The sequence below is a fragment of the Haemaphysalis longicornis genome, unplaced genomic scaffold, assembly GCF_048455015.1.
Source record: "Haemaphysalis longicornis isolate Haplotype H1 unplaced genomic scaffold, Haemaphysalis longicornis Haplotype H1 scaffold_12, whole genome shotgun sequence".
Taxonomy (NCBI): domain Eukaryota; kingdom Metazoa; phylum Arthropoda; class Arachnida; order Ixodida; family Ixodidae; genus Haemaphysalis; species Haemaphysalis longicornis.
The window spans coordinates 20,134,531-20,421,927 of record NW_027526225.1 but is presented as its reverse complement, the minus strand read 5'-3'; the positions used below and the strand labels follow the sequence as shown (position 1 = coordinate 20,421,927).

Here is a 287,397-nt window from a genome sequence, read left to right as displayed (position 1 = left end):
GTTGGGCGAGAGTCTCAAGTTCTCAGCGATGCTTCAAGAAACGACTACATTCGCCCTACATGTGAATAGCGTAGTTCGAATGAGTCTTTCGTGCGTATGTAGAACAATCCACCATACGTCGACATATCTTACGTTTCTAATGATTTGCCGACTGAAAGAATTTGGCCCTGACTTTGTTTTCATCCAGGTTTAGCTCACTTCTTTGCGCATACTTGTCTCCGCACTTCGGATGCGAAGCCCCGTACTCGTGCAGAGAGAGCGAGCTGTTAAGGACGTAGTCCGGAGTTGATCGAGGCCTCCTCAGTGGTTTTACTGCCCTGCGTACAAGTCCGTCCGAGCGAGCCATCGAGCAGACCACGCGAGCGGTGTGCGCCATTGCGGGTCGTGTGCCGGCGACCGAGCGCACATCGCTGACGACGACGGCGGTCGGATGGGCGTTGTCTCGCAATTATCAAATGGGACAGACGGCGTGGGATGACCGCAGCCGCCGGGCTGTGCCGCCACCGCCCCCTCTCCCTCCCTCTTCTCCCTACCGCTCAATCTTCTCTCCCCCCCCCCCCCCCCCCCCCGTGCCTATTTCCTTCCGGAAGTTCCCTTATGTACTTTCGTCCGTTCCCTCCTTGCCCCCTTTTCCCCCGCTGCTTCTTCTTTTTCTTTCTATCTATGCAGTTCCTTTCCCTTTCCCATCTTTTTTGTTTCTTTCTCTATCCAATAACGCTTTCTCCATCCCTATATCTGCTGTTCCCTAATAATCTCCCCATTTTTGTTTTAAGTTCGTTCTTTCAAGTGATCCCTTGACCTTTTGTTTCTCCTCAGCTGTTTCCCTAGCACAATTATCCTCCGTTCCCTCTCCCCGCGCCCTCCTTAAAAAGCTCCCACCACCTTCACTGTGTGCTCAAATCTTACCAGTGCCTTCTCCTATTCGTTATCCTCCGACTTCTGCAAGAAATATTTACTTCCATTCTTTCTAGGGAACCTGTGCCCTTTGTTCCCCTCTCTGCGCCTCTTTTTTTTTTCCTAGAAGCGGTCCTCACCGTGACTCGAGTCTCACCGTTTATCGTTACGTTTAGCGCAGTGCCATCTACGCGTTGTACATGGAACTAATCTCCTGGTGCGTCCCTCTTTCCCGTACCCCTTATGACCGAGCGAAGAGGCGGGAAATGGAGGCGTAATGTCGGCCATTAGCGCTCCAAATGGACAAAGCGCGTGCGATACTGCAAGGTCACTTCCTGCCGCTTCTACCACTCACACGCTGTCATTAGAGAGACGCCCAAACGGCATGATACAGCCGGAATCGGGATTATAAACGCGCTACCAACGACATCTGGAGACCTGTGTAAGTTTTATTTCCTTCGTAGGCCTCTCACACATCAAAGCTGATGTTTGTCAGCGATACTCAAGTTAGTTCTGTACGACGAAACCAATTACGCTGTCGTCCCCTCCCACGCCTCTACCTCCAACCTACGCCTGTTACTCAGCAAGTTCTACAGAATGGCTTTTTTGGGCCCTCTTCGATAAAGTATTACGCAACATCCGGTCGACGCACCTCAGATTAGAAAGGGAGTCACAAGAAGATTAGTGGGGTCAACAACAAGAGGATCCAGTAGACTATACGGACACCCGAGATACAGAAGAGCCACACACAAACACAGACGAGACAGATGTCCCACACACCGTTATATATAGCTGCACAAATCGTCTACGGTAGAAAAGGAGTGATGCAAGGGCCGTGTCCGAGGACGGCGTCTATTTTGCGCGTACCTCGAAATAGTGGGACGGTTATGCAACAGGGCCTATGTAAGAAAACCAAAGCGAACAAAAGGACGACTTCCATAACCATTACCGAGAGCATCACCTCGCCATACCACGCCACCAGAAACGCGCGCGCCGATGAAAGGCGAGACCTCGCTGAATGAGTGCGAGAAGAATAAAGGACGGTGGTGTCTGCGGCATAACAGAGTGCGAGGAGGCAACTGTCTTTGTGACTCTGCTTCCGTTTTCAACGAACGGGCTATCTGGGGCAAAAGGGGCATCTATTCCGCCCGCAGCGCCATCGCAAGGACGCCGCACGAAATAAGGCGCGCATCAGCAGACGACACAAAAAGAAAGGCCGCGCGATGGTTATCTCGGAAAACAAAGCCTCGGGGACAAGGCTTAGGGGGCGGCAAAGACAAAATGGCAGCGAAAATAGCGGACGAGAGGAAGGGGGAGTATTCCACAGTTCGCGAAAAAAGACGTACGAGGTTGGTACGGGGCAAGGGAGAAGGTGGCGACAGTAAAAACATGAAGAGAATCCAGAATCCAAACCAAGCCACAGCGTGAGCACCGGAGGTCGTAAATAAAACCCTGCCTGTCTCTTCCTGCCCCTTTTCTTTATGTATTCCTTTCCCTTCGGCGTCGCTGTCATCGAGGAACCTTTATCAACGCCCAAATGAAAGCAGACGACGCGTTGCGCAGTGTCGTCTGCTAGCAGAAGGTGCGAGAAAAAAGGAGCGAGCGCTAGATAAAAGACAGGAACGAAGTCAAAAGAAGCCGTGTGTGGGTGTGCGTGCGTCAGCAAGCAGAACCGATAGAGATGTGTGTTTTCTCGGGCGTGCTGGCGCAGAATTACCCATAAGCTTCTCTCCACGATGCATGTGGTCTCTTTATTTATACGCGGCATAAGGGTTAATCATACGCCAACAACCGGCAGGAAGCAGTAAACGGGCTAGCGGCTATTTCCCTCCGGACAGCTGTGCGAGAAAACGAAAAGAAAAATAAGAGTTATTTCGGTTGAAATACTCTTACATGACACTAACGTATTAGCACGATTCTAACGCGCCCCTTTCTTTTTTTTTTGCTTAGAGTAGCCTAAAATTTGTTCACGCCTTTCTATCGGGCTCAAAACAGAAATCGTATTTCAGTGTTGCCCGCTTTCGTTGTAATGCCAGCAGGAGCTAAATAAGCAAGTCTATGAAGCACAAGGCATATTGTTGCCACGGTATCGTGCGCCGAATAAAATGTCTTCTGCCAGGTACGGGCTGTCATGTCTTTTACATCTCGTCGTAAAACCAGCTCTAGATTATTTTTTCGAATTTTTATTAGTAAACTTGCATGCGCTTTAGAATCGTACAAATACGGTACTCCCCGTATGGATGGCGAGAGGCGTACCTGGCACGTTCATGTAAAACCGGGGTCGAACACCTGATGCTTAATCAGTTTTTAATACAGAGTGTTTTACCGCTATGCAAGACACTTTAGAATAAACGAATGAGTGTCTTTGTTTTGAAATAGGCCTGAAACCGTGGGGGGGTGGGGGGCATTGGGAGATGAGAGGTGGAGTCGAAAGCCTCAATTAAATCTCATGTAACCTATTAAACGCAACTTTTTTAAGCCCTACTAGGGCTGTCAGACCGCTGTACTTTCGCGGTCACACTTACAGGGAACACGGGAGCGCGTGGCCCGAGCTACTAGTAGAGCTTCCTAACGGCGCCGCGCAGAAACAGCACGCATGCGCGCTGTGAGGGTCCGGAGAGTACAGAGCTCATCTGGCGCATCGCGTCACCGGGCGGCAGCGCGTCGTCTGCTACACGCGAGCTGCCGGCGCTAAACGAGCAGCAGACGTTGCCAGCGCCCGTGAACCGCATTTGCAGATACGCAGCAATTTGTTGCTGGAAATCAAGATCACATCGCGGTTCGTTCCTCAGATGCGCACCGCTATTCTGCCGCCTTGGCGTTCACGAGCAAGACTTGTCACTGCGAGCTGATGAATCTTTGATGCGTGACCACACCGGCTATGCGCGGCCACTGCCCGCATCGTCTGTGGTGGTGTCATCTTTAAGGGAAGTTTTATCTTTGTGGGTGTAAATATGCCCGAAACGCCCGTCATGTTGAAATACGTTTTACGCCAGTGATGTAGGGATCCACGCATATATATCTTTTGTGCGTTTTTTTTTTTACTTCATCAACAAGCTGCCACCGCTTTCTGGAAGTTCTTTGGGTTAAGAGACGCTATAAAATGCGCACAAAATCACGCCAGTGACGGAAGGGCCGTAGGATCTCGACATGTCAAGAGTTCCTGAAGAAGACAGGTGCCGGATCGTCGAACTGTCAAAGAAGGGCTACTCCCAGCGACAAATCAGGGAACTTGTGAGTCAGCCCCTGCATGCGGGGAATACGGTTGTCCAAGCATACCGCTGCGAAGGCTGAATCCGAGAGGCACCTCGAGGCCACCCTGCCTGGGGTATGGCCCTGGCCCCGTCCATACGGCCCGCTCGGTGCAGGCACACGGTCAGCAGACCGGCATCGAGCAGGTGGCATGGGTGTCGAAGGGAGCCGACCTCAACATAATCGAGAATGTTTGGGGTCGCATGAAAGTGGCGCTGAACCGGACTCCCATGCCTTCGGCCACTAAGTATGAGCTGTGGGCCGCAGGGCTCGCCGAATGGCAGCGGCTGGCAAGCGACACCTCACTTGTGACAGCGCTCTACGAATCGCTCTGGTCGAGAATGGATGGTGTCGTCGAAGTCAACGGCGACATGACGCACTAGTAAGGGCGTCTCAACTGGTTCCTTATTATTTTTTAACAGCCCAGACCACCGTCTTTCATTAGGAAAGCTTGAAATAAAGTGTTTCTCTAGGCCATTTACTTTACAGCACACTTATTACTGGAATTACCATTCGAAATATTTTGCGCGCTCGCGTCAGCGATAAACCCGTCGCTGATACCGTTTCGCCTTGAAAAGCATACAAAATGTACTTACCTTCAAACACGGCTCGTAAAGTTGTTGTTCTGCCTATTGCGGAGCTCGGGGTGACAATTCTTATCTGCAAAAAAAATTCTAGACGTCTGCAGTTTTTTATTACTGCGGTTCACTGCCACTCGCAACGTCTGCTGCTGATCGTTTAGTGCCTGCAGCTCACATGTAGTAGACGACGCGCTACCACCCGGTGACGCAATGCGCGCGATGAGCTCTGTACTCTCCGGACCCTCACAACGCGCATGCGTGCTGTTTCCGCGCGGCGCCGTTAGGAAGCTCTAGTAGTAGCTCGGGCCACGCGCTCCCGTGTTCCCACTAAGTGTGATCGCGATAGTACACTGCTTTGTAAAGACCACTGGTAAGTGAATAAATTCCTACGCGTTTGAGAAAAGTAGAATCGGCGCGCAGGCGCTCCAGGTGCTCCGTATTCGTAAGTTGTGGTGGGAAATAGGCTACCAGCTGTTCTCGTGCGCTCTCGAATGTCCGACATGACCATATTAGATGAAACAAGTTCTGGAAGGTATTAGCAGCGCCGAAGAAATTGCACGTAGGTGCAGATGAAAGGGATATGCTGCCGTGGTACCATTTGCGAACAATTCCCGGAGTGTAGGCGGCGTCCGCGCATGCTTTGTTGACAAAGATTTCGCCCTGCCGAGAGAGGGGTATCGAAGCAGTGAGAAAGCCTGCGGGGGGTAGCTTCTTGGAGCCGCCGTTGACTTTGTTGCCGCAATGTTCGTCTTTTTTGATACCAGGCTAAAGATGTAGGTGCGGTTTCGTCAGTGGACGCAGTAGCCAGGAGAGGAGTCGAAACAAGGCCCTCCTTATTTGCTTGCTGGTTTGTAGTCGCTCCAGCTATGTGACGAGGTGTCCACGCCAAACGAACATGAATGTCTTGTCCGCGCAGGGATTGAATTGTGCTTGTAATGTGGTCGGCGGTTACATTACAGGTATAAGCCTTGTTGAGTTTCTGGAGGGCAACGTGTGAATCCGCAATGATGCGGCAATGGTGATATTCGGGTTGCTGGGAGATCTGAATTTGTTGGAGGGCTCCAAGAATGGCAAATAGCTGGACATCGCCAGAAAGGCCATACGTGTTGATGATCTGCCGAGATCCATTCAGTGCTGGGACTTCGGGGCAAGTCCAGGCTACTGCTGCGCTCGTCACGCTAATAGCTGCATCTGTAAAGATATCTAGCTTCTCGTAGCCTTTGTCGTGATCCAATTGGGCAATGTACTGCTCCCGTACAGTTCTTCGGCGTGGCGCAATGGGGCGGCGACGAAGTAGGCCGAGTGCCGCGCGCTCCCATGGCGGAAGAACAGGCGGCACATTGGAGATACCTGTGCGGTTATTATAGTAGTGCCATTGTTGGAGAGCTTTCCCTTAAGTGGTACGGTCAAGGCGCTGTTGGTAACGCAACTTTGTCTCTTCCACGAGGATAGAAACGGGTGGAAGCGGTGCAGCCTTCTCCAGGAGGTCGACTCTGGTGTGTCTTAGGAGGCCCGTAATGGCACGTATAGTGGCACGATGCAAAACACCCAGGTCCTTCATATGACTATCTCGGAGGTCGTAAATGGAAAAGCCAAGGCCATTCGGCCTATACAGCAACGGTACGAGCCAGGTTACGGCAGGAGCTATTCCTTTTCCTGAGCTGTGGAGACATTGTTGACCAGCTGTCAACCGGAGGACCAGACTCTCCTGGTGACACGACCCAAGACGGCTAGGGCAACGCATGGATTCCCGGATTAGGGTTCCACTCTCACATTTGAGCTCATTAAAATGTTTTCTCTTTCTACACCGTACTTGTTGGATATTCTTGTAATTAAATGCAACGTTTGCCGCCATCTCGTTTTTAGTTCACGTATCAGTGCATTGGGGCTGTTGCAGCCGATAATTTACAACCCCAAGAGCCGGATGGTGCCGTTCTGTGGCATAAGTGTAGTGTTGACCATGTCCAACCGTACCTGGTGAACCGGATTCGCAGCACATACGCTATTTCACAAACTAATTTGCGCGAACGCATTGCTGTGAAGACATCTTTCCGCGGGAGATATAGGAGGAGGACGAGAAACGCGAAAGGAAAGGCCGAGAGGTTATCCAGGCTTAGAGCCCTGATTGCTACTCGGCACTGAGGAAGGGGTGTTCAGGTGATGAAAGAGAGGGCAGGCGAAAAACAGGGGATAGGAGCGGGGTCGCGCACACACTTTAGTCCCTTTGTGGGCACTATAGTCTGTCATCCAAGCGTGTGTCCTTCATAAAACACAGAAAGGCTTTTGCTGGCTTCTGCGAAGTTGATTGTAGGGGTCGATGTCCTAGAATAGTCTCTACTTTGAACGGTTGATTGTCCAATCGGCTTATAGCTCGGCGGCCAAAACACGTCTTTTCGATGAATACTGGGGGCAACAACAAAGCATATGCTCGATTGTCTCTTCAACCTCGCAGGCGTCGCAGTGGGCACTACTGGCCATTTCCGTTGAGGAAGGAGTAGGCTTTCGTGAAGGCCACTCCGAACCAGAGCCTACAAAGTAAAGTATAGACTGTGATCGAGACAGCCCACACGGAAGACGACGCTGGAGTAGAGGGTCTGATACCGCCAGGCTGCTTCGTCAGTTCGCGCGCAGGACCTCCATTACTCAAAGGAATGCACCGGACCTTGTGCATCCCTCATCCACAACCAGGAGAGATAAGTAATCTGGTATGAAAATATGAAGGCTCTAGCACGTTTTATTATCAGCATTTTCGTATGTGGTCACAGTGTGACACGCAAGCGTTACAGACGCAGAGACGGCCGTCCTCGTTGACTCCACATAGAAGTGTTGAAGGGGCCATGGAGGAAAAACACAAGTACGGTTTATTAAAAACACTGCTTCGTTCCGATTACAATGACACCAATTTTATCACAAACTTCAAACAAACAGTCGAGATATTAGATGAAAAATTAAAGCCGCTACATTCAATGTGAAAGCTGTCGAAAGTGCAGTGCAGTGATTCGCCATAATGGGCTGCAGCGCCGTTATCCTCTCACTGCTGCCACCAAATGCAGTTCAAATTTCCCGCCTTCGCAGAGCTCGCGCGCCCCATGCCCGAAACTGTGCCATCGGGAGTTCTGTTCTTTTTGTGCTTGCTTTAACTTCGTATGCTGGAGCTGTTTTGCGTCATTTCGAACGTGTAATTTTTTTCTTGCGCGGCTGGAGCCTTTCTGCGTCATTTAGAACGCGCCAATTTTTTCTTGCGCGGCCGCTTTTTTCGCTTAAAGGAGCCATGAAGAGACAATGCAACTTCGTTTACTTTCAAAGAACTATGATTCAGTATCTCACTCAGCTCCATTGCAGCCCCAAAAGATGTTTTTTAACGAAAAAAAAGCAAGAAGTATTTAAAAACTTTCAAATTTTGCGCCACAGTGACGTGTTATGAGCAAGAATGACGTCATACGGGCCGACAATAAAACATAATTTTCAGTGCGTTAACTACACGTTAGCATTCAAGTGATGCGGTCAAATGGAACTAGAGGCCCCACTAGAGACGTCCAGACATGTGTCGTCGCGACAACTCAGTTAGGCGGCCGCCAATCGCACAAACAAGGTTCCGTGACGTCATATAAAAGTTCCGGCAAATTGGCTAGGGGGTCGCGACTGCTTCACACGTTTTCTTTAATATTTCCGTTATTTGTTCGAAGATTGCGATGATATTGGTATCATTGTTATCGGGACTAAGCAGTCTTTCTAATAAACCCAACTTCAGGGTTTCATGGCTCCTTCGTGGCTCCTTTAATGTCCTAACAATCAACCCAACGAGCGTTCCTAACTAAATGAACGTGGGGGCTGCCCGTTATATACACAGATTGTGCCTGAAATGTACTTGCAGTTTTCTTCTCGCTAAACAACGGGGAGATGTATGACCAGCGCAAGCAGTTCACGAGGTTCCAACGGTCATGACTATTTAAACCGCGTGGTTTTCGAAGCCTCAGCGTGACTCCGTGACTCCGGTACACAGAAGAATCTACTTGCGTCCATTACCTCCCCGCGCCGCCTGATTCCGGCAGTCGCATCGACTGTTATCGAGCTACGACGACAAGGCGAGCCCATAAAGTGCCCTGCACTCAACAGATGAAGCAGTAGTGACACCCCAGCCACTCGTCGGCGATTGTTCTATGACGTCACAGAATCGAGTTTGTGCTATTGGCGACCACCGACATAAGCCACCAAGAAGAAATATGATTGGGCGGTTGTACTGGAGCCTGTGGTCCCTTTTGATCGCATCATTTCAATGCTGATGTGCAGTTAGAACACTGATAAATATATTTTCAGTAATGGCCCATATTACGTCACTCCTGACCATATTACGCCACCGCAGCGCGAAATTTGAAAGTCGTTCAATGTTTCTTTTTTTTTCTTTTTTTTTTGAAACAAACATCTTTCGTGACTGGAATGGAGCTAAGTCAGCTACCGAAAGTTAGTTCTTTTAAACTGAACAAAGTTGTATTTTGTCTTCATTACCCCTTCAAGGGTTTGATATTTTAACACGAAAGTGTTTTATTCCCGGACACACGAATATTTCGCTGACGTCATTTCCGTCACGGAAGTGACGCCAGTACAACAAGGCAAGTGGCCTGTAAAGGGTGCATCCTTGCACACAGGGTCTTCTTGCGGGGAAGCAACCTTTAGTACCAAAGAGTACGTTATACTTAGGGTGTTTGGTTTTGGGTTATATATTTTAACACAAAAGTGTTTTATGTCGCGATACCCCAAGATATCACTGACGTCATTTTCGTCACGGAAATGATGCCAGTACACCTTTGCCGAAGCGAACCACCAGCAGGACGCCGCTCGCCAAGCACACCCACAAGACAGCCGCCGACCTGCAAATCATGCTCAGCTGCAAATTTCAGTGCACATTTCACTTTCGTGGTTTACCGATTCTTATGACAGAGGAATCAACCAGTTTTTTTTTTTTTTTTTACTCCGCACTCGTCTGCGCCCAAACTTTTCCCAAAGGCCGCATTGTGCGGTCTGTCTATTTCTTTGGAAAAATGATATCAGTAACAGCGACAACTTGGTTTTTTCGCAATCGTATAAAAACCCATCCTGACCGGCGAAAGTTCCATCAGATAGGTCTTTTTCTTCTTTTTCGCTACAAGCCCATATCGGATACGCAAATCTGATGGTGGTTGCACCCATATATATCCGCAAACTGTTTTGTATTCGGTTGCGAGAGAACCGCTCAATCACTGATCTTATATTACAACGATATATGGACGTGGAAATGGGACGACCCTAATGCAAAATTCGAGCACAAACTACCGCCGAGTGCCTCACTCGAAAAAAAATTGCGCCACACATGATGTTGCAACACTCTGTATAGCCTGAACACTAATTCACAAACGAACATTGCTCCAGCTTCCGCGGCCAGAAAAAAGCGCTGTACGAGTGGAACGTGTAGTCGAGTTCAAATTCGACCCACATCTATCCACCACGCGTCGATATGTCTGAAAAAACGAAGCCCTGTTGCAACGACTCAAAGTGGCGCCTCTTTTCCCACAGCCAATCAATGTAACTTAACTTTGGGAATTCACACCTTACGAAGCAGGCAAAAACAACAAAAGGTAAGGGCGTGAGCTGCGGTGCCCTTTCACCCATCTAGAACTATTAAAGACGATGGTCTTTCTTGGGCTACTTAAACGCACAAATTTCGGTCTGTCTGGCTGTCTGTCTGTCTCTCTGTCTCTCTGTCTGTCTGTCTGTGACTCGATTAAGCCACCCGGCCAAAGTGAAACTATATTTGCGCAATAGTCTTATATACTCACAGACAAATCTAAACGTCTATGCCCGGTGTCAGTGGTCATACCTGTCAACATTGTTGATAGGTATGAACGCTAACGCTAAACGTATGAACACTAACGCGTAAGCTGTACGCAACCTTCACGACCATCACGAACGGTTAAGCCCACGATTGCAGCCGATTTGCTTCCTCTTCGCTGCGGTTAAGTCCACGATTGCAGCCGATTTACTTCCTTTTCGCTGCCGCAACGACCTTTGCTCCATCATTGTTGCTGTAAGTGTGAGCTTCCTTCCTTCTTTTTTTTTCGGAAGTGATAATCATTGGACATCACCTTGGAGGGGCGTACGCCGTGACCTGCCTTTCTCGTTCCGAGCAAGTGTTGCCACGATTACGGCGAACTCTGGATTCTTTTTTTTTTTTGGCCAACCTTGGCCATTCTCCCTAAGTGGTTATGCTTGGCTTGACAAACGTGCGCCGGGGACGCTGGGCGGCCTTCGGGAGGCACGCGCTCACGTGCGCTCGGAACTTTTTTTGGTATTTTTAACTTTGGACACCATACACCAACGATTTTCTAAACAGTGTCGCTGTTAAAACCCGCATAGCGCAAAACAAAAATTCACGAATACGCGGTGAGTGTGTGGGCCGTTTAACTGCTACGTCATTTTATGGTCTTCCATAAAGATAAAAAGCGGCAGATAAAACTTTGGCGCAGATTACCGAGGGCCGTGGATCTTACGTGGTCACGGGAAAGCAGCTTAACAGTCGCGCACGCGCCGTCAACATATACCGAGAGAGTTACGCGCTCGGGGCCAAGAAATGCATGATTGAAAGTAAGCAGCTCCTACAGAAATCTGTGATGTCTGCTGTGACGTGACACACAGTGAAATGGCAAGCCACGACATTCTGTGTCCAAGTCAGTTCAGGCCGGGCACTCTGCGTAACTCCTAGCGTCGTCTAGTGGTTAGCTTTGTACACTGCCGGAATGTTCGTGAACTGCTAAAACGACCTAGCTGCCCGGCTTCTGTGGCCCAGATTTTTTTTTTGTATGTGACTTTGAAATAATCAAAAAAGCAACACATGACAGCACACGACAACATCAGATAATGCGATGCAAGCAAATTCACGGCTTCTAACGCTTACAATACGGCTTTGAGTCCCACCAAGGCTAAATTTTCTTTCAATGCATTCATTGCCGAGTACTCCCACACCCAGGACCGTGTAACGCCCTGAATTTCCACAAAAATGCAAATGTCGTTGAATTTCCACCTGTAATCGCTATAATGAATAAAACAGAAATAACTGGTCGCACGACATTTTTAAAAACCAAAACATAAGAAAAATACAAAAAAATACGGAATGTCGAAACGTGAAGCGCCCTGCATTTCCACAATTATGCAAATTTTAGGAAAGTTCCACCTCTAATCGTTACAATAGCGTAAATGGAGATAATCGGTTCAGTGAAGTTTTGAAAAACTAGAAAATTAAGAAAAATACAAAATATTTTTGAAAATTGGCGAAGCGTGCAACGCCCTGAATTTCCCCAATTATGCAGATTTCTGGAAAGTTCCACCTGTAATTGTTATAATAGCGTAAATGGACACCATTGGTCGAACAAAATTGTGGGGGGGGGGGGGGGGGAATAAGAAAAATATAAAATTACGAAAACTGGCGAAACGTGTAACGCCCTGCATTTCCACGTTTATAAAGATTTCTGGAAAGTTTCAAACGTAATCGTTATAATAACGTAAATAGAGATAACTGGTAGAACAAAAATTTTGAAGAATATAAAACAAGAAAAATACTAAAAAATTACGGAAAATGTCAAAACATATAATGCATGGCATTTCCACAATAATGCAGATTTTGCGAAAGTTCCCCCTGTAATCGTTATAATAGCGTAAATGGCGATTATTGGTAGAACGAAATTTTGAAAAAAAATTAAGGAAAATATAACATAATTCTGGAAAATGGCGAACCATTTAACGCCTTGCATTTCCGCAATAATGCAAATTCGAGAAAGTTCCTCTTGAAGTCATTATAATAGCGTAAATGGAGATTATTGGTCGAAGTAAATTTTGAAAAAATAATAAATAACAAAAATATAAAAATACGGAAAATGGCAAACTGTATAACGACCTGCATTTCAACAATAATGCAGATATTGCGGAAGTTCCACCTAAAATCTTTATTATAGCGTAAATTATATTATTGGTGCAAAGAAATTTTGAAACACAAAAATAAGACTAATATTAACAAAATTACGGAAAATGGCTAAGCGTGAAAGCCCTGCATTTCCACAATAAGACAGATTTCCCGAAAGTTCCAAATGCAGCCGTTACAACAGCGTAGACGGAGATAATTGGTGGAAGCAAATTTTGAGAAACTAAAAAATAAGAAAAGTATCAAACAATTACGGAAAATGGCAATCCGTATAACGGCCTGCATTTCGACAGTAATGCAGATTTCGCGAATGTTCCACTTCGAACCTTTTCGAATCCTTATAATAACGTAAATGGAGATACAGTGGAACCCCGCTGATACGTCTCCCGGACTTACGACGACCCGCTTCTTACGACGGATCACCGCGGTCCCGGCAAACTCCCCATAGAAACAATGCATTAAAAACCCCGGTGATATGACGCTCGGGTGCACACCGTCCGCTTCATACGACGGACCCTGGCGCTGAAAAACCGGCGCTTTTCCCATATTTTACACCGCTTCACCGACTTGACCCGACCTTCTTTATTCTTAACCATTGTTTGACGCTGCTTGATGTGAAAAAGTCCGCAGGCATGCAAGACCACTAGCTGAACAGATGCAAGCAAGCAGGCGGGTACTCGTGAGTGGGAGTTAACCTGCGACTGCTCCACGCGGCAGCAGTACGCCAGCGCACCAACCGCGAGAAGTCGAAGTTCAGGTGGCAGGTGGACCGTGAATTTGAAGCTCCCGTTGATCCGTCGACGAACACGAAAACACATATGACGCAGCCCCACGGTAATGACCGGACAGCCCGTTTCCCCGCCCGCTCGATCCAAGTTTCTTCCTTTCACGAAGCTCTTTCTCCCGATATCTCTGCTCTCTGCTTATCAAAAGCCACGTTGTCACTCCGCTCTTTTCTTTGCTAAAGTGCCTCAATCCACGCGCGTCCTCCGCAAGGGCGGAGCAAAATACGGGATGCGATGAGGGGAGACACGTACCTGTTGGCATCGCCATTTTGGATCCCTCGCTGGCCGCCGCAGCAGGTCACTGTAGCAAGACCGCGCTATAATTTTCGCCGCCACACGGTTTACTCGCGAAGGTTGAATGATCTATTTCGCGTTGCTGGGTCTTGCAGGAAACGAAAACAGCTATGTGTTAAGCACTGTGACCCAATAGCGATGGCACGGGACCGTTCAAAGGATGTCTCCACCATGTACGGCAACGCTGTTTTTTGTTCATCTCCGCCTTGTACTGTCGTTCGTTTCGCTTGGCCTTAGCAGTTTCAGACTCGCCTTTTCCTCTATCAATTTTCTCGACCACGTCGGCCTTATATCGCGTAGCGCGCGCTAAAGGTTCGCATATAACGCGAAAACGCGCGAAATATAGAAATACGTTCTTAGCCTTCCTGTCGCGTGAGACCGTCTACTCGGCCGGCATTTACCCGCGCCCCGGTCGTACGACACCCCGGTACTCTTTCTCATGGTCCTTTGAAAGTCGCATTATCGGGGCTCCACTGCAACTGGTCGGACAGGATTTAGTAAAACCAAAAACTCTGTCTGTAAAAACTCACACTCAAGGCAAGCGCCATAAGAATGCTACGCATTAGTAGATAATACTCTGAATTTCTGCAGAATTTTTATTTCCGGAGTTTTCCCCAAACCTCATCCTTAAGCTCAGCGCTACCTATGAGCAGTGGTTGAAGCTGCTGACAACTTCCGACCTCTCAGACAAGCGACGACTGAGCTAGAGGGCCCGGATGGCCAGCAAGATCCAAGGCATCCAGGGCTAAGGACGTCCATCACCGGGCTTCTTTAGAGCAATGCTTCTGAGAACGGCCGCCCCTCGTTCTAAGGTCCCTGTATTTTACAGGGACCTTACCTCGTTCAACTCCACTTTCACTCTCTCATTTCCATCGCCTAGGCGGCTGTCGCGCGCGCCCTCTTCCTCTCACCGAGTCTACAATGCAGCGGAATAGCGTCGACGCCACGCTCTGTCTCACTATCGGGTTTTCTGCACCCGCACGCGTTTTCTTCGCGGACACTTCCATGCTTGGGTACTCCCTTTGAACGCAGGCATGCATGCATACAGGGGCGAGAGGTGAACAGCTTCTGCGTCCAAATCGGGCGCAAATGTTCGCACCACGCAAACTCAGGATAGTAGTGGCTGGAAACCTTTTGGAGAGAGAGAAAAAAAAACTGTGGTTAAATTCCTCTGTCATAGGAATCGGTAAAACACGAAAGTGAAATGTCCCGCGAAATCTGCAGCTAAGCATGTTTTGCGGGCCTGTGGCTGTCTTGTGGGTGTGCTTGTCGAGCGGCGTCCTGCTGGCGGGTCGCTTCGGCAAAGGTGTACTGGCGCCATTTCCGTGACGGATATGACGTCAGCGAAATCTTGGGGTATCGCGACATAAAAAAACTTTCGGGTTAAAATATAAAACCCGACAACGAACAACCCAAAGTATAACGTACGCATTAGTACTAGAGGTCACTTCGCCGCAAGAATACACTGTGTGCAGGGGTGCACCCTTTACAGGCCGCTTGCTTCGTTGTACAGGCGTCACTTCCGTGACGGATGTGACGTCAGCGGAATCTTCGTGTATCCGAGAATAAAACACTTTGCTTTCTGAAGTGGGAGCGATTCCCTAGTCCGGGAATCCATGAGGTGAGCAGAAAGCCTGCGCTCTAGGTGCCAGGAGTTGCTGGACGTCCAAATGGCTGCTGGTCACCACGTTCTCCCACAGCTCAGGGGTGTGAAGAGGGGGGTCGGAGAGGCAGAAGTTTGGAACTGCGCTCCCACTGTATTATGATATGAGGTAGAGTTCCGGGTAGCGAACAGAACTGGCATTCAGCAGAGTATTGACCTGGCAACATATGATGCCGGCAAATATTTTCGTCTTACACTCGGCACAAACACGCTCCTGCTGCTCTTGCTGTTGTTGTGGATGGTGATAATGATGATAATAAATGATGATCACCACGACGACGATGGTAAAGTTTAGAGAGTATGAATTGAAAAATCACGCACCGCTCCGTCTAACGGCGACGATGTATGAACGCGAAGCTTTCTCGTGATCGATTCCTTGGTTGGCCAGCCCCACACTGCGAGTATGTGCTACTCTGAGGGTACGCACCACTTTTGTGGAATACCCCCATCAACTCTCGGGCGTGCACTCCGTAGGCCTAACGTTTGGGTTTGGGGTGCACGGCGCGAATCGGTACCTGTTGCTTCGCGTTCGCTTCGACCATGTCGAAATGTAGAAGTCGCATAAACGCCGGCCTCATAAAGCGAGGGACCCCAGGTTCTGTTTCGGCCGCGGGAAGCGTTTCTTTTTTAGATGCAAAGCATCTTTTAGTCGACCCTCCGTCGTCCCTCGGCGTCCGGCGTCCGTACCTCTCCTCCTCGTACCCCTCTCCACGCCAGCTGTGATAACGCCCCTCTCCTCCTCACCGCTCGGCTCGTCTCGTGCCGGCTCAGGAAGACACCGGCAACACTGTCGCTCCAGGAGCCCTAACCAGCTGTGATAACGCCGCTCTCCTCCCCGCCGCTCGTCTCCTCCCGTGCTGGCTCAGCAAGACACCGCCAACACTGTCGCTCTAGGAGCCCTTAAAGGGGAAGCGTGCTCGTCTCGTGCGGCCCAGGAAGACACCGGCGACACTGTCGCTCCAGGAGCCATCTCATGGTCGGGGCTATGTCCCTCTCTTGTTGTTGCGCCGTCCACACCCCCACTGCGCATGCGCGTCTCTCCTCCATTCTCCTCTCCTCCAGCTATATTAAAGCAGGAGTGCGCGCTGCGCGGCGTTCAGTCTGCTCCGAGACACCGCTTGCACCGGTTCTGCTCCGGTTTGGAACCTACACGGAACCCCCATGCTTTGCATCAACATAGTTTCCTTCGGGGAGATGGTGTAATTTTTTTTTCTCACTTCACCCACGACCATTAATCGTCGTCAGAGAAAGTTGGCTTTCCTGCAGGACGTATTGGCGTACAACGGCATCAGTGATGACAATAAAGCCTCGCTTTAATAAGACGCCATTTTACACGAGTCAGGTTTCTCTCCTGAATCCGTGCCATGAGGAGTAATGCAGCGAAACGTCTCAAAGGAAGACAAGGCGTATTTTCGCGCCCATACAGAGCGTACTGGTGGGGAGTGCGAGCGCAACCTTTAACCATACTCTATATTCTGTCTATTCCTTCGAACGAAAAAAAATATGAATTGCTTCTTACTTTAGCGCAAATAAAGTACAAATGCTCCAGGCAGCTGTTTTTTTTTTTTCTTGCTAATGCGGAATGCCTGTAATCTGTATAAACGAACACTTTCAGTCTTGGGCGGCCACACCAGAGGCTCGCGCGAGACCCCACGGGTTGATTAAACATGTCCGGCATCGAAACAGCAGCAGCGCGTGCGTTGTTAAGAACCCCCTGTACATTCCTACCTCTCCTGGCGCGTTAACAGATACTGATTCTTTAATAAGACAGCGGCTCCCGCAACAACCCTCGTTTCCCGCCATTCCCACCGCGCCATACAGAAGACGTCGGAACGTTGTGTACACGCATCGTGCAGATAAGAGCGGCGCGCTCATCACACGGCGTTGTTGTCTTGCTCCGCGCTCTTAATAAGGTGTAAGGAGCGTACGTTGCCCCAGACGCCCCGCTAAGCGCCGTGAGGGTCGATTTCTTCCAAGATCTAGCCGTTATGGCTGACGCTCGTGCCGAGGCAGAGAGAAAGAAGCGAGGCAGACAAGGGCGCCGTTGTAATTATCGCCGGCCGATCATTAGGTGCCCCGGCGCGTCACATAATGGATACTTGTCTCCCCCGGCGTTCGCCACTGATTGCCTTCGGCGGAACACGGGCCTTTTGCGTCCCTTTGTTTCCGCACTGTTATTTATAGGCCACCGACGACAGCGCGCTATCGCTGCCCTGTAGCCGCGGCACAACAGAGAAGGGACATCCCTCTTGTTTCTGTTGTCTGTGCCCTGCTGAGCCGGATAGGTTCCGCTGTTTTGCGAGGAGAATCAGCGGCATTGCAGCAAACTCAGTCAGTCAGTCAGTCAGTCAGTCTAGCCAGGCAGCCAGCCAGCCAGCCAGCCAGAGATTTGGCCAGTCGGCAAGCCAGCCAGCCAGCCAGCGATCTAGCCAGTCGGCAAGCCAGCCAGCGAAGTATTAAACAAGGAGCAAGAAACATCATTGAGAAGATTACAGTCAAGATATGTACTCAAGTCCCAAAAGACTGCATGCGACTAAACCTCAATGCATACACTGCATGCAACATCGGAGTGGACCTATGATATATGTTATACAGGTATGCTTGCCAAAACAATACGGAAACACGTAAGATCAAAGACCCGACGATTGAGCATTGGGAGAAAATGCTGCCCAGCGTAGACCCGGAAGTTCCGCCGGAGCTAATCGAACGGGCGAGAGCGGCAGCAAGATCCCGCGGAATCCCTCAAAGATAGGGGGACCGAACACCAATTTTCGATCTAAGTAATATTTGCATTGTCACCATCATAATCATAATCACCATCAGCCACCCAGCCAGCGAACAAGTGAGTGAGTGAGTGAGTGAGTGAGTGAGTGAGTGAGTGAGTGAGTGAGTGAGTGAGTGAGTGAGTGAGTGAGTGATGGGATATCGCCTTGACACTTTGCGCAGCCGTGCACGTCCACGCACCGTATACTCAATGCGCCCATTCGTCCTTGCCACGCGGTAAACTAGATTTACGGAGCTGCGGATAGCAGTTTGTTATCTTGTTATCATTTACAAGATTTTCTGTCAGTAAGAAAGCGCTATCAGCTTACTTCGTCCGATTCAGCGGAGGTAGAACCTACAATTCTTGGCGAAGCATACCGTATTTTTCTATCTATAACTCGCTTGCGCAGTGGCTCATGCGAAATAGAGGGAGCGGGCGATGCGCACATTCGAATGCCCGACGTCAGGTTTAACTGTACGCTTTGAGGCCTAACGTCGTCAACCGCTACCACTAGCTCGGCGTGCAATGAGTACGACGTAGCTTCGCGTATCGCAGGGTTCAACTAGATGGTTCGCTAACGTTTGGCCTAAACATAGGAAGTTGGCTTGGCGCTTTACAGACTAACGTCATCAATCGGTACCCATTGGAAAAAAGTACCTCTTGTACTCATCTGTATGATGAATACATCCGACACGGGTGCCAGTTGACTTAGGGGAGAGAGAGAGAGAGAGCGAGATATATATATATATATATATATATATATATATATATATATAGAGAGAGAGAGAGAGAGAGAGAGAGAGAGAGAACATGTATTGATGAGCGTAAGAACCCAAAGCGGAACTGCAGGCATAAGATCCGGTACTCCGGCGCATACTCGACTTGTTTTCTACTTTCTACAGCTTTGACACAGCAGTTCTAGGCAACATACCACCAACCGCGTACCCCAACGAATGTCCGTCCTGTGGAAGCCCCAGCAGCCCCCACCATTTTGCCTGGGCTTGCCCCTACCCCCCAAAACCCCATCCCTTCTCCATTCTTGGAGCAGTGGGAGTGAGAGCCGACCAGCGGCCTGCTAGAGAAGCAGGTTAACCTCGTGTCTTGGGCAAGAGCGGGTGTCACGTCTCGCGCTTTCCAGACTAGAAAGGCCACCCACCACACCATTTTCCGCTCCAATAAACGTATCAACAACACATACCATCAGAGTAGCACATACCCTCGGCGGTGTGATGAACAACGCTCTAGAAGCGGATATACGTGTTCTGCTGCACCGTGGACTGCTACAGAGGCTACATCCACCAACCAATCAATCTATCGCTTTAAGCAGGAGCACCAGGAGGGTCGCTACCACACTCTCAACCCCATGTGCGCCCTATGAAGCCCAGCCCAGCGTTACACACGCACAGAGCAGTGCATTCTCACATTGGTGTGTTGGGCAACGCCATATAAACAGCAACGTATGCAGCTTCCGCACGATATTCCGTACTAATCGGCGCAGCCGATCCACCAGTCAGTATTACTGATTTACTTGTTAAGCTAAACGCGCTATACCATTTCTTGTCCTTCTCAGCACGTTTATGCCTGACAATTCACTCCGCGCAATTGTACCATCACCACGCTCGCAGAGCAACTCCATTTGAACGCGCAGCGACACAACCCCCTCCCGGAGAACCTTCCCTATTTTACCGCCTCTCTTCGCAGCGACAAGCCTTCAAACATGCACTGTTTGCTTGTCTTTTTTTTTATCAAGCATCAGCTTGGTTGGTTGTCAAAACGAGCACGCGTTGCTCTCTGCCGCTTTATCCTGCGCATTTTTTAAAGAAACAACAACAAAGCAGTATACAAAATAATACGTCTGTTTTCCCCGAAACACTGACTCATACCATTGCCACCCGCTGGGTACTTAAAGCAGCCCCAGTCGGCGCCACAAAAGCGTTCCGCGTAAGGCCCCTAAAATGTTCCGCATAAAGCGAAACTTCGGAGCGCCTTGGAAGGCGAGAGTCAGTCGGCGGGGAGCTTTAAAATCGCCCCGACATCCGGACTGTGCGAATTCAGCACAAAATGCGCTCCAGCGCGCAGGGATGAAAGTCACGCTTCAGTTAATCGCCGCCTTTTGCCCCGGCATGCCGCTCGCATCCGGCCGCGCAATATGCACACTGGCGACGCTATAAACACGCGCTGTGCGTCGAGCAGAGAGAAGGAACGCATTTGTAGGGCGCGGGAGGTTAGAAAGTATAAACGGTAATGGCGATGCAGTGCGCAAGAACAAAGCGTCTATGAATACAGGCGACGTGAGAATGTATACGAACAAATCGAATATTCAGAGCGTTCGATAGAAGACCAGCGGAGCCGTATTGGTGGAATACTATATTGAGTTATACATGGTGTCTTACTATATTGATCAAACAAAGACACACGCCCATTATTTTCACAGAAATTCTCGCAACATTCTCACAAAATAGCGGCGATACAGCAAGAGCTACAACCGCTTCCTTCCGTATGCAATCTGTTCTCGATAATTATAAGTCGCTTAATAGGAATTGTTGGTTAATTGGAAGCGATGTGCTGATCCCGGAAATTTCGCATACAATTCAATTGAAGAAACCGCTCGATAATTCCAAGGTAGAACCCATTACGTCGGTTATTATTACGAATAAAGTTATTACGAATAAATAGTACCAAGGTGACAGACCTTCCTCGATAAAATTTAAAATTGACGAGTGGTATTATAGCGTTCGCTGCGTTGGCGTACGTGCAACGCTAAATTGTTGCGGCCCGCAACGTAGGCACCGTGACGAGACTTTTAGTAGAGCGTTTCGTCGGCTTTGCGTCGCTATAAGCTGACGCTGACTGCGCCACGTGTTCAATGTATTGTAGCTTTTGTAGCGTGAGCTACACTGGCCGAGGTTGAGAACTTTCGCGTGGCTTTTGGAGAGCCGTGCTGCGCATGCGCGAGGAGCAGTGACGTCACACGGCGCACAGAACGTTGCTCGCTGCCCGGCGTCTCTCACACACCCCACGCGCCCAGCGTCTCCGCCGACCTCCGTTCCGCGCGGGGTGGCCCGGTCCACTTGAGGATCATGCGAGTGGTGGCCGGGTGTGGAACCGATGGCTTGTGCGTCGCACCAACACCGGCGTGCGCCTGTGGAACGAGCTGAGCTCTGGGGCGATTGGTGACGCTACGCCGCAGCCGCTTGATAAATATACATGTGTCACATAATGCGTATACCGTGTGTGTGCCATTGAAGCAGCAGTAAGCATCATAATCAAGCTAATCCTAGGCAACCAGGAAAGCTAAGAATAACCAGCTTAACCTTAGCTCACGCTACGTATATCCTGGCATAGCCGAGCTAAGCCACTGCTAATTCTTCTGATGGAGGCGAAAAGCAAAAACGCCCTTGTGTACGAGATTTCGGCGCTCGTTAAAGATCCCCCGGGGGTCCAAATTAACCCGGATCAAGCCCTCCACAACGGCGTGCCTCATCACCGGCGTTGCGTCGGCGCGTTAAACCCTACAATCAATCAAATCAATCAATGTGTTGTGAAGCGACTCGCCCATCGGCCTGTCCGCCCGACGTGTGTCTAAAGTTTTTACGACGACCCAAACCAGAGCTAACAATTGCCTTGGCGTTAGTATGGAAAGCGAGACATGCATAACGTGATCGAAATATCATTTTGTCTAAGTACGTACCGAGGTGGAAGCCTCTAAACCTTATGGCACCTGTTTTGCTCCATTGTACACAACGTCTTGAACCGAAAGAGCCGTTTTGACACACACATTTTATTCAACTTCAAGGCAATCAAGAAAATAGGTTTCGAACAAACGCGTCGTCACGGCGGGCGCTTTGAGGCGGACGCGCGAAATTAACTAGCGATAGATTGCCTCCTGCACGTCTTAAGGGTAGCACTCGCTACTTGCCATTTACGGGACCAAACAACAAGTCACTTCACTTCGGCGTAAGCCGAGAAGGCTTTTATCGCGCACCATGTACCATCGCCAACTGTACATACTCGGGGAGGGGTTGAATCGTCGCTTGTGAAAAAAAAAACTGTGGGTAATTCCTCTGTCATAGGAATTGGTAAAACACGAAAGTGAAATGTGCAGCGAAATTTGCAGCTGAGCATGATTTGCGGGTCGGCGGCTGTCTTGTGGGTGTGCTTGGCGAGCGACGTCCTGCTGGCGGGTCGTTTCGGCAAAGGTGTACTGGCGTCATTTCCGTGACGGATATGACTTCAGTGAAATCTTGGTGTATTCCGGCATAAAACAATTTCCTGTTAACATATAAAACCCGGAAACGAACAATCCTAAGTATAACGTACTCTTTGGTTCTAAAGGTTGCTTCCCCGCAAGAAGACCCTGTCTGCAGGGGTGCACCCTTTACAGGCAGCTTGCTTCGTTGAACTGGCGTCACTTCCGTGACGGATATGACGTCAGCGTATTCTTCATGCATCCTGGAATAAAACACTTTCGTGTCAATAGATTCTGCAAACACAGTGCACCCTCCGTCGCACGACGTCGCATTTTATTGCGAAGCGAACGCTTCCAAAACACATACGCACACGCACACGCACACACGCACTTGACTGCACAGCTTCGTTCGCGCAGTCAGCAACATCGCGGCGACTGACCGCTACGCGAAGGCGACGTGCAAACCACGCGGCGTATTTAAAAACACGGGAGCAACGAACTTGTTCCACCAGAGGCAGATTACTGTCCACGGAAGAGCGGAACCGTGGAGGGTCGTCGCGCTACGTGCCGCCATTATGGAAACAGATACGCAAGACAACTAGCGTAAGCAGGCTATTCTGGTGAAATAGCGTCCGTTCGACGTACGACCGCTAAACGCAAAACCAGCGTGGCGTTCGGCGCATGCGCAGTGCGAACGATGCAAACAAATAGCGTACGCTAACTATTTGCGTGCGGCTGCGTACGTTATCCTAAAGCTCGCCATTTTCAGGCGCAAAAACAGCGCCGTGTTCTGTACTGACGTCGGCGCCATCGCAACTAAGGCAGCGCGCACTCGATAAAGTGGCAGGCCAATTGAGGCTCGCGCCAGCGTACGCACCTCTCTTTTAAAGGTCCTGAACCCTTTTTTTGTTGGTGTGCACAGCGTTGTGTGAGCAGTGGGTGTAGGAACAAATGGTACCGGAACAAATGGTCCCGGAACAAATGGTCCCGGAACAAATGGCCCCGGAACTTATGGTCCCGGAACTTATGGTCCCGGAACAAATGGTCCCAACTCGAAAGTAGGAACAAATGGTCCCGGAGCTTATGGCCCCGGAACAAATGGTCCCAGGCGCCTGTTCATGCAAAATGATTCTATAAAACTCCACGTGGAATCCGTTTAAATTTTTTTTATTTTGCTGGAGTGCAGTTTCTAATTTCTTAGGTTTCTTTATTTTTGTTTGCTTTTTTTAGATTTCGTTAAACCGGTTAGCACAATTTAGGCGATTAGAACGATTAAACGCGGTATTTCTGCCAACCACGCATTTTTGTGAAAGTGCAGGGCATTCATTACACGATTGGCCCGCTTTCGGAATTTGTTATGCGTATTTTATCCGGCCTTTTTATTTTAGTAGTCGCATTTTTTATACGTTCAAGACGAACATCCTTATTTATTACTTCCCTCTCTCTTTCGGTATTTGATTTTTGTAATATTTTCCTTTTTTTCAGTTTTCCACGTTTTGATTATTTGTGAGTCCTGCCGTGTTCCAGGAAGCCGCACGTGTCGCGAGACGCCGCTAGTAAGCGATGGGGGTGACAGGAACAGTGTCGAGACATGCGGACGTCTGGTCTGATAGCAAGCATCAGCTGAGCCGCTGGTCAAGCCAGGCTGTCGCGACGGTCAGCACTGTTGAGTTCGTGCTTCTCATTTAATTAATGAAAGCCGCCGGTGGCTCATGCATTGGCGTCGCCTCCACTTCTAGCTGTACGCTCAGTTCCTTTCATGCAGCCGCAAAGACACGGAGTTGGGGGTCGCGGAGTGCATGCTTTGTGCTCTTTCCTCTTTTGTGTGGTAAAAGACTGGGTGCTGAGCCCTAGTTCCTCTGTTGGTATTCGGTCGTTCGGTGACGAGCTGACGGGAAGCGAAAGGGTGCCGTCTCTAGTTTTTGACGATTTGCGAAGCCGGCGTCGGCGCCGTTCATTGATGGTCATTCGCCTTAGGAATTCGCCTCGGGTTGAAGGAGCTCTTCTCGGTAGTCCGGCGGGCGGCGGTGTCCCTTAGTCTGGGAACGGATTAGCCACGACTCCCTCCCGCGCGCGCGGCGACAAAGGCAGGGCGGGAAGACGACGACACCGTAAGGTGTTAGCCGCGCGAAGACCGCTCTAAACGTTCGGCTTGGGCTTTTGAGGAGATACCGCCCGCCAGCAAGATATTGCCTATTTTCGGAGAAAAACCAGTTTCTAAACTGCAAACTGTAAAATTATCAAGGTGCAAAATCTTGATTAGTGTTGCTTCGCGTGATTCGAACTGCAGATATCGAAGCATTCCAGGTGGTGAGCACAGTAACTCAGCTTAGCCAACCCAATAAACCCTCATCGAGTACAGTTCCGTTTTGAAATAGCGACAAAACGGCGACCGTAATGCACCAGTACAGCTCTATGTTGACTGGCGGTCAACAGTACCGTCCCACTCACATTTTTGATACTTTACATAACCTAAACAATACCGTTACTAGGCTCAACGCACTGGATGAAGTCAGACTCACTTCTCAAGCATTAACAAAATTTTGTATTCTTGCGAGTATTGCACGTCAGCCATGTTAATTTAGACAGTTGTGTTGCTCCACTTCATAAGAAAACTGCACTCACGAAGAAAATTACGGTAGCCCGTTATTGTATTCACTTTAAACACCGGCCGAGGGCGGCCCAGTACACGCATATTTTTTATTGGAAGGTTCACCATTGGTTTGCCTGGCACTCGGAATAAAAAAGTACGAACAAAGCAAGCACGGGAGATCGTACACGTGCGACAAAAAACGTTTGCATACAGCATTGAGCGCAAGCAAATTCAGCATTAGCAATTATACTGTGTACGAACAGATGCGAAATACAGTGTGCACAGATACAAGCACAAATATAAATACATTGACCCCCCTCCTTCCCTCATGCAGGCGCTAAGGCGTAGTAGTGGTGGGACCATTTCTTCCTACTTTGAAGTTGGGACCATTTGTTCCGGGACCATTAGTTCCGGGACCATAAGTTCCGGGCCATTTGTTCCGGGACCATTTGTTCCGGGACCATTTATTCCGCGACCGGTGAGCAGTCTGTGTGGTGGGTGCCTCAGGCTTCCACTTTAGGGCAAAGTCTCAACTATCATGGCAACCCGTGCCGTGCTATCCCCTTCCGAACGAAAGTCAACATTTTGAACGGAATCAAGAACGGAGACCTGTTGCGGTATGTTGTTATTGTGCTCTTGGTTTAATTGATAGTTCAGTTAACTCGTTTTTTTTTTTTTTGCGGTCCCCCCGGGCTTTGTATAAACGGTACTCGACTGCATACACGGCCATGAAATTGACAGCAAACGCGAGTTCAACAATATTTACAACATATCTGCGTCTTATAGCGGCCAATTTCAGTATTTTTTTTCTCCAAGATATTATATTTAGAGCTACAGAGCAACACTAGCCCTGGAGACGAAAATATTTTCTACGCAGTTATGTCGACGCACGCATGTTTGGTCAGAGCCTAGCCATTATACAGCTACGCCGTAAAAATGAGGACTCATAGAATGCCTTCGTCTCATGTCATTAACACTTTCGCATGGCGTCCGTTCCCTCTTCGGTCACTTATTCGCTCGTTATATGCACCTATTATATTCTTTCGTCGGTTCATTCATTCTGTACGTCCTGCTGGGCCCCTGCAGCGTGCAGACAGGGCGTTCAAGGCCGTGCACGCATTCAAGCCAAGACACGGCTCGGCATCTAGATTGCAGCTCAGGACCAGGGCCGGATTAACGGGGGGGCTACAGGGGCTGCAGCCCCGGGCCCCCAGCTGTCAGGGGCCCCGATCGATCATATGAAAAAAAAAATATCTTGAGTGTGCTCGCTGCCTGCATTGAAAGTTGAATGTACGAGCTTCGACCCTACCTTCCCACCGAAGCTGACTAACTCTTGACAGGTGGGGAGGAGTGGGGGCCCCTCACGTTATTGTTGACAACCGTCGAGTCCATTTCAATTTAATTTAGTTATTCTACTCCTCTTCCTTGTTTTCCCGAGGTTTATGAGAAGACGTCTTCGACTAAAAGTCGTGGGTACAAGCTTGACCGGGCCTAAGAAGCCACTTAAAAAAGGCCCCGAGCTCGGCTCCAGTCTTTTTCGGCACAGGTCATTTCGGTAGTCTTTTCGGTACACGGACGTCTATAGTACGCGGACGTTTCGGCTCGCGCACGTTTCGGTATAAAAAATGGTCAGACATGCGAATGATGAAGTAATGTCCGAAGAACATTGTAAATTGTGTAAGTCTGAGGGACGTTATATGTAATTATTGACAACTCAAGCACTGCCCTACGGGCTCATACGCAGTTTCTGCCACAAATTTCAATGTATAGCGCTTGACAAGGAAGTTCATTGCGATGACGACCCGTTCAATAAAGCTATAGTGGATTAGTTGAATCGCATCAACGTCATTGATATCGATTAGATATTTCTCGCTGAATGGTCAGCGTATATATGGTTATTTAAATGTTCAAAGGTTGTGTAGGCCACTCGCGGGGTCGTTCGGCTTCAGCCCGCGCCTATGTGCTGTAGCCTCTGCAGGCTGTCCGCGCGACTCCAGTCGTAGCGTGAGTCTCTAAGTGCCACTCCGTGTGGACGCAGACGCCGCCGGGCCAGCCCGACCCTAGCGGCTCCCTTCGAGCTGGGGAATCAGCAGGCCTAGGCGGTGTGAAGAGCTCAGGCGTGGAGGCCAAACAAAGCAACAACAACGTCTGTTTCCTTTCGGGATGACGAAAGCTGTGTCCAGTTAAAAACGCATCGTGCATGCGGCCCCTTCAATGCCGTCTTGAAAACGCACCTTCGCCGCGACTCGGGGACGGTAAGCTGTTTGTTCCCGTGGGTGCTTTTCGCTTTGGAATGAGCCGGCGGAAGGCGAGGACCAAAGGGCGGCCCGCACATCTGGTCCCACTTGAGTGCGGCGGCAGGAGGAGAGGAACCCGCGAAGGAGCGCGGGAAAACAGTGGATGCGGCAGACGTGTGGAGGACTCAAAAACGAGAGGTTCATTCATATTCGCTTCCATCGTAGACCCCGAATCTAGACGAGAAGCTTCAGCGTGTTTCCACTGCCAGTTACGACCCTACAACGACCCGACCGATCGACAGCTAACTACTGACTGCTGGAACTGTTGCGCGGCACCGACGGGAGCAGCAGCGCGGGAGTGAGCAGATACATTTTATCCCCATTAAACTGTTGTCTGGTGCCATCTCTCGTGCTCACCTCTCACCCTCCAACCCAAAGGGGACCCGTTAATGTGTAACGGCTTGCCGACTGACCATCACAGCTGCGCAACAGGAGTTCATCGCCGCTGAAAGTTCGACGGCCATGCGCAAACCCACGCACGAAGCGAACCACTCCCCAGCCCAAAAAGCGACATTTTTTCTGCTTATCGTCTTTGTGCTAATCGTGCTGCGATAGGAAGGTTGCGTTGAGCGACACGTCTGAGCCCCCCCCCTCCCCCCCCTCCCTCCTCAACCAACGTAAACGTTGCCCCCAACCTCCTTCAAAGGCGGCGCGCGTTCTAACCGCCGCGTGCTTTCTCGTCTGCGCGGGTAACCTACAGGATTTTGGCCGATACGCCGTGGCGGCTAACTGTTTGGCAGATGTCTGTGAGTGACAGCTGCCTGCGCGGACGTTGAGCCCTCCTATATATACAGGTGGAGAACTTTACAATAGAACTAAAACCTTACAGGCTTAACAAAATATGCTTCTTTTAAGAAAATACTCTTCTGTACCATGGCGTGTGCAGGCCGACACGGCGCTTCCATTAAATGTGAATCGGTGATGCACCGGCAATCAAACCATACTAACGTTTACGCCTTATAAAATTGGTTCTATAATACTAGACGTCAAGCCAAGAAATTAGTTTCCGGAAAGCGTAAAATTATGTATAATTTACCACTGGTCAGACAGCATAACATTGGCTTCGAAAATTTTCGCATATTAAAGCGGAATCATCATCATCATCATCATCATCATCAGTAGGGCCCCCAAGGATGCAGTAGCCCCGGGCCCCAAAGTTTCCTAATCCGGCACTGCTCAGGACCCGTCACTCTGAACTTCCGAAATGAACTGTACGTGGTATTGGCATTCGTATTTTGCGTGTATACCTCTCCTCTACTTCATAATCATAAGGCGTCATCTTTTACCAATGTTATTCATCCACTTATACTTCCCTCATACAGAGTAGCAGGCCAGAGCTCATACGCCCAACCCGGCCTCTCTGTGTTATTTTTTTTTTCGTTAACAATCCGAATTTCTGTACAAATATAAATATTTAACAAATTTAAAATAAATTTGAGATATACTTTATAAACGGGTTGTTAGGGCCAGCCAAGTTGATTATGCCCAACTTTTTCCCTTTCTTTCCCCATAACCTTGTACTATTACTCTCCAGCGAGATCTGCTGGTGGATACGCATTTTTAAGGAAGCTTTTCCCCACAAGCACGCGTTTACTTGTGTCTGCCTCGGTTGTCCAAGGCCTTAAGGCTTCTATTAATTGAAGGACATTCTATTAAGTAAAGGGCTTTTTACTGAATCCTTTACGGACGGACGGGCGCAAAGATTTCTAGGTAGATCGAGTCGCCAAATAATGCTCACGCGATAAAATTCGCGAGGGATTCTCGTGAGGAATTCATTCGCTGTCGTCGTGGTTGTAGGGGTTCACAGAGTTTTGGTGAAATGAGGACCGCCATCAGTGGCACCAACACAGCTTCGCTTTAAATCCAAACTGCTTCGGCCATCTTGGCAAGGGCAAATGCTAAAACAGAGTGAAGCAGTTGGAAATGCCATCAAACATCATCATTCTGTGTTCCTGAACTCTAATACAACAGTCACATTGAGGCGCATTCGAGTTCGTTAACCAGAGTGCGATCAATGAACATCAGAACTCCCTCGTCGCTGTGACCCACTTATGTTGTGGGCGGTTAGGCTTCTCGAGCACATTAGCAACACCGTCCCGAACAGCGTCCCAGCTGCCAGAGTCATCAGTCGCGTCCTTCAAAAGAAGGCTGTCCGTAATAAAAAGAAAGGCTAGAGAACAAAAAGAAAATAACACGAGGTGAAAGCACAACGAATTCGCCAGCTGAGAAAAGGAGTTCGGCGCGGAGGCGCTGTCGTGAAAAAACAACGCCGATGTTCGGACGACGCCTACTAACCAATCAAGAGCCTCCCGTCCAAACCAACGATAAGGCCCCGAAGGACGATAACCATACCGCACACGCCATTGGCTGGACAAAAGAGAAGAAGTTTGAAGGGGGCTCATGTTTGGTCAACATTGTCCGACAGAGTTATTTCTTGACTTTTCCCTGAGTCGCAGAAACGCTGCCCCTTTTATTTCGCTTCGTATTTCCCGCTTCTTTTGCTTAGCCCCGTTTGTCCACCCAAGCAGACGAGGGAAACGGAGCGGCGATTGTATCGTCTGCTAGCGGATGCACATCACGTCGGCCATTTCACCGAGCAGACGGCGCAGCCCTCTTCGTCGCACAGTGAATGGCGTCAAAGTAAATCGCTGAGAAATGGCGGCGTTCGCACGGCAGAGAAAAGTAGCGAACGAGTTGGTTGGACTTGAAGAGCAAGAAGAATGCCGGACGCGAGCACTTTCTTTCTTTGGCACTTTCTTGCTCGGTAACTTTCCATCTCGTCTGTGCTTACAGTAGTTCGCGGCGCAGTGAACAGCGATGAGTGACAGGGTAAAAATAAGCCGCGGCATAATGCCCTTACGCAGCCGCCAGCTAGCCAGCGCGAATACAATCTCAGTTGGTGCGTGCGCGTCTGAAAGCAGGCCGTCTAAATTCCATTCACGCCGGGCGTCCCATTGTGGGCGCGCGCGCGCTTTCCGAGACCGCCATCAGCGCCGACCTCCCTCAATCACGCAGGCCGCACCAAGTCAAGCCAAGCCGCACTCTTGAAGCCGAGCCGGAAAGAAAGGGTGGCTTGTGTGAGCAACGCGGAAAGAGCTACGTGACCCAGACCCTACGCCGGGGAGCCTAGCCAATGTAGATTCGGTTCGCTCACTATACCCAAAGTGTACGGCCAACTCCCGTGGTTTAATTTGATGCCACGGGCGATTGAAGGTTCGGCGCTGTGGGCAGAAGTGGAACACTTATCGCTGGAAATAGGGTTTTAGTTGCTTCCTGGCCTTTGCAGGGCTGGATTAGCGTCACTAAATAAAGGCTTTTAGAGTATCGGCACTCGTTTCTCTCATTGTTATGTGCCGCCAGGATCTCCATTGGTCTGTCGGCACCACGTGACATTTGTTTACATATTGGCGCAGCCATTTTTGTTGCTTAGCGCCTCTCTCTCTCTCTCTCTCTCTCTCTCTCTCTCTCTCTCTCTCTCTCTGCTACGCGGACACTAGAGCGGCCGGTCACATTCTGCCCGTTACAACCGGCGGCGGTTTCGTTGGGAGAGATGGCAACACTGCAAGCCAGAAACAAAATGGCCCTCAGACGCTTCCGGGTGCACGAAGTGGCGGTACTCCTAAGCGTAGTTTATTTAGTGACGCCAGGGTGGATATCGATACAACTACATAATGCAAGAGATCTAGAAAACGTTATTTATTCTGCTACAAAACACAAACAATCGTTTTTGTATCGGATGGGCGCCTGCACTCTCACAGTCTGCGCGCTTTACTTCAGAAGAGCGAACAACTTAGTACACGTTCAGTGCTGCCATGCCAGGAAATCAGTATAAAGGATCTTGGAGTTCATAAGTGAAATGATAGGAAGTCGAAACTACTTTTCGTCCCAGGGAACCATCGAAAGAGTTACAAGGGGAATCCCGCAGCAAAGGGACGTTTGTTGATATATGACTGTTTAAGACGAGTTCTGATTGTGTTCTCCGCATTACTGCGCCCGTTCAGTGTAAATATCCGTGCCCGCTCTGCAGGTCACGTGGCCATAAACAGGGACTAGTTCAGGAAAGGTGGGGAAACCCTAGTAGACCAGAAATTGGAGCGGCGACAAAGCAGCGAACGACAAAGGGGAACACACGACCAAAGGGCGCCGACCTAATATGCGTCATAGAAGCACAGCGACTAAACAGCACGCATCAAAATAGCGCGGAAACAGCACAGTCCATCGCCTTACACATCACAAGTATGAAATTGGATAACTGTGGCGTGATAAAGCGCTCATCAGGTATACAGCCATTACGCGGTGCATTATGGCACTTAAAGTGGCGCCATACTTTCTGTATCGCCTGGAACGGCACACCCCTTTTCTTTTTCGCGTCATCTTCCTTTTTCTCTTTCTTTACTAAGACTGAGATGAGAGGCTCGGCAAATCGGCCTCGCCGGCTCTACATATACGTTATTAGTGTAAACGTGCTTTACTACTTCTTTAATCACTAGAGACCGGAACTTTAGGCACGAAAAATCAAGGTTTCAGGCACCTATAATGGAGACTGAAAAGTGATATTTAGGCATATATATGCATCAAAACTCTAGTTTAGGCATATATAGGCCCGATTCGTACAGTCGTTTTTCGTTAATATGGACGCCTCCGTTCCCCAGAAAAATCGTCATAATGTGAGTTGTCTATAATAGCGAATCAAGGTCAAAAACAGAAACTTTAAGGAACACATGCTGAAGGCGTCTGGCTTTTGAAGTGGCATGTTTCCTTTTTCATCTAAGCGGGAACCTCGGTCTGTTTACGCTTAACATCCGCTATTTCCTCCGCCGAACTGACCAGAGAAGCGTGCAGCCTTGTCTTTTATGCGCATCGAATATTGGCACGAACTAGTATCGCCCTCTTGTTCTGAGCCTCAGGACTTGCTCTTTCCGGTGTATACCGCACCGGGCAATCTTGTTTGATAGGAAATGGGTGTCACCCTGTCGTTCACTACCCAATAGTGTTGTTCGCTGATCCCGAATTTCCCCTATCTAATTCGATGGTACTGGAAAGAAGAGCTTTCCGAGATAAATGCATGTTTCGGCTTTGTATGCTACGGACAACAGTGATTTTCCGGCCTCTGGGGGTCGACAGTCATTTTTTAATATTTTTGCTTTGTGAACCCGCGTCCATAATAACGAGACAAAAATGCCTGTATTTACCCTGTTTCGTACGCAAATAGTCGTCCATAGTCCGGACTGCGGGTTTCTATATGAACGGGGCAGAATTGCACGGCGAAAGACCGGGCGCCGAAAATTTCATCCATATTGCTCCATAATAACGGGACATGACTGTATTTGCTTAAGCGAGGTACGGGCCGCCATTGCGGCCTTCCGTATCGGCTCATCCCCGGGGACGGACGGCATAACAAATAAGATACTCCCCAACCTAGATGACGACTCCATCGAGACTCTCACGCGCTACTTTAATGTGTGTTGGGGCGCGAGCCACATTCCCGTTCAGTGGAAAACGGCCAACGTCACCACCACGCCTAAACCCGGCAAAAAGCTCCAAATTGAAAACCTTCCTCCAGTTTCCCTCACCTCGTGTGTAGAAAGACTCTTGGAACATATCATCCTAAACTGGATAACGCCTACATGGAAAAAATTCTTTATACCCGCACACCATGATTGGCTTCCGCCGCAAACTCTCGACACAAGATGCGATGCTTTGAATGAAACATGAAGTTATTGACGTCAAGCATTCGGCGATCCTAGAGAATCTCAACAGCCTGGGGTTCGGGAAAAAGATGTACAACTACATTCGCGACTTTCTCACTGATCGAACAACAACTATCACGATTGGCGGACTTAAATTGAACGGACTAAAATTCACGGACTTAAATTGCACGGACGAACACAGTGATACGTCAACTTACTTACCGGTTCCATGTGGCGTACCACAGGCAGCGTCTTAGGGCCCTTGCTTATTAACATTTATATCAATGGCATCGTTACAATCGACAAAACGGAGAAGTTTATCATATATGCTGACGATAGCTCTCTATTTCTCTCAGGACCTGACCCAAACGTCCTAATTAAAATTGTAATGATATTCTTTATAAGCTCCATATATGGTCAAACTCAAATCACATCAGGATCAACCTCTCCAAGCAAAAGCGATAATTTTTCGTGCAAAAAATAAGGCGTGCCAAACCCAAAATGTCATTACGTATGAAGGGAAGGACATTTCAATTGTTGAATTACATAAAATTTTGGCTGTGACATTTTCATCAAATCTCAGCTGGGACTTTCACATTTCAATCCTCTGTAAAAAACTTTCCTCTGCAAGCGGAGCGGTATCAAGACTTCGGTCATTTCTTCCTATTCAAGTTAAACTTAACGTGTAGCATGCTCTTTTTTCTTGGAATCTTGATTATTGCAGCTTACTTTGGTCAACAACTTCTCAGGCAAATCTGACAAAAATTATCTTGTTGCAGCAAAAATTATCCGCCATATTGCAAACGTTTCATATTTGTTCCCAACACTATATTTATATCGGCCTTTTAATGCTATTCCTGCTGATAAAATGCATTATTTTCGCTTACTACGTTTATACCATTTCTCATCAGACATTTCGCGGGATTTTGTAACAACTGTGGTATCCATAAAACAACACACTCATCCTGTACACACACGAAGGAGATTTCTGGATGATACTTCGCTTTTGAACAAAATATAAATTACAAATGCTTCAGTATAATCTTCCGTTAATTTTAAATACACACAGGTCCGCTGATAATTTCAGACTTAGAAGTCTCCGCGAATACTTTGTAAACATGGAGGACTCCATTCGTTGAAACCTGTGCTATCCTGTTTGCACAAATGTATCGTGTGTATGTTTACTCGTGCAAAATTGCTATTACTTTCAAAATGTTTTGTATTGTTACAATGTAAGTGTTTGGTTTAAATGCAGAGTCGGTATTAATTGCTGTGTTCCATGATGTATCATTGTCTATCGTCGCCTACATGCCTTGTAATGGCATTTAGGGCCCCGTCAAGCCGTGTAACGCAGCTTTTAGCCCAAGAAGCTTTTCCAGTTTGTTTCTGGAATAAAGATTTTTTGATTGATTTGATTGAAGTCAGACAAAATTCACCTAGGCAGTAGGGGAACCCCACAGGGCTCGGTTCTTTCCCCCTTCCTTTTTAACGTGGCAATGATCGGTTGCCCAATCTCAAATAGCATAGAATCGCTCCAGGGTAGTCTTTACGCCGACAATGTCACAGTGTGGGTTTGCGGCGGTAGTGACGGTCACATTGAGGACGCTCTCTATAGCAAACCATAAACACTGTCGAAAAATACGTTGTACCCCGGGGCCTCAGCTGCTCACCCGAAAAATCAGAACTTCTTATCAACCGTCCCACTAGTAGAGGTAGGAAATCTGCTTCCACTCCCCCTTCAGTTCAACGTTTTGTCGCCGATTCGCACCGCATTCCCATCGTCTCGAGTATTCGCGTTCTGGGACTTCGAATACATGAAAATGGGCTTAATTCCGAAACCTTGCTAGCGCTTGAAGACATTGTGCACCAAAAAAACCAGGCTGATATCCAGGATAGCAGTCGCAACCACAGAATGAAAGAGTCGAACCTCCAACGCATCTTACAGGCCTTTGTAGTATAAGTCAGGTGACGTACGCCACTCCGTACCTCCGGCTACAGCGGGCAGAGGCAGAGGCAAGCGTGCCATCGGTCTCCCAGTACTAAACCCGTCCACCGAGCGATTTGAGGCCCTTGGACTTACAAATAGTTTTGATGAGCTCATCGAGGTTCAACGGCTAGGACAACTCGTACGGCTGACCTACGTACTGCACAACGGGGCGCCACATAGTCGACTCGCTGGGTATAGCCTTCAATGCTTTAGGTCACGACACTGCTCCGTAACTCAATGGGAGAGCTTCATATGCTGCGTTTGGCCGCCGCGCGGTGGCGCCACCCTCTCACTGAGGTCACTCCTCGGGCGGCGTTGCGCTGGCTAGAACGGCGGAGCCGCGGCGAGTTGTGTTTGTTTTGTGCGGGAAAAAATGTAATGTGCATATCGCGCTCTCGTGATGCGACTTAATTAGTGCAACGACGATGCCGAACATGTGTTGCGTCCCGGGATGTCATTCCTTGTACAACGATACCGCAGAAAATGTTTCCTTGTTCTGTTGACCGAGCGACGGGCAGCTGCGTGAGAATGGACCTATTTCCAGTACCGGTCCCTCTAGCGGTCGCCACGGCGAACTAAAAATGGCAGTAAGGCACACCCCCAAGAAAGTTTGGCTTTCGGAGAACTCGTGCACAAAATATCCTGGTCCTGCTGCCCCTCTGCACTGACCCGTCACCCGCACCTTTCACATGAATGTCACGGTAGCAGGCGAACGTTCTCGTGTTCGAAGCGCCCCCCGCCCCTTTTTTTTTTTTTCTTTTTCGTAACCCCCTCACTGGCAGCCATGTGCTGGCAGCGTGGTCAGTCTCAAGCGTCTTCGCCCCTTTTCTTAGAAAGCAATTATTGTATGCACGCACGAACCCACCACGAGGAGTTTAAAGAGAAAAAAAAAAGAAAACGTGCAGATTATAGCCTCTCCCTAAGCAGAAAACCGAGGGGCACGCTTTTGTTTATTTTGCCCGAGGCGCCTGCCAAGAATGGCGGACCGGCAGCCCGCGCATGCGCAGATCGCTACTGGAAAAAGGTCCATTGGAGGCGCGCCATTCCAAGGCAAGCAACGGGAGATTTCAGCTTCGATTATAAGTGTGCGACAGTGTGTGGAAAATGCACTGTGAGAATGGAAAAAGCAATGTACCATTTTGAGAGCATCGTGGACCTAGAATTGTACAAGGCTAACTTAAAGCCGGATTTTTGTCATATCAGTCAGGTTGTAGCGGTGCTTCGTTACCTGTTTGCAAACTTGTATTACCTTGCGCTCAGGCTCGCGTGTAAAAGAGCTTTGGGACGTCCTTGTGCTTTTACTTTTCATATTTCCGCGAATTATCCCTTAGGGTTCGTTTTGTTTGTTTTGTAACCGCGCGTGGCCTATTCCGGTTTCTTATGTGGCGTTTCAACCGGAGCGCCCATTTGTTCTGTTTGTCGTACGTCCCGTCGGGCAATATTGTTTGATATGGAAAGGGTGCCACCTTGTCGCTAACTTGATTTTTTGTTTCTTCGACAATGTTCTCGATCCTATTTCCATGGATCTGAAATTAATAACGTTCCGAGAGTAACGCATGCATAGCAAACGCCGCGCAACTCACTTTATCGACGTTCATCTGTGCACACTGCGGACAGAGAGAGAGAGAGAGAGAGATAATATTTTATTCACAGGTAGAAAGTGAGGAGGAGTTGTAGGGAGCGCTGCGAGATTCAGAGGCCTCGGTCCAGGCTTCTGCTGACGGCTTCTTGGATGAAGTCAATCAGGCCGCGTTGCTCCTCTTCTCGTCTAGGTGAGGTCAGCCACTCTCTAGTGTATTGTTTTCTAATTTGGATGTATTGGGGGCACTGCCAAAGAATGTGGTCTTGGGTATTTGTAATTTTGCACTGTGAACATGATGGTAAGGGTGTTGTTTTGCCATATCTGATGAGATGTAGCCTCGCAGGTGTTTCGAGTGTTCCGGCTTGTGCTTGTCGGAATAGGGTTTGCTGCTGTCTACTGCGGACAGCTTCTTCGACGTTTGTGTTTCATTCTAGTCTTTTGTAGTGCAGGAGATCGCTAGCTGGCTGCGTTCAGAAAAGCTTTGCTTCGTTCTTGGCTACGCGGAACTCCGTGTGCTGCACATCGCAGCGCGAAAAACTAAATTTTTGTATGCTGGACCACGCTCTTTTGTCGACCTTCGTAACATTTAAACTTTTTGTTGCGTGTGATAAAATCAGTTTTATTGTTCTTTTTTCGCTTCCTATTTTTCCAAGTATTGCAAACCGTGGATGCAGAAAGACACATGGTGCAACATATATCTCTTCGTGTTTTGATCCTTCGTGTTTCTTCAGCGTTTTTAGATGTTCTCAAGTATGTACCCACTCATCGAAACGACAATACTATTGGGCTACCTCTTTTAGCGTTCTGTGCATTCCAGAGCAATCAACGGATTCATCAAGCGTAGTCTGAACGACGCGTACTTGGTTTCTTTCAGTTTTTTTTATTGTATTATCGATAGGCCCACAGCAGTCCGTGACTACACAGCTACAGTATATGTGGTAATTAACTTTGCTTTAAGAAAAGAAGCAAAAGAAGAAGCCGTTGCCGTTTGCGGCCGAAGTCTACGGTAATTTACTTCGAAAAATAAAACCCCATTCAAGGCAGGTGATATACAGAATGACTGGACTATTCATCGCTAACTACTACAAAAAAAACACTTAATCAGCGCGCAGACACCAAAAGCAGTAAGCGTTTGCACGCCAAGAGCTGGCAAATACGCCGCACGCGCGGCGGCTGGCTGAATGACCTTCGTGCGGCGGTGGCGCCTGTAGTGGCGCGCGCGGTCCCTATATAAAACGAGCGCCGAAGTTTCGTGACCAGTAAAGGTATAGCTCACCTCACAGCGCGCCTACTAGTTTCGCGATCCCGTCAACAATACAGGAAAACATGCACGTTTCTCCGCTCCCGCATAACATGTGTCCTATACATAACAAGGAGCGGCGGGAGGCCAGAGCCCGTACCCTGCAAAGACGCTATGCGAAAGTCGAGAACATTGCCTGCGCGGCCGCGGCCGATTACGCTGGTCGCAAAGCAACGGCCATAGCGGTGGTCTACAATCAGGGTAACACCATCGCCTCCTGCTCTCCTCCAGCCACCGAGAGGCTCGGTGGCTGGAGAAGAGGCAGCCATTGCTCTAGCCGTGGTTGCCTCCACAAAAATCAAGAAAATCATCAGCGATTCCAAATCAGCGATTCTAAACTTCTTACGGGGACACATATCAAGGGAGGTGTCCGCAATCCTAATTTCTGGTCGCCACCTCGAAAACGAGCGGACGGCACCTCCGATGCGGACCTCGTCCCCATGTCGGGAAGGGACAGGCTATTGTCATACAGTGACATTACCGGTCATTACCGTTTAGGCCGGGCCCGCTTCCCACCCGCGCACCCTCCCTCAGTAAGCGGCATTCGGTGGCCTGGCGACTTCTACAGACCCACTCGTATCCAAACCCACTTGCGTATAGCTATTGCTACCCAGGGCGCTACTCCCCCGAGTGTCATAGATGCCAGGAACGAGCGGACCTGGCGCACACGTTATGGGAATGTCCGCAGGCGATCACAAATGGCCGCACAATCATTAACAGTGAGCAGTGGGAGACCGTGCTGCTCAACTCCTGCCCGGACGATCAACTCTGGGCCGTCCAGCTGGCTGAGGACGCTACCAGAGCCCAAGGGCTCACGGCCGACGACAAAGCAACACAGTTGGCAAACAGAAAAAAGTTTACTCTCTCTCACTCTTCACTACCAATAGAAACAGCAGACGCAGCTGGTACTTTGGGAAAGTAATTTTATTTTCTTCGTAAAGATGCATCATGCGAGTCGCCATTTTGAAAGATTTAAGTGAAATTTGGGTGATTCGGCAGTAAAATAACGCCTTAAAAGCCATGACAAACCAGCCGGTGACAGTGTTCTATGGCACAATGTTGTACCTTTTTTCAGTCGATATTTGTGCGCAAAAAAAAGAACCCTCAACGACCGCCGAAGTTGGCAGAACGTACTTGTATTTTGGAACGCTCTATAATGTAATTCAATCTACAATATCAATGCTTGCCGCTCAGAATCTTTGGAGGTTTTTTTAGCATAGAATATCCGGGAGCTTTATGGCGTATATGCGTTTCCTAGTCAGCACAGCCAAGCGACGCATGGCGCCATGTAGGAGAATGTTGCAAGCTATGTGCACGTGCATGTGGCCCTCAATTTAACCGCTCACGACCGCTTGGTCTCGTAGTGTAGTAGTTCCGCTCCTGCCAAGCGGACATCCTAACCCAGGTTCAAATCCCGTTACCGCTGTTTTTTCTTTTCAAGGGTTTGCCATATATTAACATTTGTTATCACGCATATAATCTATTTATGACTTCTTTTGTATGCATTATAACTGGGATTTCGGGTATTTTCGTTGCCTTTTGGTCAGTTTCAGCTACTGCTTCTTGTACACTTTGGCTGGTTTTCTTCTTTTAGGTCAGTTCGGGCTATAATTCTGTTGTATATTTTTTCTACTTCGTGGTTTTCAACCATTGCAGGTTCGTTTTGGCTGTTATTTATTTCAGTTAGGGTGGTTTTGTATGCTTTATGTACGTTTATGCTGTGATAAAAACCCCATAAGCAAGCTCAGGTGATGGCTGGCTGTACTGACTAGAAAACGCATATATGCCTCCCTCCCCCGGTACAGTATCCCAGCTAGCACCCTCTCAACAATTTTGGGTGCGGAAAGGAGCATCAAGTTCACGAAAAGGCGTTCTTTCATCATAAGTTTGCTCCTTTAAACGCGTTAAGGCACCTAAAAGTGTCAAAAGGGAAAGTGCGATACTTAAGTTACGTTTGTGATTACGGTGGTAAGTGACCTTGCTTCTTTTGGAGCGCCGTGCAGTGGTTAAAGCAGCAGGCGCAAATCACACAGTTTTTCATTGTGAGGTAAATCATTGAGGGGTGAGTTCACCGTCTAGCATTTTGATTTCGTTTCTGCTTCATTCCCGCGAGCCTTAACTCGAAACCCGGATGTGACGAAAACCTGCATGTAACGAAAAACTTCGTTATATCCAGGTTTAACTCTATTACAGTGAACGAAGCAACTAACCCTTAGGCTTTATTACACCAGAAAAAAATGGACATTGCTTAGGCGCAGACTCTCTTCCTTCTTTTTTTTTTTTTTTTTGACCAACGGCGTTCACCCCTCCCCCACTCCCCATTGCCCCCCCAAAATTAGCAGTGGCTTAGCTCGGCTATGCCAGGATATACGTAGCGTGGGCGAAGGTTCAGCTGGTTATTCTTAGGTTTCCTGGTTGTCTAGGATTAGTTGATTATCATGCTTACTGCCAGAGTTACTGGATATAGACAGTTGCGAAACTCCCCATAGGCCCCATGTATCGAAAGCCGGTCTTCGGTGGCCCCCCTGCGACGGGGCAAGCACGGGGCAAGTTGACTGGCCTGTCGTCTGTCGGCAGGACGTTGAAGCAGTACTCAAGTGCTTGCGGCTGCTGCCGTAAGTCATAAAAAGAAAAGCCGCAAAAACACAAGTAAATTTTACGTAATTATTGGGTTTTAATTTAGAAAGCAATCTTTATTTTACAGAAGAATTTTGAATAATAATAGTTTAGCAAAATTCCGTTTTCATCTCCTAGGTGCCGCGCGCGTCGACTTGCCCCTCAGCTTCCACGGAGTGGGGGGGCTAGCGCCGCCCAAATGCTGAAGTGGAGTTTCGCAACTGTCTATATTGAGTAACTCTGCTTACTGCTGCTAAAACGATTTCCAATCCAATCCAATCCAATTTAATCCAAAATGGTTACGGCGGCGGTGGCTCCGGCGCGCCAGCTGTGCGCCGTGTTACGTCACTGCTCCTCGCGCATACGCAGCACGGCTCTCCAGGAGCCACGCGAAACTGCTCAACCGCGGCCAGTGTAGCTTACGCTTCAAAAATGACGAAGATGTTGCTTGCGCGCAGACTCGCTTCCTTATTATTTTTTTTTTCGCCGACGGCATTCCCCCCCCTCCCCCCCCCCCTTCCTGTCTATTCCCCGGAAAATATTTCCGGCTGCGCCGCTGCTATTTGATACGTTTAATCGTCGCTCTGCTGGCATGTCAGACTGGGCGCGACAGTTTTCAAAGGGCAGCGCTAGGCTATACAGTGGCGCTGGTTGCATTGCCGCTCGCAGCCATCGGCGGTTACTGATTGATTGATTGTAGGATTTAACCCGCCGACGCAACGCAGGCGATGAGGCGCGCCGTAGTGGAGGGGTCCGGATTAATTTTGACCACCTGGGGATCTTTAACGTGCGCCGAAAAATCGTAGACACGGGCGTTTTTGCTTTTCGCCTCCACCAGAAAAGCGGCCGCCGCGGCCGGGAATCGAACCCGCGACCTCGTGCTCAGCAGCGCAACACCTTAGCCACTGAGCCACCGCGGCGGGTTGAATGGCTGTTTTCGAATCAGAGACGATAATTGTGGGAGTTGGCCGTTGCGTTGGTGCTAGGGCGATCGCCGCTTCCTCCACCGTTGCCATATGACGGGTGCGTATTGTGAGGGAGCTGAGGGGTGGGGAATTAGGGCTGAATATTTCCGCCGCAGCGTTCGCGTCGTGGTATCGTAGTCTGCCGCGTCTATGTAAAACGTGCTCGGCTTAATGGGGTATTTCTCAGTCAAGGCCCGTGCTCGTTGTTCCCTGCGTGCTTTGTTGTGCAGTAGGTGCATATTGCGTGGGAGAGGGCGCATGCAGAGGTGTCCATGAATTTGGGGACCTTGGGACCAGTTATTAGTGGAGCTCGCAGATGTAATCTATATGATCTGTCGACCAGTGGGTGTTGTCGATAGGCGTTTAAGTTGAGTCTATGGGCCTCGACTATTTCTTCTGCAGTGTTGCAGATGCCCAGGTGTTCCATTCTGGCAGTGTGGGTGCTTTGGGGTAACTGCAATACCACCTTGTATATCCGGCGAATGAGACAACTGATTTTTACCAACTGTGCTTGAGAGGGATTGAGGTGTGGCGGATAATGCGGAATGCTGGTTATTACGAATGCCTGTATGACGGATTCCCCCTCCTTTACGGCCTTTGTTGCGGGCTGTAATCCTGCGCATAGGCGCGCGCAGGGTTCTCGATTAGGGAGGGGGGGGGGTCTTACCCCAGCGCCCCCCCCCCCCCCCCCTGCAAACGCTTGCTGTTTAAATGCTTAAGAATTTATAAAGCCAATATGACCTATCCTGAAACTCTTTTTACGCGACTGTTTTGCTCGATGCCTACGTACGCACGTTATTTAGGAGGAAAATAGAAAGAGGGCAAGCCCCGCAGTAGATGCAAAAATGAAAATTAAGTGATAACGTTTTTCTTACAACGGCCTGCTTTTGGTCCCCGCCTTTCCCGTGCTGAAAGTAAACAGCTTTTGGGAGGCAACATGAGGGTTCTGCGGCTGTCATTATTGAGAAAACGCACGCGTGGTCACAACCCTATGGGACAGGTTCGATTGAGTAAAGGTATGGGGCAAATTTGGCGCCTCCCCTGAGATGATAAGGGGGGCTACCGCCCTTCCTGCCCCCCCCCCCTCCCCCCCTTTGCGCACGCCTATGATCCTGCGTAATATGACGATGGTTTGAGTAACCTGGGATTTTAGTTGCGTTAGAAAGCAGGTGTTTGTGCGGATGCGCTGGGGAGTAAGACCTAGAATTTTTATGCTAGGCATATCCAACAATTCCGCATTCCCTACGTGGACGTTTGTACCGGGAGGCGTTCTTTCGCCTGATTAAGCTTTCATTGCACGCTTCTCAAAAAGGGGAAGAGAACAGCCACACGTTTTGCAGTGTTCTCCCCTCTTTGAGAAGTGTGTCGTTTTGGCCAAGCTCCGGCACCCCCTTACAAGCGAAATTTCGGAAGCGAAAACCATCGCTGATTTGGGCGAACGTTGCGTTTCGAAACCGTCGGTAGCTGAAGGGGGCGAAGAGTTGGGTTTTTTAAGGTCAAACCCGTGATTTTTTGCCCGGACCGTCTGTCTTTCGCGCACGCCTTTCCTGCTTGCCCATGTGTGCAACTGGCAACTTTGTGTCTGTAAAAGTTTTTATCGGTGTACTTGTATTGTGATACCTTTATCGTTTTATGAGAATGTTAAACTTCCACGCGGTTTTATTTGTGTTGTTGTGATATTCACCACATCCTGGTTGGCTCATATGAAGCATGTTGGCTGATAAGCGCACTGTATATGTGGTGGTTGGGTTTTTTGTCATTAAAGTTGGAAGTTCGTGCTGTGTCGTCGTCTTTGTTCTGTACCCCTCGCCTCGTGCTGCGCTTCGACACTTCTCTACAGCCGTTCCTTCCTTCTAGCCGGTTTGTTAGCAGATGGAAGGTGGGCAGAATGAAATCGCTCTAAGCGCCACCTGCCATGCCTGGCAGTGGAGGCTGATGACGACGCCGGATAATTTTCGACTTCTAGCACTGCTAATGATTTCGTGGTAAAGCTAAAACGCCGTTGACATAATGGGTACATGAAATAAGTCAAAGACCACCCCAGTTATTTTCGATGCGAAATTGTTTTCCTCATTGTGTGAAAATACGTGTGCGTGTGCGCGTGCGTGTGTAGACATTTGATGGGGCCAAAAAACATGGCGGGCGCGCAGGCTCTCTGGTACTCAAGAGAAGTTGCCGCCCGCCAAAGAGGCTGTCCGCTTACCAGTAAATTAGACCTGTCTGCCTGCTTGCCTACCAGCCAGGAGATTGCGGTGAGGAAGCGTGATTTGGAGACAAGGGGAGTCCCGTCCCGAACCGACCACTGGGGGAGGGGAGTGCAAAGCCGCACAATGGCAACACTCGAGGGTACGAAAAAAAAAAAAAAACGACAGTGGACGGAATGGGCAATTGGCATCTTGCAAGGAGACTGCTCATAGCCAGAGAAGATTCAGGTGAAGAAGCAAGAAGGAAGGAGGTGAGTGTGTGTGTGTGTGGAAGGGGGGGGGGCGCTACCCATTTGCCAGACGGCATCATGCCTGCCTTCCAGAAGACTGCGTCGAGAATGCATTAATTGGAGAGGAGGTGCGGCTCGTCATTGGTCGGCGAGGGGAGTGGATCACAAGGCGACACAGCGGCGGCTACGTAGAGCCATGTGTTAGAGCGCAGCCCTTAAGCGACTGCTCCCGTGGTTTTGCGTAGTCCCTCAGCGTCGGCCTCGTTGAAACCGAGCGAACGAAGACGCCACCGAAGATAGAGCAAGCTGGAAAGCGGAGAATGAAAGCAAGCGAAAGTAAGTGGGAGGGGTAGGGTGGTATGACGAGGCCGCGCGACACATAGTCCCCGGTGGGGATGCGCTACGAGATAAGGCCAGAGTCATCAGCGCGTCATCAGCGCGCGCTGTCGCGCGTTCGCTGATGACACGATTACTTCCTCGAGACGCAGCAGCATGCGCCGTCGCGAGAAGGCTGCAGTTCGCGCTGAACAGAAATTTAGCATTAGGGAGCATCGTAATCATAGGGCTTTTTTGTAGCGTAAGCTACACTGGCCGAGGTTGAGCAGTTTCGCGTGGACCTTGAAGGGCCGTATTGCGCAAGCGCGAGGAGCATTGGATTGGATTGGATTCGATTGGATTTGGATTGGATTGTATTAAATTGGATTGTTTTGGATTGGACACTTGGAGTACGGGTGTGTAGAGAATTGGGTCTGCAAATTCGCCGGTCTGCGCATTCCAGACGAGTGACGTTGTAGCCGCGGCAGACGCACTGGCGCCGGCGCGTGCCCAGCTGTGCGCCTCCGTTCCGCAGTTGCCAAGTCTGACGCTGCGCCGGAGCCGCTTGATAGCCGTTTCGCGTGGCTCCTGAAGAGCCTTGCTGCGCATGCGCGAGGAGCACTCACTGGACTGGACTGGACTGGATTGGATTGGATTGGATTGGATTGGACTGGAGTGGAGTGGACTTGATTTGATTGGATTTAATTGGATTGGAAATCGTTTTAGCAGCATTAGGGGAAAAAGCTTTGCAGCGCTAAACATGTTTACAGCGCCGACGAAAGTGCCGGGACCGCGACGGCGTCTGCTACTCGCAGGTTCACCGATCGATGGTCGTACTAAGTGAAATTTTAGGTGAAATTTCTAGTTTAAACTAATACTCTAGGTGACAAATGCTTCTCAAAAACAGCTGATCAAAAAAGAAGAGTGACACAATCGGCGATGATCGCGCTTCAAAAAGCCAGCGAGTCCGGTGGACCGCTGGCTCGCATGCTGCGGTGCGCCGCTTCTTTGCGTACGTGCACCCTATGCGTGCACTTTCATTAAACAGTGCTCGTTTGTGTCGCCGTTACGAATAGATGGTGCAGCATTAGCTTGCCGTTTTGTTGCGTGTCTCAGTGACAAAATGCCGCGACCGTCAGAAGCGTGAAATCTGTTTTGCGATTCCGAAATTAGTGGCCGTAAAACAAAGCGGTCGGGCGAACTAAGAGGCCGCTCGCTTTCCTTGTTTCTCTCACTTTACTTAATTACGCTCTTGCAGCATACATTCCAAGTTCGCACTTAACAGTCTAGAATCAGGGTCAGCAACGGCCGAGTTCCATGGAGCCGACACGGCGGAGCATAGAGGACGCCAATTCTCTGTTCTTGTCTCGCTGTCTAACAGTCAAAACTGGCGTGTCGGCGTTCAGATTCGACGACCCCTGCACTAGAAAACCAAGACAGTCAGTGATGATCGTATGTAAATATTCGGGGCCCCGCGCCGTGTATGCGGCTGTGTTATGTGATGTTATAGAAGTACACATCTCTGCAGGCAGCGGGCGTGTGATTTGGTGCATGTTTTGCGTCCTTTAATAGCGCTTAATTTGTTTATTTGGCGCTATTGCCCCACCTACTCGCTAGTATACATGTACCCTGCCGTTCGTAAATCGTGCGGCGTAAAACGTTACGCAAGAATAATTTAGTTTGCGAAAATACGAAACGAAATTCCACTCGTTTCAAAGGCGGTCACAGGCCAGCAGTGTCAGCTGAGTCGGCTGCGCCATTCTTACGTAGCAACCCGCTGAAGCAACCTTTTGCAGTTACCTCAGGATATAGGATGAGCAGCGTTCCGTGTTTATGCTACTCGTGAACTGTCCTTTGTCGACCGCATGGAAGAAAAAACTGTAATTGTCGTCAAGTCAAACAGTTAAACCACCCGACCTGGCGATACTGTCCCACGCCGCGACCACCGCGACAGCTCGCTCAAAAGAAAACCGATAAATCGGCTTCTTTTAGTGGATATTATTTTGTTTAGCCTCTGCAACTACTTTAAGGGCTATTTCAACAGTATGCAGTCATTTAAACACGCCACAAAGCGCCACAACCAACTTTCACTCTGGCTTGTAATTTAAAACACATGGAGGGCGGCGAGGGTCGTCTGCTTTAGTACTACCCAGAGGCGTCGGTCGCTAGGGGCGCTGCATGTCGCCAAAACTCCAGCGCAGGAGGCCTATTGTCGTCGTCCTCATGCATGACTGGCGTGCCCGGATCGTCTTGTCCGCAGGATTTCACATTTCCCCCAAAGTGGAACGAGTCAGTACGCGCTAGAACCGGCTTCGCGAACTGGGCGTCTGTAGCGCGAGCTGTCTTGTGCCCTTCCCCCCCTTGGGGCGCGGACACATGTAAACGGTTTTCTTGGTATTTTTTGCGAGTGCCACGCGCAAGTCTGGACGACGCCAGGCGGTCCTCGTGAGGCGCATGCTCACGTGCGCGATTAATGACACCGCACATATTACCAGGCTCAAGCAATCACTGACGCCATCATATCCTTAGACACTCCTGGTAACCACGTTATCCTCAGCGACAGTCAGGATGCTCTCCGCTTGTTCCAGGAGCAGCTTGTTCCCATTAATACGATGCGTACACTCCACACTCATCTGGCCAAACACACTGGTACTAGCTACGTGCTGGACTGGGTTCCTGGTCACGCAGGCGTCCCGAAAACGAGCTGGCGCATCAGCTCTGCCGTGCTCCGTCCCAACCGGGAGACTCGGAGACGCCCTGGCCAACCCCTTTCACCTACCCACGCAGGCGCGACAAGCCCGTCTACATCGACGCCAGGCTGTGCAACAATTAGTCAGGGATAGGCAGACTCTTCCGTCTCCCTCTCACCTGTTACCCCGGGCAGACGCTTGTCTTATCCGGCAAGCGCAAGGGGACTGCCTTCCAACCCCACACATACTACATCGATTAGAAGGCCATCGCAGCCCTGCACGGTGCTGTTCTGGAACTTTGGAACTGCTTTGGAACTGCTCTGCTTCGCTACCATCACTCTCAACTCATACCGCCTCCCACTTCTCTCCAAGACTGGCTCGCGCCGCCATAGGGACCGGACCGAGCGGTTTTCTGGTGGCTCAAGTTCATCTGGTCCTCCCGTCTGTAAGATATTTTCTTTCCTTTCAGAACCCCGGACTGTGGGGGCCGTGTGTGTGTGTGTGTGTGCGCGTGCGTGCGTGCGTGCGTGCGTGCGTGCGTGTGCGTGTGCGTGTGCGTGTGTGTGTGTGTGTAAAGTTTATTAACAACAACATATTACGGCCAGCAACAACAACTCCGCGGTAATATAAACTCTTGTAGGCTGTGCGAATTCTGGGACCAACACCTGCTCTTTAAAAAGCGTGATTTCTGTATTAGGTTGAACACACCTGTAAGGTTGTTGCCTGCCACCCAGTTCGTTGGAACTTTGTAGCTTTTATTTTCCCCGCCAATATATATGAATAAAGTTTTTTTTTTCTTAAAACAAGCTGCCTGTTAAAATGACACAATTCGTCACCGCGGGAAATGGCGGCGTGAGAAGAGCGGCCATTTCGCTTGGATCTGCTAAGTATTAGCGAAGTAAAATATACACCATCAAGATGAGGGCAGAAAGTGTTACAAGCAGTTTACTGCTGTGGGTGAGACACAAATATTCCCCTTCTTATTAGAGTGTTCCATACATACTAAAATGACCCTTCCTACTTGCAAAAGCAGAGCACTAATACCCGTGCTAAACGTTCACGAAAAATGACATTAAGTGTTTAAGGCCTTAAGATAACGAATGTCATTAATTGGTACACGCGAAAACGCAAAGGCATTGAATGTGTTAGGCATGATGGTGGTCACGACAAAAAGAGAAATTCACTCATATTTTAGAAGTTTTTAACTTAGTGAAAAACGCCTTACAAGGATTAAAACTGTTGTTGTTTTTTTTTTGTGAAAGAAAACGTTATGAGAAATAGTGTTTCCTTACAAATGGCGTGAGCCGTTTCAAAAAGTGGCTTCAGTAGCTGCCGTCGCCGGCCAGCGGTAGCCAAATCCGAAAAATTTAACACGAAGAGTAACGCGATGTTCTTACTTTTGCCGCTGTTCTAGTAAACTTTGTCTTCAAAACTTCGCTACCAATTGTGCACAAAAAATAGTCTGATTTCGAAGTTCAGCTACGTTTCCGCGTCAACACTCTGGTGCTGAGAGTGTGGTTAACTTCATTTGGTGCTCTTCGCGTTCGAGAGTAGGCAGATTTAATGAGCCATGAAGACAAAATACAAGTTGGGTTTATAGGGACCGGGCAGCTGGACGGGTGGCGCCACCACTCGGCGCTCCCCTCGTCAGTGGAATGAGCCGGTGCATTGGACTACACAGCCTCCCGTTGTTTTTGTCGTGTTTGCTTCGGTGCTTTGTATGTTTTGGTGGCGTTGTGAGCAGACATGTGAGATTAAACGAAGTCTAAACAAATGTGTTAGGTTCTTAGGTGCAGTAATGACTACGTAAACTTGTCGGACGCGTCTAAAGTTGGGTATCGGCTGCAATGGCATAAGCGCTTTTTGCAGCGATCTGCGCTTGGCTCCACCCGTTCTGAGTACGAATAAAACTACTATTATTAGTATTATTTTCTTCTTAAATGCACTCACAGCTACGCAAACTTATTGGATGCTTGTAAGGTTGGGGAAGGGCTACATTGACACGAGCGCTATTGCAGCGCTCTGCGCCTGGCTCCGCGCGATCTGCGTAGGAATCAAACTATTAGCTATATTAGAATTCATTTCTACCACTTTAAATTATCTTCACTGGTTTCAATGACTACGGTTTCCACGCCAGCCTTAGCGCTGGGATACCTCGATACGTGTGCTTTAAATAGAAAGGCACCTGCATACGAGATGGATTACCGTGTAGCCGTAGAAATATTGCGATAGTTTACACTTTCTGTAACCGTGAGCTTTGTACCTTCGGTTTTGGTGAGCGACACTGTGACAGCATGGGAGCCTGAAAGCCGAACTGGAAAACCCACGTTTCTGGTGGCCATTTTATCAACAGCCAAAGTTATTCACCAACTCAACAGCCCAAGCTAAAAACCATCCCTCCTCCCCTTCCCGTTTTACCCCCTGCGTAGAATAAAGGCTGGTACCAATAGTTAAAAAATGTGGCAGTGTTAACGTCAGCCGGTGTTTTTTAATGCTTAAGTATTCTTTACAGAGTACCTAAAAAATCGTGTAATGTCTGGTGAAGACACCAAAAACGCGCGAGTAGTTGCCTCAAATATGGGTGCATGAGCCCGAGTCCTACACCACAGACACATTTCCGACACATTAGAAAAAGTTTAGATTTGGAGAGGAGGCATGGAAGTTCAAAATTAAACAGCAAAATCATCTAATGATTATGATGGTTGAACACAAAGCGTTCTTCGTGCGAAATCGAATGGGAAATGGTCAAAGCCAAAGACGCTGCGACCAAAAGACCAAACTGCGTGCTGGTCAAATTCGACGCTTAACTAGTCATGTTTAAAACCAGAAGGCAACCAAGGAAACCCATACGAAAGAGCTTTGCGATAAACCATCATCGTCGTTAGACGGAGGTGTGCATGATTTTTCAAGCGTAGGTGGCAGATTGTAAACCGACCGCAGCATTCAGTTGTGAAGCTGAGTACAGGTTTCGGGCACCCTCCTGTCTTGCGTCCTTCAGTCACGCAGGAATTGGTTTTTGAAAAACCATTTACCAACTAGCCAGAAACCATTGCAATTCTGTAAAGCAATGCTTCTCCACGACAAACAATAAAATTTTAATATCATGCGTACTATCATGCGGTATTTATTCTATCAAGGATTCCCGATGACTGTAGTAAGAGCATTTCTGTGAAATTAAACACGTTTAAGCCGTAGGTAATGAAGATACGGAAGCTTCATCCGTCACAATTTCTGTTTTGAGGTAAATCTTCGAAGACACCCTCCAACTTTGTCTTTCGCTTGTGCACGACGTCGGCGCCGTTTTGTCATCAACTGCCAAAGGCCTTCACCGCAGCATTCCTAGATCGGTTGCACACACTGGCTTTGTGGGAGCATTTCGCGGGAATATACTCCTCGATTCGGAAAACTGCATGCAGGCATGAAAAAATTGCATGAAGCAACGAACTTTCCCTTCCAGCTTGACTTCAAGCTTGGCGCATTGAGCGTCGTCTGCTATTTGTAAACACTGAGTATGGGCGTAAATAACACACATGGCATGCCTCGTAAATGTCATAACCACGATCAAGATTTACCGATCTGAAAAATGCACCTGGGATTACGTTCGCTTTGCAAGCCGCAACGCAGAAAAACGACAGAAAGCCACGCACAACTACGCTGGGCTGACCGCCACCGGCATTCCACTGACGAGCGGTTCGCCACGGGCGGCGCTGTTCGCTGAAACGACGGTGGTGCCATACAACGGCCGCCCGGTCCCTATTAGAAAGACCGCTATAGTCCCGATAACAATGATACCAATATCATATCAATCCTCGAACAAATAACGGAGATATTAAAGAAAACGTGTGAAGCAGTCGCGACCCCCTAGACAATTTCCCCGCAACTTTTCTGTGACGTCACGGAACCTTGTTTGTGCGATTGGCGACCGCCTAACTGACCTGTCGCGACGACACATGACTGGACGTCTGTAATGGGGCCTCTAGTTCCATTTGACCGCATCACTTGAATGCTAACGTCCAGTTAACGCACTGAAAATTATGTTTTATTGTTGGCCCGTATGACGTCATTCTTGCACATAACACGTCACTGTGGCGCAAAATTTGAAAGTTTTTAAATACTGCTTGCTTTTTTTTCGTTAAAAAACATATTTTGTGGCTGTACTGGAGCTGAGTGAGATACTGAATTCTAGTTCTTTTAAATTAAACGAAGTTGTATTTTCTCTTCATGGCTCCTTTAAGGCGTTCGCGAAGGTGAGAGAGAGAGAGAGAGAGAGAGAGAGAGAGAGAGAGAGAGAGAGAGAAATTAACTTTATTGAAAATGTCCTGCGGAGGTGGTTGGGGGACCACGCAGGGTCGCCCGCCACCCGACTTTGTTCATGGCGTCTTCGTGATGTTGCCTCCCCAGCCTACGCTGGACCAGCCCGCAGATGGCCGTTGGGGTCGTGCCCTCGACCACCCGCAGGCTCAGTCTCTCGCGCTTGCCGGGAGAGAGCCACCTCGAGCCGCTGGACTGCCAGCAGCTGATTTGCTAGCTCGTTCCCTTCGCTTGCACCTCCTTTCTGCTGTCACCTCTCTTCTGTACACGTGGACCCAAAAAAACACCCACCAACGAGAGGCTAATAGAGTGGAAGCAGTTTTTATAGCGACGCTATTAGCCTCTCATTGGTGGGTGTTTTTTGTGGGTCCACGTGTACAGAAGAGAGGTGACAGCAGAAAGGAGGTGCAAGCGAAGGGAATGAACGTGACGCCACCACTTACGCGCCCCAGGAAACAAGAAAACAAAAAGAAAAAAGGGGGAAAATGAGCAATGAAAAAAAAACGACTGTGACACGGCCTCGCATGCTAGATTGGCCCGTTCATGGAGAAGGCCACGTGAACACTGCAGAACACGAAACCATTGAAAGCTACGCCCCGAACACGCGGACAGCCTGCCCCCAATACGTTCTATCACTGAAGAAAAAAAAAAAAAAGCTTGATCGTAAACTGCGCAATGAGTTCAACCGTCTTAAGAACCACCTGTTCTCGCTGTGACCAAAGATGCAAGACTATTCTCAACGAGAGAGAGAGAAAACATTTTAATGAGCTCAAATGTGAGAGTGGAACCCTAGTCCGGGAATCCATGCGTTGCCCTCGCCGTCTTGGCCCGTGTCACCAGGAGAGTCTGGTCCTCCGGTTGACAGCTGGTCAACAGTGTCTCCCACAGCTCAGGAAAGGAACGGGTAGAGAGGGGTGGTAGGGCTGGGTTGTGAGCGCATTCCACAATTATATGCTGGAGGGTACCTAGCTGTGGACAAAACTTGCATAGCGCGGAGTACTGTGTGGGAAACAATAAATTCATTCGAACCGGGTGGACGTACGTGCCTGCTTGTAATTGTCGGAGTGTTATTTCCTGAGTTCTGCTGAGGGATAGGTGAGGGCACGGGAATTTTTGTCTGGTGGTCCGGTAAAATTGGGTAATTTCTTGATAGGTGAGAAGTGGCGTCGGAGCTGCGGTGACCTCTGGAGCTCGGTAGGCCAGTTCGCGAGCCTGTTGGTGGGCGAAGTTGTTGCCCGTTACAGAGGCATGGGCAGGTGTCCGAACGATCGCCACTCGGGGAGAGGGACGGTATCGCTGAAGTAACCGCCGGGTCGTTGGGTCGCCGGGTCGTTGGGTTCAGCGCCGGGTCGCACCAACGACCTTGAGAGTCAGTGATGATGACTCTGCTGGAACATTCAATGAGGGCTAAGGCAATGGCGAGTTCTTCGGCATCTCGTGGGGATGTCGTACGGATGGATGCGCATGAAGTTAAATGGCTTCTGGTTGTTGTCATTGTCAGCGTAGCTCGCCGCATCGGTGTAGGACACGTCAGAGCGATTGCCATATAAGCGTTCGTGGGCTTGGCTGCGGGCGGTCCTGCGCTCGGGGTGGAGGTCGGGGTTCATATTCTTTGCTAGGGGTCGTACAGAGATATGTTTACGCCACTCGTCTGACAAACGGGCCAGGTGGGTTTGTCCTGCACAGGGCCAGTTGATGCATTGCAGAACAAAGCGGCCTGCCGGAGTGTGTGTCAGACGGAGGCGCTGGCTTGCGAGATGACATTCAATGAGTTCCTCAATTGTGTTGTGAAGACCCATTTCAAGAAGCCTGGTTGTCGATGTACTCATAGGGAGCCCGAGTGCTTGTTTAAATGCCTTCGGAATGATCCTGTTTAGTGCTTCAATGTCGGATTTGGTTAGGGCCATGTATGCAGCGACATAGGTGAGGCGAGAAATGACGAAAGCTTGAATTAGTCTCATTGTGTCCTTTTCTTTCATTCCTCGATGCCGGTTAGTGACCCGCCTAATCATATGCACGACTTGAGCTGACATATTACGCAGTTTTGACAAGGCAAATTCGTTTCGGGTATTAGCTTGGATGGTAAGGCCTAATATCTTGAGTGAGTGGCTAGGTTTGATCGAATGGCCGTCAAGAGATATTTCGATGGGCTCGACGTGGTGTCGTGGGGGGTGTTTCCGGATGATGACAAGTTCTGACTTTTGCGGTGAACAATGTAAGCCACAAGCGTGGGTGTAATTATTGACTTCTTCGGCTGCACGCTGCAATGTGTCCTGCAGCCCACCGAGAGAGTCTGTGTCAGTCCAGAGGGTGATGTCGTCTGCATACAGTGCGTGGTGAAGATTCGGAATCTGCTCTAGCTGTTTTGGTAGGCCCAGAAAAGCGATATTGAAGAGGAGCGGAGACAATACCGAGCCTTGCGGTGTACCCCGACTGCCAAGAGAGATTGGTTTGGATTTTATATCTCCAATTTTGAGCACAGCCTGCCGGCCTGTGAGGAAGTCCGAAATGTAGGAATGAATTCGGTTGCCACAGCCAGTATTATTAAGGCGGGAGAGAATCGCTGCGTGCGCAACGTTATCAAAGGCCCCTTTTAGGTCGAGGGCCAAAATGGCTCGAGGTGAGTGGTGAGTGGCAGGTGCAATTACCTCTTCTTTGAGTCGCAACATAATATCCTGGGTGCTTAGATGTTGTCGAAAGCCGAACATTGTTTTGGGCATTTGGTTGGTGTGTTCAAGCTATCGCTGCAGCCTTTTGAGTATAATGCGTTCCAATAGCTTCCCCACGCAAGAGGTAAGGGAAATAGGCCGGAGATTGTCTATGTGTGGGGATTTGCCCGCTTTAGGAATGAAGCGGACTTCGGCGGTTTTCCATTGAATAGGTAGGCGGCCAGATGTCCAAAATTCATTGAGGTGTTTAAGCAGGATGGCAAGTTCATCATCACCTAAATTGGCCAGGAGCTTATAGGTTACTTGGCCAGGACACGGGGCACTCCTTTTCTTGCATTCCGCCAGGGCTGCTTCCAGTTCAAAAAGTTGGATATCTCGGTCCAAATCTGCGTTAGGAGTACCAGAGTACGGTGGCGGCGGGGATAGTATCTCTGTTTGGAGTTATTTAGCCGTTAAGTCTTGAATGAGGTGTTCTGGGGTGCCGGGGTAAGCGTGAAGAGTGCGGGCCATGTTTCGATTTGATTCCCCCTTGCTGTTTAGGGGGTCAATAAGGTACCTAAGTAGGTTCCAGGTTTTGCGGGAGGTCAGAGTGCCTTGGAGGCTGTCGCAAAGCTGCAGCAAATTTTCTTTGCTCAACGACTGTGCATTGTCGCGAGTTGTAGCGACCGCAGTCTGCTGGTAGCGGGGCCGGTCGCCGTCGCTCCGTCGAGCCAGGACTAGGGGAGAGCTTAGAGCAAACTCAACAGGTTTATTTACATTTTTACAGTGAGTTGTCGAGATGAAGACAGAAGACAGATCTCCGGCGAGCCGCAGCACGCCCCTTTTTGTTGACCCCCGATCCCTAGTTCCCTAGGTTTGGGATCCCCATACAAAACAATGCGGACCAATGGTGATGTGTAAGTTCCTCGCTGTGAAGCACCGCCCTCGGGTAGGAACACGCCTTTCAGGTATGTCGGCAGATGCAAAGCACACACACACACACACACACCCTTGCCACTCGTCAGGAGCCTGTAGTAGAGGGGAAGAACGGAAGACGCGCGGGCGCCGCGTAGCATTTTGGTGTCTGCCACGCGCTGCGTTCCCACGGTGGAATTCTCCTCGCACGTATTTTCCAGAGAGCCTAACAGCACAGATTATCAAGGTTCGTGGAATCACTCCGGGAAGAGTCAATGGCTTGACCATTGCCACTGCCTTTTTCGGTGTGCTCCCGCCGCCACTGGGGTCCCATTGTCCGGTCGTCGCCGTCTGGGCTTTCACGCGCACACGCGTTCCGTTGCTTAGACAGGGGGAAGAACGGCGGCTCCTTAATCCCTTTGGGGCAACAACACTCAACACCGCTCAAAAGCAGCTGTCAATCAGTGGCCGTGGCCGCGTCGTGTCGGCCTCCTTTCGTTTCCCTCGACAAGTGGTGGGGTGGTCGACCGGCGGGCGACTGACCCGCGCAAACATGGCGCCAGTGAGTCATAACAGCATACTCCGCTGCCTGTTGACTGAGAAAAGATATCCTCGTACGGAGCTTCCGATTGTGGCGCTGGCGTTTCCATCTACGGGCAAGGCTGACGTGCTTCCCAAAGGTGCAGCAATCTCGCATCCACACAAGGGGTCTGGTAAGTCGTGGTTACAGCTCGCGTATGAGAGTGAACTGTCTGAAGAAGGTCGTCTATCCATGCAGTGTAGGACTGATCGGGATTTGGCGAATGGCTGCACAGCGCCTACCGAAAATTATCCCAGTTCGTAATCCGAGTTTTAAATGCAGAGCATTTCAGTAACTCACGATGTCACCCGCGTTGGCGTCCGTAGTCCGCGTCCGCATCGCTCCCCCTACACTATATAAAAAAATAATACTTGCCGGCGCCAGGTTTCGATCCTACGACTCTGCGGGCGGAACGCAAGGTGCACGGTACTCTACCAACTGAGCCACAAAGCCGACACAGAACGGAAGGTTACGAACGTGCCTTATATCCTTGACTCATTCAACCGTCGGCCAGAGGTGCGCCCTCTCCCCCGCGTCCTGCTCGCCTTCTCTCCGCTCGCAACGCCCTCTCTCGCCGCGTTCGGTTCGGGCGCACAACAGGTGGGGACGTGCGCAACACCCTCTCTCGCCGCGTTAGGTTCGCGCGCAAGAACAGGTGGGGCGCTCGCATCACGCTCTCTCGCCGCGGTCGGTTCGCGCTTATAAACGACATATGTCGTTCGCGCGCGCTGCGGTCGCTAACATCTGTGGCGTGATCGTGACGTCAGCATCACGCGTTCGCGTGGTGGCGATTTCGGCGCTATAACACTCTCTCGCGAGGGGCATTGGATTGGATTCGATTGGATTGGCTTGGATTGGCTTGGATTGGCTTGGATTTGGATTGGATTGGATTGGATTAAAGTGGATTGTGTTGCGTCATAGCCGCGCCACGTTGCGTCATAGCCGCTCCACGTTGCGTCATAGCCGCGGCAGGGGGTTCACGGCACGTTTCACCATCGACTTCATCGACAATGTCTACGCTGGAAGACAACAATTACAACAACAACAACCAATACGTAATCCATACGACTTGCAGGCGCGCCCCCCCGCAGTAATGCTCTGCCTTTGATCGTGCCCCTCGCGAGGGGGATGTTTTTTTTTTGCCTTGCGCTGTGCGTTGCAGTTTTGGAGACTATAATTGCAACATACAGCACAAGGAAAAAAGGATAATAAAATATAGAAACTGGCCACTTGGTCACTCGGCGCTGCAAGCGAGCTCGAAGAGTGCTAGGCGTTATCCGCGCGATGCGTGCGGATAGGGCGTGCAAATGCTTCGTTGCTATTCCGCAAGCCGCGTAGCATGCATCTGCGAAGATATTGTTTCCTAATCGTGCCTTGTAGTCCCGGTTACGCAACAGGAGGTGAATAATGTCGTGGTCTGAGCCTAAGTTAGTGTGGGTGGATGACCACGTGACATCGAGCTGGCCCGCCAACAAAGACAAGTCTGGGGTGGTGTCCCTGCAAGTACTGGTGCCAGTTCGGCTCGGTGTGTTTGGGTCGTTCAGGATGGTGAGATTAAGCTGCTCAATGGTCGAGGCAACTTGCCGACCTTTTTTCGTGCTGTACTTGTAGCCCCAAAGTTGATGGTGGGCATTGAAACCTCCTAGAATAAGTACCGGACGGGAGCCAGCTAGGGCGATAGCATCCTGTATCGTAGATTGAACGTCAGGTTTCTTGGTGGAGGGCCGGCAGTAGATGTTGAGAATGAAGAGATTGGATTTAAGGTTGGTCGATGGCGATAAAATTTCCAATAGTGTGTGTTCGCACCCTTTTTGTGGCGTGGAATGCTGTACAGAGGCTATTGAATTTCCGATGAGTGTGGCTGTGGCTCGTTTAGGCGGGTCTTCATAGGTAATATAGCCAGGAAGCTTGGCGAGGCCGTTCGTTTCTTGGACAGCGATGATATCAGGTGGGGGATCGAGAGTGTTTATATATTGTTGTAAAGAGCCTGATTTGTTCTTGAAGCCTCGACAGTTCCACTGCAGGAGCGCAGTAGCGTGCTTGTTAAGCTGTGTCGTGGTCATCAAGGAATGAGTGGGAGGGTTTGGGTTCGACGGATCTGGCATAAGGGGCGGGTCGGCGGTGGGAGCGAGCGCCCGTGCTTTCAGCTCTATCCTGACGGATGGGGCCGGCATCAGGTCGGCTCTCTAGCTGGCCGGACAAGGCATCAGGGCGGGTCTCTAAATGACCGGAGAGGGCAGGAAGAGACATTACCTCTTGGCGGAAATTTAGGTGCTCGGTTCGTAGCGAGTTAATTTCTTGTTTAAGGAGGTTGTTGTCCTGCCTGAGGTTTTGAATTTCTTGATTTCAGGTGCCAAGTTGTGCATGAAGCTTGGTTAACATGGACTGGAACCATGAGGACTTGTCGGATCGGGGTTCGGCCTCTGCGGTCTGGGTTTCTTGTGGCGTGGGAGGGGGCGCGGAAGTCAAGGGAGGGGGTTGTGGTGTGGTAAGGGGCGCTGAAGTCAAGGGTGGGGGCTGTTGGTTAGGTTTCTTGCGTTTTTCGGTCACGGTACCCTTAGTGAGTTCTAATGCGTCAAGACGAGATTGAAGAGCTGACATAACTGATTTTTGTTATTCAAGAAGCTGTATTAGTTCTGTGCAACCCTGACATGGTGTGGCAGACTTATGATTTAAGTTGGAAGGAGGGGTTGAGGTCAGAGCTGTGGGAGACACCCGTTGTGCCGAGCTTACTTGTTTTGTGTCCAAGCTTGAGCCAGTTTTCCCGGTCTTCTCTGGTCAAGAACCTCTGTTGCTGGACTTGCTACGCAGTCTCGAACTCGGCGTGGTAGACCGCTCCCGGCGTCGCCCTCGTGTCAAAGAGGAGTCTCGCGCTGGCTCCCGGCTTCCCGCTCTGGCTTGTCGAAGCCTTCGTTGACGCAGAATATACGGTTCCGCGTAGCGCTTGGTGCAGCCAGGGGAGCCGGAGAGATGAAAGCCACCGCAGAGGCCACAGGTGGGAGAGCACGGGTGATCTGGAACAGGGTCCCGAAGACCGCACTGATGGCAAACGTGAGCCGTCGGTTGAGGGCAGGCTGTGGAACGGTGTCCAATCGCACAACATGTAGAACACACAGGAATTGTCTTTTTGTATATGGAGCAAGGGTATTCGGCCCCATATAGTCGTACATGGTAAGGTAATTTTGGTCCCGCGAAAGTAAGGATGACCGTTGTACTTTGGCCCAATCTGCGCACTGCGTAGATCCCCTCGTGGGTTTGGTCCAGGTTGTTCAGGATTTCCTGCTCTGTGAAACGAAGGGGTACCCCACGGATAATTCCCTTGATTGAGTCGTCTGGTGCTAAGCCGTAGAGCGAGACTTGGTGGATGGCAGCTCCGATAGTGAGTTGTTTAACTTGGCTTAGAGCACGAGCGGCCTCCGCAGAAGGTGTGCTTACTGTAGCCGTATTCTGGGTCGTGTCAGTACGTAGCTTCAGGTTCGCCTGTCGCCAAGTAGTCTCTATGGAATTGAGTAAGGCGATGGAGATTTCTGCGTATTGAACATCCTCGAGACGAAGGCCCCCTTGAGGTCGTAAGACAAGCTTGAAGTCGTCACGGGGTAGCGGTTGAGGACGAATGGACGTCTTACGTGTAGACGTAGAGGCTGTAGTGGCATTTGCTTGAGCTAGGGCTGGCTGCGCACTTCCTTTTGTAGATAGGCCACGTTGGCGACGGCGTTGCGCTTTCGACACGACCTCGATGAAGCCATGGCTATTTCCTGCGTTGGACTCTGCGTGGCCATCTTCCATTACTTCTGGGTCCATGTCGGCATCCAGGGGAAAACTGGAGTCAGGTACTGAGACAGGCAAGGTGCCGTCTCCGACGCTCGGTGTCCCTTGCATGACAGGCACAGGCACCGCGCCCAGTTCTCCTGGGTGGAGGGTTAGGCCTGACATGGCCATGACACGGCCATCAAGAATAACAGCCCTAACTAAGGTAACACTGCACGCACAGGGTCAACTGTGGTGTCAAAATGATCGTCAGAACTTGATACGCACAGTAATAACACTGGTTAAGACGGACGATGAAATTACCGCAATAGATGAGGAAAAACTGTAGAGCCCATGGAAGCACGACTGCGAGCTGCCTCTTCTTCTCAACGAATCGCACTCCCTGTCGCTTGCTCTACTCAGTAATGTGATATTGCCCGGTTCTTCGATAATTGCTAGGCTTCCGCGAAGTCAAACCACGTAAGCACACTTAAGTGCCAGAGGAACTTTTTTTTTTCAAAATTTATTTTAGCGAGCAGTGTAAAAAGAAAGGGTCGCAGCTGCAGCTTGTCGACGGCACGAGTCGCACTCTGCTTCAGTGTCCAGGACTGACGGGGGAGGTTACTGCTCCGCCGATGTGACGACGATGCCCCTGATGATGATGACGATAATGTCAGGGGAGGTAGATGTACGTGTCAGGCTCACCCTGCGCCCTCTCCAGGTACTCTTTATCTATCAGGATGTGCACGCATTCCTTGATAACGGCGACGCTCGGCTTGAACTGCGAGCAGAGCTGGCTGATGACTTCGGCGATCAGTTCCTGGTGCTGCATCGTGCGCCCCGTCTTCATGATTCGTACGATCGCGGCCTGTATGACCAGCATCCTGTCCCTGTAGACTTTCCTCTGGGTGTCCTCGTGCTCGACCTTGGCCTCACTCTTGAGCGGCACGTTGATGTTGATGCGAAGCTTCTTGTTGTTGTAGCCTTCGAACAGGGAGAGAACGTCGTCGCGCTCCAGCGGACCGTCGCCATTTGATTTCTTCCCCGAGCGAACCAGGAGCTTGCTCTTGAGCAGGGTTTCCAGGACCGGCTGCAAGACGCCCATCTCCAAGGCTGTGCCTTCTTGAAGTTGCTCCACGGTGAAGGACACATCGAAGTTGTAGTAGAGGAGCACAGCCATCTGAAAGGTCGACGCCTGGATGGTGTACCGATTCTTGAAGCAGCCAGTCACCAGCTCGCCCTTGGACAGGCTGTACAGCCACTGCAGCTTTCTAGAGGGGTGCTTGTCGTGGTAGAATTGCGTGAAGCGTTGAACGCTGCACTCGAGTTCCCGGGGAAGCGTGAGAGCAGGTGACTGCGCGAAAGGCCACACGCCAGAGGTCAGGACCTGGATGGTAAAGTCCACCCCCAGTGTCTCGCCGGAGCTCTTGAGCCATGTCATGAAGTTAACGGTGACGTCTTTGCTAACCGTGACGTCTTGGAACATGCGCTGAAGCGCCCAAACGTAGTCGAAGCCGCAGGCAAACTTGAGCCTGGAGATCATGCTGGCCTCGGCGTCGTCGCTGGCTGACAGATGCTGCACTAGCCGCTTGGCCAACAGTTTGGCGTAAAACTTCTGGAAGACATCTTTGTCCTCTATGTAGCCGAATAGCTTCACCAGTTCGTCGAGCGTATCTTCCAGCTGTTTCCATTGTCGAGTTGTAGAGCTTTTCCTCAGCATCATGTCGGAGTACCTTGCGAGTAGCTCGGGAGACTTGCGAGATGACTTGGCCAAGAGTGTGGCGGCATTCTTATTTATGAACCTCGTGCAAGCCCTGTCGAAGACCTCGACAAAGCCCTTGTCTTTGGCGAACGCCGCGAGCACGACTGTGTTGTACTTGCGGTAGACTCTGAGGATAGCACCCACGTAAAGCCTGGGGTCTTGGGCACCAGCCTCACCGATCCGATCAACGGCCGAAAGACCTTGAGCCCAGACGTGGTCCTCGAAGAGCGCTCGCAGCTTGGAAAGTCCACTGGCTGTGAGCGACACCAGCTGATACATGCGCGCAATGTCGTCATATCTGTCTGCCCTCAACAAGAGCTTGAACTCGTCGTAGAAATGCTCCAAGTGCTGTTCAATCAGAACCTTCTGGAATGTGTCCACCAATGGAGCCAGTGTGGACTCGTGAAGGTACATCCCAACCCGGCGCTTCTCTTCTTTTAAGCGCTGCTCAACCCTTTTCGTGTACTCAGTTATGGAATTGTGGTTGAGACACTCCGACCCCTCCCGGTTGTAAAAGCGGTCCGTGTCCTCCAGGAAGGCACTTTCGAACGCGGTCTTGTAGAAGGTGAGGTTGGGCCTCTTGCTGGAAGGGTCTTCCTCGTTCACTCCGAGCTCGATGTAGCAGTGGAGCACGCCGCGTATCAGCCGTGTGTTCACCTGTCCGCCACAACGCTCAAGTTCAATCAGCTTCAGCAGGGCCTTTGTCACCTTGGCATGCAGAGCCGAAAAGAAACTGTCTTTCCAGGACGCCAGTGACAACTGATACGTGTCCAAGACGTGTTTGTCGTCGTTCCGTTCTCTGGCAAGCCAGTTCTGGTTGTGGAAGGAAAAAACACTCGCGACCACTTTGCTGGAGAACCGGAAGCGCTGCCATTGGTCGTTGTAGAATCCCACCAGTTCTTCGTTCGAAAGCTTGTCCACAGCGCTGAAGAGGGCCACCAAATGGTCTCGGAGGAAGTCCTTCAGTCGCCCGTACAGGTCGTAGCCTGCAGAACGAGCGCAGTAGCACGTGGAGGCCGCCGACGTGTTCGCTGGTGTGGATCTCGTGCTGAAGTCGCACACACAAGTGTACAGCTGCATGTACGTGGAGGTCGTCATGGCCTGCTTGTCGGCGTAGATCATTTCGATGCCGCGCTTCAGATCGCGCCACACTTTCTCGCGGTCCACGGGAGTCATGATGTAGGTATTCATCTCGTCGAGGCGGTGATGGTTCTCTCGGCTGTCTTCTCGTGCCTCACAGTGACAGCCCTGGCCACTCAACTCCTCCTCAAACGGAACAACACCAACATCCGCGTCGACTGGGTACCTGGCCACGAACCATTTTCTTCAGGCAACCAGGCGGCTCATATGGCCGCTCAGGAGAGTTCCCCCTCTTATCCTCCACTGGTGCCTGGGGTAAGGCCGTCGCGGTCCCCCTCTCCCTCCCCAGCGATGCGTATTCACCAGCACAAGAAGGACCGACGCACACGTCTAAAAGCCCTAACTCCAGCTGGCTACCTCAGCCGCCTACCTCCTATTCCCCGCTCAGGCGAAATTTTTATTAACAAATATATTGCAAATTCAGCGTACACACCTGAAACGCTTCGCAAGTGGTATACCCCTCACCTGCCCCCTCGATGTCCTTACTGCCGTACCACAACACCATCAGACCTCACACACCTAGTTTGGTGGTGCTCAGCTTTCGCCACGCACCGTACATTTCAATCTCCTCAGCCCCATCCCGATCCACAACAAACTGATGCACAACTATTATATGACATAGCGGTTTATTCAATCAAAAGCGGTCTGGCACGGGTTGTTTGAGCGGGTCCTCCCCCGAACGAACTGGTGTATGTGCACAAACCCTATTGCGATCCCCATGAACTGGCCCATGAATTGCAGGTTCCAAGAACTGGCCCAGTTATTGACTATTGAGAACGACCAGCATTAATTTGTTTATTTTCTCTTACCCTCCCTCCCCATTCCTTTCCCCATCGTGACCAGTGGTCATCCTTTTCTATTAAAGGTTGTCTCTCTCTCTCTCTCGTGCCTCGAGCAACTGCCTCTACTTCTTCCTCCTCCTTCTCCTTATCCAGTCTTAGTTGAGTGAACTAGGTGGTTCGAACGTGCCGCAAAAAAGACAGTGCAAAAAGTAAAACTGTTCAGGAGCGCGACGATGGTAACTATATTTTGTACAAAACTAAGGGAAAGGAGAAAGGGGACGTGGAAGCTTTTCAGTGTTATTCCTCCCGGCGCGAGCGGCGCGGCCATTTGGAGTTCTGTATCGGGGTCTGAGCTGAGTGAGTGTGGCTGAATGAATTTATTAGTAAGAAAATGAAAGGAAGGTCAAGGTCCCCCAGCAGGCGTAATTTGTCAAACCTAGGAGTGGACTCTAGAACGCCCGCTGGTGTGAAGAGGGGGCCCGGGAATGCGGTGTCCGAAAGATAGAAGAGGAAAAGCAGAGAGAGGCTACAAGTTGGTGTTGAAGAAAACGTTTACAGATGGCTTGCAGCGTAGTAGCTTCAATGTCCGTGACCCACATTGCAAGTACGACAAAAGGATGCACACTTATCTGGTGCCCATATCTTTCGGAGCACTAAAAAAGTGGAAGTGGGTCACAAGAAAGGGTTGTGATGACGTCATGAATCATGTGCAAGCTATGTATTGAGAAAAGAGGGGGAGGGAGTTGGGTTAAAAAGTGGAGCACTGGGTGGCCATCTTATTCTGGCAAGCCGAGGGCTGTGCGCTGCACTCTTCAGCCGGATAATCAGGGCTTCCTGTTTTTCGAGCTGGCTGCAGCGCAGCACGCGCTCCCAATGCTCAGGAGAAGGGGAGGAGGCGTGGGGAGGGGGAATTGGACAGACATGTCCAAACTACGTTGCTGGTGGTGTTGGGAAAGTTGCAGTATGGGAAGTTGAATGGGTAGAGGGTGGGGGAGACTTAGTGAGGACGGGTGTGACTATGGTAGTACGTCTGTGCTTGTGGGCGGCGCCATATGCGGGCATCGGTGGCTGTGAGAGAGGACTGTGGGGGTATAGAGTCTTCAGGAGTTCTGGTAGTGGGCTAAGATGTCGGAGTACGTTGGGGTTAATTAAGGGGTGGAGGGTTACGTCTTCATGGGCCGGTACATCGTTGGTCTCTTTTGGGAATGCCTTTAAGTGAGCTCGCGGGCGATGGCGTGTGCCACCTCGTTCCCAGGAAGAGATGTGTGGCCAGGGATCTACCCTATAGGGGTCGTTGGGAGCGCTGGTCGGCGTGCTAGGATGTTGGAGCTCATGCGAGTGATGCGTCCCGTGGCGTAGCGGCAGCAAGCGGATCGGGATTCGGTCAGTACTGTGGTGTCCGACGAAGCTGCGTTGGTGATGGCCGTATCAATGGATGTCGTCCGTATTGTGGCACAAGCTGTGATGGCGTTGGTTGAGTGGATTGCTGCTACGGCATGGGTCGGGTATGTACGGTATGGGGACGCGTCATTGTACTACGTATCGGGATCGGCGCCGTACTTTTTGAGGAGTATGTGCACGATGTTGTCGGCGATTTACGTTGTAGACAGGGTGCACATGTTTGGGTATTGGAATGACATGAATGGCATCTCGGGCTGATGTCGAGAGGCTGTGGAAGGTTTCAGGGCTTGGAGCCATAGGGTGACCCAGACGTTTAAGGAGGTGTTGTCCTCTAGCGGTGATTTGAAGTCGTTGAAACTGGCTGGTAGTGTGGGCTTCAATCAGTTTCGACAGGGTATTGTGGAGCCCAAGCTGGAGGAGGTGATTGATCTGTGAATGTGTAGGCTTGTAGGCCTAGCGCTGACTTGTATGCTTTGCGTATGAGGATGATGATCTTCGCTGATTCTTGTGGTTTCAATGCCAGATAGGGTGCTCCGTGAGTGATGCGACTTGTGAGCATGACTTGGAGTATGCGACATTCGTCTGCATCTTTAAAGGGCTGGTGAAGAGCTTTTCAAAAAAAATTTGTTGGGGGCATTACACCATGGTTTTTCTGACGCTGAATCCGAAAAACATGTTTATTTTATGTGTAAATACACCCAAACCATCTTTTTTCGTCAAAACAAACGACCCTTGCCCGCGGGCGCGGTGAGAGCACTGGCTGCCTTTCGCGATTGGCTGGCGGCAGATGACGTCATATTCGGAAGTGCCGGGCTGCGGGGACCGCTCGGCCTGAAGATCTCATTATGTTCCCGTTCAGATACGGGCCAGAAGGTCCTCTGGTGAATGGAGGGTTCACACAATCTTTCCTTAGAATAGGAGAGCCTGAGGGAACTATAAACGCAACAGGTTCGCCCGCGGCGAGCTTTAGAAAGGGGTTCTCCCCCGACGACTCATGGCCGACTTGTTTCTCGGGTGCAGGGAAGTTGCCCAGATATTGATTGGTTCGCCGCTTTCAATACCAGCGCTAGTCACAATTCCTAGCGCAATTTTTCAACCCACCATCATCCCCATCATTTTCGGCAGCCCGGACATGAGCCGCTTTAAATAAAGTTTGATCTCCCTCTCTCTCTCGAATGTGGAAATTTGTTTTTACATTTGGACAGGCGGCAACAGCTCTGTGCAGCGGCCTGCGATGCGCACAGGCAGCGCGGCCGCCGCCGGTCGCCGCGTCGCGCAGAGGTGCTGGTGCCGGGTCGCTGCTAGGCCGGTCAGCGGAACGTGGAATTGCTGCACATACGCATGTTTTAGAATAGGGGAGCCCAATGTTGGTCGCCACCAAAAAGGTAGAGGAACCCAAGCGCAGCCCGCTGGTCCCCAAAGAGTTTTACAACGCCTTCCCCAACAGCTCCAGCCGGCTCAGGTTGCACGGATCGGCGCTGATGTTGGGAACTTTAGGCTTAGCACCAAGGGAGATCGCTGCTATCTCTACAATTGCGAATGACTATCCTTAACACAGTTTTTCACCACACTATCATCCCCTTTCTCTCATGTGGAACCTTATTCCTACGTTGATAGTCATTCTAGCGATCGGTGCTGTGGTCATTCTTGAGCGCAGGTAACGCCATCCATCGGCCTCTCGCCGCTTTTCGTGCTCGGGCAGGTTTGAGTGCTGCCGTCGACGAGCTTCCGCGACCGGTCGGTGCTCCGCATAGCGATACAAATTCGATCCCCTCTTTCGAAATCACCTTGGATGACAATCCCTAGCACAATTTTTCATCTCACTATCATCCTCTCTTGCACGTTTACCTTGCTTTTCGCGACAGCTTTGATTCTGGACGGCATCGAAGAGCGGTCGCTGCCGCGGCATGTGTGGTGCGAGCCGTTTCGTGCGCCGTATGGGCATGCACGACCGGCGAGTGTGCGGAGCGCATACGCGCGCAGAAAACGCTTCATGCTTTCAGCCTACGTGATTTCTTCTTAAAATCTAGCTATTCAGCTAAGCTGTCGCCACAGCCAACAACGTTGATCGGGAAAACGAGCAAAAAGTTTGGGAAGCCCAGAGCGCTGTGGTGCCATAAATTTTCGAATTCCCTTATAATAATGGATCAGGAACTTGGGGTACTTCCGCATTTGTTTGAGCCCATTGCTTCGCGTATGAAGCACAGAGCACCCGACGACACGGCCGGCCTCGCGACTACACGGTGAAGGCAATGTAGTAGCCACGGACGCTAGGGTAGGAAATCTCTGGTATCTATAGGAGTCGCTTTAGGGAATCACACAGTAGCATTACGGTTAAAAATCGACGCGGAAGCAACTCTAAACAATCACGATTAATAAAGTGCAGATTACACGCCTGCTTAATTCGGAACTTCGCCCAGAAAACTGGGACACAGCGAAGCGGCGGCGCACGTCGCTGGCTGTCTTTCGAATATGACGCTACTTCCGGTCGCTGCCTCTCAGTTTTTATCTCTTCCGGCGATGCGGCAGGGAGCAGTGGGTGGGGCGGCTTAGGGTCAACTTTAACGACGAATACCGCTGACCCCAAGCTAAAAATGGCGAAAAAAACTTTACAGGCATAAACTGACCAATGTAATAATTGTAAAAAGTAGAGTTTTGACCGGTTTTAAAAGCGCTTCAGTAGTCCTTTAGGGCAATGGCGGCGAGGGCATACCCGCTTATTAGGTGTGCGAGTTAAGCCACCGTTTTCTGCAGGCGTGGGAGGAATGCTGCCCCAATCTATCGTGGTGGTGTTGCACTCCGAGGATGCGTAGTGTGGGTACTGTGGGGACTGGTTGGCCATCGATTGATATTTCAGGGTCTGGTGTTGGTTGTAGCGGGCGGCCCCGTGTTCTAGTTCGAAGTATTAGGAGGGCCGACTGGGCTGGTGTGCAGTGAAATTCACATTTGCAGAAATGAGAGGTGACGGTGTCAGTAGCTTGCTGCAAATTGTCTCATTGGACACCCGGGTAGCCTTTGTTGCTCCAACTGCGGTGAGTGCGTGAGAGATATGCGGGATGTTTGAGAGAAGTGGCGGGAGTGCAGCTATGGAAATATTAAATAGCAGGGGGGAGATGACTCACTCTTGTGGTGTGCCTTTGGGAGGTGTGCTAAAGCGATAAGATTGATGGGGCAATGTTTATCATGGCCGTGCGATCAGTCAGGAAAGCACGGACAGAGTTGTAGCTGGACTGGCCGCAGTCTGTAGTTGATTGAGAATTGCAGTGTGGGACACATTGTTGAACGCTCCTTTAATGTCCAGTGCCAATATGGTGCTTGGGTGCATCTTGCTATCAATGATGAAAGGAAGGCTAGCAGTCAAGAACACCAAGGAGGGCAAAAAAGAAATTCATTCATTTTTGTGTTAACCTATGTTTCTTTTTTTTATATGAAAGAAAGAACTCTAAATGAATGAATGAAATGTCTATGTATTTTAGGGTGGCTCTTTGGCCTGATAGGGTGGAAGAAGGGTGTAGTAGAGAAGACAGAAAGAAAAGAAAGAAGTGCATACACACATGCGTCTGTATGGTGTACATTCGCAATCACATGCGGCGATTAATGCATGCCTCGTGAGCGAACGCCGAGAGGGAGAGAAGGGTGTCGCGGCTGTTGTTGTTGGGGGTGGTCCATTGATGCAGAGTGCTGATGTGCGGGGGCAGGTACTGGGCACGGAGGTCCTGGTAGCCAGGGCACTCCCACAGCATGTGGGTCACTGTTGGGCACACTTCCATGGTGCATGTGGAACAGCTCACTATGGGCCCTGTTCCTTATCGCCGTCGTCACTGTCGTCGTCGGTAGCCCCGGGCCTGCATCGGTGGTGGGCCCGCCGTTTGGCGAGCACGTCTTCTGTTAGTGCGGCCCCCGCACGTGCCTTGTGGGTGAGGAGCTGAGCCCCCCGTGGCAGGCCTCGGGGTGGTGGTTGGATGTGCAGTCAAATAGCGCGCCTTCGCTCCTTCTTGGCTGCCAAAATTTTTGGCTGTTTGGTCGGGGTTGTCTGGTGCGGGCATAGTCTGGGTCACCAGGGCGTTGCGGTCATTCATTTGCTCGCTCGCCAACGCCTGTGCGGCTCCGTCGCCAATGCCACCGGCGTGACCTGGTACCCAGTCCACCCTCACCTCCACTCTATAGTGCCTGTACAGTACCGTGCTTGCCATTTTGATCCCGTGAGTAAGCGTGCCAGTCCTGGGGGTGCGGGCAAGGATTTTTATGGCCTCTCTACTGTCCATGTAGATCACCACCCTCTCCCCTGTCTGCCTCAGTCCTCCACGGGTCTCCCCACAAAACTCTTCTACTGCACATAGGATGGCGGACAGTGCAATCTGGCCTGGGCTTGGTGCTCATACACGTGGATCTGTCTGCATGTGCCGATTGGGGAGATCGCAGCTACCCTGGCTCTGTGCGTGATGTGGTCCCAGGTGGCTGCCGTGAACAGAGTTCCAGCTTCTGTCAGTACGGGCAGCTGCGGCTCTACGCTCAGCTTCATGACCCTGCTGATGGCACTTTTTGGAGAGTGGTTTTGGAAGCTTGAGGAGCACATCGAGCCAAGGCTCCAGCAGGCGTGGTGTTGTAGCATCAGCCGAGCCGGGTTCTTTCGGGAACAGCCTTTATTCCGAGGCGCACACTGGCAGCCTCAACGCAACAATCCCCAGCCGCGTACAATGCATGAGCTTATGAGCATCAGTGAGCTTATGAGCATCAGTGACGCATGCGCATCAGCACCAGTACGTCGGCGCTTCGAGCAATAACATAAATAATGATAACGCGGCGCGAGCGCGACTAAAAACAATCATAGCCCCAGCGCTCTGGAGGTCGCCTATCCCGGGCACTCCGTCGTACAGTTTGTGCGTGGTCTCAGGGCTCAACTTCGGTTGTAGGTCTGTCCCCTTCCGGTTGGGCATCCGGCTGGGAAACCGGGGTTGCCGGGAACAGAACCTCTGATGCATGTGGTAGGTCAATTTCTGGAATGACTTGTGGCTCCTGTGGATGATCTAAGCAAGAACGTCGCAAATGGTCTGCGTGCACATATCGTACTTTGTTGCCAACACATACCAAATACGTGCAAGAAGACTTCACTTGCGTCACTTTGCCAGGCAACCATTTCACAACTTGCCCCCTCACAGAACGCACAAGTACTCGATCACCAACTGCAAACGACCGTGGCCCCGCTCTGCGCTTAGCGACCGACATTTGCACTCTTTCCACCTTTTGTGACATAGTGCTCGCCACATTTGGGTGTAGTAATGATAACCGAGTCCTCAGTTTCCGGCGCAGGAACAGTTCTGCGGGCGTTTTCCCTGTGAACGTATGGGGCGTTGTTCGATAACAAAACATGAAATTATCGATCCTGTGTTGCAAAGACCTCCTGGTTGCTTTTTCTTCGTTTTTGAGTAACTCTTTGAGCAGCGCCTTTTTTGTTGTTTGTACATTGCGCTCGGCAGCCCCATTCGATTGCGGGTGGTAGGGAGGTTTAAGCAGATGCCTGACGCCATTTGCCTTTAGGAAAGTTTCAAATTCTACCGCGCGGAACTGAGGCCCGTTATCAGTTACCACAGCAACTGGCAAACCATGCGCTGCAAACAAAGAGCGTACAGCTTCGACGGTTTTTGTGGCAGTTGTGGAGGTCATGAGTTTCACTTCTAACCACTTTGAGTAGGCGTCAATTGCAATCAGCAACATCTGACTTTCCCTCTCTGCAAAATCCAAATTCACCCTCTCCCACGGGTGCTCACACAACTTCCAAGGCGAAAGTGGTGCTGGTTGTGCCGCAGGAAGCACACACTGGCATATTTTGCGCTTGCGCACTGTTTGCTCAAGAGCTTCATCCATCCCTGGCCACCATACCGTTGAACGGGCTAGCGCTTTCATCCTGGTTATTCCCAGGTGTTGTTCGTGCAACAAGTCCAGCACCACATTACGCAAACATTCAGGAACCACAACCCTGTTTGTCCATACAACACATCCATCATCGACGGAAAGTTCAAACCGTCGAACCCAAAATGGTTTCAGTTCGTCTGAAACAGTCTTGGGCCAACCATGCCATATCGTGTCTCGAACCACTCTTAACAGCTTGTCTCTGTCTGTTTCGCGATCAATGTCTTTAGCTGTCAACGGCAGCTCAGCAAGTGGAGAAAAATTAAAAATATCTTCCACCTGCTCTTCAGAGTCCGCCAGAGGCAGCCGCGACAAAGCGTCAGCATGGCTAATTGCTGTTCTAGGCTTGTGACTTATCTTGTACTTTTTGCTCGAACAGCCTGCATTTTTCGGCGTTCACCTTTATACCGTGCGTACTGAGGCGCATGAGCACTTGCTCCACTATTTTTGTGCACTCTTCGTGCGTTTTGCCTGCAATTATCACGTCGTCTAGATAGCAGGCTGTGCCTGGCATTCCGTGCAGGATCTGATCCATCACGGCCTGAAAAACAGCCGGGGCACTCGCTATGCCATAAGGCAATCGCCGGAACCTGAAAAGGCCCAAATGCGTGTTGACAGTGAGCAATTCCTGTGCTCGCTCGTCCACGTTCGAGCTGCAAGTACGCCTGGGAAAGGTCAATGACCGAGAACACGGTTCCGCCTTGGAGTGCTGCGAAAATATCCTCGGGCACAGGCAGAGGATAATGGTCCAATTCTATAACCCCATTCACTGTGCAACGGTATATAGTCGCCACAAATCCTCAGACCTATGCCGTCCTTTTTAGGTACGATCACAAGTGGTGTGGGCCAAGAACTGTGCCTGACCCTATAGATTATTCCCGCTTTTTCCAGCTTCGCTAGTTCCTGTTCAACCCGTTCGCGAAGAGCGTACGGCACTGGTCGCGCCTTACGGAAGACTGGACACGCTCCTTCCTTGAGTACAATGCTAGCTTTGAATCCTTTTATCGAACCGTACCCCGGTGCAAACACATCCCGATATTTCTCGGTCAGGGGCACTTCAGCGTCAACTGCTTTCACTCGCACCACTTCCTGCCATTTTATCTTTATCTTCTCAAGCCACTTACGCCCGAACAAAGAAGGCATTCTTGCTCCCTCAGTTTCTTTAGCGATAACCAGGGGCAGTCGCACGCTTTGGTCATGGTATAGCACTGTTACATCCACGATACCTTTTATCGGTACTGGCGTGCCATTGTAGGTTACGAGTATCACATTAGCTTTCCGGAACTGGCTTTTGGAAAATGCGTCGCGAATTCGGCTTCCGACATCACAGGCATAGCTGCGCCAGTGTAAGTTCCATAGCTACTTCTTTTCCGTCTAACTCTACGTTGACTACAATGGCAGGCGTTCCCGAGCTGCGGTCCGTGTGACAAATCGTTAGCAATTCGTTATCAGAGCCCTCGTTTAGCAGCTGGTTCACTCCTTTCGTTTTACACATTTTTGCAACATGTCCTTTCTTGTCACACTTAAAACAAGTACTGTTCAAAAATGGACAACTTACAGGGGCATGGGGCCCTCCACACCAGTGACATGGTTTCGACCCAGGGGGAAAAGTCTTCGGCTTCCCTTTTTTCCGCGTGCTGGGCTTGGGGGGCGAGGCTCGGTTGAACGGTGCTTTTCTCGCCGCCGGTCGCGATGTCGTGGCTTGTCGTTGCCAGTGCACTTCGGTGTCGCCAGGTGCACGTCCAGCGTTGTTACCAGTGAACACTTCCTTCGTGTCTTGCGTTGTTGTTTCCATGGCTGTAGCAATGCTGCAGGCCCGGTCCCAGGTAAGTTCAGCATCCGTCATGGCCAGAAGACGGCACCGTATGGCATCCGCTTGTATAGCGTCCTCCAGGAACGCGCCGAACTCGCATGTGGCCGCCAATTTCTTTAGCTCGACGACGAACTCCGTCACGCTCTCGTGTGCCTCTTGCTTACGTTGGTTGAAGCGGTATCTTTCCGTGACCACTGAACTTTTTGGTGCGTAGTGCTTTTTAAGCACGCTGATAGCTTCTTCAAAAGTTACCTTGCTCGGCGTTTTTGGCAGGAGCAGACTGTGGAGAGTGACGTAAACCTTTTCCCCGATGGCTGTCAGCAATAGCTGCAACTTCTTCTCCTCCGGGATGTCGTTGGCGGTGACGAACAGCTCGAAACGCTCGAGATAAAAATAGATGTTTCCGCTGTCCGGCTGGAACTCCGGAAGCTTGCCGAAGTTAGAAGTTATTATCGATGCCGGGGCTGTGGCCATCTTCACTGCTTCGTGACGAATCCCATCCTCGTCGCCAGTTTGTTGTAGCATCAGCCGAGCCGGGTTCTTTCAGGAACAGCCTTTATTCCGAGGCGCACACTGGCAGCCTCAACACAACAATCCCCAGCCGCGTACAATGCATGAGCATATCTACACATGAGGCATCAGTGACGCATGCGCATCAGCACCAGTACGTCGGCGCTTCGAGCCATAACATAAATAATGATAACGCGGCGCGAGCGCGACATGACACGTGGCAGTTTGGGCAGTTTGGGTGCATCGGGAGGGGGGGTAGTTCTTTTGTGAGGGTGAGGAATCCTCTGCCCGCTGTTGTGTTTTGCCGTCGTAGTTCATGGCCTTCGTTGTGCGCCGCGATAAAGGCTTTGAGGGGAGGGAGGCCAGAGTACCTGTAGAGCTCTTCAGTCCTCGTGTGACGCGGCAGGCCAGTTATTGCGCGGAGACATTCGAGATGGATGACCTCCAGTTGCACGTAGTGCGTTTGGTTCAATGTGAAGCAAGCTGTCCGTAGCATGCCTTAGAAGTGAGGGTTGCCAGGTATAATGTCCTGATGGTGCGTGTGCCGACACCGCCAAAGTGGTTGCCTATGCGACGGATGAGGTGGAGGTGTCGGCGCCACGTTGGCTTAGGCTGACGGATCCTTCGTTCGGTCCACCAACCTCACTGAGGGGAACCGCAAGGATCCTCACCCACCGCTCCGATGGTCGGGTGATGGTTTTGCCGGCAAGTGTCAGGCTTATCTTCGCTCGCTCAGAGTCGTAGCCACCTACCAGGAGGAGGTTAGTCTTTTCCAGTGACGACTGCATGCCAGTGGAAGGGAGGTAGTTATCGATGGTTCCCAAGGCTTGCTGCATGATCCCTGTACATCTGCTGTGTTCACGTTCGTGCCCTTGGGGTCCACCCACAGCGTGATGTCATCCGCGTAGAATGTCAAGCCCTGGTGCGGAATTTTCCGTAGCTCTACAGCCAGTCCTCGCATCACGATGTTAAAGAGGAGTGGAGACAAGATGGCACCCTGCGGCACTCCCCTGGCATTTGAGAACGTTTTTGGTTGGCCTGAGCCGGAATTTATCTCTAACGTTCGGGCTACCAGAAAGGATCGCACAACGTTCATGATCCGTGGGCCAATTCGAGCCCCATCGAGAGCCGTCAGTATCGCTGTGTGCGCCACCGTGTCAAAGGCTTTCTGCAAGTCTACTGCCAGGAGGATGCCAGGAACCTTAAGGCGACCCCGACGCCCTCTCCCACCAACTGGCGCAGTAGCAGAAGGCTGTCTTGAGTGCACAGCCCTGGTCGGAAGCCAGTCTGGGCTGGATCGAAAAAACCTGGGTTCTCCTCCTCGATGTGGCATGTGAGCCGAGTCAGCACCATGCGTCCGATGAGCTTGGATAGCGTTGATGTTAAAGCTATAGATCGGAGATTATTAACGCTGTTGGTTTTTTTTTTTTTTTTTTGCTTTGGGGGTAGATAATCGAAGGTTACATTCTGCTGGGACGCTCCCAGTTCGCCAAAACTCGTTCAGCTCGTCCAGCAGCAGGAGCTTCTTTGGTTCGTCAAGGTTGAGGAGCATTTGCCAAGTGATACCATCCCCGTCTGGAGCACTGCGCACGTTGGCAGCATCCAGGGCCAGGGTCAGCTCTTGCTGAGTGAATGGTGCCCCAGCTCCCAGGTCACTTGCTGGTTTTCTTGGTTCATAGGTGCGTGATTGTGCTGGGATGGCCGGTTGTGGGAAGAATGCCTCAGCGGCGGCCACGTCGAATTCTTCTGGCGTCAGGTCTATGGCCGTTTGCATGTTGACTGCCAAGTTTTGTGTCTTATGCTTGCCGGACATGGTTCGGTGGGTTTGCCATAACTTGCGAGTGCTGGTGTGCTTGTCAAAGGTTTCGCAGTATTCAAACCACCTCGAACGGGCAAGCTGCTTGGCATATCGGCGAGCCTGAGCAGTTTTGTTGCGCACTCGGAGGAGATCCCTGTCACCATCATCATCATCAGCCTATCTACGCCCACTGCAGGGCAAAGGCCTCTCCCATTACTCTCCAATTATCCCGGTCCTGCGCTAATTGCGACCAATTTATCCCCGCAAACTTCTTGATCTCATCTGCCCATCTAACTTTCTGCCACCCCCTGCAATGCTTGCCTTCCCTAGGGATCCACTCTGCTACCCTTAATGACCAACGGTTATCTTGCCTTCGCATTACATGGCCTGCCCACGTCCATTTATTCTTCTTAATTTCTACTAATATGTCCTTCACCCGCGTTTGTTCCCTTACCCACTCGACTCTCTTCTTGTCCCTTAATTGTACACATATCATCTTCCGTTCCATTTCTCACTTAGTCGCCCTCAATTCAAGTTGAACCCTCTAAGTGAGCCACCAAGTTTCTGCCCCATAGGTGAGTACGGGTAAGTTGCAGCTGTCATGCACTTTCTTCTTCAGGGACAATGGTAGGCTGCCATTCATTATCTGAGATAGCCTGCCGTATGCACTCCACCCCATTCGTATCCTTCTAATTATCTCTGCCTCATGGTTGGGATCCGGGGTCACAACTTTGCCTAAGTTGATATATTCGATTATAACTTCCACTGACTCGCCACCTATCTCAAACCGCTGTGCTGTCCCGAGGTTATTGATCATTACTTAAGTTTTCTACATATTAATTTTGAGGCCCACGGTTCTACTCTGTTTGTCCAGTGCGGAAAGCATGCTTTGCAATTCGTCCCCCGAGTTACTTAGCAAGGCAACGTCATCAGCAAATCTGAGGTTACTGAGGTATCCTCCATTAACTCTTGCTCCCACGTGTTCCCCATCTAATGTTCTGTATGCTTCTTGTAAACATGCTGTGAATAACATTGGAGAGATGGTGTCTCCTTGTCTGACACCCTTCGTTATATTTTTCTGCTCTCCTTATGGAGGATTATGGTAGCTGTAGACCCATTGTAGATATCGTCTAGTATTCTTACATGATGCTTATCTACACCCTGGTTCCGTAGTGCCTGAATGACTGCTGAGGTTTCTACCGAGTCAAATGCTTTCTCGTAATGAAGGCTATATATATAGGGGTTCAGTATACTCAGCGCACTTCTCTATCACCTGACTGATCGTGTGAATATGGTCCATTGTTGAATATCCTTTACGGAACCCTGCTTGTTCTTTAGGTTGACTGAAATCTAAGGTTGCAGAAATTGTAGAGCAGGATTGGCCACCCTGGTGTAGTAACGGCGTCAACCTCCCATGAATACGCCAATTAACCCACGTCCCTCAGTCCCCAGTGGCTGCGAAGCAATTGACCACGGCGCCTGTCAGACCTGTGACACAGCAAAGGGTGCTAAGAATCCCTGGATCCAGACAGGCCGCCAATGGAGTCTGAACCTGGCAACGTTTAACGCGCGAACTTTATGTAGCGAAGCGAGTCTATAGGTGTTATTCGAGGAATTAGAGGACATCAAATGGGATTTCATAGTGCTCAGTGAGGTTAGGAGGACAGGTGAAGCATTTACGGTGCTGAAAAATAGACACATCCTATGTTACCGTGGTCTAGTGGACAGAAGAGAACTGGGAGAAGAATACTATAGTCAAACCCGTTTATAGCGAACTGCAATATGCACCGCGATTAGTTCGATATATCCAATAGTTCGATATAGCCGAACCCGCCTATAACGAGCCTATTGTTACGAGTTCGCAATCCGCGGGAGCCCCCCCCCCCCCCCCGTCCTCACCAACTCTGCCATCCACGTATGCAGAAACGAACACAGTACAGTAGCCATTACCATAGCAAAATAATCCTTTTAGTGCAAGTAATAAAGCTACTTTCCGCCTTAACTGCCCACGTTGCAAAAAAAAAGCGGTGAGTTTTTTTTTTAACTTTCGTTTTGGCGGCTTCAACTAGCATAGCATTCTCTACATGAAACATTGTTTGCACCAGTTCGAGTCCGCGTCCTCAAAAATCTAAGAAGCATTGGCGGAGCACATCGACTGCCTTAAGCGCTTCATTATAAGCGTCGGACGGATTTCACTGGCAACATCATTGGGAACGCTGGCGAGCTCTTCCCACAGTTCACCGATGCTGCCGTCTTGGTCCGGACTCGCTGACTTGGCGGGTTCTGTCGCGAGTCCCGCGCGTCGGAAACGGTTACGGAAAGTATTGGGCGTCACGTCGCTCCGTGCGAGGCGCAATGTCTCAGTCGCGGCTCTTGCTCCGTGGTCGCGGGCAATCAGCATCTCAATCGCCGCTACGAGATCATGCATTTCGGCGGCCATTATAGGCGCCCAGAGTTCGATATATCGGATGTGAACTTTGTTATAAGGAATACGTTTCCCATGTATTTCCGTAACTGAAATATTTTTGTTCGATATATAGCATAATTCGCTCTATCCGGGTTCGTTATAGCCGGGTTTGACTGTAGCATTAACGAAAGGGTAGCAGTTCTCGTAATCAGGCTCAATAAGAGGTACAAACTCAAGGTGGTACAGGGCTACGCACCCACAACCAGCCACGACGACCAGGTAGTTGAAAGCTTCTATGAAGATGTGGAATCGGCAATGGCTAAAGTAAAAACACATACCCGCCGCGGTGGCTCAGTGGCTAAGGCGTTGCGCTGCTGAGCACGAGGTCACGGGTTCGATTCCCGGCCGCGGCGGCCGCTTTTCTGATGGAGGCGAAAAGCAAAAACGCCCGTGTGTACGAGATTTCGGCGCACGATAAAGATCCCCAGGAGGTCAAAATTAATCCGGAGCCCTCCACTACGGCGCGCCTCATCGCCTGCGTTGCGTCGGCGCGTAAAACCCTACAATCAATCATAAAGTAAAAACACAGTATACCGTAGTTATGGGAGGCTTCAATGCTAAAGTCGGCAAGAATCAGGCTGGAGACAAGGCAGTTGGGAACTATGGTCTGGGCTGTAGAAATAGCAGGGGGGACCTACTGGTCGAGTTCGCTGAACGGAATAACCTACGCATCATGAATACCTTCTTCTGCAAACGAGAGAGCCGGAAGTGGACGTGGAGATCCCTGTATTGCCGGCCATTGGCCAGGTAGACTTTGTGAAGGCTCTCCCGTGTGGTCCATAGGTTCAGTAAGTGCTCATCCGGGGTAGGAGCTGACTCGGCTACCATCAGATGTCGTGTGGACTCCTGTGCTGATCTAAGGAGCCGTCAGGTTACTGGACCGTTGTCATGTTCTGCCACTGCTTTCCGGAACGCATTCCAATCTATTGCGTTGAACCGACGAGGGCTGCCTGTACAGCCATCCACAGACAGCTCTAGCCAACCAGCGTGGGTAGTGGTCTGAGCCCGTTGGGTCCGCCCCGCGTCTCCATTCCGTCACTAGGCCCTTGTCAGCCCAGGTGAGGTCTGGGGTGGTGTCTCGCTGGTCCCTTCGTGGGCTGCAGCGTGTCGGGTATTCTGTGTCATTGGCCAGTATCAAGCGTGCCGTCTCGGTTGCTAGCTTGATCTGCAGGCCCCTGGCGTCTATTTCCTGGTAACCCTACTCCTGGTGTTGCGCATTAAAGTTGCCTGCTATGAGAATGTAGTCCTTTGGGTAGGGCTGCCGGAGGTCTGCCATCCATTGAAAATTCACTCTGCCACGCAAGCCACGCCTGGAACAGCTGGGCTCAGGCCCTCCGTAGTACGAGACTATGAGAAGTCTGCGCTCGCCAAGAGTGCAGCGGACAGCCACTACTTCCTGCACTGAGCTGCAGTAGGCCGACGTGCCGATCTGTGCCTGTGGGATGTCACGCCGTACGAAAACTGCGGCCTGAGCTTCAATAACCTTGTTTTGCCGCCCCCTGTTATTCCTAGTGTGCTCAATGGTAGACTGAAAGTACCCATTGCAGCTGGTCACGCCCGGGTCAGTGCCTCTGGCCTCCTGCAGAAGAGGTACAGCTGGCTGCCCCGTGAGGCGGAAAACTTCGTTGAGCTTGGTCGCGCTTTGTCGCAGCGCGCGGCAGTTCCACTGCAAGACGTCAGGGGGTCGCTCAGGCGGAGAGAGCAGTGCTCTGCTGTTCCGGGCCATGTTCACCGTGACAATGAGGTATCTCTGTGCTACGCTGCATGGCCATCTGCACGAGTTGCTGCATTAGTTGTTGCAGTTGAATGTACTGTTGCAGCAGTCGCTCTTGGCTTTGGTGCTGTTGTAGTAGGTGGTCCTGAAAGGATCTCAGCCACGTTGGCTCTTGGGTGGTGCTCTGCCATGCTAATGTACTTTGGGGGTCAGGGGGTGCTGTGCTGTTGGGGTTTGATCGGGCCGTTTGCTGTGCTGTTGTGTTGAGTCTGAGGTGTTGAAGTCGTGCAGCGCTGGTTGCTTATCCTTCCTGCCGGGAGAAGGCCGTTGTCCCACACTCTGCTCCGGCAACTTGTACCTGCTTTGTGTCATGCCAGCGATGTTAGCACTGAGCATTTTCACACGCTGCTCGCGTGCTTTTCGTTTCAGAGCGTATTTTTTTAAGTGCGAATGCACTTTATAAGCGACCCCAAACCATCCACCGCCGGCGGCGTCGGCGTCCGCAGTGCTCCTCTATATTAGAAAAGAAACAGCATCCGGCGCCAGGTTTCGATCCGAGGACTTTGCGGGCCGCAGCCCGACGCTCTACCGAATAAGCCACGGACGCGACGCTTATATCGGTGTCAGTGGCGCCTTATATCTTTAACGCATTCAAACTACGTCGTCAGCGGCGTGCGTTGGCGACTCAGCGGCGTTATAGCGGCTTGATAACTGCGTGGTGTACACGTGATACTACAAACCCTATGGAAGAGATGGAAGAGAAGGCGGCGAGGCGGTGGGCTGCGGGGGCCGAGCGCAAGCGCCGCAAGCGGGCCGACAACCGTGCATTCGCACTTTCACATTCTCCCCCTCGGGGAAATGCGGGGGAATTTTTTCTTGGTGTCTTCTACATGTTGGAGGCTGCGTATAAGCCTCGTGCTCCTGTTCCATTTCTCTCTGAATGCTGGTTAGCTCAGCCTCGGGTGTTATAGCACTGCGTGTCACCATGCTTGCATAAGTCACACCCGGGGCGGCAGTGCTTGTTGGGCTGGGTGCGTTGCTTGCATGGTAATTGTGGGCGTGCCTAGTGTCGTCTCCGCCTACATCAGTTGCCAAGGCGCCTGTGAACAGACGGTCGGAAGACCCTCGGCGGCGTCTGCGGTTATTAGATTGCAGCTGGCGTGTAGAGGTGGTATGTTTGTAGTTGGCTTTCTCTTCAAAAGCAATATGGGCAGGGCAAGTTGGTTCTATGGCCATGTGGCCACCTCACCTGCGACGGACGCAGTATTTGCGCTCCCCATTAAGTGTGCAGATCGGCCGCAAGCGCTGGGTTCTCGGCCGGGCACACGCACGCCTTATGTCCAGGGTTGTGGCAGCGCGGACACACCAGCGAACGCTGCTCGTAGCGCTCCACCCTTCGCGGAAAGCCCCAGTAGAGCACTTTCCTAGGCGGTTGTGGCGATGCAAAGCATAGGAGCACCGTGCCCCGGGAGCACATGGCACGGGCCGCCAGAATTTCCACGCCATCGGCGTAGAGGGCCTTCACGAGTTTTTGCTTCAGCTTATTCGGCCTGCAACGGTAGATGACGCCTCGCGACATGCCCTCGTTGAGTACTTGGTGCACCAGTACCGGGATTGGATTTATTGTTTGCAGCGGGTGCTCCGTTATCTCACGAATGCGGCCCGCTTGAATCGGGTGGCACGTAGTGAGCGTGATGGAGTCGGACAGTTTGCTTACTCTCAGAACTCTAATCTGCTGATATGCCAACTTGCTTTTACACTTTAGTGTATCTGCTAATAATTAAGCATTGTCACCTTGTAACTATTGCAGCATTATCTGAATAAACAGACTGGAACAGAATGTTGGTTACCACTTGAGCACAAATCAAACTCACTATTTTAACATTTTTCCAAACCACCCGCCGCGGTGGCTCAGTGGCTAAGGCGTTGCGCTGCTGAGCACGAGGTCGCGGGTTCGATTCCCGGCCGCAGCGGCCGCTTTTCTGATGGAGGCGAAAAAGCAAAAACGCCCGTGTGTACGAGATTTCGGCGCACGATAAAGATCCCCAGGTGGTCAAAATTGATCCGGAGCCCTCCGCAACGGCGCGCCTCATCGCCTGCGTTGCGTCTGCGCGTTAAACCCCACAATTAATCAAATCAACATTTTCCAAACCGAAAAAGTACATTTTGGAATGTGCTTTTGTTGTCTTTTTAAACAATTTTTGCAGTAAGTAAAACACTGTTAGGAAACAAAAAACTCCCAAGCATTTCCCCGAGGGTGAACATGGTTAAGTGCGAATGCACGGGGTGATGCTATGAGGGGGAGTAAAGTTAAAATCCGTTGGCATTCGCCCGTGAGCGCGCGCGAGCCGACCCACGGAGGTCTGGCAGTTTATCGCTGCATATATAGGGGGGTACGCCGCGCCGAGCGCGCCGAGCCAGGTGGCTGAGAGAGGAGGCGAGCGCAAGGGGAGAGGGACAGCGGCGCACGGCAGCTGCAGCCGAGCGAGGGGGAGAGAGAGTGTGACGTCACGGTGGAGAGAGAGGCGCGCGGCAGCTGCTGGGGAGAGGAGGCGCGCTGTGACGTCATACCATGACGTCACGGCGCGAGGAGCGGTGCGGGGAGCGGCGCGCACCCGCGCAGCCACGGCGAGGAGGCGGAGCGAGCGCGGTCACGTGGTGAAGTGACGTCACCGCGCCGTTGCTACCGACGCTCCTCTCCGCTCCACGCCGTTGCTAGGGAGAGGAGGACTGCGGACGCCGCCGCCGCCGCCGCCGCCGGCGGTGGAAGGTTTGGGGTCGCTTATAAAGTGCATTCGCACTTAAAATAATAATGTTCCCTGCACGTTGCTGGAATTGATCATGTTCCTTGCTTTACCCTTCCCTCAGCTTTTCTGCAATGCCGTGCCCTCCTGATACACAATAAGTTAGTTCAGAGTCGTGGATAGTAACAAAAAGCCGTTTATTTCAGTAAATGCTGTACTGCATAAAAAGAACAGCTACAGATGGCATTCTGAAAAGTGCATACTGTAAATGTAGTCACTTATACAGTACACCACGGCTGGTAAGCATATTTATAAATATAGCACTACTAATCTCACAACTTATAAATCGAGATAACAAAATAATAGAAACTAACATCAAACAAGGAAATGACGGGGCTCTTATTCATTTCATGTATGCAATTACCACCCTGCACTTTTAACAAAGGCAATTAGATGCTGAAAAAAAGTATGTTGCTTTCCCTTTCAAAGCATCATTTTTTCACCGCATAAAAGGGCATAATCCATAGGCGTATGGTGCAATGAGTAATCAAACTTGAACAAGGCATCAAGCTCTTGACCGTGTTACATGACAGCGGCCTTCCTTATCAGATTATCACCTCCCGTAATTCCCTTTTGTGTCAGCTTTACCAGAACACGTGCTCACTACCTCATACAAAGAATCCAAGCAGGAGAGAGAAGTGATAATCCGTGTTTCACGAGAACTTTGCAGTGATGAGAAGATGCTGATCAAACTGAGAGGTCAGCTGTACTTGGCCGTAGCGCAGCCACAGATGCTGTACACATCAAGCACGTTCCTGTTGATGAAGTCTGGCCGTCAAAGGATGAAAGAATAAACGCCAACGTGTCCTCTACCTAATGTGAAAAGAGAAACCAACAAAAGCTACGAAACTCCGCTGACTCTTCCGTCAATGGCAAAGATGACCATGCCAACTGTGATGGCTTGCAGTTAGCATCTTAGGCCAATCCCCTGGGGTGACAACAACGACAATTGTTTGTCATTGAATGTAATATAAGCCTAACTCCAAGCAAACATTCACCTGTTCGTACCTGTATGTATGCGAGTCTCATAAGAGACAGTAGTGGGTCATCCCAGGCTTCACACTGAGTGGCGCATTGCCGTCCCACTGTCCGTAAAAGGCATGTGGTTGAGGAGTAAAGAATAAAGTAGAACGAATCGTTGTGGTCCCTCTTGACTCCCTTTTGACTCCCTTAACCTGTTGTACTCTATGCCCTTACCCCCTTTCAACTCCCTTTTGACACCCATAATCTGTGATATTCTAGGCCGTTCCCAACGAGCACCGAGTTTTTCAGCATTGGCGAAGAGTTTTGAGGTGTCAGTAATACTGGAAACGATGCTAAGCAGACATGAACGGTGGCAACGAAACATTTGGTTTTGGAACGATTGCATCTGAGGAACTGCAGGGGTCGCAGTTATTGAAGACTAGTCCAAGAAGGAAGACTGAAAATGTCTTGCATCTTGTGGAATAGTGTAAAAAAGAAAATGCAGCAGGGGATGCGAGTGAGCATGACCCCAGGGTGGAATGCGTGAAGACAAAGTGGGTCGCTGATGGAACTCAGTGGAACTCAGAATAATAAACCTGCACGTAGAGATGAATGTGATGAAAAAGATTGGATGCATGTTCAACTCAGATACGAGAACTAGAAGTGAGAGAAAAAGCATAAGCAGACATAAACGAAAATGAAAAACGGAAATGAGCATTACTGGGCTCACTGGCTATTTGGCTATGCAAATAGAGCATCTTTATTTCGGGCGCGCCGTACTTGTCACAAGCATTGAAATACAAACGTAAACATGTGCGTGTTTAGTTACAAAAAAGAGGTAGGAATAAATTTTAGCATTAGCAAATATTCTTCAAAACGAAGAGGGAAGATTTTTAAATACCGTTTGATTTACAAACTGAAGCGAAAATTCTCTGCGCACTACATATAATCTGCAATGCTGAAAGAAAATTGTCGATGTGACACCCCAAACATTGTTTCTCCAAAATGCATGTGCTGTGGCGGGAGCTTGTGACTTGTGTGAAGCTCTGTATACTCACACCATGCATTTAGAGCGCACAAATAGCTTTTTCATCCTCATCAAAAAAGCGCTCGGAATACACATGCATTACATATAACACCGCAAGTGCCTCCAATGGAATGCAGAAGCATGAAAGTAGCTAGTTGTAAAATGCAAAAACTTAACACATGCTTTATACTATAAGATAACATAACATGACAATTAAAATAACATGTAAATGAAAGCATCACTGATCCTAGTTAAACAGGTTAACAAAAATGCAACCCTCACTAAGCAATGTGCAATAGTGCACTTCTGTTTCTCATGTAACATTTTGGAGAGCCACCGGTAATAAAAGGTGCTTTCTGCTCTGTTTTGGTATTTTCCGATCCTATCCTCATCAGTAGAGCTTCTTCTCACTAGCACAGACCCTTACGCACTTTATCATGGAAGCTCATGAATAAGAGTGCCTTAGGTGGAATTCTCCACCAACTTGGTTTGAACAAAAATAACTCTGTCGAAACTGCGTGGTGAGCAAGTGAGAAAATGGCGCTGGGGAAGCTGAAGAAAAAAACTGTACCACTGAAGATCTTAACAGAACTGTAAAATTTAGATTCAAGAAAATAAACCTTAAGGACACCTGTCTTTTATGAGTAGCGAATTCGAGAGAGTTAATGTTTAACAGAACACAACTGGGTGCTCCTTCAAATTTCGCACTGTGAGTAATGTTTTCGATTCTTGCGATAAATTGGTGTGGTGCACATGGTATTACTCACTGTAGCTAATAGAACTGACTAGTAGATCCTTTTCCTGCATTTTAACCACACAAAGTACTCGCTATTGAACGCTTCTTAGCCACGCGGGTTTAGGAGCTGTTTCCGTGGTACAGACGGCCAACGCCAAATTTTTTGTCCCCAGACCATTTAAAACAAAACCGTAAAACTAAAGTTCATTGCTGGTGTAAAGTCCAAAACTTTATTGTAAAATTTTGCACGGAAGCAAGGCTTCTAATAAATAGGTGTTTGCGTGCAGAATATTTTTCTTGTTACGACGCCAAGGCAAGTTTTGTTGTTTGAACCATGTTACCAATCCACCTTGACCTGTATGTTACAAGGCTAACATTCACCTTTTCACGTGTAGCCTTTCAAACTTTACAGTGTAGTGTGTTTCAGGTTGAAGACACTGAAGTGCTAGTCCTTGTAGTGCTTTGTAGTGCTAGTCCTTAGTGACAGGATGAAGATGACAACACCCTTTACCCAACTTCCCATAATTACAGACTTAACATTACGTCTAATTTCTGACCCCCACCATGAACATGCATTGCAAATTGATTTTTTTGCACAAACGGGTTTTCAGGAAGGCTTGGGACTTATTTGTCTCAGTGATCAAGTGGACATATCGCACTGCTCCAGCAGCGTTTAAAACAGTTGGCTTTGCCAAATTCACGTGCCCATCATTCCAACTTCCTCACACAGCTTGTTACATTGGCCCCATCATTCCCCACAGACATTAAGGTAAGCGGGAAAGCTGTCTGCACATCACTTTGTGAAGCCGACGACAGATCCGAGAGGGACTGAACACGTATACTGGTATATGCAACCAAATTATCCAACTACTAACGTCAGTTACATGGCTGGTATGCTTAAACATTGTTTAGCTCAACATAAACCTTCGATAGATTACATTTCAGAACTAACATAAGCTCTCAGCAGTGGTTGGCAGTGTTTTGGCAGTAAAAACATTATGCGCTTGAAAGGTTAAGTTCAAGTAGCGAAATCCGCTGCGTGGCATCAAAAACATTGCAAATGAGATGCATCTCGAGCTTCAGATAGCTGCATAGACAGCAATCTAGCTGTAATAGTTGGTAGGGCCTTGTTGCTATTAAAAATGATCGTTATTGTAGATGGTCTTGAAAAATATTCCTACTTCTCCTTGCATCACGGTTTGCCACCAACAAAATTCCATAAGCATGTAAAATTTCAATAAGCTTATTAAGTTAGAAACGGCTTTGGTTGCAGCTTTAAAAATGATGTTCTATTTCGTAGCAAGCATGAAAAATTTCAATAAACTACGTTAGAAAGGCGCCTTTGGTTGCAGCTTGAAAAATGACATTTTGTTTCATACTGAACATTGACGCCCTTTGGACATGCTAAGGAGAATCGCAGTTCACCTAATTTAAATCTAGCCCAAGTAATGCTTTTTTCAAAAGTGGCTACCATTTGCACAATCAAGATAACACACACTTCGCATCCCTCAAGAAACTCTCGAAAGAACCTCTTTCCAATTTTCCTCATCACAACGTAGTGACTAGTGACATTCCATTTTCTTTCTCCCATGACAAAAATTCTCAACGTCTGAATATATTTCCGCCAATTCCTTATGTGCATTTTGTACATTCCTGTAACAATCCTCTTCCTGTACCAATCGTATATCTTTGTGAATCCTGCATGAACCCTTTGTAGGTTCCTGTAAGATGTATGGTCCCAGAACAAAAATTCCATACATTCCCGTATATTTTTGTGAATCTCGTATGTACATTTTGTACACTGCCGTAAGATTTATGTTACTGTACCAAAACTTCCCTACATTGCCGTATGTTGTTATGAATCCCATACGCACATTTTGTACATTCTTGAAACATTCCTTTTCCTGTATCAAAAGTTTCGCATAATCCAGTATACTTCTGTGCATTCTGTATGTATGTTTTATGTTTTCCAATACATTCCTTTTTCCGTACCACAAACTCCGTACATTTTCGTACAAAATAGAAGATGACACATAGGCCACTGACCAATTCAAAAGTAAAATGTAACGTACATTTCTGTATGTACATTAAATATACAGTCCCTTTCTCATACAAAAAAGGAATCAAAGGCTCCGGCAACCAATCACAACTCATCTAGACGGTGACTTTGCTTTTGAAGGTGAATGCGTGGAGTGGGCGGCGCCAAAGTATGCTTTCTTTCCTTTAGCCTCGACGCCAGGGTTTTGTGGCTCGCGGAAGGACGACCCTGGTTGGAGATGATGGTAACCGCGAACTCTCGCTCCCGTTCGCGGTACTTGGGGTCAAGAGTGTACCACGTTGCAAGGGCACAACGCCTCCCTCTTTCCACGGGAAGCACACCGTGGAGGTTTTCTGCACCCGCCGAAAAAGCCACAACACGGCCACACTTGGGTTTCACAGAGACCTGCAAGGAAGTAACATGTGATCGTGGTGAAACAAAGCTGTATGCCGTAGGTGCATATAAACGTACAGGAGGTATTTGTTTGGTGTTATACATTCGGTGATTAAATAATAATGTGATACTGCGTGCTTCACCTTCTGTTGAATATATTTTAATTACACACTTGACGGTATTTGAAAAGCTGGTGGCTGTTCTAGTAGCTTTTTGCTCATGATCAGCACTTATCCTTCACCCTACCACCAACTCTTTTTAAAAGGGAATCTGTACATTATTGAAGAAGCTGTGACACGTCACCAGAGGTGTTAAATTTTGGTCCTGAATTGTTGGCAATGGCTCAGATTTTAGGCGCCGCAAGCTTTGCACAAATCAACGGTGCTCGCGGTAAATTTAACTCGAAAAAATTACATATGTGAGGTCAGATAAGCAATTGTCTGGACCTGGAAACTTTGCGTCGGATATTCAAACTCTCATGCAGCCAAGCATCAAAGGAAACAAAAATGTAGCTGTTATTAAAAGCTGCTTTTAGACACAAGTGCAGACAGTATTAAAGCAATCCGATTAAGCGAGTGTTTTGATATCTCAATCACACAAAGCCTAACCAAGGTAAAACCAACACGAAACATGGCTTAACCAGCAACCTTGCATTCCTTCAATAAGCCAATGATGACATATGTATTGCAAAAATTAAAGTTTCCACATCAAGAGCTCATGTAGCCATTACACTAGTGGTCACTGCTCATAAAGGTGTGGAATTTAGGACTCAATTTAGAAACCTCTGGTCCAAAAATCCTTGCACTTGATGAAACAAAGTGAAAAAAATGACTCGAAGGCTTTCATGGTGGTAAAAAATAAAAAATTCACAGCATATCAACGGGGTGAATGATGATGAGTGGGCGAAGCTCCTGAGGGGAAATCATCGGTAAAACCGTGACTCTTCAGTGAAAGTTCGCCCACTACATCTGTGTCCGAACGTAACTTCTAGAAAGTCTCGCTTAAACCGCGCGTCGGCACCTTGGGGCTGAGCTCGCCTGATGCGTTTTGCAGACGCCTCACGAGCTCTCACTGCATCGGGGTCTGCCTGCCGATACGCGCGCTTTCTCGCCGCTTCCCGTTCTCTGACGTTTTGGAGATCCTCTTCGCGCCGCAGCCGTGCCGCTTCGCGTACGGCAGGGTCCTCGCGCCGTTGCCGTGACGCTTGGGCCTCTCGTTCTCGAACGCTGGGATCTTGGCGGCGGCGGCGCGCAGCCAGACGACACGCTTCGGCCTCCCGCTCTCGTACGGCAGGATCTTGGCGGCGGCGTCGCGCAGCTTCACGGAGCGCTTCTGCCTCGCGGGCTCGCACATATGCAGCCTTATCCATCAGGCGACTCCGAGCGCGCGCCAACAGCGAACGGATTTTATTACAACGCTCCCCGCCATCTAGTAAACAATCCAAGAACTAAACTAGAGGTAGCCACGCCATCTAGTAAACAATCCAAGCGCATCTTTTCATCATATACAAGTACCGCCATCTAGTAAACAATCCAAGAACTAAACTAGAGGTAGCCACGCCATCTAGTAAACAATCCAAGAAATAAACTAGAGGTGGCTACATACATACGTCGAGGATGGACAGACCCACGCCTTAAGGAGCTTCGCCCCTAAAACAAAACAAAATAGCGTACGTTTATCTATTACTAAGTAATCTATAAGCTTGACTGATAACATTTAAGAAATTTTATCTTCAGCCTGATTTTAGAAATACAACCAACATGGAAACGGTACGCAATAAATCTGCTTTCATAGGATTGTGCAACAGTGCACCATCATCATCATTTTAGTAAAGCACTATTATCCTAGTTAATGAAGGGGGAAATGTGAATATGGTGCCCACCTCTATATTGCTCTTGTTCTTGGCAAATACAAATTCGCCACCCTGGAAGTCGTCGTTCAAGTAGAGAACAGAACTGGAACAGATGAATATAAGAACAATATATTACACTACTGAGTCCACGACGGCACCAGCCATGAATTGGCATCAGCAAAAAACACTGACGAAGGGACAAATTGCAACACAGAAGCCTTTGCAATAGCATTCGATTCAGGAAAAGAAAAGAAATAAGATAAAAGCGAATTCGCACTTTATGCTCCACTGAGGAATAATAGGCTTAGACTTGTAGGATGATAAATACGCGAGACTAGGATTTGAAGGGGCTGTGAAGACAAAATACATCGATTCCTTAAAGACTGTTACGCACAATAAAAATGATACCAGCTGTACTGCAAATTTCGAACAAAAAATGTCGATATTAAGGAAAACAGATGATGCAGTGGCAACTCGCCAGCCACTTACAATAAAATATCCTTACAATATCACGGTATCCTGTTTGTACAATTGGTGGGCCACTGACCCAAGGTACCACCAAGAAACACGACCAGATGATTGCAGTGGGGCCTCTAGTTTCGTACGATCATGTCACTAAAATGCAAACGGGCGTTTAACACACTGAAAACGCCTTCTGTTTAGTGTTCCTTTATTAAGTCACTGCTGAGTTCATGCAGAATAAAATTTGAATGTTTTTCAACATTTTGGGTTTTTCTTTTAAAAAATGTCTTTAATGGCAGGGAGGAAGCTGTGTGTGTTACCAGAGACTAGTTATTTCAGATGACACAAGGCCATACTTTGTCTTTACGGCCCCTTCAAAAAAAAAACTGATTTAAATTAAACTGCTTTAATACTCAATGGTGTGAATGCAAAGGAAAAAGTGGGGGGTGAATGAGCCATAACAGAAATGTCTAATCTCAGCATACCACAATGAAAGCCGCAACCCCACAATGGGCTTGTAAAAAAGAGGAAAGTTGCATCAAATTCAATGCTCCTTTGACTGAAGAAACCAGGAGTATGCTTTTGAAAAACATCACAAAAGCTGAAGGTGGCGCGTTGATCGGCTCAATGACGGGGAGCGACCTAGCCTACCTGACACCTAACCTCATAAAATGAAAAAAAAAAAAAAAAAAATGGGTGAAAAAAACATGAGGAAGTCAAGAATTCTACCATGCAGGACAAAGTGACCTATCGCACCTACATTTTACTTTACGCCCGCTTCTAAGCAGACAGAGAGCAACTTGTCATCCGTTAAGGCTATCAGAACTTCTATCGACGCAACAATCAGATATCAGGTTGTGTGTGCCCAATCTCCGCAGAAACCAGGGGATATAAAACACTCAAAACTATGGCCAGTGCCTGCTACGCACCCACAGAAATGCACGACAGCATAACAAAGGCCGTGCAGTGTTGTGTCTCTGAGACACCTCAAATGTGGCAGCACATTTGCTTGCAAGTTAATGCCTACTGCAGGGACCAAAGTGGCCAATGCAACCATGTTAGCCGGGAATCAACGCAACGGTATTACAACTACAACAAAATCAGTCAGCTCTGCACGGTGGCTTTTGAAGTTTTTTGGGAAGGTGTGACTAAATAAGGCCATAAGCCGGAACACTACAAAGAAAAGTGGGGTTTCAGTTGAACTTCACGGGGTAGTGAAAAAGGAAGGCTTCGCTACTACTCCACTATTACCCTGCTTTCAGTTAAAGAAGTACGAACAGAAAATTTTCGTGTTACGTTTTTTTCGCTGTTATGGGTGCCTAACAGCCTAGTAATCGTGGAACGGCACATTGTATGGTCGGTCGCAGCGTAAATAATTATTTACAGCCTCGTTCATTCGTGTCAGTTCAGTTTCGCTGAAACCAACCCCAAGGTGGGTGCCACGACAGGAGGATGCTTGCGAAGACACTGTTCTCGTCGCACCGCGGTCGGTCTAGACGCGCGCGTTACAGCAAGAGAGCGCATCCGGACCGGTTATGGTCACACACACCTAGGCAGCATGACATCAGCCCAAGAACAAAGCAGGGAGCGCAGGACAACAGCAGCCAGCACCTTGGCTACGTCGGCAGCTATGTCAGCCCTGACGTCGGCAGTTTGAGAACGAGGCGCTCAATGCGTCATGCTGATGCCAAAGTCAAAGGGTGTCTGTTCTGAGCTTTCCGATATGCACAAAGGTTAAAATTGATTTAAAATATGCTGTACTGAATGGTTCCGGTTGAAACTTCCTGGGAGATATCTCCACATAGAAAGGAAGCTATTTACACAGTTATCTCGACATTGAAATTTTGTGTCAGTACTCCTTTAATGGTGCCCATGTTTGTGATTCTGCGATGAAGGTAGATACGAACATCTACACCAGTTCACAAAAACGCATCAAAGCATGTAGCATGACGAGAATACCTGTAGTCTCTCCAAGTGTAGGCGGGCAGCTGCTTGAGACACTCGCCATTCTTCTGGAGGATACAGTTGTCGGCATGGACCGAGTGGCTCATGTCATTGCGGGCCCCATTGGAGGCGTCTGGATTCAAAATGTTGGCTTCAATAAGGAACATGCACAATGATAAAGAGGAGCACTAATGGTATACTGCAAACGGAGTGCATTTAGTGTGCCCGACATAGTGCCTTTAGGAAGCTGAAAACCTCTGTACACTTAAACGCACTCTGCTAGATGCACACACAAGAAGTGGGCAAATAAGCAGCCCATCAGAAAACAACTCTGTTATGACACCTCGTGGGTTATCACTACCCTGTGATGTGAATGACATGTGGACTGCCTACAATTCTTGCAGGCTTCTTTGAATTGCATTGTGAATTAAACACAATTATACAATGGTGAGAGCTGAATACATGCTAGTTAACACAGACGGTGTGCTTTGCAAACGACAGTTATACAACTCTGAGAGCTGAAAACTCATTAACACTCCTTTTAATATTGATACAATAGAGGATGTGTCTACATTCGCAATTCCAGGACAGATGTTATCAGGGCTGTGGTGCTGTTGAAAACCAACATTTCAGTGCGAGGAGCGATGCAGGGCTCTCAGCTCTGCTCCCCTGATTTAGTTCTGAACGTCCGGCTAAACGTTTCACAAACACCGCTAATTTTCTCTCTTTTATATGAATTGCAATGTTCAGAACACTGAATCCAGGATACTATAGTTCAAGCGTAAAAAGTTCAGCATGAGACCTTGAATAAACCCATTTCAGAGGCAGTGTAACTGTATCCCATCTGTGAGGCACTTCGAAATCATTTCATACAGCCAGCCTCGCGAATACACCGAACTCTGAAACTGCGTATTTCGTACTCAACCTACAGATCTTGTCTCTGGGAGTGGCTTCGTTTACAAGTTATTGTGTCAGGAATGTGACGTGCCATACAAAGCAGAGGCCATTTGCGAACGAATCACTTGATGCAAGAAAGACACGAACAAGGCATTGCAAACATTGCACGACAGCGGAACACATGTTTGACCTTTAGGCTACAAACCGCTGACTCAAGGACAAATTGAGAACCTCTGAAAGCTCTTTATATGAATTGCTGTCAAAAACGAATTTACCATCCCTTCGTAAAGAAAGCTGAGAGAAGCGTGAAAGCTAAAATAGCAGCCAACCTTTGCTGAAAGTGCATCCAATCAATCGTCAAACTTTCAAAGACTTAAATCACAAACAAAGAATGAACCCACGTGACGATTCTTCACGCACTAATTAAGTAAACGCATTTACAAACAATCTAAATTTACCGTATTTTCCGGTCTATAAGTCGCACTTTTGTATAAGTCGAATGCCCCTCAAAACAGCAGTTTTTCCAGAAAAAAAAACGTATATAAGTCGCACCGGTGTATATGTACAAAACGCACTTGTTAATCAGGTAAACCCTGTAAAGGATCAGTTCGTTAGAAAGTTCAGCGAAAGTACATGGTTGCGGCGGCCGTCGCCTCCGAACGCATCCCCCGGTAAGCAGTGCTAGACATGTGCATATACCGTCCAAATTCTAGACGTAACCAACTTCTCAAAAATGGTTTATTGATACACAAAGATGGCATGCACTTACAGACGGCGTTTAAGCAAAACCATCGAAGCCTTCTTCTTCCCACTTGCTAACAGATAATTCATTCATTTAGACCATAGAGCTGTGTCTCTTAACGTGCGGTGACATCACGCAGCGCACAGACACCTTTTCGAGCGCAGACCACGTGCAGCCACCGCGTACCAAATTGATTCCATACATAAGTCGCACCGATAGATAAGGCGCACCAACAAAAATTTCAGAAAAAAACTGTGACTTATACACCGGAAAATACGGTATATCGATGCATGCTTTGTGAGGTAAAGGTATGCTATTGTACTCCTTCTTCATGATCGATGCGTGTACTGTCTTATCTAGAACCGTACTCCTTTTGTGCGATTTTGCGGTGACAGTTTTGACACCATGGAAGCCCGGTTTTATGTACGCACTGTGTGTCCAGAGATGTTACCAGAGCTTTTTGGTCTACCAACCGGTCTATGGGGAGATACACTAATTTATTGACAGAACACCATCGGTCCCACTACGAGAGCCTTCACTTTAAAAATTTCACACAAAGCTGTCTGTCTCCCCCTGTGCCTAGCACTACGGCATTCTGATCGCTGATTAATTACTCCACTGTTACTTATTGACCGCACAACAACTCTTCCCCCAAACAGTCAACACTCTCTCTAGTGGAATTGTAGAGTGTGCACTCACCGGCCACGGCTGTTCTGCAGACTAAGTGAGTGTAGGAGAAGTAAAGGTGCGAGGGGACTTCGAAGTAAGACTCCACGTAGCTCCTCACATGGTCACTGGCATCCAGAAACAGTTTGGCCAGCTCTCTCTCCACCGACCCATTTCGCATAAGCTGCAATGTAAACAGCAAAGATCCCCACTGTTACGATATAATACTGGTTAATCTTTGAAGCTGCTGATGCAAAAAGAGAAATAAAAGCTCCAAAGCTCCAAGAAGAGGTCACTTCTGTTACAGTCCACTGTCAACCTCTAATTAAAATAAAGTGTGTGGGTCTATCTGTTATATAACAAAATATGTTTCACATATTCAATCACACATACAACGATGCTATGTGCCTCTCTGTGACAAAATGTGCTAAAATAAGACAAAAACAAAATGACAGACATTTCCATAGTTTCATTTTTAAGGAAATGTAGCTAGACCAGTACGGAGAATTTGGAGCGAAAATGACGACAGTCCTCACATCATGCAAGTTAGTGTAGCTGCTGTGTGACACACCTTCCTTTGTAGACGACCCAGCACATAAACGCACAGCCACTACTTAGTGAAAACACAGCACCCTTGGGGTGTGCAAGCTGCTGCGCTAAAAAAGCTTTGACCTTTGACAAGTAAAAAAATTGGCCAGATAGCTCGTTTATCCTTCTCCCACGATAAACACAGTGAAGGATTGCTGACGTCAGCTCAATTTTCCTGCATTTGCACTGCTCACATGCCATCTACTGGAACCTTTCGTTACTGGTGGACTTGGAATGCCGCCACGAGGTCTAGGCTCGGGCGCGAGCGCTTTTTGTCTTTTTGGGTCAAAGCGTTGTACTCAACCCGTATTTGTTTGTTTGCGAAAGTCAAGCGCACATGTATTTTCAATGAAAGAACACTCCCTTGTACCAGATATTTACTTACTCACTGGATTGCACGCGTCGGAGCATTGCGTAAATCCGACTGAAACCACAGGCGTTAAACTGTCCGTGCGAACGAAAACAAACGGGTTGCCAGCGAATCGTTTGGTGAACACACGCTCCACTGCAGCGAAAGGAGCCGCGGACCGTGCCACGAGCGTGGCATCCCCAAGTTGGCTTCTCTGCAGCTTACGCTGCGCGTTCCCCGTACACGTAAGCGCTGGCATCGAGGCGGCAACTGTCGGCGCTCATTAGCGCCATGATGCACTACTTGCTTCGCCACTCCTAGATGGCAGCAACATCTGAATGGAAGGCTATAAGGCGCGTTTGTTGTCTTATTCACACGTCTGTTCATAGCACAGTCAGGAGCGTGTTTCGTACCTCCCGTTGCGGCCAAAGAGTTCGTGGCTTGAAGTTTTTACGGATATGACGTCGTGAGATCTTGGTGGACCCCGGCATAAAACACTTTTGTGTTAAAATTGTGCCCTTCTTTAAAAAATGATGATGCAGCCGAGCATTTCCCCTCCATTTCTCATCACCCATCTTATTATCTAGAATGTAATTGTTTTGGACGTTTTTTCCCGCAACACCTGAACGACAGATGAGCTCTTGCTGCACGCACAATTTAACAAAATGAAAAAAAAAATCGACACGATGTCAGCCCAGTACTGTTTCCTAATTTTTACCCCTTGCAGAGTCTGATTTGTGTGAGTGACCCTCAATTTCGGACTATAGCCTTAAAGAAGAATGCACCGCCCATCACTAGGCTGGAAGACGACGAGTGAAAGACCTTGTCGTTCCCACTGCAACCTTGACCTTACATTCTGCTGCGAAGGTGCTTAGCATATTCACCAGGCTGCACGAACTCTCTCTCTCTCTCTCTCTCTCTCTCTCTCTCTCTCTCTCTCTCTCTCTCTCTCTCTCTCTCTCTCTCTCTCTCTCTCTCTCTCAAGTTTATGTTAAAAGTGGTTTCACAGTTATTCTAACCAGACAGTCTTTTGAATCAACCAAACTTGCATTGTGTTTTCATGGTCCCTTTAAGAGTGTCACTCTTGAATTATGCAATGCCAATGACAAATCTGAAACGACAAGTCCTATGGCAAGCCCAATACTAAACTTACCAGAGCAATTCGACCCGCCGTTATCCCTTGGAACGTCTCGAATTTGCTGTGGGGAGACGTTTTGCCATCGTATCCGTCCCCAGTCTGTGCTGCCACCTAGGGAGAAAGTTGAAAACCTGAGGCACTGTGCCCATGGTGCCATAATAAGGTGTCCGGCACAAGGGAACGAACGAGTGAGACTAGCGGCCAAGTTGCTGCCTACAGTTAAGGCAAATCTTAACATTGGTGAATCGCAAAGAAATGAAGCCAACTGAGAAGCATCTCGACCCCTAATAGAAGACCTTGAAAGTGGAATGGGGTGTCAAACACTTGGTGCAACCACAACTAAATAGATAAATACAGTCTAGTCCACTTATAGCAATATCCAAGTGCCAAGGAATTCCCATCGTTATAACCGATAATTGTTATAAGCGGGTTGCGAAATAAAAAGACGGAACAGAGCTCAAAACATTTTATTCGCATGCCAGCAAGGTCGTACTACTACTAATTTGCGGAAAAGAAGCCACAGTCGGTAACCTTTGTTTGCCGCGTGTGAAGCTAGCACAAATCTTTTCCGAGAGCATCTATAGGTGCTTCACCTAGCTGAGTTAAATGTCCTTGGAAGAAACAAAGTCCCCCAGGCACTGTGTCACACATCGGGCCTCCTACGAAGACACTACCTGAGTACGCTGCGCAACCGCGTCATTAGAGTCGTCCCTGTTGCACTTTTGATGCACAATATCACCGGATTCAATCGTTATATCCGATGTCGTGGCACTGAAGCATTGTAATAAGTGGTTTATTTTACCATAGAAAGAATACAAAAGTTGACGGTGCCATAGCTATTCATCGTTATATCCGATATTCGCCGCGAGCTCGACATGTAGGTGGCGACAGTGTCGCGCTGCTAGTGTGGATGCTCCGCTGAGCGGCCCGTAAGAATGCACACTACGGGCGCGCTTCGTGCTTTTTTCTCGCCGTATGTGCGCGCGAAAGGTGCAAACAAGAGTGGTATGCTGTAGTTCGGTTCTTCAACGTTCAATGTATAGCATGGAAGCGGCAGTCAGTTTCCTTTACTACGCCAAAAAAAGCGACGGCTCATCGGGAATCTCAGAATGGCCGTAATTGTGACAATGAACTTGTACGCTGTGGCTTGTAGCAAGCTCGATCTTTCTAGACTATGGCTTTGAGCCTTCAATAAAAGCATAAATAGAAACAAATCAGGAAGCCTCGATCTCTGAAAGTCAGTTTACAACGGCAATCTCAATCGCTTTCACTGGTAGCATGACGCATTTTTGCATTTGTGGGATGCCCTGAAATGGTAACACTACTTAATTGCCCCGAAATTCTTTCTAAGAGCTTACGATATTTTTTGTGTGTTCAAAAGGCAACATAAAATTACTGAATTTTGATCAGCGCAGAGATATAAATGTAACCGCTCTAACGGGTCTTTTAAATGAAATTTTAGCGACTCTGAAGGAAGGTTTGATGAATAACGGTTTCAGATCACTTATTTACGGCTTTCGTCGCAAGTGAACTTGCGAATTGAATTGTCAACGCACGCAGTACAATCAACATCTCATGTTTAGCTAGGTTTTCGCAAAGTGACAAGCAGGTTTACAGTGTGCAAACCAAGCTTCTGGGACCTCACAGTGACCACAAATTTTCTGTTACGGCTGCTGTTGACCATTTGCGTTCCTTTTAAAATGCAACAGCGAGATGTGTTTGCATTCTTGCATATAAGGTCGCTTACGAACCCTAAAGATGGCAATAAATGAAGTTGCGCTGTTGCAGATGTAGTAAAACATTTCCTTTTTATTTCTCGTTGCGAATCAGCGCAACGAGTTCCCGGTAACTACTTTGTTTTGTAAACTGAACATCGCCTTTGTCTTGGCATTTAATTCTTGGGGATTGGTTAAAAAATGGAATTCTGTGCATTTCTTTTTTTTTTTCGGGAAGAGGGGGGGGGGTGGAGAGGGGGGGTCCTGCCAACGTTGCAAGAGCAGAGAGAAGAGAACGCATGTAACGCGAAAAGCCAAACTATGGTTATCAGTATTACTTACAATCGAAACTACACTAGGCGTTGTGTTCTGTAGCGATGAAAAAGCAGCACTTTAACACGTATTTTCAAAATTAATTAACCCCCCTTTGGTCCGAGATTGTCCAGGAATTGTGGCTCGCCTTTTTCAAAAATGTATTGAAAGCAAGCATTGTGGGAAAAAATAAAAAAAAAAAACAGCGAGTCATGGCACACACCCCTCACACATGTGGGCAACAACGTGCATTATATTACGCGTTTCTTCCTCTTTCTTTAAACTTAGGTCCACCTTAAGAGGTTAAGACGTGACCATATTAAGCATTTGGTTATGCTGAGTGAGACACGTTTCTGGACAACGTGATTCATGCCGGATTTGAAAATTATATATATGAAAATGACACACGAAATGCCATATGACAGACGCAAACTCACAACTGCTTAATTTTACCGAAAAATCCCCCCTAAATACTCTTGCGCATCCATAGAAACGTATTTTAAATAATACGTAAAATTACCAACTCGATGCAGTTGAATGAATGTTTATTCCTCCTCAGTGTAAACAACGACTGTCCAAAAATGGTATTTATTTTAGAAATATACGGGAAGGACACGATCACACAGGCGCTTGCTGGTGTAAAATACGTGTCCAGTAATGTACGGGCGATAGCGCACGGGTCGTGTGCAGTGTAAATGTTTTTGGTTGTTTCTTCTTTCTATAAGGACACAGCGCAGTTTTACAAGGGTGTGGAATTTGCACGCGTATGCACAGGTCTTGTCGCTTCTTACCCGTTTCGCGTACTAAACTTTTATCCTTAAATAATCACCACGCCACCTTCAAAAAGCACCCTTCGACATTCCCGAAACGGCAGACGACTGCACTCAACAATAGGAAAAGTGCAATGTGTGGAAGCAATGTTCACACTCAAGCGGTGACCACGGCGAAGATGTTTCGTGGGATTAAACCAGCGCATTAACCCTCAACGGCTGCTGATTATTGCGTTTCTAGAGGAAATGCGGAAGCAGAGGTAACTATGTCATTGCTTACTGCCAAACAAGCACACATATTGGTTGTTTTGTCGTGTGCAGCACGCGTCTTGCGCCGCACGCAACGTGAAAAAGCAGACGACGCGAGAGCGCCATCCACACTAGGAGCGGTTCGTCCCGCCGCCGCCAGGGGCCGACTCTGTTCGCGCTCGGGGCGAATATTGTTATAAGCGGTATCGTTATAAGTGGACTCGACTGTATACCCTAAGTGACGCAACATTGCTTCAGTGTCAGCTTCTTTCCCTTTGTATGTCTGTCGTTAACCTAACTGCCACTGTCCTAGTTGGCTTACTCTTCATGAAACGGAGGGGCAGGACAAAACGACACAGTCTCTCACACCGACAGACATCCCTTACCCATACAAACTTATTGCTAGGGCTGAGGCTCGGACTAGTTGGTTTACAATGCAAAGGAAGGGAACGAAGCAGAATTCGACGCGACACGAGACAAAGAAAACGATGACTGCTCCCTTCTTCGCACAACACTGTGCAGTCAGTATTCGTCAGAGGAATGCACAAGCCTTCCGTTTTCTCTTCTTTTTTTTTCTTCCATTTTGTAATGAGCTAATTTCACATGTGAAGTTAGTTATAGCAAGAAATTTAAGTTATAGCAAGAAATTCATAACAGGCAGGACTGCTGAAACTTAAAGGGACCCTGCAGCACTTACTGCTGGCTATTCGGAACACCTTTTGGAGTAAAGTCTATCGTGCCAGCAATCTCCTCCCGCAAGAATGATCAAAATCTGTCCAGTACCACTGCAGCTGTACAAGATTAAAAATTGTGCATAATCGTTCCCTCTAAACTACGCACTCTCTCCTGGAGAGGGGGCGGCTTGTGATGTTCTCTCTGACGGAGTTAGCAAGCTAGGGGAGTTTGCCTTTTTTCTCGGCAACGTAGAGTAGTTTATTTCCGCTGTGGCATGAAAAAAGCACGCATTGGTGGTTGCTCACAAGCACACGCTCAAGCTGGTAGGTCGTTTTTGAAGCAATAAATGCTTGTTGTCACGTAATCTGGTTCAAAGCAGGGTGTCGGAACGAAACGAAAACCAGAAACGAAAAACGAAAAAAAACAGAATTTTTGGCCGGAACGAAAACGAAAACGTAACGATATTTATTACATCGTTCAAAAGCGAAACCGAAAAAATTTCGTTTCGGTTTTCGGTTTGAGTGGCAATTTCATGTGTTTCAGGATTCATTCAATTTCCATTCAGCGAAATGAGAAATTGCCGTCGATTGCTTGCATGAAATCGTCTTTCGTCTTGCTGCCTGCTTCCATACTCTCTCCGTTTGTGCCGATAGGCGCGCTGCTGAGGTCCACGCGTGATTGCCACGGGCATCTGGCTTCGATGCAGACGTCGCAGCATTATTTATTTATTTAGTTTAATAAAATACCCACATTATCCCTACGGCATTGTTTAGGGGGTGTGATACATAAAGAAACGAATATCCTAAAACACGACATAAGAACAAGGAGCAAAGCGTACAACCTTTTGCATACACCACTAGCAGTGCAAAAAGCAGATTACAGCCGCACACTCAATGCAAACTGCTACAAATCATGTTGCCCTTGTAAGGAAGTGGTGCCAGAGCGCAGTGGAAAATATTTCATAAGGAGCACAGAAGCAACGATGTCGGGCAGGGCACTCCCATATATTATAGTATTTTAGAAAAATACGCTTGCAATGCGGAAGTGCGCAATAATTATTCACCAATTTTCGTGCTGTTATCCCTTCGTTCCAATATATACGGTGGAAGGGGGGGGGTTGCTGAAGGTACTGATGGTAATTCATTGCTACATACTCGCACACAATATCTTTTAAGATTAAAAACTGGGTTTTTCAGTGTTCCGTGAGACAGACCGTTTTAAACTTTCAACAGTAAGATCACAACTATACGAGTTTTTCAAAAATTATATTTAAACAAAATTATTAAGCATCACTTCATTATCTTTAACGTAATTTCACAATTCTCAATACTTTTTAACAATTTCATAAATATCAATTTTTCTCGCGCAAACACGAACCGTTATGAACCGTTACGAACCATTATTTTTTTCGTTCTGGAGCCGAGATGAAACGGAACTTTTATTTATGGAACGAAACAGAAACCGGAACGAAAAACATTTCGTTCCGACACCCTGGTTCAAAGTGAAGTATATTGAGTTCGTCTCTCCAACTCCGCAGCACTCAAAACACACACACAAAAAAAACAAATATGCACGTACAAGTTCAGGCATAAGATAGGTTAATGGACAGCACTGACGACGACAGACCGTCACCGGAAATGCGAGAAATAGACTGCAGCATTATCCAGCAACAGCCAACACAACAGCCACTGCTATAATAACGTAGTTAAAGCTAAGGGAAATAATAAGGGAAACAGAAGAGAGCACAATTGATCGTCCTGCATCTTTCACAGAGATTTGTGAGCATACCGCTTCACATGCACATGTATTATTCGGCTCAGCTATTCCTGGCAGTGTAATCTAAACGTCGGGCAGCTTTCTTTGCACTACTGAAAGTGTGCTGCAGGGTCTCTTTAATGAGTACGAAGCAAGAGCTAAAGGTGAGAAGTGTTTTGGATATGCAGTTAGGGAAATAAACAAGCTTTGAGAAGCCTGGCTCAGGAGCTACAGCACATGCATTTACACAGTGCGTTACAACAATGAGTGAACGGCTTAAAGATTTTTCTCCTGCATGACCCAGTTCCTGTTTACGCTCGAACTTTACGTGACGGTTGTATTTTGTGGTCTATTTTGTTTCACATCCAGCTATAACATAACGCGTTTTCTATAACCCCTTTGAATCCTCGAAATGATTTTTACAAATATTCTTTTTTTCCTTAACTATTGTTGAATGTAACGATCTCCCTAATGAAGTAGCTATGCAGCAGTCATTGACTTCACTTGAAAAGCGTTTGTATTAAGATATGTCTTTTTACTGTTGCGCAATTTATGTGCTATTGTTTTTTTTTTGCCTTGTTTTGTGTGTATTTGTATTTACTTACCTGCGCCCACCCTGCAAAAGTCTCGAGAGAGACTGCGGATTTTACGAAATAAAATAAATAAATAAATAAATAAAACAATAAAGGTGCTTACTTGCTTATTAAGAAAACGAATAAAAATGATTTTCATTTACGGGACACCTATGGGCCATGTCAGCGACCTTGACTACTGTCATAGGGTGGCACAACCTGAAGTTCCGCCCCTATTGTTCCCAGTGTCAAACAAAATAGATCGCAAAATATGACCTCGGCGTAAAGTTTGAGCGCAAACGAAGGACTGGCTCACACGGGAAAAATTTTTAAAGACGCTCACTTATCGCTGCGATACACTGTATAGACTTAAACCTAAGTGCACTTACACTGGCCAACGTCAGCAAATAGGAGCACTCGTTCTCAGTCAGAAACCCCTCGGCCACAACACGAGTTCCGTTGAGAGCTTGCCGATCCTGAACAACCCTGACACTCCCAGCGTCAAAAGACGGGTGGTCCCTTGTGTTGACTTTCACCTCTGCAGGGGCCGCTGTCTGCGTGGATAACGAGTGAGTTCGCCATCTTTCAGTGATCACCAATGACAAACGACATTCGAGGCACATACTGCCAGTTCTTCAAAATAGAAAACAACCACAAAGTGCTTCCCTGAACACTGCAACCAGCGTAAAATTAAAGGACCCGCATCCAATTAACGGACAGAGTGTGGAAGTTGCTCAAATATAGTTGCTTAAAGGGACCATGAAGAAAAAATACAACTTTGTTTAATTTGAAAGAACTAGAATTTGGTGACACACCTAGATTCATTCCAGCCACAGAAGACGTTTATTTAAACGAAAAAATGCAACAAGTATGGAAAAACTCCCAAATTTCACGTTACACTGATGTAATATGGGCCACCATTAAAAGCATAGTCATCAGCATGTTGATGATGATGGTTGGATGTTAATGGCGCAAGGCCAACTGGGGCAAAGAGCACCAATCAGTGTGTTAACGACAGGTTGGCCTTCAAGTGATGCGATCAGATGGAACTACAGGACCAACTATGATCGCCCCCTCACATTTTTTTGGCAGTGATTCCGGTTGGCGGCTGCGATTCTCACAAAAAGATTCTTTGATGTCATAGAAAAATCTCTACAAAGTGACTGCGGAATCGCCACTGCTTTGCCCATTTTCCTTAATATCTGTGTTATCTGTTCGAAGTTTGCGGTAAAATTGAAACCATTCTTATCAGGACAAAGCAGTATTCTTAATGAACGAAACTTCATCTTCACGGCACCTTTAACCATCGCTACGTGCAAGTTATAAAGACCAGAAAAAGTAACACTCTGTTCAAAGATGACAAGTTATGAAGGAGGAGGCACGTACCGTGTTCAGCTTCAGCTCGATGGCTCTCAATGCTTCCTCATCTTGCTCCCGACGTTTGACGTAATCCACCACTTCCTGACACCAACGAGAACAACAAAGGAATGCTTTGGACCAAGAAGACAGAAAATGTTTCGGGTAGCATTCAAGCGGCTGCTATGAAGGAGATCGCCTCGTGAAAGCCAGCAAAAGCACTGATCTGGCATCCTAGCCATTTAAAATTCCACTCCTCTCAGCAAAGCTGTTGTAGCAGTACCGTATTTTGGCGCGTATAACCCGCACCAAAAATGCGATAATTTTAGTGGCAAAGTGGAGGTGCGGATAATACGCGGGGTTTTTCCTGTAGTGCAGCTTCACGGCAATGCACGTTGTGCCGTGAAGCTGCTAAGCAGTAACGCTGACTAAGCCTTTCATGGCAGCGATTGCACAAAACATACAAGGACAAGAAAGAAAAAACAAGGACGAAAACAAGAAAAAAACAACACAAACATCATGTATGGAACCAAAGATGACCTTGTGTACAACAGTGAGGACTGCGGCTCAAGTGATAGATCTAGCGAGAGCAGTGACAATGAGTGAATTGTGGCTTTCACCTTGCAGTCAGTGTATTCTACTTGCTAAATATACACTTTTTCTGTCTTCATAGTATGGGATGTGTTGCTTAAGGTAGCTTTGGTGCAGCTTTTCCTGTATCAAATGTGCGGTCAATACGTGAGGATTTTTTTTTTTAATTTCCCGCAGGCTGAAGGTGACGGTGCGGGTTATACACGCGAAAATACGGTAACTGCATCTCGCATAAAGTACATTACTATAGTTCAAAGCACAGCCTTAAAGCTAAGTTACAGTTTCCCAAAGAGATTAGCGACAACTATAAAGACACTCTCTCGATATCCTGGTTCTTGTGTCGTTCAGTTGTTCTCTTCTTTGCGTATGTGTGTGCTTCTAAACCAGTTCAAACACCGTGTATGTCAGGAATCCTTCCCACTACAGTGGTCACTTTTCAAACTCCCACTCTCAACAACCACCGAACGCAAGGTATGCATCGCATCCGGCTCCTGTCTGGCCTGAACTTTAGTTTTAGGAGCCATGTTCATGAGTGCTGATGATAGAAAAGAAAAAAGGCTGTCCCAACTTATTAAACAACCCTTGTGTTACATAACTTTTGTGCATTACAATTAAGCTGCAACTTCCCCTTGAGCTTCTTTTTTATACAAAAGCTTAACTTGGTTGGTTGAAAATACAACAGCTCTGGTGCTCAGACAGTGCACAAAATTTGTGACAGCTCAATGATTAAAAAGCAGAGTAATTGAGCTGAGAAAAAAGTTTGGTAAATTTAGGTCTGGGTGGCATTTGCACTGGTAACCAATGAACTGCGAGACTGGCAAGCATGCCCACCACCACCCCAGCTCCACAATTCTAACTAAAGCTGTACCAAGTGAATGCATTGTGGCCTCTCACTTAGAAACGTTGGTTAGAGACATGTAATGGGATAGAGACGTGTAATGTAGCAGGCTCAAAACTCTCTATATTACTCTATACAGGTAATTTGAGTGCGCAAATAGCAGCAATCATAAAAGTAGCAGAGTATGCTCCCACTAAATTTTTTCATTTCTTGGCAATACAAATGTGGGTTTCTGCTGAGTTGTAGTAACTGAGAGAAATAACAAGAGGATGTGTTAAGGAATTAGACATTCAAGCGATTGCAATAACTACGACATAAAGAATGCTTAGGTGGTCTCATAATTTTTTCGCCTTACTTACCTGTCTTGGCGTGAACCACGAATCCTGCGTGTTTGGGAGCCGCGCATAAAATGCCTGGTTGTACCACATGTCGGCATCGTCGGGCAGCAGCAGCAAGTAAGACTGTGTAGCTTCGCAAGCTTTTTGTAGTTCACCCACTGCAAGTGTTTCAGAGGCGAGAGATCAGTGCAAGCCAGAAGTTTAATTCAAGCTCGCCTCTGTTCAAAAAAAAAAGTTCCGTTCCAATTATGTGTAACTAGAAGTGTGCTAACATTCCAAACTACGCATACTCCGCGGATAACGTTTTCTGTTCAATTTAACTCGCTGTGCAGTCTTACCATTCAAAGTACTTGAAGTTTTCGAATAATGAAGCACTATAAGTTGCCTCTGCCGCGCAACATGCACGCTTTCAGGCTTCACTGCACAACATGCCTTTTCTGCTTGGCTTTATCGCACGACGTCGAAGCTGTGCAGGAAAGCCTGACACGTGCAAGCTTCGCTCGAAACAAAGCTAATTATGGTGCATGCATTGCCTGGAGATGATATTGCTGCTTGAGTAAAATATATGAGCTTAAAATAAGTTTCCCACCGATACGGTCACATCAGTGAGAAATTGAGAGTTGGCACTAAGGTCGTACCAGTCACTAGCATTCCCAGCCTCTTTTCAACGATGGGAGGGTCCAGTCAAAATATGTACTCACTGTAATCACTGTATTTACTGTGATCAATTTTTGGTTCACTGTTTTGTCACTGTATTTATCTAGTCCTTTTTTCTTTTATGTATCAGTTCGCTATGAAGCCCTTACTGTCTAAGTTATCTTTTTTTTTAGAACCTCTGTTCACACTAGAGCAAGGACACATAACCAAAAATTTATTTCATTCGATTTGCATTCAGTTTTTACTATTCATATTCAATTCATTGTTCCAAAAACTTAATATTCCGACACCTCTACTAGTGAATTTGCAACAGGGCCCATGAAGAAAGAAGCGATTCAGAATGCAATGTAAAGTAGTTTGCTGCAGTGCTCTAACTTTCCAAATTAATCGCCTGTATGTTGCAAACGCGCTCGCACGTAATACAGTGGATTAAGAAAAATGTAAATCCAATAAGGAAAACGAAGGTTTCTGATAGATTGCCAGCTACGGTATTTCTTAAGGCGTCAGTAGCTTGAGTAATAATTTTTGTAGCAATAAATCTTTGTTTTACTCAACATGTTTTAGCTTACCCTAACATTAAAGCATTAGTATTCCCCCTGAAATGCCTTCTAAAGACAGTGGGAGTGCACTAGACATATATCCAGATAACTAGAACCCTTTTTTTTATAAAAGCTTGTCTGTACTGTTATACAACAGCACATATAATAGTGTGCACCTGTACATGCAATGGTGCACGGTAACGGCTCACTAATTCAAACTTCATCCAGATAAAAAAACCAAATCAAACCAAGTTCAAATCAAACCAAGTTCAAAATAATTAAAGCCAAACAAAAACTGCCCGACAACCACAAAGAAGTCAACGTCCTGTGAAACACCAATTTTTGGGGAGGGAAAAAATATTCATTATCGTACTCTGCCTGTCATCCTCAAAGCTATAAGCTGTGTGCATAATTTTTCTGCCCAGCACTCAAACATGGTGGCCAATATTTTTGTGCTTTGTGAAGAACTAAACAAACAGGACATGATATTGAATTCTTTCTATAATCAGCTAGACAAATGCCCCATTAGCATTTGATTGATTGACTGTAGGGTTTAACGCGCCGACGCAACGCAGGCGATGAGGCGCGCCGTAGTGGAGGGCTCCAGATTAATTTTGACCACCTGCAGGGGATCTTTAACGTGCGCCGAAATCTCGAACACACGAGCGTTTTTGCTTTTCACCTCCATCAGAAAAGCGGCCGCCGTGGCCGGGAATCGAACCCACATCCTCGTGCTCAGCAGCACAATGCCTCAGCCAGTGAGCCACCGCAGCGGGTCCCATTAGCAATTACTCCTCTTCTTTGTTTACCCATATCGCTCCCATTTTGCACGAAAAGGCTTCTGCCATGCCTCAATCAGTGAAAGTGCCACCGCAGCAATGTCCCCAACAGCTCCACAATCAACAGGGCTGACATCCTGCAGCATCTCAGCAACGAATTGGCTGACACCACCTCTGACCGGCAGTATGCCTGAAAGCTACATGATTTGGCAAGTCGACAACGTACCCGCCGCGGTGGCTCAGTGGCTAAGGCATTGTGCTGCTGAGCATGAGGTCGCGGGTTCGATTCCCGGACGCGGTGGCCGCTTTTCTGACGGAGGCGAAAAGTAAAAACGCCCGTGTGTTCGAGATTTTGGCACGCGTTAAAGATCCCCAGGTGGTCGAAATTAATCCGGAGCCCTCCACTACGGCGCGCCTCATCGCCTGCGTTGCGTCGGCGCATTAAACCCTACAATCAATCAATCAATCAATCAATCCAGTCGACAACTTCGGCAAGCAACGTCACTGGCTCCTCCAGTTGACAAGCTGGTTAGTAAGCCGCCTCCAATTAACAAGCCAACAACATCCAAATGGTGGTGTGTCACTGGCAATCCGCATTGTTGCCTCAGAGTGGCAAGTCAGACCATTAGGCAGTCCAACAAACCAGTCGTCTTGATAGGCCATTTGGTAAGCCATGTCTGATTGGCAAGCCACATTATTGACACTTAGAGCTGATTCAAGCACGCACTAATATTCTGCAAGGAAAGAGCAGGACAGTGTGATCCCCATCTCCTTTGTACAGAACCATTACTTCAAACAAGTAACATCTGTAATAACTAATAAACAAATTTTGACTCCCAATCTATAAGTACTATATTTGAGAACTCAAGCACACCTACGATTTTTTGAAGCAAATACACAGGAAATAGAAAAATGACCTATTCTGTAACACCATTTTGTATTCCCAAGACAAAACACGTAAGGAAAAAAGTGAAAACTACGACATGCGGCTGACGTCATTTGCACTTATAGCTAACAGAAATAAGAAGTGAGATACGCAAATTGTTAATTAACTGCAAGCAAGGCAATATAGCCTACTATTTCTCCAGGAAATTCATTTTCCCCCTTCTCTATACGGGCTTCCATTTCTTAATTCTATGAGATCACCAACCGATGGAAGTTCTGGCAATCCTCATCAACTGCGTAAAAATCCTGTTTCAACTGTACATTCATATGTAGTGATGAATGATTCGAATCGCCACTAAAGTAATAAATTTTCATTCACAATAACAGGCTTTCTAATGCATAAAGCCATGTAAAAGTGCAAGTGGATTTGAGCGGCAAATTCGAATTATTGAAAATTTCAAATTAGCTAAGAAGCTAGCCATTGTTGGATAGCCAACGCACCTTTGCAAGGCAACAGAAAATAACGGTTCTGGCAGACGTGACGAGAAAGGCAGGACTTACAGTGGTAGTACAAGTATTGAAGGTAGTGGTACAACCCAGCAAAGAAGTTCGCTTGTTGGCGACCAGCCAGGAATGAAAGCTGATGCGGGCATTGTTCTTTGCATTTGAGGGCCGCGGCAAAGTGACCTGACGACACGTGGAAAACAGAAGAAAAAACACATCAAGTCAATAAACACCTACATGCGTAAAGCAGGAATGATTGACAGGATCACTGCCTCTCGCAAGGCCGGCTAGCTGTCAACCGCTTATATTCACAACAGGCGTGCCATAACTCCAAGGCATTTGCCAGATAAACATCCACGTCATTATGTTTGCTTGTGCGTCAGAGCTATTAGATTGGACGTTTACACAGGAACAGCCTTTGTACTGCATAATGCTTTGTTTCTGAGGTCAACACGATGGTTTGAAAACGTAACTTTTTTTTTTCAGTTAAAAAACATCTTTTGTCGCAAAAATGGAGCAGAGTGAGCTACTAAAGGCTAGTTCTTTCAAATTGAACAAAGTTGTGTTTTTTCCTCATGGCTTTCTTAAACACCACGAGCGATAGGACATCTTTCGGGCACAGGAGCTACCTGCAGCGACCTCGGAGAACTCGCGCATCTTGAATCCGCCAGGCACGAAGTCATCGCAGAGGGTCCGGCAGTCTTCTTCGGCCTCCAGGTAGCCCAGGACCACTCTTTCGACCAGGCCCGCACACTCGGAGTACTCCTTCTTTGCGTACAACTTCACAGCCTCGCGAAACAGGCTCTGCAGTACGCACGAAACGTGAAAGAAAAGAGTAAAATGTGCAAAACAAGAAACTGCTGCGCATTGACTATGAATAATCTGCACTCCCTCCTTTGCGGAACTGCCAGGCCTGCAAGATGAGACAGGCCTTTTGGTTTGGTCTTGAAAGCAATGAAGCTAACAGGTCAGACACGTTTCGCACCTGCCTAACCACCCCCTTTGGTCACAAATTGAGATTCAGGCGGCTAAAAAAAAAATTGTCGAAACCTCAAAATGGGAATTCTTGGATAGATGTTGAAGCCACTCGGCTATACACTGAGCCCTGTTAAAATCGGCTTCGGTATTAAGCATCAATGCATTTCTAGAGAGACATTTCTCAAGAGGCAAATTTCTGGAGAGACATTTTTCAAGAGGTAATATAAGAAGTTTGATATCAAAGAATGATGGCCCAAGGGTCTTTTATTTAGTGGTTCCATAAGACCCCTGGTATTCATACGAAGAGCTATACACTCAGCCCTTGCAACACATTTTTAAGGGAAAATATAACGAGTCTGATATCCAACTGTGAAGGACCTTAAATACCGCCGCAAAGCCTCACTTATCTGTGCAAAGCACTAACACTGAGAGCCTTTAAAGTCACCTTCCTTACCATACAGAGCTGCATTGATCAGAAGAGACTTTTTAGGGGCAATAGAGCAGGTTTGCATGTGGATCTGAAGGCCCTACGGCCTTTAATCAGTATAATTATCTTGTGCAACGAATTGGTAGCACATCAAGCATTACAATCGACTGACATGCTTCCCCAGTGATTCAATTTAGAAATGCTGAAGCATTAAAAAAAATTAGAGAGAGATGCATACTGAAGTGCTGTGGATTTCAGCATCCACAGATTGATTTTCCACACAATTTCAGGTTTCCACGTGACACTTCCACATTGGTGGTGTTGGGTGATATGCAGACAGTGGAAGTACAAAGGCCACTGCATGTCTATGTGCACATAGACAGTCAATGGCCTTCAATCAATGGCAAAACATGCATGTTTTGCAACGTAATGCATTCTACGTTTTAGGCAAAAAGTATGGCCCCACCCCAGCATTGAGGCATATCCATTGTCACAGCAGTATTATCTACTACATTGATGACTGCACACTGCTAACATGGTGACTTTTACAATATTTTTAGTTTAAGAAAGAGAAACAATTTCCTTTAGGTTCTGCCTACACAATAATGGTGAACTTTGAGATTATTCTCCAAGTGTAATACTCCAACTTTTTTTTTTAAATCTGCACTAACTAGTCGAGGGTTTGACGGCATACTGTCTGGTCAGGAAACATGCCTGAAGCTGTTTACTGGTGACTGACCAAAGTAAAAAAATATAGAAAGACGAATATACAAAAGACCTTCGCAAAAAAAACGTGCTTTTCTTAAAGAGATAATAATAAAGGCGAGACTTCTTTTTCTTTTTCAAAGCTGGAACTGTGTCTGGTAGTTAGTTCACATGAGGAACACCTATGTGGTATACATTGATGGTCAGGTTGAATGCACCGATGCTACACCAGCAGTGCCGTAGTGGGGGCCTCCAGATTGATTTTGAGCACCAGAGAATTTTCAAAGTGCACCAAAATCTCGACACACAGGCGTTTTCGCGTTTCACCTCCATCAGAAAAGCAGCCACCTCAGCCGGGAATCGAACCCCCATTCTCAGACTCAGCCGCACAATGCATTAGCAACTGAGCCACCGCGGCAGGTCTGTGGTACACATGGAAGTACAACATAGGTACACATAGGTACCTGTGCAGATACCAATGTACCTATGTAGGTACTTACCTACCTATGAAGGACAACTCACCTGATATTCTCGGGGTTCGAAGGAAACAACATCATTTGCGCTGAGTCCGGCTTCTTCCAGGTGCTGGCTTAGGTGGAAGCTTACGAGGCTGTGGCCCGGGTTGTGCTCCAGAAACGTGTAGGCCGCCGACGCCGCTGCCTTTGCGTCCCCAATCTGGGGAGAAAAGTGATAGGTGATAGTGCGAAGACCTATTCCCTTTCGTCACAGAACGTTACTTGCACTCGCAAGCTCCAGCGAAAAATTTTCCTGCACATATGTGGTTGAGGGACTATGTGAAGCCCGTAGTTCCTCCACCACAGCGAATAAGGCACCGAGGATAGTTGAAGAGCTACGCTGCTCGCATGTTACTTATGAATCTTGCTTATGCCAACAGCATATGCATCCTTGAAAAGGAGGATTTAGTCTTGGAATATGACATATACCTATAGCTGAACACTCACTAATGTCAGTGTGCATGGTGTGCATGTGTGACTCACAACGCATCATCATTGCCATCATCCTAACCGTGCACCTCCTCCTCTAACCTAAAGGTGTGGTAGGACAACATGCATTGTCTTTCTTGTTTCTATTCGTAGCAGCCACTGCTTCTAAAACAAAAAAAAGTAAAATAAAACTAAACACGAAAAAGCTCATAATTAAAAAAACACAGTATGTGAGATTAAACATGAAAATCGCATGCATATAACAATAAGCGCATAAATAAATGTTTTTGATGCTATTCTTGCTCACGTTTGAGTTATGACAAAACTCTCTCTGTTCGAAATATTAGAGCAATAAAAAAAATCGGCGAAACTACATTTTGCGCGCGCAAGAGATTTTTCGGCTGCGCTGTTCCCACCAAAGAGCACTTGCTAACTCATAAGTTAATAAATGCCGCCTTCCCTTCACAGCAGACAAAAATAAAAACAGTTGCAAACGTACCTCAAAGTAGCATTTCTGAAGATAGTTGTAGGGCGTCCGCTCCCTGAAGTCGCGGAGCGTCGCGTCCGAAACCGAAAAGTCGCTCCAAGGGCTCGCGCACTTTCGCATACACTGAGCTTCAGTCGCCCGGGCAATGTAAAAAGCGTGAACCGTCGCGCTGTCGTCTCCACTCGCCGACTCCCCGACACGACACGTCCGCCGACATTTCACCACGATGCCGACGTGCGTTCTGTACGCGGCTAGGGCGTCGTTCAGGTGGGCCACGCATTGTTCCCAGTCCCTTCCGAGGTAAGATTCAACGGCGAGGTGGTAGAGAATCTCGTAGTCTGCGGCTCTCTCACCATGTAAGTCCGCGCGGCTGGTACGGAAAGCTGCGACCGCGAGCACGAAACAAACGGATATCCCGGTCACTCTACACATCGCGACGACATGACGGGTAGAACGGCACGCATCAAACCCGGGCGGGCCGAAATCAGCCGCGATTATCGACCAATTCTACGGGAAGCGGACATTGGCTGTCGTCTGCTACGGAGGCGCCCGGATCGTCTGTTCCATGACCGTGGGGGGGAGGCAGACCGTGGCGGCTGTAAGATGATGCCGCTGTTTTATCCAAGGTGATTTTGATGAAGTGCGCGTGATTAGATCATCGGCGAGAAAGCTCCGCACACGTCCTGCGCAATGCCGATAGCCTTCCCGGACGGACCGCGCCCGATTCACGGGCAACCCGAACCGGGCTTTGAAAGCCGGCCAAGAAAACGCGTCTTGCGCAAGGGCAAGGTCGTTTTGTTCTCTCCAGCGCGCGGCGAATGCGAAGTGTTCGGCCGGGGATCTAAGACAAAAATACTTCGTTCGCCTCCAAGCAGCAACAGCTTGTTTCCGTAACCGCGTCGACAGCAGCGAAGCACGAAGTTCCCCAACTCTACCAAAAATTCCCTATTTTTGCACCAAGCAAGATCAATGATGAAACACCATAACTCGTGTTCCAAAAACGCAATTCTAGCAGTCAAAAACAGAAGACGCAAGAGTTATATACACCACATAAACTTGCTTTATTGAATAACTTACTCATCAGTTTATTTTTTTAAACATATAAATATGGTAACCTCTCCACAAGTTCGACCAACTCGAGACCAAGAAAAAGAAAATTCTTGCGTAGGTGTCAAACAAGTTTCACAGCGGCTTGTGGCCTCCTAGCTTGGGCTTTCATACAAGCGTCGCACAGAAACACAAACATGTTACTCCATTAACTTGACGTGAGCCACACGCGGTTAAAGCTAGGCAACATATTAAAGCCCCCTTTTTTAACGTATATCACAGAGGTTATAGTGTATCATCACTTTCGCAGGGGCTATATAATCTGTACCGAGTCTCTAGAGGTAGGGCGTAACATACGGTCACCTTCAAGTGACTTATTGGCCCAAGGGTAGGAGGACAAAATACAGCGTTGAACAGCAAATGCTCAGTCACAAATATTGTTCGCTACGTCTTGAATCTTTAGACGGCCAAGAGTCATAGTTTGCAGATAAGCCGCGTTGATTACACATAGGAACCACAAAAATCAGATTTGCCTGCAGAAAAATATTACTTGTGAAGCATTTCTCATGAGTAAATCAATGCTTACTTGACGCAACCACAGGTTGGTCAATGAAGAAGGAACGGTTACGAAAAGAACGGGTATGTCAGTGCACGCATATGATCAGGCACACAGATGGAAATGATAAAACTACTCAGATTTCTGTAATATACGCAGGCTTCAGTGCGTCACCTACATGCCAGTGCACTCTTCAGAGGCAGAGTGCAAGCTTCAGGCAACAATGCAAATACAAGTGGAAGGATCTTGGAATATGAAAAGGCACATAGCAGCAAATGCACCGCTTCGACGATGAAATTGTGTCAATTTATGGAGGCGCGTGTATTTCAAAAACGCCAGTTTCCAAACATGCTGAAAAAGTTAGCTCGGCCATGCTACATACTACCGTGCATCACAGCCGGAACTGAGCCTACAAAGGCATCCCTTCAGATTATGTGAACAATCTCGCATCTTGCGCAAGTCATTCAGTCACTAACACTGCTGGAGTGACGAAAAACTAAGCCAAACCACAAGGCCTCTTATGTTAAGCTCTTTGTGTTTTCTGGTAGCCGTCGGAAAGTACCAACGCCGTTGTTGCGGTTGGATAAACACTTCTCATACAACTGCACGCAATTAGCGAGTGTGAATAATAATATGCTGATGCCTATCCCAGTCGAGCGAGGGGTCTGGACTGGTTCCGTACTGCCTTGGGAAACAATGCCTTAGGAAACAATCTACAGTTTTAGTTCCAAAACTGAACATATTCTAGTTCTCTCCTGTACCGAGTCGTAACAAACTAGTTATTTTCAAACCTAGTTCCTCTCTGTTCAAGCATCAGGTAATGCGCAGATAGCTTGCAATATACCCATACACTCCAAGAACCATAAAGGTTGTAAATTATGTCCAGAACAAAAGTGACCGACATCTCTTTCTGTGTCACGAATTGACACAAGTAGGGATTGACACATGCCACAAACACCCTGGAAAAAAAAAAAAAGCTGTTTGTGCAGACATGACTCAACTTTTCAGCTGTTATTGATGTGTGTGCAAGAGCAGAAAAAAAAAAAGAGCTTGCAACGACAAGAGAGAAAAATTACTTTCGCTGAAAGCACCAGATATTTAACCAGATATTTAACAATTAACCAGAGCTCCAAGAACAAATTTTAGAGAGCTGTATTATATCAAAACACACACACCTCTGCTCAAAGCAAAATTGTTCTTTTTTTTTACTAAGCACGGTCACGCAGCACATTCCATTTTCATTCAAAACGAAAAAGCTGGACAATTATCGTGCTCGGCAATCTTACATGCGAGAACTTCCCCCATGGCAATGGCATAGCATGCATTGCAGTTTAAATGCGTCAGTGGCATTTTTAAGGCAGTACGCGACATTTTTGTGACATTATGTTTCATGCTTGAAAGAAAGAAATGCACGTAAATATAGGAACTAAAAAAAAAACACCAGTTGTAGCATTTGTGCTTGCACAAGTCCGTGCGTTTAGGTGTTATATCAAGATCTAACCTCCCAATTCACGTAGCTATCTGTCGTAGCTCTAATATGTTTACCCTTGAGATAAGCCCTTATCTTTTGAGGTCACTGAGATGGCATAAAATAGTATTAATGCTAAGAAATGATACTGTAGACTGCGCTTGTAACATCAACAGCCTACACACACCCATGACAAACTGTAGAACATTCCGAATAAAGATTACAGTTCATCAACAAAAACAACTGCTGGCTTATTATAGATGTTGCGTCATCTTTTCTTCTCGTCATCATTTTCAGGGCTGACCGTTCAGTAGCAAACTGCTTTATCATCAATGCCATTCGAGTGCAAGCACTTACTGTACCAAGTGTACGCTGCAGTGAGTATCTAAATTTAAAAAAAGCGTACAAAAGTACCTGCTGAGTTGATGCCACGGTATTTCATTGTAGAAAGGTCACCAAAGACATCTCTAACACGCAACGGAATAATAATTTGCAGCCTATCAGGTGGGCTTTCGCAGAACGTTCGCTGGGGAAAGCAGACGACACCGAAACGCTGGAACACTTTCGTCTCTGGAACGGTACTGTCTCTGGCTGAAGTTGCAAATTTCTCGTCGTTGTCACCTTGAACACACCGTACAAAGTTCACGCACACAAAATTTTGGTCTCGGAAAGCCGTATCCCAGCACAAGACCTTCAAGTTCCAAACGGTTCGTTGTGCAAGCGACCGGTGGAGATGTACTCAAACGATCACATCAGCGCGGATAGTTCGTGGAATTTTCAGCGGACCACGCTGAACGATTCGAGCATCGTCGCTCAGCTAACTTATCATCCTTCGGTATAAATACGTTAATTCGCGGCATTCGTAACAAAATTAATAATGAACATTAATAGCGTGAGATTTTAGATAACAATACAATAAATTTCGCCTTGTACCACCACCACCACCGCTACAGGGCCTTCTTGAATTTCAGTTTGACGACAATGTTCGCGGCTTTGCGCTTGAACCACTTGAGCCAGGCGAAGGGGGTGTCGTACTCGTTCGGCACGATTCCGTCCACGCCGGACTCGAAGAAGTAGAAAAGCGGGAACCAGATGCGCGTCCTCTTGCTATCCATCTGCATGAGCGCCCGGTTGTTGGCCAGCGTGTGGTAGTAGAGGAAGAGCCTGGTGGAAATGTAGAAGGCGATGAACACGTCTATGGAGTAGTGCTCGTGCGCGGACAGTATGAAGAAGATGCCGAACAGGTTGAGCACCCACGACGTGGTGTGGAGGAAGTAGTACGTCCTCGGCGTGTACTCGGTGATGAAGAAGTTGAGGAGGGTGAGGACGGTCGTGTGGCCGCTGAACATGTAGTCGCCGCACGTGCGCACCCCCTGGATCAGCATGCCGCCGCCCTGCCAGATGAGGAACGCCTGGTTGAGCTTCTCCGAGAGGTCGGAGAAGTGGCGCGCCTTGCACTGCAGGTGCTTGCCGGGCACGGAGAGCGAGGTGATGAGCATGGTGATGCAGCGGAGCAGGAACACGGATCCGAACAGGGAGAACATCCGGCGGAGCAGGATGAAGCGGTGTCTGTGGCAGACCAGGATCGAGATCCACACGATGAAGAGCACGAGGCCCGTGAGCTCGCACATGGCGAAGGCCCACGGGATGTGCGGCACGTTGTCGAGGAAGATGTCCGGCAGCGGCGGGTACGTCTGCATGTCGGGCACGCGGTCGTGCACGATGACCATCACGATGGCAGTGATCCAGGTGACGGACAGGAAGTACAGCATGCCCACCACCGTCTTCCACATCTCGGGCTTGAAGCGGCGCGGCTTGGGCGCCGCCGCCGAGACGGCGGCGTCGGACTTGTCGTCGTCGTCGGACTCGAAGGAGATGTCGGGCGACGGCGCGGTGTTATCCGAAGACGCGCGCCGCCTGCGCGTCGAATTCCGCCGGCTCACGGTCTGCTGCGCGGACAGCAGCAGCGATTCGCTGGCGCCGAGCAGCTGCCTCACAGCGGCCGCGTTCTGCCATTGCAGCTCTCGGATGCAGATCATGAGGTTCTTGATGTCCCCCAGAAGGCGGATCTCGAGCGGGGGTTTCCGCAGATCCGACTCCGAGATGGTCAGCAGAGCGCGCCCGTCGATCAGGTGCTCGCCGAATGTCGCCTCGTACTTGCCCAGCCCGACGGCGTGCAGCCATTCGCCGACCTCGCCGACCGTCCATTCCTGCACCGGCACGTCCGCAACCATCGCGACACTCGCGGAACGGTCCCTTCTAGAGTTCCCGAGCGGCGGCACCTACCCGCCGACGTCGCATCGTTCGACGATTTGACGGTCCGCTTCACCTGCGATGTTGCGCCGCACGAGCTCGCCTGCGCCCGCGCCCAGCGGCGGCCCGTGGTACGAAGCGGAAGTGGGCCAAAGGGCAGTAGTGAGAGAGAGATGCGTAGCGACGAAAATACGCGGGGTCAACGCCACGCAACAGACGACCGTTAGGACAAAAGTGTGTCGGAGCGGTCACTCAAAATGAAGCCGACCGGGGAGATTTTTTTTTTCATGCCACGATAACAGATAGGAAACGACAACAAAAAACGCGAATACGAGACTATGGAATGCGCATTCCCGCCAATCAATCATCGACGAAGACGATGCCGACGATGCCGATGAGACACGCGCTGTGCGCGGAAACGCACTTCCAGGGTCCCGCGGCGGCAGTATCGCGTTCCCGGTGGAACAAGTGCTGGCTCTAAATTTGCGGTTGTTTATATCTAGTGCGCTCATCTCCCCACGTTTCGGACTGCCGCCAATTCATTCTCAATCGGTAGTTCAGGCATGTGGCTTGTGAGGCCGTGAGCCAACCGCTCCAGTGACATCATAAGCCTTCCGTGCCGCTAGTGCCGCGTTTCGAAAGCGACGAGCGCGGGCTTTACGATGAGTGAACTCAAGAGCGTCCCCGTGGTGGACGTCACGAAGGAAAACATCGCCGATATCTGGCCTTCCTTAGTTCTCGCCCTGAGGACGTCTTTGTTCGTCGCCATAGATCTGGTAAGACGGTTTCGTTAAATTTTCTCAGAGCTGAAAACCGCACACATCAATTTGCGTCTCACTATTTCAGGAACTCAGCGGCATTGGAGACAGGAAGCACATCAACGCAAAGTAAGCTGAGTGGACGAATTTCGTGCCACGTGTTTTTCACGCAGTGATTTGGGAACGTAACAACTTCGTTTTCGTACAGGTCCGTTGATGATCGATACACGGCGATGACTCGTGTGGCTGATACGAGAGCGATCATATCGATGGGGCTGTCCTGTTTCCGTCACGACGCCAGATCTGCCGAAACTGGCCCGCTCAAGTAAGGCTACTGTGTCTTTGAAGGTGCAAAATTTAACGTTTTGACGCAAGTTGAGCTACCGTGCCACATTTGTTGTCGGCAATGGAGAAAGTGTTTATTGAGCGTGTATTTGCACAGCGAAGCTTTGCCTCTCGTCAGAGAGGGCGCAGGTCCTGGCCATCGTCTGCTAAAGTTCGGAAAGTTCCGATAGGGCTCCCGGTACGCGGTCAGCGCACCTGCGCTGCCTGCGCATGACCGCACCGGCACAATACTACCGGGAACCGGAAAGACTGGTTCTCCCTCGTCTATAACTGGTATCTGCTTTGTCACACCTACTAAGGTATCTGTTTTGTTCCGTTTTTCCTTACTTTCCAGGTTCACAGTCCAGACGTTCAACATACTTGTTCTCTGCCAAGATAACTACATTGTGGAGCCTTCGTCGTTGCAGTTCCTCATCGGCCATGGGTTCGACTTCAACCGACAGTACGCGCTTGGCGCTCCATACCGTCGGGGCGATGATCGGGTGAGTTTAATTAACCGTTTGTGCGGTTGGTTTTTGTTTTAAGGACGGTCGCAGGTGCACGCCGTAAGCAAGAGGCAGACCCGGGAGCTCCGCGTCACCAGTTTATTACAAGAGCGAACTGTTCTAGAAATCTCTCGCGCTGCCATTTCACGCGCATTGCCCGCGATGTTGCTGCGGATGCCAATCGACATTGGAGGTTGACCATACAACATCTCCCTCCGAAATAAACGAGCGAGGGAGGTTCAGGCCGTATACTTCTTCGGCCGAATGACACAGCGTCCACAGCGGCTATGGCTATGTGATGTATCCTGGCATCTCGTTGCACCTTCCTCCCTAGTGGTTCCATCTTGTAGTGAAGTTCCTTGTGCTTCATGAGTTGACCCAGGGTCATCTTGAGGGAGAGGAACAAGGTGCGTTCGATTCCTACGCACAACTCCATCTTTCGTGTCGACGATGTACGATCGCGGCTCGGCTGCAGCCTGTACCACTGTCCCCTTTTTCTTAAGGTCTGCGATCCACACATCATCTCCGTCGATAAGGTCGGGGAGGTCTCGTGTGCCGTGGCGTCGATCGTACGCTTTACGCTGGCGTTCCTTATCCGCTTGTTCGAACTTTTGGACAGTTTGGACGTCGGGCAGCTCAGGAACCAGCAGCTTGGACGCCATGGGTAGCTTAGTACGCAAGCGGCGTCCCATCAGTAGTTGGGCCGGACTGTAGCCGTTTCTAAGCGGTGTTGTCCGGTAAACCAGAAGAGTGGTGTAGACGTCTCTCGTCTTCTAAGTCGATGCCTTAATGATCTTCACGGCTGATTCTGCCATTTTTCTCTGAGGGTAGTGAGGGCTTGAGGTGACGTGCTGAAACCCGTAGTCACGAGCAAAGGTGGCAAATTCTGACCTGGAAACTCTGGAGAACTGAGGTCCATTGTCTGTGACAACAACTTCGGGTATCCCATGGCGAGCGAAGATTGACTTGCAGTGGGTTATCACCGTTGCTGCCGATAGCTGATCAAGACGTGCGATCTCCGGATATCTGGAGTAATAATCTGTGATGATCAGCCACCACTTGTTGTGTTGGAAGTAAAGATCCATTGCTATCCGCTGCCAGGGTCTTTCTGGAAATGGTGTTGGTTTGAGCGGCGTTTTCCTGTTGAGGGTGGTTTCGGCGCATTTATGACAACGCTTAACGACGTCTTCGGTGTCCCGTGAAATTCCAGGCCACCAGACTGTATCTGTTGCTTTTGCCAACGTCTTCGTTATTCCGAAATGTCCCTCATGCAGCAGCCGCAGGATAGCTGGTCGGCATGAGTTAGGAACTACTACTCGGGTCCCATACCAAAGAATGTCATCTTCATGAAACAGCTCGGGACGGAACTGGAAGAACTGCTTGGCCTCCGGACACAGGTCTCTTCTAGGTGGCCATTGTTTGCTACAAAACCTCCTTAGTTGTATGCACAAACTGTCTTCCTGTTGACACTCCTTAAGCCATTGCAGGCATGGCACTTTGATGGGCACGCTCGATGTCACGAAACGTACGAAGGTCTCGACTTCTTCCGCTAGATCCCAGGGATCTGTAGCCGTGAGCGGTGCACGTGACAATGCGTCTGCAGCAAGAAGTTCTTTCCCTGGCACGTACGTTATGTCGTAGGAGTAGCGCATCATGCGCATTCGCAGACGCTGCAGCCTTGGCGTGAGACCATCCAATGCTTTGGAGGTGAATATTGGAATGAGCGGCTTGTGATCGCTTTCCAAACGAAACTGTTTACCGACGAGGTAGTCTGAGAACTTTTCACAAGCCCAGACGAGCGCTAGAGCTTCTTTCTCAATCTGCGCGTAGCGTCTTTCTGTGTCCGTCAACAGGCGAGAAGCATAGGCAATAACTGCGTAGTTCCCTTTAGCCTGTTGTTGGCGAAGAACGGCTCCAACTCCAAATGAAGAAGCATCTGCTGTTACGACTGTTTCCTTGGCAGGGTCATAGACAGCGAGGACTGGGCTTGTTGTGAGAAGCTGCTTCCACTTGTCAAAAGCGGTTTGTTGATATGAATCCCAGACAAACTCTTGTTTCTTGGACAGGAGCAGAGTGAGAGGTTGTAACACCTCCACAAGGTTGGGAACAAACCGAGCTAGGTATGTTGCCATACCTAGTACTCTTTGCAACTCTGTTCTGTTCGTCGGGGCTTTCATCTCTGTGATTGCCTTGATTTTGGCTTCATCCGGTCGAATGCCTTCCTGGTCGATTTTGTGTCCCAAGTAGATAAGCTCTCGGACGTTGAACACGCACTTGGCCTCATTGAGCGTGACTCCCGCGTGGGCGAGGCGTTGTAGAACTGTACGAAGAGTATCGTTGTGCTCCTCTGTGGTAGCTCCCCAAACGAGAATGTCATCCATGTGACAAAAGACCCGTGGTATTCCTTCCAAGATGGTGTTCATCTGTCTCTGAAATATCTCAGGGGCTGAGGCAATGCCAAATGGGAGGCGATTGAAGTGAAACCTTCCAAATGGTGTGATAAATGTCGTTAGCTTCCTGCTTGATTCCGCGAGCTTAATCTGCCAGAAACCTGAATTGGCATCCAGTTTTGAAAAACTTCTTGCTCCAGAGAGAAGTCCTAAAGTGTGCTCAACCGAACGAATCGGGTGCCATTCCCTTAGCACAAACAGGTTGAGCTCTGTGAAGTCCACACACACACGTATGGCTCCTGTGGGCTTCACCACCGGCACCATTGGAGCGCACCACTGTGTTGGCTCATCTGCTCGAGAAATGACGCCTGTTTGTTCCATTCGTTCCAGTTCCTTTTTTGTCTTCTCATAAATGGGAATGGGAATGCGTTGGGGTGAGCACAGTGCAGACGGTGTCGCTCCATCTTGAAGGCGAATGACGTACTTCCCTGGTAGAGTGCCTAGGCCAGTGAAAAGTGACGGAAACTCCTTTTTAGGGTTGACCGTGTGGCTGACATAGTTGAGGCAGGTGATCAGCTGGAGTTTTTCAATTGCTGGCTTGGCGAGGAGAGGGCAGCGCACTTCCTCGAGAACGTAGACATCTTCGGTGGTCTGTTGATCTCGGAACGCTAGTTGCAGTCGTGCTACTCCCCGTACAGACGACCGTCCATCTGGCCCGTGGAGCTTCCGTTGAGACTTGGCCAAAGTGGGGCGATGTTGAAGTCGTTCGAAGGCTTCTGGAGAGAGTACAGTTTCATCTGCGCCCGTGTCTATTTTAAATTTCAAAGGTTGTCCTTGTACCATGATGGTAGCTTCCCAGTTGTGGATGCCAGGTGAACTCACGGTGCCAAGAAACGCACATTTGGATTCCTGATCGGCGCCTTGAACAATGTCCACCCTTTTGGAGAGGCATACGGACGAAAAGTGTCCCTTTTTGTGACACGAGTTGCATTTTGCGTCCTTTGCTGGGCAGGTAGATCGGGAGTGCGAACCTCTACCACACCAACGGCAAGGCCGAGGGACCTGAGATGTGTTAGCCGTGGGTCTGCCTTGACTCGAGTCAGAAGGTGGTTTGCGTGTGTCTTGCCACTGTGCACGACGTGTAGCGCCCACCTTGTTGACAGTTGGCAGGTCGGGGTGAAGCTCTGCCTGCTGTTGCCTGACCGTTTCGAGCTGGCGTGCTGATTCCAGGGCTTTCTGAAGCGTTAGGTCGGGGTCGAGCTGCAGTCTGGCAGACAACTTCTTGTCACGAATACCCACGACTAAGCGGTCACGGACCAGTTGCTCCTGAAGGCTGCCGTACTCACAATGCTGGGACAGTGCGTGAAGCGCCGTCGCAGTCTTCGGCAGACTCCCCTTCTTTTTGCACCCGCGTGTTGAAGCGTGCTCGGTCGTAGATCACGTTGCGGCGAGGAATGAAGTATTTCTCGAAGCGGTCCATCACGATGCTAAATTTCTTTGCTTCGTCTGGGGCGAGCTCAAATGTGCTGAAGATGTCCTCAGCCTTGTCCCCCATGATGTAGAGCAAGGCATCTACTTGGTGTTCTTCCGGCTTCGCGCTTAGGCCTGACGTCGTGTAGAAGCGTTCAAACCTTCTCCGCCATTTGGGCCACTCGTTGGGTGAAGAAAAGCAAAAGGGATCGGGAGGCTGAATAATGAACGACGACATACTTGGAAAAGCAACTGAAGGCGTTTCTGTTGGTCGGTGTGGCCTCTGTTTTCCGTGGCTTTGCAGTCACTCCTCTTGATGGAGGCAAAGGCCGCAAGGCCTAACTCGGCGCGGTGTTGCGGCAGTCCGTCGTGCCTTGCTGGGCGTTGTCCAGTTTACCGTGGTCCTTGCAGGCTGGGTTTGTGGCGATGCTCTCACTCATCTTCTGACACCATGTTTTAAGGACGGTCGCAGGTGCACGCCGTAAGCAAGAGGCAAACCCGGGAGCTCCGCGTCACCAGTTTATTACAAGAGCGAACTGTTCTAGAAATCTCTCGCGCTGCCATTTCACGCGCATTGCCCGCGATGTTGCTGCGGATGCCAATCGACATTGAAAGTTGACCATACAACAGTTTTGAGCAGTTTCACAGCATGGCAACAGCAACACTGGGGCACTTTAGTTTCGTACTCATTTTCATACTGCACTGGGTTGCCTTTAAGAAAACTCAAAGCGTTTATTCACAAGCCTGTGCGAAACTCAGTGTATTAGAAGTTCACCGTGCATGTTAAAGATAGGTCATATCATTAGCTTATGCTTTGCGGTAGCTATGGCTCTTTCGTTTCCACCGGATAAAAGCTACAGTGCAGGCTGCTATATGCATTGTTTCCTGTGGCATAAAAAGATACTGGGTGCATTGAAGTTCTGCTCCCCACTGCGAAGGAAAATACAGGATTTTAATCGTTCCAGCGGGATCTCTTGCAGCTACTAGGTGCTCCTGGCATTCTGATCATGTCAAGAAACAAAAATGTCCGTGTACGCGAAAATGAAATCCACAAGAAAAACAAAACTGGTAGCGTGAACTGAAGTCCATCACTGTGGTATGCCTTTATAAGCCGACTGTAGCCTAAGCACAAGGAATCTACCGTTTCTAGCGCAGAAGAGGGCTGGGCAAGTTGAAAGGCATTCGCAGTGCATATGCACATCAGCACAACAAAGCTAATGTTTTTAAATGGAATGGAGAAACAGGAAAATTGGAAGTCGTAACACACAGACATGCTCAGGAGGACAAGACAATGGCACAAGCAGAATTTTCAGAGCAATCCGAAGTGAAGCCAACGTTTGAAATTCCCGCCCTCTGCAGCCGAACCAACCGGAGACCGATTCCCACTCGCTGCGGAAGCTCTTCTCGCTGCTCGTGATCCATCGGAAGCCGGTCGTCTTCCACAACGGCTTCATGGACGCCGTCTTCCTGTACCACAGCTTCTACCTGCCCCTGCCACCGACGTTGCAGGCTTTCCTCGCCGATCTCAGCGACCTGTTCCCCGGCAACATCTACGACACCAAGTTCATAGCCGAGACCAAAGCCGCTCTTCAAGCCTCGTACCTGGAGTACGTGTTCCGACAGAGGTAACGCCACCTTTTACTGTTCCCGACTGTTTCTCAGGAATGGTTTGTTGAAGCGTGCAAGCGTTCCACACCATCGTCTGTCAGGGCTGGGTTGTGTGTTTTTGGAGTTGCAGTGTAGTTGGCACTCATGGATAACTTAGTGTGTCTGACCGTTGTCATGTCTAGAAGAAAAAATCTCGGCCCATCTCCCCTAACGTGAAACCTGGGGAGGGGTGAAGCATGCAGTCTATAAATGTATTCTTGGTGCCTTGGTGTTTTTGCCATCATAGATTAAACCGTTAAGAATACAGGTATAAAGCTTGCCTGTAAAAGTCTTGTGTCTTTGAAGCACGCAGCTCCTGACTGTCCCGGTGGGTTCTTTCGGTATGCGTTACATTCTAGCACGAGGCGTAAACGTATGTCCTGGTGTTTTAGTGCCGTGACTACATGAGACGACAGTTACGACATGAGACGCCGACAGCCCCAGCCCCGAAGGGGCTTTACCCCTACAATGTATCCGTAGAGTATCACGGGCCACCAGACAGGGATTCGCCGAGGCGTGGTGAAACTGGTAATCGAATAACTTCAATCCAGCAGTTGCGTAGTTGACACTTCTAATCAAACTAGGTCAATTTCAACCAACCAATAATTTCAACGAGTGATTGCTTAGCTCACATTAAAATTCGCAGCACTCCTGTGCACTTGAACTTTGTTATAGCCTACACAGTCGACTCGCGATAATTGGAAGTTGTGCAGTTGGACTTTTCGGTTTATTAGAAGTGATGGGCTGGTCCCGGCAATTTTACGTGCAATTAAATGGAAATAATTGCTCGATTATTCGAAGCTAAAACCCATTCGCTAATTGAATTGGAAGTTATTTCAAATAAAAAGCATCCAGGTGACTTTCATTTCTTAATAAAAATTAAAATTTTGAGCACCAAAACATCGCCGTTCTCTGCACTATGTCGGCGCGCCATCTTAACTGAGGCAGCGCACAGTTGGTAAAGCAGTAGGTCATTTGAGACATCAGCGCACGCATCTCTCTCTTTTGAGGTCCCCAACCTTCCTTGTTGCGCACAGTTCCGTGAGAGCAGGTTGCGTCGGAGACGCTTCAGGCTTCGAATTTAGCTATAAGTCTGAACTATCAGTGCGACCTGTGTCGTACGCTCAACTTGGCGACAGAAGTGGAGATTCTGAACTAAATCAAGAAGGAAGTCGCGTTGCAGTCTAGTAATAGTAACAAGTCTGTTTTCGTGCTTTTTGTGTACTTGGAAGTTGGGTTAATTGAGCGGAAGTTCTTTGCGGTTCTCGTAGACTTCGTATTAGCGGTAGTCAACTGTATAATGTCACTAAGAATTTTGCATTTTAATTTTGTCATATTACGGGGTTTCATTGATTTTAATAATCATTCTCACATTCACAGTCACATTCTCTTTGTGACTGTGCAGAAACATTACCTTCTCGTCTTGTAAAAGCAGGGGATTAACTGCTGTAAAAGTCTGTGACTGTTACCGGACAGTAACAGCAGAGAAGGAAGGATACGTTGATTTTTTTTAAAAATGGTGAAAAAGTTTCCGGTTACTACAAAGAATTATGTTTTTATTAAGCTGTTGACTTGACGTAGTTTGTTTTGGCTTGCAGAAAAAAAATTGTCTTTGTTTTTCCTCTCTATCAAGGTCTTCCACCTCTATCAGATACATAGTGCAACAAAACAGTTACGTCTGCATAAACTGGCCTTGTTTACGCTACCATGCCCCTTCATACAGGGCGGAGATAATGCATACGCTGATACGAGATTCTGATAAGCTTCAACTGTGTGGAGGTTTAAAAATGCTCTGACCTGTCTTTTGTAGCCACGCAAAAGCAAAACCATGTTTGTGTGGTAATGCTTCTGCAGTTGTCTGTTTGCTGTAGCAGTGGATGTGACTTTCTCTCGCAGGAAACTAACGTTTTGTTACCCACCCCGTAGTTACATCAACTTCAGTTCTACAAAGTTCAACCTCTCCCTCTGTTACGACAGCCCACATCGTGTTGTGCTTTGTTTCCTGTCTATAGCTCTCATGCTTGCAGACGACAGTGCTAGCACATTTCACAAAATTTGATGCCTTTTGCTAAGCCCGTCGTATTCATCAAATAAGACTACCCACACAGTACTGTCCTGTCTGTGCCCTTCCAGCCCAGACAATCCACACTGTGCTGTCCCGTCCATACTCTCTAACTCAGACGATCTATATACAGTTTTGTCCATACCCTCCAACCTAGACTGTCCTACCAGTAGTAATTCTATACTCTCGAAACCCAGATGATCCATAACGGACTGTACTGTCCATACTCTCCAACCCGTACGATCTATACAGTTTTGTCCATACCCTCCAACCTAGACTGTCCACGCAGTATTCATTCTATACTCTCCAACCCAGATGATCTATGACGGTCTGTACTGTTCAGTCTCCAACCCAGACGATCTATACAGTTTTGTCCATACCTTCCAAGCCAGCTGATTTGTCCATACCCTCCAACCTAGACTGTCTATGCAGTAGTCATCCTATACTCCAACCCAAATGATCCATAACAGACTGTACTGTCCATACTCTCCAACCCAGGCGATCTACACAAGACTGTCCTGTCCATACCCTCCAACCCGGACAGTACACACACTCTTGTCCACACCTTGCAATCTAAATGATGTACACTGTACTGTTCTGTCCATAACCTCCAACCCGTGTGCAGGCAGCGGGACAATGCCGACAAGGAGAAGAAAGGAAAGCCTTTCGTGAGCGTCCAGTTCCTGCAGTACAACCAGGAGTACTCGATCGACCATGGCGACTGTGCCCTGAGGCAGGAGGCTACAAAGGTCGCAGCGGACATCTGCAAGAACTTCGCCGTAAGTGGTGGGGATTGGTGGGGGCAGCATGTTACCTGAGGGCATGGTTATGGTGATTGATGGATATGAGCATTGGGCTATTTGAAAGCTCAGCATAGGTTTGTTTGCATTCACAAGCAAGTTCACTAATCCCCGGCGGTGCCTCAGGTGCCACCTGCTTCTATTCATCCATAAAAAGAAACCATTCTCGATAGTAACGCCAAAAATTGTGCCCATCAGTCCTAAGTGTTCTGACTGAAGTTCTGAACTGTACTAACAATACTTGAACTGTTACGATATACCGTTTCTTCTTTATACCTTGGTAAGTTATTCGTTATGAACCTGGATTAACAAAATTGGGCATACTTCCGCTGTGATGAAATCCTGTCGCCCTTGTTCTTGTTCAACAGCGGTACGGGTGGTGCAGTAAGGGCGACCAGTGCTGCGCCTCGCACAATGTCGATGACATCCTAGACGCCCAAGCGTCCAGACGCCGCCGTCGCAAGCGTGTCAAGCCATGTCCTGGCGGCGACGCCGTCAACACCGCCTCGGAGGACTCGGAGCACTCAACCCGAGACCTCACGGTCATGGAGAAAGAGAACGGAGCGGCCTCGACGGAGGACTCGGCCGATGAGACAGGCGAGGCGCTCCCGAATGGCAAGCGCAAGTTCACGACCGGTCTCCACCGAGCCGGCTTTGATGCCTTCATGACGGGCTACGCATTTGCGACGTTCGTGCTGTCGTACGCGAAGACGCGGCCGTCGGACAAACTGGACGCAGAAGCGCTCGGTCTTGACCAATTGGTCAACCGACTGTACTTGAGCGGAAAGACGGCACCGCTGCAGATTAGAGCGTCGAACTTTGCGAGGCGGAGTCAGAAGCACGTGGAAAAGTTAAAGGCTCTCCGTGGAGACAAGTAGCCACCAAGTGGTGTTTGGTTTAAGCAGTAAACACGAGAAAGACGTTTCGAAATTTTTAAATGTGGCGCGACTGAATGTGGGCGAATACATTGTGTGGGGAGTTGTTGAAAATTCCGCAGGTATTTGCAACGAGTCCTGTGTACAGCAAAAAAGCGTTTCTCACTGTATTAGTTATTGAAAGAAACTCAGTACCTTCAAAAGTTGTCGAGTCCTCTCCCAAAGCACCACATTGTGACTACTTGAATGCGAGAATGTGTGCACTTTCGTGCTTGCCGTTACAAAAGAATGCCTTGTGATATGTTTAGGCAAGTTGTGCAAAGTCAATGGCCTAACCTGCTTTGTTGATTCACTTTGTTTTGTTTGCTGTAAATAAAAGTATGCAAGTGACCAGTGTTTGTCTTTGTTGCACGACACACAACATCCCAATGGACTTCACAGCAGAGCAGTGGAAGATTTTACTTAACTAGGTCAACCGAAACAATGTTTGTACCTTGCCCAGGACTTGTTTTTTCATTTTTGTGTGCTATGATCTTTTTTGTTGTCATCTGGCTGTAGATATAAAAATTTTATGGGTGCACATTTTTTGTAAACTTGCAATGTTCACTTGCACAACTTTGAGGTGGTACATCACATTTCAGCCTCACACCACCATGTGAAGGTGAAGATGTTACATTATTTGAAGACTGCTTTTTGATTTTACAGTTTTATGAAATACTCACAAATAACTATCAATTTTATTAGAAACTGATGTTTTGTAATTTTGCAAGTGAAATAGTAGCCTAATAAGCAAAGCAAGTATTGCAAGTAACTTCTACCATTATATGGCTTTGAATCGTACACAATTCGCTGCCAAACCTATTCAGTGAAAGTCGCGTTTGAGCAAGTGACTTATACCCCTGCTACACTAGGGTCCAAATGTCATTTGAACCAAATGTCATTTGACTCAAATGGGTTGCTTCGAATGCCATTCAGAATCCACCGTGCTACACTACAATTTCGATGGCATTTAAAAGCTTTCACAACTCTTCACTGGGCTGTAGTGGCGCTGTTGTTGCCCCGTTCCGTTTTCGTACACTAATACAACAATCAAACTTAGGAGCAGTACGAGGCAGTAAAATGATATCAAATTAGAAGAGACACCAGTTTTGACTCTAAATATGGCTGCCTTGCGTTGTTTTTGTTTGTTTTTTTTTTTTTTTTTTTTTGCAACTGACCCACTGGTTCTGAGAGTATGAAAATTAAATATGTTGATTTCGTATTTTAAGTAGATAAACAGTGAACAAAATTTTACTAACAACAATATTTTGTTTGTTTTACGTACGGAAGTATTATATTTTTTCTTGCCGATTGAAGACGCTGCGTCCGAGAGTGCTGGAAATGGCATTTGAAATCTTAAATGTCTCTCTCGGTGCTCATTTGGCTCAAATGTCATTTGAGCCAAATGGCATTTGAAAACCTAGTGTAGCAGCACAACTTGGCATTTGAGTCAAATGACATTTGGTTCAAATGACATTTAGACCCCAGTGTAGCAGGGGTATTAGACATTTAAAGCATCTTAACGATCTGTCTAGTTTCAGGCATATGCACTGTGGCTGCCAAATGATTGTTGCTTGACCAAACTATTTTACAGAAGGTCGCATTTTCCAACTCGTGTGCCTCGAACTTTAATTTTTGCAAAAGTAGTAGCACTTGGCAACCAGTGACCACCACAATCTTTGAGCATATGTTGCACTTTATAACATGACCCCCCCCCACCTTGTCTGAGGCATGATAAAGTTTGAAGAGGATGCAGTGGGAAGTCAAAGAATGCATTTATTAGAGATATCCTGAATTAGAGCATCGCAGAAGTAGCAGTCATTAAGGTTAAGTAATCAACAGCACCTGTGTTGCAAGTATACCATTTTTACGTACAGCTAAAAGCTAACCTTGCTGGAAGTTTTTAGCCCCTCTGTGTTGCTCATTTCTTAATATCCACTGCCATGCTGCGAATTTTAACATCGTAGATGGATGGATGTTCCTGCTACTGGACAGACTTATCAAACTTGGCCCTTTGATTCACTTGCACTGCAGACGAGTACGGGATAAATTGACATACTCTACTAGTTAAACTCCTAATCCAGGAGACGCAGCTGCAGACTATGAAGTTTAAAGACACCTAAGCATGTCTTATAGGTTGCGAATGCTTAGCATAAATGTCAAGCTGCCCGAGACGCCTTGTCTCGCCTCGCATTGTTAAATGGCTTCGCAGTCTTGCCACTGGAAAACGCTTTGCCTGGTGACCCACCTCAGCACTTTCTAATGGCTTCGATCCATCTCGTACACGTTGTACTGCTGCTTGGTCATGCCGCTGCATGATGGGAGGTTACGATGACGAATTTAGCTCTACCCACCGCGGTGGCTCGGTGTCTAAGGCATTGTGCTGCAGAACCCAAGAAAGCAGGTTTGATCCTGGCCGCAGTGGCAGCTTTTCTCATGGAGGTGAAAACCAAAAACACCCGTGCCGAAATTTCAGTGCATGTTGTTAAAGATCCCCTGGTGGTCGAAATTAATCTAGAAAAGCCCTCCACTACAGCGCGCCTCGTTGCCCAGGTTAGCTTCAGCGCGTTGAACCCTACAATCAATCAATTTTGCTGCTTGTCCGTTTGCTCGTTCAACTGTGTTTGTTCACTCCCTTGGTTCACCTGGCTTCACCCCAATGGCGGTTTCACAGAATCCTTTGTTGGTACTATTAAGAACACCAACTCGCCTTTCCATCCCGGTAATTGTCTTCTATGCCATTAGTGGCCCTCAAACAATTGACTCTAGCATTCTTGACAAATAAGCCAGAACTGTACATGTACCAAATTTATTTGATTATAATGCGACGGTGCAGTATGGAGAGTCTATAAAGATGAGCTTCGAATATAAGGCGGGGTACGACTTTGAGACTACGGATTTTGGAAAAAAAAACCTCTCCTTATAAAGTTGAACCCCTTTATAAGAGACATGTACCGGGGAGCAGTTTCTGTCTCTTATACGAGATGTCTCTTATAAGCAGAGAACTATGTTTTCCCTTACTAATCAGACCCTAGTACAATGTGGGCACCGTATGACTAAAATTAGCTCAAAAGAATGCTACAGCATGTTGCAAAAGATTCATTCTAATTAATGTTTGCCCCCAGAATTTATGAAACTGTTGGCTTCATGACTGTATTTACACTGTCTTTTACAACAGATTCTACAAGCTTTTTTTCCTTTCCTTGTTTGTGGAAGATGAATTGTGGATGTTGAGTTCACAAGCCTGATGAATAGCCAAAGTGCACAGCTTCTTCTGCTGTGTGCTCAGGCTATTCATCACACTTGCAGGACTCAACATCTGCAGTGCTTCTTGATAGGGAGCTACGCGAGTGGGAGAGCCTGCATGTGCGATCGCGCTTCATCTAATGGATGGCAGTAAGCTTCAACCACTTCTGTCAGTTGCATTTCCATGGGCAGGGCTTCTCATTGTCATTTCATAGCTGACTGAACCACTTTGTGTTTGCTGAAGTAATAAATAGCGACTGCAGGTGTCTGTTGTCCATCTGTGTTTCCACAATAGAAGCAACTGCAATTAGTGACTGGTGGCACAGCATCTGAAGTTAAAATGTCTGTTACAAGCGAGATTATTGATTAAACTTCAAGGATGACTTGTCCCTTATAACCAATCTTCTACATCCAATGTCTGTTTAAAGAGGTCGATTTAATGGGAAAGATAGGGCAGCCAACCATTTGGGTGAATAGTGTCTCTTATACCCATTTGTCTCTTACATCAGTGTCTCTTATAACGAGGTTCAACTGTATTTGAATAAATACAGTATACACTGATGGAAGTCTTGGACTACCGCGGCCAAGGTGATTCAAAGCCTGTGCGTTACACGAGGCTTTGCACTAGATCACAAGACAGCCTCCACTGCCACTGATTTGGATGCCATCCGGGAGGCAATTCATTTAGTCTTCCATGAACCACCTCGAGCTTGGACTCTGTTTTGCCACTCAAAGCCAGCACTCCAGGTCCTCAATGGGTGTCACGAGGCAGGAACCTTATTATGTACTTGCTGCAGGAGTAATGGAACTGTGCTCCCTTGCACTGCAACAAAGACATGCCCTCACCGTCAAGTGGGTACCAGGCTATTGTGGGCTAGCTGGTAACAATTTGGCTGACAAGGAGGCAAAGGGTTTCTGCAAACACAGATGCCCTTTGCAAGGCCAGACAAGACTGCCCTCCTGTCTACAAGTCACTGGTCCCACCCTGCCAACCGTCGTAGAAGGCTACACCGGCTGGACAAGGACCGTAACTTCAGTTACCTCCTGGTACTCAGCGAAACAACGCCAGCCTGTTTCATCGACTACGGCTTGGCATGGCCTTTACTTATTTCTAGAAGCAGCTTATCAGCGTTACGGGTGACCCCAATTGTGAAACATGCTGTGTACCAGAGACTATTGTGCATGTTCTCTGTAACTGTCTATGCTACAAGCATCCTCGAGAACAAGCAGCCAGATCATTGGCCCATTTGGACTGTCAGGTTGTGTCTGAAGAAGTCTGATTGGTCCTTAGCCAGACGCGCAGCATTCCCAACGAGGCATTCAAAGCAGTGCAGATATTTCTACACAGCAGTGGCCTGGCAGCAATATTGTAGTTGAGGCCCATCTTGACAAACTATTGGTTCATCAGCAGTGCACTGGCACGAATGGCCACTTCTCGCTGCTGCAGTGTTTAGGCTTGTGGTATGGAACACCCCTAAATATGCCATTTTTCTATACAGACATCAGCATTTTTGCTCAATGGAGTGCTTTCACCTGAAGAGAGCGGGTCTAATTCTGTTGTTTCTGCATGCCGGCGGCATCAGAACTGAAGTGCCATGGACTAGTCCACACAACACAGGGCTGGATCAGATGGACCGATGTCGGAGTCACCAGCTCACCATCAGCAGACAATGCAAATACTATACTCGGTTACAACTCAAGAACGGCACCACCTCATCATCACTTCGCCAAAGCGCCGAACCCGTGACGTCAGTGCGCGCGCGTTTTGAAAGGGGTTTGCTATGAATGCGCGATATCGTCTGCCTTGTCTCACGCAGTTTGTTTGTCGTCACTGGAGTCGTTTATAAGCATATTAAGTCCAAAAAATCATGGGAACGGCTCACGCCATGTTCAAAATATTCCCGGCAACACCCTACTTGCGCCGCGCGGAGAAACATCCGGCTTTGGTGATAAGGCACAGCGGCAACTTCCGGTGCCGTTCTTAAGTTGTCACCGAGTATAGCTTGCACATCCTATCAGCTTGGAATTAAATCTAGCTTGCACCTTCACTTAGTTAGCATCGCATGCACCACACTTGCACGCTATTGTATTTACTTAGGTTTGTCTTGTCACCACAAGACATAGGCACTGCTTACCGCAATAGGCATGTATACGACTCGAGAAATGTTTGTTCGGCCAGTGCTATGCTAGGGCAATGCTTTGAAGGCAGTCCAAACGTTTTACTAAGCAGTGCAAAACAATTCTGCCAGTTTCGAATTTCTGTTTTCAGAACCTGCATAAACACATCGCTGATGCATTCACCAGCTGTAAAGCTAAGGAAAGGAATAGCAAAGTTTATCATAGCGTGCCAGACAGCAAGCTGCTGCTCTTGCCGCCAGACGAGCAAAAATGCACATACGTTTGTACACAAGTTGGCTACCGATCAGCAGCGAAGCAATATGCCTGCGATGTGATCTGCAGGGCTTGCCAGAAATTTTGGGGGGCAAATAGCTGCGAGGCGATGGTGTAGGACACACACTACACGCACCAATCATGATGGCACATGTTTAAAACGGGAATTTCCTGGGTGGCACCTACTTTTGGAGCAGTCATCATTCTCCTTCGCACTATTTCTTGATCTTTAATTCACAAGCACCGCTTGGGCTTTCGTGTTCACCTTGAGGACATATCCACGGAAGGAAGGGATTGTCACTGTGGCACAACTGATGGCGCTCTCGCTTGACGGTCAATGCCAAACCAATCCAATCCAACCAAAGCAAATTAGGCTCTCATTCCCCAGCATGGAGGACATCCCAGCAGCAACTCGTGACACTTGGACTCTTTGAATGCAGAAAAAAAATCCTGCTTCCATGGCCCAGCAAATAACACAAACCAGGGAAGCAGATTTTTTTTTTTTTTTTTTCAACCTAAACCACTGGCCGACAAGTTTTCACGTGCCATAATAAAAGTATTGGGATTGGTCAAGTCGCTGGAGAATATTTTGCATTAAAATATCTTAAAAGCCAGAGCCTTCTCTAGCCCCCCCTCCCTTGTAGCACCTTTGAAGGCCTTTATTTTGAGGAAAATGACAGACAGCAGACTTTTCCACATTCTTCTATTGATAATGAAACTGAAAACAGTCAGACAAACTTGCAAGGTTAGAGCCTTGCATTGCTGGCGAGGGGAGACAATTCACCTTTACTTATGCAGAAGGAGCTGTAGATTGAAATGGGCTCCGTGAATGCTTGATTCAGACGTACACAACATTAAGTTTTCAAACACTGCATTTAAGTTTCAGAATGGTGTACAAATCAACGACCCACACTTCTGGAGGAGGAAAAGAGCTCGAACAACCAGCCCTCATGTAAGAAAAGAAAAAGCGTGCATTTTATTAGTTGCAATAGGGCAAGCGGGGATCGCATACAGTGTGACACACAGCCAAACGTTAAATACACATACCTAGTAAGCCAATGGTATTTTTACACAGTGTGAAATGGTACGCCATTTATGCCAACTTAAAAAAAAAAAAAAAAAACACGTTGCTTGGACAGACGTGACGCGCACAACCACGCCGCAGCACTGGTTACGACGCCTTAGTCCCGACCGCCATGGCGGCAGCAGCGTCATCTATATTACGCAGCTTGATGCTTGAAATAAAAAAAAAACCGGGTGCGTGAGTTCCGCCCTGCCACTGCACACTAAGATGCAGCGGTCTTTAAAGGAGACGCCGCCGTCTTCTCGTGGTCATTCGTGGCGGGGGTGTCCTGAAAAGTCAACAAACAGCAAAAAGAAAACCGAGTAAATTAGCGCATATGAAAACGACCACTTCGTAGGTTAGAAACAATCAGCCACAACAGCATGCAACACGTTGGAATGCAAAGCTGGGGCCAGTGGCCGACGTTCTGACACGAGCCCTAGTGCAAGGACTGAACTACAGTGTAGACCGCTTATAATGTATGTTAGTGGGAGCCACGAACATCCGCACTATAAGCGGTACCGCACCATAAACATAACATGCTCGGATCCGACCACATCACACCCTGCCTTTCAATCATTCTTTGTTTATCATCACTCAAACGAAGACCTCTTAATTAAAAACAGACGCACGGTCTTTATTTTTTTTATTTTTACATCAGACGCTGCTGCACAGTCTTGCAAACTGCGAGTGCGATACTTTGTGTCCAGAAGAATGGATGCCGCAGGGGAGAGGGGGGGGGGGGGGGGGGGGGGAGCCTGGCTTATGCCCGGCAAGACAATGCAATAAAAAAGCAAGCCAGTTTTCTTTTTTCTTTTGGAGAGCTGTTTAAGGGTCTTCGATCATAAACTTCATTTTTACAGATATGGTGATAAAAATTGGAGGACATATGTAGTTTTTCATTCTGATTGTGGATGTAAAATTCATTTTGGTGTAAAATGACTACATATATTCAAATTTATCTGTATTTTAATGTTTGGTTTTTTGGCAGCCTTTGTAAAAGAACTGCTGGAGGGATGCAGCTGAACGAGGTACCAGTGAACTGTGCTCAAATCAAGGAGTGCAATGAGACTAACAGTATCATTCTACCTGGTCTGTAGCAGACGTTACAATTGTTTGAAGTTTGGGCTCGGAAGGTGGGAAACAGAAAAACCGGTTTTGCCTTCCAAGTCCAAACTTCAAACGGCGGTAACTTCTGCTACAGACCAGATAGAACGATACTGTTAGTCTCATTGCACTCCTTGGTTTGTGCACAGTTCACTGGTACCTCGTTCAGCTGCATCCCTCCAGCAGTTCTTTTACAAAGGCTGCCAAAAAACCAAACATTAAAATACAGATAAATTTGAATATATGTAGTCATTTTACACCAAAACAAATTTTACATCCACAATCAGAATGAAAAACTACACATGTCCTCCAATTTTTATCATCATAAATATAAAAATAATGTTTTTGATTGGAGAGCCATGTGCCCCCTTAAGCTTGAGTTCCATCCATGCCTGGCGTCGCTCAAAACTTTGAGCAGTAAAGTGGAGAGGGGAGAAATGCTGGGCCAATACGTGTGAGGGAAAGAAGCGAGCAGGCAAGGAGCCCACAGGCAGGTGTGGAGTGCACACTTCAAAAAAAAAAAAATGCTTCCTGCGGTCGAATCGAACCTGGGTCCCTCATGTTACCAAAGTGGCGCGTCTATTCGATTGTGCTATCATCACATTCGGGGCAGGCACCGTTTCCTTTGGGTTGGGCTTTGGCTTCAGACTTTGGCAGTCTGGATTCTGGTCTGGGAGGACTGTGGACTCAGTTTTCATGGAGAAGGCTTCGCTTTTTAACCATCTTTCTCTCACGAAAGGGACAGACCTGAGAAGAGCCAAGTTAAAGCTATACTCGGTTACAACTCAAGAACGGCACCACCTCATGTAGTGTATCACTCCGCCAAAGTGCCGGACCCGTGACGTCAGTGCACGCGCGTTTTGAAAGGGGTTTGCTATGAATGCGTGATATCGTCTGCCTTGTCTCACGCAGTTTGTTTGTCGTCACTGGAGTCGTTTATAAGCATATTAAGTCCAAAAAATCACGGGAACGGCTCCCGCCATGTTCAAAATATTCCCAGTAACGCCCTACTTGCGCCACGCGGAGAAACATCCGGCTACGGTGATAAGGCACAGCGGCAACTTCCGGTGCCGTTTTTAAGTTGTCACCAAGTATAGTGAAGACCACCAGCTCTGCTGTTTCCTCAGTCTTTGCATCTCAATTGCCAAGGTGGCCAAATTTTTCTTCACCTTTTGGCACAAATTACTTCAACAGAAAGGCTGGTGACACTTCACAGCCCAGCTTTCTCAGAATCAGGCTTCTCCATGACTGGAGCGTTCTACTCCTGAGCCGTCACGTTTACCCGTCGCAGGGTACGACGTCAGGAGCGCGTACAGTAGGCAAACCTTTATTCCGCCCCTCGCAAGGTGCTGAAGAAGCACAGTGGTAATGCACTAGACTCCGGAGGCCCTGATTCAGTTCCCATTTGAAATTGAATGTGTTTCTTAACCTTACGGCAACCGCCACTTTGTGTAGCAGGCAACAACACCAGACTTTCCCACAAAGATTTTGCCTTAAAGCGGCCATGAAGACAAAATACAGGTTTGGATCATACAAGAACTGCTTTGTCCTGATAAAGGTGATACCAATTTTATCGCAAAATTCAAACAAAAAATCGAGATATTAAAGAAAGCATATGAAGCCTTGGCCCCTTTTCGGTGATTTCTCTAAGATGACAACAGCATCTTGTTTGTGCAATCGGAGGATGACGGCACGCCAACAAACACGACTGCGTGACAAAGTTCTGTCTACCCACATTACTTAAATGCGAAAGTGCACTTAACGCACTGCTCACTGTGTTTTTGTGCTTGCTTATATTACGTCACTCGTTCCCATATTCCATCAAAGTGGCATAAAATTTTAAAGTTTTTCAATATTTCTTCTATCTTTTTTCCGGCTAAAACATCTTTCGTGGCTTGAATGGAGCTGAGTGAGCTACCAAAGGCTAGCAGTTTCAAACTGAGTGAAGTTGTGTTTTCTCTTCAGGGCCCCCTTAAATTGTCCTCATTCATGAGCTGGCACATGCAATTGCGAGCACACAGGAGTCCTGACTGACCAGTGCGAGGGTCTTGCTGGCCGACTCGCCGTTGGTGTCGGGGACAACCTCGGGCTTGAGCTTCTTGGGCGTGGCGGCGGGGCTCTGGTCCTGGGAGCCCCCCTCGTCGCTCGTCCTCTGCAAGGCAGCAGCAGCCGGCTGCTCCGTTCGAGGGAGGACGACCAACTCGCTCTCACTCACGTGCGCGCAGCAAATGCCGTCAGCCCATTCATGCAGCATTCACAAGCACTCCATCACAGGCACTCCATCACGTCAGCTCCATCACCTCAAACACGTGCAGATCTTCCACTAGCCAAAGCACGATTAAGGCCACACAGCTTGCTTTTGCCACACACCACCCTTGGAGTACTTTTCTTTTGATGGAAATCAGCAGTTCCATCACTGTATAAACCGAGGCAAGTCAACCTACGTTTGATTTTCCCGCTTAATCCAACCACACTCGAGCGGACCCACCAAAGCCAAATTCATGGAAAAAATGAAATTGTTTTATAAGCCGTTGCTACAACTGGGCTAGTGTGGCGTACTGGGGGGAAATGAATTCATTTAGACCACACGGGGTTTTCTTACAAGCAACAAAATCTGGCACACACTGGTGCCTTAACAGTTCACAAAAGAACCCACCACAGCAGGGATGAATACCACTCCCTTGCTCTCCTTAGTGCAGCAGAAGCTTAGCGACTGAGCTGTGGTCAAATTGCTGAGAATCGATTGCTAGCCAACAAGAGTCAATTCGTTGATAAGGCTGTTATGATGTTTGGAATTTCGTTTTAAGTCCCTGCTTTGCTTTGCACATTGCCAATAGGTTTGTTCAAGCCATTCGGTCACTGGCTGTTTTGAAACCAACAGCGCAGTAGAAGCCAAGACACTGAATGCAGGCACGACATCACAAAAGCAACCGTGCATCTTCACGGGAAGCAGTTCAGATGCCCGGAACGTCCTTTCTCGCTCCACATTTCAGGTCGCAGTCACTGCATGCAAACGGAGACACGTGCACCACGAGACTAATTCCCCATCCAGCTCAATGCAGCGAAAGCAGCCTTGCAGGATATGATATGCATAAGAACAAGCACAGCTCGTTATACTTGTGCTCACAAGTTTGCGTCTTTATTTGCTACCAAGCGTTTCATTCATTTTAAGCATTTTCAAGCGTTGTAACCGTAAAAGCTTCTTCCGCATGCCACCATAGTCAAGTAACAACTAGTCAGATGGTGAACAGAGTAGTACCACACGTTACCTTTCTCTTTATGAGGTGCGTGATGACATTCACCGGACGACTGGACTCCTGCATGGACGACGAAGGACATGAGAGAGACTTAATGACCGCAGCTTTCTACGCGACATGAAAACAAAGCCCCCAACAAAACTTGCCAAACTTTGAAAACTGTGACGAGAAGAAATACTCACAGCTCCTGATCCAGAGCTCTTGACTGGGGAAGGTGGCTGTGAGAAGCAGTAGAGAGAGAGAAAATTTGACGATAATAATTACAAAAGGTGAATGAAAAACAAGGACACGGGACAAGTGACACTCGGGGTCATAACATAATCCACCTAAGCTCGGGAGACAAAACAGAAGCTTAAATAGAACTCCAGTTTTTAAGCTTCAACAGAACGACTCAGATAAATTCGGTTAGCTAGCGTAATGAAACACTATTACCAATGCAAAGTGCCAGAGCTGCCTCGTCGGGGTTAAAGGGGCACTGACACAAAATTTTGAAGGCGAGATAACGTCGGAGATAGATTGGTGGGAACACATATACATCATCTGCAAAATATCAGCGGCGAATACAGCCTAGAAGATATTTAAAATCAATTTTGAAGAGTGCGAAACGCAACCGAGCAGCCAGCAGAGGACCACGCGCAATTGTAAATAAACAACATCCAAACACGTCACGAGTTTGTGTTTGCCGCTTCCGCACTACCGGCGTTTTACGCGGGCTCGCCCGGCTCGCCGCTCCAATCGGAGGGCCGGAGGGCGGAGCTTCTGCTCTCGAGAATGAACGACCCGATCGTTGGCGGCGGAGGCGCCGTGATTTCGTCAGCTAATCGGGCAGCTGGCCGCGACCAAACTTCTACAGCGATTCCAGGCACTCTGTTTCTATTACTGTTTATTACCATTGGAGGCGAAAACGCGCCGGAGGCACGAAAAGCCCACTGAGCTAGCCGCATGGTCGCTGTGCAGGCGGCGGCCACGGCCGCGAAGTGGCCCAGGCCGGCGCAGGTAGCTCGAGTGATAGCTTCTTACCGCTGCACGAAATTGTCCCCAAGTCCCGACCATAGTGGCTTACATGAGAAAGGAGTTAACGATGCGATGGCGGGTTGCATTAAAAATTGTCATCTGCACCGCTTACGAGAGCGGCACTCGAATATCCGCCGCAGTGCTGAGCCGAACACATCTGTAGGCGGACCTGTAGGCAGACCGGCCGGCTGCTCCCAGCGCGCGTCTTGCCACCCACCGTCTCGAGCGTCGCGTGTCGTTCTTTAGCCGCGGTAGCATTTGCAATCGCAGCGCCTGCGTCACATCCACGGTCGCTTTTTAATTAAGCGCCTCACAAAATCAGTACGTGGGGGCATTTGCAGAAACTGCCGTCGATGCGGATTCGACAGTGCTACGGCGGCTCTGCTCTGTGATATCCCTCCGACGGTCACGTGGTCAGCTTTGTTCACGCAAAATCCATCCTTTCGCGGCACTCGCTGAAACCGAAACTGCGACTGGCCGCATTGAAAATGCCTCTAATTAAACAACCGTCGCACGCTGAAGCAAATGAGGTTTCTGCAGGTTATAAGTAGGTCACTAGCTACTTATCGCAACGAAAAAAACAAGATGCTAAATTTTTGTGTCAGTGCCCCTTTAACATAGCTTAGAAATAGCTAAGCAATGCTTCAAAGTCGTTCCTTTGCTTCAGGCACACAGACAGCAATTCCCAAACCACAACCTCAGCTCAAAGTACAAACAGCATTGAAATGATGTAGTAATAACTGGCTTCAGCAAGCTGAAATTTTACAGCAAAAGGCTTTTACTGCTGCTTAACAACTGACCAAAAACAATAAGCTCTATACAAAAAAATGAAATAAAAATTAGCTCGCAGTGCTTGACACTAGATTTGTAAATACAGTGCAGACCATTTATAACGTAACCACTTATAGTGCTGGACCGGATATAATGCGGGTTTTTATGGCCACCGGTAGGCCTCCCATGAAACTCAATGTACTGCCTATAATGCGGTAGCCCGAAGCAAAACACCATTTATAGTGCGATTTTTCGGCGGGTCTGCTGATCGCAGCTGGGGCATCTTTTTAGGGTCGCAAAAAAGAAAGAAGAAAGGTGGATTGAGCTATTTGATGCAGCCTGTGCTCCCTTCTCTACTTAGACACAGAAAATTAAAAAACAAATAGGCACCCTTCAGTTCGCATGTTCCATTTGCACTCTCGTCGCGAGTCGCAACGCTGGAGGTTTCCACTACAGTCGAACCCCGCTACAACGAACGCCGCTTCAAAGAAATATTTCCTATTCCCCGTCAGCTAGCCATAGAAGTCAATGCAACAAAGTCCTCGCCACAACGAACCATTTGTCAGGCTTGCTTTCGCTTCAACGAAATTTTCGATGATTTGGGCTGGGTTTGAACAATTATTTGACAATAAAATAGGCATAGCGCCAGCTATATGTAACTTTTTATACATTCAGGACGCTTAGTTTCACCGAAAATGCGCGTTGCGACCACACCACCACCCAAAACAAAACAAAAAATAACTCATAGGCGCACGCCATTGCTTGATGGTGATAACGATGTGGCTGGCCGTCTACACGAGGCGCAGGCCCGCTTCGCCAAGGCGGAGCCCCAGAGCTACAGCCAATCCGTATCCAGTTGAAATTGCATGAATGTGCTCCGCTGCTGGCGCGGTGCCGTCCTGTATGCGTTGTGAGCAGCTGTCCTTGCCGTTTTCCTTCTACCATTCTTCATAGCCAAGAGCGAAAATCATGTTTGCGCGTTTGGTCTTGAAGCCTAGTCATCCTATCTTAGTCGCGAGCGCGCGATCCTGTTAAATGCAAGCGCGCGCGGTCAGTAGCTGCCGTGCCCTGTCAGAGGATAAGATAACGGCACTGCTCCTGCCACAAGCGAGAGGGGGGCTTCCCACGGCCTAGCAGCTATCTGCAAGTAATCAGCTCGGTGGGCACGCCTTGTTGTACAGCGATGCGTTTTGCACCTGCATATCTTCACCCCCCTCCGTAACGCGTTCTTTGGGTGGTGAAAAAACAGATAACCATTGGTATGTTTGTTATCCAAATAAACATGAGTTATTGCGCATCACTCCTTTTTCTAAACATTGTATTATGCTGCCAATGTTGCGGAAACGCACGGGGCTATTTTTCTGGCCTTTCCGTGGTGTGTTGGGGCAGATTTTGCCTCAACGAATTTTCGCTTCAACGAAATTTTTCGCACGTCCCGTCAATTTCGTTGTAGCAGGATTCGACTGTACCTGCACACTGTGCCGATACGCAACTGCCTTCAGCATCACGAAAGCTACAGGCACGGATTAAAAAAAAAAAAATTCTGGCTTGCATACTTATTATGTCTTGCCGGCATAAGCCGGGCTGCTTCCCTCTCTCAGACATCCGTTCTTCTAAGCGCTCATAAACACAAATCCCTCAAAAACAAACACAAAGGACAAGTTAAAGCCACACTCGGGGCTTTAGACGGTGCAGCAGAAACTAACGAAAAACAAAAAAGACGAAATAAAGACCGTACCTCCATTTTAAGTAGTTCTTGCTTGAGCGATGATAAACAAAGAATGATTGAAAGGTAGCTTGCAATATGGTTGGATTCACGCATGTTTTGTTTGTAGTGCGGTAACACTTATAGTGCGGATTTTCGTGGCTCCGATGACATACGTTGTAAGCAGTCTACACTGTAGTCCTACAGCTGACCCAAAAAGCATAATGGCTCGTCTACTTCATTCTAGATGAGCTACGGTAAACTGGCACAATTCTGCCCGACACTAGCACAGTGAAACCACAACAATACGGTTCCCGTTCTTACGACGACTCGCTTCTTACGACTGATCACCGCGGTCTTAGCGAACTCCCCATAGAAACGACGCATTAAAAACCCCGATTATACAACACTCTGGTGCACCCGGTCCCTTTCATATGACGCATCCTGGTGGGGATAAACCAGCATTTTTCCCACCTTTTACACCACTTTGCCACCCCGTCCCAACCTTTCTTTATTCTGAACCCCCGTTTGACGCTGCTTGAGGTGCAGCAAAGGTCCGCAGGCAGGCCAGACCACTGGCTGAACAGACGCAAGAGAGCAGGCGGGTACTGGCGGGAGGGAATTAACCTTTGAAGGCCCCAGACGGCAGCAGAACACCAACACGCCAACCGCGAGAAGTCACTAGGTGGCCGGCGGACCGTGAATCTGAAGCTCCCATCGAGCCAACTAACGTGAAAATACATACGACACAACCCCACAAAGATGATCGACCGCCCCCGCTTTTTCACCCGCTCGATCCAAGTTTCTTCCGTTCACAGTGCTCTCTCTCCTCCTCTCCCTCTGCTCTCAGCTTATCAGTGTCCTTCAAAGCCACATTGTCGCTCCTTACATTCCTTACTTTCCCGCAATTTTTTATCACCGCCTTGTACTATCGTTCGCCCCACTTGGCCTTGCCAGTCCCACACTCTCGCCTTTCCCCTCTCAAGTTGCTCGGCTGCGTCAGCCTTTTCAGCTTATATCTCAAGCGCGAGACACAAGGCTGGTGGGCTAGCATAGACGTCTACCTTGGAGGGGGGAGGGGCACAAAATAGGAGTCTTTGTAAGAAACTTTGTATTTTAGCCTAAGGTTTGCAATTTAAGCAAGAACGCACACTTAAACAAGTCACGCCTGTCACGCGAGACCAAGGCCGGCATTTACCCGTATTCCAGCCATACAATGCCTTCGCGCGGTCTTTTGAAAGTCGTATTATCGGGGTTCCACTGCAACTGGTTTTTGATAAACTGGCAGTAAAAATAATACCTGGTTTAATAATATGAGGTAATGAAATAAAAATGGCAGCATTTCCACTCTGTGGATGATGGCGAGGGTGCGGAGTACGGGGACTCGAAATGACATCCGATTTGCGCCCCGACCGTCATTGGATTTGAGCCGTGAGTTGCACCTTGATTATTCCCTAAATGAAACTGCAACTCACAGCTCCAATCGAATTTCGCTTGATGGCGGTGGGCGCACGGATGGACGCGGACGGACATTGGGAGGCCCTAAGGTACTCCGCACCGTTACAGGTGAGAGAGTAAGCCGTTTGATTCTCGGGTACTAACTCACTGTCATAGCCCAGTGGGTAAGACGACTGACACCAACTCTGTCGGGTCTACCAGACAAAGGCTCGAATCCTGCTGGTGGCTACGTGAATTTTTGCGGTTGTAATTGCTATGCGTACAGACGCGGACGGACATTGTGCGGTCCTAAGGTACTCCACACCTAATAATAATGCAGGCTAGTAGCATCTTTTAGGGGGCAATGATATGATGACCTCTAATTGCATAAAAAATAATGGGAACACATACAACAACACAATGAAAGAACAGCAGTGCAGAACTTAACGTACTGCGAGTGTGTTTCACGAGTAAGCACCTCCAAGGGAATGAGTAAAACATTTACTGTAGCAGAGTAAAAATAGGAGAGAAAAAATAACGGCGGGTGGCCTTTTCTTAGTTCAGAAAGCCTTGAGCTATTGTTGCACTTCTGAGCGCCCTCCCCCAAAAAAATGAAATACAGTAGAATCTCGATGATACGATTCTGGGTGATACGAATTTTGGGATGATACGAATTTCTGAAAAGTCCCGGCAAAATTGCATTGTTTGCAATGGGAAAAATTTCGGCTGTTACGAACGGACCTGCGCGGCCCGGCGGATGATACGAACGAGCCGGCGAGGTGCCCGACTGCTGAACAAGCAAGTGACGGCTCTCTCTCCCCATTTGTCACTCTTCTTTCTCCAGAAACGGGCGGGCTGTTGTTTTCTACTCGCGAAAACACGCCCCGCACGCCCCATGCGCGCCGCGAAACCTCTCGCACGCTGCGCGCGCCGCGGCCGGCGGCGGCAACATGGCGATGGCTTCGGCCGCGAAGTGGCACGGCCGCTTGAGCGACTGCTTCTAGCCGCTCTTTAAAATGCCGCTCAAGGCAGACACGAAGTTTCTTGTGCAGTAAAGGAGCTGATAACGTTGGCGAAAACGGTACTATAAAACACCATCCGCGCCGCTAGTGAAAGCGCCCATAAAATATCTGCCGGAGTGCTAAGCCTAAACATCTCGGGCGGAGCCAGCGGGCTGTCTCGAGCGTTTCGCAAGTCGTCAGCGTCTTTTTCTGACCGAGGTAGGAGATACCGCGGGCGCGAAATCGTCAATGCGGCCTTGAAAATACAGCGCGCGCAAAGCCGAGGCGTGCGAATCACGTGCAAAAACGCACCATGCAGTTCACGCTTGACTGTTGCGGCGTGTAGCGAGCTTGGACACCGGGATTGAGGAGACAAGCGCGAAGCTAGGCGAAGCGTTACGCGCTCCAGAAATGACTGCTTTGTGACGTGGGGGTTTAAAAAAAGCAGAAAAAATCATGGATTTGTTCACGCGAAAGTAAGAAAAGAAATAAACGAAAACTTTTTTCAGCGCTCAATTTTTTGGTCTGTGTTGGTTCATACGAATTTTGGATGATACGAATATTTTTCGCGGTCCCGCGAGATTCGTATCATCGAGATTCTACTGTATATACATTTATCAAGAAACAGGTATACAGTAGCCGACCGTTTTTTCGGACTCCAAAAATCGGACTTGCTGGCTATTCCAGACTTTCCAGAGGAACAGCCAGAGTAACGACTCAGGGATTTTTCGGAGTGCTCTTTTATTCGGACTATTTCTCGTTCCCCTGCACGTCCGAAAAATCGGTCGGCTACTGCATACATCAAAATACTCAAAGCCAAGACAGCACCAAACTACACCGCAAATCAGTGCGAGGTTCAGTGCCACAGCCGATGAGGTCGGAGCTTTCAAATGTCACGTTGGTTTTGCTCCGCTTCTGTGCTTTGCAAGTAACCCAGAGCAGTAGGCTTATTATGCCCATTGGGTAAAATAGGGGTTCACATGGGCTACGCAGAGCCAACACAAATGATAAGAAATGATAAATCAGCAGGCTCCTCTCAGCGAGTCTTCAAACGCAATACGCCGTCGCACATGAAAGGGGTATGCCGGTGGGGGGCGGGAAAAGACTCACGGGCACACGGTCCCTCATCTTCTGGATGGTGGCGTCCTTGAGGGCCCGGCAGTCCTGCCGGAGGGTGTCCTCAGTGTCCTCCACCCTTGCGCGCACCTCTGGCAGCAGACCCTTGAGCTCCTCCACCTCGCGTTCGGCCAGCCACACGGGGTCTTCGTCCAGGCTGCCCTGCCGCTCCTTCTTGCTGCCTTCCTCGATGAACCTGTTAGCAACCAAGGGAGGGAACCCCCTTTCATTCCTGCCTGAAGAACATGACCAGCTACCAATCTGCTTTGCATTCACTCATCCACTGCGTGCAAAACAGTGGTTCAAAAAGACTGGCTGCATCTCTCGGTGCCTCCTAACGGAGTTTCAAGTGCTTGGCGTTACCTTGACACTGGAAAAGTGGCTCCACAAAGGCACCCTGACAGAGCTCAGACATTGATAAAGCTTGGCCACCACACATGTACCATGCATTTCATAATTAGAGGCAGTAAAGAACACACCCTTTTTAGACAAAGATGACACAACAGACTCCTTGCCACAATGAGGTCCTCAGTGAAGTCCGAGACCCCTTGTGGCAGCCCTTAGGTCACACCGACTTTTCGAAGGAGCGATTGCAGGCCACACAGTATTTAGTAGAGGAAACAACACTGCTAGGACTGAGAAAACCAGTTTGCAGAAGGTTGTGGTTAACAGTTTTGGCACTGGGTTGCTTTGAATTGTCACTTCTACTTGGAGTGGCCATCATTTCCTCTGAGCGGCATCCTACAATCTGCCCATTTTCCCCAGTCCAGGGAAATTTTGAGCAGTCCCTGGGCACTCCCAGAAACTGCGCTAGCAATACAAATTCTAGGGCAAATAAAATAGGGCACAGCTGCTGTTGAGCAGTTCCGAGCGGTCCGAAACGACAAATACGATAAACCTAGTGCTGAGGTGGCCAAGCCTACATTTGAATGTATCGTGTGACAAAATAGTTCTGCAGGGCACTTTTCTTTTAACCGCGACGACCGCCAACCTGAAGCTCGGTGTCGCTGACAACACCCAAGGTGCAGAACGGACACCCAAGCTTTGCAGTGCAGAGTTCTTCAAAATACCATATTTTCGCGAGTATAACCCGCCCCTGCATAGAATCTCCGCACCCCCACTTTGTGCCCACCGGAAAAGAATAAAAAAAATCTTGGCGTATTGCCCGCACATTTGATACAGGAAAGGCTGCACCAAAGATACTGGTCAAGCAGCACATCACATAGTCTGTAGACAGAAAAAGCATAAAATTCAGTTGTTAGAGTGCGCTCGTCCTTGTTTTTTCTTGCTTGTCCTTGTATGTTTTGTGCAATCGCTGCCATGGAAGGCTTAGTCAGCGTTACTGTGTAGGAACTTCACGGCACGACGCGCATTGCCGTGAAGCTGCACTAAAGGAAAAACCCAGCCTATTATCCGCACTTCTACTTTGCGAGTGATATTTCCGCATTTTTGGTGCGGGTTATACGCGCGAAAATACGGCACACCAGTTGCGAAAATTCACTTCAGAATCCAGGCCAAGCGGGCACATCTGTTTTCTTGCTGGCTAAGAAGGGTAAGTGACTTGGCGCCACCCCTAGGGGGCAAAAGCTGAACTTTGCCAAACAAACTCTACAGCACAACTTATTACAGAAAGCAGTCTTTTCAAATAAGAAAAAAAAAACTACCTCAAATGATGTTTACCGATGTTTCAACAGTTTTTGTTTTACGACTTCCGGCAGCGTAGTCGCCAAAATGGCCGTGGGGCTAAAAAAAATATGAATAAATCTAAAGTAAGGAATAAGCATGCCATAGCGACCTCTTCAGCATAGGAGACAAAACGCTAGAAGAAGTACAATATAATTACCTTGGACAGGTGGTTAGTGCTGACTCCATCCAATAGGTGTGGGTTGGGGAGCACTTGGCAAGCACTCCCAAACAACGAAAAGTAAGCTATCTTTGTCATTCGAAAGAAAAATCTACAACCAGAGCATCCTGTCGGTGACGATATCTAGAGCTGAAACTTGGCGCCTTACTAAACAACTAGAAAGTAAACCTAGGTCCGCCCAACAGGCCATGGAACGAATAATGTTAGGAGTTAACAAAACTTGTTGCTGAGCTAGTTGGTACATAATTAAAGAACGGAGAAAAGGTGGCGCGAACTAGACGTGGACGAAGAAGACGGGATAAGACATATAAAAAGAGCAGGTGACAAGTGCGTCAGCACACCGTCACTAGAGTTAAGTGACAAAAAAAAATGTCATTCTAGAATCACAGCGTGTAGTTTAGCATGTGCAGTTTTCTCTTTGCGGTTTGGTCTGCGCTAGGAATGCACGCACGCGCATTAGGACCGCTGATTGCTCTCTTGAGGCTGAAGTGGATATGTTGTCATACCATCAGCAGTGTTGTACTTGTTCCAGCCTTGTCACCACCTTCTACACTTGTTAGCGTGATAACACCTTGGTTGTTATTTTTGTTGTTTCTGTCTAGATAAGTCATGTATAAATTCATGTGGTTTCCTCTAAACAAACAGTTGGAAGTTGGCACCTGTATCTGTACTATCCCGTCTTCTTCGTTCACATCTAGTTTGCGCCCCATTTTCTTCTTTCTTTAAATAAATGTCAAAAATAACACTCAGGTACAAGAAATGAGCTACCTGGATCAGAGAACAAACTGGAGTAGAAGATATCATCGTTCAAGTAAAAAAAAAAAAAAATGGACTTGGGCGGGCCACGTAGTGAGATGAACCGATAACCGGTGGACAATCAGGGTGCCGGAGTGGAATCCAAGAGAGGGGACTGGAAGAAGGGGAAGGCCAATAGCACGATGGAGGGATGAAATAGGGAAATTCGATGGCCGACACTGGACTCGAGCGGTGCAGGACAGGAGCTGTTAGAAGTCAATGGGAGAGGCCTCTGCCCTGCAGTGGGCCTGACTAGGCTGTTGATGATGAGGATGGCAGCAGCCACAATCCCTCGAGTACCTCACAACTTTCGCAACTGGTGTATATTGAGTGACTCTGACGCGGTGAACGTGCATCGTGCGAGACTCATCACCAGGCGGGCTCTCGGCCACCGCACGCACCGCGAGAGGTTCTCGACGCGCAGCTCCAGGACCCGGACGGCTGCCCGGAAGTCGTCCACGGCCTCCGGGTACTGGCCGCCGAAGGAGAAGGCCAGCCCCCGCTGGTAGTGGGTCTCGGCGACCTGGCGGCTGTCGGGCTCCAGCAGCTCCCGCTGGATGGCCAGGCACTGGCCCAGGTCCTCGACGGCCTGCTCGCAGTTGTCCGACTCGAGGCTGATCTCGCCCAGCTTGAGCAGCACGTCGGCCACCTTCAGCCGGCACTCGCGGCTGTTCTCCCCACCCTCCTCCGCCTGCCTGCACCAGCAGCAGCACAAACGAATCACTGCCCCCGTGCAAGAGTGCCCCCGACCCTTTATTAATGCTGGGAAGCAATACAGGCTCTGGCCGTCTATGTCTGCAAGCGAGCGTGAATGCAAGAATCTAAAAGTGTGAAGGTCAGTGTGGAAGCAGGCCGACACCGCTCAAGGCCACAGTCCCACACATACTCTAGAGCAATCGCGATTTCATTCCCCACTCTGGCCACCCCCATCAACACTGCTCGCCAATAAATGTGTTTCTCCTCTTACGCAAGTGCTGGTTCATGCCACGCCTGGAATTTGCATTCGAGTCGGCAAGCGAGACTGCGAGTGAGTGTGCGTGCGAGCGTGAAAGCGAGTCTGCACCGCTCGAGAGAATTAGTGGCCACAGGCCCTTACGAACAGTGCAATAGGGACTGCATGCCGTGCCCTTCCACCCAAGTGCCAGTTCATCCCACCGAATGAAATCATCCTTCATCCCTCATGCAAGGCAGGGTCACAATCACAGCCCTCATTCAACTCACAAAGTTAGATGAGACAACACAGAACCGTTCCTACACTGAACCTTGTCATTCTGCCAATACCAAAACCTCGTGTAATGTTCCAGCTTTGCATAACCCTTCCACTGCTTTGAAGAATGTAAAGGCCCGCCACCTGTTTTGTTTGCAGCCCTTCCATATGGTCCTTAAAGGGGCCATGAAGACAAAATACAAGTTTGGTTCATTAGAAAGACTGCTTTGTCGTGATAACAATGACACCGATTTCATCGCAAGCTTCGGAAAAATAACGGAGATATTAAGGGGGGACGAGGGTCTTAAAACTAACTTTTTTATTTATGGGTAGAAACTTACAAAAATTTGCACACGGATGTGCTTTTCTCTGTAGATTTCAAATATGCAATTATATTTGAGCTGGTGCTGTTAGTTCAAAAGTTATAATACAAAGTCTAAACCGCAATTAGGTAATTTCTTACGTAGCTTTAATGAACTTTCGCATTGCATTTTGTCGCTTTTAATTACATGAATGGATAGCCAGAGAGTTCCCATACCCGATGACATTCTTCGTTTTTCTCTAAAGTCACGGCATCCTAAAAAAATATGTCAAGTACAAAAAATGGCAGTATTGGATATTTTGGCTCATCAAAATAACTGCAAGTCATTATTTATGCGTAGCCTAAACAGAAAAACTAAGAATGTCATCGGCTGCCTCAGGCTGTACTGAAAAAAATGGTACCAAGATTGACCTTGTGAAGCAAAAAGAAGTTTCCAAAAAGCTGCGTAAGGCTGAGGGAAGTGTCCAAAAATATGAAACTGAGAAAACTGCATTTGAAGTTTGGCCATGTGTTATGAGATGAACCGTCAGTAGTGTAGCTTCAAATTTTCCCAGTAACAAAGACATGTTCTTCCCATTTTCAAATCTGTCTTTGGATTCCAAAAATGTCAACTAGAACTGGAGATACAAAAGGCCAAGTAACGGACCCCATCAGGAATTTAGCAAAATTTATCGACTTCGAATCGGTTGGCATTTTGTTAGCGTTGTGAAATCTGGTGGTGTCTTGCTGGCGTCGTGAAAACTGCAACAGTCCTTCGTGAAGTGCCATCATCTATTACAGTGCACTGTGGTACCCAGAATATTGTGTACGGCAAAAGTATGAGGGTGAAACTTGCTTTAGGTGCCCCCTTTTTTTGTTCTTTGGTGAGGCTATTTCATTCGCTGTTTTTATGCTGGAAGTTTGAGAGGATACAGGGGTGGGACACTGCGCAGTGCGTTTTCCGCAAATGCATCATGTTGTTGGCCCTCAAAAGAGTCTTTTGGGGAAAATAAATGTAGCCGAAAGGCAAACTTTCTTGGCCTATGGGGATAAACCCATAGACGCCTTTTTCCTTCAAGCCGTGCATGGTGCGGCTATCTCCATCGGACATCACGGTTGTGTACCGCAGCCCATTCTTGAAGAGCGAGCGCTTGAACGTTATCAGGGCTGCCTCTACCTCCATGCGTCCTGCACCACAGTCAATGTTTCGCTGACACTCATGGTCTGCCAGCCAATCTTCGTAGCCCTCATCTGAAGCTTTGGGTCCGATGGCGCAACCTAAGCGAAAGTTAGAGAGGACTACATGATCAATCACCAAGCCGGTGTACACTTCAATGATGCAGCCCACTCCAATGTGTGACAACCGTCCCCTTGTCATCCACGTGCCATCAAACATCACATCTATGTTGTTTGGCGGCTGACCAAGGTCCGAGTACAAGTCCTTGATGGCACGCACACTATCAGCTTCAGAGGCTGCTGCAGTGTCCTCGCAAACCTGAACCACTTTCCTCAAGTGCGCTTGGAATGTCTTGTGGTGCAGGCCTCTGTGGGACAAGTTCATACCAGCACAAAAATCTGACAGAGCAGTCACCCCCTTCCCGATGCTTTGAATACTTTTCAAAGCCCTCATATTCACTTCAAAAAGAGTGATATTGCCAGATCCTTCGGTCCTTGGCGAGGAAAAACGTTCCACACGGTGTTCATAAACCGAGCACGTCACCTCGAGCTTCACGGCGAGGCCGTACTGCCGGTCAGGCTTCCTCAAATCCAGCGCCGCCAGCCCGCACTTGCCGCACCTGACGTGCGCAAAAAGGTCCTTCAGCATTGCAAAGTCCACTAAGACAAAATCTGTGCCGGATTCTTCCTCTGAGTGCGCCAAATCCACTTCAAGGAGGTCGAATTTCCGCTGCGTTGCTGACTTGGTCTCCATTCCGCGCTTGACCTCGTCCGCGTGTTCCGTACGCGCGGCGATCTCCTCCGCCGTGTAATACCTCGTGTCAAGCCGGCAGGACGTGCTTGGACCAGGTATGGATTCCGGAGGTGGTTAGTCAGGCGATGGGGCAGGCGAGGCAATACGAGGCGGCGAACGATTCTCATCCGGCGGAGTCGAGCGGCCCGAAGTCGCACCACGCGACCTTGGGATAGGCGGACGACGCTTTCGCTTCCCGTGCGCATGATTCAAACGTACGTCTCCTGGCATCATTCACGAAAGTACGCGATGGAAGAATTAAAAGAAACTGTAAAAAAAAACTGCTCTAAGCGAGCGCTGCGCCAGAAGAGCGGACTCCGTTAGACGTGCGTAGCAGACGCCATGATGGCGACCGCCATGACAGCAGTCGCGCCGACCAATGGGAGGGGTCGTATGGCGAACTCAAACCGCGCGCGCCCGCTCTAGCCAATCGGCGGCCGAGAAGGTGCCTTCGGAAAACTGGCAAGGGCGGTCGTTCTACTCAAGCGACGCCATTTTGAGATATCGCAAAATGCGCACAAAGAAACAAGCTTCAAAACAAGACCAAGATGGCGGCGATCGGCCGGCTGCTTCGCCCGCGGGGCGCGCGGGAATTTGAAGCAACTTTTGCCCAATTCGGGGCATTTCGTGGCCCTCGAGGTGTTTCAAAACATGATTTTAGAGTATTTCCCGATGGAATTTCGCGTTGATATTTTGAAGGCAGGTGCTTGAAGGTACAATAATTCCAAAAATTGGATTTTCTCAAAATCGATATTTTGGCCATTTTTGACCATTCTAAGACCCGCGTCCCCCCTTAAAGAAAACGCGTGGAGGAGTGGCGACTCGCTAGCCAGTTTCCGGCAACTTTTCTATGACGTCACAGAATCTTGTTTGGGCGATTGACGGTGACCGAACTGATCAATCGCCAGGACACATGACTGGACGATTGTAGTGGGCGACTAGTTCCGTTTGACCGAATCACTTGAATGCTAACCTGCAGTTAATACACTGAAAATTATGTTTTTAGCGATGGCCCATATGACGTAACTCGTCCCGATAACACGTCACGGTGGCGCGAAATTTGAAAGTTCGCAAGTATTTCTTGTGTTTTTGTCTGTTAAAAACCGTTTTTCGTAGCCGGAATGGAGCTGAGTAAGGTACTGAAGCCTAACCCTTTCAAGTTAACCAAAGTTGTATTTTGTCTTCATGGACCCTTTAAAGGGGTCATGAAGACAAAATACAAGTTTGTTTAATTTGAAAGATTTCGCGTTTTATAGTGCCCCCCGCGCTTGTCCTGATGCAAACAATCTTTTATTCACCGAGAAATAATCAATTTTAGTTAAAATTTTGATTTTCCCGCTAAATCGTCTGCGATGACATCACAGGAACCGACTGCTCTGCAGCCAATTTCGAGGCCTTGTTTACCGTTGGTGAACCTAGATGGCGCCATCATACCGTGGCAAGCCGTTTTCTGCCTTTGGTTTGTTTTTGACCATATTTAATCCCGGCTTGTTTTTGTTCATGGAGAAAATAATCATTTCGTGAAACATGGTGCTCGCTCGACAAATACGGTCACGTAAGACACCATCGCTTGCGTCAATCGGCCAGTGTCGTCTGAGACAGAGTTTCTTACAATATAACTAGAGGGGAAACTGACGCTGCGATCGTACGCCTCAATGGGCGTGATGGGTAGTTCTGGATTCGGATTGGCGCTCGATGGCTTGTGGAACTTGCTATGGATTGCAGGCAGTTTCGTTTTCGTTTTGGATATACATGAACGCATTTGCTTACGCGGGGTGTTGGGAGGAGCGATCGAAAATATGTTTCTCCTTGAACTGCATGCCTTGTGTGCACTACGCCGCCCTGAGCGGAATGTTTTATAACCAGAGTTGCGAATTGGGTGGGTTATCAATTCATTGCCGCACAGCGAGCACGAAAACACAAATGACGCCGCTTTGTGCAGCGAAGTTGTCTGCGAATTAGGAGTTGCGACGCTGCTCATTCGGCAGAGCAATGTATTGTCAAAGCTGACGGCGGTTGCGAATCGCTTGGAACAGCCACACCTTTTGTGCGAACACCGGCTCCTACGGCATAGAACAGCAGCATCGGCGGCTGATAGGAACGCAGCTGATGAATGTCACTATATAACTTCTCCAAAGGTAATCAGTTTCTTTTTTCTTATGAGCACAAAACTTTTCTTACTATTACAAACCACCAGCGCCGAAACTTTTACAAGTAGTTTTTAAAGAAGTCCGCGTCCCGCTGTAGTTGGCAGAAAATGGCAAACCTGCTCCACAAACCTCCTCGACTCCGCGTCTGCTTTTTATTTAAACGCGCCGTTTTATTTCGTACAAAACCGATTTTTCGTCACTAACTTTCTTGTTAGCCATGTAATTTTGTAAACGGAGAACCGGGCAATGAGAGCTTTTTTGTCAAAAAACACAATTTGCGCATCCAGAGGCCTGTTTTGATCCTACGCAATCCGGTTCCAGAACTACCCATCATTCCCATTGAAGCGTAGGCGCTGCTGCCATGTTCGCGTTGACACTAGCGCCAGTTTCCCCTCTAGTTATTTGTATGAAACTCTATGGTCTGAGACAACTCCAAAGCCCCGCAGTACTGTGCATCTAAAGGAAGCATAGTGCGTGCAGTACCAACAGCAGTACGCATTGGTACTTCTATGTTTACATGTGCTTTTTTCGTAACTTCCACTGTTTGTCCAACCATTCTTAAAAAAAAAATGTGGCCTAGATTTAAGCGCAAATAGCCCGTTCGGCAAGCTTATCAGCTCAGCCTAATTTGCGTTTGCTTTTTCTGGCCTCCGCCAATCGCAGAGCTGGCTGGTATGACATCATAGGTTCTGTTGCAGGAAATGAGCTAGTGGGTCGCATGGCCATTCCCTTTTTCCTAATTATGTAGCTTATTTGAGCGAAGTTTACATTAAAAGTGTTGTCAGCACGATTGTAACGAGGCACTTTTTGAATGAACCAAACTTGCATTTTGTCTTCATGGCTCCTTTAAAGAACTCGCAAGTCTGCTGCCTGACACAGCCTTCCCATGCATACTGTGCAACAAGCGCTAAGCGCTCAAGCAGGCCAACACGCTAATCGTGCGCAGCACCTTTCCACGCCACGTTCAGGCATTCCGCACCAAATGTTTCCTGTTTTTCAACATGGAACTGACCTCTACCACCCTCTTGCACCCCCCCTTTATCAGCTCAGGTGAGTGTACCTAGTGTGATTACTGAAACAAGTGATAAGTTAGACATCTCACGATGTTGCCGGCTGAGAAGTTTCATTCTGGCTGAAACTTGCGCACACAACTGACACATGTGCGTCGATGCCCATGCACGATCGGCGTTTATACATTGATTGATTGATTGTGGGGTTTAACGCGCCGACGCAACGTAGGCGATGAGGCGCGCCGTAGTGGAGGGCTCCGGATTAATTTTGACCACCTGGGGATCTGTAACGTGCGCCGAAATCTCGTACACACGGGCGTTTTTGCTTTTCGCCTCCATCAGAAAAGCGGCCGCCGCGGCCGGGAATCGAACCCGCGACCTCGTGCTCAGCAGCGCAACGCCTTAGCCACTGCGATCGGCGTTTATACAAGAATGCAGCCACGAGAAATTAATACGTTAAGCTACCCATAATAGCGAAAGGGCAAGACTGCTATAGCCAAAATACATATGGTCTTTGGATGGCCTTAAAGTAAGAAAACCAGCCTTCAGAGAAACCACTGCAAAGACACAAAACTAAGGTTTATAATACCCATAAAAAGAACCAGCGAAAGAAGACGCCGGACACCAGTCCTGCAAATGTGTTCTGCGTCCTTTTTCGTTGGTTCTTTTTAGGCACACTATGAACCAAATTGCCCAGCATTTCGCACTCTTATGGTTTATAAGGCATTTCAGAAAAAAGCTTCAAAATGTGTTGATGTTCTTCCCAAGCAAAAGTTCCATAGTCAAAAGTTTAGAGCACTCATTCTCAAATTCAGCACTGCGTGCCTCTGGGCGTTTTCAAAGCCATTAGTCAACAAAGCACTCTGCTTTAAATCCGCATTCCTACCAGACCTGGTCGCGGGCACATAATTGGGCGACAGTGGGAAATGTCGATACAGCCTTACAGAGCGTATAACCTTAGAAACGCCTTTACATGGCATGGTTGGACCCTTACCCAAAAAGAAGCTAAATAAGCACAATGTGCTTAAAAACCAAACATGGCAGCAAAAATTTGGGTACGCAAGGAAACAGTTTCGGCAAGTCGCTTAGATGTCTACCCTCTTTTCGCATTTCACTGACTGCACCACCTTCCTCGTAATATAACGCATGGGTGCAGTGGAATGTTACGCCACAATTTTCTTCAGGCAGCAAACCTTTACAGCATTTCCTCCACTACGTTCTACGACACAAGCGGGACAATTGCCGTACTTCTGGAAGATGATCTTGGCCAGCTCGAGCACTTCCCATGCCAGCTGAAGGTTGGGAACTTCCTCCTGCAGAAAATTGAAGAAAAAAAAAGAAAGAAAGAAGTGGATAATCAAGCATTTTACCGGGGCAAACATATCAACTACTTGAGGTGGAAGCTGGTCCTAAACTGAAAATGTTAATAATATTGGTTATGATGATGAAAATTAGGGTGTAATAATCTTAAGCGGTGTAATCTTAGGTTAAAAATTAACGCTTCTAGAACAAAGTTTGTAGTCTTCCACTTTCACCAAGAGGCCACAGCATCCACACCATCTGTTACCATTGACAACCAACAGATTTTTGCTAGTAAATGCTCTTCCCTTTTAGGCATTTTACTCAACTCCAACTTGAAGTATCATCATCATATTTCTAACATAAAGGGAAAAATGGCCTATGGCATGCGCATCCTCATTAAAGCAAGAGATTTACTTCACTCATTCAACACTTATAACACTACACTTATTTATTCATTCACATTTTACATACTGCATCTCATGCTGGGGAAATACATACGACACTCACCTTACACCATTACAAATAATACAAAATCGAGCTATTCGAATAACCTCATCTAGTTCGCATAGAGCGAATGCTCGTTCATTGCTTTATACAAATAATATTTTGTCTGTTTCCCCACTGGTTAGTTATAACCTCGGTATTTTTTTTTGTTGTTCAAAGTGCTTCGCAATGAGTTTCCGTGTTTCTCTCCTTTGGCCGCTAGTCTTGTTAATACTAACACCACTAGGTTTGCTTACAAGAACAATTTCATTTTACCTAAAGTAAAAACTATAGCAAACAAACAGCGCACTTCTTGGCACCATCCCTAGGGAATTCTATGCTGCCCGCCATTAAGTCTTCCGACACATTGCGCAAATTCAAAAAAGAATTAAAGTGCTACCTCATGTTCCTGCCTCAGACATAACGAAGATTGTTTCGGATACTTTGTTGTTAAGCGTTTTTCTAAGTTGATTCTGTATAGTTACTGCTACCACGTAATTTCACCTATTGACTCTGCTTTACATAATTCATGTACACATCCCTCTGTTCCATCATTTGCTGTATAATATTTAGTGTATTTTAAGTTATTCTGCATAGGAGGTCCCACTACAGACGCCAACCTTGGGACCTCCTCCTGTAAATTATAATGTATAATTTTCAGATATTAATAAAATGATTGATTGATGTGTAGTTACTCGTTCTGATTGTAAATTTTGGTATCGCATAAAATGGCTAGTTTTGCATTTATTCAGATTTATAGATTTATTTTGCAGCAGATTTCATAAAAAAACTGCCAGAGAGACAGCTGATCACAGTATACCACTGAACTGTGCACAAGTCAAAGAGTGCGATGAGGCGAAAAAAGTTACGCCCATTTCAACTTTAGGCTTGGAAAACAAGTTTTAATGGTTTCCACTTATCAAGCTCAAACTTCTCAATAAATTCTCGATCAAATTTGAATGTATTCAAAAGCAGTTTTACGGAAAAGCAAAATTTAGATCTACAATTAGGAAAAACCCCACGTCCACCAATTTTCATCATCATAACTGTGAAAAAAGTATTTTGTAATACCTGTGCTACACGAGCGTTTGGAAGGACATTTAAGTCGAATGACCTTCGAAATTTCAAATGTCATTCGAACTGAAAGAAGTTCTGTCGATCTACACGACCATTCTCAAAAGCAGTTAAAAGTTTCCACGTTCGCCCGCCATGTTTTGGTGTCGCCACGGCTGCCATGTTTCGTTCTTGGCGAAAATGTAATTTTAGAGTTAAAATGGGCAAAAAAGCAATTGTTAGAGATCAAATTGATATCTACAAGTGCGCACAAAACATGCACAAGGCAGCCAGCTTCTTTTTGTCTTTTTTTTGCACCGCCGGTGTTGAGAGTACCACGTTACCTCGTAATCGTAGAGCGAGTGATCGAGAAAGAAAACAAGTGAACAAGTGAAAAATTATGAAGATCTTGCGCTTCAAACACACAGTTTTACTCGTAAATAATTGTTTTTGTCATTACGGCTTGCAGAAACTGAGCCCGAGGGTACGACCGTTCACGTTTCAAAGGCCTTTGAGACTCTCAAAGGTCAGTTGTCATGCTCCTCTGACTCAAATGGCATTTCAGTCAAAGGCCTTTGAAAAACGTCGTGTAGCAGATCAAAAGTGTCATTGAGTCAAATGACATTCGACTCGAAGGCCTTCGAAACGCTCGTCTAAGACACTCTGTTAAATGCCCCTAGAGCACACAATTCATGCTCCAAAGGGTAGCGAGAATCTATTTAAACCAACATAAGCATTATGCCTGTTTGAGAGCAGCCAACGGCTGTACAAAAGCCAGTTGCGCTGATTTCATTCCAAAGCTTTCTACCCTGGACACTGCCTATGTAAGGTAGCCATATTACCAGTGGCAGTGTCAAATGCACCAAATTTCCCACAACAACGCTCTGATCAAGGCAAAGCAATCAGCCCTTATAAAACTTCAAAAGAACCAGAAAACAGACCATACTTGCAGTAATTTTGGAGCATTCTGCTGCCTAAACATAGTTTGCACCGCCACCTGCCCAGTCATAACGCCAAAAGTTACATTGCCTAACCTTCGTGTATCTTAAAGATGACAGTACCCGGGTATAAGTTAAGAACCGCAATAGATCATGTAGTGCATTCCCCCGCCAAAGCGTCAAAACCGTGACATCAACGCGCACGTGCGCGTTTCGAAAGGAGATCGCGCGAGTGACATTGTCTGCTTTCTTTCCCGCAGTTGGTCATCGCTGCAGTAGTTTTATAAGCAAACAAGTCAAAAGAAAAACAATAGCGGCTTGCATCACATTCAAAATACCTGCAGTAAAGCACTCTTTGCGCCACGCGGAGGCACAGCCAGCTGCGGTAATGAGGCGCGAGGGTAACGTAGCTAGTTACTAGCTAAATGGAGTGGCAACTGCCTTTTACCATACTTTCAACAAGAAGTCTGCACGGAACGTGCCAGGTATCGAACACTGAAGACCAAATCAGAACACTAGACAAGAGCAGCATTGCACAGAACTCCCGCCACCAACCTCGTCTTTCGGAGCCGACGAGCCGCTGGGACCTGCAGTGGACGTGCTGGGCTCGCTCGGAGCTGGCTCAATGTCGTCCTTGAGCGCCGGCTCGGGCTTCTCGAGGTCTTCCTCCACGTCCTCTTCCACCTCGCCGGCAGCCTTGTCGCCCGCTATCCACACAACACACACACACGTTATAATCAATTGCCACAAAAAAGAAACGTTCTTTTACTCGAACGAAAATGCGAGTTTCCTTTGTCACGCATGCAGCACATCACACTTTTGCTTCTTTAAACAAAAGTTGATTGGATATCACTAAGCCTATCTGGATTACCTTACCCAAGAAGAAAAAAATTCTCAGATCTAGCCAGTGACAGGAACAGAAATGTGAGCCAGCCAGAAAAACCACGTTTTTCTGTTTACAACAATGCATCATGCAATACACAACAGCAACCAAGTTGCTCAATGTTTGAGCTATTAGGACAACTACAGCTAACTAACGCAACACCTAGGGATATACCATATGTTTCACCAAGTGTCAGTAACAAGCTTGTTGCAAGAACTGATCACCTTGAAATGCAATGGAGACAACTTTGATATTCTCTTAAAGTAGTACTGACACGAAATTTCAAATCTCAGATCACTACATATGTAAAAAGCTTTCTTTGTATATGGAGATACCCCCTCGGAAGTTTAAACCACAACCGTTCAGTAGAACATATTTTAAAATCTATTTTAATCCTTGCGCGCACAAGGAAGCTCATCTGCGCCATCGAGCAAGCTCATGAAGTCATCTGCGCTTCGACCCAAAACGGCCGACATCAGGGCTCCTGTCACGTATCGAGGCAGCCGCGGCGCTGTTGGCACGCGCTTTTCCGCCTTGGGCTCACGTCACAGTTTTAGAACTGACGTCACGTGTGACTATGGCCAATGAGGCCGTTCTGGCACGCGTGCGGGCACCCAGACCGGTATCGGCTGTGTTGAGACGAGAACAGCAACGTCATATGCGCCTTCCTGTCTGGTGGCTGCCTCAGGGTTCGCTTCACTGAAACCTAAACTGACACGAATAAACGGAGCTCTATGTAATTATTTACACCGCGTTCAACAACCTAATGTGCCATTCGAGGATTAGTGAGCTCGCAGGCACCTATCGCGGTGAAAAAAAAACAGAACACAAAACTTTTGTGTCAGTACTCCTGTAAGTTTTGAAGTTAGATCTCTATGAAAATTAGTCACTCCCCAGCCGTTACTTCATTACTCCAGCTATTTCACCTAACCACCCATTCCGAGGATCTCTGATTACTTGGCCCAGTCACTGGCAAATCAGCAACGGAAATTTTTTCAGCCAATTTCACACAACCTCTTGCATTGCATGTAACGATCCCCACAAGTCTCATTTAAGCTTAACACAAATTGCACAGCTACATCTATATTTACTTACATTTGCATGTTGCATTTAGAAATAAGGCAAGGGCAAAGCATTTTAAAATTTGCTTTGTTGGTTCAACATAAACAATCTGAATCGCTGCCTGGTATTTGTGCTCTGGAATTGCCACATCGGTTATGTATATATTCACCTTAAACGAACGAAAGTGCTTAGAATCACCCAAGCCCTAAAATAGAACACCCAAAGGAGATACCACAAATGCTTATACTCAAATACAGACGCAGAGGCAGGCACTGTTTGGTTTTGATGGCCGTAGCTACTTGCTAAACTGACAGAATTTGGTAACCTGCTTAGGAAGGAGCTTGGAATGGGTTTACAGCTTTTTTAAGTGGTGATGGCATTTCAAAGGCATCCCCAATGAACATCACTTCTTGAAGAACCTCCTGTTTGGCTTCAAAGCCAACCATGAAGGTAGCAAGTCTAAGTAAAACACCACAGACAAACAATCAAAATTTGCATTAAAACATTACGGACAATGAAACTTAAGTGTTCAAACAAGCGTGAAAACACAAACACGCCTAATGTAGCCAACAACTATCTCACAAACGCTGAGCTTCAACAAGGAAGCAACAATTAACCTCAGCACAGCACCAAAGTTCAACACTAGGTCAGTTATACAGCTTGCAGCACTGTGCAACACAGCCAGCTGTCTTGACAGACAACTTGGGGGAAAAAAAGAAGTAGCCAGCAACAGTGTTGAAAGGAATAGAAGAAATTGGCTGAAGCATATAAGAAAGAGGTCAATGCATTCCAATGCACATCATTCAAACAAGCAGTGGAGTGCAATACTCTGACAAATGATGCTTGACAGTTGAAACAGCAGCAGCAGCAGCGCACGTAAAAAGGGGAAATGAAGCAATAACGTTAGGATTGAGTTTTCTTTGAACCATGCCAAGACGTTCGCAAGGGAGTCCAGCATTCCGCTGATCTCGATAAGAGTATCAACAAGAAACCGGGTCACGCCAAGAGGAGACGAGATTCGGAGGAAGCGAGACGTAGCCGGAGAGAGAGAGAGAGAGAGAGAGATAGAGACGGGAACAGTCAAGCCCAAAGTGTAATCTCTCACCTCCACCATCTTTCACCTTCACCTCAGTGGCAACCATCTCACCGCCACTACCACCGACAGCACCCTTCGATTCCTCCGCGTTTTCTACGACTGCCGTTTGCTCTTTCGAGGGAGACTCGGCGGCCGAGCCGCTCTGTTTGGGCTCCTCTTTCTTCTCGCTTTTTTCATCACCGCTACCTCCCTGCGGAGGTGCCCCTGCGGAAGCAATTTGGAACAATCCAGAACAATCCGGTACAATCCAGCGCAATCCGGAGGAGCAGCACAGCAAATTGTGGAGCCAGAAACTGACGCCACGTTGGGGGGCACGCAGTCACCAGCAAGGTCTGTTTCAACTTCTTCATTTTTGAAATCCTACACACAGACCATGACGAGACAATGGACGCATGTCATGCATTCGTTATTAGCATTTTTTCACCATTCCATTAACAGTGCACCAGCCTCATGGTTTCTAAAAGTGACTGCCCTCGAATAAATTCGAGGCATTCAGTGTTAACAAATCAGAAGCATGCCTGACCATTCAGACAGCCTGAAGGTCTTCGAAAGCAGTCCAGTGACTTTTTTTTCCCACTCATATTAATGCAATTTCACCTCGCGCCATTACTTTCAGTCTCAGCTTGCAAACATTCCTGTGCCGTTAATTTCTACTTTTGAACCCTCCACTCCAGAGAATATGAAGCACACCTGAAACACTTTTCATTCTGAACCGTTCAGGAAAGATAAGAATGAACCACTAAAGGTAAAAACCACACCCCTTCCGTAGACCACCACATATTGAAAGCAAATGGGAATTCTACGTTTACAAATTAACTGTTTTGATTGATTGTGGGGTTTAACGCGCCGGTGCAACGCAGGCGATGAGGCGCGCCGTAGTGGAGGGCTCCGGATTAATTTTGACCACCTGGGGATCTTTAACGTGCGCCGAAATCTCGAACACACGGGCGTTTTTGCTTTTCGCCTCCATCAGAAAAGCGGCCGCCGCGGCCGGGAATCGAACCCGCGACCTCGTGCTCAGCAGCGCAACGCCTTAGCCACTGAGCCACCGCGGCGGGTTACAACTTAACTGTGAACTAACCAATAAAGATATGTAAATGAAGCTCGGCATAATGGTACAGTCGTCTTAGTAGCCAATTTCAGTAATTTTTTCAAAGATACCTTCATTAGATAGAGCTACAGAACCATTTTACACTAACTGTGGAGACAAACACTCTTATTTCACGTGGTTCCGTCGACCTACCCCAATAAGGCTTCGCCGTAAAAAGAAAACGGCAACAATGACGTAATCTCATGCCCTCAGCACACACATCCACACATCTAGAAGCAGTGCGGCAAAGCCAGTCATGCAAGCTACCTGAAAAACTAGAGCGAAGTCCACCAGCACTCACCTGCTGCGTCACCTTCCTCCCCTTCCTGAGACTTGTCCTCCTCGCCATCGTCGTCGTCATCATCATCGTCATCCTGCTCCTCTTCAGACTCTGCCAAATAAAGTTTTTTTTCCTGTTGCTCAAAGGGACAGACAACCAACTTCTGTGCAGTGCATGCCGTCTAGCTCCTATGAAAACCAGCGTTTTATATACTGGGATAACCACAAGGAACAATTTTAATTTTGGCACTAAGCTTCCTGAAGTCTGAAAAGTGGCGCCATGTAGTGTCGAAACGTGACACTACATTACGTGCCTTGGCCACGTGACATTCAAGCCTTGCAGCTACGTTTATTCACGCACTGAAAACCATTTCGCCCAAGTACACGTATAAGTTCAGATTGTTATCTTCTCTTTGCCATTTCAAGAGCGCCGAAAAACCTTAACCGCATGCAATGAACAGCTCGGTTTCGGAAACCTCTATTGGATGTTGGTGTCGCGGATGTTTTATAACACCAAAAAAAAGAAGCTGCAATGCGTGATTGAAAAACATGCATAAAAGAATAAGAAAGCCTGAAATTCATTATTTTTTAGCTGGAAAAAAGTTTTTAAATAGTTTTTCATCTCGCATACATACAAAAGTATGTTCACGCTGATCTATGTCATGGGCACCAGCATTAGCTATGGCAGGACACATACAGCTCGTAAATCTCAAAATTCCAATTTAAAAAGTTCGAGGGCGCTATTAGCAAAACCGTTTCGGGTTAAGGTATTGTAAGGGATGCCCTTCCATTTGGATAGAGAACATATTGCTTGTATTCACTGCCGAGGCACGTATGCAGGCAACCGTGTCACTCGTTACGCCGGGCTCCGCGGGATGGCGGTACTTGTCCGTGCTACGCACATGACTGTGTTGCACGTTAACAAACTCTACCTCATCGAACGCAAAGTATTGCCTCGAGTCCAATGTGAGTGCGACTAATAACATCTCTGTTCACACCACTGTTGAGAATCGGGTGGAAACGGAGCAGACGACACACGCCGATGTTTCTTTTCTTCGGCACGCGGGCACAGTGGCCCGAGCTGCGCCATGTCTGTGGCCGTTTCCAGTGTTGCCAAGCGAAGAAATTGACAGCCAAACTTTTAAACGAATACCACTTACACTCGACAAAAATCAGTTGTCTGTCCCTTTAAACCACTAAACTGTAATAAGCAAAACAGGTTACCACAAAATTTCCAAATTTTGGGGGCGCAGTGCGCCATAGCTACGCCAGGGCTATGAGGTGTGCAGTAGTGGAGGGCTCTGGATTAATTTATACCAAACGGGGATCTTTAATGTGTGCCAAAATCTCTGCACACAGGCGTTTTTACCCTTCGCTTCCACCTATTGCAGCCAGGATTGAATCTATCGGGTTGAAGCAGGCTACTCATGGCACTGACAAATGTAGCGGTGACAGTCTGTGTCATAGTCCTAAAATGCAATGCCATCATCTATAGGGCTAGCTTCAATGGCTGGCTATGTGGCATTGTTAAGGAAGCCAACGATTCTTCCACATCACCAAAACGACTGCTCTCACAATAGAGCCACTGTGGACTTCTACACAGCATTGCCAGTTTTTCTGCGGGAAGCAAGGACTGGCGAGACAAAACAGCGACAGCCTCCAAGTGGTTCGTCAAACATGCACACAGCAGCAGCAGCTTCGCTTAGCTACTTTCACCACACACATACCCGCAGCTCACAGACGCTTTTGAAACGAACGTGAAATAAAATTACACTCCCTTTGCGAGAAAAGTACAAGCACACCGTGGCAATTTTCCTGTTCCCTTTGGATTCGCAGAGCAAGTTAAAAAGGCCACGAAGACAAAATACAACTTCGCTCAATTTGGAAGAACTAGCCTTCGGTAACTCCCTCATTAAAGCATTCCGACGGGCTAGTTGGTCTGACATGATGGAAATAAAATTTGCGCTACAAGGACGGGTCTTCCGTTTGGGTCTTCCCACTCCAAGCTGGTCAAGAGAGCCATTGCCACCCTGTGCGTCAGGAATGCCCTATCAAAATCATGCCCGCACATGATGACAGCTAGCCTGGCTCAGCAAGCTGAGCGATTACAGAGTTCCGGCTACCCCACACACCTGGTTGTGTCAGTAGCCAAAAAGGTGCTTAAAGAGGCTAAGCTGGCAGAGCGAGACACGAGGCCAGCAGGTGGCGGACGAAAGATCGCGGTGATTCCTTACGTCCACCAGCTGAGCCACAATCTCAAGCGTAACGCTCGACGTGCAGGGACGAATGTGGTTTTTTCTGGGCCCGATAAGCTTGCAAAGCTTTGTCGCCAGGTCAACGGCACTCGAAAAGAAGAGAATGGGTGCCGCACGAAGCACCAAAGTAAGTTCGTTGCCTGCACGGAGGGAGTAGTGTACTTGATTTCGTTGCCCTGCAAAAAGGTATACATCGACCAAACTCACAGACGTATTAATGATAGACTCCGTGAGCACAAAAATAATGTTAGTAGCGTGATAAGCGGGCATCTCGGCACTCATTGCCGTGACTGCAGGTGTGTTCCATTTTTTAAAAAAACAAAGGTGCTCACTGGGAGCCCCGACTCGCTTACTCGGGAGATAATGGAGGTGCGTGAAATTGTGTGCGTGGGGGATGTTCGCATTAGTGGTTCTTCAATATCACCGTTGGGCGAGAAAATCACGTTTCTTGATGGTGTCTAATCTGGTTGAGACAGCATGTGTCATGGTGAAAGTGTGCGTTTTAAATTTCTTTTTTTTATTTTTGTGGGTGATTTTAGTTGTGTATTTTAAACTTTTCTTGGTTCCACATGTCTACTTGATAGTAGCATATATGCGCGTGGAATCAACACAGTTTGTTAGTCTGCGCTGTGTGGTGTGTCCTCTTCTGTCGTCCTGTCTTTGTAGCGCAAATTTTACTCCCATTAACTCCCTAAGCTCTATTCTAGCCAGAGAAGACGTTTCTTTAACCAAAAAAACACAAGAAATATTGAAAAACTTTCAGACTTCGCACTACAGTGATGCGTTATAGGCAGGAGTGACATATTATAGGGGAGCATTAAAAACAGGCCATGGAACAAATAATGTCAGGAGTAACACTCAGGGACAGGAAATGAGCTGCCTGGATCAGAGAACAAACACGAGTAGAAGAAGATATCACAGTTCAAATAAAGAAAAAGAAATGAACTTGGGCTGGCCACGTAGTAAGACGAACCAACAACCGGTGGGCAATTAGGGTAACAGCGTGCATACCAAGAGGTGGGTCTGGAAGAAGGGGAAGGCCATTAATCCGATGGAAGGATGGAATAAAGAAATTCGAGGGTAGACTGCGGACTCCAGGACAGGAGCGTTTGGAGGTCAATGGGAGGGGGCCTTCATTTTGCAGTGGACCTTAGTAGGCTGACGATGATAATGATTAAAAACAGTCATTAGTGTGTTAGCAAAAGGTTAGAATTCAAGCGATGCAATCAAATGGAACTGCAGGCCGCTCTACAACCACCCAGTTGTGCTTTCTGGCAGCGGCTTAAATCGGCGGTCACCATTCACACAAAAACACTCTGCGACGCCATAGAGACCTCCTCCAGAAGGTGGGTAAGATGTCGCCCTTTCTTCATCCGTTTTTTTTTTTTTACATCTAGATTACATTTTTTCGATGTTTGTAATAAGTGCAGTGTCATTGCTACCGCAACAAAGCAGCCTCTTTGTTGGCCCAAACATGTATTTTGTCCTTCAGTCTTCATGGCCCCTTTAATAAGGCACTTCTCCCAGGGCCCACAGAGCAAAAGAACGAAACTGGCAGCACGCCCATACCCAGTGCGTTTCCCAGAACCCCGGTCTCCTGTCGCGCGAGCTCGAGCAGGGCCCGTCCGTAGCAGAGGTAGGCCTCGCCGCACTCCTTGGCCGTCTCGCCGTAGATCTTGCCCAGGAGCTCGCACGCCTCCTGCAGGCTGGCCACGGCCGAGGGGTAGTCCTGGACCAGGAGGTGCCTCTTGCCCTGGAGCAGCAGCATGGCCGCATCCACCGACGGCTCCGTCTTCTTGGGGGCGGCGGCATCCCTGGAAAAGAGTACCACAAATGTCACATTTTCACCACCACCCCTGAACGGTGAGCCTTCTCCTGATGATTCCTTTCACCTCACTTCTCTACAATTCAAATTTATAAAGCTTTAATAAACTCGTACCGTACGTATTTTACGGTCTTCTCTCAATGACCTTCAGTGATCCCTTTTACCTCAGTTCTCTTGAAGTCAGATCTACAAGGCTTTGATGAACTCGTACCATATTTTATGGCCTGGCAGCAGCACAGGTGGGAAGTCACGTCCCCACGACCATCATCGGCGTGCTTTCCAAGACTGCTCAATGATCTCCAACGATTCCTTTTACTTCAGCTTCTTACAATCCATATTTATAAAGCTTTGATACTATATATGCGTACCGTAATATCCAGTCTACAAGCCACACTGCCACTAGACTGCACCCCCCTTTATAAGCTGCCCCCTTTCTAATTATTTCCACTAAGTTGCTCCTTCCATACAGTTCTTGCATACGGCACAAAAATCATACCCCATTTCACTTGAGAATTGCTACTCTGTACAGATACTGCTTCATCCCCAACAATAATGATATACCAATCCTTGTGCTGTGGAGAAATAAGGTAAAGATGTCAAAGTTTTTGCTTTCTATCTCATCGTTTACACTTAGACTTTAGAAATCTTGAGTACACCGCAAAAATTTCACTGCAGTGATTCCGTTAAGGAGCTATGACTTATACGCAAGAAAGCATTGAGGTTAGTTCGTTTCAGTAACTGAGCCGGCTGCCGGTCAGCCAGTACAGAATGTCTGCGACCAATATACGTGGCTCTAGCCACAACCAAGTTTGTCCTTCCAGTAGCAAGAGTTCAGTATGAACGAGGGAAGAGCTCGGGATGAAAAAAAAATAAAAGCTCATGAGGTTACAAGACACTGGCCCATGAAGCATTGATCAGGGTTAATATACACAATACGAGCTCACCAAAAGCCCGCAGAAAATTCAGCATGCAAGCGTATCGACATAAGAAATTTAACCCGCATATTCGGCCTGAATCAAGTGAACTTGTACTCAAAAGCAAAATTCTTTTCTCCTATAGCTACAGTAGTGGGTTTCGTAGATGAACTCAGACATGCACTGCTATGCGACAAGGTACAAAATGCATCCCACGAAGTGAAAACAGGAATTACACTGCTGAACAATGCTATCACGATCAATTTGTGAAATTTGTTACAAATCACCAGACTACGTTTAAGAAAATCAAAAACGCAATGGCGGGTAAAACGCAATCCAGCACGCATGTAAACCTCCAAAAGCAAGCTTCCGAATTAAAGCTGCGAATTCAACTAATTATACGGCGGCGGTATCACACTTTGCCTGTACCGAAAAAAAGTTCTGAACGGTTCCTGGGAAATCCAAAATCACTTTTGCAACAGAAATTATACGGACGAAAAAAAAACAGCCGTAATTGCTCTGGGTCAGTTTTGAGCAGTCCAAAATAACAAGTAAAAGCCACCACAGGTTGACAGGTATCAGCAGCTGCGCGCCGCGATTTGTACAAGCCCGAGCAAAAGCTCCCTATCGTGGGTCCAACGGGATTTCTGGAAAAATATACGCTTCAAGACACTGTTTAAAACAGAATGAACAAGGCTTTCAAAGTTCGAGACGCGTGAAATTAACGCACTCTTGCATCGTGCGGGGAACGTTGACGAGGCACTTTGATTACCGAATGCAGGGCTTCCTGACAGAACCTAGCAACATATGAATGCGCGTTTGCAACCACACTGAACTTTCGTTCGTCACGGAAACAAATTTAACGGGTAAGTGAAGGAGATTCTTCGTTACGGACGAACAGAACAGTGCGAGGCCAGGCACTTTGAAAACAACTGTCTCGACAAACAAGACCGCGCGTTGACATAACGAGAATGTTTACAAGTTCCAACGCTCGAAAGCCATGCCCTCAAAGTATCAGTCACGTGAAGTTCTCTCTGCCAGATGGCTCGGTAAAAAAATAGAAACAGAAAAAAATCGAGAAAAGTTCGTCTCTTCAAACCGGCGCGAAGCAAAGCCCCGCGACTTTTCACTTCGCAGTACGAAGCGAGCCGGTCGCTTATTTGAACTCACCCTTCTGTCTTGGAAGGCGGTGACGTTGCTTCGGCCATTCTAGTGTGGGTGAGTGTCACAGCTCGCAGGGAGGAACACGGCAAGCCCAAAACAAGCACGCGCACGATTTCGCGCCTTGTTGCAGGATTGAAAATGCAGTGGCGGGGACGAAATCGCCCGTAGCCTCGCCACTACCGACAACGCAAGAAGCGCGCTAACCGAATGGCGCGCAAATCGCAACCCGACGCGCTCTTTTTGTAGTACTGGCGGCGCCAGTGTCGCATCCCTTCAGAAAGTGCCGTAATCCTCATTGTTTTTGTGTTACCGTGGTAAATTTTTGGCCCACTTGAAGGGCCTAGGCGTTGTGTGTTCCTAATTTTCGAAGATGCGCTTGTTGTTGGTAACTACTAGTGCGAATTTAGGGTGTTAACGAACTGCTTTGTAAAATCTCTACTCCGTGTATTTGCCTTCTGCGCAGATGGTAAACGTTTTCTCTGCGCCGCGTTGGCCGCGTCGGGGTCGGTTCGGTTGACCTAGAGCCACTAAATGGTGGTTCCAGGAACGGAGCGGTGAGAATAGAGAGTTTTAGCATAACGGCTCCCGTACGCTACGCTAAGGTTAGCGGGTAGCGGGACCGGACTGCGCATGCGCGCGCGGGGAGTGCGAGGAGGTTGCCCCTAAGCGGAGGGAAAGAGCGGGCATGGCGAAGGCAGGCCGCGCGGAACTAATTCACCCCACCGTGACGAATTTGCTCTCCCCAGTCGCGCCCCGCTACCCGCCGCCGTAGCGTTAGCGGACGGAGCACGCTATGCTAAAACTCTCTAATGTGCACGTGTGCAGACAGCGATCGCTCCGGCGTCAGCTGTACGCTCACGAGCTGCTTGTCGCCGCGATAAGACGCGGATATACCTACGTCTAACTTAACAACGTGACGTAACGGCAGTGGCTTGTCTCACGGTGACAAGTGACAGCTGCAATTACATAACGTGCGCGCGTTGAAATGAAGTACTACACCTAGGATGGGGAAAACTGTAGTGCATGCGGTACAGAATAGTTTAGGGGAAGCCTTCATGCTGAGATTTCTGGGAAAGGAAAATTTCATATCCCAAGAAGTTGTACAGCTACGAGAGCTGTACACCCTTCTCAGAAGCATTTCTGAGGTTAGGATGAACCTGATACACTAGCAAACCTTAGACTGTCAAATAAAGTTTGTAATGCTGGCTTAAGGGTTTGACACAACTACCTTTCAACCACAAACTACGCCTCATGCAAGTATACTTCGGCAATGCTTCATTCAGGTCGACTGCACTTTACTGCCAACGATGAAGTCACAGCATTGAACTTGTGATGTATCTAGATATTGCCACATTTTCTGAACTTCAGGCAGACATAGCGTTATACATTACCAAGCAAACTTCACTTGCTTGCAAACACAAATTTGTTAGAATCTGCTGTAATTACGACTGCTGCAAAAGGGTACAGATCACAACTACACAAACCAAGTGCTCGACCTGATATGCCATTCAACCCCCCCTTTCCCCCCTGCACTTTACATGCAGTGTCCTCCTTTTATCTCTTCCTTGAGAAAAGCACGCTGCACACTGAAAATCATCCGACAATGCTTTTATTCAAAATGTACAAATAAAGCAGGCACATCACGGATATCAGTCTGTGCGTATCAATCAATCTGTAATAAAAGCAAAGTTTGTACGCACGCATTGACTAGTGCTTTGTAATTGTTAGCATGACAACACTCAAGGTTGCCTTGTGCAAACTCAAGGATATTGCAATTAGTCAAAAGTACGAAAAGCTTTCTTTGTTCATAGCACCAAGCATTTCACCTTGCATTGATATCTATATCGTAAAAATGCCTAGAAGGATACATTATATTTGCTGCTAAAAATAAGTAGTTCATTGAGCATAGATGTATGGCACATCCAACAGATCTTACACCCGAAAGTCAGTTGACAGCCTCTGTGCTAAAGTCCAAGTAAAAACAAATGACTGATGCATGCTAAATTCCTGAGTACATTAGGGCATACATTTCGCCACACACACACACACACATAGGAGTATTCAAGATTCTTACAAAGACAAAACGAACAACACAATATGTGAGTGTTACAATGCACAAGTGTTATATTAGTGCAGCAAACTGTGGCCATATTAAAGGGACCCTGCAACACTGTTTTCAACTTTAAAAAAAATCTTAAATGCTTGCAGAGCGTAGTCAAATGGCACATCCAGTACTTAGATTAGGGGGTTACAAAGGACCTCAGCCAAACATTACTACTCTGTTCCCATCAGATAACTTAGAAACTTGCTCAAACGATTTTTCTCTCTTTCCCAATCTTGGTGTTCTTCCACCGCTGTAATTAAGTCATGACAGCAGTGTAGTGACTATTGGCCGGCTTTTCTTCAGTCGCAGCAAGCACAGTTTAAAAAGAAGGCCACAAAAGCAAAGCAAAAATGGAAGGCGTGTCGGCTCCGACGAGCAAAACACGCAGTGTCGCTCCAGCTGGCGATAAATATAGCTTTCGCAGTGCTTTCAGACATGAAGGAAAAAGTGAAAGCGGTTATCGCAAGTGTTGCAGGGTCCCTTTAAAGGGATCATGTAGATGACATAAAACCTTGTTTTATTTGAATGAATTAGCCTTTGACAACTCACTAAACTCCAATCTCACCACGAAAGATGCCGCTTTTACCAAAAAATATTTTGAACGTTGAAGAACTTCCAGATTTACCAACACATGACCAAAAACACAGTAATCCGGGTGTTAAATTAACTGTACATTAGCATTCAGCCAGCGTGATCAAACCAGACGACAGTAGCTTTTGTCGGTGGTGAAGCTTTAAAGGAGCCATGAAGACAAAATACAAGTTTGGTTCATTCGAAAGATTGTCCTTGGTATAGCAGCCGTACCACATTTAACCCAAAATTCATTTAAAGGAGCCATGAAGACGGAACACGTTTGGTTCATTTAAAAGTTGCCTAGTTAGAATCACACTGACGCCACTTTTAACATAAACTTCGCTCAAATAAGCTATATAATTGGGAAAAAAGGGAATGGCCATGCGACCCACTATCTCATTTCCCGCAACAGAACCTATGATGTCATAACAGCCTGCTCTGCGATTGGCGGGAGCCGGCAAAAGCAAACGCAAATTAGCAGGGCTTATAAGCTTGCCAAACGAGCTATTTGTGCCTAAATGTAATGCATATCCATTTTACAGCAGTAAGAATGGTGCATTAAACAACAAAAGTTACGAAAATACACGTAAGCATAGAAGTACCGATGCGCACTGCTGTTGGTACTGGACGCACTATGCTTGTTTTAGCTGCACAGCAGTCCGACACTTTGGAGTTGTCTTATACGACGCTGGCCGATTGGTGTAAGCGACGTTGCCTTACGTGACCCTGTTTGTCAAGCATACCCCATGTTTCATGAAGCGATTACTTTCCACCGCAACAAAAACAAGCCAGGTGTAAATGCGGTCAAAAACAAAGCGACGGCGGAGTGCTGAGTATGCTAGCGCCATCTGGGAGGTTTGACGGCAAGCAAGGCTGCAGAGCCGAATGGCGCAGTGGAAGTTTGTTAGTATACATGCCGTTATGACTTCATTGTTGACGTCACCAAAACACACGATTTAGCGGGAGAATGAAAATTTTAACCTAAATTGATTAATTTCTCAGTGAATATGGCATCATTTGCTGCCTCTGAAGACACTATAAAACATAAAATCTTTCGAATAAAACGAACTTGTATTTTGTGTTCATGGCTCCTTTAAATAGGCTATATAATGAGAAAAAAAAAAAACAGGTGATTCTCCTGCTTTTTTCTCCGCTAAAATTATGCCGCATTACAGAACACTCAAACTGAGGCCAATAAAATCAAATGCGCATATACCAGGGATTATAAGCTTTCAGGACGAGCTATTTGCAGAACGGTTAAAATTCAGTACATATTCTGTTTACAGCTGTAAGAATGGTGGAGGGAACAATTGCAGTTCCAAACGAACAGGTAAATATATACGCACTAAACACGGAATCACCGCCGGCTAATACTGCGGAACACCGCCGTCGTGCGAACCATTTTCAGGAGCGCTGGGTATGCCCGACTTGACATGGCAAGCGAGCATAAATGACAAAAGGGTGTACTGAAGGGCTTGTTGGTACATTTTAGCATTTAAAAGCAGCGCAGAAGACAGAACTAAGGAAGGAACCGACAACACAGGCGCTGTTCACAGGCCTGCGTCTCTTTCACATGCCTGTATCGTCTGTTCCTTTCTTAATCTGGTCTTCCGCGCTATTTTTAAACATTAAAGGCATACATGACACCACCACTTGTCATGTTATATCCAGTTTTAACAGCGGAGCTGTTGTTACTGGCCGCAAGTTCACCGTTGCAGGATAAAATACCATGAAAACGCCGAGTGCTCGTGAGCACATGCCTCACGGTGACCGCCGAGTCCCCGGCTCCCGTAGTGGCTTTAGCAAAAAAACAAACAAAAAAAATTACGCCCACCTCCCCTGCGGGAACCCTGGTGTGATGCGACGCTGAAGGGGATTCCATTGTGTGTTTCCGTTGGGTCGATTACGCGAATCGCGTGAGCAATCGTCGGGTAATGCGAGAGAGAGAGAGAGAGAGAGAGAGAGAGAGAGAGAGAGAGAGAGAGAGAGAGAGAGAGAGAGAGAGAGAGAGAGAGAGAGAGAGAGAGAGAGAGAGAGAGAGAGAGAGCGCAAGCGTAGCGCGGACGACCGTCGACTTAGACCAGCCGGAGCGCGGCCCTCCGCTTGTATGCGTAGCGCGCCCGAAGGAGAGGAGACCACGGAGAGAGAGGGTGCTGCACATGCGCACAGCGCCACCCACCGGTGGAGTGAGAGAGCGCGCCGTACTGCGCGTGCCACAGATGTTGGGGGAGAGGGCGCGCTATCCCGGCGATAGGAGAGGGGGTGAGTGGAGGAGAGACGCAGCTGTGCGGACGCGGGCGACAACGACGCAGGAAGGACAGGGCCGCCGGCAAGAGATGCTCCTCTCAGCGTCGCATCTAAAAAACAACCCTCCAGCATTGTGGACAAGCGCTAGTGCACATGTAAAAAGTAAAAAAAAAAAAAAATCTAGAAGCTGCAAAAACACCCTGCTTGGGAGAGGTCACCGCGGTCGCCGCATTCTCTAAAAGCCATTGTAGATAATAGGAGACATGGCTACGAGTGTGCCAATCCTTCCCGAGACGACTTGCCGATCTCGCCACCGCTGCCTCAAGTCAATGCCGAAGAGCTGGTGGAAATCTACAGTGCTGAGGATGAGGATGAATCCACCACTTGCCACAAAGACGACGACCTCTTCGATGCGTATGACAACGATTACAAGCACCGCAACTATGCAAATAAACAATGATACCGATACTTAACCATGTGTGCGGCAATGCTCACCTACAGCAGCTTCGCCATTAAAGTCTTGTGTGCGAGTGCAAGCTTCCCTGAATTTTTTAGTAGAATAATTACTATAATAAGCAATAAAATATGGCCGTACAAATCCAATCAGAAGTAAACAGAGCGCAAGTGCGGTTGCCAAATGTCACCGTTGCGCCACCTAGGAAAGCCGACGGTAACCAAGAGCGCTTTGGCGTGGCCCTTAGGCCAGCCTTTGTTCCAGTTCCTGTTGGTTGGCAATATTTGTACGCGACGTAGAGTTAAAACACTAACTATCCGTCTTACACACGTCCCTCTAAAACACCACTGCTGATGTTGCAAAACATGCGATGCAGCGGAAGAATTGAAACTTCGGCTTTCTTAATTTCTCAGTGAACAAAGAATCACCTGCTGCAGGACAAGAGCTAAGTGTTCAATAAACCACCAGATATTTTGAATGAAACAAATGAATGGAATATTTTGAACGAATGTTTGGTCACCGTGACCCCTTCTTTGTGGAGCTTTGAAAGCCATAATCATCCAGCAACAAAACCAATCAGGGCCACGAGTGCACCAACGGCAATGTTCCTCCACAAATAAACCACAATTACGGCATCATGTCCATTGAGGAAGCAAAAGACGCACCCAAGAATACCTTCTAAGCATTGTTGGTAGTGTCTCTTTACACATCACAGATTCTGCAGTGCCGCACGAACTTAGTGAAAGAGAGTTATGGGGTTGGGGGGAGCGGAAAACAGCACAGCAGGTCACGGGATTAGAATTTTAAATATGTCAAAATTTAAAATGGACTGCTTCTAAAGTTATGTCATTTAACAGATAAACAAAATTTCAAGGACACCTAAGAACTGCCTGTATCAAGGTGAATGCGAAAGCATTAGTGTTGAATCGCCGAACGTATACACCGTTATTGTAAAGGCTGCCATAGAAGCCTGAAGCTCTGGTGACTGCTGCGCCTCTGTGTGAGGCAGCGTGATCCTTGGCACAGTGCACGCTGAGATCACGTGTCCTCTCATAGTCGTCATCTTTTCCTTTTGCGTCATTACTTCTCTCCATCTATCACCCCTGTCAGGTGTATGCATAGGCTTAACATTAGGCAGCCTTGCGATGGTCCAAGCAACGTCAAACTCATTGTACATAAAGCAGCCGATGCTGGCTGGCAACGTTAGAGCACGAAGTCTAATGTTAGGCCTAACGTCAGGCCGGCACACACTTTCGTTCGCATCACCAGTCAAAGAGGACATTTGGGTGGAAACATACTTTGCTAGAAGCATGTGCGAATGACTAATGTAGGCCTCCGTAAGTGTCTCTAATGCACGTTTCCAAGCCAAGGGCCACAATACATTCACTAGGCTCATTTTTTGTTCAGTTAAACTCATCGAGACATGGTGGCCTTGGGGATGCGTGCTCTTCTAGTATTTTGAAGTCCCCGGGTTTGACTGCCATCCAGACCCAAATTTATGAAATTTTCTCTTCAAGTAAATTACTTTAATTTCATTCTCTTTTGCCCCGTCGGCCGTTTTGTCTGATGCCTATTGGCTACGGGGCAGATTTTTGACCACGATGATGACAGCAAATTTCCCACCTACATAGTCATCTAATGCGTTTACATTAATACTGGGTCTGCGGACCTCAATTCAGGAACCACTCCACGGAAATACTTTCGTCACTCTAAAGCTTTGCGTGTGGCCCTCAGTGTATCCTTTGCTTGCTTGTAGACATGACAGCTTCTGACACCTAAGTTATGACATCTAAGGTCACTTTTGGGCTTCACTGGCAACAGTTAAAAACCAGTCGGTAGCAAACATTTATAGGGCATTGAAGAGAGCAATAATGTCACTTGGTATAAAGCTTGGTGCATGAGGTCGGAGTCTGTAGCCTTTCACGGTTAACTTACCCACACTTTTAAAAGTGAAGACGCTAACGAAATCATAATTTTTTGTGAACACAGTTAAAAATACCAACAAATTGCCGAGCGCGCGCACGTGAGCGCGGCGGGCCTCGTGGTGACCGCCCGGCAGTTAGCAAAATCAAGAAAATGCCTAGCGCTCGTGTGTGCATGCCTCGGGACGACCGCCCAAAGTATCCTGCGCATGTTTGCCAGGCCAAGCATGCCCACTTGGGAGATTAGATGCTCAATAAATGTATTCTCTCTCTCTTGGCCAAGATTGGCCGGGGGGAAAAAAATGCAGCCGTTATCGTGGCTACACTTGCTCAGAAAGAGAAAGACAGGTCACAGCGTATGCCCCTCCAAGGTGATGTCCAATGATCATCCTTTCCAAAAAAAAGAAAAAAAGGAAGCTCACACTTATAGCAACAATGATGGAGTAAAGTTTGTTGCGGCAGCAAAGAAGAAGCAAATCAGCTGCCATCGTGGGCTTAAACTGCCGTGATGGTTGTGAAGGTTGTGTAAGGCTTCACTACCGTCAAGTCTTGCACATTAGTGTGAGCTTCCTTCATTTTTTTTACGACAAAAGTACATTCCAAAGTGCCCTCTTTCTGTCACAAAAATTTCGCACAATGTGGCAACGTCTTTTTTGTCATAGCCCCCCACAAGTGAGCGCGAGAGCAAACCACACATTGTTAACCACAAAATAGGCTACTCTTGAAACTGAGCACTGAGCTACATTGCAAACTCATGCGGTTTTGTTGCATTAGTTTGCAACGCAAAACGCAAACAGCATCTGGTGCTTTGTTCGACCCCAACCCACTGAGTAAAAGCAAAGCTCTAGGTTGCTGCTACAAGTTGAGCTACTAGGGAAACAAAATATGGCATCACTTTGACTGCATTAGAAGCAACCACGTTTTAAGAAAGTTTGGAATAGTGTATAAAAAGAACATAGCCAGTTTGAAGCATGCAAGAAAGGTATGAAGCCGAGTCAGAGCCGTAGGCTCCTCAGCAAGCCGATCACAGTAGCTCTGGAACGACTGTTTCTTTTGAAGCCCATGGCCACGTTTTCATCACACGTCTTCTTGCTGTAGATAGCTGGATAGTTACGTTGGAACTGCAAAGAAAAACAACAAAGAAAGAAAAAAAAAGATATCACCAGGTTACCAGGATGGTTAAGCAGAAATGTGGTAGAAAACCATACCAAGTAAGAATACCAACCATTCAGGGTGCCCAAATGACCTATCTATCCTATTCGAGGAATTCTGTGTTCAAGCAGCCTTAATAGGACAATACCGCATTCAGATAATGTAACTGATTGTCTTCCTCTTTTTCACGTGCTAGCCATCTCTATCTACCTCGTTTTCTTTCTTCTTTTTTTCCCCCTTTTTGTTCAATCATACACACTCTATGAAAGCTGCTTGAAGATGTGCGTTGTTTATACACAAAAAATAATGTTTAATTAATAAAGCCTTAAAGGAACTCTGTGTGCTTAGATAAACCTCCAGCATAAACAGAAAAGCATAGTGCTGGCCTCCAAATGGTCAGTTAAAAAGTGCTTGCAACAACAAACCACCAGGAACACTAAAGCACATTTCTTGCAGCAGAAAAAAAAAAAATTTGTTCACAAAATAGCGTGATATGCTAGCATAACCAATTCCATGACGCATCAAATAACAAACGAATTTGCACTTTTTTATTTTTTGGTAAGCTGTTAAATGTAAATGAAATGGTGTGCACCAACTGTCAAACCACCACCAAACAATTGAAAGTATTGTTTCAAAACGAATACCTGTAGGGCTAATCACAAACAAATAAAAAGATCATTCACACCTCCGTCAAACGACAACGAGGGTTGAATGCAACGCTTTCTCTTGACGGATTCTTTGGTTGTCGTCTGAGTTTTCCAAACCGCTTCGACCATGTCAAAATGGAGATATTATATAGACGCCGGCTTCGCAATTTTTCTTTCACTTCAGTGCTTTCGCGTCACAGACGCCATCCGTGAAAACACTAAAGAGCTTTGTTTTAAAAAACCACCAATTCATGTAATTTACAAATGAAAGTTTAAATGACCTCCAGAAATACATAATGCAAAATCTAAACGTTTTTCAATATTTCTCGTGCCTTTTCTGTTAAAAATCATGTTTCGCAATCGAAGGCTAGTTTTTCCTCCAAATTAAACAAGCTTGTATCGTGTTTCGCGGCCCCGCACAAAAGGCTTCCCGAGTACAATGCAGCCCCCGCACCTGCTTCATCCTGTGGCTGCGCTCCTTGTCCGATATCCGGGGGTCCCTGAGGATGTCGTCAAACAGGTCCATCAGGGCCTGCTCCGACAGAGTCCGCTTTTGTGCCTCGAACTGCGACTGAGTCACCTGCTGGCAGTAGGTCATCCCGCCGCCATCCTGCAAACAGATGCGTTCCGTCTCACCACCCCATCAGAGGTGCTGGCAGGCAATGTTAGGCTTAGCTGCATGCGGGAGACAGGGATCGACCTGCCGTGATGTTTCGTTCCGAGATAGGTACAAGCCCGGCACTTTCGGTGCGATGCAGAAAGTTCATTAAATGTGCCAACATGCCGCACTTCGCCCCTTAACCGACCTAAAATACACCAAACCACCCTCATCTACAAAGGGAACGTGCAGAGCTGAGCAAAGAACATTTTAGTTGATCACAGGTTTCGGAAAAAACATTAGCACTGCTGGTACTCAAACCCAGGCGGCTCACTCCCCGAACTACTGGGGCCGAGCAGCACAACTGTTTTAGCACTCTGTCAAAAAAATATAACAAATGTTCCAAAACAACCAGTAGATAGTACTAGGGGCATACAGGGAGTGCGGGGCTTGTACCTGTCTTGCAACGGAATGTCACCTTTCAGAAGTGAACAAGTCCACCATCATCATAACGTAGGCAAATTTCACCTCAAACAAATTCCTTTTTAATGTGTAGTAAGTGCCCCCAAATCAGCTGGGACATGAGTGGTAGCCCCGTAAAACGCCTCGTTAATCAGTCGGAAGCGTTTATAAAAGCTCCGCCGCAGACCACGCTGCACTTGACCACGCTGCACCGCGTAAACAGCCATGATGCGCCTGTGACGCTCTAGCCATCCAGGGCTTCTTCCTCTGGCCAGCCACGCAGTTGGAGAACCGATTGAGCTCTGCTGCGGACGCTTCACCCATTTGCTGCCCCGTGTGCGCGTAGAGCTTGCGTGCAGGCTTTCTGCCAAGCTGCTCACCGTCCGGCCGCTCGCTGGACGGCTACGTCATTTTAATAGCCTCGCTCTCCTCAGTTTCGGTTTCAAAATTTTCTCTGACCGCTTGCAGCGTCCGCATGCTTATTTCAGCTGTTGTACTTTGCACGTTGCTTCCTTTTTCAGCAGACTATAGGGAAATAGTGTTTTCAAGAGGTCGAAATTTTGAGTGCAGTTGGCCTTTGAGATGATGACCATGATGATGATAATAATGAAGTCTCCAGTGGAAGGGGTAATATGTGCTTGCAGACAGGATGCTACACTTTCTAAGCAAGCTTCAAGTACGAGCTGATTTCGTACTTGGGCTGTCTCAGTCTCAGTGGTGAGCTATGGTACATCACTTAGCATGCCTTCGAATGAGCGCAAGCACGAGCAAGGCAGCGAGCATGAGAATGCTCAAAAGTTTCATCAAGTGGGATCAGATTATTTTTCTCTAGCGTTCAAGACCAGATTCCACAGTCAGTGAATTGAAGACAGGATGTGTTTTTAAGGCAGCATTACACACATGACTTAAGTCAAGGGGTGAGTCTGGTTGGAATGTGAATGTATCTGGGCAAAGGATGTGTGAAACAGCACAAAAACTAACAAGCAAGCAATAAAAACATTTAATAGGAACTTTTTATCACCACAGGTGAGCCCTAGGATGCAGAAATAGTGTCAGCTGGACAATTTACTACATACTATAGAAGGATCCCCCCTTGATTAAGAAGTGTTGATAGGTACTTTTACTGCACTTTTCCTATCAAACACTGCTTCGTCACAGAGTCAAATTTACCTCCAGTATGTTGGATTAGTTCCGTGGTTTCAGGTTTGACATTCAATTTGTACGTTACAAAAACACAAGGAGAAAGCAGAAAAGCAAGGAATGCACACAGAAATAAGACAATTCAATTCATGTTTCAAAAGGCAACAAAACTAGTGAAAATAACACCTTTCGTTAAGCACGAATGAAGCATACTCGACAGTGTACCAGTGCAAAACTAAAAAAATTAACCAGCTTGATGCAATACGTGGTGAATAAAAATTAGTTTATTTTCTTGTACAACATGTAATAGTGGTGGTATATGCTAAACCAAACATGAAGGCTACACAGGCACAGGAACAAAACATTACAGCACATTAACAAGAATGTAAAAAAGTCAAATCAATAAAGACTGCCACCCCAGGCCGCCAATTCAAGAACATGGAATGTGCAGAAGGTGAGATCACATCACTGAGTCTGCTGTGCGGTCATATAAAAACCGTATGCATTATGCCAAGGCTACAACTATAAAGTTTATATTACATATTCTTAATCAAAGGAACAGAATCAGCATTTTACATAGATGAACATTTTGATACAATAAAAATTCGGGGTGAAATCCCCACATTGGTTATTCCTGTAATGCAAAGCATTTCGTATAAAACAAATTCAAATCCCTTCTGTCCGACGACAACGATGGTTGAAATGTGAAGCTTTCTTGAATGCGAAAATCAAGTCCAATTTACTTTGACTGCAGTAATGAAGCGGAGGGGGTCTAACAAGTAGCATGATCAGTGTTTGACAAGGATCAAGAAAAATGTAACCGGTAGTTCCAAAAGTAACCAGAAGTCCTAGCAAGGATTGGGGCACGAAGGCCAAATAAATATTTTGACAACTTTGACCTCGAGTTCGACTACCAGTGTGACGAAGAGTGTGACCAGCAATGCAACGAGCACAATGTGACACAAAGTCCTTCCCTGCCTAAACTTTTTTTCTGTGTTTGTGCAATTTTGCACAGCCATGCGTAACAAAAAAGAAGAAAAGAAAAACAGTGTTTCTCGCCCCTGAACCTGACACTAGCTCTAGACTGGACATCGACAATAGAAGCTACAACCCCCTCTTTCGCCATCTCCAAAACTAACCTTTACTGCTGGAGGGTTTGCAGTTCATTGTTTTTTTTTTCTGCCTTCTTTGTTTCGTTGAAGTGTTTTAGGTATTTCTTCTTTGTTCTTTTCAGCCACCAATTTCATGAAATGTCCAGTTCAAAATTTTACAAATGATGCTTTCCTTTAGTTTGCCATTGCTGGCTCTAGGTTGGATGATGGTTTGCTTCAGTTCTTTTATGACCACGAGGTTAGAAATATTTTATTGAGCTCGTTCCACTGGTAGTTAGTGCCACGTTTTGCTTTTAGTAAGCTTTTCTCTTCTTGCCTGCTTGTTTAGAACACACATTGGTTGTGTTACTCGACACTCACGTGTCTCCGGCAAGTGGCAAATTAGGTGACGACCCTACCAACACTTAGCCCATCAAAACTCTTCTCCTGATCACAGCGCGGGAGTTTTTTGCCACCTTTCCCATCCAACGCTCGGTCTTGGATGGAGTCGATGCCATAGGCCTTAAAATTACCGGGATTAAATAAGTTGCCACCGTATTATTAACCGCCTAACACCTTTTATTTCTTAATGCCGTGTCACCACTAATGAGCAAGTTCAAACAAGGAGGTTGACTCAGGGCTGTCTCTTTGCGAACTTTTAACCACGGGGCTCACAAAAAGTGCAAGGAGAGAAATTAAAAGATTAGTTTCATGCAAGGTTGTCTCCTTCATGACCCCTCCTCTTCCACTGTCATAATGAGGCGATGTTTGTACAATCAGCCACAAGAGCCAATAAGCTATAGTTTCAGAACGAAAATGTGCGTGTGCAGAAGTGAGTATGGCTGGACCGGGACTGTAATAAGCAGCTTGAAGACAAGCATTGATGGGAGTTCCACAAAGAGTTCACCGAGAATGACGACAACAGAACCTGAATTGTGACCGGGAGTGCGATGTGGAGCTACGCAGACCGTGTGAAAATAGCTCGGCTGGTTCAACTAGAAGTGTGACCGGGATAGTGACTGCTAATTCCAGACAGGACTTAACAAGGGTAAAGATGAGGAATGAAAAATGGGATATTAACATCTGTATGGATTTGACAACGAGAATGACATGAAACTTGACAAGGAGTGCTACAGGGCGCATTCCACACTTAGGCTGAATTTTTCGTGGTCTAGTACATTGGGGTCTCAGTGGTACCCTGTCTAGCTACGCTGGAGTGAGAACTGCCAAGCTCTGTTAGCTTTGTTGTGAAATCCAAAGACTCACGCATGGGCAGAAAGACTCCATGCTTCAGCCACAAAGTTTCGGCTCTATTAGTGTACAAGCGTAATGCGCCAACTGACGTGAAAAAAACTCGTGTTCTGAGCAGCGGATGGCTTCAAAATTTCATGTGCATCTGGAACACGACTTCCAAATGAAAGAATGCCACTACAAAAAATACCCCCCCCCCCCAGAAAAAGAACATGACTTGTGACATCATAGCATGCCAGGGGAAGTCACCCGTCTGCCTGGTGTTTATCAAGGCTGTCGGATTTTTGACTCGCTCGGTGTCTCAAAATGGAAAGTGCTTTGATGTCAGGTGTATTGCTGGTTTCTACGTCAGCCAAGCGCAGTCAGCCACACAAGTACACCAACAACGGCATAACGCAGGACGCGTACAATGCAAGCGGAAGTTATCACGCTTGAACCTTCAGACCACAAAGTCCCCAGAAATGTTTTTTCACCAGGCGAATACAGGTGGTTCTGCACCTAAAAATAGTACAAACTTCGCTCACGGCAGAGGCAAGGGCTCTGCTTGCTCAACTAAGCTGTGACGATTCACTCAGACATCTACCACATTTTTGTGATTATAAGCGCCCCCAGATTCTAAGTACCTTCCCCTACTTTCGAAAAAAAAACTGGAAAAAAAAAAGTTTCCATGCAAATCTTGGCACCCCCTTTTCTAAGCAACCATCGCAAGTCAGATTTCAGATGCATAAAAGTGGGCCTGAGTTGACATAGTGGCCGAGTATCAGATGTAAGCGGTGGATTCACTGTCTGTATCTATTTTTCTTTTGCATGTTCGCCAAATAAAACATGATTCCTTGCACCCGGCTTGTCAAGATATGGCTTCGAAAAAAATTGCGGGTTGGAGGAGGGGGGCTGCCCATTTTGCATTGAAAAGTTCCACAAAGAAGCTTCTGCAGTGATCAACACCCCTGGCAGCTGCTGCTTAACAGATGGCTCCACAAGCTTTGTTTGTTACACTTATCTTTATTGCCCTAAATGGTTTCTCTCTCCATTGTGTGGCATAACGTTCTATAAAACAGTGCGCGACTCTTTGGATTCCGTTGCGGGGCAGGTACAGCATAGTAGTTCTTACTCCAGCGTGGCTACACAGGATATCCCCCGAGTAACCCACAGTAACCCTCAATCCAGGCTTCCACACCTTTGATTGTCTGTATCATGCTCTAACTTGGTACTGAAAATGGTAGTGCCAGGTTCAAGATGAAGTGGGGATGATAACTGCGATAAGAAACATTTTGATTCGAAGCGCTGTCTTCCATGTCCACTTTGTCTTTGATCGATTCAAACCATGCAGGCACTCTTTTAAATTCTGGGGGTGTTTATGAAGAAACGTTTCCCGTTTCAAGGCAAGCAAAACAGACTAGAGCAGAACAAACCTGTGCACGAGAAGTTTGGCACACACGAGTTTAAACAGTACCGGTATGGGCAAGATAAAACAGCAAGCTATGCTTAAATAAAAAAAGAAAAAGAAAAGAAAGATCATGCTTCTCAGTGGGAAGCTGTTTGGTGCAAGACTTCATGTGTTCTAACATGTACTGTAACACTTGCGCATATCTATGTCGCTGCATCACTAACATGATGCACACCAGGCACGGCTGTTTGAAAAAGAAAAAGAAAAACAGTGCGAAAGATTGCGCAAGAAAAAATATACCACTACATGTTTCTATACTGCACTCAAAATGAATACAAAGCTAAAAGTCGTTGAAAACATCCTTAGGATGACACCACCAAGACGTACAGCTACAATATTTAAAATACATAGAAAAAAAGAATCCCAAAACAAATTAACAAGTTTGATCAAACACTCCTGCGTAAACGCAACGGTGGCAGCCAACTCTTGCAATGTGGTAGGCAACAAAACCAGTACAGGAGAGGCTTTGCTATAGTATGACAACACTCTAGCCACTGTGCCTAAAAGCTCGCGGACATGCCTGCGTAGACATGACCTGTCAGTTGTTGGCAATGTGAATATAAAATGTACTCCTCACACAAAGTGAACTTTATAATGAACAAATTACAAAGCTATGTAAATATGTACATTCAACTAAGCAGCACACAAAACATGAAGTGTAGAATAATCAAGAACAACATGAGGTCAACAAGCCCTCCCAGGAATCTGTTATTATGTATGGTTGTTTAGAAGGAACACTTCAAATACGACAGGCAAAAATGCGAAAGGACAGTGGAAAAAATATTGCATGATGTATTTACAACAATTTAGTCAGCTTGCTCAGGTGTGCACTGCTTTCCTGAGAACAGGCAGGGAGCAATGTCTAGAGTGCACAAAATCTTGGCATAATGCTTAGTGCAATCTCGTTGCTTCAAAATTGAAGGACACGGAAAACTTGTTTGAAAAAAGGTTGAACTTTACAGTTATTCTGCACCCCATGATTGCAACAGAGCCCACGCACCAGTTGCATGGACTCTTGGCAATATGTGAGTTTGCATGATTCGATCGCACCTACACCAAATTCAGTGGTGCAGCCGGCCCACAACTGACTTGTTTCTTCATAGCCTCACAGACAACGTAGAAAATACCTGATGCAAAAGTACTCTCTGTAGCTGGCACCCTTAATAAACACAAAATTTCTACTGAAGGCTGATTTTTTACAGCATCACTACTGCAATAGTGATAAGTGGCTTTCCTAAAAAACATTCATAACCAACCTGGGTAAGGCCCAATGTACATACATGCGCACTTAGAGTACTACAGTGCCACAAAAAGAGGTTGGCAAAGTGCAGTACAAATCCAGGCAACCCAGGCAGTTATATACAAAACAAATGGCACTGGCTCAACGTCTGTCCCCTTCCCCTCCAATCATGTCACACATTACGGATGGACATATTTCGGGGGGACAGGTCGCCGACGAATACTCAAACATCAAAAAAATGTAAAGCAAAGTCAGGCAACCCAGACAGCTACCCAAAAGCAAACTGAACCGGCTTGACGTCTGTTCCCTTTCTCTCTTCTCTCCAATCGACATATCACACCATCATGTCCACGCGTTATGGACGGACAGAGAATACGGGAGGCCCACGAATGCTAACACATTAAAAAATGGAAAAAAAAAAAAAGCCAGGTAACCCAGCCAGTAACTCGCCAAACAAACTGAAGTGGCTTGACGTCTGTTCCTTTCTCTTCACTTCACAGACCACACCATACACCTGTCCACGCATTAGGGACGGGGCAGATTTCCGGAGGGGTCCAGGTAACCCAACCAGTCATTCGTTAAACTAAACTGCACCGAATTGGTGCCTGTTCACTTTCCATCAAATCTGCAGAACACATTGCCAACCTGTGCACACGTTACAGGTGGACAGGCGTCTGGGGGACAGTTGCCAACAAATAAAAAAACCACAACACGAAGCTGATTAACCCAGCCACTTATCCACAAAACAAAGTGGACCAGCTTGATGTCTGTTCCCTTCTCTCTAATTCCCAGACAACACCATCCGCCCGGGACCGATAAATTTCCGAAAGGGAGTCACCTGCAAATACACTAATGCATTAAAAAGTCACCACACAAAGCCAACTGACCCCGCCACTCATCCATAGAACAAAGTGGACCAGCTTTGCGTCTGTTCCCTTTCTCTCTAATTCCCAGACAACATCATCCGTCTGGGACGGACAGATATCTGAAGGGGAAAGCCAGTGATTTGCGAAACAAGCTGGACAGGATAAACGTCCGTCTGTTCCTTTTCCTTCCAACCCCCAGATCATCCAGCTGTCCTTGGGCGGTGGTCGCATCTAAACGGTGGGCAAAGGTCAGCTCGTGGTGCCGCTGCTCACCCTTTCTCGTCGGAGGATGGCCAGCCGCGCTTCGACCTCGAGGTGGAGTTCACGCGGCGGAGCAAAGATGCGGTCGCAGTGCTTGACCAGGAAGGCCAGAAGCTCCCGTGCCGCCTCCGGACTGGCCTCCAGGCAGCTGCCTTCCGTGCTCAAGAGAATGCACGCAAACGCGTTCAACAGCTGCGAGGGAGGAGAAACAAACATTCACGGGAATCGGCAAGAGTGGGGAATGCGATGACAGCTGGTCGGTGAATTCACACATACAAATACACCGTGCACAGTTTGTAGGGGCCGAAACACCCAAGCCGGGAGCCGAAATTCACAAAAATAAAAATCCGAGGGTCATTCTACAAAGTACACCTGTAAATTTCATGCGTCATTCGCGGCGACATCATTTACATAAGTACCCCCTCATTCTTTATCTAACTGCTCACCTTACCATTTGTTTATATATTTCTCTCATTTTAAGGCAACTTATTTTAAGGCAACAGCCTCCCATGACTCGTTCTGCAAAAGTCCGACATCCGCATTGCTGGCGTGGTACTGGTACTAAAAATTCTGTCCGCTGAGATGTCTACCCACCCACAACTCTCATCACATTGGCTACAATGCGTCATGTGGGTATGTGTCCACCTGACATCCTGATTAGCTGAGAATGAGCATGCAACAACCTGGCGTTTCCACCAAGTACGCAAATGCCCGATGTTAAGCCTAACGTTACCATTCGCCATGTCGGTCAATTACACTGCACTTTCCAAGTTCTCTGCTAGGCAGAGCCACCAAACTGCTTGCTTTGTCGCAACTTGTGATGTGCTCTTTGACGTCATCAAATAAAACTGGAGGAAAAAGCCAACTTTGATTGCTTACTTTTAAACAAAGAATGCATTGTTTCGCATCGTGATCTTTCAGTTCAAATAGAGAGTTATTAGTGTTCATTTAGTGTCACTTAAGCAGCAGAACACATTACACATGTCAGCCTGAGCCAAAAAAAAAAAAAAAGAAAGAAACCTGCAACCCGGTGCAGGCTGCAACATGAGCCCTCTTTGACCTGAGCGCCTTTGACCTTTGACCCGAGTTGACCAATAGTGGTCAACAAGCAATCAAAGATACATTTTGGATTGCTCTGAAACCATCCACGTAAAGACTAACATTGCTCAACAGCTTTCATACCTTGCCAAATCGTTTTGAGCAAGGAAGAAAAAGAAAGGAAGAAAGGACTGAAGTGTGTTTTTCCACCAGCTTGCACAAAAAGTTTCACAGTTCCTTTGAGGACAGGAATCCTTGAACAAGCTGCCAATCAAGAATAACCACAGAGTGCTGTTCTGCTCAGTTGTTTACTCAGTGTGCTGTGTAAAATCACCCTCCTGCTCAGCTATCAAGCCTCTCACTAAAGTGAGATGGGGGTAACTCACCACTCTATCTTATGCATGACTAGCACCACCACACTTGTCACCCTTCTCATGTGAGGAACTGGTCATCCCTCATTTAGTAAGGAACGGGCCGCGATGATGATGCGTTCTGACGTCCGCACCAACAAAAAAATTCCTGCTAGTGGCCAGATATACAGTCTTCATCGAAGGTTTCTAGGCCATGCCAAGAGTTTCTGGGCAACGAGGAATTCAGAGCAAAAGCTTAACTCTTTCGGGACCGCTCCATAGGCCATCGATCGCATACGATCGATGGTTTCACGAGCCTGCAGAATACAAATTTTCGCTCGATGGAACACCTAGCGACATCTAGGAGATAGTTTGAAAACTATAGTTTTCTCTTTTGTGAAGTTTCTTTTTTTATCGCCAGGCGGCAACGCATCAGATATTTTATTCTGACGGGCAGTGGTTGCGAATGTAAACAAACATGGCGTCATACTCGCGCGAGCGCGATAAGAAATCCGCCTCATCTCGTCTCGCATATCTTCGCCTTCTACTGTGGATTTTAACGATGAGAGTGGCAGTGAAGAGTCGGAATGTGGCTTTAGAGATTGGATTTCAGCTCGAGTGAGGATTCAGGTGTCGATCAGCCTGGAACATCAAATCGCGCTCAAAGGTGCGTGTTGGTTTCGGTTTCAATTGTCTCTGGAGTAGGTATGTGCGCTTGAAATATGTTCTGGCTGGTTTATATTTGTTCGCTAGGGTGTTAACTACCTATGGTGGTGATCTCCTGCCACCATTTCAGAAAGGGATCAGGTTTTCGCCGAGACGAAAGCCCGGCGTGTACCTGGGCGACGACGTAGCCATGGCCCTAGTGCCAAAGAGATCACGCACAAAACAAAAAACCAGTTACACCTAGCTGCATCAAACTTTCGAGATGAAGAAACAAAGCATTGTGTTAGATTTTGTATATCCTGAAATAATTTTATTCTTTTTTAATATGTTTATATTTACGCTTTTTTCTATCTTTTTCTGTAGTTTTTTTACAAAGTTCTTACTTTAAGATTTTTTCATGGTTCTATCGTCAGTGTTGAAGTAAAACTTGGTATTGTATGTCAAAGAACATATAATTAGCTGCATTTTGGTATATGCTAAGGTAGGATGGTGCCTTTGCTTTATGTAATAAAAAATTTGTAGCGAGACCTCACTTTTTCATCACTTTTTCGGGCGGTCCCGAAAGAGTTAACCTTCAAGTGCAACCAATCACTTGACAACAGGATGTGGATGTTGTTCATCTGTGGCCTATAAATTTCTTGCATGGCCAAGAAACGTTCGGCAAGTACTGTACATCCTGTTTCAAGACACAGCAATGCTGCATGCTGTGGAGTGAAGCGCACCATGTCCATGTTGCTGTGGATGTGGTTGAGGACGAGCGCTTCGTTCCTGGACGCCTTGTAGATGAAGCGCAGCAGTAGGTGCAGGTAGCGGCGTCGGCACGGTGGCAGCAGCAAAGAAGCCACTTGCATCACCTTCACCACCCGCCGCAGGTCGTTTTCTGCGAGGGCAACGCGACCTTCGTGTGTAGCAACAGTAAGGCAAATTTTTGTTTACATTTTTCAGCATATTGTGACGTAACAAAGAGCAATGCAGTGTTCTGTCAGCAAATGAGGTCTATGAGACCAAACTTGTGGTCTGCAATAGAGTGGAATAAAGCGCAAGCATCGGAGAAGCAGCCAACAAAGTAAGGCGCAGTTTTATGGGCCCTAAGGAATATCACAAGAACTTACACTATCAGCAAATTGTGACGTAGCAAAGAACAGTGCAGGTTTCTTTTTTCAGTAGGAGAGGTTTATTGGAGCAAACTTGTGCTCCGCAATCGGCAGGATTAAAGCACAAATGTTGAAGCAGTCAACAAAGTGACATGCAGGGTCATGCGTCGGCCAACGGAATGCTGGGACAATAGCTTTCCATGCATACAGTACCTCGGAACACTCTTCGTTGCAGAACCATCTGAGTAGATCGAGAACTTTGATGATCAAACAAGAACAGTCTAGATTAGTAAGGACAAGGTGACACCCTTTCCCTATCAAAAGACTGCCTGGCAGTGCATACGACAGAAGAAGCAAACAGGTGCTCCGCTTGAAACAAGATAAGATAGCCAGACATGGCCAAGTGCTGGTAACAAAACATCAATAAAACGGTTCCCACAGCATAGTTAGTGGCAATATAATTTGCTTCAGTCTGAACTTAAAGGAGTACTGACACCAATTTTCGACCTTAATATTATTGCACAGTTCGCTTCCTTTACTCAACAAAATACCCTGGCTGAAATATAAACGGCCTGCGACGCGAAGAACATACATCAATTCGATCTCATTTATCGCGCCGACGGAGCAGCGCACGGAGCGGCATTCAGCAAATGGACATCAGCATGACATCATCCCGTGATAGCCAAAAGAGGTGACGCGACAGCGCTCGTCAAAAACTCGTGACGTCACTTCACGCACGCTGCCCTACGAGCGGCGAGCAGGCGCCGGCGCATTCACAAACGGGTGCACGTAGCCAGAGCTACAGGCATAACCGCTGCCCAGAAAGGCACTCTTTGTAAAAATAAAGTTCCACACACGAGAAAGGAAGCGATAATATAGCCCGGAATCGCAATAGAAGTTGCCATCAGGACTTTTATTGGAAGCGGTCATCGAATTTCCGCCACAATGGTAGGCCTAGCACCTTCAGGCAGCTCAGCCGTTCAGCTCCGGCAGCAGCGCCGTCGAAACAATGCCCCCACCAGCCTCCGCAGTGTTTTGACGTCCGCACAAAGCGGTGAGGTCATGCTGGGATTCTGTCATATGCGCCTTTCGGGATAAAAGCGCGGGAATTTGAAACAAACGATTTTCGGGCCATTCATTGTAATTAATTATCGTGCGCTGAAGTATTTAAAGTGCTGTTTCTGGTTCGCCAGACCATTAAGCATCGATTAAGCAATAAAAGTGGAACATAAAATTTCCGTGTCAGTACTCCTTTAACTTCGAGGCAAACCAATAAGGTTTGACCGCCTTTGTCCTAATTCACTGTAATAACGTGGAGAAAATGTTCCTTAATCACACTTCAGTCAGTACCTCTCATCAATTTCCAGCTAAACCAAACCGTACCAGACAAGTGTGTCCAAATTTTGTCTCCGATTCTGTGCACAACAGGACAAGGCTGAAAAACAGGCTCAGAGCATAGAGATTGTTGCAAGACACAATATGCACGTTGCAGTGGCGTCAGAAGTGAACCGTAGTATCCACTGAGGCCAGAAACTGAGCCTGCAATCATGTCTAGGGCAGCTAACGGCTTACAACTTACAATGCACAAACCAGAGAGAGACTGGGGGAGGGATTAAGTAAGAGCTTAGTAAGTAAAGTGAGCAATGGAAAAGCAACACGTTTCTACTGCACTCCCAAACAACAGAGGTGCATAGTCACTCTTGCTAAGGTTTCTCATTCCCTCAACTGCCAATGCTACCGCAAAGAGAGCAGCCTCATCCCCTCTCGACCCTGCTTGCAAATGAATCAATACTCCTTCATAGCCCTCGGCACCCATTCAGCAATTAAAAAATCACATCAACTAATATACTACTCACCCGTATGTCGCAAAGAAGAAACGCTGGCATAGAAAGGACCCTTGCCCTTCTCCACAGGCACGGGCTGCACAAGAACTGGGAGGCTCTCGCAGCTGGGATTTAATGCCCTCGCATAGCGCAAACACGTGATGCTGTTCCTAGCCGACACGAAGCCGGTCCGAGACATCGGCACGTTGAGGTATGTCGGCACGCTCGTGTAGGAAACCGTTCCCGCCGACCGTTGCGACGCCACTTGCCAATCCGCATTCAAACTGCCGCTCGATCCGTAGCCCAGGTTTACATATCCTAGCCCTAGTTGCGCATCGTCTCTCTTTGTAGACCCCACAGAGCCATGGATGTCCAGCGACGCCGTGCTTCGGACAAATGCCTCCCTGGGAGCCAGCGCAGTTGCCCGCACGAAGGGTACCGCGTCTTTCACGTTCTCCGCGGACAAACTCCGAGGGATGTCGGCCGCCACAACCGGCTTCTTGTCGGAGTCGTAGCCATTGACGAAGCCAGCCGGAGACAAGGGTCGAGCCAAGCCGCCGCTGCACGAACTGATGGTGCTGGCGGTTTCGGCGTTGAGCGCGAAGGCGCGCTCCATGGAGCTGGAGGAACAGCGGGACTCGAGGAGTGTTGTGACGGGCTCGGCCGATTCGAAGGCGGTTTGGTAGACCAGCCGCCGACCGGAAGTGGACGGCTGTAGTCGCGGTCTTGCGGTCTGCGTCGTTTTGGGAGCGTCTGCTGCGGGCTGTGCCAGGATGGACATGCTGTGGAGGAGGTTTTCGACCGATGCGTCGGGGGACGGCGGTGCTTCGGAGCTTCTGCAATCCTGCTCCACGAGGGGACCTGCGTTTTGGTAAATTCAGCAACTTTAACATTTTCCTTTCGCACAAAGTAGGACCAGTGCAGCACAGTCTTTAAAGTACCGTATTTACTCGCATAACGATCGCACTCACGTAATGATCGCACTCTTCAAGTATGTCGTTCAAGTTCGATTTTTTTTTATTTCCCGCGCAATAAACGCACCCTTAACTAGCCGCAGCAATATGTCGCATGTATGCAAAGTCTAGCTGATGATGGTCGTACATACCTCTGTTTCCTTCCCTTTCGAAGAGGACATGGATACGTTATTGCGGCAGACTTACCGATATGAGCGATATCGGCAGTCATGCGTTCAATATTGGTGAGGAAGAAACTCTCACTAAAGCAGATAATATATGTACTCACAATTCAAAGAAAAAAAAAAAAAAAACCACTCAGGTTGCCGAGTTGGCCGCCATGTCTGTTTTGATGTCCCGCACTGTAACAGTGGCTGCCACTTATTGGTCGAACTGTTGTCACCTCGCAGTAAACTCGCACTAGCGTGCTCGGTAATTCATGAGAACACAGCATTTTGCGTCACTTTGCCAAGCGCCTGGCGGCGGTGTGAGGAGTTTTACTAGTTTTTATTTATTATTTTTGTTATGTTCATGATAACTATCGTAAAAAATTTTACCCACAGCTTGCTTGCGTTTTCCGTGCTCAAGATGGTTTGTGAAAAATTTACCACGCATAATGATCGCACCGCTAAATTTACATCGATCTTTATTTAAAAAAAAGTGTGATTATTATGCGAGTAAATACGGTATAGCATGAAAGATTTATGTTAAAACCAAAGTGAGATATCAAGATAATGAAGTTGCCTGGATGGTGCTTTTATTTTGCTATAAGTGTGATAACTAGCTCCCACCCTTTTGTCACACTTTGTGCTTCCCACATCACACCCAGCAAAATTTCGTCTCCAAATGAATTTAAAGGTGTAAGCTGTCTATTGTTCCCGGGCACGTGAGAAACCTACTTCTGATAACCCAAACTCTGCTCATGAAACCTTTCACACAGCCAATAATGAAATGAGGTTGTCAACCTTGAAGAAGCGCACTAATTTGGATAATTTGAGAGCGATGACTCAGAGAATGAGTTCCCATGGGTTTACCACTAGAACGAAACCCTACAATAAGGGAAGTTTTGTTTCTTCAAATAAGAGTTTTTAGCAAAAAAACCAGCACTCATCAAATAAAGTGTTTCATAAACGAAACAATTACCGCCAGTTCCTTTGGTTTCCTCCCTCTAACGAGGGCACCTGGGTTTGAGGCTACACTTACCAAGCGCACGATAGAGCAGCCGCAAGATCTGGTGGGGGACTAGGGCGGTTCCGAGACCGCTGAAGAATTCGCTGACCACCTTCAGCACATCCAACTCAAAGCCAGGGTAGTTGGGCAGGCAGCTTCCCGCACCCGATGCACGCGGCCCTGTGGGGGAAAAAAAATATAAAATAACAAAACAAGCCACCAAAGTAGTGCCAAGTGAAGTACTAGGAAGCAACCCGACCATGCAATAATATAGATGGCTATAAGGACACTGTAAAAACTGGAAATCAAGGCACTTCAAGTAATCCAAAATTTATCCTCTGCATATGCACAACATTAACGCAGACATTTTGCAAGTGTGCCTCCCGCATAAATTGGCAGAGCAGTGACCTTCATTGTAAATGTCGCTTGAACTTTGTCAGCAGGACCCGAGTTATCTCGCCTTCCCAAGCGGCCCATTAGAGTCACTTCTAGAACCCCAACAACGGATTCCCCAAGATGTTTGAGGTTGCAAACACGCCTACCTCCTACACCCTGTACCACTCCCTCCTCTTTCGCTCTAGCTCGCTCTAGGACAGATAAAATTTGTACTCACAGTGAATGAGGCACTTCATTGCATTGATTATCCATTTCGGAAGGTCGTCTGCGGAGCAAAGACAAGAGGAACTACTATTATCGGTGCAGGACGTCACATTCCAACAAAGACACAATAAGCGTTAAAACGACGATATAGTTTCCTTACAAAATGAGGTAAAAATATTCACCTAAAGGAACGTGTTCAGCGCCCTCCAAATTTCACTACTATTTATTGGGAATACAGCTTCAAATTGAGGGCATACAGTGTACGCTCGTTAGAGCGGAGCCGGCAACAACGGGCTTTCGGTTACAACCAGAGTTACTCAATATAGACAGTTGCGAAACTCCGCTTCAGAATCCGGGCGGCGCTAGCCCCCCCACTCCGTGGAAGCTGAGGGGCAAGTCGACGCGCGCGGCACCTAGGAGATAAAAACGGAACTTCGCTAAACTATTATTATTCAAAATTCTTCTGTAAAATAAAGATTGCTTTTTAAATTAAAACACAATACAGTTGAACCTCGATATAACGAACCTCGATTTAACGAAATTCGCGATATAACGAATTTTTTCCAGTTTTCTACCAAAATTTTGCTAAATCCATGTATTTTTATCTCGATTTTACGAAGTAATTTTGTGCGGCGCTTTCGATTTAACGAAGTCACGGTGAGAAAGGAAGAACTAAATTCCGGTCGAGGCACGTTTTATTTTGCCTCTCAGAGCCTACATTGAAAACATTAAGTACTCACATTTACTGATAAAAGGCTAAAATGAAAGAAAAGCGGTGAATTATGCGGTTGACAACAATTAAAAGCGATAAAAGCTGCTGCTCAAAAACCGCTAGCGGTCATGGACAGTTTAATAGTGCCACCACCATTTTGACGTCTCCATCGTTGCCTACGCCAGCGCCCTCTATGCTTAGGCTGCCAAAGCCTACTTCAAGTGTTTTTTTTTTTTTTTTTTCTACGCGTCTTTGCTCCATGGAGGAAGAAATGCTTTCCTCACGGTGCTGCTGCTCTAGGTTGTGCTCGCTGATAACCACATTAATATTTTGTTCGTCCATCATTAGATGAGTCTTATAAGCAGCATGAGCACTCCAAGGGAAAGAAAAGTGTTCCGAACAAGAGCCTGTAGAAGTGTCAGTGAAACCGACGGTAGACCGACGGCCACCGAAGTGATGGATGCCATCGACGTTCTGCGGAGGCACGCAGGCGCACGCGAATGTTTAAGAGCAAGCCTTGTTAGCGCTGTCAGCATACGAGCGTCACGTAAAGCCCACCCTGGTCAAGAAACGCCAAGCACTGCTTACGGACTTCTTCACTACGGCTTGAACATCGAGTGCTGGTGGCAATAAATTGCTCTCCGAACGTGGTCAAAACGTGTTCATTAGACAGCTGCGATGCGGAGAAATCGGTTTCTTTAGGGCTCAGCAGGCATACAAGTAATTGCTTAAAGGGACACTGAAGTGAATTTGTCAAGCTCCCGTTTTTGCTTGCACTGCGTAGACTGGCTCAAATTAGCACACTTTTCATCGTTTATCCGGTTGACAAATCGGTAATTATTTTACAAAGCGCGAAAGAAGAAAAACTACCATGCGCGGTTTGCGGCGGCCGCACCAACTAAGGCTGTGACGTTGAGAGGAGGGGCGCCGTGATTGGACGATGCCCAAGGTTAGCAATCACACAAGTTTCGGTTTCGGTTCTGTAAAACATAACCAATGGCTTTGTTGGATGGGCATTCTCAATATCTCAGTAATCATCGTACCGCGCTTCTGCCATGTTGTCGGCTGTAAAATGCACAAGATAAGCCTCCCAGGACGGCTTGTAGTCGTAGCATTCACTAGCCGAGACCTACGCAGTGCATGAACGCCCTCCGCGTACCCGCAGACGCCCAAATGTCATGCGCTTTTCCCCCATATTTGGAGCTTGCCTCCCTCATGCCTGTATCGTAAAAAGCGTGCTCGCACCAGGCCAAGGGTCTGTTCATTCTGGCCTGTGCCCACTGCCTGCAAGCAGTCGGTGCTTATGGCAACAGCACGCCAACGAGAACTCGCTAGCGCGCCAGTGCCAGCCTGCGCGCGTTTTGTGAACTAGTTCGTGTAGCCATGAACGTTGCGGCCCCAAAAAAGGTGAACTCAATATAGAAAACATCGGCGGAAAACAAAAAAGTTAACTTACAAAAAAAAAAGCACGTACCCGCGGGGATTCGAACTCGTGACTCGCAAAACATTTACGGTGAATTCCTAGCGCCCCAGACTGCTAGGCTACGGAGCGGGACGCGAAAGCCTTGCTAATATAGGATATATATTGTACAACCGGTTTACACTTTTATTTCGTTTTGGCATTTCAAGCCGCTTAGGTGACTATTTGTTGTACTGCGATCGTGCAGTAAGCGTCGCCCGAGTTTCCACAGTAGCTCACGTCTAGCAATTGCATTTCGTAGACGGAAAAGCGTTCGCAGATGCGTAGTCGTGCTGCTGACCGCTGTGCTTGTTCGCCCAGCGCAAAAAAGTGCTTCCCGCGCCCTAGTTTTACGCTGTACGGTAAAACTATCAGTTGATTTTATTTGCTTAGTACCTATATTGACTTCGCTGACTCTTCTCCCGCCTTCAAGAGGCCTTATATTTTCCTACTGGCGTACCAGTCAGCGAAGCGTCGCATGTGCAGCGCTTGTGTGAAGCGACCTTGACTTGGAGCTAGATACAGTGTACAAACAAACCAAGTAAAGAAAGGCACATTCTTCCATTCACAAACGTGTCCTGGCTTCGTTTCAACTAAGCGAACGAATTGCGACCAAGCAATTTTTTTTAACCTCCTTGATTGCGACGACCCGCCGGCGGCCGGCGGACGAAACGCTGGGCCGACTGACTCTGTCGGCCGGGGAGCCGTGCAGTAGCGCAGCCGTGGCGCAGCCAATTGCCAGCTCATCCCCTCCTGACGTCACACGAAAACGCCACAGAAAATGGGCGAGCGTAAAGAGAGGAGGACAGCGTTTTCGAATTAGTTTTTCTACTAAATAAAATCGCGTAAACGCGCCTAGAGTGGTCGAAACATGGCCTGGGGACTCCGGACTACAATTTGCGCTAGTAATCCCGCAATGTTTACATATCACTTCAGTGTCCCTTTAAAGGCCAACTGCACTCAAATTTCACCTCGACCAACTTTATTTTTAACGTGTAGTAAGTACCCCCAAATCAGCTGTGACACAAGTGGCAGCCCGGTAAAACGCCTCGTTAATCAGCCGTAAGCGTTTAAAAAAGCTCCGCCGCAGACCACGCTGCACCTGCCGGCGGATCGCGTAAACAGCCATGACGCGCCTGTGACGTTCCAGCCTACGGGGGCTTTTTCCTCTGCTCAGCCATGCAGCCGGAGAACCGGTCGAGCTCGGCTGCGCACGTGCGCGCGTAGAGCTTGCGCGCAGACCTTCTCCCGAGCTGGTGACCGTCCAGCCGCTCGCTGGACGGCTGCAACGTCACTGCGATGGCCGCGCTCTGCTCGGTTTCGGTTTCAAAATCGCCGATTTTTGCTGGCCGCTTGCGGCGTCCACGCGCGTATTTCAGCTGTTGTATTTTGCATGTTGCTTTCTTTTTAAGCAGACTATACGAAAATAGGGTTTTCAAGAGGTCGAAATTTTGAGTGCAGTTGGCCTTTAAAGGGACACTGAAGTGAATTTGTCAAGCTCCCGTTTTTGCTTGCACTGCGTAGACTGGCTCAAATTAGCACACTTTTCATCGTTTATCCGGTTGACAAATCGGTAATTATTTTACAAAGCGCGAAAGAAGAAAAACTACCATGCGCGGTTTGCGGCGGCCGCACCAACTAAGGCTGTGACGTTGAGAGGAGGGGCGCCGTGATTGGACGATGCCCAAGGTTAGCAATCAAAAAAGTTTCGGTTTCGGTTTCGGTTCTGTAAAACATAACCAATGGCGTTGTTGGATGGGCATTCTCAATATCTCAGTAATCATCGTACCGCGCTTCTGCCATGTTGGCGGCTGTAAAATGCACAAGATAAGCCTCCCAGGACGGCTTGTAGTCGTAGCATTCACTAGCCGAGACCTACGCAGTGCATGAACGCCCTCCGCGTACCCGCAGACGCCCAAATGTCATGCGCTTTTCCCCCATATTTGGAGCTTGCCTCCCTCATGCTTGTATCGTAAAAAGCGTGTTCGCACCAGGCCAAGGGTCTGTTCATTCTGGCGTGTGCCCACTGCCTGCAAGCAGTCGGTGCTTATGGCAACAGCACGCCAACGAGAAGTCGCTAGCGCGCCAGTGCCAGCCTGCGCGTGTTTTGTGAACTAGTTCGTGTAGACATGAACGTTGCGGCCCAAAAAAAGGTGAACTCAATATAGAAAACATCGGCGGAAAACATAAAAGTTAACTTACAAAAAAAAAAAAGCACGTACCCGCGGGGATTCGAACTCGTGACTTGCAAAACATTTGCGATGAACTACATAACGCCTCAGCCCACTCGGCCACGAAGCCGGATCCGCAAGCCGGATCCGCAAGCCTTCCTAATATAGGGTATATATTGCACAACCGGTTTACACTTTTATTTAGTTTTGGCATTTCAAGCAGCTTAGGTGACTATTTGTTGTACTACGCTCGTGCAGTAAGCGTCGCCCGAGTTTCCACGGTAGCTCACGTCTAGCAATTGCATTTCGTAGACGGAAAAGCGTTCGCAGATGCGTAGTCGTGCTGCTGACCGCTGTTCTTGTTCGCCCAGCGCAAAAAAGTGCTTCCCGCGCCCTAGTTTTACGCTGTACGGTAAAAATATCAGTTGATTTTATTTATTTAGTACCTATATTAACTTCGCTGACTCTTCTCCCGCCTTCAAGAGGCCTTATATTTTCCTACTGGCGTACCAGTCAGCGAAGCGTCGCATGTGCGCTTGTGCAGCGCCTGTGTGACGCGACCTGACTTGGAGCTAGATACAGTGTACAAACAAACCGAGTAAAGAAAGGCACATTCTTCCATTCACAAACGCGTCCTGGCTTCGTTTCAACTAAGCGAACGAATTGCGACCAAGCAATTTTTTTTAACCACCTTGATTGCGACGACCCGCCGGCGGCCGGCGGACGAAACGCTGGGCCGACTGACTCTGTCGGCCGGGGAGCCGTGCAGTAGCGCAGCCAGCCAATTGCCACCTCATCCCCTCCTGACGTCACACGAAAACGCCACAGAAAATGGGCGAGCGTAAAGAGAGGAGGACAGCATTTTCGAATTAGTTTTTCTACTAAATAAAATCGCGTAAACGCGCCTAGAGTGGTCGAAACATGGCCTGGGGACTCCGGACTAAAATTTGCGCTAGTAATCCCGCAATGTTTACATACCACTTCAGTGTCCCTTTAATCAAATTTGGCCAGAAGATATTTAATGTAAGCTTTCCACTTTAGCGGGAGCACGTAAGCGCTGCTCCACAAAGTGAAGCGGTCCGTGTGTACTCCGCTCAATTCTCAATCATGGCTTTATCTCGAGTGTCGTGGTTGCATCACGCGCCCATACTGCAGAGCCTTTGTGCATGAAAAAAGTCTTTAGAAAGCTTTATAGCACCCTTCCGCTGTTGGCCCGCCGCACCCCTCAACGCCGCGGCTAAGCCTACTACTGAACGGACGAAAAGAGGCGTAACTTTGAACCAGCACCTCGCCGGGGTGAAGTTCACGGGGCACGGACGCGGGTTCAATGGACTAACAGCGGCGTTTAGTAGTGACCGAAATGAAAAAAAGAAAAAGTGAAAACCTAGTCTGCTATCATTTTTAATGAGGCGTTGTGGAAAAAGCGCCGGTTTTACGACGACACGAACTACGGTCGGCTATCCGAATTCCATTGCCTAAGTGTTGAGACTCTTAATTCACACAATTTTCGCGGCCAGTTTTAGTACAAATTTCGCTTTAAGTTGAGAGGTAACTACATAGCAGTTGTTTCTGAGCGATGGGCAAGGTTTTGAAACCTCAATAACTGGTTAAATTAACTGTAAAATCGAAACCTCGATTTTACGAAATTCTCGATTTAACGAAATTTTCGCCCGCAAGTACGACTTCGTTATATCGAGGTTTAACTGTAATCACGTAAAATTTACTTGTTTTTTTGCGGCTTTTCCTTTTATGACTTACGGCAGCAGCCGCAAGCACTTGAGTACTGCTTCAACGTCCTGCCGACAGACGACAGGCTAGTCAACTTGCCCCGTGCTTGCCCCGGCGCAGGGGGGCAACCGAAGACCGGCTTTCAATACATGGGGCCTATGGGGAGTTTCGCAACTGTCTATATCCAGTAACTCTGGTTACAACAGACCGAACCGGCAACTCACTACAAAGGGCACACCCACATCACTATCACCATCACTCTCGGCAGGGTGGCTGATTTCACACTCAGATAAATTAAGAACAATTAATGCTGTCGAACATGGCAAAAGACAGGCCAACATTTCCGGAAGTGCTGTATTTTCACACATATAACCCGCCCCTGCATATAACCCGCACCCACACTTTCAACCCGCCGGAAAAGAAAAAAAAAATATCCTCGCGTATTGCCCGCACATTTGATACAGGGAAAGGCTGCACCAAAGCTACTGATCAGGCAACACATCAGGTGCTAAGTAGACAGAAAAAGTGTATATTTAGTGAGTAGAGTACACTGACTGCAAGGCGAAAGTCACAATTCACTAATAAATTCAGTTTTTATTCAGCGCTCGTACTTGTGTTTTCTTCCTTGTCCTTGCGTGTTTTGCGCAATCGCAGCCATGGAAGGCTTACTGCATAGGAGCTTCACGGCACAACTCGCATTGTCGTGAAGCTGCACTAAAAAACCCCGCGTATTATCCGCACCACCACTTTTCCACTAAAATTTTCTCATTTTGGGGGTGGGTTACATGCGCAAAAATACGGTATGGGCCTGTCTAAGCAGACAGTCCACCCGACCATCAAGAACAAGGCCGCTGCCGAAAAACCCGTCTCAGGTGAGATCGAAGAACAGCGCTTTTGAATACGCGAAGTGGCGCACCCGGAGGTCAAGCCTGCCTCCGTCAGTTTTTTTCCATAATAACGAACTCCGGTTCAGTGAAGTTCAGCATTCATTATTCCCACACATGCATCGTTACCATTCCGTTCGATGAGAAAGGTAAGAAATGCCTCAAGCAGGAGGATGGTTCCCATCCATTGCGTGTAATTTGCCACTGGCCGTGCGCAGTCCGACTGGTCTAAATTTCGATTTCACCGCTGTCTTTCATCACAGCATTTCATATCAGCTGTCTTAATGGCCACACTAAGATCATTAATAATGTGGAAGCTGCCTCGGGGAAACATCGGGCAGCGATCCAAATTGTTTAACGAACGACTTTGGGTAAACCTGCCTCGTCACGAAGGGTTTGAAAAGGGCCAGGCTAATTCTGCTGGCCTTGACTGATTTTTATAACTGGTTAATAATTGCTTCAAATAATTTTTCTGCTTTATTTTCTCAGCTTAGCGTACGTTTCTACGCACTCAGCAGCATGTGGTAGGACTTTTCCGAGTGGCGATGTTAAGCTTCAAAAACAGCGTTAGGCGATTCTTTTACCCCATCGAAATGCTGTGCAGAGATGCTGCAGGCATGCAGAAAGTACGAATTGTCTGCAGCATTTATATGCAATACAAGTCAAAGTTCCTACTTTATTCTCATATACTACCCCCCTCGGTTCGGATACTGCATACTTCGGATACAGCAGACATTTTTTTCCGGATTAAGAGGCCATGTTGTAACAGGCGTAGACTGTACTTTAAGGGGGCACTAGAAGCAAAAATAACTTCCAACAGTACTAAATAACTATCGACCTATAGAGGACAATTTCCTGTCGCACTTTAGTGTCCCTTCAATACACTCTGCCGCTGAGATGCAATATAAAGCCAACATGGGCAAACAAGCCTGCTGTGTTTGTGCGCAGATTGCGTTTACTAAATCCTCATTGTTCGTCATTACACATTTAAAAATATATACAAAGAAATTTCCACCACAATGCAATGTTTATCCCTGTGACAAAAACATTGTTAGAATTATCACATATTTGAACGTCAGTCACTTAAGTTTCCTGTCTGCACGCACACTCTAGCATCCCAACAAGCAAGCACAAATGAGAAGATATACGTGCGTAGTAATTCTAATACAGAAAACTACGCTCCTGCTATTGGAAGTCACCCATGAAGAGGTTTTGCACCAATACAAGAGCTGCATTGAGAGCTCTCAACCAGAGTCAAAACATCACTCAAGCAAAACAATAAAAAACTCAAGGATCAGAATTTCTCACCGGATTTGTCGAGCAGAATGACGACGCCATTGCGGCTGAGCCGGTACATATTGTGCACTATGTCCGCACCAGAGACCTGCAGGGCACCCAATGTGTCGTCCACCGCTTCCTCCCCGAGGAGGCATCGAAGCCTGCAGAGAAGTAGCCATTCGCACTTCACAAAAGCTTTGCTTCACTGGAAATAAGCTTGCATCTCCATGCATTGTTGACAGTAGCAAAACATAAGGGGGGACTTGTTAAAACAACTTCTTATAATTTTTAAGTAAACTCTGAGAAATTTGTCAGTCTCGCTGCTTTCTTCCCACTGATTTCAAATGTGCCATTATTTTTTCAGTTGGTCAATTAGTTCCCAAGACAATTAGAGGTAATTAGCCATTTTTGGTCAAACAATAGAGAAAACAGTGTTGGTCATAGAACTGTAACCTTTATATTTTGGAACTGTCTATGTTGCCGGCAGCCGGCAATGTTGGATTGTAGCCGGCACTTCACCCCCATTGGCTAGCTGGAGTCATGTGACCAAACTGCCGGTATTTGTGTATCACTGCGATTGTGCCGGCAGCCGGCACAGTAGTCGGCGTGGAAGTTTGCCGGCAGCTGACTCAGCAGACTGCGTGTTTGGAGAAACAGCAATGCTTGCAGCCGGTATGGCAGTTATGATAATTTGTGGACAGACCAAAGTGATGGCATTTATCGGGCCACACTTATATGCCTGTGCCTGCAAAGCACTGCTGAGAATATAGATGTCCCATTCTGGTGTAATAGTAGGTCATTGATACTCTTGCATTATTTACAAAGATCCGCCAAACAAACATGTATTCTGACTTACCCCTGTCGCACAGATCAAGACAAGAAAGCTAGCGCAACGCCTGCAAAAATAAAGAAAAAATCCAGGAACCAAGAGAAAATTTACACCATTTGTTTTTTCACCCATCAATGGGGCAGTGGTGCATGGTGCAAAGTCAGAACTAAGGGGGCATTTATTGTTGAAGTCTGACATGACGTCTCTCCGGATTCACTTTCTAGGCACAACAGTGAATAGAGTATACATACCACCCCTGCAATCTACCACTCGACCCTTGTTCTGCCCCATAATTCCCTTGAGGTTTCCATTTTGTATGTTACTCAACATCTCCAAGGAAAGATCCTCACCACAGAGGCAAGTATTTCAAATACAAATTTGACACAGAATATTACTTTATTTGGCACTCACAAGATAAATAAGGTACAAAAAAATCAGTTTATCACGGAAGATAAAAGGCGGTACCAAAAATAAATGACATCTACATTCTCAGCAGTGCTTTGCAGGTGTGTGGCCCGATAAATGCCACCCCTTTGGTCTGTCCACAAATTATCATAACTGCCATACCTGCGGCAAGCATTGCTGTTTCTCTCAAACACGCGGTCTGCTGAGTCAGCTGCCGGCAAACTTCCACGCCGTCTACTGTGCCGGCTGCCGGCACAATAGCAGTGATACACAAATGCCGGCAGTTTGGTCACATGACTCCACCTAGCCAATGGGGGTGAAGTGCCGGCTACAATCCACGCAGCCTACTTTGCCGGCTGCCGGCAACATAGACAGTTCCTTATATTTTCCCATACCATGAACCCTGGTAAATGCGATAATCGAAGCAGTTTTCTGATGCATCGCTTGGAACCAATTTTACAGCTCATTAAACTTTGGTGTTTCAAATGGGCATTCAAAGCCACCAAAGCACTTCTTATGGGCTGTGAATGCAAAAGCACTTTGCTTCTGCCTTGCGTTGATGAAGGGCTTTGTAACCTTGCCGCTCAAGACACTTAGCTTTGCGATCTGCTTTGACACTTTCGAATGGATTTGATCTGTCTCCTACCTGTTGTACTGCTGCTGCTCCTGCCGCCGTGTAATGGCAGACTTGGTATAGATGACGGTGAATTTACCTGCTCATCTTTTCGCTCGTAGGGCTGCATTCCTCTACTCCCTTAGTTCATTAGCGGTGTACAGTGTGGACGGCCACCTTTTACTACTGCTGTGTTTCAGTTCATGCTGTGGAACACCCTGCGCTATAGAACACTTTTTAAGGAGCCGTTTCATAGCTTCCAACGCTAACAACTACACTGACACCGGCTTTTTCGCTCAATAGAATAATGGCTGTGCCCGCACTGAGACAATCAAGTCTGAGCACATGCATACATTTCACTAGCGAAAATCAGACAAGGGTGAAGAGAAGTGCACACAGGATGCTCGCTAGACTTCAACTGAAAACTTTGCTTTGCACACACAAAAAAAAAAGAGAGTTATCCGTCACACCTACACACAACCCAACGCACGCCAAACTATGTACAGTCTATGTACAGTCTACAGTCTAGTCCACTTATAAGTGCCAAGGAAATTCCATCATTATAACCGATAATTGTTAAAAGTGGGTTGCGCAAAAAAAAAAGACAAAAGAGATGAAAACATTTTATTTGCATGCAAGCAAGGTTGTACAACTACTTATTTGCAGAAAACATGTCATAGTCGGTCAACTTCGTTTGCTCCACGCGTAGCTGGTGCACATCTTTTTCAAGAGCTGTTTAGGAGCTTCACCTAGCTGGGTGAGAGGTCCTTGGCGGAAACGAAGTCCCTGAGGGGCTGTATCATGCATTGGGCCTCCTTCAAAGACCCTACCTGAGTAGGCTGCTCAACCGGGTCCTCGGAGTACCACTGCCAGCACTGTGCACAGCCAGTATGTGCGCAACTATTGCCTCTTCAGTAAGGCACTCTGACATTTCCAAAACATCGGCCCTGACGTACTATTGGTGAAAAAAAAAACGGAGACAGTTGAAGAGGCACCCAGTTAAATTCAAAGCAGTGCATACGTGACACAACAGGTGAATGTAGGCCAACGAGCGAGCGGGCGTGGGGACAATGCTAAAGCGGGGACAGTGGGTTCAGAAGAAAAACTGCTCTCCCCCTCGTTTCACTTTCTCGTAAGCAGCGCAGTCGACTTGTTTTCTTAGGGGTAGAAGGGGTGCGAGGCGCATTGCGGCTCGCAGCACATGCCATTAGCATGGACAGCCAGCAGCAGCTCCAATTTTCGGTGCGCGCTGTAACCGGATGCAATCATTATATCCGATATCAGTGATGTTCCGCGCGGGAATTTTTCCTTTCTGGGGAATTTTCGGCTGCAACTTTGGGGAAAAAAAAGGGAAAAGGGAATCCCTAATCAGGGGTGTGAGAGCTGAATCAGATTTGGGAGCAGTTTTTGGAGCCGCGAAATCTCGATTTTGGAGCAGAAGAACCTAGGTTTGGAGCAGACATTTATTACGTCACCTTAGGAGCCTAAAAATAAAATTTTTGGCAACTCATGGGGGGGGGGGGGAGTGCACGTTTTAATGGGTTTTGAACATAGATAACACTGAAACAGCCTTTCAATGAAGTTTTATCTACTAGAGTATCACAAGGCACCAACTGCACTACCTTTTTGCAAGCCATTTATAAATTATTGGGCTGTGTGCATAGATAGCATGGAGTGCCGTTGAAAACATCGAAATAAAAAACTAAGCAATCGTATGGCATTTTCATTATCATGTGAACGCTGAAATTATTATTTTTGTAATCCCAGACTCGGCTTTACACACGAGTGTAGAGGCATGGCAAAAGTTGCGCAAAGCGAGGTGACAACCTTCGCACCCCACCAGCCCTCCCATTTCAATCCCCAAGGTACGAATTCACTACGATCGCAATTTGAATAACGTTGGTATGTTTACCCGCCTCCCTCTTGGCATTAAATTTCACTTCAGATAGATAAACTATTATTACTAGCGTGCAATAATAGCCCATCCCGCTATCGGCCACTGCTTGAGCATTTTGCGGCGATGTAGCCTGCGCCGCCATTTCTGCAGTGTCGATCGTCCCATTTCCGCCACTGGCAAGCTCGCTGTCAAAGGCAGCAATAACTCAGCGTTTTATTTTAACACCGCAATGAGTCCTAAATTTCACTACAAGCACGCACCGCGCCTCTCACTCGAGGCCGAAACACGGCGAATTCACGCTGTTTTTTGATGAACTCCCGTTCTTTGAGTCGCGCAACTTCCCTCAACAGATCAAACGACTAAATGAAAACCCAGCCACCCCCATAACCCAAACCACAGTAGAAATCGGCGAAGAGCACTCTGCCTGAACCACCAGAAATTGCTTCGTCCGACGGCCATGTTTTCCAATATTCACCACACCAAGATGGCGGCGCCCAGTAATGTCGTTCTGCAGATATACGGCGCTCCGAAAATTGCCGTCTTTTCGTTAATTTTCACCAGTAGTTTGTCGCCTGAGTACACATACGTATTTTTTCTACAGGACTTTGCAATTGTTTCCCATGGGAAAACTTGAAAAAACTCACAGAATATAATATGTGCAACCCGATATGGTGACCTTCAAAAAAACTATCTTGGGGACAATTTTATGTGGTTGTTTTATTGTATGATCAATCAATTAAACCTTTACAAACAGGATCACCTTGGGGGTGCTGGAAAATTATGCCGTCAGTAAGCATTTTTCCCCTCTGAAACTGGCGGGAGCGTTAAAATCCTTGGTTCTCAGACTGTTTTGGAGCAGTTTGGCGCAATTTTTGCAATTTTCAAGCGTTTGGAGCAGCCTGGCGCAGGAAAGCAGATTTGTATCAAAAGTGCGTAATATGCGCAGATGTCTCACCCCTGCCTAATAGATGCAGGGAATTTTAGGACTCGTGGAGTAAAAGCGGGAAAATAATGCGGAGTAAACCGGACCTCGCATCATTTATTGCTTAATTTCTTTTAAAAGGATCCCCTCATTTTTCCTCAGATTTACGTTCAAATGTCCGCAGTCGTGTTCCCACAAGCCACAAGCATCGAAGCCAGCTTCCAATCCAGTTCATAAAACAGGAGAGAGCATAGGGCAAAGAACACTCCATGAGAACAAGCCAGCAGAGCGTGAAGCGGCGGCTGAAGGGCTGGAGCCTGTTCGCATGTATTCCTGCACAATACACAAATAAGTATTTTGGGTGAGCCTTAGTCCGCATGCTGTCAACAAGAGATGGCGCCAGCAGTCCCTGCGTTGAGCTAGACTTAACTCAATTACCGTATTTTCCGGTCTATAAGTCGCATCTTTGTATAAGTCGCACCCCCCTCAAAATGACAGTTTTTCCGAAAAAAACGTATATAAGTCGCACCGGTGTATAAGACACACCGGTGTACAAGACGCACTTGTTAATTAGGTAAACTCACAGTGAATCAGATTGTTAGAAGGAGCGGCGAAAGTACATGGTTGCGGCGGCCGCCGCCTATCAACGCATCGCCCGGTGAGGAGGGCTAGACACGTGCATCTCCTCCAAAGTCTTGACAGAACAAAGTTCTTAAAGTTCTCAAAAATGGTTTATTGATACACACAGATGGCTTGTACTTTCAAACGATGTTAGGCAAAACCATCAAAGTCTTCTTCCTCCGACTCACTAACAAACAATTCAGACTTCAAGTGGGAGTTCCGCCAGCAGATCGCTATCACCCTCCGACTCACTGATATCTTCTTCGCCAACATCGTCACCACTCGCGGAACGGATCATTCCGGCCTTTATGAACCCGGCTACAACTGATTTTGTAGAAATGGAGTCCCAAGAGTCAGAGACCCATTTGGCCACCTCTCCAAACGTCGCGCGTCTCTCGCGTGCTGTCGTAAATCAGTGCAATAAAGGTGTCATGGTGGACGGAAGTGACGCGACCGGAAGCGGCCGGAAAATCGAAACTTATCAGCAAGCTGTCATTTTAAAAATTAGCAGCACGTTTACATCCTTCAGAGTAACTCTGTGATAATTTATAAGCTGCATTTTATTTTTGCTACCCAGTTTGATATTACTTTGAATTTATTCTGAACTGTAGTTACTGCGCATGGCAGAAAGTGGTGCGCGGTTGTCGCAGGCCATTATCATTGTTTTCGACTGGAATAAACTGTTAATTCTTTGATTTATTGTCCTGAAGCGACGTTTGGGCTATGAGAAACACAGTAGCGGTGGGCTTCGGATTCATTTGACCATAGAACTGTCACCTAACGTGCACTGCCCACACGCGGCCGCCGCGAACCGGAATTCTTCTATACATAAGTCGCACCGGTGGATAAGACGCACCAACGAAAATTTCAGAAAAAAACCGCGACCTATACACCGGAAAATACGGTACCCAACTATATCTTGTTTTTTGTTTTGTTTTGTTTTTTCAAAGGGGCAGTTTTAGCTTAGATATTTAGCATGAAAAGGAAGCCTGCTGTTTGGTGCAAGATATGAAATGCATTGCTGAGCGGTAGATGTAGTGGGATTTAGTTCACGCTAAAACTCCGATTCTGTGAACGACGTCTGCGTCCGCAAGGCTACGTAAAGTAGACATAGGTGGCGCTGGCGAAAACCCAAACCGAAGAGGAATCCACGTAAAAACCTATCAGCTGCAGAAAGAGAAAGCAGGGAATTTGGAAAGGAATTCTTAAGAACCATGCCGAGAAAAAATGTTGAAAATAGGGAATTTCTGAACCCAGGTATGAGAATTTTTTTCGCCACAACTGTCCGATATCATGGCCCTGGAGCATTGTAATAAGCGGTTCATTTTATAATAGAAAGCATACAAAAGTGGACGGTGCCAGTGTTCATCATTATATCCAATGTATTGTTATACACAATATCAATAGAAATGGACTCTACTGTATTAGAGTACTGTAAATAAATGTTTCAAATACTGTAAATGAATGAACAAAACTCATTGCTGGTAGCAAGGAGAATGAGAACTGAGCAGCGAGGCATACCTCGCCAGGGCCACGGATTCCCAGATCCGCTGGACTTCGTCCCGAGTCACCAAACCAGCATCCGTCTCAGCAGTGTCCTCGGAGACATCCTTCACGACATCGCTGGCGAGGGGTCTGCTGCTGTCTGTTTTGCTGCCAAACCACGATGCCAGTGCCCTGGCCGACACGCGATGACTGTCCGAAGGGAGGTTCGGATGGTTTTCGCAGGCGATCAAAGGTGTCCGGCCAGTGCCGGCTTTTCCTGCTGTCTTGGAAGAGGGGGGAGTCTTGGCGGGAGAGTACACCGTGAACCTGAAGGCGTAGAAGCAAGGAAAACAGCGTTTGCACAAGTGTCGGCATCGCGTGTCTTTTGTAGTTGAAATAAGGACAAGATCCTTTCAGGAGCAGGCTTTTAAAACCGGTGCCTCAAAGCTCCGACGACTAATTCTTCACCTCACAGTGGTAGCCTATCTAGGAACATGCAACTGTTGTCTAGTTTCCTCACATTATGCCTAATATCAACCTTTCAGAGAGGGTTCGGAGCCAAGCAGTTCACTTTGTCTATGGTAGGTGCAATGTTCAACGAACTACAAACCATGCTATTACGTTGCACTGATTTAGCTACCCTGTACAAGTCAAGCAAATCACCCACAACTTGCATCAAATTCTCGCACCAAATAATTCGCAACTCATTCCAGATAAACACGAGATTTTTTTTTAACATTTGTGACACTTGACTTGATGACACCTTGACTTGAATAAGAGAATCAGTTTTTTGATGCATCACTTGGAACTAATTTTACAGCTCATTAAACCTTGGTGGCAACAGTGACAAGGAACCATTTTGAGTGCCCATTTCAAACACTGAAGTTTAATGAGCTGCAAAATTAGTTCCAACCGATGCATCAAAAAACTGATTCTTTATTGCACTCACCAGGGTTCATAGTGCCGGAAAATGTAAAGATTAAAGTTTTATGACCAACACAGTTTTGTCCACTGTTCCTCCAAAAATGGTTAATTACCTCTAACTATCTCAGGAAATAATTTAGCAACTAAAAAAATAATGCCATACTTGAAATCGGTGGGGAAAAGCAGCAAGACTGGCATGTTTCACAGAGGTTAATTAAAAATTAAAAGAAAGAGTTTTAAGAGCCATGTTCCCCCTAAGGGTACATGATAACAAAATACAACATTGTTCAGTTTGAAAGAACTTGCCAGTGGCAACTTACCCAGCTCCATTCCACCCACTAAAGAAGTCTTTTTTTACCGTGAAAAAGCAAGGATTATTAAAAAACTTTCAAATTTCACACTACAGTGACGTAAAACGAGCAGGAGGGACGTAATAAGGGCCAGAATTAAAAAACACAGTAGCACCGTATACAGTAAAACCTCAACGATAGAATTAAAAAAATAATAATAACACGAGGGAAAAACGTACTATGGGGCATTTTCGGTGTTCACAATTGACAGTGCAGTAACCAGGAAATCGTATGAACCGGGAACGTATCAACGGAGTCCTACTGTACATGGTTCTACTGCATGAGGGAGAGTTGATTCGAGTCCATTTGACTCACAGGCAAGGAGTGGGTCGACTCGCTTGTTGGGCTGAGTCGGCGAGCCATGAGGAGCTGAACAGCTCCTTTTCCGGGAAACCCTCTGCTCCCCTCACCTCGCTTCTTTAAACGGGGTTCACATTATAAACACTGGAGGTGTCGAGGTAAACTGAGCCCGCCAGTCGACTCGACCCTCCCTCGTTGAGTCCATGCATCCAGGGCTAATGTGCAGACTGCATGTTAGCTGCCAATTGCACCAACAAGATTCAATGACGTTACGGAGAAATCGCTGGAAAATGGCTCGGCTGAGGAGTCGCCAGCACTTCATCTGTTTCCTTTAGTATATCGGTTATTGGTTTGAAGCTTGCGATAACATTGGTGTCGTTATCAAGATGAAGCAGTCTTTTCGGGGGAAGCCCCTAAGGGGCTGGGGCTGTTGGCATCTCCTGTCGTCGTCATCGTCATTCGCCTCATGTAGTCACGGTACTAAAACACCGGGAAACTCGTTTACGCCTCACGTTGGAATGCAACGCGTGCTAAAAAAACACCGGGACACTCGTTCACACCTCGTGCTAGAGAGCTTCGTGCTTCAAAGACACGAGACCTTTACTGCAAAGCGGTACACCTCTACACCCCAACTGTTTCACCTACATTGGCAAAAACACCAAGGCGCCAACAATACACTCATACATTACATGTTTCACCCCTCCACAGGTTTGACGTTAATGAAGATGGTCCAGGCTTTTTTAATTGACCAAAGTTGTATTTTGTCTTTATGGCCCCTTTAAAGACTAGCTGTGTGAGAACGCCCCCTGGGAACTATGCTAAGAAACCTACCAAGGGCAGAAGCACGGTGTAAGGACAGCATACCTGTACAGCTGTTTGTCGTCTTGAAAGACTTTGTGCTTGGTGGCCTTCACCGCCTCGATGACCCTGTTTTCCAAAAACTTCTGCAGCAGCTGCATCGTTTGGAGCCTGGAATGGTGCACGTCACACGAGCAGAGGAATTAAAAGCTTGGCACATGACATATGTACATGTCTACGAGGTCAGTACTGTTTAGGTTCTACCAGTACATCCCGCTGCACATTCGAGAATCCAAGCAAGATGCCTTATTACCTGGCGGTACAAATTTTGGGCAGGTTGTTTTAACACATTTGACTCAAACAAGCACGACCACTTCCAAAAAGCGGGTTCGGACTACTGTGAGTAGGAGCATGACGAATGTGAACATAAACAAGCAAAATTTCTTCAAAGGTAATCAGCTGTTTCACATGCGCTACACTACATACGAATGGTTTTTGTTATTCGCTAGTCCGAAACAGTTTCTGAGCAGTTCCCGGACGGTCCAGGACAGCTCTCACAGTAGAAATTCTACAGGAAAAAAAAATAGAGCCCTTCCACTACTTTGAAGATGGAACCCCACTGAAGCTGTGTTGGTGGATATCTAGATTGAGCTATGCATGGTGACTTGCTATATTGATTGAATAAAGACACATACCGGTGACCTCCTTTTGAAGTAATTCTAAATGAATTTCCATGTACAGTCGAGCCTCGTTATAATGAAGTAGTACCGGGGCAGTAAATTAGTTTGTTATATCCGATATTCGTTATAACCGTAGAGTTAAAAATCGGCTCTAATAAATCGGCAGTCTGGCTCACGCAACAATCCTAGGCAAAAATGCATTGTTGTAGGCTTCGAACCCACTATAAACGAGGTAATCCTTATCTGTCTCCTTGTGGCATTTCAAACTAAACAGACCGGAACGCGAGAACATGAAATTACAACAGAACAAAATCCGTTCGGCAAAACAGGCCGGCCTTCTCAGTTACTTGAAGGAAGATGTGGCCTTCACCTGATGGCTTTTCACAGACTTAGCGGAATGAAGTTTTTCGCAGTGTCCATGCAATAAAGGGCCTTCTCTACTTCTGCAGTTTTTCAAGCTACTAAAAAATGCTTGTTTTGTCTCACTTTTTTTAAACTTTGCTTTCATTATGCCAGCTATCGAGCTTTGAGCCTCGCGGGAACTAAATATTTCTTCGTTATACCCAATATCACGCACCTCTCGAGGTTTTGGTTTCGTTATAAAGAGAACAGGTGCCATTGAAATAAAGCATGACCAAACAAGCCTTGTGTTTAGTTCGCTATATCCGATAATTCGCTACATCAGTGTTCGCTATAACGAGGTACAACTGTAATTTGTTTCGGGATAGCGTCTATAAAACAGGAGTAACAGCTGTTTTCTGTAACCATACCCACTTTGTAGATCACCACATATTGACAGCATACTGTAATTTTGTAATGTTTATAATTTAATTGTGAACTATCTAATTTAGACAAGTAAATGATTCTAGGCCTACCAATACAGTCGTCTTAGCGGCCAATTCCCGCTTGTTTTCTATTTTTTCCAAGATACCTATGTTAGACTTAGATCCTTGACAGATTCGGTGTAAAAAAAAAAATACGTAATTTTTCTGGTGCTGTTTTAGGCACTATAAAATGACAAATGAGAAGAGGCCAGTTTACAGACCTGGTAACGCCGGGACCGAAATCCGGGTCCCCCTGGAGATGCTCGTGGAGCCATGAAACCGCTTCGCTGGCCACGAAGCAGTTGTCGAAGGTTCTCATGTGACGCCGGTGTTTTCCATTCGGCATTCCATTCCGGAAGGATCTGATGACGTTGTTCCACTAAAAAAAGTTTCGGAGAGCTCGAGTTCTTAAAACTGCCCATACACAATGACACTGCGATTTCACAGCCTGTCAAGTCAAGTTTCTACGACGCACACGAAATCAGAGGCCCATTTCGACTTGAAATAGAGGTTCGTCTAGTACGAGACGCAAAATGAACGTATCCGTGCTCTTTCACTGCGCAGTTTATTGGTAGGCGTGATCGAATTTTACGTGGCCGTTGACGTGAAGTCTGTAAACAAGTGTGCGCATCAGTAAAGAAACATCGTACGGTTAAGTTAAAGTTCAGTGGCACGTAGATTGGCAACAACAGCACGAGGGCTGAGTTACGGTTACGGGCCGTACATACCAGCCTTGTAGCTCTGTACTGGCGATCCCGTGAGTCACTCATGGCGGCACTGCTTTGAAAAAGAAAGAGTGTCCAAAAAACGTCTCCACAGCCATCACCTCCACACAAACATTCTTGCGTTTTGCCCGCGATCACAGGGCATCGCAGCACCAAGGAACGCCAGTTTGAAAACGGCCGGTGGACAATCACATGTTCAAAAAACGTGGCGTCGGTGACGCGGGCGGCGTCGCTCAACTTTCCCCGGCGCTGATTGGACAGCAGTTAAAACAAAACTATTCAAAACGTAATCAAAAACAAAACATTGTATTTATTTTTAGAATCACAAATACAGGACTAAATATTAAAAACTTACATTAATGAGGTACTGACATTTTTAGAACAGCTCGCTAGCCAGATTGAGGTGTCTGCTAGAGCGTGAGCGTCTGCATCAGGCTGCATTGTCTCCTGCATGCAGTCTTGGGCATTACGTACCGGTAACTAGTTACTTTTTAAAGTAACTTGTAACTGTAGCTAGTTACTTTTAAGTTCGAGAAACTTATAACTGTAACACTTACCTCTGTAACAGGACGTGTACCATTAGTTACTTCCTTTTTTATAAAAAATTACCCAACAGTAACACTCGCTAAATCCCGACGTAAAGTTCCCTCTTGCCACTTATTCGGACTTACTTCTTTCCCATATATCCTCTCCACCTTTTCACGACACGGCTGCTCCTGCAGTTGAGAGGAGGTTGCTCTGCAGGAGACTGGGGTCGAAAATTAGTCTTTAAGGTTATTTAGAACTTTCCATTTACCTTAAGTCGAGCGGAAACAAAAAAAGAAAGAAACTAGCCACCGAGGAGGAAGCTGGGCTACCCTTGCATAGCAAGACCAACGCAGAGAGGCCCACCGAGAGCGGGGCATCCACAAAAAAGTTGATGCAACAAGACGATTGTTGGTATCGGGCTGTAGTGTGGCCCCTTTTAGGTTACCTTTGTTTAGGGTTTTACCGCGCACTTTTGAGTATACCCGCATACAGAAAAGTAACGACGTTAATTTTTCACGTGCAGTAACTGTAACTGAAAACTCTAACTGTACAGAGTTACTTTGTTGGCTTAGGTAACTGTAATTGTGCCACTAATTTTTACTGGTGACGTGCCCGTGACTGCAGCCTGCACGTTATTTTCGCAACGTGCTAAAATTTTCAGTTTTATATCGATCAAGTTTTCATTGAGCTGATTCTTGCCATGGGCTCCGATCATCATTCAAGAACACAGGCTAGGGACCTGTCTTCAACAAGAACGAACTTTGACAACGCTGGGGTGATCAAGCTCTGGATGGACAAATCTAGTTCACTCTACCAAACATTTTCCAGAATGTCACCTGAACCATGCCTGCAGTTCTGGTTGGGTAGACTCAGTAGCTTAGCTCACGCTTAATTTCTACCAAGGTTGGCTGAATGCACTGCACTCTGATCTGCAGTCAAATTGACCTCGCTGAACACTAGCTTTGTGTGCTGTTAAGAGCTTCTGTCGAGCAGAAAAACGTGAAGTTATGGATGCGGCAAGGCCCATTTTGTTACCACCCGTACGTTTTCTCGTATCCTTATTCTACAAGCTCACTTAAAATGGCACCTGCTCAGAAAACAAACTTCTGCGTTGATTACCCATCCATGGTACAAAAGTGATGCATTTCCCACGCGCACTAACGCATGTGCATGCACACACACAGACAGACATAACTGCAAAGAGCAGCCAGTTCACCCCGCTGCCCAACTTTCTTGTTTTACATGCCGAAAACACTTTATACAGTTCAAGATGTTGGTCTTCAGAAGCCTGCATGGGATGCCAGACACCAGAATCCATGGGATGTCGGTCTACACCTCAGGTCGACCACTTGCAGCACTGTCCAGTGGCCACACTCTTAAAGGAGCCGTGAAGAAAAAACACGTTTGGTTCATTCATAAGAATGCCTCGTTAGAATCATACTGACACCACTTTTAGCGTAAACTTCGCTCAAACAAGCTACATAATTAGGGAAAAAGGGATTGGCCATGCGAACCACTAGCTCATTTCCCGCAATAGAACCTATGATGTCATACCAGCCAGCTGTGCGATTGGTGGAGGGCGGCAAAAGCAAACGCAAATTAGGCAGAGCTTATAAGCTTGCTGAACGAGCTATTTGCGCTTAAATTTAGGGCGCATTCTTTTTAAAGCAATAAGAATGGTGGGACATACAGTGGAAGTTACGAAATCACACGTAAACATAAAAGTACCGATGCATACTGCTGTTGGTACTGTGCGCACTATGCTTGGCTTAGCTGCACATGACTGCGGGGCTTTGGGGTTGTCTCAGAAGACACTGGCCGATTGACGCAAGCGACAGTGTCTTACGTGACCATAGTTGTCGAGCGAGCACTATGTTTCACGAAACGATTATTTTCTCTTTGAACAAGAACAAGCCAGGTTTAAATATGGTCCAACCAAAGGCAGAAAACGGCTTCCCACGGTATGGTGGCGCCATCTTGGTTCACTAACGGTAAACAAGGCTTCCCAATCGGCTGCAGAGCGGTTCGGTTCCTGTGATGTCATTGCAGACCACAAAAATGCACCATTTAGCGGGAAAAATGAAATTTGAACTTGAATATAATTTATCATGGAATAAAGCATCTATTGCATTCAGACAAGCGCTGGGGGCACTATAAAACACGAAATCTTAGGAATAACACAAACTTGTATTTTGTCTTCATGGCTCCTTTAATTAAGAAAAACACATTTGCTCCCAGAGGTACCGATACGCCTGCCTTCTCAAGGCTTTCACAAACCACCTCCACTCGGTGAACCTTGTCACGGCATTATTAATGTACGGCTTGTCACATGGGCTGTCGTGTGACATGGGCAAGGAGCCATAGAGGTCTCCTCTGTGGGTCCTTCAGGGATGTACAACCACTTTTCAATGCTCTAAGCCTGTATTGGCTTGACGAGGCACTTTTCATCTGGCTCCGAATCCCCAGACATTGCAAATTTGCTGGACCACCAACCGTATGCTGAACACTGAAAATCTTTGTGCTGCACATACGTGTCCAGGTTAGTTACTTTCCGCTGGTTGAACCTGGACCAAGTGATATTACGTCCACAGCGAGGATAGTCTTGTTCCTTCGTCAACACATCACTTGGTCAGTCATGGCGCTATGAGCAAAAATTCCTCGGGTGAAATTGCAAATGTGGTAGTTTTTCTGTACAGCCGTTCAAACCACTGATGAAATCAAACCACTGATTGCAGCTAACCTTTATATTGTACATGCTTGCATGTGTGTGTGTGCGTGAATGCATTTCTGAAACGCTTGATGTAACGATCAATTTGACACAAAATGAAACGAAATGCGTAAAAAGATAATTACAACCTTTAATTATCCATACAAGCTGCGCCCTGCATCACAGTCCAAAGCTACGTTTTTACAGGCATTGGTTACAATCAAACGTAAAAATAAAAAAAAAACATCATACATATCCAAACTCTTCCAGCAAAGGGAGGGAAAAGCGCATCTTTACTATTAAATCTTGTTTATAAAATCTATTACAATAAAATATTCAGTCATTTTAGTCTTTAATAAACAAACAGTAATAATCTCGAAACAAAGCTGCACTCAGTGCCGCACTAAAAGACAAAATATTAAAGAACAAACCCTCATACCGAAAAAAAAAAATATTAGGACGTGCTTTTGAGAAAACGGAATAAATACAAAAAAACACCGCCACACGTGCTAGCTGTAACGCATTAATGAATAATAATACGAACTCGCAAACTGTGTCCGCTACAAAAAGTGCCGGACGAGCGTTATCTCTATATAAAAATTTTTCCGCGGTCTGCCAACATCAGGCTTTTTTTTCTATGGTCAGCAAGACCAACACTTTTGTTACACAAAATTGTCGTGGCAGTTGCAGTAATGCATGATGCAACTAAGTTGCTTCACAAGGGACCTGCAAAACAACCATCCGCCCAAGCAAACAACTGCTCTAAGCAGCGATTGCGAGCTATTGTGTGACGCTTACAAAAAAGAAAAGAAAACCCTAAGCACTGCATTTCTATATCGCTAAGCTCCCTTTAACGGGAGAATCGGAAACGTTAAACAACAAACTGCAATTTGTTCGCGGGTGGGCAGTGTGTTTAAAAAAAAAAAACAAGTCCATTGAAGAACAACTCTCATCCCTGCATGAAGGCTAAAGGTCACGTAGAGGAAAACTTATGTACACTGGAATCTACTCTCGCATTGAAGGCTTTGCGCACAGCGTTGCATCTTCGCGGCAAATGACGGCGTATTCTACGATAAAAAAAAATCCGTACAATGCGAATACTCGCACCTGATGTTCCCTTCCCTGCAAAACCCTTACAGACACCTCCCATTCCGACCAAGGCCACAGGCTTGCACAATTCTTGTACGTAGGCCACTAAATTTGACCTCAGTTTGTGCCGCGCAAGCGTTTTGACAGGCAGCAGCGATGCGCTTTTGATGTAGGGGCTTTGAGAGACTCCGCAAGTCGGATTCAAGGCTCCGCAGATACTTTGCTTATCTTAGGGGTGAAATGCTTCGGGGGTAAAAAAAAAAAAAAGCAAAATCTCTGCAATGTAGATGCAGAGCAGATTAATGGTGGGGTGAGGAGCTTAAACAAAGCTAGTCCACGTTACGATTGTAAAAAAAAAAAAAAGGCGGAGAAATCACGAAAAGGGCGCGGTGGAAGGCGACGAGAACGGCAGTGCAAGGCGCGGACGGTCTGGCCAACGCGAAGAAGCTGTTGTCGGTCGCTAGGTGGCATGAGCGATGGCTTGACCGTTGGTGGTGACCTCACCGCTGCACGTCTCCTGAAAATCACACACAGAAAAAAAAAGAAACGATTTTCATACATACAAAGAACAAAATTTCATAAAAAATCATGCCATCCTCTCTCTGTTACGGTGGGTGACCAGTGAAGCTTTATATAGCTTCTGATGGAGGCAAAAAGCAAGAACGCCCCCCGGGTACGGGGTTTCGGAGCGCGTTAAAGATCCCCAGGTGGTCAAAATTAATCCGGAGCCCTCCACCAGCGCACCTCATCGCCTGCGTTACGTCGGCGCATTAAGCCCTACAATCACTCAATAAATCTTTATATAGCACACGACAGAGGTGACACAGAGCTTAGGTGAAATATATAAGCAGATTTTGTTTCCCTTGAGTCTTGACAGCAGCCGACCCCCAAAAAAAGACACATACAGACACTTGCACATGTTTATTTTGACTCCACTGATCTTAAAAATGGTGCTTATTGGTAACTAATTCACTCAAAATAAATGTTCCAAGAGATGAGACTTATAAGCGTGGAGTCCAAGCCATGTTTTGATCTAGTATCAACTAATCCACCCTATATGCACATCCAAATTATGAGATGTGTAAGGCTGCGGTCCAAATCATGCTTTGAAGAGCCTTTGACTCCATGCTAACAGCACACCTACTGGGACGTTCATTTCTTAATGGCTCGTGCTTGAAAGCCACTCGGAGTGTGCTTGAGCCACATAAGCTTTGCTTAAAAGAAGCTGGGCGCACTCCTTCCAACAATTAACCGGGGCTGAGATTTACTAGGCTGGGTGTGAACGAAAGAGTACACAAGTGCTACTATCCAGAAACACACCAACAGCTGGATAAAAAACCAGTAGAAGTAGTGACCACTGCTTAGTTAATCAAAGCTCAAGCTCCCAAACCTTATCCTAGAGCCATTGTTGTTTTACTACAACAAGCAGTCTGAACGTTGGGTTCTTTTACCCTACACGCATGGTAGGCGGTCAGCTTCCAAACACTCTCTCTTTCGTTCACCAATTTCGTGTTTCTGGAAAAATATTTATGCTTTTGCGCCATCGTGAGAACCGATTCCGTCACATCTGAACACCAAGTGCACTGGTGCAAATGCTCTCAACACAAGGATTCTGCAGTACCATGCAGTGCAAAATGCAGATAACTTGATGTAAGAAACGTCAGCTGCATACAAAGCCCCCCCTCAAGAGGACATTTGCACTGCTGATCGTTACAGTTTGAGCATTGCCCCAGCTGAGCGCACCTTGAGGGTGTTGGTGAGAAGCGGGGTGGGCGCCTTGCCGTTGGTGGCGGCCAGGGGCAGGCGGCGGTAGTGGCGCCGGTGCATGCTGTCCACCGACTCCAGGTACCAGGTGCCCGGAAAGAGGTCCTCCAGGGGACCCACGGGACTGTAGGGCGCTGCACAAGAACAGGGAGGCAGACCGCGCTCGTCATCAGCCAATCGTTTGAAAGTTAGCACACAATAAAGCTATAAATGATCAGACCACTGAGCTACACCCAGGCGTATCGAGGAAACTCCCACCAGGCACACGTACAGGCGCCATAAGCAACTGGCTGTACTGGACAGTACGTTTCCATAGGTCATCCACAGGAACTTTGCTTGGATTGGATACAGCCATGGTAGAGGGAAAGGGAGGTATGTACGCTACCAGGTAGGACGTAGTAACCAGGTCTAACGGGGTGTCCTGAAACAGGAGCTGAGCCCCCAAAAACTAAAGATAGAGACACCGCGCAAACACAGATAGCGCCACCTAGCTGCTTTGTCACCAAAACTTATCAGTAGATAGGGCTTCAGGTTGCCAATTCACACCCACCTAAACCCAATCCACATTGAAAAATAAAGACACTGCCACTAGGATTTCAAACCTACTCCCACATGCAGGTTATGTTGTCGGCAAAGAAAACGGTTTGCCTGTCACCTTATACAGGTATGCGGATTCCTTTGCCCCCGTTCAACGTCGCGAATTTCTGAAGTCAAGGTGCATACACCCTCGATGACACCCGTACGTGTGTAACCACGATGACACTGTGCATAGCTCAGCGTTCTCATCCACCCAGTCAATATGTTAAGCTCAGGCGATTAGTCAATACAAAATGCTGCATTGCAATGACCAGGGCCTGCTTGCTCGTAGCCCAATAAGACAGACTTATTCGCAGTCTAATCTCATTGTCAGTCTTTCCGGAAACTTATCGATGAACCCGAAGCCAATTTGCAACTGTCTAATTCACGGTGACATGAAAAAAACGAGTCGTGTTGCGACAACGTGAGGCAATGTGGATGCTTTTCGTGTCAGCCCAGTGGGTTCCTCAGGCCCATGCTTCGTAGCAGACTATCTTTGTCATTGACTTCGTTTACGCGGCCGGGCAACTGAGGCCTGGCGGCGCGAGTTTGCCAACCAAGGATGGCGAATCATTGTAACGTATTTGTGACAAGGCCCAAATACGCCGCCCGATGGTCAGCATTTCTTGAATTTATCCAATCATGGTTCGGAATAAATGCCTGCCCAACGCCGGCAACGGCAACAAGCAGTTTTGCGGCGTATTCCCCGCTTTTCCCTGGGGGCCTCTCTCGTGCTCGTCTAGGTACCAGCTGTCCCCATAGTCTTCAATAAGACCGCTCTGTATTCTGGCCTGAGTGCTTTCGAGCAAGCGCACTAGTCCGAATCTTATTTGCGGACTTTATTAAAGTCCGTGGATAAGACTGCACTGCGAATAAGAGTGCTAATAAGCACATTCGTTCGTGCAGACGGGTCCAGATCTGTTCAAAGCAGAGGTCAAAGCAATGCAAGATCGACAATAACAACTTGGTTCTTGGACCCTCACTATTCATTGCTTCACAACTGTGCTGTTTATTAGAGTGAAGAAGGTGCTGCACTTTGAAGCCATTTCACTGAACATACCTTAGCTCACGCCCTTGCCGCACTTATAACCTCACAGGTTAATGGAACAGAGTAGCAGCCGCCTTTTAGTTCAGTCTACAGCCGCACCATGATATCCGGGCACTATGAGGAATATACACAACACCCCTTCTCAAAACACAATAGAAAGATCCTAGGGAAAATGAGATCCTAGAGAAAAAGAAGGTCACGGGTGAAAAATAGGTTATAGGGAAAGAAGTTTCTGGGGAAGAATAGATCCCATGGAAGAAGAGTTCGTAGAGAAAAAGAAGATCCCAGGGGAAGAGATAGAGGAAAAAGATACTTGGGGAAAAGAAGGCCGCAGAGGAAAAGGAGATTATAGGGAAAAGTTCCTGGGTAAGAGGAAATCCCAAGGAAAATGAATATCCTAGGGAAAAGATCCTAGGAAGAAAGAAGGTCCCAGGGAAAACTTATATTCAAGGGAAGAAAGTTTCGGGGGAGAAGACATCCCATGGGGAAAAGAAAACCCTAGGGAAAAGAGATACTTGGGGAAAGAAGGCCGCAGAGGAAAAGGAGATACGTAGTGGGAAAAAGTTCCTGGGGAAGAAGAAATCCCAAGGGAGAAGGACATCCAAGGGAAAAGACCCTTGAAAAAAGGAAGGTCCCGGGGGACACGGAGATTCTAGGGAAGAGAATTCACTCCTGGGGAAGAAGAGGGAGGACCGCCACCTCACCTTGGTGGTGGGTCTCCTCGCGGAGCTTCATGATGAGTGCGAACTCCTGTGGCTCCACCTTGCGGCGCTGGGCGAGCCTTGCCCGGAGGTCGGCCAGGCTGGCGTGCAGCTCGTGCAGCGGAGAGTTGGGCCCCGCGTCGCTCGTCACACACAGGCAGAACAGGGTGGCCGCCAGGCCCGAGCCGTAGGAGAACATGCCGATGCGCCTGCCAAGCAGATGGGACACCGGGAAGCTGGGCCGCCAAGGAGGACGAGGGGGTCAGTTAGCGGAGAATGTGGGAATGTGAAGAGTAAACAAGCCAGCAGAAGGCTGAGTGAATTTCGGCTCATTCTAGTGGCCAGGGGCGAGACAGCTGAAACCGATTTGGCAGCAGCTTTTGGAGCAGCAAAACCTTGATTTGGAGCACTTAATGAGTTCATTGTCATCTCAGGAGCCTAAAAAAAACCCGCCCGCATCTTCCCACGGGGGGAACTTGAGTAAATGCGTCGCAGAGTGGTGGGGGTATCGCGTGAATGTTGCGTAATTGCGTATAGTTTGGGAATGCTTAATTGTTATTTCGTCTTTATTATTCTTATTTATTGAATGAAGGAGAAGCGAAGGCAAGGAGTGTAAAGTTAAAGTCTGTCTTTATTGCTTGGTGCCGTCGTTGTATTGGACGGAGAGGATGACTGCTTTGTGGTCGCTAAAGTGCACTGTCAAGGGGTCTTTGAGGAGTGGTCGTGCGATTGCGTAACTGGTGAAGACGTTGCTTACATCGCATCTACTCGAGTCAAGCAAAGCGTCAAGTCAAGCGAAAGCCAAGCAAAGACGCCCTTGACTGAATTCCGAACGCGCACTCCGCCGCTTATATACACACCGCCCGCGTTCGAGGGAGAGGAGTACGGGGGAGAGACGCGCATGCGCACACTTCCGTACACAAGCGCGCGAACTTTCCACGCACCCACCACGCCATTATCACGTGTACACGCCCTGCCGCAGTTACTGTTGAGCGCGACGCAGCGCACGGGTAGCTACGATGCATGCGCGCACAGACGCGCTCCCCCCGCACCGCCGCAGCTGTTGTTGAGAGCGACGGAGCGCACGGGGTACACGCGCTCCTCCCGCACCGCCATACTTGTTGAGAGCGAGGAGGGTACGGGGGAGAGATGCGCACCTGCGCCTCGACGCGACGCGCATGTGCAGTGAGCGTGTGGACGGCGGCCAAAGCGCGACATCGTGCGACTAAGAAATGCTCCGCATTTAAAATCAAATTTTTGGCAAATCGGGGGGAACAAGTGCACTTTTTAATCGGTTTTGAACGAATAGCCCGTATTCAATGGCATAGAATGCACGCAGGCAACCATGCGAGTGCGCCGCCATATCTGTGGCCAAGCGTCTGTTGCCAAGGCGACATTGTGCGCACGGCCCGCAGATCAGGCATCTCTCTTTTCCTCCATGCCTTCATGGCAGCCAGGCCGGCCGCGAGCAGCGACGTGACCTTGTATTTCCGTGCAAGGCGTGTGCGAGTGATTCGATAGTCAGTTGTACCGCGATAGCGTTGGTCACGTGAGAAGTCATGATTCCGCTCATGAGTGTGACAACCTTATCTGCAATTCAGCACCAGCCTCAGCGCACACCTACGAGCGAGTGCGAGTCGGTCGTGGTGCAAAGGTGTCAACGTGAGCGCAGTGGTCTGTTTGACAGCAGGAACTGCATCATTTCCAAACTGTTTCCCACTGAATGCAAAGTAATACCTCGACGCCAAGTGCTGCTGATTGCAGCACAGTACGATCTACCTATCGCCAGACGCGTATGAGGTAGCCGCCACAGATCAGGCGATTGCCAGCCACCGCCCTCTAACGTCAGACATGAGTTGTTTTGCCGAGTGTGAAACATTTAGCGCACGAGAAAGCCAGCGCTAAATCGGTGTACGCGTGAACCATTTCTCCAAAAAAATTATTTGGTTTTTGTACTCAACCACGTATTAGAGGGCACATACCAGACGAAGTCGTGGAAGCGGTGCGGGTGTACTTGCGTCGACATCCGCGGTGGCAGCCACCTTGGACTTACGCTGCTTATACACACCATTCGCAACCGCGGTTTCATCCTCCGTGGATTCGAAGTCTTCGAGGGTAGGTAGAGCGCCACCACTTAATGTGAGTGCGGATAATATTATATCTTTTGACGCCACTACTGATAATCGGGCTGAAACGCAGCAGACAACATACGCTGGTGTTTTTTTTTTCTTCGAGATGCGGGCGCACGCAGAGCGCGTGCGCTGGCACGGTGGCCACCGACATGGCGGTTTTCAGTGTGGCCAGGCGGAGAAATCGCCCGCTAAACTTTTCATTGAATACCGCATATATAACACTGAAACAGCCTTTGGAGAAAGCTTTTTTTTTCTAACCAAGTATCACAATGTACAAACTGCACTACCTTTTTACAAAGCTTTTAAATTCTGAAGCTCTATACATAGACAGCAAAGAGTGCCGTTGAAAATATCAAATTGAAAAACTCAGCAATTGTAAGGCCTTTTTATTATCATTGCTGCAATCCCAGACTGCGCTGTACGCGCAAGTGTAGAGCCACGACAAAAGTTGCGCAAAGTGAGGTGACGGTCGTTGCACCCCACCAGCCACCCCATTTCAATCTCCAAGGCGCATGTTTACCACGATAGCAATTTGAGTAATGTTGTTATTGACCATTTTGAAGGCGTTTGCAGAAGATGTATATGTAGGTCCGTGACCCTCAAAGGGTTAATGAACTCTGTCTTTCGAACCACACAACTTCCCACAACACATCAAACAACTAAATGAAAACCCACCCCCCCCCCCCCCCCCCCCACAACCTAAACCACAGTACAGGTCGGCAATGCGCACTAAGCGACTGAGCTACAAGCAGCTGCTTCACCCGGCAGCCATGTTTTCCAATCTAACCATACCAAGATGGCCACGCCCAGTGATGTCGTTCCAGAGATACAGCACTCCGATGCTGTTTCTTCATCAACTTGCAAAAATAGTTTGTCACCTTTGACATAAGTATTTTTTGCGGCACTTTGCAATGGTTTTCGATGGGTAATCATTAGAACCACACAGACTACATGTGCAACGTGACGATGTGATTGAGAAAAAAACTATCTATGGGACATTTTTTTTTCTTTTACTGATGTGCGTTTTTTTACTGACTGATTCATCAATCAATCAAACTACTAAAAACAGCATCACACTGAGGCTACTGGAAAAATTATGCTATCAAGTCAGCATTTTTCCCCACTGAAACTGACGTGAGTGCCCAGTTTCTTGTTTATCAGACTGTCTTGAGCAATTTGGCACGATTCTCGCAATTTTCTAGCTTTCGGAGCACCTTGGCGCAGGAAAACGGATCTGAATCAAAACTGCGCAATATGCGCGGCTGTCTCGCCCCTGTAGTTGCCCTTAAGTTGTGAAGCGAAATTTTCGACGGGAAAATATCCACCCGTAGCAGACTGAAAGGCAGGAGAGCTGCCCCGCACACCTTTTCCTATGGATTAGGGAAGGAGCCTGGTGGCACGAGCTTTTTAAAGTTTGCGCAAAATAACTGTATTCTCATTAGGTTGAGGAAGGCGAATGGGCGGCTTTCCTGTTAAGCAATTATTTCCCAGACATGCCTAATCATAAACCCCATTATAAACACCTCTCCGGCTTCCACAGCTCGGCCCACATTGCAGATTTGTCCCATTGCCCACATTAAGCGGAACAAGGGATGTATCAATACCACATTGAGCAGAGCAAGGGGTGCGTCAATTTCACATTAACTCTTTCGGGACCGCTCCATAGGCCATCGATCACATATGATCGATGGTTTCATGAGCCTGCAGAATACAAATTTTCGCTCGATGGAACACCTAGCGACATCTAGGAGATAGTTTGAAAACTATAGTTTTCTCTTTTGTGAAGTTTCTTTTTTTATCGCCAGGCGGCAACGCATCAGATATTTTATTCCGACGGGCAGTGGTTTCAAATGTAAACAAACATGGCGTCATACTCGCGCGAGCGCGATAAGAAATCCGCCTCATCTCGTCTCGCATATCTTCGCCTTCTACTGTGGATTTTAACGATGAGAGTGGCAGTGAAGAGTCGGAATGCGGCTTTAGAGATCGGATTTCAGCTCGAGTGAGGATTCAGGTGTCGATCTGCCTGGAACATCAAATCGCGCTCAAAGGTGGGTGTTGGTTTCGGTTTCAACTGTCTCTGGAGTAGGTATGTGCGCTTGAAATATGTTCTGGCTGGTTTATATTTGTTCACTAGGGTGTTAACTACCTATGGTGGTGATCTCCTGCCACCATCTCACAAAGGGATCAAGTTTTCGCCGAGACGAAAGCCCGGCGTGTACCTGGGCGGCGACGTAGCCATGGCCCTAATGCCAAAGAGATCACGCACAAAACAAAAAACCAGTTACACCTAGCCGCATCAAACTTTCGCGATGAAGAAACAAAGCATTGTGTTAGATTTTGTATATCCTGAAATAATTTTATTCTTTTTTAATATTTTTATATTTACACTTTTTTTCTATCTTTTTCTGTAGTTTTTTTACAAAGTTCTTATTTTAAGATTTTTTCATGGTTCTATCGTGAGTGTTGAAGTAAAACTTGGTATTGTATGTCAAAGAACATATAATTAGCTGCATTTTGGATATGCTAAGGTAGGATGGTGCCTCTGCTTTATGTAATAAAAAATTTGTAGCGAGACCTCACTTTTTCATCACTTTTTCGGGCGGTCCCGAAAGAGTTAAGAGGAAGGGATGTAGCATCACCCCATTAAGCAGAACAAGGGGTCTGTCGATTTCACATTAAGCGGAACAAGGGGAAACCATATTAAGGGGAACAAGGGATGTAGCATTACCACATTGAGCGGAACAAGGGGTGGGTCCATTTCACATTAAGCAAAAAGGGTGTAACATTACCATATTAGGCGGAACAAGGGGTGGGTCGATTTCACATTAAGCGGAACAAGGGGTGTATCATTACCACATTAAGCGGAACAAGGGGTGGGTCAATTTCCCATTAGGCGGAACAAGGGTTGGGTCAATTTCACATTAAGCGGAACAAGGGATGGGTCAACCATTGCTCTTCTGGAGCGGTATCACAAGGAACAGTGGAGTGTCATATAGGGGAAGGCGCAGCAGGAGGAGTTCATTTCAAAGACGAACAAAACTCTCACCGCACGATTCCTGCCAGTACTTTTCGAAGACAAACAAACCATCGGTTTCTCTTCCGGAAAACACCCCAAACCGGAACAACTTTGCGGCGTGAGACGGAGACCCAGGACGCCTCACCTGGCCAGGTAGGAGGCGAGGCAGGAGTAGAGCGAGGGCGTGTACATGTTGCCCACTTGGTTGGACACGAGCAGGCTGGGCTTGGTCTTCTCCTCGAACATCTGCTGGCTGAACTTCATGAAGGCCTTCTCCACCTCCCGGTCAAACACGGTGTCCTCCAGGTGCACCTGGCTGCGGCGACAATGACAGGCGTATGGGTGCCTACTCTCGCTTCGAAAAGAGAACAGTGCAAAGCAACGGGACAAGCAGGAAAAAAGAGAGAGAGGGAGAAGCTTTTTCACTTATCCTCTTGTACCGCACTGATAATTCCAACGCAAGGCAATGCAACAGGCTCAAATTGGCAGCACCTTTAAGTTTGAATACATTAATTACATGGTTCTTTCCTTTTCATCACGGTTTTGCCCCATCACAATGATATGCCTTTATATATAAAACTTTGGCTCTTATTTATGTGCACCATACAAGAATAAAAGGTCTTGTTTTTCCTGAAGGAGTTTTAGTGGACTTGCTGAACGCTGATGCATGTCAAGCACGTCGCAGAAGCCCTTTCAACAGCCTGCATGTGCAAGCAAGCAGAAAAGAAGAAGAACTGTCACAGTGGTTACACAATGTCTTCGAACACCCTCCACCCAACAATAGGACACCCACCACAACAGAAAAGGCTTAGAGAACTCCCCTCCCAAAGGTATGTTGCTTCCCTGTTTATGAGTCAAGACAAGCACATTTAAAAGCCTCCTGCAGGGTACAGGGTAAGAAAGCCCTTACAGTGTATCCATGCGCCTTTGCAAACAGATTACAAGGTACAATTGTCACTAACCTGCATCACTACCAAATACAACCATCCAATGCTTCGGTGGCAGCGTATAACAGAAAAATGTGAACTGCTTTCTTCAGCTGGCAAAATACATTTTTTCTAAAGAAACCTATGTTCCTCTAAACTTAAACTGCTCTCCTCGCTTTCTTGTAAACAGCACAGTGACTCATTTTCTGATGAGTGAAAGGGATGCGAGGCGCATCGCAGCTCGCAGGCGCGTGCCACGGGCGCATGCCATTGGCGCGGAGAGCCAGCGGGACCTCGCATTTTCAGCGCATGCAGTAACCGGATTCAATCATTATATTCGATACCGCCGCACTGTAATAAGCAGTTTATTATACCATAGAACTCATACAAAAGTGGACGGTGCCATAATTGTTCATTGTTATCTCCAATATATTGTTATAAAGAGTATCGTTATAAGTGGGCTCGACTGTAAATGACAACCCTGTATGTAACTCGCCAGTCACGGAACTTTATTTTATCATGTATTTATCCATTTGCTCAAAAATTTCAGTGTTACCTTTGGGTAATCATACCAAAAACAAAAAAGAGTCGGGCTCAGAACGAAACCCTGTGGAGCTCCAGTGCGATTCTCAGCCCACATTCAGCTACAGAAGGGCGCGACACCAGAAACAGGGATGCCTCACCTGAAGCCAGCCAGGCTGGCGTACTTTGGGGAGTTTGGGTCCCGCAGGAAGTCGTTGAGCACGAGTCGAGCCAGGCTCTTCTGCACCAGCTTGCCGTACGGGGCGTGGAACAGCATGGCATCCAGGCTGTCCATCGTGACTGGCTTGTCATGGTGCTCCGCTGCGGTGGAAACAACACACACGGAAATGAAACCAGGGCCTCAAATACGTGAATTACGGAAGGGAGAGGGAAAGAAATTTAAAAAGCTGGCAGGCATATGCATCTTTCCGAGGAATACCACTCCACAATGCCGCAAGGATTACACATGGCTTTTAGTGCCAAAAAAAAAAAACCGATGTCTTTTGGAAAGGGGCTGAAGCATTACTCCATTTCATTCAGTGTGCTAGTAAGGAGCGGATATCAGGAGCAGGATCGCTGTCGAAATAAGCAGAAGGATTTCAATCCTGCTTGTCACGAGGGGTGCTACGAGAAGCGGAATGGTGAAGAGACAGTAGGGTGATACCCCCAGGTTGGAGGAGAGATATCCTGAAGGAGGTCGGAAACACCCACCCAACGCACACACAGAATCCTTTACACGTAGCCCGGTAGTGCTATCCCCGTTAAAACCAGGGAAAAACAAACGAAAAAGCAGAGTCACCTTGTAAGCCCCTAACAGCAGTATTAGGTCCCACCAGAACAACTCACCTTCGGCGCGAACGGCCCGTGCCTTTTTGCAGAATCCCGCGTAGCACTTGTCGAGGGCCCGGCTGTAGCACTCAACCGAGAGCTTGCCGTCGACGCGGGGGTACTCCGACAGCAGGTCCGGCTTGTAGAAGTCGTACACGTGGCTCATGTACGATGCCCGCACACCTGTCGTCACACAAGGTCACGAGAAAAGAAAAAAGGCTCAAATAATGCACCACATTGGGCTAGTTGGTGGCTAGAACCTGACGATTGAACAGTGTGCATTTTTTGGACATGAACAAGGCAGAGGAGTACACAACACAGCGCTTGTGTTGTGTACTCTGCTTTGTCCTTGTCCCAAAATATGCACTGTTTTATCATCAAAACACTCAAATTCTGCCATGTGTGGCTCGCACGATGGTGCTAAACAGAAAAGCAATACAGCCATTTATGCAGACTGTTGCAACAGTGACCTGGGAGTGCGCGGGAATATGTGCGTGAATAGTAAAATGCAGTGTAAAGCGTGCATTCAATTTAATTGTGAACATGGTTTCATAGAGATCCCGTGGCGTACTTTTCAATCTACTGTATGGATGTCTGTGTGAACGACCCACAGATGAGTAAGAAAGAGAATTGTGGCAAATATTTTGGTGCACCACAAAAACGTGGCAGTTAAAAACTCTGAGAAAACTTATGCAATGATTCTATCATCCTAGGTACTAGCACTGATTAGAACCCCCTTCCCACCTAACTGCTGCCATTCCATTGATTATTGATTGATTGTGGGGTTTAACGAGCTGACGCTGCTCAGGCGATGAAGCGCGCCACAGTGGAGGGCTCTGGATTACTTTGACCACCTGGTCAAAGCGTGCACCGAAATCTCGTACACACGGGCATCTTTGCATCACGAGAATCACATCACGAGAATCACATCGCTCGAATACTAACATCTATTTAAGTTAATGAACACACAGTCTTTAGTGCTGGCCTCTACTGTGTCACTGCTGTTGCTATTGCATCACTGTTGACGCCATGTAGTGCAACCTTTGAAACTTCTTCAATATTTCCTGTGTTCTTTTGGTTAAAAAAGCATCCTTTGTGGCTGGAAGAGATCCGAGTAAGTCACCAAAAGCTAGTTCCCTCAAGCATATTTTCATGGGTATAACCCGCACGAAAAATGCGAAAATTTCAGGAGTGTAGTAGAGGTGCAGATTATATGCGAGGTATATCCTTTGGTGCAGCTTCACCGCAATGCGCATTGGGCCGTGATGCTCCTACAGCAGTAATGGCAACTACGCCACTATTATCCCATTGACAGTACTTATTCTGCACAAACAGCTCAACAATATACCAACCTGAAAAAATGTACGCGCCAAGTCATCTACCGACATAGTCAGCTAAGTAAGTTCTTTTGCATAAACAAATGCATAATGTTGCTTGAGTAGTAGATTCGGTCCATCCTTTTATGTATAAAATATGCGGGCAATATGCGGGGATATATTTCTTTTATTCGTTGACGAAAAGTGAGGGTGCGAGTTATATGCAGGGCCGGGTTATACAGTCAAATATCACTACAACGAAATTGACGGGACATGCAAAAAGTTTCGTTGAAGCGAAAATTCGTTGAGGCGAAATCTGCCCCAACACGCACGGAAGGGCAAGAAAAATGACCCTGGATATTTCCGCATCATTGGCAGCATAATACAATGTTTAGAAAAAGGAGTGACGCGCACTAACGTCATGTTTATTCAGATTCAGATAACAAGCATACCAAAGGTTATCTTTTTTTTTACCAGCACGCAAAGAGCGTGACACTGAGGAGGAGCTGAGAGGTGAAGAAATGAAGAAATGCAGGCGCAAAGCGTATTGCCAATTGCTGTACAACAAGGCGTTTCCGCCGAGCTGATTACTTGCAGATAGCTGCTAGGCGGTTGAAAGCCTCCTCTCGCTTGTGGCAGGAATGGCGCCGTTATCTTATCCTCTGACTGGGCACGGCAGCAACTGACCTTGGCGGCAAGCCGCGCGCTCGCTATACTATAAGATCGGAGGACGCTTGATCAAGACTAAACACGAAAACATTGTGTTTGCTTTTGACTTTAAAGAACTGTAGAAGGAAAACTGCAAGGTCAACTACTCACAACACATACATGACGGCGCTGCACCAGCAGCAGAGCACATTCGCACATTTTTTTGAACTGGATACGGATCAGCTATAGCTCCGGCTTGGCGAACCGGTGCTGTGCTCGCGCCAAGATAGCCAGCCACATCGTTATCACCAGCAAACAATGGCGCCCACCTATGAGTTTATTCTTGTTTTGGGTGGCAGTGTGGGCGCACCGCGCATGTTTTCGGTGCAATTAAGCGTCCCGAATGTATAAAAAGTTACAGATAGCTGGCGCTATGCTTATTTTATTGTGAATTAATTGTTCAAACCCAGCCCAAGTCATCGAAAATTTTGTTGAAGCGAGAGCAAGCCAGACAAACGGTTCGTTGTGGCGAGTACTTTGTTGCATTGTCTTCTATGGCTAGCTGACGGGGAATTGGAAATATTTCGTTGAAGCGGAAATTTCGTTAAAGCGGACTTCATTGTAGTGGGATTAGACTGTACGCACGAAAATATGGCATTCTGTCTCCATCGCCACGCTACCTGCACAATTGTTTGCTGCACAAAGGAAGCAATGTCTTATGGGAACAAAACAAAGAGGTGCACCTTTTGGAGAACCGCACCTCACAAAGGAAAAAAAAAACTGGAATTTCACACAGGCCCAAGCCTTGGGGCCCATTCTCTTGTAACTCACCCCTCTCGAGAACGAGGGCTGCGTTGGGTCCCACCAGCATGGCCACCGCCCCAGCACCTCCCGTGGGCCGGGCCGGACCGGTCGCATACACAGCAATGTCCGCTGCCACCACTATGGCATAGCGTCCTGCGAAAGACACCAAAGACAATGACGAGGCAGTTCAACCCACCCTGCATGTGCTTCACAGAGGCAGAACTTCCATGAACTTCTTTTAATCTGTACCCTCTTGTAGCTTTTTCTTTAGATTTGGCACAATATTCAGGCTCCTTCTGCTTGGTATCCAAGTTTTATTTTCTTCCCAAAATGTGGTGGACACAATAGCAGCTAATAATGCAATAGTAATTGTGCTATGTTCACTCATCACCGGAGCCCCAGTACTACCTTATCATGCAACACACTGTACGTAATAGTTGTAGAATGGGTGTACGGGGTAAGCAAGTGCTCATATCCTATTAGTAGAAGGGCAGATATCAAATCACCGTTCAAAACTCAACGGGTTACAAACTGCCAGTAACACAAGAGTTGTGCAGCAAATGTACGGCGAAAGGAGAAGGCCCACAGGGTAAGCAGACGAACTTGCGCTAGGAAAGTGGCAACAAACCCAGAATACGCAGAGCCCTGTCACGTTACAGACTGTTGCAACAAGAATTCTGTATTAGCAGTGCCACTTGTGCATACAGGGTAGGCAAATCTCCGTACTATCAACGAATCGGCTTCAAGCACCCCATCCACTGACTCTCCGTACTGTTTGCACCACAAGTTGGGTGTGCAGGAGCGCAGAGCGCACACACGAAGTACACAGGAGCACATTTACCGCATACGCGTGTTTACCCCATACGTCTGAGCATGCAACGAAGCGGGGCCAAACACACCTTCCACATACCCCGACTGTCCGCGCCACGAGTTGCGGAGCGGACACACATGCAACAAGAAGGGTAGTGGCTGCACAACGCACCGTCCCAGGCACTCGACTCCACCCAGGCGGCAGCGTTGAAGAGGGCCGCCGTGCCACCATAGCAGGCATTGGTGGTGTCCACGCCCTCGATGTCCGTGTTGCCGGCCTCCTCAAAAAGCTGCATCAAGACCGTCTTGACGCTCTTGGACTTGTCCACCAGCGTCTCGGTTCCGACTTCCAGACGGCCCACGCGGGCGGGCGGCACGCCCGTGCGCTCCAGCAGCCGACTGGTGACCGTCAGGCAGAGCGAGTTGACGTCCTCCCGGTCCGAGCAGAAGCCCATGCGGTCCTGGCCGAGACCGAGGGTGTACTTGCCGGTGGAGACGCCGTCGTACGCCTCCAGCTCCGTCTGGTCCACGTACAGGTAGGGGAAGTAGATCTCCATGGCCAGGATTCCCACATTCTCGGGCCAGCCGCCGCCGCGCGTCTCGTTCTGCTTGAAGCTGGGCATGGCCTGCAAGGCGTCGAAAGATTTATTAAAAAAATAGCAAGGTTTAACGCACCAAAGCTACACACTGGCGATGAGGCGCACCACAGTGGAGGGCTCTGGATTAATTGTGACCTCCTGGGGTCTTCGACAAGCGCTAAAATGTCAACACGCGGGAATTTTTGCTTTCCTTTCCATCTTAAATGCGGCTACGGCGATTAGGGTGGAACCAGAGTTCTTGGGCTCGGCAGCACAACGCCTTAGTGCGAAGACATCACCAGTGAGGGAAGGACACAGAAACAGCTAAAGACTGGAACATGAAACATCAGACTACGCTACTGCATTGTTGATAAGTGACCAGAGGCCTCACTCTCCACCACATCACTGTGTCAATCACATTTAGCACCTACTATGACGCCGCTAAGGTATGCTGAATTTCATTACCTGTGCACACAGCCCCCACAACTATGATGCAAAGTCTGACAGGGTGTGAGGCATACAGAAGAGACTCCATGAAACCAGTCAGCGTCAGTTGATTCTGCGACGTGGTTGCAACGTATCAACAATCAAAAGTGCGTGCCAGAGGAGAGAGAGAAAAAAAAAAGAAATGTACGTTATACGACAAAAATAAATGTGCTGTTTTCTCATCTTGTTTCTGTAAAACCACACTCTTTTTCATACTGCCGCTACAAGCTTCCCACTCACCCGGTCTTCTATGCTGGCGTGCATTTTGAGGTGATAACTCCGAACAAACAATATAACCGGAGAATAGCTTTCTGGCGAGCAGATATGCAACTGAAAATTAATCAATAAAAATATATCCAAGGAAATCAGCGTCCACCGAGTACGTCAGAACACAAAGATCAATGGAGCCCTGGCAATGAGGACGGCAGTGTGCGTCACGTCCCAGATGGCACGCTGGGTGCAAAATGAAATGACGACGATGTCAGAACACAAACTGGACAGCTGGCAGAACAGCACTGATGAAGTTGTGATTGACACGAATGCGAGCGCTATCTGTATACTTTGATGCACACGCACACACAGTAACAAAACCAACTCTATTTTTCTGATGAGAGTAGAACGCTCCAGAAAAAAAACTTAATGGTAGACCATTCACGGTTTTGACGAGTGAAATTTTCAACCTCTTGAACAACACATTTCTGCACAGTCTGCCTTTCACAGACTGCAAGATACAAAATGTCACGGCTAAAATACGCACGCGCACGCCGCAAGCGACCACCACAAATCTGCGATTTTGAGTTTGAAACCAAAGTTGAGAACAGTGCGGCCGTCAAAAGCGACGTCGCAGCTGTACGGCAGCCGAGGAAAAATCCTGCATGACACCTGTTCGCGCGCACGGCAGCCCTGGGAGAAGCTCGCCCAGCGGAGCTTGACCAGTCCTCCTGGCTGGCCGGAATGTCACTTCCACTTCATGGTTATATATAGGTGGTATTCACTGAAAAGTTTAGCTGTCAATTTCTTCGCTTGGCAACACTGGAAACGGCCACGGACATGACGTGGCTTGTGCCACCGCGCCCACACACCGAAGTAAAAAAAACACCGGCGTGCGTCGTCTGCTCCGTTTCTACCCGATTATCAACGGTGGTGTCAACAGAGATGTCATTAATCGCCCACCCATTGGACTCGAGGCCTTACTTTGCGTTCGGTGGGGTAAAGTTGGGAAAGTCCAGCATGCGGTGCGTGCTTAGCATGGACAAGTACCGCCATCCCGCGAAGCCCGATGTAACCAGTGACGGCGCACTCACATGGTTGCCTGCATACGTGCTTTGCCAGTGAATACAAGCTATACGATCTGCCAGCAGGTGTAGCATCACCTGCCACAGAGCTTCACACTGATTAACATGGCACTTCACGGAACTACCAGTCATGCCCCAGTTGGTTTGGTGGTGCGTACTGCCCTATTAAAATACTTGGCCAAGGTGAAATTTTAGCGCAGCTGGCCTTTACGTTTGTCCCGGTAAAATGGAGATGCAGACACAGTCCACCCTCCTCAACCACTTACACATATATACATATGAAAAGGCAGATCTGCTACAATGTACACTCGCGCACTCAAAATTTTTGCCGATCAACACAACTGCATTTTTTCGTGACAAGGAAAAAAATGAAATGCAACTTCATTTTCAAGCTTCCTGATTACCAAATATGAAGCTCTGTTCCTTCATCTTCATTCTCCTTTATGTTCAATAAAATTCTGCAACCTAAAGACAGCGATAGATTGAAACCACTGGAATATAGCTAATGCAAGAAAGATGCTCCTGAAGTAGCGGGCGGAATTTTTTGATGCCTTGAAAAAATTTGGTCACCCGTCGGCTACTACAGTCACCCAATCCTGCCCAGCAGACCCTAATTTGTGAATGCATCCTTCTCTCTTCCCACTCCCTGTGAAGAAATTCACGGGGAGTTCGGCGTGCGGGCGAACGTCGAAGCTGAAGGGATGCGTAATGACACTCTGCCACAATGACACAAATAAACCCCAAGGCTGTTCACGTCTACTCTACTCGGACATGCGCACAAAACAAACAAAATGTGGGAGTCCCAAAGGGAAGAACTAAGCATGTTTTTTTCCCCCTCCGATCTTTTTCCTTGTTTTCTTTCACAACAACTCACTTTCCTGTTGCACTTACGACATAACCATGGCTATCTTCTTCCCAGAAAAGACCTGCGTCATTTTTGCAGGTGCTTTTCTGATGGAGGCGAAAAGCAAAAACGCCCGTGTGTACGATATTTCGGCGCACGTTAAAGATCCCCAGGTGGTCAAAATTAATCCGAAGCCCTTTACCACGGCATACCTCATTGCCTGCGTTGTGTTGACGCGTTAAACCCTACAATTAATCAATCAATTTTTGTAGGTGCTCGCCTATAAATACTCAAACCTCGTTATAGTGAAGTAGTATCAGTGGTGGTGGTGGTGGTGGTAGTAGTAGTAGTAGTAACAAAGTAGTTCGTTATATCCAATATTCGTAGTAACAGTGCACCTAAAATTGGTTCAAACCAACCGGTAATCTGGTTCCTGCAAAATTCCTTGATACAAAAACACATTATTTTAATCTTCGAACCCACTATAAACAAGGTAACCCTTATCTTTCTCCTGGCAGCATTTCAAGCTCAATGAGTTAGGATATGAAACGGGGCAATTACAACATAACAAAGTTCATTTGGCAAAACAGGCCAGCGTTCCTAGGATGGAGTTTTCCGCAGTGTCCACGAGCAAGGGGGCTTTTTCTACATCTGCAGCTTCGGATGTCGGGAGTATTTCTAAGTAGCTTCTCAGCCTACTGGCCCACTAGTTATCCAATAGTGCGCGTGGCTCTCACACTTTCACTTTCCTTATAAAAGAACAAGTGTCATCGAAATGAAGCGTGACTAACCAAACTTTGTATTTAGTTCGCTATAGCCGATAATTCGTTATAGCAGTGTTCGCTATTATGAGGTTCAACTGTACTGCTTTTTGCAAAATGTGAGCCTTAATTGCGTTCACGGATCATCACAACCAGATACGTGAAGTACATTTGAAGAGCTCAGCTTATCTGTTTGTGCAACTGATAACGCAAATTCCACTGCAGTCAACGCAAACCACGCATAACAATGATAACCACCTCAAGGAGCTGAGCAAATGTAATGGGAAATGGGACATAACCGGTTCAGGTTTGTCAGACAAAGAAACACGATAGTAGCACGAGCACAGGAACAGGTTAGAACTTGCGTTCACTCTACGATACAATACAATAAAGATAACACATATCACAACAGTGGCCAAGGGTGAGCCCTCAAGGGTTGAGTCAACGTCGCAGAAATAGACACTGTCAGAGTTTGTCATTCGGTCAAAGATAACAAGCAGTGCTCAAAAGGAAACACGCTACAAGTGTTTGCGGTGTTGCCAGCTGTGTACAATAGCAACAAGGCGGGTTTCAGCTTCCGCATGGTAGCAGCAGTGGCACATACCCACTCAAGGGGATTGGCCAAATACGGACTCTGGCCGAAAATCAAGTTTCATGCAAAGATAAAAAGATGGAAGAAGAAAAAAAAAGGCAGAGGCAAAAAGAAAAGAACGGGCTCCAACCGCAAAGCAACAGTTATTACGCAATTATCCGAATGTTGGACGACAACATATTTTTTTATATGTAATGCTACTCTCAACAATGCACACACACAGACACGTGTGCAAGTATATAAACTTCTTTCTTTCATTTAATTCACCTCGCTCAAACACTTTTCTTTTTACTTCCTCGCTGAAATAAGAAATACAATGCCGCCCACATTCTGAAATATCGAACACGCCCAGGCAAATGAGCAGACAAAGCCATTCCTGGGGATGAATCACTTGCACGGTATTCCGAGAAGCTGATACGAACGTAATCAGTGCTGGTGAAAACCAAGCCCACAGTAACTTGGCCCTCTTAATCATGGAAAGCAACAGCAACAACAAAAAAGGAGGATAGTGACCAGACAAGAGCTGAGAAAGAGATAAAAAGAAAGAAAAAAACAGAGAAAAAGAAATAAAATAGTCTGCACACTTGCTACCCAGCACTGAAACAGATTACTCGAGTGTAATAAGAAATGAAACAGGATATATGTGATGCTCTTGTGATGGCGTAAAAGGGTGCATTAACCTCACAGCCAGCCAGATAAGCCCTCAGAATGCATTCACCCACATGCTACAAAACACTGCTTCGACGCCTGCAAGCTCAAGCCTGAAGGCGGGGTTTTTTAATTACTCCATAGAAATTTACTTTTCTCCATGTAACTAGCAAGACTGGTGGCAGGTAATAATGACTAACCCCACTAGGCTGTTCTGTTTGTTTTTGGTATCCCTCCTTCATTGTGCATAGTTGAAAGGTTATGCTAGTATTTTAAAGAGGCCAATGTTTTGCCCTCTTTCAATGCAGCGTGTACTACACACAATTTTATTTTACTGATTTTAATCCGTTACTTTTTGACACACCAGTGCGAAATATTTTAAAACGGCTTATTTTTAGAGATTTTGTCCTCCGAAACAATACAATCCCCCCCATCACTGAGCTCGTATTGTTTTTCTACTACCAGAACGAAGAGACGCACTTCTATTACTGTTTAACCGTTTAAAGTGTCAGAATACTTAAACAACACTCCCCTGAAAATGCCAAATTCCTTTAAGTTACCCTTGAAGCGCTGTGAAATCTATAAACTTTGACAAAGGCTCGAATTCCTTCCTCAAACATGAAAAACAAAGCGGTACTTCACAGCACACAGAATATTAGAAGGCTTACATTGATTTAAAACTCCTCGGTATAAAAGACTGTTCTTAGTTTCGCGCTACTATCTTTGCCGGAGTAAAATAGCGTGCTAGAGTACTGCAATTCACAGGATCTCGCCTCATTGCTTGTAACTGGCTCAAGGGCAATGCTGCCGGCAGCAAGCCAATAAAGTTGGCTATGCACGCGGGAGCCCCAGAACACGCGCAGTGAGGAAAACACAGCGTGCAATTCTGCAACACATTTCGTCATAAGTTTCAAGGAAAGCGACGTTGATTCCCGCATGCATAAACGCAGAGCTAACCAACGGATGGCGAGGTCGGCGGAAGTCTCAAAATGAAACGCGCTAAGAAAGCTTGTGGACCAGGACGCGACCCTGCGGCACACCACCTCCCGTACGACACGGCACATGTTAGTTTGCGCCGCGAAAATGAAAAAAACGCGAACAGAGTAAAGAAATTTAGCGAATGCGAACGTACCTTTGAAGACGCGGAGAATTAACGCGAGGATTTCACGTCCGACGCGGCCCGTAATGAACGCACATGGCTGTATAACATATTCGCGAGCTCGGAGCCTCGGAGCGCGCTGTTCTTTTGCGTGGTGGCGAAGCGGGTTTATCCTCCAAGATGACCTAAAAAGACAAAGGCGCCTCACCCCCCAACTCTGTGACGCACAAAACACACAAATCTGCCCCTCCCTTACTCATCGACGAACGCGGACAGAGTTAACTGATCCGATCGGCCGTGCGAGTCACACTTGACAAGCTGTTCCACATGTCGGTTTGCACGAAGAAAACGCGTGCGCAGTTAAGCATGCGTTGGGAGGAGACGTGTGCAACACAAGTTTCCCCAGCTCGGCACGTCTTCAATCACGCTCTCTCCCGGGCCGTACTATCCCACTCACGACGCTACTGGATACAAGAATAACATAGTACACGCACGGGCATTATTTAGGTTACGGCGAGAAACGTCGCTCGCCGTGACCGTGACCTAGCTTTTCAAGTTCGAGGCCGCAAGTTTTTCCTTCGCCGGCCGAGGCATCCCGTTCCGTCTTGCGCGCGCGTTCGCGTAGTTTTCACTGCGGTCAAAACGATGTGACGCAATAATAAACCTTTCGTTAATGAGGAGACGACCGACTTGGGGGAAGCCCCTGCCCAACCGCGTCTGTAGGCGCGCGTTTTGACGTGCCGTACGTGTTAACGACCGGGGTCAACGCCGCGAAGTTCACACCACACCTCTGCGTGAGATTTTTGAGAAATAAAAAACAACAAAAAAAAAAAACGAATGGGGGAGGGGGAGGGATGGCGATTCCGGGATGTCAGGGGATGTTACGAAGGGCGAAACGATCGACGGCGTGGGCATTAGTGCGAAGAGGTCTAACGAGGGAACGAAAAAAGAAACCCGTCTCTCTTCCGATTCTTCGGCGGCGCGCAACAGTAGCGGACAAGAATCCGCGCCCGTTACACAGCACGGCCCGTGCAACGAGACACACGCGGTTTCTTTTCCTTTCGTTCCGTTTTTCCGCCACCCGAATTCTTTCTTGTTCGTCCTCTTCGAAGAACGAGGCTTGAGACCAAGCGAACGGACGCGAGATTGGCGATGCTTACCTCGAGCGTTTGAGCATTAACCGACGAATTCCAATAACGGTCCCCGTGGTGCCGCGGTCAGCCCTGGAAATTTGCACGGCACGCGAAAGTCCGCTCGAGCACGAGCATTCATCTAGTTGGGTCCCTTTTTTAACTTTGCCACTACACGTAGGAGACGGAAGAACGAAACCGGAAGTACAGGTCAGACGCTTGGTGCGTTGCCAGACCAGAAACTGTTATCTGCACGCTTTTTAACGACTTGAGCGCCATTAACCATTATGTAATGCTCACAAAGCGACGTTAAGAATTACTAATTTTCTAAGTATTATTAAAAATTATAACTTAACAAAAACTACCTGCTACCCAATTAGAACAAGATAGAAACTAAAAACCGAAACCGAAAGCACATTGGATCAGCGCTACGTAGCAGACTGATTTACTGCGCATGATCCAGTTTTAAAGGCACCAATACAATTAGGTAAAACCATTTGAAATTAAAAACTAGAATTCGCATGGCGTTGTGTTAAGGTTACATCGCAAGCACTCAAAAAATTTTGTCTCCCTGATTCATTTGTTTTGTACCACGGGCTGAAAATTAGGTATTTCTTTTGCAACGAAACCTGAGACGATAATTTTCATAAATGCAATACCAACGAGTTACACAAAAGTGAATATGAGAATGTGTCGTCTGCTAGAAAAATAGTGTGCACGTAACAGTCGTTCAAGAGGGAACTATGAAAAAAGTACCGTAACTCTGGCCTGCCACGCACGCAGAGACACACTCGTAAAAAAAATGTATTTCAAAAATCCCGTAAAAATATCAGGTATGTCACCAGGAAATACAAACCTTGGCGCTAGAGAGGCCGGTTTCGTCAGACCGTTCTGGCGTTCAGCGAACTTAAGAAACCGTGTTTATCGTATGCTGCTAGCAGACGACGGTCGTCTGCGCACTCCGTGGAGTTAACAGAGCGCGCCAAACAGAAACTCTGCTGGCGTCGCACACCCACCTTAGGTTATTGGAAACCCGCCACCACCGTGACTACGACCTGTTCAGATATCCGAGCGCTCGAACGGCGGCACTCGGTGGGGTGAAAACACTGCGCAGCGCGCACACACAAGCACACACCAATGGTCGTCTTCCCAGGCACAGACGACGCACCGATGTTTCAGCCAGCTAGGCGTCAACGAGCCTGACTTCTTCCCGAAAGACGCACGACTGGAAAGTAGCGCTCGTTTTTTCCGCCCCCGTCACGTTTTATCGCCGACTACGGAGCGGAAAACGTTCAGCAAGCAAAATAAAGAGACGTCGCCGCCCGGGTGCGGCAGTGCCGGCTCAAGGCCGACCACGAGCAAGGAAGAAGACGAGCATTAAAACACCAAGAACAAGGGACAGTGTTCGCGCCCGGAATATTCTCTTTCCTTGTGTAAGGAGCAGCGCGTCTAGTGTATAAATAAATACGGAATGAAGGCAATCAATTCTAGGCTCGTCAAGCGCTCGGCTGCCCTCCCAGAGGGCACATAACAAAGGAGCGTCTAACCCTACCGTCCCGTATATGCGTCACAGTGTACGTCAGGAGTGTACGCGCACTTTCTGCGGCGCTGATAGGGCTTGCTCTGGGACATGTGTCTTACGATTCGGTGCAATTGAGCACTTTCAGTCTAGGTTATTTTTGAGACAGCACAGAAGTAATATGTTTTTTTTTTTTAGTCCCAAGCTTTCTTCTCGTTTACGCATGCTAAATATGTACGGTGTCTTCAGATAAGAGCGCCTAAGGTTTGAAAAGTATGACGCATCCAACCTTGCAGCCTGAAGACATCTGATAATTGTTCATGACTCGGTGATGCGTTTTTCATGGGCCTTAGAAATAAACCAGTATGGTAGGGGAAAAAACATTATTTGCGCATTTATTGAACTAAAAGGGTTATATAGAGGGGACCGAGCTTCCACAGAGGATATATAGCCTCATGGAAAACGTAACAATCAACTGCCAAATGTTAAATAAACAAATAACTAACGCAACTGGAGGAAGAAATTCATTGAGCAAGGGTGATTTTATGGCGGTAAAATAGAACTGCGCTATACCTGTAACTGCGCGAAACATTGGCGCGGCGTGAAACTGCGGACGCTAGCGCGTGCCAACTGCGGCTGCGCGCGCGAAACGTGCGGCGCCCAGTGCAAGTGCGCGAACTTTGAAAGAGGCGGTCATCTTGCAGAAAATTTCTTCCATAAGCGAAATATCTGCGTAAACTGTTGCATACGCTGTATGAAGTGGTAATATACATGTCACTATTCGTAGAAGTCAATTATTTCACAACAGACATTTTTATCCACTCCAAACATAAAACATATACCTAAAGAGGCCATTAACACAGTTACAAACTTGTTTGATTTGAAAGAACTAGCTTTTTGTACCTCACTGAACTCCGTTTCAGCCACAAAGGACGTTTTCTTGACCGAGAAAACGCAAGAAATGTTGGAAAAACATTCAAATTTTGCACTACGGAATAAGGGCCGGAGAAACTTTTTCAGTTTCGTAACTGCGCCTTCGAAGGCCACCCTAGCTACCCTTCTAGCCACCCTACTCAGGTCACAGCCGGGCGGGCAGGATTTTTGTTGCGTGAGCTACACTGGCCGAGGTTGAGCAGTTTCGCGTGGCTCCTAGCTGGAAAGCCGCGCTGGGCACGCGCGAGGAGCAGTGACGTCTCACAGCGCAAAGAACGTTGCTCGCTGCCCGGCGTCTCTCACACACCCCACGCGCCCAGCGTCTTCGCCGACCTCCGTTCCGGACGTGGCGTCCCGGTCCACTTGATGATCATGCGAGGGGTGGCCGGGCGTGGAAGCGGTGGCTCGTGCGTCGCAGCAACACAGGCGTGCGCCTGTGGAACCAGCTTGATTGATTGATTGTGGGGTTTAACGCGCCGACGCAACGCAGGCGATGAGGCGCGCCGTAGTGGAGGGCTCCGGATTAATTTTGACCACCTGGGGATCTTTATCGTGCGCCGAAATCTCGTACACACGGGCGTTTTTGCTTTTCGCCTCCATCAGAAAAGCGGCCACCGCGGCCGGGAATCGAACCCGCGACCTTGTGCCCAGCAGCGCAACGCCTTCACCACTGAGCCACCGCGGCGGGTAGAACCAGCTTAGCTCTGGGGCGATTGGTGACGCTGCGCCGGAGCCGCTTGATAAATATACATGTGTCACATAACGCGTATACCGTGTGTGTGTCACTGAAGCAGCAGTATAAGCATGATAATCAAGCTAATCCTAGGCAACCAGGAAACCTAAGAATAACAAGCTGAACCTTAGCTCACGCTACGTATATCCTGGCATAGCCCAGCTAAGGCACTGCTAATTTTTTTCTTTTCCTAGACGCAGAGAGGGCGCTGCGGTCGCGGGTCAGGGGTGTCGGCGGCAGCGTTGAACTTGACGGCCTGCGCCGGTCGACTGCAGAGCTAAAAGTTGCGGTGTAGCTGCGTGTTTGCTCCACTAGTGATGATGATGATGATGATTAGTGGCTTTCCCTTTGAATCGGGGCGTCGGTTGTCAGCAACCGACTTGCCTGTTTTATTACGTTTACTTGCCCTACTCCCAGCTAACCTATAGATTTGCTTCCTCCCTCCCATCTCTCCCTCTTTTCTGTTTTAAACTCATCGCCCCCACCCCCCTTATTTTCTCCCTTCGCTGTTCTAAATTCTCGTCCGCATGATTACTCCGCCTGCGTACCCATCCCTTCCCTACTTTTCCTCCACCACCACTCCAGTCGCCTCTTCGTCACCTCTATGGCCTTAAAGTTGAGGTTCCCCCTCGCACCAAATCCCAAAGCCTCCGCCAGCGTCGTTTCCCCCTCACCCCGCGGTGGCCGTATCTCGGTGCAGCTCCTGACAATATGATCTATAGTTTCCCGATCACTGCCGCAGCATGCACACGTTTCATCCTGCTGCCTGTAGCTACCCGTGTATACCCGGGTTCTTAGGCACCCTGCCCGTGCCTCGAAGAGCAACGCACTGCCTCTCGTACTGCCATAGAATCCCTCCTTCTTAATTTCCCGTTTCTCTGCCCTATAAGTCTCCAGGGTTTTTTTCGCTTCCATTCTCTGTGCCCACTTCGTCGTCTCTGCTGCCTTTACCTGGTTTTTAACTGTTGTGTAAACCCCGCTTTCCCCTACCGACTTTCCGTACCGCTTGGTCAGCTGTCTGGTCCTCCGTCTCCACCGCGTGTCCACGCTCCTCAAATACAGGTACTTAAACACCCTCGCGGCCCATTTTTCGTCCTCCATGTCACGAAGTCGCTCCTCAAACTTTATCTTGCTCTGCGCCTCCCTCGCCTCGAAAGACGACAGCCCATATTCCCTTGTACCGCTTCATTTGTAGTTTTACTGTGGGCCCCTAGGGCCAATCTGCCTACCGCCCTCTGATTTACTTCCAGGCCCGCTTGGGTCTCTGACTTCATTCACAGAACCGAATTAGCGAAAGTTAATCCTGGTACCATGACCCCTTTCCAGACTCCCCTTACCACCTCGTATTTGCTGTATCCCCAGAGGGCTCTATGCTTCATTATAGCCGCGTTCCGTCTTCCTTTAGTCTTAAGGTGAGCCTCATGCTCCTGCGTGTAATCTTCGCTGTTGTTCAGCCATACTCCTAAATATTTATACTCTTTTACCAATGGTATTTCTACTTGCTGCACTGATACTGTTTTGTGCTCCTCGCCGTCATTAAAGACCATGATCCCCGATTTTTCTCTGCTAAAGGATAGCCCTAGGTGCGTCGCTTCTTCACCGCATATATCCATCAAGCCCTGCATACTTATCCGGTTGTCCGCCATCAACAGTATGTCGTCTGCATACATTAGTCCCGGAACCCGTTGTTCCACCACCTGCCCGTTTTTCATGTAGGACAAGTCGAACCCCATCGTGCTGACTTCTAGCTTCCTTTCTAACCCCGTCATGTAGATCATGAACAGCAGCGGAGAGAGAGGACATCCTTGTTTCAGACCCTTGTGGGTGTACACAGGCCTATTGTATGTTACCCCCTCCCACACTATTTGCACTTGGTTCTCCCGGTATAGCTCCCTGAGTAAGCTAATGAATTCTGCCCCAACTCCCTCGTCCTCCAGGATACTCCAAAGCCGCTCCCTGTCTACATTATCATACGCCGCTTTAATGTCCAGAAAGGCTAACCACAAAGGTCGGTTTTGCATCTTCGCCACCTCTATGCATTGGCTTACCACGAATAAGTTGTCGTCTAGTCTTCTGTCCTTTCGAAACCCATTTTGAAGCTCCCCTAATATCCTATTTTCTTCCACCCACTGCTCTAGTTCGAACTTCACTGCCTGCATTGCTAACCTGTACAGCACTGAGGTGACGGTTACTGACCTATACGAGCTTGGGTTTGTCCTGACTCCTTTGCCCTTGTACACTAAGTTCATCCTGCTCATTTGCCACGAGGCCGGTATTGCCTTTTCTTCTATCCTTGTTCTGATGGCTTGCAGTAGTTTTCCCTTGCTCTTTGGTCCTAACTGGTTAATCAACTCCATCGGTATCCCATCCATGCCTGCCGCGGTATTCTTGGGGACCTTTTCCTCTGCTCTTTTCCATTTCAGCTTGTCCCCATCTATCTCCAGACATTTCGGTCTACCCGCCGCGACATCTCTCTGTCGCTGCGGGGCCTCTTCATCCACCTTACCGAACTTATCCGTGATGATTTTGTGCAGGTATGCTAATGCTTCCTCTCCCTTGAGCATCTGCCCCTGCTCGTTTTCTATAGTACCGCCTTCTGTGGGACTCGTACGTTTCCCTAATGCCTGCACATGGTTCCAAAACCTTTTCGGCGCGTCTCTACCCCTTCCTCGTATTTGCGCTACCCATCGCTCGCTGTCCCCCTTTATTTTCGCCTGCACTCTGCACTTCCTGTTTCATTTGCTTATACTGCTCCCATTTTAGGTCCACCTCCTCCTGATGTCTCCCCATCCTCTTGGCCTGCCTGTGCTCTCTAGACGCCTGTTTACGCCTCTCTATCGCCGCCTTTATTTCTTTGTTCCACCAGCTTTTGGGTGTTTTTTTTCCTCTCCATCGATTGGCCCCCTCTGCCTTGACTATTTTTTCCTGCATAGTCTTGATGAGCCTGACATATTCCCACTCTTCTCCGGGATTTCTTTCTATGTCAGCCTCTATGCTTTTGGCTATATCCGCAATTTGTTTGCTGTTTAACTTTGTGCGCTGCCCCGGTCGACCCGTTTTTTCGCCCCCCAGTTTCCCAAAACTCAGGTTTATGCGCTTGTGGTCACTGCCCAGACTGTGGCCCCCTTCCTCATCTATGGTCATTCCATCCAACCATTCATAAAGTTCCTCTGAAATAAGGCAGTAGTCAATGCTCGACTGTCTCCTACCACACTCCCACGTTATTTGTCCCTCGCATTTTTGTTCCCTATTTACTATGATCACCTTCTCGTACTCACACATATCTAGCATTAGATTTCCGTTGAAGTCGGTGTACCCGTCTAGATCTTCAATGTGGGCGTTCATGTCCCCTACCAATAGTACCTCCCCGGAACGTTTCAAATCTTCGATGTCCTTTTTTAGACACGCCACCAGTTTTTCGTTTTGTTCTTTGCTATCCTTACCCGTCCACCACAGGTAAGACACCCCTAAAGCCATCTCCCTACCCTCCACTATCCCTTTCATCCACACATGTTCTTTACAGTCTTCTTTCACTCTCTTCCAATTAGTCCCCTGCCGTACCAGTATACCTACTCCTCCGCCTTTTCTCAATCCAGCCGTCCTGTTACAACCTTCCCATACATACTCGCCGATTACCGGAGGTTCCTCCAAGTCCCGTAGGTGCGTCTCGGTCACAGCGTATACCTGGATATCTTCCTCTTCTAGCTGCTTAGTAATCTCCATCCACTTCTCTCTTTTCCTGCCACCCTGCATGTTTATGTATGCGATATTCAGTTTTCCCCCTCTCTTCTTTACACGCCGTCGTCGTCCCTTTCGTTTGCCTGCCCCGATCTGCACCGACCCCGCCACCTGCTCCCGCGCCGGCTGAGTCAGCGCCAGTCCGGGATCGTCTTCCGGTGTGGCGCCTTTGTCCTCCTCCTTTCCCTTCTCGGGGTCAAGCACTGGCGACCCATCTGCCTCGTGACCTGCTTCATCGTTTGTCGGGATGTCACCCTTCGTCGCCATTTTGAGCTCCATTTGCGCCAACCTCGCTTCGAGTGCCTTCCTCTGCTCTTTTTCATCCTTCAACTCCTTCTGTAGCTCGCCTACCTGAACTCTGAGCTGCTCCTTTTCTTCCTCGAGCCGGTCGAGGCGCGACGCTAGCACACACACTCTGCACATGAAGTCCTGCCCTTCCGCGTCCTCGACCGACTCGAATCTCGTCTCCTCGAGCGGGTATTCGTGCTCGCACCCCGTGCACATCACACCCGGCTTCTTCCTCTGAGGCATGGTACTGCTCGTCCAAGGCGTGCCCAACTCTGGCTTACTTCACTGCCGCGTTCTCGCGCGCTCCCCTCCAATCTAAAAGTAAGCCGCAACGTGCGATTCTTTCTTACAGCATCAATTCTTCTTTCACGAATTACCAACGCTTACAAACCGCCACGTGCAAGACCGCGCGACACCTCTGATTCGGTCACTTCCGTATACGCTAACAACTACCGCCCCTTTCAACTAACCTACATCTCTCTCTAAAACATAGTCACTCTAAAAAAGGAATAATAAATTTGAAACACTTATCCGGTTTCGTCGTCGATGCCTCCGCCGCGCTCTGTACGTCCGCACACCTCGACAGCTCGAACTTGCCTTCTTTTAACAGCGACGTCGTTGGGCAAATCGTTAGTGTACGGTGTCCGCAGTAAAAAATACCGAGAAAATGCCGAGCGCACATGAGTGCGTGCCTCGCGGTGACCGCCCAGCAGTTAAAACAAAAAAAAGGCCGAGCGGTCGTGTGTTCGTGGATCGCGGCGACGGCTGAGCGTCCCCGGCGCACGTTTGTCAAGCCAAGCATACCCACTTAGGGAGATCGGCCAAGAGTGCCCCCCCCCCCCCCAAAAAAAAAAAAATACAAGAAAACTCCAGCGTTCGCCGTAATCGCGGCAACACTTGCTCGGTACGAGAAAGACACGTACCATAGCGTACGCCACTCCAAGGTGATATGCAATGATTATCACTTCCAAAAAAAATGAAGGAAGCTCACAACAATGATAGAGTAAAGGGTCGTTGCGGCAGCGGGGGAGAAGCAAATCGGCTGCAATCGCGGACTTATGGTCAAAATTGGGTACTGCTTCTCTACCATCAAGTATTACGCATTAGTATTGTGAGTGTGAGCTTCCTTCACTTATTTTAAAGACGATAGTCTTTCTCGGGCTACTTAAACCCAGAAATTTTGGTCTGTCTGTATGTCTGTCTGTCTGTGACTCGATTCCGCCACCCGGCAAAGTAAACTTGATATTGCGCAATAGTCTTACATACTCACAGCCACATGTAAACGTCTAAGCCCGGTTTATATGTTCATACTTGTCAACTTTGTTGAACAAGAGCAAGAATTAGTACACAAGGGATATTTACAGTGTTCCTTTATTAACAAATGCATGGATGCTTGGTTTTTCGATAGCAAGTGATATTCTACATCTACTGCAGAAAACCGCCGCCTCTTGGCGGCATATGAAAAATCACGCGGCAACAGCAACGAAAGGTTCCACTAGCTAGGCTCCACGCTCTGCTTGGAACGCACTTGGAGCACGGCCACGCGGCTCTGTAAACCTTGTAGTCGGCCGCCTCCATTCACGCGCGCCTCCGCCGTACTGCAGCGCTGGCATCGAGGAACCCGGCCTGTAGCAGTGGAAAGCGGTAAATTCCAATCGCCTTGCGCAAACCTTTAGTGTGTTTACCTTGGAATGAGCGCGACAGTACAGGAAGAGCATGAGAGGTGAGCGGGAAAGAAAAGGGGGGCATTTCCTTGGCAAATGTCTACAAAGACCATCGTCTGTTGACGACATTTGCAACGAAAGGAGCAGATACGCGGCCAATTTTTTTTCGCTAGCGTTTGTCTTCGCCCTTGTGCGAGAGCCTTCCCCTTTCAGTGCATTCTGTTTTTGGTGCTACTGAAGAGTGCGGCCGCGAACGGAAGCATCTCTTCTTTGATGTGCTGGGCTTGGCGCAATGCCAACCTGCTTCGCACCCGGCTGTACAAGAAGAAGAAGATGATGATGATGGTAATAATAACAATAACAATGATACACTAGAGGTGCAAGGCTGGAGAAACAGCACCACTGGCAGCCCTTCTCCCTTCGTCGGAGACCCGGCTGTTGCATCATCATCATCATCAGAAGCAGCAGCCCACTAGGTCCACTGCCGGACGAAGGCATTTCCCGTCGGCCTCCAACCGCTCGTGTCCCGCGCCGCTCAAGTTCATTATTTGCCCCCGAATTTCCTTATTTCTTCCCTCCATCGAGTAATGGACCTTCCTCTTTTTCTATACCCGTCCCTCGGCGTCCACTCTGTCACCCTGGTAATCCACCGATTATCATTTCGCCTTATTACGTGGCCAGCCCAAGTCCATTTCTTTTTCTTTATTTGAACTATATGCTATCTTCTCCTCAAGTTTGTTCTACGATCCAGGAAGCTCGTTTTCTGTCTCTTAAGTGTTACTACGATCATTATTCGCTGCATGACCCGCTGAGTTGACCTAAGTTTGCTTTCAAGTTGTTTAGAGTAATAAGGCGCCAAGTTTTTACTGGAGCTGAAAGTTCTCCATGACTGGCAGGTCCGGATCGACTTGTCAGCAGGCTTTCCTATCTCTCCCAAAGTGGACCGCGTTAGCACGCGCTAGAACCCACGGCCAAGTCCAAAGCCAACGCCCGCGCTACGAACCCAAGGGAAATGCTGTCCATTTTTTGTGAACTGGCTGAGTTGGCGAGGAGTGTTTATGCGGCGCAGAATGATCCACCGGACTGGTTGAATCTTTTGGATGCGTGTGTCTGCTTGCCCGACTTTTGAAAGACGCAAACCGCCATATGTATCGTTGTATGTAACTTGTATGTATTGTATGTATCGTATGTATCGTATATATTGTATGTATTGTATGTATCGTGCATATTGTATGTATTGTATGTATGTAACTTTTGTATTGTCTTTTAGTCTTTGTGTGTAATCATGAGTATGCCTTAATTTTTCCATGCATTAAAAAATGCTAGCTCAATCGGATAGACGCCCGTTTCATAACGCGAGGACCCAGGTTCGACTCCGACCACTGGAAGGCGCGTTTCTATTTGTTTCCAATTGGCTGCACATGTTATTGTTCCCCGTCGGCGCGCTAGCCCGTACCCCTCAGGCCTTTGGGGTGACCTAAAGTCCCTTCATGAAGGAGATGAAGGGACTTTAGGGTGACCCAGCGGTTGCGTTGCCGGTTTCGCGGCGTCATGCTCCCACGTTCGATTCCCGGAACCTCCCTAACCACATTTCGTTTCTTGAGGCTTCGGGGTTTTCTGTTCACGACGGACGCATTTGTGTCGGCCTAAACGGCTCTGCTGTTAAGTATAATAAGCCTTATTTACAAGAAATACATATCATATTCCAGCCCACTTAGGCAGTGATTGTAAGAAGGCTAGGCACATGCTCATGCCGTTTACTAAAATGCACAGAGATGAGGAGGAGGAGAAAATCTACTCTGGCTATTTTTTATATAAAAAACTATTAATACAACAAAACAACAACAAGAAACAAAAAGAAACAACAACAAAAACAACAAAAACAACAAAAACAAATGAACAACAAAAGCAAAGAAAATTTCGTGATCCTAACACAATACACGGAGAGAACATATACAATTCAAATTTGAATAGAAAACTTCCTATAAAATCGGTAGGATATAGGCATGTGCACTTCACATCTGCGGGTGTCTAATTTATCAAGGATTTTGGGTTAGCCATAACTGGAGGAATAATTTGATTTTTTTTTTTTGAGGCTATGGAGGGTAGCGCCTATGCGGAGTTTATTAAAGAAGGAAGTTACATAGCATGGGCGTGTACTTTTTCAATAATTAGTGAAAACGCGGGTAATCGTGTATTTTTAAATACGGAGCAAAGGTCTTTTTTTATGTTGTCCACTTTAAAGTTATACGAAAAATAAGGTTTTCGAAGCGCATCGAAGATGAAATATTTATTGACAAGCAGCATTTCCAGTTTAGACGTGATTAAAGGCTAACTGCACCCCAATTTTTCTTTGCCCAAATTTGATCCGAATAGGTTGTTTATGCCGTAAAGGATCACAATGTGGAAGTTCTAAGATCGATGCCCACTTAGCGCAATGACTGCAAGTATTCAAAGTAGCTCCGAGCAGACGACGTTTGCACCTGGCGGAGAGTCGGCGAAACAAGTTCCAAATGGCCTGTAACGGAGAAGAGGAACTTGTCCCGTGAAGCTCACGCTCGCCCGGTGACTGAAACGGCGCGCTGCCGTGCGCAGGGATGCGTTCGCCGGGGATTCTCTACTACACCGCCGGGCTGTCTCGCCGTCACCACCACATTTAAAACTAAACAAATAGGTAGCAATACCCGCAATTTTAACACATAAGTGTTTTATTCCCGTATACAAAGATTTCGCTGACGTCATATCCGTCACGGAAGTGACGCCAATACAACGAAGCAAGCGGCCTGTAAAGCGTGCACCCCCGCACTCAGGGTCTTCTTGCGGGGAAGCAACCTTTAGTACTAAAGAGTACGTTATACTTGGGGTTGTTCGTTTTCGGGTTTTATATTTTAGCACGAAAGTGTTTCATGCCGGAATTCACCAAGATTTCACTGAGGTCATATCCGTCATGGAAACAACGTCAGTACACCTTTACCGGAGCGACCCGCCAGCAGGACGTCGCTCGCCAAGCACACCCACAAGACAGCCGCCGTCCCCCAAATCACGCTCAGCTGCAGGGTTCGCTGCACACTTCACTTTCGTATTTTACCGATTCGTATGATAGAGGAATCAACTACAGTTTTTTTTATAGAAGCCAACAAACTATATGTGAGCTTGCGATAGTTCTGGAGGTAGCAAACCCTTTTTACTTGGAAATAATACTTTTACTCATAAAAATAGTGCGAAAGGCGTACTTGCCTGTCCATTTGCCATTCCTATTGCATCTGCCACACAAAAAAATATAAATCCTTGACCACTTTCACTCCCGCGGGCAATATCTGCTGTATCCAGGCAGCTGGCCCTACCCCAGTTCTAATACTCCGGCAGCTCCAAAAGTTGGACGACCCAACTTGAGTTGTTCTATGCGCCGGTATAAACATTTAGTGCTATTTTCTCCTCCCTCGATAAGTGAGGTAAAACCAGCCTTGCTCATTTAACAATTATTATCCAATTATTAACAATAATTATCTAATTATTATTTTATTATTATCTTCATATTATCTAACTATTTTCGTACGGCTAGCGTCGCTTCCATGAAATCTATTATAAACCTAGTTGATGTCTTTGTTCGCAGGAAAATATCTCGACTTAGTCTCTTTGATAAAATATATCACGCCAATTTAACGCTCAAGGATTCGATGCTTTATCCGCCCACTTATCATTCGACAAGAAACGACCATCAGTTCAAGGTTGGCGTAACCAGCAGCCGAACAAACTACAATTTCAACTCATCATCATCATCATCATCACCACCACCACCACCAGCCTATCTACGCCCACTGCAGGGCAAAGGCCTCTCCCATTATTCTCCAATTACCTCGGTCCTGTGCCAACTGTGACCAATTTATCCCCGCAAACTTCTTGATCTCATCTGCCCATCTAACTTTCTGCCGCCCCCTGCAACGCTTGCCTTCTCTGGGAATCCACTCTGTTACCCTTAATGACCAGCGGTTATCTTGCCTTCGCATTACATGCCCTGCCCACGTCCATTTCTTCTTCTTAATTTCTACTAATATGTCTTTAACACCAGTTTGCTCCCTGACCCACTCCGCTCTCTTCTTGTCCCTTAATGTAACACCTATTTAAGTTGAACCCTCTTAGTGAGCCTCCAAGTTTCTGCCCCGTAGGTGAGTACCGGAAAGATGCAGCTGTCATACATTTTCTTCTTCAGCGACAATGCTAGGCTGCTATTCATTATCTGAGAATGTCTGCCATATGCACCCCACCCCATTCTGATCCTTCTAATTATCTCTGCCTCATGGTTGGGATCTGGGGTCACAACTTGGCCTAAGTAGATATATTCGCTTACCACTTCCACTGCCTCGCCACCTATCTCAAACTGCTGTGCTGTCCCGAGGTTATTGACCATTACTTTAGTTTTCTGCATATTAATTTTCAGGCCCACGGTTCTACTCTGTTCGCCCAGTGCGGAAAGCATGCTTTGCAATTCGTCCCCCGAGTTACTTAGCAAGGCAACGTCATCAGCAAATCTGAGGTTACTGAGGTATTCTCCATTAACCCTTACTCCCACCTGTTCCCAATCCAACGTTCTAAATACTTCTTGTAAGCATGCAGTGAATAACATTGGAGAGATTGTGTCTCCTTGTCTGACACCCTTCCTTATAGGTATTTTACTGCTCTCCCTATGGAGGATGATGGTAGCTGTAGACCCATTGTAGATATCCTCTAGTATTCTTACATACTGCTCATCTACCCCCTGGTTCCGTAATGCCCGAATGACTGCTAGGGTTTCGACCGAGTCAAATGCTTTCTCATAATCTATGAAGGCTATGTATAGGGGTTCAGTATACTCAGCGCACTTCTCTATCACCTGATTGATCGTGTGAATATTTCAACCCATTTCAACTCATTCATTCCTAAAACCAGCTCTGACTGGAACCACCTCACCACCTGCATTGCTACCACAATTAATCCAGTCAATTTCAATGTGGCTATTACTGACCATATTACCTGAATTTTCTTTCTCATTCTCTTTTTGTGTGTATTCCGCGGTTTTATATCAATCCTGCTGTGATGTTCCAGAGTGTGGAAAAGGTTTTATGAACCTTCTATTTTTTTCTTTCTTGTTGCTGTTTATATTTCGAGTTGATGCGTACATTTCCAACACGTAAATATTTTTCTTATGTGTAACCAAACTCCCGCTGCATTGCCTACATGTAGAGTGTTTGACCCCCCACTCCTCTCTGTAATGCCCATTGGCCTTGTGAATAAATAAATAAATAAATAAATAAATAAATAAATAAATAAATAAATAAATAAATAAATAAATAAATAAATAAATAAATAAATAATTACACACAAAACATCGGCCGTCGTATTCGTGGAGTGCGAAAGCTAAAGAAACTGCTCCTCTGCTAAATAATAAATTACATTATTTTCTTATTCGAGAAATGATGATGATGATGAATAATTGTTTATTTGCCAAGCTGGTGCAGATGTGAGGGCACTCGCCCGGTGGGGGGCTTCCCTATTCCGGGATACCCTGAGCTCGGCTGACGGTCCAGGCCCTCTTCACCAGTTCACGCTGGATCCCAAGGTCCGGGCTCGTCAGGCGGTTCACCCACTGCTTGTAGGAGGGGGAGGTTATTGGGGCAAGGCCTGGGGTCGTCTGGCACTCCCAAATCTGGTGGTACAGTGTACCGGGCGTTGGGCGAAAATTGCAGGTAGGCGGGTATTGGGTGGGGTAAATCGCATGGAGTAGGGTTCTGTGGGGGTACGTATTTGTCTGCGAGAAATAAAGTACTTACTTTTGTAGAGTGTTAAATTTAGTTTACCTGAGCGCAATTTTGATAAATCTGTTTTCCTCCGAATTTATAACAAGAAAAATCCCCTTCAGTTTTCCTATTCCTCCTACAGCCAACCCTTAAAGGAATTTAGTCAATATAAATACCTAGGTTTAACGATAACGAATAAGTTGTTTTGGAATGCACACATTGCCGATGTTTCGCCCCCGGCTTTCCGTAAACTGAGTCTTCTAAGGCACAAACTCAGAGACGCCCCCTCGCAAGTGAAACTATTAGCATATAGCCCTTTAATACGTCCAAAGCTAGTATACGCGTGTGTTGTGTGGGATCCGCATACTAAGTCTAACATATATTCCCTCGAAAAGATTCAAAGGCGAGCAGTGCGTTTTATTTACTCAAAGTATGGACGTGGTACATCAGTTACTAAGCTAATGAGAGATAATGAATTCCAGACCCAACTATCGCGACGCCAGCTTATCCGTCTAAAATTCTTAATTAACAACAAACTTGGGCTAGACCCATCACATTACGTTACCCCAGTTTCGACCAGGCAATCTCGTCATTCTCATGTCCTATCCCTATCTTTAACTGCATATTTTGCGCCGACAAATTTATTTAAGCTTTCCTTTATTCCGAGGACCGCCACAGAATGGAACGGCTTGTCTTCTGATTACCTCCGAACCTTAGACCTTGATGAACCAAATGTTTAATTCTGTGAATCCTGACCCTCACTCCGAATATTGCTTTACTTCTTTGATTTGATGTTTTTCTTCTATTCGTAATCCTCTTACACAGATGCATTTTAGTCAAGCTATGTCACTCATGTACTTGTCTTGTTGTTGTGTTGGTGCCCCTCCTGATTGGGCCTTTTTGGCCTGCAGTATTACACAAACAAATAAATAAATAAATAAATAAATAAATAAATAAATAAATAAATAAATAAATAAATAAATCCTCCACCGCAGCGCCGTGGTGGCGAGAATCGCGACAGGCCGGGGCGGAGAGATACGGAACTGAAAAAGTATCTATAAGCGTTGGGCCGGAGTGACGCAATGGAGATCCGGCGAAAAAACACAATTATCAGCGTCTGAACTGCACTTTAGCATTCGAGTGATACGACCGAACGCAACCGGAGGCGCCGCTGCAATCTGGCTGTCATGTATCTTGGCGGTGGCTTTGGCTGGCGGCCGCCAATCACAAAAGCAAGTTACTGTGACGTCATAAGGATCCGGCGAGCAAGTGACTGAGGAGGCGCCACTGCTTCATGCATTTTTATTAATGCATGAAATGTTCGCTTCCCGGCCGCAGCGGCCGCTTTTCTGATGGATGCGAAAAGCAAAAACGCCCGTGCGTACGAGATTTCGGCGCACGTTAAAGATCCCCAGGGGGTCAAAATGAATCCGGAGCCTTCCGCTACGGCGCGCCTCATCGACCGCGTTGCGTCAGCGCGTTAAACCCTACAATCAAGAGAGAGAGAGAGAGAAACAACCTTTATTAGAGCCTGCTGTGAAGACGCGGCTAGTACGTCGCAATAGCTGAGCCCCTGCCAGGCCTGCTCACACAACCTCGAGGCCACTGGACTAACCCAGCGCCTGTAGCTGAGGCTACTGCACAAACACTCGCGCCGAACACTCGTGCCGCTGTCGCCTATGTAATGCCCCTCCCCCCCCTCTTTTCTTTTTCTTTCTCTCTCTCTCTCTCTCTCTCTCTCTCTCTCTCTCTCTCTCTCTCTCTCTTTCACGCCTTTTCTATTCCACCCCTAACCTCCTCCCAAGTCTTTTATCCCCTCTTCCCCTCCCCACCGCACTGGGTTGTATGCAGGTGAGCTCCCTACTGAGCTGAATAATATCTCCAGTGCACTTTCCTTTCCTTTCTTCCACCAAATCACTTCTCTCTCCCAGGCGGCGCTTGCAGGCCGTTGGCGTTCGAGGCCAGCCATTGCCAGCTGGACAGCCTGGAGTTGGTCTTCGTAGTTTCAAGTGAATCATTTTTATTCATGGAGAGTTTTAGCTTACAATATGCGCCGTGTGTTCCGTACGTACCGTGTGTGCCGGAACGTGCGCATTCGTTGCGGCAGGGTGGACGGCCCTCGCCGTTCCCGCGCATTCGTTCTACTGAGGGGTAGCCCGCCTCGCCGTGTCCGCGCGCGCATGCGCAATCGGGTCCCGGTACACACGGTACGTACACGATACATACAGTAAGCTAAAACTCAGTTATATCTCGACTGTTTTCCTGAAGTTTGCCTTAGAGCAGCTAATAGTGTTGTTTACATAAAAAAACCTTGAATTGTCTGAACTTGCATTTTGTCTTCATGGTAACACTACCGACAGGTTTGCGGGCACAGGCAGCCCTCTCAGTGTCCTTCGGATTTTGTGGGTCATGAGCCACCGAAAACAACATCGTCTGCGCACCTGGCCGCTGCTATGGCGACCGGGATTCATATCCCACACGAACCCAATTTATTCTCTCGTTGGAGCGGCGGCCATTTTTGGTACCTTTCATGCTGATGCCTATGGCGACTACAACGGTCACTTTTCGCGTATGATGAGACACCTTTTCGCCTTAAAACATTCACTCATTTGAGCCACCGTTTGCCAGCCGATTCATCCTGTGGGCGGCATTCTGAGTTGTATTTGTTCCGAAAATGTCCATTTCGCGTTCACTTACGAGGCCTCTGATTAATACGAGTGCGCAGAAGAATCGATAACGCGGCTAGTTGGTACTGGATCTTGACTCGACACGGACACAAGAAGATCGCAACTGGAATATTTATTGGACGTTTTTATTTGTAACGTCTGTTCTGTGGTCACGTCATGGGTATGAGGTTCTTAGTATTCAAGTTTGTGTCGGTTTCAATAAAAATTTCAGTTGGTAGACAGTGCTGTGTGTTGTCGATTTCCTTCTTATGTCCGTGTCGAGTGTGCTACTTTAGGATGTTGAAGACGGTGGATGTGCCGCGTCACATCTGCTCGTCTGCTTTCAGCCATTCAGAAGAGCTCACTCGAAGCGGACAATTTGAAATGGCTAAAATGAACCTCTTTACAGTAGCGATATACGCATGCGCGGTATCTCGGTCCACCATTCTAGGAAGTCGCCTCGGGCAATATAAACGAAATGATCGACGCCCCCTTAGGTTGCTGCAAGGGCTATACTAGAGTCACTAAATAAGGTTTTTAGTGACACTAGGCTATACTTTTTATAACGCCCCACGTTTTAACAGTAGAGCTGTTTAGGCCGACACAAATCCGCCCGGCGGAGAAAGAAAACTCCGAGCGCACGTGAGCGCGTGCCTCGCGGCAACCGTCCGGCGTCGTCCAGGCTTGCGCGTGGGCTTCCGCCACATGAGGAGCTCCCGCCTTCGTCGTCGTCGTCGTCGTGTAGGGACCGGCGCGCCACGGGTCCGCCTCGCCGAAGACGATGACGACACAACAACAACAACAACAACAACAACAACAAGCCATCCCTTCACAATCCACACGTGGAGACGGCCACCGGACCAGCTGACGAAGTGGAGGCCTACCGAGGCGAGGACGTGCTATACGAGAGACGCGGCTGCGCCGTCGGAAGACGAGAGGGATGATGACGACTGCTACTGAATAAAACACTAAACGATTTGTCACCCTCCCTTACCTTGCGTTTTCTTGTGTATTTTATTTTACGTTCAGTGCTGTGTTTATATTGTAGCGTAAGCTACACTGGCCGAGATTGAGCAGTTTCGCGTGGACCCTGAAGGGCCGTACTGCGCAAGCGTGAGGGGCTTTGGATTAGGTTGGATTTGGATTGGATTTCCAATCCAATTGGAGTACGGGTGCGCATTCCAAAGGAGTGACGTCATAGCCACGGCAGACGCACTGGCGGGTGTGGGAGGGACTGAAAAACGATTTGACAGCGAAATTTAGGGGGCGTGTTTGACTGCCATTTCTTAGTTCGCCGAGTCGGCCGCTAGGAGGACCGATACTGGTAAAAGCAGAGTTACTGGATATAGACAGTTGCGAAACTCCCCATACGCCCCATGTATCGAAAGCCGGTCTTCGGTTGCCCCCCTGCGCCGGGGCAAGCACGGGGCAAGTTGACTAGCCTGTCGTCTGTCGGCAGGACGTTGAAGCAGTACTCAAGTGCTTGCGGCTGCTGCCGTAAGTCATAAAAAGAAAAGCCGCAAAAACACAAGTAAATTTTACGTAATTATTGTGTTTTAATTTAAAAAGCAATCTGTATTTTACAAAAGAATTTTGAATAATAATAGTTTAGCGAAGTTCCGTTTTTATCTTCTAGGTGCCGCGCGCGTCGACTTGCCCCTCAGCTTCCACGGAGTGGGGGGGCTAGCGCCGCCCGGATTCTGAAGCGGAGTTTCGCAACTGTCCATATTGAGTAACTCTGGGTAAAAGGCCCCAAACAGCGGGACGCTGGCGTGCGCGTACCTGAACGAGAAGACACCGGTAAAATTGTCGCTTCACGGGTCCTCCAAGGGGAAGGTGCCTTCAGGCGTTCCATTAGCCGGCAACTGGCGGCTGGGGCCCACCGCTTCATTGGGGGGGAGGCCAGCAAGGATAAGTACGCTGAATTTTCCTCTGCCGTGGCCTCGACCCTCCGCACGTCGTCCGGCTCCCGGCAATCGCGCTCCACCGCACCCCCCTCGAAACACGCCCCCCCCCCCCCCCCCCCTTTGGCAGCAGAGCTGTTTAAGGTCTTATTTCCGCCATATAGACCCTTTGCAAAAAGGCGGACAACACTGAGAATTCAGCGGTGGTAACAATGGTGGTGAACGCGACGACGCCATTGGAAAGGAAGCAGGTCGTAGCAACGCCGTTGCGGTTGCACGTTTTCGCCCACGGCTTCACGAGTCTGTTGCCCCACGAATCTGTTGCCCCATCGCCGTAGTCATATTTCTCTCCTAAAGTGGTGTTTTGCGGTACCTTTCGAAGATAGACGCTGGTCAAATCGCTTCCGCTTATCTACCCTGCTGCACAACGGCTCGTCTGGGGCGAGTCGAGACGTGCCCTTCTTTTCTCCTATTTCTTCTGTGTTTGTTACTTCCTCTGAGTTCCTCTCAAGGTCGACTGCCTCTGCTCGCTGCTGACGCACGCGTGCGACCTATCGCTCCCGCATTAGCACCGCATTCACCGACGGAAAAATTAAGCGCCGCAAGTACAGAGGCGGTGACTCGCAAACATGACCTCTAGCAGAGACCTCAAAATCAGTTTCGTTATGCATGCTTTGGTCATTTTCGCGAATAGTTTTGAAAGTTTGAACATACGCAAAGTGAGCGCTCAGCAGAGACGGACCCTTCATGGCCCGTTCATAGCCGCCAGCCGCCGCTACAACGGGGCAAGGGCGCATCGATTAAACACAATTAAACCTCGACAACCAAACAAGGAGGCAGCGCCAAGGCTATTCTTTATTAGCAACAAATCCTACCTTTGCTTACTGCTGTTTGTCAACACTGACGATGGCTTGACGTAGGACTCCACGCTGACGTATGATCGCTCGTACTCGTAGGACCTTTCAGTGGTCGACCTCGAAGAATAAAAATCGTGAATATGCCGCTCTTCTTTCGAAGGAAGGGCGGCAAAGTTATTTTCCCATTCGTCAGTGGGAAACACCACTTCGCGGGACGCGTATGCAATTACGTGGACGGTGGACGGTAGCTACTCTATAGAAACTCCGTGCTCGCAGCCTTTTCGCTTCCTTTCTGATGGCGGCGCAGCGCGTGCACAGTGTTGCCAGAGTGGCTTGCTGCTTTTCCGCCAACGATTTGGCCATTTTGCAAATGGTCTATAGCGTTACCCGAAAAAATACCAAGAAAAAAGTCTGAGCGCACGTGAGCGTGCGCCCCGTGAGGAGCACCCAGCGTCGGCCAGCTCGACCTGCGAGAACACTCTGCCCAGCGTCCGTGGCGTGGTCTCTTGCGTGCTGTTCTCCTCGCCAGTTCACGTGCGTTCGCGCCTGAAGTGGGGAGCACAGACGCCGAGTTCGCGAAGCCGGTTGTCGCGGGTTGGTGCACGTGCTAACGCGGTCCACTTACGGAGAAGTGTGAAAGGCTGCGGACAAAACGACCCGGGCTTGCCAGTCATGGAGAACTAAGTTCGGAAATCCATGTGAGGTGTATCAGCCGGGTCTCCGACGAATGGAGAGGGGCCGCCAGCTCAGCTGTTTCTCCCGCCTGGCAGCACTAGAGCAAGCTGCGAGAGCAAAAACGCCTTGCGGCAAAGCCAACTTTATCACGAATGTTCAGCAGAAAATGGATGTAACTCTTTGCCCAACTTGTCCAACTTGTACCAACTTGCCCAACTATACAAACCCTGATGCATGTAACTCTTGCTTATCAAATCTTTCCCTACAAAACAACTACATGTCCCATGACCGCTAAGACGGATTTATCATTACACTCTAAGAAAAGAGGTGGTCAAAAGAGAGTCCTGGCCACCACGACTCTTTTTTACGCTTGGTGAGTCTAGTACAGTCACAAAGGAGAGTCGTGGTTTCTGCGACTCTTTTTAGACTGTTCGCGGCACAACTTTGTGGGAGAGGGGAACTGAGAAGAGAAGATTAGCAATGCGAGCCATGGTGAACTTTTAAAAACTGTCGCCAGGCGCGGGCCCCCGAAGACCCTGTAGTCAAACGCACGTGCCCAGAACTTCCACGTATCCCCCCTCCCACTCCCCCTCCCACTCGTCCCTCTCCCTTCCACATGGAGGCCACGGAAGCGGGTGCACATTTCGCATCTGCAGTGGGCGATGTGCCTTTTTCTCTCTTTTTTGCCTTTTTGATTTCCTCAATGGTACCCATTAAAGTTCCTGCGCCGATCAAGGGACTTTAGTACCCATATGCTCGCAGCGTGGACAGCCTCAAACGTGTTTGCCCCTTTTCTTTGCAAGCTTTTTGTGTGTGTGCGTACGGTGCGCAACACCCTTGCTATAACACTGAGTTCAACTTTGACTCGTTACCTCTCAAAACTACGGACTCAAACTTGTCACAAAAAACGTTGAGATCAAAATATATAGTCAATACTTCAGAACGACACAATGGTTTTCTTCAAATGTGTCTCGGCCGAGGAAAGATAAGGCTATAAGCACAAAACCTGTGTTACAGACAAGGGTGTTGCCCTCTGTACGTGGGTACGAACTCACCGCGAGCTGTTGAAAAATCGCGGATAAAAAGGTGCAGCGCTAGAAGGCAGTAGCTGCTTTCCCAGCAGCAAGCTGTGGTTGCCGAAATGGCGGATCAGGCCTTGGCGGCGCGCGCATGCGCAGATCGCTACTGGAAAAGGGTCCATTAGTTCACGTTGGTTGAAGTATATATGCCTAGAACATACTATTCTAGGCACCATAGTTGAAGAGAGTTCCCAAATACCTTCAACACGTGGGCATCTACGGGAAAAGAACGGCTGCGGGAACCGGCTGTAACTCTCGTTGATCCTCGCTGCCCCGATGAGATAATCATCATCATCATCATCATCATCATCATCAGTGCCCGCCATCAATCTGCGGCTTCCGAGCACCTTCATGTCTGGAGGTCTGGAATAGTATCGCTGATGGGAGGAATGAATGTGGAGACCAGCGGGATCAAAAAGCAAAGACGAGTGCCCTGCGCAGTGGGCGCTACACTGAGCACGTGGTCACAGCTCAAGTCCCGGCAACGACGACAGTGTTTGTGTCGGAGGCGAGAAACAGAAACAACCGCGTGTACGACATATCGGAGTACCGTATTTGCACGATCATAACGCACACCTTTCTTCGTTAAAAGTACTAGCTTTAAAATTTGGGCCCGCATTACAATCGGACTCTGTACAAAAAGGCAGGACACTGACGAATGTTAAAACGAAATTGACGCTTCGGGATCTGTACGTCGATTTTGTTTTAACATTGGTCAATATCCTGCCTTTTTATACAAATGCCTTTACCTAACCAGACGGTATTCCGCCGAACTCTCGACTACAATCGGAATCAACGAAGAGTAGGGTCGCCAACGAAGAGTATACGGTCGTTAGCGGTTAACGAAGATTAGGGTCTGTGGGGCGCCACATGTCGCAGACTCGGCTTTCAATGTTTCCCGCTTTAGTTTTAATGCCAGCAAGAGCTGGATTAGCAAGTTTATGAAGCACAAAGAATGTTCGCTGCCACATTTGCGTGCGTCAAATAAAATGTCTTACGCCAGGTACGTGGTGTCATGTCTTTTACGTCTGGTCCTTAGAATCTGTGTCAAATCATTTTTTTTTATTTTAATGAGTAAGTTTACCTGCGCGTTGCAATCGTTGGCGCGTTAGAATCGTACAAATCGGTGCGTTACAGGTCGCCAAGTGGTCTAATTTATAAAGCCCCGATTTAAACGTTTGCGCTGATCGAAGATGCCTGACGTCACGAGCGCTAAAAATTGTTACCTGACAAGAACTTGGGATCCAACGAATGTGCAGGATTCGTATCCGTCCGGCAAAAACTCTGTCCGTTGTTGTGGCCAAGAGTGCGGTGAGATCGTGCCGAGGTTCAGTTGGTGCGTTGGTCAAGTTGGTCCAACCGAACTCGATGCGTTCCGTGCACAGAGGGAAGGAGTGGAGTGGACCGCTGACGACAGCCTGGGAATAGCGACCACACGAAGGGCGTTCACGACCCACCCGGGCAAAATCAGGCGTGAAGCGAGATGCCCAGTCCGGTTGTGGTAGAGACCAGGCACGTAGCCAGGATTTTTTTTCGGGGGGGGCAAGGCCTAATTGTTTGAAACAAACTCTTTCCATGGCAAAAAAAAGAAACACAATTGCCCAGAAATATAGAAGGCGCCTTATAATTAGAAGAGAACGACAACAAAGGGGAATGCAGCGCAAGAGGCGAGTTAATCCGAGATAGAAAGCGTTGACACTGCAATAAAGCTAGTGTGTGTGAACTTTCCGCCCAAATAATCTCCACCAAGAAGGGCCGTACAGAGCCAGTGACGAAAAGAGGAGTGACAAAAAAAGGGAGGATGCAAAGGAATCAGGCGCCTACTCAGGAAGATGTGCGGCATATAACAAAAAATTGTCGGACGCTTTCGCTACCCAACTTCTCACTCTCTGTCTCGACAACAGGCCAGCGAGAAGAACGTGAGCTATTTTATGACAGCAATTCCTAAACAAAACAAAAAAAAACAGACATATTTGGGAAGTCAGTTTCATTGAACACAAATAACCAAAACAAGGGTGCTTTCATAATCACAAAAGAGGCAAAATGCTAACATTCGTTTCTTCGGCAAGCAATTTTAAAGAATGGCATTGCAATTGTTTTACCATATAGTAAAAGTAAATGCAAAAGAAAAAAAAAACACGAACATTTAGCTTAGCCGAAAACAGCGGTTCACGCTGCAATTTTCAAACGTCGTGGTTTCTCCATTAACACAGCAATAACTTCGTCGACACTCACTTGCATCCGGTGAATGGACATAAGGGACAGGCCATTAAGCCGCTCTTCAGCCTCCCGGTTCCTCAAATACGTTTTCACTCTTTTCAGTGTCGAGAAGCTGCGTTTTGCAGCAGCTGTAGTCACTGGGAGCGTTGCCAATATCTTGGGGAGTGTGCGAACGTTCGGGAAGAGGTCTTTGTCGCATTCAGCTAAAGCGTCCGTCGCAAAGCGGGGACGTTCTTCCTCTTGCATGGCTTGCTATTTAGTTTTCCTGATTTCCCATTCACCTTTTAGTGTAAGGATATGCGTTGTTATCATATATCTGAGGTAAAAATCGAAGGCCGGCTGCACAGATTCAAATTTGCCCTTGGAGGCGTGCTTTGGCAATACAAATTGCAAACTTTGCAGTATTTTCCGATGGTTTGCAAAGCGCCGTTTGAGGGAAGCTTTCAGGTCATCTATGTATGGAATGAACGTGGCTCGCCTGTAGTACTCTTCCGCAGAACTACGAGGGTAGTTTGCCCGGTATACACCCGTGGAATCTCGCACTTCACTCCGAACTCCGCCGCTCTATCTTGACATAGATAAAATATTTTGTGGAATTCTGCCTCCGCGTTAGTGCCCATCTCTTCGAGTTTAGTCAGCACCAGGTCAACCTGCTCCAAGGCGACGCTCATGTCAATATCTGGGCTCGGCAGATATACAGACAAGTGGTGTGTGAAGCCTAGGAATGTCTCACTAACAGCGAGGCATAAAAGAAAGTTGAGTGAACAGATTCTCTGATGGAGGCAATGAGCGGTGGACGCTGTTGCTTTATCAGGGGAGGTGTCCATGAATTCTTCAAGTGAGTGAACTATCTAAATAGACATTTATGGCAAAACCAGTATCATAGTATTGCTCAGAAGCTCACAAGCTGGGAATTACTAAGTTGCCCCTTCGCTAAAGCAGGCGTAACAAGCAAAGGCAATAAACACAGGGCCCACCTTCGGAACTTTAGCGAAGGAGCTTGTTAATTTCACCATTGGTCCTGGCAGCTGAAGTTGAACCCTGGCTGGCACATTCTCTCCCCGTGGCTGGCTGCGTACTGTTGCGCCAGAGCGCCCCGACACAAATTTGCTTGGTCTGAAGGAGCGCCGAACAGAGGTGCTGAATCGGCTGAATCATGCCTCGCTGTGCCAGCCCGCGGCGAACATGACCTGGGAAGGAGCGCCGAGGAGTCGCCCTCCCTTCTCCCTCTTCGGCGGACCCCAGCAAGTCCGTTCGTCGAATTCAAACTGCGGACAGCGGAGAGTCCTACTTGGAGAGATGAACTGCTCGCGCCGACTCGCGGTTGGAACGGACCTCCGGGCGACGAAGGCGCGTCCCAGCGGCGCGGCATTCAACGGAGTCACCCAGCTGAGAACTAATCCCGCACTTTGCTTCCTTTGGCATGTTGAACATGCAATCAGTCGCGAAGCCACCACCGTACCTAGGCGGTCGCATGCCCAAAGTAAGAGGAGACGGCGCCGCCCGTGTACACTTACTGGAGAGCCGCATATCCGCTCATTCCTGTTTACTCCTTCTGCCACGCGGGCGCTTGCCCGACGACACAGGCAGCGGACGAAAGGTGGTGGGGTTCGCAGAGGTGCCAGCGGGGTCGAACGGGTTAATGGGTCGTCAAGACGTCCCCTTTTCCTAGCTTTCGGTTAGCTTCCGCCGTCAGGTCGCGGAAAAACTACGCGTATGCGGCAAAGAAAAGCCGTACGCGTGCGTGTTCCCACTCCGCACAGCTATCAGTCAAACGAAGCTCTTGAATACTCCCTAAGTTGCCACCACTGCATGGCGGCGATCCGAGCTGCGGTGGCTAATCCGCTTGTCGGCGACTTCGAGCACCCATACCATCGGCGGGCCGAATGCGACCCTAACGACCGTAGGTGATGACAAAAGCCCTGGGCAGCATCTCCCTTTCGTCGGCGTGCTGCGTGCTGACGGTTTCCATCATTGGCGGCATATGGTCGATGCCCGGGACGCTGTTGTTCAATGAGTCCCACAGCGTGGGAATGCAGGGGATGCTTTTCCGGGACTTCGACATAGGTGGTCCCGGGGACGTCGACCTCCGGCAGAAAGCGCCACCGGAGGCGACAGACTTTCAGCTACGAGAGGGGGAAAGATGCACTCTCAGTGTGTGTGCGCGCGCGTGCGTGCATTTTGAACTCTTCGGAATTTTTCCTGATTGATGCCTCCCGACCACAGCGTGGAGACAGGGAGAACAGGGATGGACCAAACAAAGTCTATTTATTCTAGCGCCACCAGGAACGCAATGCCTGTTCACTCAGACCCTGAACATGTAAATACTAGTGTAAAGCTTTCTTTCTCGATCGACTTGGTCCTGATGAGTGCCCCGGCACGACACCAACCTCGTCCACTTCGAATACGATACCCCGCAGTCGCAACATGCTCTTGCTCTTAATTCCGCGTTATTTAAGGTCTGTGGAAAGTTATGCGGCCTTACAAAATAAAGTCCTGTTTAGTTGCGGGATAATAGCCGGACTAAGCGTAACTTTTAAATAATACTATGGTTGATTATTTCTTTTTATCTAGGACGACTTATTATCATTAGTACCTTTATTTGAAAAATCAGCGAAAGTAACATTTTTTTTCCATTTTCTTGCGCATGCGAAACAGCTGCGTGATTGCGCGCAATTGCTTGGAAAATGGAACCTGTCGCTTTCTAACGTAATTACGAAGAAGTTTTGAGATTTTGGCATTCTGCGTTCGTGTGCATTGCTGCATGGTGACACCTGCTTTACCCCGCCGGACCCTTTTGAAAGTTGGAAAGCCTCTCTTTTCAGCGTTCTCTGCAACATGCATATATTTTGTTGAAAGCAGTGCTCATTTGGGATTTTCGGCGTTTTGCTGCAAAGCGTACTGGTCATAAATTGGTTATTCTTAACCGAGACCAACGTCATCTGCAGCTCTCTACCACCTGTACCTCTTTAGCGCAAAAAAATTGAAGCAATCACTTATGGAAGGGAAGCCCGCACAAGCACGGCATTATGGAGAGTGTAAAAAAAAAATACCCGCGGACCGCGACAGGCGGCTTCAGGATATCATGAGTCACTACGACTCAAATCGATTGAAAGCATGGAAGCGAGCTACCAAAAATATAGCATTTTAGCGCTAAAATTACGAAGCAAAAAAAATGTAGACAACTGTAGGCTTAAATCATGAGTACGGGACTTAAGAGGGGGTCTTCCGGCGCGGGGCAATCGGCACACGGGCAAATGTGTTGGGAGCTTATGAGTACGGGGCTTTCCAAAACGGGGCATAAGGAGTTGGGCTTCCGGCGCGTGGAAATTGACACGGGGCTTTTGAAATCGTGGGCTTTCGTGCACCACCCGATTGGGGTGGCCGGACGCTGAATTTCTCGGCGAGCATTGCTGTGCTTTGGGAATTGAAGTGCTTTCCGAATAAAGGTTCTTTGGTAGCTGTTTTTGGTGAGTTGCTTGACTATCGTTTGTTTTGCATTTGTTTGAATGCGCACGCCGCTACTTGTACTTGTGCCTCTATTCTCTGGGTTTAAAGGCCGACTGGACGAATTTCGGGGGGGGGGGGGGAGGGTGGAGGGGGCGGGTTCCCCTGCCCCCCCCCCCCCCCTGCCTACGTGCCTGGTAGAGAAAGTAGAGACGCCAGACGTTTAGAGGAAAGGCAGGTGTTCCTTAATCTTGAATTCACAGCGCAAACAAGAAACGAGGTCGAAAGGGAGAGCACGACGCACAGGCGCTGACTAACAACTGAAGTTTATTGCTGTGACGTCTGGTATGAATACAGCAGAAATCAAGGCAACAAAGAAATCGACACATAACAAGTGAAAATAAAATATACTAAATCCGCCACGACATCAGTACCACCATGTGCTTACACACCGTCTAGATAGGTGATTTCTTTTGCTGATAGCGCGCTGCCAGGGTGTACTCTCGGAAATTGAACTTCTAAGCGAAAGTGATGCTGACGTCCTCGAAGGCTTGCGTGATCAAGGTGTTACGGCAGTCAGACGAATCACTATGAGGCGCTATAGAAAAGAGATAAAAACCAAATACATAATCCTGACATTTGACCGTAGCGCGCTACCAGAGTCTGCAAAACCAGGTTTCGTCAAGACCATACATCCCGAATCCGCGGCGCTGCTTTAAGCGTCAACGGTACGGGCACGGTATCACCAACTGTCGAGGCCAACAAAGATGTGCAAAATTCTCGGAACCTGATCACCAGACAAACAAATGCCGTACGACACAATTCAAGAGTTGTAACTGTGATGGGTCTCACGCCGCTTACTCCCGGTCTTGTCAGAAGTTCAAAAACGAGAAGGAATAATATATCTGAAAGTCACTGAAAAATTATCCCGCCGAGAGACTCGAAAAAGACACGCAATGCTTCCTTCCGGATGCTACGCTGACGCTGCTCGCCGGGGGCTGACGAGGCGTCAGGTTTCGGTGGGAGCCCAGTGCAGCATTGCTGACTTGGTCCTGCCACCGCCCCCCCCCCCCCCATGCTGCTCTCGGCAGCACATGCAGCCACAATGCCTACAGATACCGCAGTCAAAGTGGCACCAAACACTACTCGAGGTGGTGTCGCCTCTCCTGTGCCTGTTGCAATCCCCTCTAGTCAATTGCCCTGAAGGTGCGGCGGACACTGACATGGGAGCAACGGCTACCACTGCCTCAACCGCACCGCCGCGGCCTCTACATGGGTCTCGGACACCCAGTGTCACTCATGGCGTCCACGCCAAGGAACGTGACACAACGGCACCTCCAATGGCTTCAGGTGATGAAATGGATGTAACACCATCCCCACCAGCATCAAAGACGCCCAAGGAGAAACGTCACTCTGTTGAGCGCCAAAAAAAGCCACCGCCCAGGGTAACAGCCCCTACACACGACACATAAGACCAACATAAAAGACCCTTTATATAATATAAATAGTCTCCAGTAAGATATATGAAACAGAGCATTATACAATGGAACTGTAGGGGCCTAATGAAAAATCTAGATGTCTACGAAATTCTTCATAAAAATCAATGTAGTGTGCTTTGCCTACAAGAAACACACCTAAACTGCAAACAAACAAATTTCCTGACCCAATACTCTGTTTATAGAAGGGACAGAGACAGCTGCCTCACTCCTCTGGTGGTGTGGCAATAATCACGCATAAATGTCTTGCGTGCCAGCCAGTTCGCCTACTGGCTTCCCTTGAGGCCGTCGCTGTACGGGCAGTCATTTTTAATAAGTTAATAACTGTTCGTTCACTGTACATTCCTCCTGACTATCGACTATCTAGCTCATAATTTGAGTCACTGATAGACGAGCTACCGGAGCCCTTTATACTATAGTAGGTGATTTCAATGCCCACTCTCAACGTGGGGATAGGAGCGAGCAGATGCCAGAGCCGTCTAATTCAGAGATTTTTAGTGCCGTCCGGAGCCTGTCTCTTTAATAAAAAAAGGCCAACCTACTACAATACAGCACACAATACATACTCACATATCGACTTGGCTATTGGCTCTTCGGATCTGCTCCCACTCATTACCTGGAGGGGGACGCAAACCCTTATGGAAGGGGCCATTTCCTAGCCGCATTGAAATGTCGGGATGTAGGACCTCACAGTTCTATTTCCCATACAAAATTTAAGGAGCCGCTTCAGACTGGACTAAATTCAAACAAGAGCCAAGGCTTCCATTCACAACAAAAACACATCTAGACTTTGACTAAACATGCGCAGTCATTACTGCACATAATTTAAATGCTGCAGAAAAGTCCATACCACGAACCTCTGGTGCCATCCGCAATCGTAGAATATAGGCAGGCACGACAAACTCAAAATAAGGCCTGGGGTGTTCTTCGTGGATACCCCACTGCCCAAAACCTCATAGCTTTTAAGCGTTGGAATCGCATTCGCCGAGAGGTAAAAACCAACAGCTGAAGGTCCTTCATATATATTAATTCCTACACAGATACAACTAAAGTATGGAATCGAATGAGAAAGCTTAAACAAAACAAACAATCTACCCCTTGTCAGCACCACTGGTAACACGCTTGAGCACCAGGCAAATACACTTGCAAAACACTCTGAACACGTATCAAGTTCGTCACACTACACAAGTACATTTATACATTACAAAAAGTCGGCTGAGCGCAAGCCCATGCGAGACAACAAACCATGGAACGGCTCTTACAACTACCCATTTTCCCTCCATGAGCTTCAGATTGTTCTGACCACATGTAAAAATTCGGCACCTGGGATGGACCACATCTCACACGAAATGATCCGACCCCTCCACGCAGACACAGTGGACACTCCCCTCGTGCTTCCTTAACAAAATATGGTCTCTCGGACGCTTTCCACGGGCATGGAGAGAATCAGTTGTCGTGCCCATTCTGAAAGAGGGAAAAGATGCATGCTCTCCCTCTAGTTGCCATGACCAGCTGCCTAAGCAAGGTGCTTGAAAAGATGATTAAGAGACGATTTATGTATTTCTTGGAATACCATGGCATTCTTGATAGTTGCCAGGCAGGATTTAGGTGGTGAAGATCCACGACTGATCGGTTGGTGACATTGGAGTCATACGTCAAAGTGCTTTTGTTCACAGACAGTACTGCACGTCTATTGCGCTGCGGAGCACGAGGTCGCAGGTTCGATTCCCGGCCGCGGCGGCCGCTTTCCTGATGGAGGCGAAAAGCAAAAACGCCCGTATGTACGAGATTTCGGCGCATGTTAAAGATCGCCAAATGGTCAAAATTAATCCGGAGGCCTCCGCTGCGGCGCGCCTCATCGCCTGCGTTGGGTCGGTGCGTTAAACCCCACAATCAACTGCACGTCTATTTTCTTCGATTTGGAAAAGGCGTATGACCCTGCTTGGCGTTGCGGTATCCTGTGCGACCTAAAATCTTATGGTAAATTAAGAAACATGCTGAACACACTAGAAAGCTACCTGTCTGAACGTACCTTTCGAGTAAGAGTAGGTGTGGCACTTTCCGAATTGCACACAAGAAAACGGGTTCCACAGGGCGGGGTGCTCAGCTGTACACTTTTTATCATTAAAATGAACACCCTCAACAAAACACTGCCACCAACAATTTCTTACTCTGTATATGTCGATGATATTCATTTCAGTTACAAATCTTCTAACCTCTCCATTTGTGAGCGGTACGTGCAACTGGGTGTGAACAAACTTGTCAAGTGGGTTGATGAGAATGGGTTTCAGGTAAATCCTGAAAAGTGCACTTGTGTTCTGTTCTCCAAGCAGCGTGGCATAAGGTCAGATCCTGATATTATTCTGAATGGTGTGGCCATTCCGATTAAAAAAAGAGAATAAATTTTTTGGTGTTGAGCTAGATGATAAGCTAACGCTTATTCCACACATTAAACAACTAAAGAATAAGTGCGTTACGGCAATGAATATATTGAAAGTATTGACCTACCAGTCTTACGGAGTAGATAAAAGATGCCTTCTGCCTCTCTTCAACAGCTTGGTAAGGTCGCGCCTGAACTATGGGAGCAGTGTGTGAACAGTTCGACGAACGTCATGTTTTCAGTAGTTTAAATCAGTTCAGTGACGCCGATCTCGTCCAGGTATTCAAACAACGCCTTTAGTGCTTTGCGTTGTGCTGAAGGAGTGTGCCAGGGGCCAAGGAGCACTTGTAGGCTGATTGGTCCTGGGCGTGGGTGTTCGATCTTCTGCTCCAAACGGCACCTTGCGAGCATGTAAGCGGGGCACTCTAACAGTACGTGTTTCACGGTTTCTAGCGATCCGCAGTTATCGCAGTAAGGATTCGAGGTGGCGCCAAGTCGAAACAGGTAAGTTTTTGTAAGTGCTGCATTGAGTCGTAATCGGTGCTACAAAGTTTCTAGTCGGCGCGGAAGTCGCTCTGGCAGCTTAATCCTCAGCTCGGGGTCTATGTATTGCAAGAACGGATAGTGGTGCTCAGGAAGAGACCAGAGACGGTTCCGCTCCATTAAAACAAGTGCCTTCGTCATAGCTGAGGCATCCTGTTTGGTGAAGAAGACCTTCCTCATATTATGCATTTGAAGGCCCCTGCGAGCTGCTTCATCTGCCTTTTCATTACCTGGAACACCACAGTGGCCTAGAAGCCACTGAAATGTCACTTGGTGCCCAGTATCTTTGGCCTGGTGGTGCAAGTAAGTTATTTCACGAGAGGCGTGTTCGTGAATGCTGAAGCAGTCGTTGCGCAGTAGACTTTGGAGGGCTGCCTTGGAATCTGTGAAGATGGTCCATTGCCCCGGCGGTTGGCGGAGAATGTACCGCATGGCTTCCTTTATGGCGTGAAGCTCGGCTGACATAGATGATGTTGCCCGCTCGAGACGATAAGAGAACGTCTGTCCAGTGGACGAGATGAAGATCCCGGAGGAACTGCGGCCAGGCGTACACGACCCGTCTGTAAAAATTTGTTTTGTGCCTGAGTATAGTCGGCAAATGTGGCAGAGTGTCAACTGTAACAAGCCGCTTTGATTCATATTCTTTTTACAGTCGATTCCCGGGATGTTGCATCTAATATGCAATGGCGATAGGGTCCAGGGCGGGAAATGAGACGGCATTGATCTTGGTGCCTGGGTGGGAATCGAAAGGTGCAACGACTTCAATGTTCGACCGAAACTTGAGTTCCCATTTTCTATCAGTCGGGTTATTGTATGGGTTTTGGCGTGCAGCCGATGTCGCAGGTGTATCCGCACGGTTTCTTGGAGCCTAATCACGTCCAAGGGCAGACAGCCAGCTTCAGCGACAGTACCCAAGCACGACGACCCTCTGGGAAGTCCGAGGCAGATACGGAGGCAATTGTTTCTTGCCGCGTCTAGCTGTTGTCTGCTTGTTGGTGACAGATTTTGGAGGACAGGGAGACTGTAGCGCAGTATGCCGTCGACATAGGCTTTACAGAGTAGTATCATGGAGCGGCAGTCACTGCCCCATCGACTACCGGCAAGATACCCGACGATCTTTGACATCGCAGATATTCTCGTACGGAGCCTTTTAACCTCCGGAGCCCACGAAAGATTGCGGTCTATTAAGATTCCGAGGAATCTTTGAGTACGTACATATTGCAGGGTACGGCCTCCAAGGACTAATGGATATTTCTTCATGTTCTTGCGAGTGAAAGCCATCGAAACACTTTTCTCAGAGGATAGATGCAGTCCTATTGGCGAAAGGTATGCTGATATTTTCGCAAGAGCTTTCTGCAGTCTTTGTTGTGTGGTGCGACGTGACCGCGCCGCACTCCAAATGCAGATGTCCGCATAGAGTGTGATATGTACGCCATGCGGGAGGACTCGCTTTAGGTGGATGAGTGTCAGGTTGAACAGGAGAGGGCTCAAAACGGCCCCTTGAGGCACTCCTTTTTGTATAGCGTAGTAGGACGTTGGGCCTTCCGGAGCGCACATGAAGAGTTCTCGCCCCTGTAGGTAGTTTGTTATCCACGCGTAAAGTTTTCCCCCGAAGCCAAGAGCAGCAAGAGATGCTAGGATGGCATCATGGAAAACGGAATCGAGTGCCGATTTTATGTCCAAGAATACTGCAATGGAGATGTATCCGTTATGTAATTCGTCTTCTAGAGACGAAACCAGTGAAATTACGTTGTCGGTGGCAGCTCTATTCTCGCGAAAACCGTTCATCTCAGGTGGATAAAGTTATTTGCTTTCAAGGAACCAGGTCATTCTCCTGGATATCATTTTTTCCATAATTTTACTGACACAGCTTAGCAAACCTATCGGTCTGAAAGAATCATACCTCGTGGGTGATTTTCTATGCTTCAGGATGGCCACGAGCTTTGCTAGTTTCCATTCTGAAGGTACGGTGCCAGCGAGCCAAAGTGAATTGTAGTATTCCAGGAGACGTAATCGAGAGTGGTGAGACAGGTGAGATATGGCCTCGTAGGTGATTTCGTCTTGCCCAGGCGAAGAACGTTTGTTGGCACGGGAAATGGTTGCGTTGAGTTCTTGCTCGGTAAAAGGGAGGTCGATGGCGGGGCAAGCAGCCGGCGGTACTTCGGAGGAGCCACTTTTAGGGCATGTCGGAGCTACTGATTTTGTGGTCAGGATTCTACAGTACTCTTCTGCCGCCTCTTTTGGGGAAATGCCAATGTGCAACGATAGCGCTCTGAATGGGTATAGCTGCTGAACATTGCTGCGCATTCCCTTAACAACGCGCCAGATACGCGACAGATGTTCGTGGATGTCTAATTTTGAGCAGAAATCACGCCACCGCTGCATTCTCAACTTTTCCAAGTGACGCCTCACCTTCCTCTGTGTTCTTCGAGCCTCTCGTACATCTTCTAATGCCTTAGTGCGTCGTGCCTTTCGTTCTGCTCGCCTGCGAACGGCTCGTAATTTTTCGTGGTCTTGGTCGGTCTTTACATGTAAATGTTTCTTCATGGTTCGGGAGGATTCCTGAAGGCAGTTGGTTAAAATTGGTATAAGGTCTTCGTCCGGAGTTGCTGCTGTGATTCGGATGTCTGCAGACGCCCTGTAGCCTTCCCAGTCTGTGCATTGACCCTCATTGTACGTCGAAACATACCTGCACTGGGAGAGGATAAAAGAATGGGTAGTGATCGCTCCCGCTTGTTTCGGAGTCTGCGCACCAAGCAAACTTTCGGATGAAATGGGTTGACACGAACGAAACATCAATGCAGCTGGTGATTTTGGGGTTTTTTAGGAACGTCACACTGCCGTCATTGAGCGGTTCAATAGAATGTTTTACCATCAGCTCGGCGAGTCTTGCCCCGCGAGAATTCGTAGAAGCACTCCCCCAAAGTTCGTTGTGCGCGTTAAAATCGCCGCAGAATATGTGAGGCGCTGGCGTGCTGACGATGATACTTTCGAGTCTGGAAGCATCAAAAGCAGTCCCTGGCTAATATAAGCAGTCCTTGGCTAATACTACTATTAGTATTATTATTCGTTTCTTCTTAAATGAGCTAACGGCTACGTAAACTTGTTGGACGGTTCGAAGGTTGGGTATACGGGCTGCATTGACATGAGCGCTTTTTGCAGCGCTCTCCGCCTGGCTCCGCCCGATCTGAGTAGGAATAAAACTATTATTAGTGTTCATTTCTACGACTTTAAATGATCCTCACTGGTTTCAATGACTGCGGCTTCCCCACCAGCCCTAACGGTGGGCTGCCTCAATACGTGTGCTTTGAAGAGAGAGGCACATGTATACGAGCGAGTTCGATTACCGTGTTGCCATGGAAACGTCGCGGCAGTTTCCACTTTCTGTAACGGTGAGCGTTGATCCTTCGGTTTTCGTGATTGACCGCACGGGAGCCTCAGAGCTGAAGCGGAAGTCCAGAGTTTGTAGTGGTCATATTATCAAGAGCCAAAGCAATTCAACCGCCCAACAGCCCAAGCTAAAAATATTCCCCCTTCCCATTTTGCCACCTGCGTGGAATAAAGGCTGGCACTGATAGTTAAAAAAAATGTGGCAGCGTGTTAACGTCAGCCTGTGTATTAATGGCTGAGCATTCTCTGCAGACTTCCTAAAACCGTGTAATGCCTTGTGAAAAAACCAGAAACGCGCGGCAAGTTGCCACAAATAGAGGTGCATCAGTCCGAGTCCTCCAGCAGACTTCTTTCCGACACGAAGCAGTTATGATTTGGAGAGGGGTTCATGTACGGGCAAAATAAACACAAAAAATCATCCAGCCCTTCATCTAACGACGGCGATGGTGGAGCGCGAAGCTTTCTTCGGGCGAAATCAAATGGGCAAGAGTCGAAGTCAAAGACGTTGAATTTGACCACACTGCGTGCTGGTAAAATTCAAAGCTCATCTAGTCAAAATTTAAATCGAGAAGGCAAGCAAGGATTCCCTCCCGAGAAACCTTTGCGATAAACCATCGTAGTGGTTATACGGAGGAGCGCATAATTTATCAAGCGTAGGGGGCAGCTTGTGATAAAACGCGACCGCAGCATCCACTTGTGAAAGCGAGGGGAGGTTTTTGCCCCCCCTCCCCGTCTCTTGTGCTGCAGCCAGGCAGTAATTGTTTTTTTGCAAAACCTAATCAGCCAACTAGCCAGCAACCATTGGAAGTCTTACTACAGGTATAAAACAATTCTTTTCCACGGCAAAAAGTAACGTTCTCCAGTTATGCGGTATTTATTCTGCAAACGCTTCCCGATGCCTGTAGTAAATGTATTTACGGGATATTGAGCACATTTCAACGACAATTACTGAAGTTACGTAGCGTCGTCCATCAGAATTCTTGTTTTGGGATAAATCTTAGAATGTTCCCCCCAAACTTGTCTTAGCACGACGCCCTTCCGTCATCAGATCTAAAGGCCAGTGCCGCAGCATTCCTGTATCGGCTGCACACAACGACTTTACAGTAGCATTTAGCTGCAATATATTCCTCAACTCATCAAACTGCACGCAGGCATGAAACATTTGCACGGAGGAACGGACTTGCATCTCCAGCTTGACTTCCAGCTTGGCGCATTGAGCTTCGTCTGCTATTTGTAATTACTGAGTATGAGCGTAAATCAGATGCATGACATGTCTTTTAAAGGTCGCCTCTACCTTCAAGATTTACCAATCTGAAAAAAGTTCTTGGGGTTATCTCTGCTTTGCAAGCCGCACTGCAGCAGAACGACAGAAGGCCGTGCACAACTACGCTGCGCTAACCACCACCGGACTTCCACTGACGAGCGGTTCGCCACGGGCGGCGCTGTTCTCTGAAGCGACGGTAGTGCCATACAACGGCCGAAAAGAGGACATATACTGTTGCGCAATCAATATACCTTTCCCGCCTTATCGTTTATTTATTTATCATTATTTATTTGTCGTGGTGAGATAGCTAAACGCACTCGCCGCGATGACTCGGGGGCTAATAAGGCGTTGCGCTGCTGAGCCCAAAGACGCGGGTTCAATTCCCGGCTGCGGCGGTCGCTTTTCTGATGGAGGCGAAAAACAAAAACGCCCGTGTGTACGAGATTTCGGCGCACGTTAAAGACCCCCAGCTGGTGAAAATTAATCCGCAGTCCTCCACTACGGCGCGCCTCATCGCCCGCGTTGCTTCGGCACGTTAAACCCTACAATCAATCAATCAATCAATCAATCAATCAATCAATCAATCAATCAATCAATCAATCAATCAATCAATCAATCAATCAATCAATCAATCAATCAATCAATCAATCAATCAAGCTAGTTAACGCGCAAGCACACATATCCTGTCCGGTGCAGGCGAAAGGCTTTCGGGAAAACGGAGCGCATGTAGCTTTTCGTCTCATAATTATGCCTAAGTGCATATCAAACCAGGAAGACGGGACGTGTGTGAACGTTCGCGCCATAATTGAGGCTGCGAATGCGTAGGCGAAAAAAAAAAAAGAGAAAAAGACGCTAGCCAGAAATAGATTTTGTTTAAGCGAGCGAGAAGGATATAACCTTGACCGCTAGTCTCGGGCTGGCCTATCCGGAAAAGCAGTCGGCGTACGCGCGTTCAGAAACCATTTGTCAGTGGCTCCAACATTCGTCGCCGGAGCATTGAGAGCTGGAAAAGAAGAAGATAAAATAAAACAAGTGTTCGCGCGACACGCATCTGTCTTCCCGAAGGTCGTTCGCGGGAGGCAGTGCTTTTCGTGACGCGAACGGGTGGCCCGGCGTCACATGGCCACGTCGTATATATAGTGACGCTATTTTTTGGGAAGCCGAGGCCTTGAACCGCCGTCGCGCGATCGCGAGATGGACGAATTTGTGAACTCGGCGACGGTTTTAGAAGTCCCTGCAGAAACCATCAACAGTACGTGCAGTGCAGGAAGGGAGAAGTAACGCAGTGCTTTTTTGCGTAATCTGTTTTTAGCAAAGCGCGCGCCTGCAATTTGGTTAGTGACCGCTCGTGTAGGCATGATATGTGTGTGTCTTGACTGTATACACGTTTCATTAGTTATGCCAGAGACGCAAAGCTCGCTTGCCCGAGCTTCGTCCACACCGATAAGAAACGAACTTGCATGCGCTGAAACGAACACATTTGTATCGAATTCTATTCTTTCGAACTCGCGCTAATGAGTGAGCAGAATAGGAGCAGATGTGGTGGGCTTCTTTTGGAGCAACATATAAAATGTATCGGGGTTTTCAACGAGCCCAAGCTACTATGACTGTGAGGCGCACCGTAATGGAGGACTTTTGACCGTCTGGGGGTCTGTTACATGGCGAAAATGTCGGCACACGAGAATTCCTTGTTCTTCGGGTTCATCAGAAAAAACGCCTGCTGTGGCCGGGATCGAACCACCATCCTTGGGCTCAGTAGCACAATCCTTCTTGGGCCACCGCATGGCTGGTGGCCGCATATATTTTCTACCGTGTTTCACGTGTGTTCAACTGAATGGTATTTGATTCGAGTTTGATGCGATTTATTTGTCGATGTGACTTAGTCTCTGTTATCGTATGTATTTGTTTCATTTTTATGTTTGAGTATCACGTGATGAATTTTTGAACGATTTGTTTTTGTTGTTTTGTTCAATATTTTGTTCTGTTTTGAAGTTTACGTGTTCCTACCGGGACAATGAAATAAATGTTTGTTTTGTTTTTTGCAAGTCTCGGTACTGCACTGCTCAGCGCGGTTCACTACACTTCACTGTATACTTCACCGGACACTCGAAAACACTCTTATTTGTGGCGGAGCTTTGGGTGACATGAAATACTCCGCCGGATGCTTAAACATGCCCTCCTCCAGGAGTGTTCTGAATGGCATGAAGTACTCCTCTAAATGCCAGAAAAAAACTCTTCTTCTCAGCGGAGTAATGGGCAGCACGAAATATTCCGCAAATGCCCTAAAAAGCTCCCCTGCAGCGGAGTAATTAAGAGCAAAAAATACTCCGTTGAATTCCTGAAAAATGTATCGTCCTTAAGGGAGTTTATAGAATACTCCCTTTTAGGGGAGTAAGTAGAACTTCGTATACGGAGGGCGCTAGACGACAAACCATTTACTCCCTATCCGGAGTATTTTCGTTTAGAGTGCAGACACCAGAAAGGACACGAACGACTCACTAACTTATTCACGGATAAATATTCAAACTGGAGCGCGCAGACAAATCGGGATAAAAGACCAGAAAAAATTCCCCGCATTTCCCCGAGGCGAAGAATGTGAAAGTGCGAATGCACGAGTTGAATTTGCGCGGTTCGGTAATGTTCGCGAAAGAGAGATCACACACACACACACACACAACTACAAAGAAAGAAAGATGCATTTATTCACAGACACCTATTTGTGTTGTCGTTGTACTTGATTGCTAGAGCGGATCTCAGCTTTGAAATTTCGTGTCAGTACTCCTTTAAGCGGGTGCATTAGCCCTTCTCACGCCCGATCCCTGGCCAATCCCCCACGTGGGTATGTGCCATGTCAGCGGCCAGGCAGCGCGCGCCCATCTCCCCCCGTTGCCAAGGAAGACGAGGAGATTCCTGGCCAATCCCCCACGTGGGTATGCTATGCGGACATCGCCGGTGGACGCAGGTTCAGGGTCGCTTAAGAAGTGCATTGCACTTAAAAAGCGGGGTAATAATGTGAGAGGTTAATTTTTTCGCGAATTGAACCTAAACTAAAAGTGCCGGAAAATGAGAGAGTATACCGCATTTCAGAAGGTGGGGGTATTTGTCAATGGACAAGACCGAGGAAGTCTCGTCGATTTATTGGCGTCCGCATTATCACAAGTTTCCTTCTGCTCAACAACAGTTCGGGAAAACATGACAGACAAAATACAACTTCGTTCGACCTAAAAGAAGTAGCCCTTGTTGGCTCATTCAGCTCTATTCCAGCCACAAATTACGCTTTTTAACCGTAAAAACGCATGCAACATCGAAAAACTTTTCAAATTTCGCGCTACAGTGACGTAATATGGGCCAGAACTAAAAAAAAAAGGGCCCCCGTGATTATCACTCTCCGACCGTCTGCGGACTACCCTGGAAGCGATCCGGAGCTAGATTTTCTCATGTATTCCTACGGGGCCCCCACTCCGAGGACAGTTTTCGAACTGCCCGAGGACTACCCAGGACTGGTTAATCGAGGACGCCCATAGTTATCTCTGTGCTAACGGCACGCCAGCATTCATGTGATACGATCCAACGAAACTAAAGGGCCCTCTAAAATCTCCCGCTTCTTGTCGGTAGCTCTGATCGGCGGCCGCCGGTCGCACAAACAAGATTCCGTGACGTCATAGAGAAATGTGACGAGATTCTGTGACGTCAGAGAGAAGTGGCTGGGGAGTCGCCACTGCTTCAAACATTTTAGTTAATATCGGGACTACTAATTAGTTTAACCTTTGAGTTAAAATCGGTATCATTACTATCTCGACAAAGAAGTACTTTTATTACGCCAAACTTTCATTTTGTCTTCATGGTCCCTCCAAAAGCAGTTTAAGTATAGTGCAGTTACGAGCTTACGAAAGAGTATGGAGAACCGACGTCGATGTAGACTTTGGAGATGGTGTGCCTGATGAAACTGGTACTCGCAGGCTGTCGATACAATCTGATACTTACCGGCGTATCGTACATATGTCAAGGTAGTGGTCAAAGGCGCTTTAACAAGATTATTGAAGTGTCTTCGACGATTACCTTGACGTATGCATGATACGCCGGTAAGTGTCAATGCTCTTTTCATAACAACTTGCCTGTATTCGAAGCGTAAAATTGTTCAAAACCCTGCATAAAAGCAAGGTGAAGGCCTTTCAATTTGTGTTTTCCTACAGACATTACAGAAGTAACGGGGTTCGCCATTACTGCTTTTCACATTTCGTTAGACTTTTTTCCCGAATCGCCGACGGAAGCAATTTTCGGCTAATGGTTTACGATTCGCGAAAAGAAGGATCTCACGTGGGGCGTTCGGGAAAAAAATTACCAATGCAGCTGGGCAAACAGAAACATGGTCTGTTGGGAAAGTCGGGTCATGGCGTTAAAAAGTAAACCCAGTTTCACCCATTGTAAAATCTGCTGAAGCAGCGTAGCTGTGGGCTGTCTCTACGAAGTTTACGTTTGGCTTCGGCTTCTCTCTTGTGCGTAATGTTAGAGTCTTCTTAGTGGCTAAATCTCACATAAATTTCTTCCGGATAGTTCCGGTAAAACAACAGTTACAGCCGTTTTCAATAACCATACTTCCTTCGTAGATGCCCATGCTTCACTGCACAATAGCGATGTGGGAAAGCCGGCTTACAAACAAATTAAAGCCGTTCCACTCAACGTGAAAGCTGTCGTAAATGCAGAGCAGCGATTCGCCATAACGGCCTGTGGCACCGTTATCCGCTTACTGCTACTACCCATCACGCTCTTCGCCTCCCTGTCTCACTTCTCTCTTGATGAACTGAACGGAGGTTTGTCCAAAGCAGTTCAAATTTCCCGCCTTCGCAGTGCTCGCGCGCCCCCTGCCTGGAACGAACAGCGCGAGCGGTTCTCGCACGTGCCGGCACCTTGCAGTCTACAACGTGTTGTTTTTGGCAGTCCCATCTCCCCGCGAGGGGGACTCGAGTAAATGCGTCGCACAGGGGGTGGGTTTATTGCGTTAACGTTTAGTGTTTGGGGAGTTGGTGGTAGTGAATGCGTTGCATCAGCAGCTTCTTGACGTAGTTTCAATGAGTCAAGGATATAAGGCGCGTTCGTAGCCTCCCATTCTGTGTCGGCTTTGTGGCTCAGTGGGTAGAGCACCATGTACATTGCGTTCCGCCCGCAGGGTCGAGGGATCGAAACCAGGCGCCGGATAGTGTTTTTTTTTATATAGTGTAGGGGGAGGGGTGCGGACAACGACAGTGCGGACTACGACGGACGTCAACGCGGGTGACATCGTGAGTTACTGAAATGCTCTGCATTTAAAACCAAGCTAACACCAATTTTTATTAAAGGCGGCTTCACCTCTAAGCGTAAATGCATTGCTGAGAGTGCATTTGAAGGCCCTGGGACGTAGGAATTTTTTAGGGGTGAAGCACCTTAGGGCCTCGCTTTGTCCGGGGCTTGGCGTCCATGTATACAGTGTTGCGAGGAGCATTAAATTGGATTGCATTTGATTGGATTGAAGTGGATTGGATTGAATTGGATTGTATCAGATTGGATTGGATTGTACTGTACACACGCTGTACACACGCGTTGTCACTCATTTACATGCGCGAGTGGGCAATGCCACGGGTGATTTACGGTAAGAACGATCCCCAGTGCTTCGCCCACACGTCATGATTCACTTCGAGGAGATGCGTGATTTTTTTTTTCTGTTGTGGGATCCGGCTTCTGCGGTGCGGGAAAACCTGCTCCAGAGAGAACGTGACACGATACCAGCAGAGACTGTCGTCAAAGCCACCGCTAGAATAGCTCCGCTGTTAAAAAAAACCATGGGTGCATCTAAGCTTTCTCTTAAGATGTGAGGATGGGTCAGCGTCCTTTATTACTAATTCTGTCGCTGACTTTAGTGTCGCTGAGTTTTTCGCTGCTGAGTTTATTGTTACTGACTGCATGCTTCCCCAACTACGAAACCCGCCAGAACTTCCAATTTTTATCTATGAGTAGGCTTCACTGCAGCACATTATGCCGCAAAGCCAGCTTTACGGAGAACAATAAAATGTCGGAGCATTGGCTCGAGCGTAGGATTAAGGAGGGTGTCCTTGACAAAGCTTTGCCATAACCTTTGCCCGCTTGGTTACAAATATTTTCCCGCGATATTCAAACGAACTGTTCCCAACGCCAAAGAAGTTATATGACTCCCAGTGTTGTCCGTTTCGGGAAACGCCACGCCAACAGCGTGCACGAAAAAGGTCCCTAGGAAAGAAAAAAATGGACGCCACCCCACCCTGTGAAAGTGGATGTCCAGCGCTGCTGTTGTCAACCACTACGCATGCCGAAGGGGGAGGATGTGAATGAAACTTTATTAACGATACGGGGGGGGGGCTTGGTAGCCTAGTTGGGGAAGAGGGGAGAAGGGAAAGGGAGTGGGGCGGCCGTCAGAGTCGTCCGGTCAGGTCTGCCGCTCGCACGAACTCCCACAAAGAAAGGATCGTGCTCGCGGCGTCCAAGTGAGGGGGCGGGGTTGTCCATTCTTCCAATGATGTAACGCCGGCGCCCTTGTGCCTGTTCCTCAGCGGCGAAAGGCCGGGGCAGTCCCACAGTAGGTGCCTTAACGTTGGAGAGGCACCGGTACTGCACGTGCAGCACGTCGCAGTGGCTGCCTGGTCGCCCTCCTCGTTCTGATCGGTGATGTCCACTTGTGGGTCACCGCCACGAGCTCTTTTGGATGCAGTGTGTGCTCGCCACTTGGCCAGAACATCTTCCGTAAGTGCAGCACCTGTCCTAGCCTTGTATATTAGCACTTCCGCACCGCGCGGAAGCCCGTTGGGAAGTGGGTGGGGATTGTGCGGCACCTTCGCCCTCAGTTCTCGTTTGGCTTGCACCTTCATCCGCTCGCGTTCCTCGTCCGGGTCAAAGAGCAGCGAAGCCTGAGGGACTGTGTCAAGGGGGGACAAGCGGAAACGTAACAGCTCGCTCGCCGCGTCATGGGCGGCGCCGTTTCCGATGCTGCCCGCATGCCCCGGGACCCAGTCCACCCGCACCGTCACGCCGTAGAGCTCGTGAAGGGTTGCGCAAGCGACTTTCACGTTGTGCGCCAAAGTGCCGGCTCTAGGTGTCTTCGTCAGATTTTTGAGGGCGTCCAAAGAGTCGGTAAAAATTGTGAAGGTTTGTCCTCGCACAGAAAGTGGGCTGGTCCTTGCACATTCAGTCAACTTCTCTAGTGCATAAAGGATGGCCTGCAGTTCAAGTGACCTCACAGGTTGCTCTTGGCAGTATTGAAACGCCTGCGCATCCCGCTGCTGTCCTCGGACGGCAGCGACCGCTCCCCGGAAGGTGTCTGGGTCCCAGGCGGCGTCCGTGAAGATGGCGTTGTCCTGGAAGTCAGCCCTCTCAGCAAGGGCGGTTCGTTGGGCCGTGTGATCCCCTTTCGTGCGTCGGCGCGTGACTGGCTTCGTGACACGAACCTGGACGTCGTCCCAGGGAGCGATCGCGCGGAGCACTTCTATCTGTTCACCCAGCTGTTCCCCGTCCAGCTCTAGGAGCGACTGGCCCGCTGGCGTGTAGAGACGGCGGCGATCGTGTCCTGCCTTGCGTTCTGCGATGATGTCTCTGAGCGGCGGGATGCGAGAGTAGCGGTGCAGCTCCTCGACCCGGGCATGGCGGGGCAGGCCCGTTATCACCCGAAGACACTCCCGGTGTAGTATTTCCAGCTTGTCGTATTGCGATTTTGTCAGGTCAAAACACACAGCTCCGTAGCAAGCTTTGGACGTTAGTATTGCCATTGTGAGGGTACGAGCTGTGCGTGTGCTGGCTCCTCCGGTTTTGTGGGCTATGCGTCTTACAAGATGCAGAAGCTGTTTCCACTTCGGCTCTAGCTGCCGTAGCCACGTTGCCGCACCTCCGCTTTCATGTATCGGGATGCCAAGAATCTTGATGTGCCGGTCTGGAGCTCTCTCGAGTGTCTGGCCGGCGAGGCAGAGCTTGACCTTTTCGTTTTCAACCATGGAGCCGCCCAGGAGAATATATTTTGTTTTTTCCGGAGACACTTCCATTCCCGTAGTCTTCAAGTAGTCGGCTAAAGTATTGAGGGCGTCTTGTATAGCGTTGGCTGCGTCTTCTGTTGTTCTGAGAGGGTCACCAGGCTCCGTCCACAGCGTCACATCGTCGGCGTACATGGTGAGGCGCACACCATGAATTCGCCGCAGGCGTGTAGCTAGCCCTCGCATCACCAGGTTAAATAGCGTGGGCGACAGTATGGCCCCCTGGGGAACGCCAATGCTGCTGCTGTAAATCCTAGGGTTCCTAATGTCACTCCGAATCTCAAAGGTGCGTCCCTCCAGGAATGACCTGACGAGGATGCGGGCTCCTGGCTTCGTGTCTTCGAGTGCGGAGATTACTGCCTCGTGCGCTACGGTATCGAACGCCTTCCGCAGGTCGACGGCTACCAGTATGCCAGGAACCCTTTTTCTTCCTCTCCGCTTTTGAAGACAACGGCGGAGCAAGAAAATGCTGTCTTGTGTGCAGAGGCCTGGACGGAATCCTGTCTGGCCCGGGTCGAAGTAGGGTTCTTTCTGTGCCTCTTCAAGGTGGTAGTTAAGCCGGGTGAGAACCATCCGCTCCAAGAGCTTGCTGAGTGTTGAGGTAAGCGAGATGGGCCTCAAGTTACTGATGCTGACGGCTGGCTTCCCTGGTTTGGGAATGGGGCTCACCACGGAGTGCTTCCATTCAGCGGGAATTTCGCCTGACAACCAAACCTTGTTAATTTCTTCAAGTAGCTGCATTTTCCCGTGTTCGTTAAGGTTGCGCAGCATCTGCCAGGTGATGCCATCCTTTCCTGGTGCGCTCTTGGCGTTGACGGATTCGAGAGCCATCACTAATTCTTGCATTGTGAAAGGCGACTCAACATCTTTGTCGGAAGTAGGTGCTGTGCGTTGATAAATTCTGGGGTCTGGTGGCACTGATGGCTGCGGGAAGAGCGTCTCTGCTGCCTTTTTTTCGAAGTCGGACGCCGAGTCGCCGGTCGCCAGCCTGACGTTTTTGACGGTGTTTCCAGTCTTGCGGTTGCCTGACATGGCCTTGTAAGTTTGCCAGAGCTTCCGCCCGCCAGTCCGTTCATTGAACGAGGCGCAGTGGTTGTGCCATCGCTCCCGAGAGAGCATTTTGGCGTAACGGCGCGCTTGTGCGGTCTTATTGCGCACCTTGACAAGGTCGACATGCCGTTTCCCCCCTGTCAAGGTAAACTCGATGCAGCTGGCTACGGGTGTCCCACAGGTTGAGAAGGTGCTTGTCGGGTGTAGGAAGGTGTTCATCCACTTCAATCTCTCTAGTGGCTTCCCGGGCAGCTCTGGAAAGCTTCTGAAGAAACGGGACGTTTTCGTCGTAAGCGTCAAAGCCGGATCGAAACCTGTCCCAGTCGACAGCTGCGGTCATCCGTTTTTTCCGCCCTGTGGCTCTTACTTCAAGTTCAATCCAGATCGGATAATGGTCGCTACCCATTCCGTCGGGACCGCACCTCCAGTCCTTTACAAGCCTGGACGTTGTCCAAGTCAGATCTGGTATAGTGTCGCGCTGCCTGGAGTGAAGTGCATGACGAGTAGGGTAGTCTGTGTCGTTGGCCAAGGTAAGTCCTGCCGCTTCGGCCTCTTCGTAAAGTCGGCGCCCCCTCTGTGATTCTTTGTCGTATCCCCAGCTCTTGTGTCGAGCGTTGAAGTCCCCCCCGGCCAGCAATCGGTCTTTGGGGTACCGATGTCGGAGTTCGCGTAACCAAGCGAAATTTGCAGTCTCCGAATTGCCCTTTCTGTAGCAGCTGCTCTCGGGACGTAGGTAGGCAGACACCAGGATGGTCTGGCGACCGCCGAGCTCACATCGCACGGCAACCACCTCTTGTATTCTGTTGCAGTACTTCCCAGTGTCGAGTTTGACGTGCGGAACATCTCTACGAATGAAGATTGCCGCCTGTGCTTCGACTACCTCGTCTGGCTGCTGACCTTGCTTCTTCTTGTTTGTCTGTGTGTGCACAATGGTAGGTTGAAAATGCCCTTCGTATCCCTGGATGCATGGATTAGTACCTCTTGTCTCCTGTAGTAGAAGGGCCACCGGTTGCCCTACGTGTCTGAAAAGTGCTCCAAGCTCGGCAGCGCAGGACTTGAGTGACCGGCAATTCCACTGCAGGACGTCTGGTGTCCGCGCAGCCGGTTTATTCTGGCTTATGGTGGGCTGGCTGGCCATGCTGTAATAGTACGGCTGTCACTTGGGTCTGCTGTTTTTGAAGGATTTCTCG

The 287,397-nt window shown here is 47.8% G+C and overlaps 8 protein-coding genes across 15 annotated transcripts; 1 reads left to right on the top strand and 7 right to left on the bottom strand.

The window, feature by feature from the left end:
- Positions 1 to 58,148: 58,148 nt before the first annotated feature.
- On the bottom strand, positions 58,149 to 67,895 carry LOC144161526 (cullin-1-like). The gene is made up of 4 exons (XM_077692184.1): positions 67,731 to 67,895; positions 59,746 to 62,065; positions 59,026 to 59,201; positions 58,149 to 58,367 (listed from the first exon to the last, which is right to left on the bottom strand). Exons 1-4 carry the CDS (start codon positions 67,893 to 67,895, stop codon positions 58,149 to 58,151), a joined length of 2,880 nt encoding a protein of 959 aa, XP_077548310.1.
- A 975-nt stretch (positions 67,896 to 68,870) lies between these two features.
- Positions 68,871 to 72,438, bottom strand: LOC144161886 (uncharacterized). The gene is made up of 2 exons (XM_077692451.1): positions 71,594 to 72,438; positions 68,871 to 69,152 (listed from the first exon to the last, which is right to left on the bottom strand). The coding sequence occupies exons 1-2, from the start codon at positions 72,371 to 72,373 to the stop codon at positions 68,877 to 68,879; spliced, it is 1,056 nt and encodes a 351-aa protein (XP_077548577.1). The 5' UTR covers positions 72,374 to 72,438; the 3' UTR covers positions 68,871 to 68,876.
- An 8,823-nt stretch (positions 72,439 to 81,261) lies between these two features.
- On the bottom strand, positions 81,262 to 111,900 carry LOC144162460 (prolyl 3-hydroxylase 2-like). 3 transcript variants are annotated; one of them, XM_077692993.1, is made up of 13 exons: positions 111,025 to 111,900; positions 110,104 to 110,256; positions 108,101 to 108,275; positions 107,529 to 107,654; positions 104,129 to 104,265; positions 102,371 to 102,445; positions 101,374 to 101,538; positions 94,952 to 95,047; positions 92,895 to 93,045; positions 90,572 to 90,689; positions 88,181 to 88,253; positions 87,908 to 87,947; positions 86,042 to 86,310 (listed from the first exon to the last, which is right to left on the bottom strand). In XM_077692993.1, exons 1-13 carry the CDS (start codon positions 111,442 to 111,444, stop codon positions 86,189 to 86,191), a joined length of 1,851 nt encoding a protein of 616 aa, XP_077549119.1. In that variant the 5' UTR covers positions 111,445 to 111,900; the 3' UTR covers positions 86,042 to 86,188. The 3 variants fall into 3 exon arrangements, with proteins under 3 accessions (XP_077549118.1, XP_077549119.1, XP_077549120.1); XM_077692992.1 differs by lacking the exon at positions 87,908 to 87,947 and having other exon boundaries at positions 81,262 to 86,310; XM_077692994.1 differs by lacking the exons at positions 87,908 to 87,947; positions 88,181 to 88,253 and having other exon boundaries at positions 86,169 to 86,310.
- A 149-nt stretch (positions 111,901 to 112,049) lies between these two features.
- Positions 112,050 to 116,464, bottom strand: LOC144162463 (sphingomyelin synthase-related protein 1-like). Its single transcript, XM_077692997.1, has one exon. The coding sequence runs from the start codon at positions 116,315 to 116,317 to the stop codon at positions 115,031 to 115,033; it is 1,287 nt and encodes a 428-aa protein (XP_077549123.1). The 5' UTR covers positions 116,318 to 116,464; the 3' UTR covers positions 112,050 to 115,030.
- Positions 116,465 to 116,507: 43 nt separating this feature from the next.
- LOC144162462 (target of EGR1 protein 1-like) lies at positions 116,508 to 127,561 on the top strand. The gene is made up of 7 exons (XM_077692995.1): positions 116,508 to 117,112; positions 117,183 to 117,223; positions 117,303 to 117,419; positions 117,774 to 117,921; positions 123,144 to 123,409; positions 126,119 to 126,272; positions 126,662 to 127,561. Exons 1-7 carry the CDS (start codon positions 116,999 to 117,001, stop codon positions 127,169 to 127,171), a joined length of 1,350 nt encoding a protein of 449 aa, XP_077549121.1. The 5' UTR covers positions 116,508 to 116,998; the 3' UTR covers positions 127,172 to 127,561.
- A 6,236-nt stretch (positions 127,562 to 133,797) lies between these two features.
- Positions 133,798 to 169,176, bottom strand: Nasp (Nuclear autoantigenic sperm protein). 4 transcript variants are annotated; one of them, XM_077692988.1, is made up of 12 exons: positions 168,962 to 169,175; positions 166,622 to 166,866; positions 162,820 to 162,909; positions 161,438 to 161,632; positions 158,943 to 159,094; positions 155,860 to 155,924; positions 148,376 to 148,669; positions 145,310 to 145,511; positions 138,454 to 138,489; positions 138,284 to 138,331; positions 137,050 to 137,187; positions 133,798 to 134,196 (listed from the first exon to the last, which is right to left on the bottom strand). In XM_077692988.1, the coding sequence occupies exons 1-12, from the start codon at positions 168,997 to 168,999 to the stop codon at positions 134,131 to 134,133; spliced, it is 1,569 nt and encodes a 522-aa protein (XP_077549114.1). In that variant the 5' UTR covers positions 169,000 to 169,175; the 3' UTR covers positions 133,798 to 134,130. The 4 variants fall into 4 exon arrangements, with proteins under 4 accessions (XP_077549114.1, XP_077549115.1, XP_077549116.1 ...); XM_077692989.1 differs by having other exon boundaries at positions 137,050 to 137,166; XM_077692990.1 differs by lacking the exon at positions 168,962 to 169,175 and adding an exon at positions 168,522 to 168,782.
- Positions 169,177 to 170,301: 1,125 nt separating this feature from the next.
- LOC144162458 (DEP domain-containing protein 1A-like) lies at positions 170,302 to 213,985 on the bottom strand. The gene is made up of 12 exons (XM_077692987.1): positions 213,713 to 213,985; positions 213,206 to 213,363; positions 211,547 to 211,651; positions 209,145 to 209,435; positions 202,367 to 202,497; positions 194,118 to 194,165; positions 193,538 to 193,684; positions 191,415 to 192,242; positions 189,187 to 189,344; positions 186,423 to 186,602; positions 178,509 to 178,664; positions 170,302 to 177,376 (listed from the first exon to the last, which is right to left on the bottom strand). The coding sequence occupies exons 1-12, from the start codon at positions 213,752 to 213,754 to the stop codon at positions 177,251 to 177,253; spliced, it is 2,370 nt and encodes a 789-aa protein (XP_077549113.1). The 5' UTR covers positions 213,755 to 213,985; the 3' UTR covers positions 170,302 to 177,250.
- Positions 213,986 to 217,075: 3,090 nt separating this feature from the next.
- On the bottom strand, positions 217,076 to 241,805 carry Hmgs (hydroxymethylglutaryl-CoA synthase). 3 transcript variants are annotated; one of them, XM_077692985.1, is made up of 9 exons: positions 241,577 to 241,805; positions 233,300 to 233,753; positions 232,345 to 232,470; positions 229,568 to 229,732; positions 228,883 to 229,042; positions 227,419 to 227,589; positions 222,126 to 222,358; positions 219,777 to 219,931; positions 217,076 to 218,550 (listed from the first exon to the last, which is right to left on the bottom strand). In XM_077692985.1, the coding sequence occupies exons 2-9, from the start codon at positions 233,748 to 233,750 to the stop codon at positions 218,494 to 218,496; spliced, it is 1,518 nt and encodes a 505-aa protein (XP_077549111.1). In that variant the 5' UTR covers positions 233,751 to 233,753; positions 241,577 to 241,805; the 3' UTR covers positions 217,076 to 218,493. The 3 variants fall into 3 exon arrangements, with proteins under 3 accessions (XP_077549111.1, XP_077549110.1, XP_077549112.1); XM_077692984.1 differs by lacking the exon at positions 241,577 to 241,805 and adding an exon at positions 240,591 to 240,764; XM_077692986.1 differs by lacking the exon at positions 241,577 to 241,805 and adding an exon at positions 239,464 to 240,184.
- Positions 241,806 to 287,397: the final 45,592 nt, after the last annotated feature.

Excerpts from the sequence above, each read along its gene's own strand:
- LOC144161526 (XM_077692184.1), bottom strand. The coding sequence starts at position 67,895 with ATGGAAGTGTGCCCAACAGTGACCCACATGCTGTGGGAGTGCCCTGGC. Across the intron at positions 62,066-67,730 it reads TCTCGGCGTTCGCTCACGAG|GAGTTGAGTGGCCAGGGCTG; the intron begins GCATGCATTAAT and ends CCGTTTGAGGAG. Across the intron at positions 59,202-59,745 it reads GTACCTGGAGAGGGCGCAGG|GAGAACTGGGCGCGGTGCCT; the intron begins GTGAGCCTGACA and ends CCCTCCACCCAG.
- LOC144161886 (XM_077692451.1), bottom strand. The coding sequence starts at position 72,373 with ATGCTACAACAAACTGGCGACGAGGATGGGATTCGTCACGAAGCAGTG. Across the intron at positions 69,153-71,593 it reads GTGGAGGGCCCCATGCCCCT|ATCATCCACAGGAGCCACAA; the intron begins GTAAGTTGTCCA and ends GTTCTTGCTTAG.
- LOC144162463 (XM_077692997.1), bottom strand. The coding sequence starts at position 116,317 with ATGGTTGCGGACGTGCCGGTGCAGGAATGGACGGTCGGCGAGGTCGGC.
- Hmgs (XM_077692985.1), bottom strand. The coding sequence starts at position 233,750 with ATGCCCAGCTTCAAGCAGAACGAGACGCGCGGCGGCGGCTGGCCCGAG. Across the intron at positions 229,733-232,344 it reads AGCCCTCGTTCTCGAGAGGG|GTGTGCGGGCATCGTACATG; the intron begins GTGAGTTACAAG and ends GTGTGACGACAG. Across the intron at positions 227,590-228,882 it reads GCCAGCCTGGCTGGCTTCAG|CCAGGTGCACCTGGAGGACA; the intron begins GTGAGGCATCCC and ends TTGTCGCCGCAG.
- LOC144162460 (XM_077692992.1), bottom strand. The coding sequence starts at position 111,444 with ATGTGTAGAGTGACCGGGATATCCGTTTGTTTCGTGCTCGCGGTCGCA. Across the intron at positions 104,266-107,528 it reads TCAATACTTGTACTACCACT|TGGGTGAACTACAAAAAGCT; the intron begins GTAAGTCCTGCC and ends AAACACTTGCAG. Across the intron at positions 95,048-101,373 it reads ATTTGCTGACGTTGGCCAGT|GTGGCAGCACAGACTGGGGA; the intron begins GTAAGTGCACTT and ends CTTTCTCCCTAG.
- Nasp (XM_077692988.1), bottom strand. The coding sequence starts at position 168,999 with ATGGCCGAAGCAACGTCACCGCCTTCCAAGACAGAAGG. Across the intron at positions 166,867-168,961 it reads CCGCCTTCCAAGACAGAAGG|GGATGCCGCCGCCCCCAAGA; the intron begins GTGAGTTCAAAT and ends ACTCTTTTCCAG. Across the intron at positions 137,188-138,283 it reads CGCACCTCATAAAGAGAAAG|CCGGCTGCTGCTGCCTTGCA; the intron begins GTAACGTGTGGT and ends CGAACGGAGCAG.
- LOC144162458 (XM_077692987.1), bottom strand. The coding sequence starts at position 213,754 with ATGAGTGACTCACGGGATCGCCAGTACAGAGCTACAAGGCTG. Across the intron at positions 194,166-202,366 it reads CATTCTGCTCGACAAATCCG|ACGACCTTCCGAAATGGATA; the intron begins GTGAGAAATTCT and ends TTTGCTCCGCAG. Across the intron at positions 192,243-193,537 it reads GCTGCTCTATCGTGCGCTTG|GTCCCCTCGTGGAGCAGGAT; the intron begins GTAAGTGTAGCC and ends ACCAAAACGCAG.
- LOC144162462 (XM_077692995.1), top strand. The coding sequence starts at position 116,999 with ATGAGTGAACTCAAGAGCGTCCCCGTGGTGGACGTCACGAAGGAAAAC. Across the intron at positions 117,420-117,773 it reads GCCGAAACTGGCCCGCTCAA|GTTCACAGTCCAGACGTTCA; the intron begins GTAAGGCTACTG and ends CTTACTTTCCAG. Across the intron at positions 117,922-123,143 it reads ACCGTCGGGGCGATGATCGG|CCGAACCAACCGGAGACCGA; the intron begins GTGAGTTTAATT and ends CGCCCTCTGCAG.